A 278,022-nucleotide genomic window follows, 5' to 3' on the forward strand; every position below is an offset into this window, starting at 1 on the left:
GAGGTCACCAGATGGGGGCCTCTAGGGGGGTTGCTCTGTCCCTCGAGCCAGGATGAGCCCTGCTCCCCCGGCACAGCAGCTGCTGCTCATCCCGAACGCCTCACAGGTCAGCACCCAGGAGGTGCCCCAAAACGGGACGACACCCCTCCCTCCTGCAAGGCCCACACACCGGCCGCCCCTCCCCACACGGACAGCCCCTCCCCCGGGGGTCCTGCCCCCACGGCCAGGCCCTTCCTGAGGGCCGCCCCCAGCCCACAGGCCCTGCTGCCCCGCAGAGCGCTCAGAGCCTCCCACAGCCGGACGGACACTGACCTCAGCGGCGCTGCGACCCCTCACACAGCCCGCCCGGCCGCCGCCCCCGGCCCACACAAACCCCGGCCCCGCCGCCGCTCTGAGGCGGCCTGGCCGCCGCCGGGCCTCTTATACCCGCCCCGCACACGCGCCCCCGTCACGTGGCCCGCCCGGCCCCTGCCCTCATCCCCGCGTGCGGCAGCATGGCGGCGGCGGCACCCGCTGAGTGCGGGCCCACGACGGCCCCGGCCCCGGCCCTGCCCCGCCCCACCGGCCCCCCGGTACGTGCCCGGGCCCCCTCCTAACCCCCCGGTACGTGTCCGTGCGAGAAATGCTCCTTATCCAACACCAACGGCTCAGGCCGTGAACGATACGAAGCACGTTGTATTTGAACATTCCCGCAAGAACGAGTGACCTAGCAAGCAGGCACACTTTTGGTTCTTGAAACACACCTCTTTATTTCCTAATCCCCAGCCGAATTTTCCCTCCCATTTCCTGTTGGTTGGGTACTCCGGGGTTCACAGCCTCTCCGGAGCGCCTCAGATCCTTCCTGGATGTCCTGCCCTCTCTTTACTTCTCCTTATGTTACACCTAAAGGGATTATCTGACTAGTTTATTTCTTTCCTTTTTGGTAAAACTGCCCAATGTCACTAGCCCTGGGTAAATGTTTGACCACCCTTCTAGTCACTAATCCGGTAGGAATCAGTTTGTCCTTCTGTCCGTGCGATAAGAGATGTTCCACAAGCCTTTGCTGGAGCCTCTTTGTCTAGTCGTTCCCTTATCGTGTCACCTCCGATGGAAACGGCTTTTTTCCGCTGCAAAAACAAGACCTGCTTTTCTTACAATTTCCCCCTTCCCTTTTTCATAATCTTACTGCTTTTTGCGTTCCTAGGGCATGGTTCCACATGAGGCCTCTAGGGCCGACAGCATGATGTTACATTCTTCTTCTTCTAGATGAAGCATTTTTCCCGGCTATGGGGGAGGGTCTACTTCCATTCGTTTCGTTAGGGCAGTTTCAATCAATCACTGAACTAATCCTCGCACACAGAGAATGATACAGCATCCTACAGCCGCTAAAACTCCTGCTACCATTATAAGAGAAGTCAATATTGATACCGCCACACCTTTCCATTTCCCAAACCAGGAATCCAGCCAACCTGTCCGTGAGGTGTCTATTCCAGAGTTCTCAGCTCACTCATCAGCTAGACTGGTGAGCCCTTGAAGGGCGTTAGTTATAGTACCATCTGGAGCTGGATTGTTTGAGATGAAGGTACAGCGCCGATTCCCTACCATTACACACACCCCTCCCTTCCCCGCTAAGACCATGTCCAGCGCGATCCTATTTTCCCATGCCATTCGGCTGGTTGCATCCAATTGTTCCGCTATTACCTTTTAATGTATCTCTGGTATAATTAATAAACTTCTGTTGGTTATACTGAAATATAATTTATCCAATCAACATTTTTGTTTATAGTTACCCACCAGAAAAAGACAGACTCGAATCCTGCTCCTATCCGATTCCTTGCTTTGTGTTCATCTGGGACCCCTCTAGGGACTCCAATGGGATCTCTCTCTAGATCCGTTCATCAAGGGATACACCTCAACTTCTTTTTACTCTACTGCCTGAGCTCAGGGATCCTGTTCCTTTTTCAAATGCCAGGGTGAATGGTATTGCCAATTGTACCATTCCACATGTACCTTTCCAGTTAGCCGGCAACACAGATCGCAAAGTCCTCCCTCCACAATACCACCAGAGATCCACCCGAGGCACTCGTAACGCTGAGCCGTTTCCTTTCACATCCTTGGTCCCATTCAGAGTTTCAGTGCACAGGGTAAATCCCCCCCCAGGTTTGGCAGCATTCACGCCCTGCCGTGAGAGGCACGCTGGACGGTTCCCAACTGCTGTGGAAAATTTAACGTCTCTAGACTCCAAGGCAGGAAACAGTAAGGAAAGTGAATGACAAGTCTCATTTCCCCAGGCGGTCTTTTCTGGGTATAACGCTATCATACACCACATCCCTATGGAATCTTTCGTCCACCCTAAGGGAAAAGGGACGATCTGTGCTGGGGGCCTTCCTGTGGCACAAGCAGAGCAATTGCTTTGGTTCAAACTATTAACAGTATATTACACCCTATTAACAGTATATTTTACCCAAGCATTCGTCTCACCGTACCCTCTTTCAATCTCAAATGTTTGTCTAAGACCTTTAATCTCAGAAACCGTTACCAAAGCTGGATCATTCGGTGGTTCCCACTGTTGTATTACTGGGAGTTTAGTAGTCATAGTTGTCCCTTCTGCTTAACTGCTATTTTCCAGTACGTCTATTCTAAATCTTCCCCTTGGATCCCTTCCAGACACATCTGCTCCTATTCCATATATTAGGTCACTTGATCCACCCGTCATCAACGGTCCACCCTCCAATTTGGGTAGTCCACCACACTCCGCTCCATTGTTCACAAAGTGCAGGCTCAGGATATCTCTCTGCGACCCTCCAAATTTCTGGGCACGGGTACTTGTTTTCGCCACTCAACTATCTTTGGGCCTCTAGATCCCCACACTCCAGTACTTGTCAGGCATCAAAGCGTATGGTCTGTGGGGTATCTGGATGTATACTCCGTAGGTGATCTGGGTGTACACTCCAGCTTCCTAGTGGGAAACACAACACTGCCCCTATGACCAGCATCATCGCAAAATGCTTCTTAAAATTCATGCCGTACACAGATTTATATCTCCCGACTGGATAATCCTGCCCCAGCCCATGGCTTATTGTCTCTTTAGGGTTACTCGCAGCGGGCTGTCAGTAGAATGTACAGTCCACTGTTCTACCGGATCTGTTGGCGGGGGTTCAACTGGTCCTTTTAGCTGAGTGTAGTGAGTCCAACCCCTGTCGGCCGTCCTCACTGCAGTCCCAGTGGTCAGTAACACTTGGAACGGGCCTTCCCATTCTGGTTGGAGCTTGGTTTCCTTCCAGGATTTGATCAAGACCCAATCTCCTGGTCGAAAGGCATAGACTGCAAATTCCAATGGTGGCGTTTGGGCAAGAAGTCCTTTATTTCTGAGGAGAGAGAAAGAAGATGACAACCCCAGTATACAGTTCTTAAGAAACACATCTTTAGTTTCAGAAGCAGGCAAGTCTTCTCTGTTACCCATATAAGGTAGTCCAAAAAGCATCTCATAGGGCGAGAGACCTGTATCTTTTCTAGGAGAAGTCTGGATCCTCAACAATGCTATTGGTAAACATTTAGTCCATGGTAATTTGGTTTCTAAAATCAGTTTCGACAATTGTCTCTTAATGGTTTGGTTCGTCCTCAACTTTTCCTGATGATGGGGGATGCCAGGGGGTATGAAATTCCCACGCTATCCCTAAACTTTCCATAATTCCTTGAAGGATTTTAGAAGTATAAAATGACTGCCCTGATCTGAGTTTATATTCTCCACTAACCCGTACCTGGGAAGAATTTGTTCTAGTATTATCTTAAATACCCCTGCTGCAGTAGCTGACACCAAGGGGTAGGCTTCCGCCCATCCAGTAAGATGGTCCACCAGGACTAAAAGACCTTTTCGTCTGCCTGTTGGTGGCAGTTCAGTGAAGTCTACCTGTATACTTTGGAACGGTCTCAAGCTGGGCTCTCCTCCTCCTGAAGATTGCTTTCTCAAGGCTTTCTTGTTTGCTTTCTTACAAATAATACATCCCTCACAAATTTGTTTGGCCATTGTCTATATGCCAAAGCATCTGTACTTCCACAGAACTATTCGCACATTGCTTGCGTTCCCCAATGGCTTCCCTGTTGTAGCACCGTCACTATTTCTCTCATTGTTTGTTGACCATTTCCCTTCCATCAGGCAGAATCCATTTACCATATTTCTCCACTGCCCCTGCTTCTGTCATTGCTTCTCCTGCCCCAAGGCCGCCTCTTTTGCCACCTTGTCCTCTAATCTGTTTCCCCTTGCGGTAACTGAATTGCCTCTCTGGTGACCTTTAACATGTACAACTGCTGTTTCACTTGGTATTAATATATTAGCTTTATAAGTTCTTCATGTAAAAGTTCTTTCCCTTTGCTATTTATTAGTCCTCGTTCTTCCCAAATTTTACCAAAGGTATGCACTACCCCAAAGGCATAATGAGAGTCTGTATAAATTGTTCCTTCCCCTTTCTCCAATTAATTTAAGTGCCTGGTTTAAGGTATATATCTCACACGTTCGAGCAGACCATGCACTAGGTAATTTTTCAGATGCTTTTACTTGTTGGCTCACTCCATCCACCACCGCATATCCATTACACTTCTTTCCTTCTATCACTCTTGAAGAACCGTCTATGAACAAATGAAGACCCCCAGATAGGGGTTCTTCCCTTAAGTCAGGTCAAATCTTAGTCTGGTACTCAATTTACATCTAAGCATTCGTGTGTAAGTTCTTCATCCTTTGCCTCTACTTTTCCACAAAAAGCTTGCTGGGTTAAGGCAAGGGCTGGTAGTTAAAACCAAATCATCCTTTTCAACTAAAATTTCTTCATACTTCAGTATTCTTGAATTGGTTAGCCATTTTGCCACCGTTTGGGCTAAAATGGCTTTTACTTGGTGACGGGTGCTACCTTCTATCATTCCCCTGGCCACCCTCGGGAGACGGGATCTAAGAGTTTAGATAAATAGGCCACTGGCTGCCGCTTATCCCCCCCCACTCTTGAGTTCCTAACGCAGCCCCTTTGTGTACAGTTACAAATAGTTGAAAAGATTTCTCCAAAGAAGATAAGGCTAAAACTGGAGCTCTAATTAGTCTCTGTTTTAAATCTTCCACTAAATCTTCCTCTTCTTCTGTCCAAACCAATACATTCGGTTCTTCAGCTAACAGTTTGGAATATAGTCCTTTAGTCTTTTGAACACACCCCTCTATCCACAGTCCACAGTACCCAGTCGGCCCCCAAAATTTTCTCACTTCCCTCTTGGTCTTTGGCAGAGGTAAGTCTACTATTCCTTTGATCCTCTCAGGATTTATTTTTCAACTCCCTTCACTGACTAGATGTCCCAAGTACTTCACTTCTGTTTCCACATATTGCAATTTTTTTTTTTTATTGTTTTTTTGGAGACCCTCAAACCTTGCTGTCCCGAAAAGTTCAGTAACTCATTCGTGTCTGCGTTTACCCTGCCTTCTTCCTTCCCAGATACCAATAAGTCATCCACACACTGAAGCAGGGCTACTCCCGATTGAGGTTTGAATTGTTCAAGCACTTGTTCTAACACTTGCCAAACAAATTAGGGGATTTTGTAAATCCCCCAATGATAACACCCTACCGGTGAACCTCGAGCTGCTGGTAGGAGTGGTCGGGGCAGTCCTCGTCCCGTTATTCACCCCTCTTCCTCGCCCCCAAGTAACAGTCTAAGGGGTCCCACTTTGGGGATTCAACTTCTTTGTCGGTTGAAACATCACCGACAGTCTGGGCTGGGAATATATAAAATGGATTTGGGCGTCCCCGAATCCTGAATCTATTCATCTTGGCTCAGCAAAAAACATATTCACCTTCTTCTAATTCCTTATTATTCTTTATTATTCACATACATGTTTAAAGTCTGACAGACCCAGTCTTTATCAGATCCAAATTTGGGCCAAAATACACTAGGAGATCTTATGGGTTCTTTGGTCCAAACAAATTCAAATGCAAATGCAAACATGTCCCCCCTGGGACACCCTGAAGTTCTCCCGTGAGGGACATGGGACCCCCAGGGATGTCCCCAGGATCCCCCCCACTCCAGGACACCCCTGGGATCCTCTAAGACAGACACAGGACCCCCTGGGACCGCCCCCACAATGTCCACGGGCCCCCCATCCCTCCTGGCCCCTCCGGGATGCGGTCTGAACAAAACAAATCATTTTCTTTTTATCTTTATCCCTTGTATAGGAAGAATCATCCCAAAACCTCAATATTCTCCCCTAAAGGACTGTCTGGGGGAATGTTGCCGGGGTCTTTCTTATTATCCCCTTTTTCATCCCTAGGCCTAGAATTCTTTATTTCCCATTCTGAACAGAGACTTTTCTTACACCCCTTCCTTTCGCTTCGTCCTTCTCCGGCTGCGCCCCTCGCGGGACTACAGAACCGCGGATCCGGACTCCACACTCGCTTCGTACCGCAGTCCATCTCGGTCACTCACACACACCAAGTCTCTCAGAACGTCCCCGACCCCCAAGGGAATACTTTAACAGTCTGATTTTTCTTACCTTGGTCCGTGCACGGAGTTGCCTGGTCGTACTCTCCGTGCCTGCGTGCTAGGTCGCCCGTTCTTGCAAGAAAGTTCAAATAAAACGTGCTTCGTGTCGTTCACTGCCTGGGACGTTGTTAGCGGATAAGGAGCGTTTCTCACAAACGCCACGTTCGCCGCAGTTCTTTTCCGCAGGGATTTGCCCAGCACAACGAAATCGTTTAATGTTTCTTTTGATTCGTCCGTCCGACACGGACAAAACGCGGCGCAGCCACACGGAACCCGTGACTCCTCAGAAGCCCGGGATGGCCCCAGGCCGGGCCGCTCCCCTCGCCCGTCCGGTGCCCGGCTCCGCGCCCGGGGCCCTGCACGAACCGCCCTCCTCCCGCGCGGGTTTTGTCTCTTTTTCTTCACAAACCGCCGCGAGTGCGGAGCGACGGCCCTGCCCGAGAGCCCCGGCCGCTCCCCTGCTCCGCCCCGCCCGACGCCCCCGCCGGGGGCCGCTCCTCCCTTCCCTCCCCTCCGCGGTCACGGCGCGAGCCCGCCCCGCGCGGTGGCCGGAAGTGCCGCCGTCCCGGCGACCCGCGCGCTCTCGCTCCTTCCGGCGCGGCGCCATCAGCGGAGCGGCAGGTGAGGGTTGGGGCTGGGGCCGGGGATCCGCGTCCATCGGCGGCGGCGCTGACCGCGCTCTCCCCGTAGGCATGGCGATCCGCTACCCCATGGCCGTGGGCCTCAACAAGGGCTACAAGGTGACGAAGAACGTGTCGAAGCCCAGGCAGTGCCGTCGCCGCGGGGTGAGTGTGAGGCGGGGGAGGGCCGGGCCCTGGGAGAGGCGCTACCGGCAGCCGCGGGGCTCGGCCGGGTCTGCTGCCCCCCCGGGGCCAGCGACTGGCGGAGGGACCGGGCAGGGCCCTGCTCCTGCTGCCTGCGCGCCGCGTGTTGCGGTCGTGGGCCCGGGGCAGGAGGGATGAGCCGCCGTGCCGCATCTCGGGGCCGCGGTTGGGGCGGGCCGCGGCTGCAGTTCGGATCTTGCTCGGGCTGCCGGGGGGAGGCAGGGCCGCTCCGAGCCCCCGCACCACCTTGCGGTGGCCCGGCTGGAGTGAGCGGGATGGTGCGGGACCGGGAGGGCTGTGGGCGCTGCAGGCGACTGACTTGGCACTGAGCTGGAGGCGCAGACTACCGCAATGACTGCAGCCCAGAAACCCCCCGCAGCCTGGGCTGCATCCCCAGCAGCGTGGGCAGCAGGGCGAGGGGGGGATTCTGCTCCTCTGCTCCGCTCGGGGGAGACCCCCCTGCAGTGCTGCCTCCAGCGCTGGGGCACCGACAGCAGAAGGACACGGAGCTGTTGGAGCGGGGCCAGAGGAGGCCCCGGAGATGCCGGGAGGGCTGGAGCCCCTCTGCTGGGAGGACAGGCTGAGAGAGCTGGGGGGGTTCAGCCTGGAGAAGAGGAGGCTCCACGGAGACCTTCCAGCCCCTGCCAGTGCCTAAAGGGGCTCCAGGAAAGCTGGGGAGGGACTCTGGAGCAGGGAGGGGAGCCACGGGACGAGGGGGAACGGTTTGAAACTGGAAGAGGGGGGATTTAGGTGAGATCTGAGGGAGAAATTGTTTGCTGTGAGGGTGGTGAGCCCCTGGCCCAGGTTGCCCAGAGAAGCTGTGGCTGCCCCATCCCTGGAGGGGTTCAAGGCCAGGTTGGCCGGGGCTTGGAGCAACCTGGGCTGGTGGGAGGTGTCCCTGCCCAGGGCAGGGGGTGGCACTGGGTGGGCTTTAAGCTCCCTTCCAACCCAAACCATTCTGTGACCGTTAGCCATAGCAGATGGTATGGGAGTTGAATGTCTCTTTCTGGGGAATTGCGGAAGTGTGTGCTTTGAGGGTCTTCTCCGTTTCTCTATCTGTTGGGTGGAGCGTTGTTCTGCCCTGAACTGCAGTGACTGGGACCAACAGAAAACATGTGGAAAAGCACTGAGTTTTAAGGGTTGAGAAAGCTGGTGATGTTACACGTGGAGTGGGGGCTTAAATCATGGAAAGTATTAAATTTGCAAAGGTGGGTGTGGAGTGAAATAGCTGGTTATAGAATTGTCAGTGGAGCAGTCTGTAATGGAAGAATAAGATAGATGTATTTCAACCATAGCTTAAATCCAGTTAGCAGTGAAATAGAAAACAGGGTGAAGTTTCTCCCAGTCTGCTTCTCTTGCTGGGAGGAACAGGTTTAAATTAGCACTTAACATTTATTGTGATCCATATATTCCACTCCCCCCCATCCTTTCCTATAGCGCCTGACCAAACACACCAAGTTTGTGCGAGACATGATCCGGGAAGTCTGTGGCTTTGCACCCTACGAGAGACGTGCTATGGAATTGCTGAAAGTTTCCAAAGATAAACGTGCTCTGAAGTTCATAAAGAAACGGGTAGGTCAATCCAACATGTTAATGAGGACGGTTAAAACTCTGCTTTAGTTAACTTTCTGTTTTCTGCCCTTCCCTAGGGATACTGTGATTTTTAATGCTTTTATTTTTTCAGTTGTTTGGGAAGTTACTGGTCTGGGTCTGAGGGAGTGGAGGGCGAATGCCTCTTGGGTTGGGTGGGAGAGTGGGAGGTGAACATAAAGGTACTTTGCCAAAAAGGCCCTGAGCTACAGCAGTCCAGCCTTGCCTTGCTATTTTTGCATTATTTGCACATCTGATGTGGGGAAGAGGAGATGGAGATTGGATACCGTTAACCAGGTGACTTGAAATGTGGTTCATTGAGGGCACCTATGAGAGCTGAGAGCAGCTTCTTCCTTGCCTCAGGTCATTCTTGAGTAGAAGTACCACTGAGATGTGATGGCAAGTAGTTCCTGGCTGGCCAGTTGAGGTGGGTGGGGTTCGAGCCCACATTTACCAGGACTTTACCATCCTGCCTACTTTTTGAGTAAAGCCTCTTCAGGGAATGCCTAATGCAGCCAGGCAGTTTTAGCTGTTGTTCCCTGCTGGGGTGAACGCTGACTGCACTTCTCTTTCCCCTGCAGGTTGGCACTCACATTCGGGCCAAGCGGAAGCGTGAAGAACTCAGTAACGTCCTGGCAGCCATGAGGAAAGCTGCTGCAAAGAAGGATTGAGTTGTACAGTTTGTAACTCAATAAAGTCCTGTCTGAAAAACAGCGTAGTGGCTGATGATGGTACATCTGCTTCAGCCTGTAGCAAGGGGGTGCTCCTGGGGGTGCTGAGGGACTGTGCTGACAAGGACCTGAATTGTAATCTAGAACTTGCATTGCTACTTTATTTTACTGCAGCTGGAGATGCTGATACAGGAGTTGCTGCTGCTGCCCTGTGATATACTCTAGAAGGGGAATCTCCTCCTCCTCCTCCAGACCTTGTGGTGCTAGCCTTTCTCAGGACGTGGAAGCCTTTGCAATAGCTAAGCCTGTGAAGGTTGCAGTGCCGTCCCCCTCCTGGTCTGTCTCCAGAGGGTGGTAGGAGAGAAGTCAGTGGATAAAAATTGCTGTTGAAAATAATAACAAACAACTCTGCACTCCTTCCCCATGGCACTTCAACCTTGTGCAGCTTTTCTCGCTCACACACTTCCCCTTGTACCCTCCATTCGTGTCCTACTTTGTGCAGTGTGCTATCAGATGGTGAGAGAACTGCAGTCAGTAAGAGCTTCCTGAATTCCAGTGGGATGATTCTTTATTCTCCACTAAGGACTACTGTGCTGTGAGACAGGACAAGTGCTGTTCTTCCTGCGCAGAAATACATTTCAGCTAAACTTCATGTAACTACATGTAACCTCCCATTTAAATTGTTTTTCTAGCATCTGCTGTAAGATGAAGTACTCAAGTTCTCTGGCCCAAGCCTGGGTTTACTGACATACAACAGTCATGCTAAGACATTTCATTCCATTCATAACAGAGACAGTGGTGGAGTGACACTGACCACGTGGCTCTCCAGGTTTGCTCTTTTCTTAAGGCTGGTGCTGACCTGTGATTCAAGCCTGGAGGAGGACTGTGGCCCCCCCACCAGAACACACTTCCTCTCCCCAGCTGTCCTTGAAGAGTATTACAGCTTCCCCTCAGCCTAGCCCAGGCCGAGACAGGGAGAGGTTTCTGAGAGCTACTCATCTACATCAGGAACACTACGTATGTGAAGCATAGCCTCAGCTCTGTTTGTAGCGTTGGTGTTCCCCTAAGCAGGTACTTAGAATTACAGTAAAATAACTGAAAATTTAATTCTAAGACACTAGACTAACTCTACTGCGGGTGATAACATGCATATTCCTTGGGTAAAATGCCACAATTTTATTGGAAATACTTAATGTGGATCATAATTCAATATTAAAGAGTGAGAAATACTTTATTCTACCAAAGCCATAATTCATTTCAGCAGCTGCGCAGCAGCAATAGCTCCATATCCCACTTCAGGATTGCCCCCAGGTCACCCATGTCTGGGCAGGGGCTGAACGTGAAGGGACAGGCCACGTCCCAGCCATCAGGCTGGTGAACGTCATCCTCCAGCGGAATCCAGCTTTGAAAATGCTATATCAAATACCTCCTTGTAGTGCTCAACGAAGTGCACTTCTAGTCCTTCTGTAATGAATCCAGCAAGGTCGTAATAATCCTTTTTGTTCTCTGATGGCAGAATGATGCAGGTGACACCTGCCCTCTTTGCCTGTGGGGAAAAGAAAGTTATGCAGTCTGTTGAGTCCTAGAAATCCATCAACCCACTAGAAACACACTCCCATTTTAGAAAGCAAGAACAGTTAATTTAGGAGCACGATCTGGCTTTACTCTGTTCTTTGGAGAGTGGCAAGGGCATTACAGGAGGTGTCGCTAAGGATGGATCGTGTTCTAAAACTCCCCCAAACCCTCTCCAGTCCCACCTCCTCAGCTGCAGGGACAGCTGAAGGGGGAGGTATTTTAGTAGGGCTACGTCAGCACATCAGGGGATTGTTTAAACCAATTCATACTCCTTTACAGAGTTTTGAAACTCTTTTCCAACTTGGGTGAGGATGAACCCTACGATCGAAGGAAGAATTAGAAACGGCTTATCAGACCAACCCACCACATCAATATGCAAGACCCACAGAACCTTCTGATAGGGACATCTGCATCGGAAGGAGCACAGCAAGCGGAGCCCACTCCGCACTGGCAGGTTTGTGGGTGATCCTGCACTTACCCTTGTGTGGCCACTCACACTCCTGCAAGTGCAGCCAGTCACCAGTGCCACAGACATCCCTATCCCATGCTAGTCCTTCTGTACCGACTACTACAAAACAAACTGCAAAACTACCCATTTTAAAGCCGCACGGGGAAAAGGAATCACACTGCAGAAGGCTTTAGCCCAGAGAGATCTGGGGACAGAACACATGTGAAGACCCAGCTCAATGGGCTACTGAAAGAGCTAATCCCCTTCCTGACAGAAAAACGTGTGTGATGCAAGGCTGATGGAGGCAGGAGCTGTGCAGATGAAAAGTATGGAGAGAGATTCAATGCTTAGAAAAATATTCTGAAAATGGCAAAGGGCCGAAACCAAAACAAGCAAGCACCACTATAAATCCAGTGCCTGCAAGAGTGCTTCAGAGAACTCAGTCTATATAGCTTACGAAAACCAAAAAAAAACCAACAAAAAAAAGAGGATTAAGTAACTTGATTATGATGCACAAAGAAAGTTCACAGGGGAAAGCGCAAGACACTAAAAGTAAGTTCCTTCCGTCTAAAACAGAAAAACATGGGGATATCTGTATGAAATTTTAAGTCAGACAAATTCAAGCTGGAACAGAGCCTTCATGTCAAGAATGATACCTTACGGATACTGCCAAGTCTACCCTGGATGCCCTCCTTGAACAGGCAGTTCAGGCCAGCACAGATTATTGCACCGTACCGGTCTGTGACACAGAAGACAGCTTTAACAGCCAGATGATCCCTTCCACCCTTAATTCCATCAGTCTGGTAACCAGATCAACACAGATGCCCCGGCAGAGAGCCTGGGGTCCCGTCTCCTTCCTGACGGCCAGAGGCGCAGGCAAGATCCTCGCGTTCCCCCAGCAGGCGTCTCCACAGCATCTACTGAATCCCTGCCTCTCCCACCACCGCAGCAATCACTCCGGCTGTCCCAGTCACCACTGAGCTGAGTCCAGGGCTCTCTCCCACGGATGATGCACAGGGACAAGATGAGAGCTCTTACCGCAATGGTCTTCTCCTTGATTCCACCAACAGGAAGAATTTTTCCAGTTAATGACACCTCTCCGGTCATGGCCACGTTCTGCCTCACCGGGCAATTCATGGCCAGCGACAGCAAAGCTGTTACTATAGTACACCCCGCACTTGGTCCGTCCTTCGGTGTCGCTCCCTGTTTAAAAACAAAGCACAAGCCCCTGCCTTTAGCTCATGCAAAGAGTAGCAAAGCCTGACAATACCTTTGCCATTGCTGTTTTAACACGGCCCCAGTTTCTGGGGGGTCTCACAAAGGTTTTCGTGAAAGCGTCGCTGACGGAATCCTGCTATTGGAATTGGCCGCTCTATTAACAAGGATGTCAGTCCTCATCCGATGCATGAGGAATAATTCATGAGCCTGCACTTTGGTTTCAGGCCTGATGCCACCACAATACTCATCAGGCGGAGGACTTTGAACATGCAGTGCGAGCAAAAAAACCAGCATGAACGCTTTGAAGCTTTTTGTTGGCCTAAGCCAACCATGGGAAGAAGTAACAGAGGTCAGCACTGCAAGGGAAGAGAGCACCAAGAGCCACAAAATAGCAGAGGACAATACTGAAAACCATTCGAGACAGAAAAGATCATTCAGTTTAGAAAGCCCAACAAAGTCCAGGCCTAAACTGGTGACAGTCTGCATTTATCTGAGATCAAACGTGTCTTTGAGGTAAGAGCAGAAGAAATTAATGTTTGAGAGGGAGCAGAGGCAGAGATAGCGTCTGCTGTTTCCTGACCCTCCAGGAAACCAACACACAGACAGCAGGGAATTACCTCCACAGACCCAGAGCAGCTGCAACAAGGAGACTGTGGACTAGGTTAAAGCACACAACAGTTCAGAAGCAAAGCCTGGGCACAGTGATAGTACAAACTTTGTCTTCAGTAAAGAACCTGCCCAAGGCCTTTTACACAGCACACGAGCCCCACTGAGCATCGTGCGCATCTATTTTCAGTTCCAAACACGGTCAAAATGCAATCACTGCCGTTATACGGACTAGGAACCATGGCACGGAGACCAAGACTAGTATTTTCAATTATCTGTAAATGACCTGAAGCCTTTATGAAGGCCTGGTAACACAGGCACCTAAACTTGGGTTTCCTTGTAGCTGCATACAAGATTTTAGCCAAATCACTTATCTCTATGCCATGGTTTCTCCATGCTGTGGCACGACAGGGCCAATAGCTACAACGAAAGCCCAGGATTCCTTGGAGCGTTATGCAAGCCCCTGTATTCTCACCACATGCTTGCTGCAGAAAGGAATGGAAACATAACTCATGAGAATGCTTTCACAGGACCCTGAAGAAAATCATCTTTTTTAGGTTTTACTGCTAAAAGAGGGCATTCTGCACCACGTATGGACAAACGAAGTGCTTTCCAGCTTCACGTCTAGGGGAGCAAACCAGCCTAGCTGCTATGCATGCTCTGTGAATTCTGCATCAGTTTACCTCTGGCACGTGCAAGTGGATATGGGAAGACATGAGAAAGTCATTGTTGGGGTCCTTCTGCATAAGAAAGGCTCTTGCAAACGTGTAAGCTATTTTGGCACTCTCTTTCATTACATCTCCCAGTTGCCCTGTTACTTCAAGGGACCCATCCTTGTTCTCCGCGTCTTTGGGTCGCCTCAAGGATGTTTCAACAAACAGAGTGGAACCTCCTAAGAAAGAAAAGAAAAACAACATCCTGAGAAAAGTTAAAGGAAAATCAAACCAGGAGGTTTGGGTGAGGCAGAAGCAATATCAAGAATTTGGAACTGGGGCTCTCTGATGAGAAATTAGCTCTTGGGTAAAGGGCAGTTGAAACCTGCTCTTCAAATTCCTTCAGGAAGGCTGGAAATCTCAACAGCACTGCACCAACAGTCTCCATTCATTGCTTCTCTGGACTTCACACTCCACCAATGCGGATGCAACCCCTACTTAGTGGAAATAATCAATAATTCTAACAGTTTCAAGTTCTTCATAGCCAAAAAGTAAGATGAGCTCATACCATAACACACTTCTGGCCAGTTCAGCTTTCCAGCATCTATTTACCCTCACTTATCATTTCTCTCTTAACTACTTCTCAACTACGCAAGGTAGAGCATACAGGGGTCGCCTCCTTTGCTGTGTGCTGTATTTCCATCCTGTGGTGCACATAAGCGCCCAATTAATAGGGGAGTAATCCAACGAGCGGTAATTAGCCAATGCACCCACCCAACAGTGCCAGAATACCCGTATCCGCCCTTGACATTGAAAGCCAAGTCGGTGTTGCAATGTCATCGAGGAGACACAGCGTGCCTTAGCTGTGCCCGAAGTCAGAGTGGCACCTCCTGCTTTTAAGGAAGCAGCTAAGGTTTTGTCCTCTCTGAAAAGGCTTGTGCTTTTCAGAACCCAGGACTTTGGGTTCTTTGACCACAGCTTGATTTACAAGACACCAGGCCTGCTGGTAATGGGTGGAAATAGCTTACCTTGCAGGGGTAAAAGGGTTCTAGGAAAAGGGTTCTAGGACAAGACTTACCAGGGCTCATTGAGAGAGCTTTAAACTAGATTCGAAGGGGGTGGAGATGCAACTGGGCTTGCCAGTGAGGTGCCTGGGTGTAGTAGCTCAGCACTTGTGGGGGAGCGTGCCAGTATTTTTGAGAACCAGAAGGCATACCGCACCTCGAGGGTGAAAACTACGCACACGACTCCCTCTCTGAAATGCTTACACACCAACGCATGCAGCATGGGGAACAAACAGGAAGAGCTGGAGATGTGTGCGCGGTCGCAGGGCCACGATCTCATTGCAGTTACTGAGACGTGGTGGGACAGCGCACGTGACTGGAATGCTGTCATGGATGGCTACGTCCTTTTCAGGAAAGACAGGCCAGCGAGGCGAGGTGGTGGAGTTGCTCTTTATGTGAGAGAGCAACTGGAATGTTTCGAGCTCTCCCTGGGGGAGGATGAAGAGAGAGTTGAGAGCTTGTGAGTAAGGATTAAGGGGCAGACAAATATGAGGGACACTGTTGTGGGTGTTTATTACAGGCCACCTGATCAGGGTGGGGAAGCTGATGAGGCCTTCTACAGACAGCTGAAGGTAGCCTTGAAATCACAGGCCTTGGTCCTCATGGGGGAGACTTCAATCACCCTGATACCTGCTGGGAAGGCCACACAGCCAGGCATGCACAGTCCAGCAGGCTCCTCCAGTGTATCGATGACAACGTTTTGACCCAGGTGGTGCAGGAGCCAACAAGGAGAGGTGTACTACTGGACCTAGTACTGACAAAGAGGGACGAATTGGTGGAGGACATAAAGGTTGGGGGCAGCCTGGCTGTAGTGATGACGAGAACAGAGAGTTCAGGATCATGGGTAGTATGCACAAAACAAGTAGGATTGCAATGTTGGACTACAGGAGGGCTAACTTTGACCTCTTTAAGAAACTGCTTGGAGATCCCGTGGGCTAGGGCTCTGGACGGTAGCGGGGCTCAAGAGAGCTGGCTGGGATTCAAATACCACTTTCTCCAAGCTCAGGATCGGTGCATCCCTAAGAGCAAGAAATCAGGCAACGGAAGCAGGAGACCTGGATGGTTGAGCAGGGAGCTTCTGAAAAAGCTCAAGTGGAAGAAGGAAGTTTACAGCACGTGGAAGAAGGGACTGACCACTTGGGAAGGTTACAAGAATGCTGTCAGAGTATGCAGGGATGAAGCGAGGAAAGCCAAGGCCTCCTTAGAATTCAACCTGGCAAGGGATGTCAAGGTCAACAGGATGGGTTTCTTCAAGGGTATCGGAAGCAAAAGGAAAACAAGAGAAAATGTGGGCCCACTGCTGAATGAGACAGGAGCCATGGTGACAGAGAACACGGAGAAGGCAGAGTTACTGAATGCCTTCTTTGCTTTGGTCTTTACTGCTCAGGCCTGCCCTCAGGAGTCCCAGACTTCGGAGGTAACAGGGAAAGTCTGGATGAAGGAGGACTTCCCCTTGGTTGAGGAGGACAAAGTTAGAGATAAATTAAGTAAACTGGATATCCACAAGTCCATGGGTCCTGGTGGGATGCACCTGAGAGTGCTAGTGAAAGTAATTACTGGGCCTCTCTCCATCATCTTTGAAAGGTCCTGGAGAACAGGTGAGGTGCCTGAGGACTGGAGGAAAGCCAATGTCACTCCAGTCTTCAAAAAGGGCAAGAAAGAAGACCCAAGACAGGCTGGTCAGCCTCACCTCCATCCCTGGAAAGAGGATGGAACAGCTTGTTCTGGGCATCATCTCAAAGCATGTGGAGGAAAGGAAAGCTATCAGAAGTAGTCAACACGGATTTACCAAGGGGAAATCATGTCTGACTAATCTGATAGCCTTCTATGATGGCATGACTGGATGGATAGATGAGGGAAGGGCAGTGGATGTTGTCCACCTTGACTTCAGCAAAGCTTTCAACACCGTCTCCCACAACATCCTCATAGGGAAGCCAAGGAAGTGTGGGTTAGATGAACGGACAGTGGGGTGGATTGAAAACTGGTTGAAAGACAGAGCTCAGAGCGTCGTGATTAGGGGCCCAGAGTCTAGTTGGGGGTCAGTGACAAGTGGTGTTCCCCAGGGGTCAGTACTGGGTCCAGTCCTGTTCAATACATTCATCAGTGACCTGGATGAAAGGATAGAGTGCACCCTCAGCAAGTTCGCTGATGATACAAACCAGAAGGCTGTGCCACCATCCAGTGAGACCTGGACAGGCTGGAGAGCTGGGCAGAGAGGAACCTCATGGCGTTCAACAAGGGCAAGTGTAGGGTGCTGCACCTGGGGAGGAATAACCCCCTGCCCCAGGACAGGTTGGGGCTGACCCACTGGAGAGCAGAGTCCTGGGGGACAACAGGATGACCATGAGGCAGCAATGGGCCCTTGTGGCCAAGAAGGCCAATGGCATCCTGGGGGGCATCAAGAAGAGTGTGGGCAGCAGGTGGAGGGAGGTCATCCTCCCCCTCTGCTCTGCCCTGGGGAGGCCGGGTCTGGAGCGCTGTGTCCAGTTCTGGGCTCCCCGGTTCCAGAAGGACAGGGAACTGCTGGAGAGGGGACAGCAAAGGGCTGCCAAGATGCTGAGGGCACTGGAACACCTCTCTGATGAGGAAAGGCTGAGGGATTTGGGTCTCTTCAGGCTGGAAAACAGATGGCTGAGGGGGGATCTTATCAACACTTATAAATACTGAAAGGGGGGGTGTCAGGAGGATGGGGCCAGGCTCTTCTCAGTGGTGCCCAGCGACAGGACAAGGGGTAACGGGCACAAACTTGACCATGGGAAGTTCCATCTCAACATGAGGAGGAACTTCTTTGCTGTGAGGGTGGCAGAGCCCTGGCACAGGCTGCCCAGAGTGGTGGTGGAGTCTCTGTCTCTGGAGACATTCCAACCCCGCCTGGACGCGTTCCTGTGCCACCTGCTGTGGGTGACCCTGCTCTGGCAGGAGGGTTGGACTGGATTATCTCCAGAGGTCCCTTGCAGCCCCTGCAAGTCTGTGATCCCGTCTGATTTTAATCATTGCTGTTCCTAATGTATATGGTTCATATGAGACACAGAGCATAAAGAGAAAACATGCTGGCCTGAAGTTAAATGAGTCTGGGTAAGGGAATAAGAAAGGGTCCCTTCTTCAGGGAAGAAGTAGTCAGGATCTAAAAGGCCACAGAAGTTAATTTTACTAGTGCCAGTAAACTTCACTGGACTCAGTCAAACTGAATTTTCCCTACCATCACATTCAATTTTTAAAAGTTATATGGAAATGTAGACGTTAACACAAAGGCATTTTGTCTCACCCATAGCTGTCCAGGCCAGACCCATCACCACTCCTGGAGGAGTGGTTTCATACATGCGATCCACAGTGAAGATGGGCTTTCCTACAAAGTCCTGCAGGTTTTCAGGTGTTACTTGGACCATCTCTGCTTCTCCACTCACAATTTTATACGCAGATTTCCTCAATACCTGAGTGAGACAGTAATTTGTTTCTGTAGAAAAAGCTGAGAAGGCTCAAGCACAGTGGTCATGGTTACACACAACTTTCCCTCACCTTTTCTACTTGTTTCTGCAGATTCCTCACCCCACTCTCTCTGCAGTACTGCTTGATGAGAACAGTCAGGACATCCGATGTGATTTTGGCTTTGTTTTCATCCAAACCACACAGAACTCGTGCTTGAGGGACCAAGTACCTCTGAAAGAAACCATCCCCCACATCCTTCTGTTAGTATTTGTGACAAAAGCCTGGTGGTTCCACCTCACTCAACTTCATTCTGCTATTAGCTCTATGCCATCTCCTGGAGTCCACAGCCTGTGGAACACTGGAGTTACTTTAACTGGGTTTTCAAATCAGTGGAACTCTGTCCAAAAATGCCACGTGCTTAATTTTTTTTTGGACACAGTTGACTGTAAATATATAAGCCTGAATCTGCCAAAAACATTTTATCAGATGTAGTTCATAGCGCATCAGTGGTTTCTCTTACCTCTGCAATTGCAAGTTTCTCTTCTGCTACATATCCTGATACATTGATCACTTCCATTCTATCCCGCAGCGGCTCTGGAATGGTTTCCGTCACATTGGCAGTACAAATAAAAAGTACCTAGAAATATTACACCATCCTATTAAGCATTTTCATTAGCCTGCTGCTCTACCCCAAGCAATAGTTCCTCAGTTCTCTACTTCTCTGCCTGAAGGGCTGGAGCAAGATCAGTGTCTCTGTGGAATCTAGTTTTTATTACAGGAAAAGTTTTGGATTTTAGAACTACGTAGTAGGATGTTCCAAAACAGATGTTTAGAAATACACACAGAACAAAACTGGGAAGTTGGAATGGTCCGATATGGACCAGGAAACTATTTGCCTAGGGAGATCTATATCTCAGTTTAAGTTATTCCTACCTTCTATGAAGTTAGCACAGAAGTGACCAATTATGTATACAGATTTCTAATCCATCGATTCTGCAATTAATGCAAGATGCACAAAAGTGCAACTGTGTGCAAAGACAACCAATTTCAAAAGCTTGACAGCAGTATGAGGCCACCTCACTTCACTGGAAGTCTGTCAATCATTACATAGAAGAAAAACTGCATTTTCTAGCTGAGACCATGCATCTTTGTGTTCCTGGCTCTGCAGAGTTACAGCTATAGCAAATACACCGGTGATCGTGTCTTAAGTACACACAGACACTTTGGTGATCGCGTTATCTTAAATATATACAGACACCTTGGTTAAAGGCAGCTCCTGCAGAGAGAGCCCTACACCACTCATGACTCAATCTCATCTGTCAGACTTTCCAACTGACTGAAATGTCAGCATCTTTTCATGGACAAGAAATCTCTGCGTTGATACGCATTCATACGTTCCAGCTCTACAACCTCTGCAGAAGAGAGAAATACCTTTGATAAATCCACAGGAACATCAAGGTAATGATCCAAGAAGTTGGAGTTCTGTTCTGGGTCCAACAGCTCTAGAAGGGCTGAGGATGGATCCCCTTGATATCCTCTTCCTATTTTATCTACCTATGGGAGAAAAAAATTAAGTGCTCTAAGAAGTCTCTCACCACAATAAATTCTCACACAAAGAGTCTTTAAAGGCTCCACCTGAAAATCTTCATGGGTTTACTCATAAACAGCCACTACCAGTCTATCAGTTTCCTGTGCATTCACTCAAGTCCCCACTCTATTACTGCGTGAACACAGGACACGCCTGCCAAGACACAGGACTTTAGCAGTGTTGTAGAAAAGCAACGTGAAGTCTCGGGGAATGTGCATACAATCAAAAGCAAGTGAGTTATCACGGAGCAACGGGCTACTACACCTTAAGCTAAGCTAAGCTATACTCACAGACCAGAATACTTACTCCACAGTGGGAGGACTGCAGGGTGCTAGCTTGTATCGTTTCCCTAATATGTAAGCTAAGACACTCTCCTTACTCTGACCAAGGTGCGAAGTGCCTATACACAGCCAGTCATCACAGCCCAGCTAGTGACCTTTGCTGCTTTCACAGCATCATAGACCAATTGAGCCTGGTAGGGCCTTCTCGAGGTCATCTTGTCCAACCCCACTGCCCAAGCAGGGCCACCTAGAGCTGGCTGTCCAGGACCACATCCAAGACTGTTGTCTCTTTCAGCACTGTTCACGTCCGCAGAAGAGGAGGTCACAACAGGGCTGCTCTCCACTGCTTTTTCTCCCTAAAGAGTAGCACTACCTAGATGGACGTAATGCAATTTCCTACTATGGCCGAGGCAAGGCTCCTCACCAACACCGCTGAAGTGCCATGACCTACAGGTTTCATTACCTTTCAAATCAATCTACTCACTGGTTACACTGCACTGCAAATCATTACCCAGTTTCTTGGTCCCTCATAGCATTCCAAAGGCATCCACTGTTGGCATTTACGAGGCACGGCACACAAGGAGGCTAGAGGGACCTTTAGTCTATTCTGAACACCTGCTATTATATCCTGTTGCTTTTGCTTTTCCACAAAGCAGCAGGCTGGCGGCCCTGTCTCATTTATTCTCAACCAGACCACAAATTGACTGTAAGCATCTTATTCCTTTTAGTCTTGCTTTAGACCCGCTAAGAGAGCGACTCTTTCTAGTTATCACACGGACAACACCGTTTTTGTGCACAGTGATGTACCCACACCTAGGTAGGGAACACCAGACCTGCTGAAGCTTCTGAATATCCAGCCAGCTCCATTATCCTTGCAAGGATAACGGATCCAGGATCCTTGCAATCCAAATCGCTGCAGTTTAATGAGAAGGGCACAACTGAAATATTAAAGTTGAAGTCTATTACAGGAAGAAAAAACAAAGGGTCTAAGGTATCACTGTCACCCAAAGAACTTGAGACCCCAGCTTCATTTAAATAAAAAACCCTGGGATTTTTAGGAGAGTTACTACTTCACCTTTCCTTTTGGGGTCAAGAATTGATACATGCTTTCAAGAGGAAAAACTAGAAGGAAGACCAGATACATCACCTCATCAATCAGTATCAGTGGATTCTCTGTCTTGGTCTTCTTCAGACACTGGATGATTTTTCCTGGCATTGCTCCAACATATGTCCTCCTGTTTTACCAGAGACTGTATTTAGGGACTCATTGTGAAGGACGGCACACATCACGCAACATAGCACGCAGCTGATGGAGCAGGTATATCCTGCTGGGAAACAAGTCTCTATTTCTCCTACGTCTATCAAAAGCATTCTGCATCACCCCACTCAGCACCAAGACTCATCTGGTCTGTTTCTAGTAGAGATCGGACATGAATTTTGGCAGAATACTCCCGGACTGCAGTTTTTATCCTTAGTTTTAACCACTTTTAAATCAGAGGGAAGCGAAGAGGTAAGGCTGAGAACAGAGCTGTTTGAATAGTGACTTCTTGGGTTTTGGGTAAAGAAACATCAGAAACGGGAACGTTTCATTCCCTTGCTTGTTAGGGACAAAAAAGGAAGAACGGTGTAAATCAAAAAATACACTGAAGGGACAAACTGCTAATAGCAAAACTTGATCTTTCTGCTAGAGGGAACTGGCATCCAGGAACACGCAGGAGCAGAGCAAGAGGGTAACAGAGTGAATGCCAAGAGGCTCAGAGCAGAGAACATCCTGAAAAGTATATGAAGTATTTCTCTCCAATTCCGTATCATATAAGGCAGAACCTTGGAGGCTCAATTCATGCTGCAGATCAGCTGCTACTCCTAGTTTGAAAACACTGCTAGTTTTGTTTTCAGGTGTACTTGGAAGGACAATAAACCCATGGCAGGGTTGGATTTACTGATTTTTGTATTTATGTCTTCTTCTTCTCCCCATAAATACTCTTGTTCCCAAGTTTTCCTCATGCAGCACCTATCTCCTGATTATTCGTAAACCAATTCTCAATCACACCTGAACACGTGAATGACCCTGTTCAAGCTGCCACCATTGTCTAGTGCTGGCATTTATAGACACACATGAACTGGCATTTGGCATCAGTCCAACGCTTTTGGGTACCTCACACAGCTTTTCAAAGATCTCCCATGAGCATATACAAGAAGCAGGGAGCAACTGCACTTAGAGATACAACTATGATTATGTTCCTAACTCTGCCCTTTGCTATCTTTCTCACCTCTTCCTATATGCCAACGCCTGTCAGCAACGGTTGGCGGAACACAGATGAAAGCTACACACTTTGTCCAACTTCAGTTAGGTTCCTATTTTGACATTAGTAAAAATTGCTGGATAGAGAAACTGCTGGAGTTACACTAACCTGTGTCCTTTAATTTCTGCTACATCGGTCATCCCTCCAACACTGAAGCGGAAGTACTCTCTGTTTAGGGCTCTGGCAATGGAGCGGGCAATGCTGGTTTTGCCAACCCCAGGGGGGCCATAAAAACACAGGATCTTCCCCTGGGTGGATCCTCGCAGCTGGCTGACTGCTATGAATTCCTGCAGAACAGATGAAGGATCAGTAGCGAACAGAGGGCAACTGCAGCAACACCAAAATGTATTTGTTACTAGGTTGAGCAGCGATTACAAAACGAGCATCATACACAAAACTGCTCCCCAAAGGAGCTGGGGAGGGCAAAGGGGAGAAGCTAAGTAAGAATACTGGTTCGCCTCTTCCCTCTGGTTATTTGCACACTTGGTTGTCCCTGGGTTTTGTGCTCCGTACTCATCTCCCTCCGCTGTTTTGGAGTGGGAAGACAGACTTCTAGTTCTTCTCACCTGAGTCTCTCAAGCTACATGTGAGCATCTCCTACTGTACCACTACTTATTCGCCAAGTTAAACTTGCATCTTTTCACACTCCTATGCTAGGAAACCCTCAAACAGCAATCAGCAGTTACAGAAATCACGTTTCAGAACTGAAGTCTCAACTGGTCATAGACTTACGGTGGAGAAATCACTGTGCAAGTGGGCAGAGAGGTGAGGCTGCCCTGTTACAGGTCAGTTATTTAGCAACATGAGCCCTAAACTCTTTCATCGACAGCACTGAACCCCACAGCAATACTATACAAGGACAATAGCACCAATCTAATTAAGGCTCAAGTTCGCGTAGGTATTTCTCAGTACCTTGAAATAACCAACCTCGCTTGCATTGCTACAAGCGGGGAACCTCCTCTGCGTGGAATTAATCACATCAATAATCAAAGCCACAGACCTGTACGATGCAACGCAATCTATTTTTGTATTCAGGCTGTGCCTAGTTAGCGTGAATGGTGCTGACAAGCAACCTTGAGAAACTAATACTCAAAAGGGGTTATCTGCTTGCAAGTGTGCAACAACAGGCTTACCATAAATCATTCAAAATAATAAATCAGACAGTGAGATTTAGTCACAAGTCTTGGGGACTACTAGGGAAAGAACCCCCTTTGGTTGTCAGCGAGGAGAAACCTTTATCTTTTTCTAGAAGATACTGGGGAAAAAAAAAACCAATTTAATAAATGCAAAATCCCAGGATGTCTAAGAATTTACTATTCATTATATGTAACAACATCGTACTGTTAGCTTAGGAGATGCCTATAGAGTTTCTGTGCACAACAATTACTGAGATGGCCAAACGCCATCAGTGCTGTCCCCAAGGTAACACAAAGCTCTGCTATATTAAGGACGTGGGAACAGTAAGAGAAACTGCCTTACTACACTCTTGGGAAGGAAATGGCCAAAGCGAAGGCCAGCCACACTCAACAGCTTCACCAAATCTGCTAAGCTCTCACCATGAGTTGTTACTGCAAAGTCAATAACTGCACCTGTCTCGCCTCCACTGGACACTTTCATGAACTTGCCCGGTACGATACAAATCCTGCCAGCACTAGGATTGTCTTTCACTGCTTGAATGCGCTGGGTGGTTACAAGGAGGAGCCTATTCTTGTCCCCTGGAAAGGAAGGCAGTTCCCACAGCGAGCTGTTGAAGTTGTTGCAACCTGTTGCAAGTATCTACTCTTACCTAAAACAGCTTCCCTAACCACAGCAAGCACAGGCGGGACATCCTCGGGCAAAAGTGACAGAAGTTGTGGAACAAGGCAACACTGAAAACTACCCTGTCTGTTTATACGAGGGCTGTACTGCACAGACTAAACCCTTCAGCATCCAACGCGACTCTGGGGATAGGTAAAGGTTGTGAGGCAAGCATGCACCCTAGCTAACGTCCCCCCTCTTAATTTTAGAGGTATGAGTAGAGGTTCAGTGCATTTTAGAAAAGCAGTAACTTTGCCAGTCAAGCAGAACCATTTTAATATTCTCTGAATAAATTCATTAAAACCCAGAGATTGCTTCCCTTGGACACTTATTCATTTGCTCAGCATTAGGTAGTAAAACAGTATATTGCTGCTCAAAATCAGAATAAGACATTCCTTGCCAAGAGTAATTAAACACATTAGCTGATCACCAGAACATTCTGTTCTTTGATTCAGCTTTCTGTTTGATCCATGAATTAACACAAATTCAATGGAGAGCTGCAATATGAAAGACAACCAAAATGCCTGATGCTAAGCCAAGTGTGAAATGGGACACACTGCCTATTCCTGCCTTACCAGAATTCGCTTCTTGACGTCATCCATTCCATAATGATCCTCCTCCAGAACTGCTCGGGCTCTGGTCAGCTCCAGGTTCTCCTCGCTACACTTACCCCACGGGATGGATGTCAGCCAGTCCAAGTAGTTCCGTGTAACGCTGACAGAAACACACAAATGAGAGCGATTTGAAACAACCAGCTCGTGCCATCCTCCACTGCCTTCCAAAACATCCTCATCCAGAACAAGCGGCATATAAACTACTTATGGAAGGGAGACTACGAAAAGAACATCATTATCTGGGCAGTCATTGCTAACCTTTCGTTGTGGTCTTCATTCCCTTGTCCCTCCTCCCCCCGCTGCGCCCCCCCCCCCCAAAAAAAAATCAAAGTTTTTTTCATAGCTTTTGCTTTCCTGAGATAAAGAACGTCCAACACACCATGCAAAGAACCTGGATTTCTGCACACAAATTCCCTGTATGATTTTTTTGGTGCAGGGCTGACGCCTGTCCGACGACGAGCCGGATTGTTTCTAAGCTCTCCACTACTGTCAGCTGTTTGGATTAGGTCATGAAACTCAAAACAAATCCGCAAATTGGTCACGAAACCAATTTTCTCTGTTTCCCCAGTGGGCCAAGACAATGTGAAGAAGAAAGATTCCTGGCTCAGAAGCAAGGAAAAACAGCTGGATGTACAACACATCAGAGAAAGGTTTAAGACTGGGAGATAAGGATGTTAGTGCAGAAGCTAATGGTAGAGATAATTTAAACAGACTGTCCTGATTTGAGGTAAAACAGAACCAATTTTTCTGATTTGTAATTTTACTTTTTAGCTGGGCCTCTTCTAACTGACTAACGTCTGAAATTAACAGCATCTTGTTCAGAAACTGTTCACTCTCAGAGGGGTAAGACCTGATTGTACCAAGGAACGGCGCGCACAGAGGCTCTTGCTTATACTTATTGCTGTACCAACCAAGGGCAGCGAACTTCGCCGTTTGCCCCGTTAGAGGGTCGGAAGCGGAGAAGCGCAGAGGGGTCCCACCTGCAGGGAGGAGCAGACGGGACAGGGGACCCCAAACTGACCATCAGGGTATTCCATCCCATCTGCACCACGCTCGGTGTAAAAGCCGAGGGATCAAAGGGGCAAGGGGGCTCTGGCTCGTTCTTTCTTCAATGGCCAGCGTCTGAGGAGGACCCTGTCTGTCCGTCTGCCTTTGATCCCGATCCCAGCATTCCTGACTCTAGTTCCGGAATTCAGCTCCCGTCCGTCGCTGACTCCAGTCTGGGACTTTCCCTGTGTCTGCTGGTGACGCGATCGCCATCCTGGGAGCTGGATACGGTTTTGTATCTATTGTATATGTTTTTTTTTTCTTTAATTTTTATTATTCTATTATTATTTACTATTTTCTTATTTATTATTATTTTCATTGAAGTAGTTTAGTTCTTTTTCTACACTCTTAAATCTCCTTATCTCTTCCTCTCCTCTCTGAGGAGAGATGGGGGAAGGGCCATCTGTCGTTCTGCTTGACCAATCCAGCCAAAACCAGGACACAGACTGCTACTGAGGAGACCACAAGCGCGTAAAAGCAGCACTCGTCTGTTCTAAACTCTGTACACTCAGATTAAGGATTCAAATGCACAGGGAGGTCTGCAAGATGCTGTAAACAGTAAATTGTGTGTAGTCATGAACACAGAGAAGCACAGCCTGCGCATGACTGGCTGGTCCCAGGATTGACTCTACGGCAATCGCCACACCAACAGAGCTTCGGCTTTTTTCTCCCAAGTACTTCCTTCGCAAACTTGCTCCCACTGCTACTGCTGTGAGGGAAAGGTGCCGCGCCGGCTGTGAAGCCCAGCGCGTCTTTCCTAGCTTCCTCCCTCCTCCTCCTAGTATATGATCAGCAAGATGTTTCCCATCCAAATGCAATTTCTGTCCTAAAACACCTAAGTGCAAGAGAGAAGAGCCAAAATGAAGGGCCGAAGGAATCACTGCCCATTTCATGAGGGGTAAGGAACTGCCCAGTTCTTATCCACAGCATTAGACTGCACAAGAAGACCTAAAATGATCAAAAGAGGCAAATTACAGTAAAACACAGGAGATCTGGAGAACAATCCTATAGCTAGGATGTGATCATGTGCTACGCTTAGGGAAAACTGCTCTGACAAAAAGAGAAAAGAAACTCTTGATGTTTAAGAGCTTTGCAGAACTGCCTTGATTTCTCTCATTCTCCCAACTAACCCCAACAGCAGAGGACACGGCCATGCACTCACTTGAACTCTGAGGAGTGATTATCCAGCAAGCCCAACTTGTTCAACTCTTCGTCTATCACATCCATGACATGTTTTGGCACAACCAGTTCCTTTAGTCGCTCACGGAATTTCTCTTCTATAGCATCCTTGTCCTCTTTTTCCAGACCTAGCTCTTTCTTAATGATCTTCAATTGCTCTTGGAGAAGATATTTACGATGTGTTTGCTTGATCTTCTCCTCCACCTGGATGCAGCAACAAACACAGTAACTATTCTGTTCCTGGTACAACCCATCAAATGCTTGCAAATACTTCTCAGTTATGATCTCCTCAGCAACTGAAAATACTGCCTGGAATCATTTGCAGCATGTTCTAATATAAAAAGTGACTCTATGACATACTCCAGCTCTCTCCACATCTTGGTGGCCTCTGCTGGCCATGGTACAGTACTTCAATGTTTTGTTGATGCTGGGGAGACCAAAAGCTGGGCAGAATAAACCAGATGTGACCTCCCTAGTGCCAGAGGGGAATAACCACTTCTCTCGACCTTGCGTCTATACAACTGCAAACAGAGCCCAGTATGCATTCCGTCTTCCTTCCCACAAGGACAGACAGCTAATTTATGGTCAGCTTCCTGTACATCAGGGCCTCAAGGTCACTTCTGGAAAGCTATTTTCTATCCAGTGCGCACCCAGCCTATTCTCTTGCACAGGGTTATTCCAACCCAGGTGTGTGACTATTAATTTCTCTTGGCTGAACTTCAGAAGGTTCTTACTGACTCCCTGAGGGACACCACTAGTAGTTATTTGCAGTTAGACTTTATAGTGTTGATCACAACCCTTTCTGCCCAGAAGTCTAGCCAATTTTTTCACCCACCTTGTACTACATCCTTCCAGTCTGTAACATCCCAGTTTGGTCCTAAGAATACTACAGCTGACCACAACAAAGGCCTTGCTAATGTCAGGGTATTGTTCTCCCTTTGTGCTCTAGGCCTTCTTATCAGAGAAGGCAATCAGGTTGATGAGGCACAGTTTGCTTTTTCAAAATCGCTTCTGGCCCTTCCAAATCATGTCCTCCTTCATTTGCCTGTACAGGGCTTCCAGGAGGATTTTCCCCATAATCTTCCCAGGGACTAAGGGCAGACTGACATATCTGTAGTCTCCTCGATTCTCTTTCCTGAAGATGGCCATGGCATTTACCTTTTTTCACTTACCAGGAATCTGGCCAATCACCACAGTATTTTAAAGATGATTGAGACAACAAAGCAATGACATTGATAAACGCTGTCGGCATCCCTGGATGCACCCCATCTGGTCCCACGGACTGCATGTGTCCAATTTCTTTAAGAAGTCTCCAACAATTCCTACCCTGGTCCAAAAGCATTTTGCACTTAACATGAATTTTAAAATCCCCAATTATTGGCAGTTAATAAACCCAGGAACTTTTGACTCAGTACACACAAATCTTTGTACTTCATCTACTTAGTTGCCATTTTGATGCCATGACTGTGTTCTGATTAAAACTTACAATAGTCAGTTCAGGGTGGTTAGCAGAGCGTGTTTTAAAATAACATTGTGCTATTTACACTATTATGTGCTATTTACACTATTATGCTGCATATTTTTTACACAAATGCTTGGTAAACTGCAGCCCTCTAGGATTTACCTGCTTGCATAAAATTACAACTTGGACGTGTTTTAATAGCAGATGCCACAGCCTCATGTCATTACTTTTTCAACGCGCATGAAAAATCGAATTTACAATGGAAGAAGAATACCAAATCTCAACTCTAAGATAACCTCCCTTTAGAGTAGTACCATTGTCTTGCTTTAAAATTCTTCACTGGCTGTGCTAAGAATCACAGCGGTGGACAGGATATACATACATACAAGGGATGTGTTACTTGAAAAACTTACCTCCCTTCCAAGACGCTGCTGAAGTTTGCTCAGCTCATATTCCTTCTTTAGAAGGGAAAGGGCTTTGTAAAGCCGTTTGGGAATCTGGAAAAGATAGACATATATTGAGTTTTCAGACACCGTAACTCTTGGAAACTCCCTGTGAGAAAGGAATAATAAAAAGCTCCAACAGGTTGTCTAGGAGACCTGTCCATCACCTGCAGATGTAACAAGACGACCCGTGTCGCAATTCTACAACATGCAAACAATGCGCAAATTAGTTATTTGCCACCAAATACGTAGAGCATCCAGTCTTTCCCTTAAGGCAAGTTATTAATGACTTACTGTGTCTCCTTCAACAGCAACCTCGTCACTGATATTAACCTAGTATCAAACCGAGTAGCGAAGTCCCCTCTGTACTGAGGCTGGTAAAGAAACCATGACATCTAACAGACATACTTTGATTCAGTTAGCACAGCTTTAGTTAAAAGCTTCATCTTACATTGGTTTCTTCCAAGATGTCTTGAAGTTCCTGTGACTCTGCCCCTGTGAGTGCCGCACCCATGTCACTCAGATAGATAGGGTTATCTACCACACGTTGTCCAGCCTGCATCATCTGAAGTACGGACTCTCTGAAAAAATAGTAATGAAACCCAAAATGCACGGTGAACTTTTACATTCATAGCGGAGTATCCTCATAGAGTTATTTACTTGTTATGGCAGAGTAAAGAAATGAAACACAGCCCAGTTTCACAGCAAAATAGCTCATTTTTAAAAAACTGGACTAAGCAAATACTCAGTAACAAACACATAAATCGCTTGAAAAAAGGAATGATCACCGATAAATAAAACCAAATGTACGAAATTCTCTCTTTACAGTTACGTAAAATATTTGTCTGCTAGTACGCTAAGACTCTGCTCACATTACATAGATCAGACCACGATATTTATTTGTAGTGAGCTTCACTTAGACCCAGGTCACTTGCCACAGGACTTTTCGTCCTACCTCATATCTAAGTTTCACATCAGGCTTTCAAAACTTCCCGTTTCCAGCAATGGATGATAAAGGTTGCACCCCAAAACAAAATTCTAGGCGACAATTTAACAAATATCTCTTCCTCATTCCAGCAAAAGGACAAGCGGATTGGAAAATCTCAGCGTAGTCCAGCTGAGATTTCGGGAACACACTGTTCCCGAAGCAGGGCAGCATGGGAAATACACACCTGTACAAGGGGTTCAAGGCAATGATGTCCCGGATTGTTTTGACAATTTCTGCAGTAAGCGCCTATAAACACAACAAAGATTTAATCAACAAAAAGACTGGAAAAGGACAGACAAGGCCTCAGTAGAAATACGACATTCCCCAACCTCTCCAGCACAGGAGCACAGAAACACAGGCCCTGGCCACCCATCTACAACGGTCTCCTGGAATGGTACTCGGTGCTGGGGTAGTTAATGCTCCTGGGAGACAAGGCAAGGCAAGAAGGGCTATAGGCTGGCCTCCTGCACAAAACTTCACTGGTTTGTGGCCAGAAGATAGGAGCAGGTTGACCACTCGAGTCATCCTGGAGCAAAGACTCAGGTTATCAAACCGGTACTACACAGGTTTAAGCACAACCCAACCACTTCATTCAGCAACTTTTTGAAACTATCAGTTCTAAAGAATTGAGCTGTTGTAATGCAAAATCATTATTTTCATATAATCCTCTCATGCATCAACTTTGAGAAGGAGGGACTGATTTCTGAGGCCTGAAATTAGACCCTGATTTTAGAACTCTTCCTTCTAAGCAAGGAAATGGGGGCAACTCTACAGGACAAGCCTAGGCTTGCGTGATTAGTTCACTCACTTTAACCTCTTCTGTGATCTGAAAATCTTCGTGAACCACGTTCTCTACTTCTACCATGAGAACTTCCTGTGAGGAAGCAGCTACAGGATCTAGAACCACTTCCACAGCTTGATCCTTTGCTCCAGGCTCCTCTTCAGCCTCTTTCTTAGAGCGCTTCTGTTTCCTTCTAACTTTCTGTTTGTTCTCAGGCTCCTCAGGCTCAACCTCTAGTTGCTTGTTTATACGAATCCTGAAAGCCAAAAGAAATCAGCTACAAACAATTCTCCTCTGTTATATGTGATTTCAGCACGAAAAGGAGAGTTTAAATTGTATTTTGAATAAATTAAATTTCAAACTTTGACAAAGGTGACCGATTGTACGTGTTTTGACAAGATTTAGCTTTTGTTTCGTTTTGTCAAAATAAGGCTTGATTTAGTAAAACAGTAATAACCAAGTGGTAGCTATTGATAGGACTTAGTAAATTTACAATAAGTGAGTTGCCTTATAGAAGTTAGCTGACCACTGAGTAGCCTATTGGTGTCTGAAGGAGGCCAAGGGCAGATGACAGATCATACACTGCGCTAGCTTAAACCAGTTGCAGAACTACAAACCCAGATTTCTAATCAGTAAAAGAAAAATAATTTCAGTGAACATGCACATGCACACAAAGGTCAATACCACAGACTGTCCGACTTCTTAGTGACAAGCTGCAGCCCATGACCGGAACAATTCATAGGGCATCCCTGTCAGTACGCCTGCTCAGGCGCTAGTTTCTCTGGGTACCTGAACCAACAACTCTGATGTGGATTCATACCCTCTTCTCGCCTCTCCTGAAAAGCAAGTTCACCGTTTCACTTTAGTTCTGAATATAATGTTCTGCTTTCTCAGTTTTCTGATTCTCAGCAATCAATCTCTCTGCTTTAAGACACATCTCTTGCATTATCTCCCGTAATACTAAATACTGCCTATCATGTCTATAACGGACCTTGAAGTCATTCCATGCCCACACATTGGAAATTTTGGTCTGTTACACAAAGAGATTTCCTGCGTTATGATTTTGAAAGAGATCAACCCCACAATATTCTCCACAACAATTAATTGAGTATTAATCCCTAAAAGGGACAGGCTAGATCACATGGCATAATCAACTTCCAAAAAATTAGTTTCCCTGTTATTGTTTTTAAACTTTTCTGAATTTTGGCTGCTGTGCATACAACCTGACAGCAGATGTTTTCAATACAGATTACAACCTACAGTTCTCCAGAAAGGGATCAAAATCTTGCCCTCTCCGCTGGCTTATAAAGTTTCCCCACTAAAGACGAGTCTAGACAAACACTCAGGAACTGCAATAGCCTTTGACAAAGTTGTCTTACTACGCTGTGAATATGGAGTCCAAAAAACCTTGTGGTGCAGCAGACTCCCAGCTCCCGGGATAACTGCCGTTATGTGCAGGGTGCAGGTCTTACCTTCCATGGGATCTCCTTCAAAAAAGTAAGGCCTCCTCAACTACTCTGACTGTCTGCCGCTAGCAACTTCTGGCCACTCTTGTCAACAGAATAGAGTCACAGACAATTGAGTTCAAAAACATTTTCTGGAGGGTGGGGTTGCTGGTGGCGGAAATTGGTTGCTGGGCAGAAGAACGTGCCCTCGCAGGGCAACCGGAAAAGAGTTTGGCAGTAGCCAGCTGGCCAGTCAGCATGTAAATGTCTCTGGATTGACTACAGAAGCTGCCAGCCTGACCCAGAAGGCACGCTAGAATGTGTATGGGGAGAGTTAAGGGAGGGATTTAGAATTGAGAAGACCCACACTTGCAGGACACCACATTTCATTACTTTGGCTGCTGACACAAGAGTTTCCTTTTCTTTATTTTTCCCCGTAACCGCAGCATGCTCCTCAGATCTGATACCCAGTGTGGCTCCTGAGGACATGACTGACCAGTGCTCTGTGTCTCAATCAAATAAACAAAAACCAATTCACCACACCTTCCAAGTTATAGGGAAATATTTCAATACCAAGTAAACCAAAATCAACACCTGCCTATTTCCAAAAATCTAATCAAACAGAATTGTGCTTTGATAATGCAGCAAGATGTCTAAGACTTAATTCAGAAAGCAGTCGACTTGCAAACTCATGCAAAATCAGCTTTGGGAAGTACTGCCCATTCTTTGCTGTCCTGAACAAACACAACTGAAGCAAAGTGAGTGGGAGGAAAAAAGCAATGCTTTAAACCAAAACCCACCCTGAATCTGTCTTCCCTGCCATGTGTCTGTCCTTGTAGTTTCCCTGTTAATGGAAATTCATTATTTGATGCTTTTAAAACCACAACTTTACATTGTCTTAGCTCAAAAGACTTGGAACAAATAGCTAAACCTATATTCCCAACAATAACCCTGTTTTCTTCAATTTGGTGCTGGGACAAGATTATGCAGACAAGTCATAAATACAGTTCTGGACCACATTTTTTTTTTTTAAGCAAAAATACTGGTTTGAATTAGTTCCAGAAGACTTCTTTCACCATTACTAAGCCTCACCGTACTTGTCAAAGAAACTGCTAAACTTCAGCTTAATGAATGCTTGCTTGCATCACATTACGGTTTATATGAGAATGACATGCACCAGCTCTTCCTTTTCGGGGCTAACCTGTCGCATCTGTAATAGTACTCACAACACTGGGCTGGAGCACCAGAGCCCAATCAGGATACGTTGTGGTAACAAAGCAAGAGCTTGCCATACATGAGTTGTGCGTGAAAACGCACATACGTGGTGAAACAATAAAGGGATACAGCTGTTTATAAAGAAGTCCGGCGAGATGCAGTGGAAGCACAAGTAATTACCTTCGGTGTCCCATGACTATCATACGCAGCTTGTCTCCAAGATCCTGCATTTCATGAATCTGTACAAAAGTTCCCATCTGGTAGATTTCATTCAGATCCTCCACCACATCAGATTCATTGCTATCGAGGAAAAAAAAATTGGAGTAGATACTTAGAATCTTGAGAAAGCAGGTAAGATTAAAAAAGGAAAGAAACAACCACTTCTTGCAGAACTTTAAACTGGACTCGTGAGCAAAGACACTTCACTTTAGCTCACCGTTACCGTCACGTAGCCCCTTTCCAAACCACCCAACTACCTGGATGGTTCACCTCCCACCCAAGTAATACTAGCCTTTTCTAAAGCAAGACACAAGGTCCTAGCAGTGCTGGCAGCGGCAATGAAAACTGTCATAGTAAGAGGATGGTCCAAGCCTAGACACAATTTCTGTAATACTATCCAAGACAGGGAATTTCAAATCATAGCTTTTAGTGTAAATGCAGCCTAGTCATGGAAATAGTTTATTTTAAAACTTGTAAAGAGATCAAGAGAAACAACTTACTTATCATCCTTTTTAAGGAAAACACCAGCATAAGGCTGGGCAAGACGAACCTTCCTCCTCAGCAGCTCAACCAGCTTCTTATTTTTCACCTAGGACAACAACAGGTATGAAGTCAGAGGTGGATTTTCTGTAAGCTTTGCACCCTCAGCTTGTAAGGCTGAAGGTGAAACCCTATGACTGAATTACGAAGTTCCCTTCCCCTTCCATACCCGTATGTCCCAGCTCTCCACTCCCACCGGGGAGCTAGTCCAATCTTCCCCATCAATTGCCTGAATTCTGCGCACCTGCCCTAGTTTAAATCCTCTTCTCCAAAGGCGCTTCTGTTCAATTCTTCTCCTACACCCACCAGCCCAACTGAGCTCCTGCTTTGAGTCCCAACCAGTATTTCTTCCTGCTTTAATTTTCTTACTCCTCTCTGCTCTCTGGATGCCACACATCTGCCCCTGCCAGCTCTCCCAGCACCACTATATTTGTTATGACAGCAGGCTGAAGCCTCCATGACCAAGAAAATACCTCCTCATGAATTTTGCTGTTGTATGAAGTCATACTGCTGACCACTGAGGGTTCTTTCAAAGTGATGGACATAAGCTGCATCGCTCAATGCTTTTGACAATAAACAGCCTAGTCTTGACAGCGCAGCACGAGCAGGACTGTTGGCGTATTCTAATCTTGGCACACATATTTTAATTTTGCACGGTGTCTAGCAAAATGAGGTTTACCAGTGTCACAGATTTTAACAGAAAGAAGAAAATTAATAATTCGATATTCACTGTAGAGACTTCACATTGTCAGGAAATAAAGTATTAAATGGCAGCACAATGAATTTGCAGGATAAGACAAAGCATTTAATGATTATCTTCACGTAAGACACTGTTGATCTATGCATTGAAATTAATGACTTACAGGGAAAAGTGTCATATGATTGCGTGCCTAAAGATCATAGAACGCTTTAGGTTGGAAGGGACCTTAAAGGTGATCTAGTTCCACCCCCCTGCCCTGGGCAGGGACACCTCCCACCAGCCCAGGTTGCTCCAAGCCCCGTCCAACCTGGCCTTGAACCCCTCCAGGGATGGGGCAGCCCCAGCTTCTCTGGGCAACCTGGGCCAGGGGCTCACCACCCTCACAGCAAACAATTTCTGCCTCACATCTCACCTAAACTTCCCTTCTTCCAGTTTGAAGCCATTACTTGTCATCCTACCATAATAATATATACTCCTCCTTCCCCCAACACACTTAGGAAGACGCTAAAAGTTGCACATATTAGATTTGAACATGCAGAAAAAAATACTACAGTAGAAATAACATTATGATAAATAACACTATAAGAACAGGAAACTATTGATTCAGTCCTTGCTACACTTAGCCCAAAATCAGACTGGCAAAATACCAGCGAGGGGCAAAAATATGAGTACTTGTTCCAAAATATTTCAGGAGGAAAAAGTATTTCTGGCCTGTTGAGCTCAACTCACATGTCGAAGATCAAATTTATGGCCTTAAAAATATATATAGAGGTGCAGGGCGGAAAAGATCACACTTTGAAATTTTGCAATTACCATCCCCACCTCTCAGCACCCTCTCCCACCACAGCAGCGTTGCTCTGTACTGAATTCATGCGTTCTCCTCGCAGGTCACGGTTTACTGCCTTCACAAATATTGTTCTTGGTGCTTTGACACAAGCCCACGAAGCTAAACCAAGGACACGTTTGTTTAACCTTCAGAAAAAGACCACGGAGAAGACAGCAAACTCTGGAAGAGTCTGCGTGAATCACTGACCTTCCCCGTTAGAAGACGCGCTGCTGACTGATGCAATACTCATGAAACCCAAAGTCCGTAACTACCCCAAAAGAAACCACTATTCTAATACGGTCAGGCTAGATAGAAATAAACACTAAGAAGGTGTGGAGAGTGTTTCACGCGTCGCTACCCTCCCCAGCACTCTAGAATTAAAAGAAACCTGTAAAGACCAAGCGCGCACGGCTCTGAGGGGATGAGCACCGCCGGGACGGCCGGGAGCCGGCAGACGAGCTCCGGCCCTGCGCGCCTGGCCAAGGGCGGCCGGGCCGCCCCGCGGAACGCCCCGGCCCCGGGCAGGGCTCCGGGCCAGGCAAAGCCACCAGCTGCGAAACCGGCCCGGAGCCATCCCCCGCCCGCAGCCCCGGCCCGCTCTGCCTGCCCGGCCGAGCCGGCGGGGTCGAGCCCGGAGCCGGGCGCGGCGGCCCCTCACCTCGATGATCTTGATGAAGCGCGGGAAGACGGGGTTGCGCGTCACGGCGATGAGCGGCACGTTGGGAAAATGCTCCGGGACCATCAGCGGCGTAAGCGCCGTCATGACCGGCCCGGCCGCGCCAGCGTCCGCCCCGCCGCCGCCGCCTCCCTCCTCGCCGCCGCCGCCGCCCTCCAGCGAGTCGCCCCCCGCCAGGCCGCCGGCGCTCCGCTGCTGCCACCGCGGGCCGGTGCTGAAGGCGGCGCGGGCCGGCGGCGCGGAGCCCCGCGGGGCCGGAGGGGCCGCGGCCGAGGCGGCCGCCAAGAGGCGGCGCCGCGGGGGCCCCAGCAGCGCCGGCCGCCAGCGCCCGCACAGCCGCAAGCAGCGGGCGGCCGCCATGCTGCCGGCGCGCGCCCCTGCCACACTTCCGCCCCGCCGCCGCGCGCAGGCGCCGGCAGCGCCAGGCCCCGCCCGGCCGAGGGCCGCGTGGAGGGGAGCACGTCCGAGCCCCCGAGGATCCCGGTTCGCGGCCCGGCCCCGGCCGAGCGCCCCGGGGAGCGGCGGGGTTTCTGAGGGGACGGCGGCGGGCGGGTCCCCGCGCTCTCCCGAGGTGGCTCCGTAAGCCGGCGATTAAGGACTCTCTAAGACTCAATTTTGGAGTGTTAGAAGGGAGGCGTTCTTTATTGCAGCGCCGGGCGCACAGGGAATCGCTCCGCCTAGTGTGCGCGGCGAGTGGCTCAACTGCAAAGGTCATAGGCAATCAGAATATACATATTCATTACATTTCCCAGAAATGATTAACATGTTCATATTATCACCTAGAACTCATTAATATACGTAAATGTCCTTGACACATGCGCATCCATGTCCATTGGTGGTCTTCCAGGGTGCTCTGGTGGTCGTCGACAGTCTTCCTCACCGTGTCTGCTGACTGACCTCGATCTTCGCGCATCCTCAGTTCGGCTTTTGGCTTAGTTTGCAACTCTTGCTTTCAGAAAACTCGCTTATTCTAGCATCTCCCTTATCTACTCTACTCAAGGATACCGTCTAAAGACTTTCTTTCATCCAACCAAGCCCAGCAGATGTCTAACCCATCCGCTTACAAAGCATTTCAAACTCAGCAACATTATTCCAGTAAGGAGGGAACATATGTTCTTTTTAACTCGGTATCAGTAAGGCCTGAGGGGCCTTCACCCCCCAGCGTTTTGTGCTGTTCAAGGCTCCTGTGTCACCCACTATTGTATCACTATCCGCGGCCCCTGTGTCAGCCCGGCCACCACCGTGCCTCACCGCTCCCCCCGGTGACCCAAACTATCCCGGGTGAAACGACGACGTGAGAGATGTGGAGGGAAAAGGGTGTGCAACCAAAGGTGAAAGAAACTCCCAGTGGAGATAAGGCTCGGGATCCTGTGAATGTGTCTTGGGCCACTGCCCCAACCTTACCCTCAGTAGGTCAAGACCTCAGGGGTCGCCTAGAGCTGGTTGCCCAGGACCATGTCTAGACCCCAGAACCTCTCTGCCAGTCGTCTGTCCCCATCTGTCATGGTTTGGCCTCAGATGGCAACAAAGAACCACGTGGCCACTCTCTCAAACTCCCCCCCTATGGTGAAGAATTGGGACAAAAAGGCAAAATTTGTGGGTTGAGACAAAGGCAGTTTAACAGAACAGCAAAGGGAACAAGAAAACAACTACAGTAACACAGATAGAGGAATGTACAAACCCGATTACAGAACCACTGCTCACCGACTGGACCTGGGACGCCCCAGTCCGCTCCCAAGCAGCGAATTCCTGCCCCCTCCCTGGGCCAGCTCCCAGCTCAGTCTGGGCATGGCTCATATGGGGTGGAATGTCCGCGTCCCTGTCGGAGCCTGGGGAGAATTAATCCTATCCCCGCCGGAACCAGGACACCATCAGAGTAAAAAAGTGTTGCCTTGTGTTCAGAGGGAGCCTCCTGTGTTTCACTTTGTGCCCGTTGCCTCTTGTCCTGCCACTGGGCACCACTGGGAAGAGCCTGGCTCCATGTTCTGTGCACCTTCAGGTATTAATACACATTGATAACATCCCTCTGAACCTTCTCTTTTCCAGGCTGAACAGTCCCAGCTCTCTCAGCCTTTCCTTGTAGGAGATGCTCCAGTGCCTTTATCATCTTCACAGCCCTTCCTTGGACTCTCTCCAGTGTGTCCATGTCTCTCTTGTATTGAGGAGCCCAGAACTGGACACAGCACTCCAGGTGTGGAGTATGGGCCATGGTATGGTATGTGCCACAGTATGTGCCATGTACTGCATGTGACGTAGGCCTCGTTTATGGACATATGCAAAAGATGCCATCAAAGAAAAAGCTTTCGGGAAAAGCCTTGTAAAAATGTGAATTTAGTATTTGACCCATGATATAGGCATATGGAGACAAGGAAGCGTTAAACATAATGCTAAAAGTAACATCCCTAAATCTGTAAGATCATGGTCTTGAGGACAAATAATAGAAAATAATCATGGAGAAGCATTGTGGAAAAAATTCCCTTTATTTTTCAAATATGCAAACTATCTTTATTAACACTGAAACTCACAGCATGAAGAAAAAGCCCTCAGGAATTAACATAGTCAAACTGCCAGAATGCTATGAACACGCCGTACAGCGCCGAGTTCCAATTGCCTCTTTCTTTCTGGGGCAGAGCAAAAGGACACACAATTTCAGGGCAGTTTTCGTGGGCAGATCTGACTCCTGAAACAACGTGCACGCATCACACACATAAAGTGACACATGGCCTATCATCTGAAAATCCGTATTCTCCATGGATTTTCTCTCTTAAAATTAATTTTGAAGAGATGTGTCCTAATCCAAGAGCTCCTCATGTATGTATGCATTGAGACAGCTCTGTGTTTCATCCCAAATGTTGCCCATCTAATCATTAGGAATAAATCTGTTTGCAAATAGGAGAAACTCAGAAAGTTTCTGCAAGTAGAAGCAGCGGGACCGCAGGAAAGACTGCACAAACTCGAATACCTGATAATTTAAAAAGAGAGTTGATAAAATTATTTCATACTTTCTGTTATCCAGTTTTGAAGGCTGAGTTAGTACAAGGTCAGCATTGGGTTTGGAAGGAGTACAGACACTTTTGTATTCTTGGCTGAGCTCCTAAAGTCAGATGCAGAGGGGATGTGGGTCCTTGGGATATGTGCAGGGAAGTCAAAGACGAAGTGGAGATATATACACTCTCTATACATCGACAAGTTCTCATCACGTCACCAGCAGGTACAACTCAAAATCAGCATGCACTGAGCTCCTTCCTGGTAAACCTTGCTTTGGAAGACTCATTACTGGAACGAAGTAAAACGGCCTCTGTTATTTTGAGGGCGGGATTAGTTGGGTAAATCAAGGTGGGCATCAAAATGAAGTACGCAGCTTTACAGAGTGAGAGTTTAGTATTGCCTTTCCTTCTTGGATTAGCAACAAAAAAAATACTCTGTGTATATGTATGTTTGTGCACATGCACCCCTTTCATATATATATATATATATATATGGAGAGGTGTGTATATATATATATATGCAAATTCCTGACAATACTTTACTATTCAGATAGTGTAAACAGATAGATAATCCCAATCATAAATTGGTTAACAACATGGGTAAACACCAGAGCTAGAAACTATCAATCAGCTGAATTTTGAAATTCCCCGTGGGAGACTGGCTTGCAGTATTTGGAAATGAGGCCTCTACTGGTTTGTGCTCCATTAATCTCGTGTCGAAAGCAGGAAATCACAAATGGCAAGGCTTGGAGCGTACTACTTTGTGGGAACATCTGAGATCACATTGATGCGATGAGGTATGGAGAGCCCCTTTTGTGATATGTTTACATGTCTGCTAACAAGAACTGAAAACAGGTCAGACGCCTGCTGAGTTTTATTAAAGTATCATTAGGATCCTTCCAGATAGCTTTTGAAAATGATTGGGCTGGAAGGACCGTTTGCAATATCTCTAAACCAGAAAGCACGTGCATATATTATAAAGCCAGAAGGGACCCTTATGATCATCTAGTTTGACTCTCTGTATAACTCAAGCCATAGGACTTCCCCGAATTAATTTGCATTTGAGCTAGAGTCCAATCCAACAATCTTTTCTTCCAATTCATCCATCAGTTTGCCCGTTATATACAGGAAGTCTCTTCAGGATTAGAATTCAATGCTTTCTTGAGAAGTTGGACAAATAGTCTGGAGAAAAAGAAAAAAAGAAAACCAAGATGCAGTTCAATAGGGACAAATATAAATTACTAAGGTAATAATAAACAACTGCACAAAGACAGGCTGGGAAATTACTAGCTAGGCAGCAGTTCGGCTTAAAACGATGTAGGAATTACCATGTGTTATCACTGGAGTGGAGTCAATGCTATCATGCTGTTGTGAAAAAATAAAGCACTTTGTTGGATTTTATAAGCAGGTCTGTTCTTCATGAAGGTTTAGACTCATGTCAGCTGAGCTGTGTTAATGATAAGCTAGTGCTGTCTTAGCCCACTACAGATACAAGCTAATGCAGCGTATCTTAAAACTCTTTGATTAAGATCCAGTCTTTAGGTACAGCCATCTCATCAAAGAAAGAGTCTAACCTCACTAAGATTTAAGATAAGATGAACAGACTTGAATTTGCTGTATGTATGCATCATGGACAGTTATCCTGATCAGCTGATGCATAGCATGCTATTCAACTACGGTAAATCGAGTCCAAGATCTAAATCTTAACGTACGTGAAATATTCTTTCCTCAGTGCTCAGCACTAATAAACCTTTAGTTGGATTGTTGTGTCAAATTTTAGTTACTCTACTTTAAGAAAGATGTGGAACAGAGAGGAAGAAGTCCAGAGGAGAGGAACACGAATGATTATTACCTGTGAGGGCATACTGGGTCTGTTTAGTCTAGAAAGGAGAAGAGCAGACATTATAATAGTAGTCATACAAGATAAAAAAAATACTGCAAAGAGGAGGATAATAATTTGTTATCCTACTCACTTGCCCCCTGCTAGAGCAGATCTCGTGTCAGAATAAGCAACCTGCCTCCCACAGTCAGGAAGCAGCCTGCTGCCTTGGGGCCTGGGGCCAACCACTGCTAAATGGAACACTTCGGTTTACCCTGCTCTGTTACCCGCTTTTATGTCAAAGAGATGCATTTGTCCATTTCTCTCAGATTCCCAACAATCCTCCAGCCCATAAAACCAGAATACTCTGCCCACAGGATGTGGAATGTGGCAGCACCAACATATAATCCTACAGTTCCCGAAGGACTAAAAGAGCCTCAGGATCTGGCTTTGGACATGTCAAGAAATGTATTTTAGGAAGTTTTGTTAGTGCTGGGGAGCTAAGCACAGGCAGTTGCGCGGTGGTGGTTGGCAAAGTTGACTCCAGCTGGTGCCTCTCAGGTCTTCCTTCCTGAGGTCCACTGAGGTGCACCCCTGAATGTAAGGCTAGGACTCCTGGGTGAAAAGGATCAGTGTGGAAAGCCAGGGTAGAGGGGTTTAAGTGATATACGGGGTCTGGAATAATGAGAAGACCTCAAGTAAAAGCTGCCCAGTTTAGATAGTTCGGGTGTGCTGCTGCTCTTCTGGGCTGAGCCATTTCTAAAGCAGGACAGCTACGCTGCAGTAGGCGAAAAACTGCGTATCCTTTCCGTCTTCCTGATTGTATCTAGACATTCGTTTTCTGGATGTTCGTAGACCCGGATATTATGGAGCAAGCCCTGCTGGTCCTGTTCGCTGGAGCGAGAGATACAGGCTGTGTTCCCGGCCACGCCAGGGAAGGGGGATAAAGCACGGATGAAGCAGGTCCCTACTTCTTGCTTGAGCCTCTGAGATGTTTTGGATGTTGTGTGGGCTTATGTCCAAGTGTGTTAAACAGAAGCTGAGCTCTGAGAAATTTATCCTGAATTTATAAGTTTGGGGTCTGGCAAGTGTTGGGGATGTGATTGGGTACTGCCTAGGAAAGATAGGAGCTGTAGAAAGACAGAGACATTTTGAAGCACATTCTGGAGCAACGTGACTGAAGGGAAGTCACGTCTGAAAATAGCCAAAGATGAGCAAAGGAACAGTTTCCTTCGTAGTCTTATGATGAGGAGTGAAACTGTTTTCTGAGCAAATCTGGGGTGGTGGAGTCATTCCTGGCATGGAGGTACCGCCCAGCTGCTCAGGTGGGCAAACTGTTTAATCTTTGTTTCCCCTTCTGGTTTCACCAAGAGGAGAACAGCTTGCTAAAGAGAAATGAAGTTAACTGGTGTTCGCCAGAGCTTGGCAGAGGGGAGAGCTGTTTCAGAGGCTGAATAATGGATATAATAAATTCTTTAATTGTTCACTGCTTTCACAATCCTTTAGCATCTTCAACTAACAAAAAGCCTGTTGACCTCTATTAGTGCTACCAGCCAGCCCAGTAAGCCCTGGCCCTGCTGTATGGTCCCACATTCCTTCAGGAGCTGGGTGACATTGGTATCTGCAGCCAGAAGGGTTGCCAGAGTGAGAAGCTCTCAGGAAGCATCATCTGCGTATCTGTGCAAACACCAGGACCGTGAGCAAGGAGGACACTGCGTTTATCATAATCACTCTTGCCAGTGAAAAGCTGGACAGGAGTGCTGGGGCTCTCCAGAGATCTCCAAACGGCCAAAGCTAAAAGCTTTACATGCTCGGGGGAAGGCACTGACCGAGTGAAGGCTTTGCAGCTGTATCCTGCAGGGTGGAGTCATCATGGCAACATTTTGGTGCCAGTCCGCAGGTGGTGGTGTCCCCGACCCACCTTGCCACTTAGCTGTGCTCTCGGTTTAGCTCAGAAATGAAGGAGATCCTATTCCAGCTCGTTCACTGAGTCTTCTTTACTTGGGTCTAACTTTTGGACCTCGTAAGAATGACTAAATCAGGCTTTTGTGGAATAAAACTTCTTTGCTGTTTAATTTTCTCCTCTTTAATGTCAGTCAAAAAGAGGTGGGGGAGAAGTGGGACCAGGGAAGATTGCATGTGGAAGAGAGGGGAGAAGAGTGTGCATCTTGGAGAGTGGGTATTTCTCTGTTCTCCACTATGGACTTGCTGTTTCAAGTCTTGGCTTTTTACAGCATTAATCTGCACTCTGCTGCCCGATTTCACAGTGCTGTCTCGCTCCTGGGGTGCCTGTGGGTGTCGTTCTGTGGGCAAACCAGGTGGGAGAGCTGCTCTTTCTCCTCTATCACAGAATTACCAAGTTCGCAGTCCTGCGCATCCAGCTCATGCCGGGAAAGATGCTCCACAATGCCAGCCCCCAGAGAATCCCCCAAGACATTGGTGGTCGTTCTAAGGCGGTCCCTGAAAAATCAGAGAGAAAAATGAAATATAAGGGGAAGAAGACTATTTCAAGAAACATCTTCAATGAAACTTTTTCTACCGTTCAAGTCACTCTAATAATTGGCACTTCAACATTGGACAGGAAAATGACTCACAGAGAGCCTTCCTTGATTGACAGCCCACAGCACGGGCTTCACATTCATTCCCGCTCTATTTCATTCCCAGTTTCTCACTGTAAAGTTTTGGACTTGCCAAAAACCGAAGGAAATGTTACTGTGCTTCCACATGGACGGTTTCCTTTCCCAGGGGCTGCTAAGGCCTGTCTGCAGGCTCAGATGAGCCTCGCCACATCTGTCACACTGGAGCTGTGTTTTGTTTTACAAAAAGTGCAGAAATTGTGTGACTCAGTGCTGCTGTGGAGCCAGATCTCGGCATGGACAGCATACACTAAGACAAGGCACCAGATTCTTCATGCAAAATGGCAAACCTAAAACGCCCTTTGCAAGGAGATATCCTCCACAACCACCACTGTAAGTAAGGGCTGAAACTATCACCAGTCCAGCAACCCATCGTATGCTTCGGCGGTAACAACAGATAAGACTTTTGGTACCTGATTGAAACCAACCTTTCTGGGTAAGTACAAGAGGTAACCTGGTGTCTTAGGAGGCAGGGCCTTTTCCAGCCAAGTCTGTTCTTACACACAGTTCACAGAAGTGGAGGTGTTGGGCAAGACTTTGTTTCCAACTGCTCAGCCATGGCTGGGAGCAGACTTTGGCAGCTTTGGCTATAAATCAGCAATACAAGATACAGAAGAACAGAGGAAACACGAACAGCGTATCCCTGAGTCAGGATTTTGTCGTGTCGGAGAAGACTGCGAGAGTGAGCACTGTGCACAAAGGCATTCTTCAGTCTAGTTCTTAAGAGCACTCCTGTGAAATCACTTCTCGCAAGGTTTAAAAGGGAAAGAAAGGTGAGATGGAGCAATGTAGCTCATCCCAGTGGTAGCAATGTCTTATTCCAATTCCCATGTTTGGTGGTGTAGAACCATCACTCTGCAGTGTGAATTTACTTGTTATTGGCACAACCTGTCCCTGTTGGTCTCGAGATAGTTTCTGGGTGGCTTTTAAGATAAAGCAAACTAAGGACTGGATGAAAGACACAGCTCAGAGGGTCATGATTAGGGGCTCAGAGTCTAGCTGGGGGTCAGTGACAAGTGGTGTTCCCCAGGGGTCAGTACTGGGTCCAGTCCTGTTCAATACATTCATCAGTGACCTGGATGAAGGGACAGAGTGCACCCTCAGCAAGTTCGCTGATGATACAAACCAGAAGGCTGTGCCACCATCCAGTGAGACCTGGACAGGCTGGAGAGCTGGGCAGAGAGGAACCTCATGGAGTTCAACAAGGGCAAGTGTAGGGTGCTGCACCTGGGGAGGAATAACCCCCTGCCCCAGGACAGGTTGGGGCTGACCCACTGGAGAGCAGCTCTGTGGAAAGAGACCTGGGAGTCCTGGGGGACAACAGGATGACCATGAGGCAGTGATGGGCCCTTGTGGCCAAGAAGGCCAATGGCATCCTGGGGGGCATCAAGAAGAGCGTGGGCAGCAGGTGGAGGGAGGTCATCCTCCCCCTCTGCTCGGCCCTGGGGAGGCCGCGTCTGGAGCGCTGTGTCCAGTTCTGGGCTCCCCGGTTCCAGAAGGACAGGGAACTGCTGGAGAGGGGACAGCAAAGGGCTGCCAAGATGCTGAGGGCACTGGAACACCTCTCTGATGAGGAAAGGCTGAGGGATTTGGGTCTCTTCAGTCTGGAAAAAAGACGACTGAGGGGGGATCTTATCAACGCTTATAAATACTGAAAGGGGGGGTGTCAGGAGGATGGGGCCAGGCTCTTCTCAGTGGTGCCCGGGGACAGGACAAGGGGTAACGGGCACAAACTTGACCATGGGAAGTTCCATCTCAACACGAGGAGGAACTTCTTTCTTTTGAGGGTGTCAGAGCCCTGGCACAGGCTGCCCAGAGAGGTGGGGGAGTCTCCGTCTCTGGAGACATTCCAACCCCGCCTGGACGCGTTCCTGTGCCACCTGCTGTGGGTGACCCTGCTGTGGCCGGGGGTTGGAGGAGATGATCTCCAGAGGTCCCTTCCAACCCCAAGCATTCTGTGATTCTGTGACATTCTGCTTGGTGACCAGGCTTGACCAGGCTTGGTGACCAAGCTTGGTGACCAAGCTGACCAGGCTTGGTGACCAGGTAAGTGACCTCTGATGCTTTGGGTCACTGAAGTACATGGTGAAGGCTCCAGCATGGACAGAGAGGGCTACTGTGCAAAGGTCTCGTGGATCCAAGTGTGTTTCAAGCTTAATGATACAGGTTACTGAGCCTGCTTGTAGCGGAGACATTGGGAGTACATACGAACCCTGTAAGCACTGTCAGGGAGCACAGAGCAGTGCATGCTGCTGAGCAGAGGACTTACAGAAACCAGTCCACAGCGATGATCAGCGTAATGTCTTCAGTAGGCAGCCCCACTGATGTCAACACTATAACCATAGTCACTAGTCCTGCCTGGGGAATACCCGCGGCTCCGATGCTGGCTGCCGTGGCAGTGATGCTGAAGGGAAGAGGAAAGCACAGCTATCAGCAAAGGGAAGAAAAGAGGTAGTCACTTTTGCAAAAATGTCAGGAAGTAACTCAAACTCATCAGCTACAAAACACCTTGGCAGCCTTTCTGCCCTGGTCACCGAGCAGGATGGTGACACGTGGGACATCAACGCAGCGGCCAGGCTCCCCCCTGCCAGGCACCCATCCATAACAGGCCGCACACTGCAGCTCTAGCAAAGGGACGGCTCAGGCCTGGAAATGCAGTAAGGGCTCAAGTGGAGCCTCAAAGACGTGGTGCACCAATCTGATGTGCTTCTACACTTGGAGGTGTAGTACACCCTTCTTTTCCATGCTTTTTTTTCCTCTTTGTATCTCCTGAGCAAAAGAGGAACCTGTCCACACCTCAGACAAGCCAACAAAACCGAAGCCCTTCCTGTAGCCCCATAATTCTTTCAAAAGTCACCTTATTGTGATGATCTGCCCGAAGTCAAGTTCATAGTTGTTGACTTGTGCAATGAAGATGGCTGCAAGGGCCTCATACAGAGCAGTGCCATCCATGTTAATTGTAGCTCCCACGGGCAGAACAAACCTCGTGATGCGCCTGTCCACACCATTGTTTTCTTCCAGGCACCTGAAGGTGATGGGCAGAGTCGCTGAGCTGAAAGGAATTTACAAAACAACATGAATCGGGTATATGCTGACTTTGGAAGAGGGACTGAGCCTCTGCCTGGTTTATGACCTTACCCACCTGCTTTTTCACCCTGCCATGTGAGCCAGAGGCCAGAAGCTGCTAGGAGAAAGAGCAGTCTAAGCAAGGCTTCCTCAGATATGGTGCACGCTACAGTTGCACATTCAGACATGGCTTTCCTCAGGGGGCTGGGGCCGGGGCTGTGTAGCCCTGAGGCTGATGATGCTGGTATAACACCAAAACGCGGTGATGCTGGAGGATTCAGGGTACATAGGACAGAGCCTCAAGACCAAAACTCCTTTTCCAGCTATTAAAAAAAACTCGAGCCCTTTCTCACCCCCCTTGTCAGTGCGTGAGACAAGAATGACCCGGGTGCGAGAATACAGCTTGCAGAGAAAGCAGAGGATTGTTTCTGAAAGAGAACATGAGCAGGAAAAACGCAGTGTGTTCCCACATGAGAACGCATGTGGGAGAGCTCGTTATGCGCTTGCCGGGAAACGGACAGAGCAAGAAACACATCACTCAGGAAACGACAGCTACCTGTGATCCCTTGCGTCAGCTGTGTGGCATGGCAGCGCGAGCCACGGAACGCACGAGTGTTTCTGCCTTCGCGCAGGTCTCCTGTGAGTTTAGTGCCAGCTGCATACAGCACGTGTGCTCGGGAGAGAGAAACGTGCAAACGTGTGCGAGCACGTGTGTGCGAGAGGTACGTGCGTGGGGAATAACACTGCAATTCAGTGGGATTTGATATTTGCCCTGAGCTCAGCGTTTCGGTGCTGCAAGCAGAATCGCCACCACGTTTGGTAAGGAGGAATATGGGTCATGCTGATGGTTAGAGACGGCCACGTGATTAAGGCTTCTGAGCGGGGAATCTTTCCACTCTCAAATGAGCTCGGCTGGGCCAGCGCAAAAAGCTGCTAGTGCTAAAAATTTGGAGATTGCAGTGCTGCACTAAGGGCAGCGGAGTGCCGAGAAGCAGCCCCAGAGTATCCACACCAGCCCCAACCCTACTCCTCTACAGCCATCGTACCTTGAGGAGGTGCCCAGGGCTGTGATGAGGGCCTGCAGAAGCCCTGCGATGAATACCCAGGGGTTTCTGTGAGTGACGATGAAGTAGAGCAGTGGCAGGATGCAGAGGGCATGAATGAGGAGTCCAACGATGACGGTGAGCGTGTACATCCCCAGCTGGCCTCCCATCACTGCTAGGTCATCCATCTCCAAGATTTTGCCAGCAATTAAAAACATGATCCCAACTGGAGCATACCTGTGGCAGAAACACAAAGCCGATGCTCAGAACTGGCACCCACAGGTTCACACCAGCTTTAATGCATGCTGTCTGGACAAATCCCCAGTAAGCCAGCGCACCAGAAGTGCTCACTGAGCCTAATTGTTGGATGATACTGCAGTTTCTTTTCTGGAAACCTGGAGAGACATGGGACTTGTTCACCATATGGTCAAATACCAGCGCTTGTTGCACTGTTGGGGACCCCAGGACTCCTGTGCACACAGCTTGGGCACTGGTGCAGGTTTCCTCCTCCTTCTGGGTTCCCCACAGGTTTCCACAACAGTCCTTGTAGAACTGATAGGGGAGGTTATGTAGAGGAGTTTTTAGAGTCCCTTCCTTTCCTAACACAGCTTGGGCTGAGAGTATTTTTTTTACTGAGAGGCACAGGGAAGTACAGGAGAAACGGACTCAGGGAGTAAAAGCAAGAGTGTCCTATAGGCTCTGGGGTATCAGCCTTGCTATCTTCAGATGTTCACATTTAGGGAATAGGAACATCTAGGGAATCCATATCTGGTGTAGCAAGGACTCGGCACACCAACAACTGCGGAAGCAGCCATGGCTTATATAAAATCCCATTTTGAGGTACGCTGCTATCCTTTACATTCCTTATGGCTTTTCCCCCCCTCCATAACAACGCGTCTCATGAGCAGCAGTGAGGCTCCACAGAAAGGAAGCCATAACACAGACATGGAGAATATCACGGGCACTAAACTAAACATGGACAAATAACTGGACCAAAGAAAATCCCAGGTCCATGGCCACACCTCTCAGGGCTTGGCCTCTACAGCCCAAGAGCTCACATGCAATTCATGCACAAAGCTCCGAGGTCCACATGCCAAATTCCAACTTAGCCTGGGAGGTTTGGAAAAGTGTCAGGAAAGGATTTCACAAATATTTCATTTCCTCTGATCTTCCTCTTAGAAGACATTCGTGGCTGCAGCTAGTGACCAGATCTCCCCAAGAAAAACAAGCTCCTGGGAGATGCTCTTGCAGACTGTGGCTTCAAGAAGGAGTTCTGGGCTGCAGCTGGAGTCCTGCCTCCTGTACCAGCAGGATTTTGTAAGTCGGGAGGTCTCTCCAGACACTAGCTACTGTCAGCTCAGGCGGTTTCCTGAGTGTAACCAATGTGCTCTACATCAACAGCCCGCCTTCCTTCGCTGTAAGGGGGAGCTGAAGGAGGGGATGTTGAAGGCACCTTGAAATTGTCTCTGGGCGTAATGTGCAGGTCTGCTTGTTCCACTGTGCTCATGCTCTCCCTTCTGTTCCCTCGGGCAACTCTTATCTCTTCTTAGGAAAGCAAGGCCCCAAGTTCTGGCTCATCCGTGGAGAAAAAGATCCCAGAGCGGCTGGGGCCCCCCAGCGCTCTGCTATGAGCTCAGGGTTGTTCTTCCCCTTTGTGTCCTTCTGTGTAAGGCCTGTCCCCCTGTGCCCAGGGTGTTGCACTGCGACTAGAAGACCAGGGAACGGAAACTGGAGTGATGTAAAATGGGAAATGGTGTGGGGCTGACAGATCCCCTCCCAGTCAGACATTTCCATGTACGCTGCCAGCCCCACATCTCTGCTGTCTCGCAGTACCCACCACAAACTCCTATTTAGACCTTGAGCCCTAGATGGGTAAAGAGCTTAAAATAACAAGGTTTGGTAAAATGCTGCCTTCTAGAGAAGACTCGTCTCAGCAACGCCTTGTAGCACGGGCAGCCTCGCAGGGAAAGCACCAAGCAGCTGAGCTCTAGCGGAGCTGGGATCTGGGAGACCTCACACTGAAAGGCAGTAACTTTGAGTTGACCTTGTCAACTCAGCTCAACTCTCGGAGCTGATGTATACAGGTGCCACCCTGAGCAGCAGGAAAGTGGAAATAGGTTATTGTGATTCGTAGCTAAGTCAGACTCCTGGAACATAGCTGGAAGGAAAGCTTTTTGTGGGAAAGCCTCACACCCTACCCCTGTTGGTAAGGCTAAGAGATCTTCCACTCCAGCTCTCTGGTCTTCCAAGGATGTTTCCAGCAGCCTCAAGGAAAGCAAGTCCTGGTGTACCTGATATTTCTGAGGTAAAAACAAAAAACAGGAAATGAAATGTGAACAAATATCCCATCCAGACTTTTCCCTCCAGCCTGATGGAGCCAAAGGAGAGCTGTGCCCATTTGCTTTTCCTGTGCATGTCATCCTTAAAACTACCCCACTTCTCATCAGGTCAGCGGAAACTGCACCTGCAGACCTCCTGCTCTAACCGGCCGTGCTCCTCACCAGATGATAATGGCCACCAGCCTCATGATGGCTTCGTTGAGGCAGTTAAAGAACTCCCGCAGGGCCCGTCCCTTCTGCTTCATGCTGCCGATCACCAAACCGAAGCACATGGAGAACACTACCAGCCCCAGTGCGTTCACCCCATTGGCTGAGCCCGGGATGGGAATGACTTCTTCAAAGGTCAGCACCTCGGAGACGGTCCCCAGGGCATGAGTGACGTTCTCCAGGATGCCGGTGAAGTTCTCAGGCACAGGGATCTGAGTGGTTGTCACACCTGCTGTGACATTGCTGCTGCGGAGGACAGTTCTGGTGAAGACCCTGGTGCTGTACTGCGTCTTGTACTGAAAAGACACAGATTGTCAGATGCACTCACAAGCCCTGGTTGAGGAGCTCAGGACAACATGCTAGGCTCTCACATCGCTTCCTAAAGAAAGGAGAGTACTGCAAGTTCACTGCTGACCTGTGTGGGGAACTTGCCTTGCTTGTTCTCAACCTCCCTAACTTAGTACTTTGAGCCAAAATTTCATAGACCTGAAGGTCAAAAGAGACCATTGGAGCATCTCGTATTCCTAGGACCGAGATAGTCTGGCTTCTCTGATAACCCTTTATACTGCTTCCAAAGGCACTAGCACTACAGAAGAGACAAATCCTTGGAGAACCTGCTCCTGTTTCACTGGCAGTCCAAGCCCGCTACTGGAGATCACACAAACCCTTCCTGGCTCTGAGTGTGGGATGGGACGGAGGTTGAAGGCCCCATCTACAGACAGCTTGAAAAGCTTGTGTGTGGGATGCCATCATACAGACTAAGGACTGCAATGCCTCCTGGAGCTGGCAGAGCTGGGAAAGGGTGAAGGCAGTATAAAATAATTGCAATTCCATCCCCCAGAGAAACAGGTTGGACCATGGTCTAGGGCACAAGGTGCAAGGGAAGCGCCAAGTGGGATTTCATACCTGTTTGAAGCAGGCTTCTACCAGGTTGGGCGGGAACATATTCCTGCAGTAGATAAAATGAGGAAAGAGTTACTGTCCTGTTTGACTAGCAAGAAAACATGGGCTTCCTGGCCAACACCGCTGTCCTGGAGCAGTGTCTGAGGTCACAACTCTCACAATTCCAGGCTACGGAGCAAACGGGCCCTTTCTGTCTGACTGACAGAAGATGGGAATATGCTGATCTGGAGCCAGGCACCTTCCTGCATCTTTTCAGACTCCCACTGCATCTTTTCAGAGTCCAGAAGGTTGTATTTCAGGTGTGTGAAAAGAGATTACACACATACGGCACTGGGATATGGGTCCATCGTAAAAGCATCATCAAACCCAACTGAGCCTTAGAAGAATACCGTATTACAATTTTTATTATACTGCCTTGCTCTCAGCTTCATAGGCTGTCATCTGAGCATAGGCTGTGACACTTCAAAAGGACATTCCATGGAGGAATGGTCTCAAAATGAGACCAGCTTGTTCACCTACCTCACCAAGTCCATGAAGGCATCTGTGGTCTGCACCTGCTCAATTCTGCCTTCTCGGTGAAGCTTGTCCTTAGATCCTTTTCCTGGGTGGATGATGATCACCATTAGGATGCCAATGAAGACTGCTATGATTGTGGTCACCATGTAGTAGACAACAGCCCGCATCCCCATCTTCCCTGAGGCTCTGCCATCCAGCGAGGCCATCCCTGGGGAGTCACACAGAGAGACAAGGTGAGAAGGTCTATTTTCTTAGAGGGAAGGGGAAGATTCAAAGTGTGCAGGGCACAGGTCTCAGTTGGATGGGGAGCTGGGGTCTCTAGGAAGCACAGCATACAAGGGGCAGACTTTGGAGCTCCAAGGTGATGTTGATATGAGAGAGTGTGGCTTGTGGTTACGAAGAAGCATAGCACTGCTGCATTTGGGAATGTAGTAATTTCCAAGAGTCCCCTCTCAGTAAACTGGGCCTTTAAGTCCCCAATGGTGGGATGTTTCAGCAGGTGGAATGCCTTGCAGTCCCTTCCGCTGGCTGAAAGCTTGGCTGGCTGACATGTGTTCTATGAGGACCTGGATGAAACAAGCTCTCCAGCCAGCGATCCACTCCAGCTCTTTTGGACTGACATGAATTAACCTTCCCTAGGCTGGAGCAAACCTGAAGCTGACTTGGGCAACAAACTTGTTGACGTTTGAGGTAATGTAGGATGAAATCCTTGTTAGCGCTCAAGTGCTGGGCATTAGAAACACCACATTGTGTACTCCCTAGTCTTCTGAGAAAGCACAAGGCCTTCTGCTTCTCTTCCCCACTACTGAGCCAGCAGAGGTACGAGTGTGGGTCATGTTCACTACATCTGTGGGTTCAGGCTTGTCACTATTAGCCAAGTTAATCCAAGCACCTCCAGCTGGGGCACTCCAACAACAGCTAGCGTCCATCTTTGCTGATTATTGCCTTGGCTGAAAGCAGCAGAAAGCAATTCTCACCTGTAATCAAGCTAGAGACAATGAGAGGAAGAACCAACATCTGAAGCATACGCATCAGGAGCTCGCCGGGGAAGGAGAAATACTTGATCTGGCGATAGGTCAGCTGGTAGGGCCGGAGGGAAAACGCCAGGATGATTCCTGTGGATCAGCAAGGGATGAGAATGGAAACGGGACAGTGTGATCCAGTGGTCTGTCTCTCAGTCCTACAGCGTGGCTTTTCTCTTTCTCATCTCCTTTCAGCTCCTTCTGTCCCCAAAGGAGCAGATGCTCTTTCTTTTTCTAAAAGGCCATGATCCAGTTTTTACTGCATGCGCTCTCCCTCCCTCTGACATATTTATGTGCACAGAAGCCTCGTGCTCAACCACTGGTCTCCTTGTTGCTGTCTGCTGCTCCTCTGGGTTCTGTTCCCAGGAAGCTCACGAACACAGAAATGCTGTGACCAGGGATATGATCTCCCAGCCTAACCTAAGTGTGACCACACAGTTCAGAGACTTTGTCCACCCACCTCTTAAAGCTGTGTTCAGCCAGTGAGTTAGAGACATACAGCGTGGATCAAAAGCTAGGGACAATCCACTATCTGCTGGGAGGTTTGGTTTGGATTGCATCACAGCCCTGTGCATCGGTTCCTCCTTCTGGTACTGTCAGACTAAAGCTGTGGGATGAATCTGAAGAGCTCTTGTGCCTGTAACTGCACTCACAAGAAGCCTCTGAACTTTTTATGAGGATTGGTAGAGCTGGATCATCAAGCCCTTTCTGTTGTAGACTGTTCCTAAGCTGCAGCCCGAGAAGATCAACAAGGACTCCCTCACACGTGCCCTCTGCAAGGTCTGTTGTCCTTGCACACGAAGGTACTTCTGACTGGGACAGCATTTTGAGCTGTCAGCTCATCAGCTTCACCTCCCCAGTCAGATCATTATGATAAAATAAAATCTTTGTAGAACAAACTTCCCCCCACATTTATAAATGGTGCCCAGTGTTGCCACCAGCTCCGTACCTAGTAAGACTGCAGCAATGGTGAAGAGGACAAAGGCATTTCTCCTGAAGAAGCTTTTAGCGCTGTCAGCAGTGATGCTGTGCATCCGCTTCTTGGCCCGCGCTGCCCGTTTCTGCACCGCCTGCCGAAGGCGCTGGACCCGGCTCTCTGCATTGAGCCTCTTGGCTGCATCCTCGTTGAGGAACAGGCTGTTGACGTGACTCTGCTCGCTCATGGTCAGCACAGCTGCTCGGTCCCCAAGGCACGGCTCTGCCTACGCTGGGCAGGGAGAAGCACAGGAGGGAAAGCGTAAGTTGCAGCACCCAACACCTTGCCTTCATTTTTAGGTCGTTTCCATGGGGCCCTGAGCAGGTTTATTTAGAGTTGATTAATGAGCTCCTCCACCCCTCTGCAAGGAGCAGACCCTGGGGAAAGGCATCTAAAGGGCTGCCAGGGTCTTGTCACGACTGCTCTGGTGTCTCTGGAGAAGCTCTGGCCTCTGTAGCACCCAACGCGCACTGAGGAGCAGCTTGTGGCCCCTACCAGAACAGCTTTCCCATGACAGCAAGCGGCACTGTCTGTTTCTGCAGAAAGGAACATAATTCCTTTGCCTTCTGTGGAGCCTGAGGATAATGCTTTACTGACTTTCCTTTGAAGCACAATAGGACTTTCAAGTAGTATCTCTTGTCAAACCCCACTGATGGGCTTGACCTGCTGTCCTGTCTTCACAAATACTAAGATCAAACCTACCCCAAAGAGGTGACTAAAGGACCGGTTCTGCTCCGTTACTTCCTGGCTGCAAGGCCTGGAGCAGTCTACTGTTCTTTAACTGTTTAATTTTTACTATTATTCCCATATTCCTCAGAACAAAAGAACAAGGAGGGCTACACAGGCACACCAGTCCACTCTGGAGTGCTAGAAGGCACCAGCAATCCAACAGTTCTTATCATTAGGACGATTATTGCCTGACTACGCAAGTGCCATTTTCCTATTGTCTACTGTGCCTTGGCAGATACAAGGTCTGAAAATTATTCTTGTTCTGAAGAACAAAGTCACCTTAGCACATTAGCAGGTGCTGAAAGACCTTTCTTTGATGTTGCAAGGCAAATAAGAGCTACTCCACTTGCAATCCTAAATTTAAGTCAAAGAAACCATCACAACTGGCATTACATTCGTTGTAAAATATACATTTAGTGTCTGCCATTTGGACCCAGATAAATGCCTGTCATGAATTGAAGACGTTGCCTTAAAGAGGAATTGGTTCACGGTCCAACATTGCAAGGTCATTTCCAACAGACAGATGGAGGAAAACCTCTGTTCTGATAGAACGGTTGTTTGCACAGAAGCTAATGCCTCCATGAGGTTCAGAGCAGTGGAGAGACACCCGAGGTGGCCCAGCCAAGTCACTCTAAGCCCTCCCAAGGCTGAGCTGTGTGAAGGCCACTGGGCTTTTGCTGCAGGAGCCTTGCAGTACCGCTGTGGTCACCCAAGCTTTTTGGATTAGCAAACAGCATTCTCCGGATTTTGGTCCACTGATTCCAGCTTGATCACACGTTCGCTTTCTTATTCCACCACCCTACGTTTATCTGTTGATGGAGCCAATATACATCAGACTGGGTGAAAACTTTGCCTGTCTTCTTCCATTTCACTGCCAGCCCTCCTACTTTTCACAGCTATGCATGAGAGAAAAGAACTGCAAAGTACGTATTCCTTCAGTTCGTTGAACTCCACAGTAGATTAAGAAACTATGGATTCAATCCCCTGTGCCCTAGAATGGACTTCTATTATTCATTTAGTAGCCTCCCAGATATAGGGTTGGACAAACAACATTATTAGCTGTCAGGTTCCAAGGAGTTAGGACTTTCACACATCTTGTGTCCTCCTGTCTTGCCAGTTACTGGCATCACTGGCTCTACAAGGAAGAGGACACCTCTCAGATCTCACCCTTCGCCATTACAGACTCACTGAATAATCGCTTTTGTGATCCACCTTTTTTTTATCTGCAGGATTTCCAGAAGTCTGCCCCGGAGCTTAGTGCCCTTATGGTGAGAAAAGTAATTGCCAGCAACTGGAGGGATAGAATAGAACAGACTCTATCAGTTGGAAGAGACCTACAACGATCATCTAGTCCAACTGCCTGACTACTTCAGGGCTGGCCAAGTTAAAGCATGTTATTAAGGGCATTGTCCAAATGCCTCAAACGCTAACAGGCTCCGGGCATAGACCACCTCTCTAGGAAGCCTGTTCCAGTGTTTGACCACCCCCCCCCCCCCAGTATAGAAATGTTTCCTCATGTCTAGTCTGAACCTCCCCTGATGCAGCTTTGAACCGTTCCCAGGACTCCTGTCCCCGGATCCCAGGGAGAAGAGCTCAGCACCTCCCTCCCCGCGGGCCCTCCTCAGGAAGCTGCAGAGAGCAATAAGGTTGTCCCTCAGCCTCCTGCTCTCCAAAAGAGATCAGCCCGGAGTGCTCTGCTGCTCCTCAGAGGACATGCCTTCCAGCACTGTCACAAGCTTTGCTGCCCTCCTCTGGAAGCATTCAAGGACCTTCACATGCTTCTTAAATTGTGGGGCCCAAAACTGCACACAGTGCTCCAGATGAGGCCGAACAGACGTTGAACACAGCGGGACAATCCCCTCCCTTGGCCAGCTGCTTCTACTGTCTTTGATGCCCCCCATGATGCGGCTGCCCTCTTGGTGCCAGGGGACACTGCTGGCTCCTCCTGAGCTGCTCACCACCCCCACACCCCTTTCTGCAGGGCTGCTCCAGCCACTCTTCTCCCCATTTATACTTGGGCCTGGCGTTACTCTGTCCCAGACGCAGAATCTGCCACTTGGACTGGTTCAATTTCATGCCGCTGATGATTGCCCAATGCTCCATTCTATCTAAATCCCTCTGCAAGGCCTTTTGTCCCTCTAGAGAGTCAACAGCACGTCCCGGTTTGGTATCATGGGCAAGTTTGTTAGTGGGGCATTCAGCTCCTGCATCCAGAACATTGATCAAAATACTGAACAGCATTGGCCCTAGGATTGAGCCCTGAGGAACGCCACTGGTGACCGGCCACCAGCCAGGTGTTACCCCATTCACTACAACCCTTTGAGCCCTGCCATCCAGCCAGTTCTTCACCCAGCTTGCCGTGACCCCACTTATCCCACAATTGGACAACTTGTCCAGAAGGATGCTGTGAGGGACAGTATCAAAACCCTTACTAAAATCCAGAAAAACTACATCCACCGCCTTCCCTTCATCCACTGGGTGGGTGATGTTATCGTAGAAGGATATCAAAGTCGTTACAGGACTTTCCCTTTGTGACTCATGTGCCTGATGATTGCACTATTCTTTAAATGCTTTTCAATAGTACTCAGTATAGTCTTTTCCGCAATTTTCCCAGGAACTGAGGTTAGACTTACAGGTCTGTAGTTCCCTGGGTCTTCCCTCATGCCCTTTTTGAGGATTGGAATAACATTGGCTAGTTTCCACTCAGCAGGGACGCAGTGCAGCTTCCTACAGTGCCTAAGGCAATCGCTTCCAATAGCACAACTACCAAAGAAAGTTTCAAACCCCCCAAACTCTCTTTCTTACTCCCAAACCACTCGCTCTTCATCAAACAGCCCAGCACACATTGGTAAGGTGAAGTGCTGCGTTACTTCGCATGCCAAAGTTTTGCTCCCGTCTCTTTCGTGAACTGAGAACAGTCACGCGGGTGGCTCTGAAGTCACCCATCATGGGCCTGCCACGCACAAACCAGGCTTCCCGTTTGCCACGGCGACCCGAGGAGACCTGCGCTGAACCAGGAGCACAGGAGCAGAGACTCACCTCTCCTCCAGACCTTGCCTTTCTTAGCGCTGGACCACACCACCGCAACAGCACAAATTCCCATACAGGGAAGGTGGGAGAAGAACCCACACGAATAAAGGGACTCACCTGCTCTTTTTCTCCAGGTGTCTCCCCATCCGCGTGCACCGGAAAGCATATTTTTATGCAAACAAAATGAAATTTCTATTCTGATACGGGAAAGTTCAGGATCAGTCATTTGATCCCATGTCCCACCATGTGCTCAGCAGCCTTCTCGGAGCAAAACTTATCGCGCAGAAGGAACTCGCCAGCAGAACTTGCTCCTGTGAGGTCCCCACCCTCTTGGTGACTTGCTCCCTTTCTCCATCTGCATATTTTGCAATACAGCGGCCCCTCCACAGCACATTCCCTCTGCACCACTGGCCTGAACTTGTGTAAATATTCTGTATTGCATCAGCTGGAAGTTCTCAGACTGCTGCGGTAAGGCACCAAAATGCCCTTCCAGATTAAGGGTCTGTCAATAGCTTGGAATTTCCTTCCTGTGAGGAAGACGGTGGCTTTGCTCTCTTGGTGAAGGTTCTCCTATTCACGGCTGCTTCTCCAGCCTCCGCTCTGCCCAAAGCACCGAGACATCTGAGAGAGCATTTTTTTTAGGTAACTTCAAGGCTAGAACCAGGAAGCACAGGATATTTTGCAAGAAAGTTCAGTGTTGCAAAACTAATGCCTAGTTCCTGGCAATGAGGTTTCACATAAACAGTGGAATTTTGGCTATTTTAGGGACATCAGTCAGAAGATGGTGAAAGTAAAAAATGGGGAAGGAAGGACTTTTGCACTATATTTTTTTTATTCTGCTCTTTGCAGATTGTTCAGTGGTTATCTTCCCATCTACCCAGGGAGAAGGCTTCCAGCATGGGGGGAGGAGGACAACAGTGCTTAAGGACCTAGGAAGAGCTGGAAAATGGGAAATCTCTGAATCGACGGAGATGCATCTGTTCCAACTGGTACTGTACGTTGAAGGACAGCCCTCCTCTTTATAACTTGTCTCTGCTAAAGCAGCCAACATCAGAAGAGCTGAAACCATCCAGCGTCCAGCACCTCCCCATGAGCATATTTTAAAGACAGAAGGTAATAAAGTTCTGGCTCACCAGGAGGTGGTTTTGGTAGAGGACCAAGTGTGGTAGCATCAGGGCATACTTGCATCCCCTTGTCACAAGTTGCACACTTTTGGCCCCCATGTGCACCCTTGTCCTTAAATACCCCTTTATCATAAGAAGGACACGGGCAATGTCAGGACATGAAACCCCTTTCATTTTTTGAAGGGTATCCTAGCTCTTCTCAGATCTGTGACAAGGGGATGCAAATATGAGGAGGAACTTCTTCCCCGTGAGGGTGGCAGAGCCCTGGCACAGGCTGCCCAGAGAGGTGGGGGAGTCTCCGTCTCTGGAGACATTCCAACCCCGCCTGGACGCGTTCCTGTGCCACCTGCTGTGGGTGACCCTGCTGTGGCCGGGGGTTGGAGGAGATGATCTCCAGAGGTCCCTGCCAACCCCGACATTCTGTGATTCTGTGTTATGCCCTGATGCTACAACCCACTGAATGTTTTTTGGCAAGTTTGTCCCCCGGAATGCTGGGTGCAACCCGGAGTGTGCCGGTCTGTCTGCGGTGGTAAGGACGGCGAGGGAACAGCCCCGGCGGATGGGCTGAGCTCTCTGCTCTGCTTCCATCGTTCCGCTGCAGCCTGGTGGCATGTGGGGAGAGCCTCGTGCCCTGAAACACTGGGGACCGAGCGGCTCCAAACTTAGAAACTGAGAGTAAAACATTGCACAAAGCGGAGAAACTTCATCCATTACCTCGAATGTATGCTTTGACTACAGACTCCTTAACACCACACAGCCCCCCCCGTCCTTATCCATGCCCCTCTCCCAGGGAAAAGGCCAGCTTGTTAAAATGGAGAACCCGGGAGAGCAGCAGAAGCAAAAGGCAATCTTCAAATGCATCTAATTGAAGAAAAAACCCCACCAGTAAGAATACAACCTCAGCGTCAGAGCAACCAGATTTCTTTAAAAACTTTTCTCAAGGATCCTGTAGGGAAGGTTTTTAATATCATGGGGTGAAAGGGAAGATCCCGTTACGATCACTTGTGGCGACAGACGAAACCAAAATGGGTAGAATTTCAATGGCTGTTCTTGCCAATAGAGAGATTTCAGTTGTGAGGTCCACTAAGACACGGTGCAGCGCGCTGAGCTGCTCGTCTGCTCACAAGGCACCTGGAAGATGAACTGCCACGTGGATAAGTGAAAAGCAGCAAACACAGGAAGAACAACTCTTAACTGTACACTCTCGTGACTCAAAAAGGTATTGGAAATATCACATGAAAGCACAGATGGGTAGAAAAACAGTGAAAGGAATTATTACGGAAGAAATTAGGGGACAGAAAAGAAAATGGTCTTACGATGACCTACAAATATAGAGCACACTCCATCTCAGAGAGGATGCGTGGCATCCCCGGGCCTGCCCTGCTTGACTTGCTCCGGCACCACGTGGCTACGTCGTCGCTGGCCAGACCCTGCCCTGCCGGCCCTCTGCTCGTGCTCAGCTCCCGGTCACCCGCGCCGCTCCCTGACCAGGCTTTCTTGGAGGGCAGGTATTTGGAGTTGGCCCCGAGGGTACGGGGTTGGCATTTCAGACTTTTGTCTTGTGATAAAGTGCCCAGGCAGGAATTACGCTGGTGCGGAGTAATACGGCTTTTATGTTGCGACATTAAATGCTCAAAACCATTAAATGGTCAAAATTGTATTTTTTTTTTTTTTTAGTGCTCAGAAATCTACATGCACATCTGCTGTGTCACAACAACAGAAAAACATGAAATTATGGGGGCAAATTTTAAGTCATTTGCTGAAAGAATTTCACCTTTAACTCAGATTCTAAGAAAGCAACCGTGAAAGCCTTCCATTTCTTCTTACTTTGTGCTTTGTGCAGGCTTGAGCTTCAGAAAAAAAAAACCAAACAACCACTGTTTGACTTTGTTCCTGCACTCACTTATGGAAATAGCATCATCGAGAAGCAGACTGTAAGTATTTCTTAAGGTTGGGGTTTTTGTTTTGTTTTGTTTTGTTTTTCTTCATGCGGCAAAAGATTTTGCACTTGTGTGTCGGGGCAGTTTGCACCCGTGGGAGCCCCGCGGGCAGGTTCCCCCTGAGCGGTGCAGAGCGGGCTGTCAGCGGGGGTTAAGGGGAATCTTTCCGCGGGAACGCGTGGGCCACGAGCCCGGTCAGTGCCCGGGCAGGCACGCGGACTCTCCGGCTGCCTCCTTCCTGGCGTCTGCGGTAGCTCTGCGGAGCCCGGCAGGAATGGTGTCGGAAACGGGGCAGCGCTTGGCGCCGCGTAGTGCCCAGGGCTGTGTCTCCACAGGGCTGCGTCTGGGGGCAGGATTTTGGAGGGGGGAGCTGGAGGAGATGGGCTGCGTCTGCGTGTGCAGAGCTACACAGCTAAGAGAGGGTCTGGCTCCATGTTGGGAACAACCCCAGGGGGTCAGGCCTGGCCAGAGAAGGGCCGTTCTGCGTAGCGACGATGAATTGAGTTTCTGCCAGGGAGAGCAGAGTTTGTGCTGCCCACAGAGAACCCGTTTCACCGGTGTGTTTGTAACCAGCGGGGGAAACCTCACTGTCCAAACGGAGCTTCGCGTGTCTTAGGACATCTTCACAACAGGAACAGAAACTGCATTTAAGAATATGGGAAATAAATCTACGCCGTGCCTGCGCACGGCTCTGCCCTCACTCCAGTCACATGCAACGGCCTCCGGGGTCACCGGGCTGCCAGCTTTCTGAGCACGAGGGGAAACTGCAGAAGGTCTTTGGTCTGGTTTTCTCCAGGCCACGGTCAGGATTAAACTGTGCTGGGTGAAGAGGAAATGCGTTTGACTACATTAAATGGTCCAGATGAAACTAAATGCTTGCGAACCACTAAGAGCAGTGGAGCCTTTTCTTAGGGCCTCCATCCAGTACATCGCCCCTGGGACCCAGAGCTCCCTGGAAGTCCCAGGTGGGACCAGCACTAGGGTCCAGAAACTCTGCTGTGTTTGTGCTGATGGAGGTGATCCTTCCCCTCTGCTCAGCACTGGTGAGGCCACACCTGGAGTGCTGTGTCCAGTTCTGGGCTCCTCAGTACAAGAGAGACATGGACACACTGGAGAGAGTCCAAGGAAGGGCCACAAAGATGAAGAAGGGGCTGGAGCATCTCTCATGAGGACGGGCTGAGAGAGCTGGGACTGTTCAGCCTGGAGGAGAGAAGGCTCGGCAGGATCTTATCAACATATACCTCAAGGAAAAGTGTAAAGAAGACAGTGCCAGTGTTGCCCGGTGACCAGGTGAGAGGTGGTGGACACAAATTGAAGTACCAGGAAATTCTTCTTAAGCATAAGAAGAAGGTTTTTAGCTGTAAGGCAGACTGAACACTGGAGCAGGTCGCCCAGAGAGGTTGTGGGGTTTCCATCTGTCCTGGTTTGAGGTAAAACAGAACCAATTTTTCTGGTTTGTAATTTCACTTTTTAGCTGGGCCTCTTCTAACTGACTAACGTCTGAAATTAACAGCATCTTGTTCAGAAACTGTTCACTCTCAGAGGGGTAAGACCTGATTGTACCAAGGAACGGTGCGCACAGAGGCTCTTGCTTATACTTATTGCTGTACCAACCAAGGGCAGCGAACTTCGCCGTTTGCCCCGTTAGAGGGTCGGAAGCGGAGAAGCGCAGAGGGGTCCCACCTGCAGGGAGGAGCAGACGGGACAGGGGACCCCAAACCGACCATCAGGGTATTCCATCCCATCTGCACCACGCTCGGTGTAAAAGCCGAGGGATCAAAGGGGCAAGGGGGCTCTGGCTCGTTCTTTCTTCAATGGCCGGCGTCTGAGGAGGACCCTGTCTGTCCGTCTGCCTTTGATCCCGATCCCAGCATTCCTGACTCTAGTTCCTGAATTCAGCTCCCGTCCGTCGCTGACTCCAGTCTGGGACTTTCCCTGTGTCTGCTGGTGACGCGATCACCATCCCGGGAGCTGGATACAGTTTTGTATCTATTGTATATGTTTTTTTTTTCTTTAATTTTTATTATTCTATTATTATTTACTATTTCCTTACTTATTATTATTTTCATTAAAGTAGTTTAGTTCTTTTTCTAAACTCGTAAATCTCCTTAATCTCTTCCTCTCCTCTCTGAGGAGAGATGGGGGGAAGGGCCATCTGTCGTTCTGCTTGGCCAATCCGGCCAAAACCACAACACCATCCTTGGAGATATTCAAAAGCTGACTGGACATGGTCCTGAGCAACCAGCTGTGGTTGACTCTGCTTTGAGCAGGGGGGGAGTGGACTAGATGACCTCCAGAGGCCCCTGCCAACCTCAGCAATGCTGTGATCCCCCCATCTTCTGCTGATGGGCTGTGAGAGAAGGCTCTACAGGACTTTTCAGAGAGCACTGATGCACCCTGTCCCCAGCCAGTGTCCTGGAGCTGATTTACAGGTATAATTAGTACGGGGCGATGGTCTGGTTCCCCACTCTTCTCTAGCTCACTAACCTCTGCTCAGTACTCTTGCGGCACACTGAAAGATAAACAAGAACATGCTACTTCATGGAAACGGCCGAGTGCCATTTGTGGCTGTTGGGCAGATCATCTCCAGGGGGGTCTCAGCTGAGGGGGGGCTGTCGGTCGAGAGGATCCGCTGTGAGGTACTCAGTCCTCTGGGATAAGGAAAGTCCTGACCACTGTCAGGATATGGCACTCCAGGGCACTCTCGCCATGGTGAGTGGGGTTGGAGAAAGTAAACGCAAGGTTCAAGTGAAGACTTTTTCTGCCTTCTTGCCCTGCACTTTGCGCCCTCATGAGGCAGAGCATCATCAGCCAGCCCATGCCCTGCTCCCTCTGCCTTCCTACAGCACGCTGGCACAGCTTTCTGATGGTTAACGTGTCCAAGAGATGTCAGCCAACTATCACATAACCAACCCCAAGGAAGGCAAAAAACTGTGCGGCCAACACAGCAGAGGAGACGTCCAGTCCCCAGGGTGTTCAGGCTCTTGTCTGGGACAAACCCAGTTGTCGCTACTCAGAACAAACGGATGGGAGACAATGATGGAAGTGCTGGTGCTTTACATCATTGTCCCGCTATTGCTAATCTGCATAGAAGAACACACAAGGGGTTAATCTAATTAGTCGGTTTTACTCCTGGGGCTGACAGAAGTCAGCCAAATTAGAAATGCCCACCGCAAAGTCTCTCCCAGGTTTACCAGCCTCCAGGGACTGGGGGAAGAGGGGCAATACAATCCCAAAGCAGCGGTGTTAGTACAGCGCGTCCTGTCACACCATGGCTATGGGCACGGAGCGTGGCACACGGGCAAGGCTTGCTGATAAAGGGATGACCCTGGAAAAGCGTGTCGGAGTCAGGCATCCCCCCGACAACAGCTACCCCAGGCTCCCTCTTCCCTCTGCTAACACAACTCCTTTTTTTTTTTTTTTTCTGTTGTTGCTGAAAGACAGCCAGAGACTGTGGAATAATCAGCACTTTTGAGCCCACTGTTTCTCTTGTCTCCAAGGAAACTGTGCTATTATGCTCCACGTAAAACCGAGCAGGATTTTCAAGAAGGGAAGTCTCCACAGGTAGCAGCGGGGAAGCACCCTAAGCGGGAGAAGAGGGAGGAAGCTCTGCAGGAGGAGAGGGGTTGGGAAGAGCTTTGCACAAGCTGGGCAGCTACGGAGGGGCAAGGCAAGGGGTCCCTGAGCAAGCCGTGCTCGTCTCTCCAAGGCGGGCAGCTTCTGGTGCTGGGTCACCGAGTGAGAGGGCAGAAGTTAAACAGCCAGTCCTTGCGTGGAGGGAGGGAAGGCTCAGTGCTTGCGAGGAAGAAACGCGCCAGGCTGCTCAAGGGAAGGCAGGCAGGGCCGTGCTTCACCCTCAGGACTCCGCTCAGCGGCCTGACAATTGCAGTTAGCAGCTATCAGGTCCTACTTGCTTTTGGGCGGATCAGTGGCACTCCAGGGTAGGACGCTACAGTCACTCCACCAGCAGCTGAGTAAAATAAGTGCTTTGCAGGGACCATCTTTGCAAGGATGGCAAAGGAGGAGCGGATGTCTCCTCTCCCGCCTCGCTTTCCCCCATCAGTAGCTCAGTGCCTGTGGTCCGCAGCATTGAATCCAGCCACTGTGCTATTAGCTGGGGCTTTTTTCAATCTTGAGGACCAGGATAGAGAGGGCTCACAGAGCCCTGGCTGGAGGCATCCTCACCCCTCACGCTGTTGGATCCTTTGCAGCCTGTCCCGTTGGGAAGGACAGCACAAGCTGAAAGCGATGCAGTCAGAGTGCCTATGCTGAAAACTTCCATTCACAAGCCCAATTTCGGGTGAACTCAGCCATCTTTGTGTTGCTATAGCAGCCCCTGGCAGGGCTTTCTGCTCAGCGAAGCACTAGGGCATCTCCATTTTCCATTCCACCAGCCAGCTCCCTCCCAGCCAGCTCCTACCACCGCTCCACCCAGGAGGAGAACGGATCTGCCCAGGGTCCGGCCACTGACCCATCTCCGTGCCAGAGCCACAGCTAAGGGGGGGACAATCTGCAACGGGCAGGAATTTCAGCCCACCGCTGATGACCAGCTGATCAGCTGGTTTCTGGCTGAAGTTCGATACTGGGAGGACAAGCGCCGCTCTCCCTACTGCTCCCTACTCGTGGTAAGGTCCTGTGGTGAGGTTGTCTCTCTCTAGCTGCTCACCAGGCATTCCACCCCGGCGCAGAACATACAGTCCCACTTTTAACGCACTCCCCTCTGGGCTGTCCCCTGTCCTAAAGCAGGTTGAAAGCTACCCCTGCTGCTCTCTCGTGCGTATGCCCAAGGAAATCTCCTGCCATCCTCCTGTCCTGCTTCAGTCCCTGGGCCTGGCACCGCTCTTACTCATGCATTCAGATTTTCTAACAAAACCACTCACCTGGAACAAGTGCCGGTTGTCGAGCAGGAAGGGCAGCAGGTCTTTTTCGTCTTGGGTGATTACTCTGAGCTGTTTCGTTCTTTAATTCTTTAAGATCAAAGGCAGGACGCAGGATTTTCTCCTTAGAAAGGTACAGCGTTAGCCGAGAGCTCTGAGCCGTACCTCCTGAGAGAGGAAAGGAAGACTGTAATATGCTCAGGATACATGGCAGTGGGGGGTGGGGGAGTGGCGTGTAGGAGGAGACTGAAAAAATCTTCGATGATTGCAGGAGACCAGAGGACAGAAAGCACCTGTCACCATGATGTTGCATATAGTCCATACTGGATTTAACACTACCGGCGTTTTCGCACTTCCTTCTGCTTCCTCGCACAAGCTGTCGGCGGTAACAGAGCGCGGGGCTGTTAAACGAGAGCCAGATCCCCCCCTGCCCCTCAGCCCCATCCTTCCAGGAGGGTGGCTGCACGCCGAGATCCAGCCAGCCCCAACAGCTGGGTACCCCGAAGGGGCAGGTCCTTCACCAGTCCAGGCTGTGTAAGCAGGACCTCAGAGATCCAGACACATCCCTGGGGTTTCCTAAGGGGGGGACACGACATGTGTCTGTGCCTCAGCCGAATCGCTGTACTCTCCCATTGCTATATCGGGCAAGTCACAAGGAGGAATCAATTCACTGCACGTGCCAAGGAAATGCGTTAGCAACACAGTCTGCCAGGGAGCCAGACGCTGCTTTCAAGGAAGCAGGCAAAACTTCCACCGTCTTTCCTCACTGATCTCTTAAATATTGATTCCTGCCGCAGTTTGGTAGAAGTTTCTACTTTGGTAGAAGTCTTGCATTTCAAAACTTCCATCAATGCACTATGCTACAAACACCGGAGGGCTGGCAGGCGTGAGCACCACACAGCCAGTCCCGGCCTCCGAATGGGGCAGAGGGAAAAATGATGTCCAAACCCCAAGCCCCAGCACCAAGGTTACAACAGCACCTCTCTTTCTATTCCTCCCAGATACGTGACTCCCAGGGGACGTGACTCGGTCGTTTCCTGACTTCTCCTTAATTCATGTGTCACCAGTGCAGGGGCTGTGCTGCGGGCTCCAGCTTCAGCACACCAACCGCCACGTGTTGCCTCTGCAGCGAGAACGTGCCACAGAGTTTGAACTCATCCAGCGAGGGGTAGGTCAAAGCCAAAGCGTCAGGCTCATCTGACAGAGGGTCCTGGAACTGAAAATCCCCCCGAGCCCTCTGTCCACAATTAGGCTCCATGGGAAGAGGAGAGCTAGACCTCTTCAGCCCAGGTTACAGGGAACAACTCCCAACACCGACTGGCTTTTTGCAGATATTAATCATAGAATCATAGAAACACCTCTCCTGTGAAAAAGGCTGAGAGAGTTGGGGGTGTTCAGCCTGGAGAAGGGAAGGCTTGGGGAGAATTTAGAGCCCCTTCCAGTCCCTAAAAGGGGCTCCAGGAAAGCTCGGGACAAACTTTTCAGCAGGGCCTGTTGCGATAGGGCAAGAGGTAATGGTTTTAAACTAAAGGAGGGAAGATTTAGACTAGATATAAGGAAGAAATTTTTTTATGCTGAGGGTGGTGAGCCCCTGGCCCTGGTTGCCCAGAGAGGTGGTAGATGCCCTGTTCCTGGAAACATTCAAGGTCAGGTTGGATGAGGCTCTGAGCACCTCATCTAGTTGAAGATGTCCCTGCTCTTTTCAGAGGGGCTGGACTAGATGGCCTTTAAATGTCCCTTCTAACCCAAATTATTCTACGATTCTATGATTTAGGTTGGAAGACCTTTAAGATCATCAAGTCCAACAGTAAATCAGGACAGTGATTAGATGGAGCTTCATTGGACGGGTTATTTGCAGCCTGGGGTCTCGACTATCTCTGGAATTCTCCCTTGTTTTAACTTGCTCCATCTGCCAAATCAGCACGGGCACAGGCCATTGCTGCATCAGGAGGCAAGGACACACTGTCTGCAGCCGACAGATTGCTTGGTCTTCACGCGGCTTGGTTGCTCATGTGTAAATGGAGGAAATGGCACTAATCTCCCCATTGAAGGCTGCACAAGGTCTCAGGTCATGCGAGCCTCAGCTGGGGCTGGAAACCCAAGCAAAGTTTCAGTCGCCTTTCCAGCAAAGCGCATATTGGAATGGGCTGCACAAGAAGATAGTTTTATTCCCAAATTAATGCCTTTGGTTATGGGGGATAGACTCCAGCACTCTGCTTGCACCACCCGCCCAAAACGCTCCTGCGGAAATGTGGCCGAGGGCCAGCCCAGCCCCAGAGGGCCACGGAGGTGGATGGCAGCGGCACAGCCTGGGGCACGGCCGGTCTCCTTTGCTCCTTCTGCCGGGTCAGAGCATCGGCCGCAGGGGGGGTTGTCCCAGGGAAAGGACATCTCTCGTTCCTCATGCCCCTGCTCAGCGGGTGCTGGTACAGAAGGGTGCCCGACGCCACCGCTGGCTGTCTGCTCCAGGCTGGGTGACCTGCAGCAGCCAGAGCTCCTTGGGCTCAGTGCATTTCTGGCACTATCCAGAGAGGGGCAGAGCCTCCACACGCACGGCCATCCTTCAACCGGTGCGTGAGTCCCTGAGCCTACCTCAGGGAGAAATGGCTGGCTAACAGTGAGTCACTGCCCTTTTCCACTCCCTATCCCTGAAGTTCAGCTTGGCCCCAAGAATCTGTGCTAAGTCCTACCCAGTTTTTTAATCCCCAGGTGAATACCTCTAGGCCTTTTTCAGCCATAAACTCACAGTGACGAATGCCTTAAGCCTTCTCCTTAAGCAACTTTTTCCATGTTTCCTTTCGACTTGCACGTGTGGCAGTTTCCAGACACCTTCGGAGCAGCAGTCTGAAGCTATGGAGGAGGAGAGCTCTGCTCCCTCGGACTGGAGGTGCCCGATGCTCAGGCAGAGCCTTTTCAGGGTGCACCAATCCTTGGGGAACAAACCCCACGGTGAGCTACCCCCTGCTACCCCCCAGGTCTCTCCTCTTTCCACAAGTGCACACTTGATCATCCGCAACGCGCAGAGGCCACGTGATACCGTAAGTTATCAACGACGGGCAAAAGGAAACTCACAATGTCACCCTCGTGAGAGGTGCTGAGAAAAGACACGACAACTGCGCCTCATGTCCCTTAGTCACCCTATAAAGGGTATTCTGATGCTACCCTCGCGCAGCCCTTTGAAGATAAAGGAAGGGCTTGTTGGGAAACGGCCTGAAAATAGTTTTCCCAAATCGGCTGCCTGGTGATTTTCCCCACAAAGCACCTTTCAAAATGATTTACGCTAATCTCACAACTAGACTAAAAATGTTACATAGGGACAGGGTAGTTTGTTTTGCACCCACTCCCTCTTTAAACGTGCCCTCAGTCTGTATCTCAGCACAACTTAGACCCCAGTCCTAAACCAGGAAAGTTCTGGGCAAAGGACTCTTGAGGCAGATTTTTACAGAGGGTCTGTGTGTCTAAAAGAGAGATTTGCAGGTCCGGTAGAACTTCTTTACCATCTCTTTGTTTTTTTAAGAAAGACATTGATTATTTATTGGATCTTTAAAAAGCAAAACACCTAAAGATGGGCTAAGTGTTGACCCATACTGTAATGATATGGAAAAAACCCACACGTGAAGCTCTGTTAGCGCGCGGTTATGGCAAATTCAGTTTCTATACACAACCTGGATGAGGCATTGAGATTGCAGGGCTGGGTTAGAAAAACCCAAGGGCTGGGTTCAAAAACCCAAGGGTTGGGTTAGAAAAACCCAAGCAGGAGTCCCATGGTTTCAGTGTCTTCCAATAAGCACTTACTGCCTTTAGCCTTTTGTAAGGGCTCAATTTGTCCGAACCGCTGAAAAAAACACCCCTTAAGGAGCGTGCTGTGATGAATTGCAGGTGTAAGTGCATGCAGTCCTGTCGCCTGAACGCGAGGACAAGTGGGAGGACACACGTGAACCACCCTTACCTAGCTGTGTCGTAGGAACACGGATGTTTTCCGCTGGGGTGTAGAAAGCCACTGGGATATTCCCAGCTGCTAATTGTCATGGGGAAAGATGTGATTTTCTTGTATGTTAAGCAATCCGACAACCCTTCCTTCCCTGGATTTTGCAATTCTGTGGTCTTGTTCTCCTTGTTACAGTAACCTTAATTTGGGGGTTGGGATTAATTGTGTGTCCTGCACTGCTCACTTGGCCCAGGGAGCAGCGTGCAGTTATGCAGCTGTGACCTTCATTCCAAGTTAGCAGAGTTTCTGCAAATTAATCTCCTTTGTGCTTCACAGAGCTGCTCAAGTAACAGAATTTCCTTATGGGAAATGCCAATATTTCAACATTTATTTTTGCCCTATTTTGGAACAAAAGGTCCAAATTTCAACTCTTGCAACACGTGAGGTTCAGGAAAATTCAGAAATGTAAAGAAATGTTTTGTTTTGGATCAGAATGATGTAAGTCAACTCCCATCTGAGCTGTAATATTTCTTCATGTGAGTGCCTCTCATGATAATTTTTTTGCCCGAGCTGCCACAGTGCATCATCCCTGATGCAGCCTGGAGGGAGAGCAAAGGCCAAGGAGGGCTAAAAGAGAAAGAGCACGCGATGCAGGTCTCCCTGACAGCACCTGCCAGGACATTTTGCTTAGAATTTCTGATTGGACAATGAAAGTGATAGTTAAAAAATGGTATATCACAGAATCACAGAACGTCGGGGTTGGAAGGGACCTCTGGAGATCATCGTGTCCAAGCCCCGGCCACAGCAGGGTCACCCAGAGCAGGTGGCACAGGAACGCATCCAGGCGGGGTTGGAATGTCTCCAGAGACGGAGACTCCCCCACCTCTCTGGGCAGCCTGTGCCAGGGCTCTGACACCCTCAAAAGAAAGAAGTTCCTCCTCGTGTTGAGATGGAACTTCCCATGGTCAAGTTTGTGCCCGTTACCCCTTGTCCTGTCCCCGGGCACCACTGAGAAGAGCCTGGCCCCATCCTCCTGACACCCCCCCTTTAGACATTGATGAGCATTGATGAGATCCTCTCTCGGTCCTCTCTTCTCCAGCTGAACAGCCCCAGGGCTCTCAGCCTTTCCTTATAAAATAGATGTTACAGTCCCCTCATCATCTTTGTCACCTCTGCTGTCCCCTCTCCAGCAGTTCCCTGTCCTTCTGGAACCGGGGAGCCCAGAACTGGACCCAGCGCTCCAGACGCGGCCTCACAAGGGCAGAGCAGAGGGGGAGGATGACCTCCCTCCACCTGCTGCCCACGCTCTTGATGCCCCCCAGGATGCCATTGGCCTTCTTGGCCACAAGGGCCCATCGCTGCCTCATGGGCATCCTGTTGTCCCCCAGGACTCCCAGGTCTCTTTCCACAGAGCTGCTCTCCAGTGGGTCAGCCCCAACCTGTCCTGGGGCAGGGGGTTATTCCTTCCCAGGTGCAGCACCCTACACTTGCCCTTGTTGAACTCCATGAGGTTCCTCTCTGCCCAGCTCTCCAGCCTGTCCAGGTCTCACTGGATGGTGGCACAGCCTTCTGGTGTGGTATATCCCAGGACAAAAATTATTACCCCAAATTTTTGACTGAGTAGTTTCAAGTGATGCATGAGACAAACTTTTGTGAGCTCCTGAAGTTTCTCTCATTCAAAAGTGCCCTCATTTTCTCCTTGGTTCTGCTGAGAATGTATGTGATTGATTGAGACGTTTCAGCTATTTTGAATCCCAGCTCATGCTCCCTGCTTCTCCCAGGTGCACAGGGAACTTGTGCTGCACAATTTGAGGAGGAGCTCTGTTTCAGGAGTTCGTGTGATCTGTTTTGTACCATTTTTTTAGAAATCCCTGTATGTTACTGTACAGGCTGAGGCAGCATGAACTGCAGATGCCTAACGTGGTTGCTCTGGTGATGCCCGAAGTCTTAAAAACAACATTTTCTCAAACTGCTCAGCAAACTTTACTGACGTTTCCACTGGAGAATGAATCCCCTGCTCCCTCCTGAAAAGGCTCCCTGGTGGAAACTCACCTGGATTCCCATAGCATGAGGTGTGAGCAGTCATTTAGCTTTTCTTCCCTGCCCTAATCCACCTCTGACTCTTCCTTCCAGCCCCATGCCTTTCTACTAGCACTACAAACTGCCTAGAGGTTGTTCTGCCTGATATGTTTGAAAGAGGCTTGATTTCAGTTTCATGCCATAAACAAGATCCTTCTAAAGAAAGAACTTGTGTGTTGTGGTTGACACACTGGAGGGAAGGGATGCCAACCAGAGGGACCTGGACAAGCTGCAGAGGTGGGCCTATGTGGACCTCATGAAGTTCAACTAGGTCCTGTTGGGGCCAAGTGCAACATTCTGCACCTGGGTTGGGACAATCCCAAGCACAGACCCAGGCTGGGGGATGAATGGCTGGAGAGCAGCCCTGAGGAGATGAACTTGGGGGTGTCGGTGGGTGAGAAGCTCCACACGCCCCGGCACCGTGTGCTGGCAGCCCAGAAACCCCCTGCAGCCTGGGCTGCATCCCCAGCAGCGTGGGCAGCAGGCGAGGGGGGGATTCTGCCCCTCTGCTCCACTCGGGGGAGACCCCCCTGCAGTGCTGCCTCCAGCGCTGGGGCACCGACAGCAGAAGGACACGGAGCTGTTGGAGCGGGGCCAGAGGAGGCCCCGGAGATGCTGGGAGGGCTGGAGCCCCTCTGCTGGGAGGACAGGCTGAGAGAGCTGGGGGGGTTCAGCCTGGAGAAGAGAAGGCTCCGCGGAGACCTTCCAGCCCCTGCCAGTCCCTAAAGGGGCTCCAGGAAAGCTGGGGAGGGACTCTGGAGCAGGGAGGGGAGCCACGGGACGAGGGGGAAGGGTTTGAAACTGGAAGAGGGGGGATTGAGATGAGATGTGAGGCAGAAATTGTTTGCTGTGAGGGTGGTGAGCCCCTGGCCCAGGTTGCCCAGAGAAGCTGTGGCTGCCCCATCCCTGGAGGGGTTCAAGGCCAGGTTGGCCAGGGCTTGGAGCAACCTGGGCTGGTGGGAGGTGTCCCTGCCCAGGGCAGGGGGTGGCACTGGGTGGGCTTTAGGTTCCCTTCCCACCTAAACCATTCGATGGTTCTAAAGACCTGTTTTTGGCTTGCTTTGATGTATTTATACATTTAACTCTACCCTGTTTTATATTTTACCCATGACTTCAGAATGCAGCTTTCTTCCATGGTTTGTGCAGCATGGAGACAGTTCTAACGTCCATGTGGCAATGTTTTCTTCCATGAGCAGACTGCCTCTGTCCTTCCTCCCCACCACCGCTCTGCCTCCTGCGGTCTGTGCTCGGCTGTGCTTTGTACAGCCCAAGCAGCTTCCCCAGTTCTCATGCTCCCAGGTTTCTCCCTGTTCGCTGGTGCAGTTTCTGCGCGCAGTAGAGTTTCCACGCGGATGCTGACAGCCATCAGCTGACTGGTCGTATACAAGCGCAGAGTTTGCATTCTTTGTTAAGACGGCCAGAAAATCCCTTTCTGCTTCTGCAGTAGATCAGTCATAAAAAGCAAGGGGCCAGAGCTGTCTCTTCTACGCTCTACCGGCATTTTAGCTGTTAACCACCTCTTTACACGTACTGCGAGATGTCTCTTTTTGCACTAGGCAGTTCTCTCGCAGTCACTAAGTTTCGACAGCTGAATTCCAGACGTGCCCAAGTGCTCTGGCTGCTCGAGGGACAGGTGCGTACGGCAACCTCACAAGTGAATTCACGGCAGGTAGAAGCATTTCTCAGGGCCCATCGCCATACCCCGTTCGAAGCACTATGAAACGCATCCTGCCAGAATGAGGGACGGCATCGCTCCCAGGAGGGATTGCCCTTACAAAGATATTATTTCTTACTGAAACTCTCAGATGCAAATTCATTCAGTGAGAATGTTTCCTGCTGTGGAGAGGGTAGTGTTCAATGCAGCACAAGATGGACGTGCCTTGCCCTGGGAGGAGGGAGAAGGCAGGGTACATACTATGGATGGGCCTTTCCCCATCCCTTCCTCCACATCCTTATTTCTGAAAACCAGTATCCACTCAGCAAGAGGCAATTCTTACCAGGTTAGCTGAAAACCCATAACAGAGTGAAAAGAATGCGATCTCTTCTTATCCCTTCATCTCTCCTGCCTTGTCTGATCTCACTCCATCCCTTCTGAGTGATGCTTTTCAAATAGTGAGGCTCAAATCTGAGATGGTTTCTTCATAGTCCAGGGTCTTTTCTGGGGATATTCACCTTTACGGAATTTTTCTCGCTTTGCCCTTTCTCTGCCCCATTCCCTCCCCAGCAGCTCTTCCCTGCTGCCCTTCCCCGGCTCCCCAGGCTCCCTGCCGCCACGGCCGGTTGGGGATGGGGCGACCAAGAATGGCTGGTGAGAGGGGAATCCCACCCAATTTCAGGATAAGGGTTGGGCTCTTAGGAAGCACAGGTTATTAGATTGGAAGCAATCAGTCTGGAACAGCCTCTGGCTTTAGTGGTGTTAACAGGTCCCTGGGCAGCCAGGGAGGGGGAAATTTAATCTTCAAGGCAGGGTGGTGGCATCCTGAAGGACAGCGATGGTAGCTGGGGGAGCAGCTGTGCGGAGGGGAAGCTGCAGAGCTGCATGTAGGGTATACCGTATTGCGCTGCATATTTGACTGCAATTTTTCTGCAGCCAAGCAACACAAAAATAGGAAACTATTTCTTGGCAGCAGCAGCAGTGCCCTGAGCACTAGCGGACACAATTATTATTTGTTTCTGCAGGTGAGACACCACGATACTGCACCTCCACGTACACCCTGCTCCATATCAATAACCTGGAATGTCTGAACTGGCAATTAATTCCCGCAGGGGGATGGCTTGCATGGCTTTCCAACAGCGGCATGTGCCTTTCTTTTGGGCATTCTGCATTAGTGAGTTGTACAAACTAGAGAAAGTCAAAAAGCCTTCCTGTTGTTTCAGGCAGCTTGGTGTGGTACTACTGTGGACTGAGTCTGCCTTCTCTCAGCTGGGAAAACAGGATGGAAAAGCTTTACTAATGCTGCTCCGATGATATATTTGTCCAAATTTAACTTGGACCATTTTCTTTGTCGTTCTCCACAAGGTATTGCCATTGGCATTGTGCTCTTCTCCCACAGCTCCCACTGCTGTATGTGTGTATATGTATTACAAGGACAAAAGGGACCAATTGTGATCATCTAGTCTGACCTCCTTTTTCAGGACAGGAATAGCCCTGTGTTAATTAATTATCTTTTAGTGGAATATACTATTTAGAAAAATTTCTGCACCTGCATTACTCTCTTCTGGTGGTGATGAATTCACCACAATTCCAGGCAAATTATATAAGCCTGGGTCTACCTGACCCTGGAAATTATGCATGATCATTAGGAAGAAGCAGTCAACTGCTGCTGTAGAGAAACCGAAATGGACTTACTGATGTTAATGGTAATACTGACATTGACACACCAAGAGGCCATAGCTTAATCAATACTGATATGCAAGCACTCATGCATATACAGCACCTGCAGACACAGTCTTAGAGGCTAAAATGCAAAAGAGATCTGGCGTATGAAAAGCCTGCGGCAGTCACTGGGGCAGCAGCACCTCCAAGTTTCTTCCAGATACCCCCTCAAATCATCGCTTCCCTCGGTGTAGATTCACGTGGTTCCTCCTCTTCTCCTCCCAAGGGAGATCTTAGACTACAGACCCAAGTGTTGCGTTGACTTCTGGGGTCTGATTTTGCAATTTGCTTTCCATTGGGAGCCTATCCAGTTATTCACTGGCTTTCTGGAAGGAGAAGAATTCAAAACTACAAGACTTTAGAGAAAGCAGAGCTCTAGAGGAAACCTATGCCCTCGGTTTCCTTCACAGAATTGCAGAATCCCCTAAAACCAGCTGCTTTCAGCCACCGCTGATGGACTTTCATTCCCTCAAGTTCTCTCTAGGAAAAGCACCCCTACCTCTCTCTTCCGGAGAGACTTTATTTCACTGTTTTTATGACACCCTTCTGTCATGTTTCTTAGGCCCCTAATTTTGACAAAACACCTGTTCACCTTGGGGTAGAGACATGCCCTAAGGTCCCCAAATGGAGAACCCAAAGGTTCCCGCATCTGGCAGGAATCTTCACATCTTCCCAATGTGAAGCATCTCCTGGAAAGACACAGGGTCTCCTCTTAAGGACTGCAGGTGATATTAAAGGCATGTCCTTGCCTATCTGCCATTGTAGCCAGAGAACGGTACTTATATCAAAGTCGTATTTAGCTATCTGCCTATCTGTGGATCTTGCCCAGTCAGCAAGATCTCTGTCAGATCATTCTTTTAGAGGTGTAAGTACATTGATGCAGTGTTAAGTCAATAAACCAGCTTTCACATTAACAGTCGAAAAGGTTGAGCTTCATGAGGGGAGACCTCCTTGCCCTCTACAACTCCCTGAAAGGAGGGTGCAGAGAGGTGGGTGTTGGGCTCTTCTCCCAGGGGAATAGTGACAGGACCAGAGGAAATGGTCTGAAGCTGCGGCAGGGGAGGTTTAGATTAGATATCAGGAAGAATGTCTTTGCTGACAGAGTGGTCAGGCACTGAACAGCCTGCCCAGGGAGGGGGTTGAGTCACCATCCCTAGAGGTGTTTAAGAAACGTCTAGATGTGGCACTTCAGGGCATGCTCTAGTGGCACAGATTGGAGGGGGTTTGGTTGGACTCGATGATCTCAAAGGTCCTTTCCAACCATGAAGATTCTATGATTCTATAAGCATTTCACCTCCTGTTACATCTTTGATCTCTTCGAAGTATTTCATGGGAAAGTATGGCCTTTCCTTCAAACAGTTCTCCAGAGCTGGTGTCTCAGTGACAGTTTTCCCCCAGTTGGTGGTGCAGAAGGGTCTGCTGGACACCTTTCACCCACCGAGACCACACGGATTTGGTGCCCGGGTCTCCCAGGCAGCGCGTACACACAATACTGGGCTGTCATCCAGAAGGTCACCCAGAGGAGGGTGTTTCCAGCTGCCTGTCCCCTGCCAACACGCAGCACGGCTGTAAAGGGTGATCACGCCCTGCGGGATCCCTTCTGCCTCTAACCCAGCACCCTCGCTGAGTTCCCTGGAAGGGAGTTTTCTCCTCATCCCCTATCACGGATCAAAAAGCAGATGGGTGAAGCGGTGGCCCCACGCGCCGGTGGGTGTCGGGCAGGACCGCAGGGCCCAAGCCATTGCACAGAGAAGGTTGGAGTGGTGCTGGCTGCACCCTGTCAACGGAGGCAACGCAAACTGTCTCACAGCTCATTACAGAAACTGAGCCAAAGGGAAGGCACGTTCCCAGCTTATCAGGCCACCTCCTCTGTGAGCTCTCTGATCTACTTTTCCAGTGATTGTTCCTGACCTAGGAGAAGCCCCTGAGAAATCTCACAGTTCATAGCCTGCAGCTAAACGGGCATCCGCAAGCAGCCACGGTGGGGAGCCGGGAGCGTGGCACGCGCGGTCTGACTAACCAGCTGGAAAATTCCACTCCTCTTCGTCGCAGCAGACCATGCTGAAGCACTTGGGAAGCAAACCTTGCCAGCGGTGTGTTTATCTGCTCGCCAGGCTACGGCTCTGCTTTGCTCCCATGAATTGTGCCACATTTTCCAGGATACCTGCACTATCTGCTCAACCCTCGTTTAGCACTGTGATAAGAGGTAGCTCTGGACCAGTGGCCTGCCTCCTTTGCTCCGCTTTATAATGTTTTTTTTTAGCACTGCTGACAGTCAATACAGAGCGACATGAAGGGTGAGGCTCCGGAACGGGGATGCCGGCAGAACTGACCTCTCCTCCAGCTCTGGCCGTGCTGAGCACCAGAAACCAGTTCCTCTGATGCTTTCGCTCCTTGCACCTCTGCTAAGTGATCAGCTCTAGACAACCTCTCCTCACCCCCGCCTAACGCAAAACCCGCTAAATTCCATAAAATCGGTCAAACAACTTACAATAGCCTCTTCTTACTTAGAGACTATCAAACCATGAATTATGAAGTAATGCTGATAAACGCTAGCCTTTCAACGCTGAAGGAATCCCGACTGGCTGACGATCGGAAAGTGTTCACGTGCTCCCAGCTCCCATCCCTCTCTCTGCCTCATTTGCTCACATTTTTCCCCCTTCTTGGCATATTCCCACCCGTGCACATGCTCTTACCTTCTGAATTTGCAGCGGCGCTCGCTGTAGGTTTGTTTAATCCCCCGTCAGAAAGGGAGGAAGAAAGCCTGCGAGCGCCTGGGCAGAAAGCCTCATGCTACAATGTCACTCGGGTCACCAGCATGCACCCGGTGCTGACCAATGGGAATAAATCCCATGGGAATTAGACAGCTGTAAATCCTGGAAACTATGCTTCGCACTTCGAATGTACGTTTGCTGGTTTGTAGTACTATGCCATGAAACAATGCACAAACCTTTGGATCTAAGCAGCGAATCAAGAAAGAAACATGATTCAGACTTTTCCCTGTAACACCCCTAAAACACGGAGCGTCACTCACTAGCGGCCACAAGGCACCCCACCCCCCTGCTTCTGATCACGGGAGGCACAAGGAAACGTGGAACAAGCAGTTCCACAATTATCCAAGGGATCCAACGTCCCCCTGTGCAGCAATAACCCGCTCTTGGCGCTGACGGAAGGGGAGCGAGGCTCAGGGAAGCAGTGCTCTCTGCAGGGTTTTACTTAGGGACTAAGTAACGAGGTTATTAATAAGGCTTCAATTCCGTGAGATGGTTCCCCTTAGATGACAGGTTTTTAGATGCATATATAAGTTTCATCCACAGGTTTAAAACATTGCCTCAAAAAAGAGTTTGATGGGGGAGGTCTGTTAGTACTTTTCAGGTCAGCTAATTTAAAATATGTTATCAGAAGAGGGACTAAAATTTAAAGAAGTGGTGCTTTCTCGGTCTGACCAGCATTTCACGGATCTAGCACAAAAATGACTTCTTGAGTTGTGGTTAAAATGCGTATCTTGCATAGCTGCGATAGGAAATGTGAAAGACTGGAGCGAGCGCAGCGACACGGTCGGTACCCTGCCTTTACCCACGGGAAGCCCAAAGCAAAGCTGCCTCTCCAAGGTCAGCAGTGCGTGAGCATCTGTTCACAAAACCTGGATTTGTGTGAACTTTGTAAGAACAAATTATATTAGAGATCTCCCTCATCGCCTATTCCCGTGACAATGGGAAAGGGCACAAAAATCTCTGAAAACCAGCAGTAAGAAAGAGTGTTTCCTGATCTTTGCAAGTCCCGTAGTGCCTTTAATGCTTCCCTGGACCAGGAGCCCTGCCCACATTTGGGATCTCCTGTATGAATAACAACAAAATCTCCACACAAAATTGAGGAGCAATCCGAACATTACCTTTCCAGGGTTCTCACCGTACCTTCAGGCTGTAGCCCTGGAGCAAAGCCTGTGGAGGGCTCGGGAAGCGGGGGGAGCCCAGGTTTGCTCAGGAACCAGCCCCTGCTTGCCCAGGTTCAACGACAGCATCTGCAAACTCCCAATTGCGGAGTAAAGCCAGGCACCAACCTCTTGGAGATGGAAAGAGACGGTGTGGAGAGGAGCAGTTATCCAGAAGGATCACATCCACGGCTCGCTCCTGATTCCTTCTTGCGCCTGTGATGTCTACCAGCCCCCGTCTGCGAGGCCCCCCCGTTGCCACCCCTCCAGCACGGGGCCGGGCTGGCAGCCGGGGCTGGGACAAGCTGTGGCAGCGCAGGGCTATCTCCCGGGCCAGCACTATGCACAGATAGCGGCACGGCGAGAGCAGACAGCTGGCAGGGCCCAGACCCTGCTCCCTTGCTGCCGGGAGACATGGGGCAGTGGCAGCTGACGGCAGCAGGAGCTGCTGGAGGGCAAAAGCAGAAAGGAGCCCGGAGGCCTGAAGTCAGGTGTTGCAACACTGAGAGCTGAGGGAGGCAGAGCTTGTCCTGGGGATAAAATTGACTACACCTGATAATAATGCTGACTGCTATTAATAATGAACCATTTGCAAAGCCAAAACAGGAGGACCTTCTCAGAGCACACAATCATGCGCTGGTGTCCCTGGGAAAGGCCAACCAAACTCTGTTCCGAGCCCTGAGCGCTACAGCTGTGACTTCCAGCACAGGGATGGCGCCGATGCCATGCTTGCTGCCGTGTCTGCTGGCCCAGGCTGATCCAGCTGCAGAGCTGCTCACTGTGTGGTTGCTCTTGCACGGCGCTGTGTGGCATCCTGCAGACGCATTGCCTTGCTGGGAGTGCACTCCCGGACCGCTCAGGTGATGCTGTGGTGCTTGGATATCCCACATACCAACGTATGAAGGTGTTGCTTACAGGTTTCCCAGGGAGGTTGTGGCTGCCCCATCCCTGGAGGGGTTCAAGGCCAGGTTGGCCGGGGCTTGGAGCAACCTTGGCTGGTGGGAGGTGTCCCTGCCCAGGGCCGGCGGTGGCACTGGGTGGTTTTTAAGGTCCCTTCCAACCCAAAGCGTTCTGTGATTCTGTGATTCCCTTAGCTCAGGCTGCCTTGGCACCACAAGGGTTTCCCTGAAGGCTATGGTGGGATCCTTTTAGAAAGGTCTTGCTGTCCAGCAGGTCACCAGTGGAGGCAGCTCGTCTGACCTCCAGCCGAGTGTCCTGCACAGCCCTGTAAACCTGGACTCTTCAGCCAGCGGCCGTGGCACAAACTCCCATGCACAGTATCACGGGGTGCTGCACGCACAAATGTTTTTCAGCAAAAATTTCTTTTCTCCTCGACTGAGAACGATCATTTCTGTATCTCCAGTGAATGGTCTCCTTAGAAAAATGCAAGAATAATCTAAGATGCCAGCACTGTTTCAATAGAGAAATCACCTTTATTGTAACCTGCCTCTGAGAAACAGCTTGATAGATAAATTATTTTTCTTTTTTTCCCCTGCCAAAATAATAAATATCTTACTCTCTTGTTCACAGGCAGTTATAAATCTGCCTCTTACAAAGACAAGTTTGGAAGTGCCTGCTCGCTCTGCAATGAATACATTCACGAGAGCTGTAGAAGATCTGGATTCAGGTCTCTGCTCCATCTTGGCAGGGTTGAAACCCATGTTTTAGGGGTGTAATCTACCTAACGGGCTATTCCAAGTGGTGAACGCTCCGGGTCCCTTGTGTCCAATACAGTTTGTGCACATACTATGTGATAAAGAAGAGCCATAAACAGAAAACTGAGGCAGGGCTGGCAGATGCCTGCGGGACTCGGCACTGATTCAGCAACACTGAACAAGCACAGGTGAAGAAATGCAATCCCAGATTTGTACGCTATGGACCTACCACGGGGGAAGCCACTGAGACCATCCCAGTTTAACTGAAAAATTCAAAATTTTTCTCTCTTTCCTCATGGGTGATGTCTTCCAGCTCTTGCCTTCTCTGGACTCTCCAGTTGTTCCATATCTTTTCTGTGGAAGTCTGTGGCATCCAAACGGGGATGCAGCACTCAAAGCAAAGCCTCTTAGGAGTGGTGATTAGAACGGAAAGCTTGCTTTAGTTTGTTTAATGGCAGCATTTCAGATCTCCTTAGGATTTTTTTTTTTTTTGCAGTAGTGCCTTTTACAGAGCACAGCGACAATCCTGTAATAAACCAGCAAGACGCAGGAATGTGCTAATTCTCAAAATCTCCTGCAGTCCTCTCAGCAGGACAAGTAAAGAAAGCTAGGATTTTTTGGTGTCCATTATACACTAATTTGTCTGACTTTTGCTACACGTTGTATCACAGAGGCGCCGAGAAAAATAAGGATGTGAGGAGGAGATGGAATGAATTTGTTACAACTCTAGCGAGGTGGTGGGAGATCACCAATCTTAATTTCTTCTCAGCTAATTTGCAGGAACCAGACCGCACACCCGACCTCTTCTGGGTGAAAGCCGAGGAGGCAACCTGCCACAGTTACTCTGTACTTTTCATGGCCTGCCTTCATTACAGCCACATCATTTGCAGCCCTCCTACCTTCCTCAGGATCACTCTATTAGCAAAAAAGGGATCCAGTTCAGTTCAGTTATTCAGCAGCTTTGTATTTTTAATTATTTCAGGCCAGCGAGGTATAAGGCAGGCAGCAATGCAGCTTTGCTGAGAACAGTACCTGGGCAATGTCGACCATTGCCCTGTGTCTTACGTACCTCATTTTCCACTTGAGACGTTTTCTTTCTGGCTCTAGGGTTAAGCAAGTAGCAGCAGCATGGAGCAGCTCAACATCAACTTTCATGTGAAAGCCACTTGATGTAGCTGCGATCCGCTCAGACCCTGAAGGACCCATTTATGCCTCACCGTCCTCATCAGCAGAATGGCGACAATGATCTGAATACCCTTTGTAAAAGACGCTCAATTCTACTGGTTTAAAACAAGAAAAGTTTGGCTATTGGAGACTGGTACTGGATTTGGAGAGAGTATTGCTGTGAAACTCAATGTAAGGTCATTATGCAAAACTGAGGAAGGAGACCGACAGTACACATTGCCATGTTTATACCGAACTTTAAAAGTTCTGCAAGTTTTGTTTTTTTTTTAAAAGATCAGCAAAAGTGTGTTCTCTTTGGGTTCGTCAATTCATGGTTTTGTCTTACAGGAAACTCTTTTTGTTGTACAGAGACAGTCGCCGCCTCTGCATAAACCTCACAACTGAAAACTTGTGTCATCCACTCTGGCACTTCACGCGTGAGAGTTTGCGTGCTCGCACTTAGCTTGGAACGAGGGGAACTGACATTATTTTAACTCAAGACGGCACCCAGCAGACGCGGTGCAGAAGAAAACAGGCGCAGAGAACCAGGTGAGATTTCATCTTCAGCATGTGAAGTGACAGCCATCTGCACGTGTAGCCATGGGAGGAAGGAGTGCTGCAGCTATGGGCACCGATATGTAAAGCGTGTCACTTTAATAATATGGGTAACTGTGATACTGAACTGCTGAGATAAGGGCATCTTTGCTCCAGAATCAGTCGCTGTAGTTACAAACAGTCTCCTCGCTTCGGGTCCCACGCAGGACTGCAAAAAGCTGTGCTTGCACTCAGGTGCAAGCAGCTGCCAGTGTCTAATCCTGCCATCCTCTAGGGAAGCCTATTCCATCTTTTAAAGCCTTGTGGAAAGCTTTGGTAGAGCTGAGGGGCAATTTGGTGCTCGGGGGTCTCTCTGCAGTGACCCCAATGCTTACGGCCTTGCCGGGCCAGGTTGCAGAGGGGCGTCCACTTCAGCTCCCTGAACGGTGCTGTTTTCTGGCAGAGGCGGCAAATGCAGTGTCACTGGTTTCTGAAGTTTTCACTGCCCAGTCCAGGAGTGCAGGGTGTGTTTTGGCCAGGAATATTTGGCATCGTATACCCTGGTCAATGCGAGGTGCCTGCGTTATCCCAGGTGGTACGTTGCTGCTATGCCCCTGATTGGCCCCAGAGTAAAATTTTAGAGGGAGGGTGGTGGAGATAGTCCCAACTTGTCAGTGAGGCAGGAGTTTATTGCTCGTCTTGTGTCACTGCAGGAATCTATCACTGTTGGCCATAGCCTTTTCCTGTACAGCTCTGATGTTTCCCCATAGCTTCTCCAATGTGATGTCTCCGGGGCAGTGCCTCCTACAATCCTGGAGGTAAAATGTGCTGGGGTAAGCGGTGGCAGGAGCAGTGTCAAGGGAGACTTCTGACAAGTTGTTTGGCCCCTCTGCACCTGCCCTCTCCTGTGGCCATAAAGAACATGGATTTGAGAAATGAGGGCGGGTGTGCTGCCGTCCCGGCACCTTGGGATCCTCCCTGACCTCAGCATCTCCAGCGCCCTGTCTGGTGTGAGAGCACGTGCCCAGCCCATACACTTTGGCTAAGCAGAAAGTTGAGGTGTCCGTGCCTAATGCCTCCCAGGAGCTAAACTGCCCAGGGATGTTAACTGGGGAGAGGCGCGTGCGGGTTAATGCTGGGAAGGCAGAAACACACGAGAAGCCTGTGCTGACTCTCAAGAGGGGTCAGGGTTGCTGCAGTTGGTGGTTAACGTAGGTATAGTACCCTGGTTGACAAAGGTATAGTGCCCTGCTCAGCACGGCCACGGGACCAAATGCTTATCCTGAGCTGCAGCCAGAGCTGAACACGCGGGGCCCCTCTGGAGACGTCCTTCGCCAGATGCCTTTGTCTCTGCGTCTCATGCTCAGCTTACTTAGTTTTTTTCTGAGTCTAGGAAAATGCCGTTTAGAATAAAAATTGGAACTCACCTAATCAGTGATTTCCCAAGAAAGCATTCTAACTGCCTAATCACAAAATTGTCGTGGCAAAAGTCATGCTGGCTGATAACCCCAACTAGCAACATCCTTAGGGACAGACACTCATTATAAGGCACATCCCAAAGCTTTTATTCCTCCTTAACATACACTACAGTTTTGAATGTCCACAGTCTATATTTCTAGTTTTTCCAATTGTTTTTGATGATATTTTTTCAGTGCTAGGTCTTGAAGCCAAGACAGGCCTCGACTGCTTTTGATACAGGCAAAAATGCTCCAGACTGCTAGAGAAACTTTGAAAACATCAAGGAGGTGAAGAAGACAGAAGAGACCAAAGGTATTGACTGTTTGCAGGTGTATCTGCAATCTGTTAAGTCGTTTCCCTAGAAGAGCAACCCTCCTGCTACTACACAGCCTTTGCAGACCTGCACCCATGCACTATGTGCCTCCAGATTTATGGCCTTTCTTTTGTGGGCTCGTGCAGCACCTCTAAATTTAGATGGGCTGAAATCCCGTGGCCTGGCGCTACAGCCCAGGGTACCAGCTGTTTAGAGATGCTAAACAGAGAGGCAAGAAGATAACGAATCGCATGAGCGTAGCCAAAAGCAAGGAAGTGAAATTTTTGAGCAAGAAATTGTGAAAAAATCAAGTGCTCGCTTCCCCATCTAGTGGTTATGTCCAGGAGGATGAATGCTCCAGGAAAAATCAGCTGCTGGTCTCTGGAGGCTGTGGCTGTGCACATGCACCTTTGGGAGTGAACTCCAGGATCAAACACCAGGAATGTGGGCTTACGTGTTTTTGCACACCGATCCTATTCAGATGGACAGGCAGTTGCAGTTATAACTGTCCGTGCCCGCTTCCCCTTCTACCCGCACAGCTCATTTCAGACAGTCTTTAAGAATGAAAGAGATCAAATATTTCGCAGAATCATAGAAAGGTATAGGTAGCGCAGGACATTTTGTACTTTAACTTGCTGCTCGAAACAAGGCTGACTTCCAAGTTAGATCAGGTTACTTGGTTGAATTTGGTCCAGTTGAAACTCTCCAAGGACAGAGATTCACCCCCTCCTGGGTCCGTATGCCAGTACTGCTCCACCACCTTGGGAAAGCACTTCAAGAAAACAAAGTCCTAGGAAAAACAATGCTCTCCAGTCCTGTCAGAGAATGGGTGTAAGACTCCCTTTGTGCCTGCACGCTGGGCCAGCTGCGGAGGAAATGCTGTTTGCGCGTTAGCTCTTAGGTTGTGCCAAATACAGGCCCGAACTGCCAGCAATGCAGGGAGGTGAGCGAGATTTCTAAGCCTTTGAGTTCAGACCCCGAATAGCCCTAATTACTGAAAGCCTTCTTCACACTTTCAGGCTCCATCATCACACAGAACCCAAAAAGCTATGAGGACTACCAGTGCATTGATTCGGGTCCTGGACCAGTGTGCCTGGGGGGTCAAAGCTCGGGAGCAGCATTCACATTTCAAGCAAATTAGAGATGTGATCTACAGACTGCGAACCCTTCTAAGGCATTTCTTTGTGTTTGTGAGGGGGCTCAGTTGCCCCTGAGCACATGCACTTTGCTGGAAGTGAGTCAGAACTCGGAGCGACCCAGCTTGCTTCCTCCATCAGCTTTTCCCGGGAAGGCAGCTTCAATGGTCCCCACCATAGCATTTTTAGGACTGTGCCCGCAGATCCTGTGTTTTGGCGCATCCCTTCAGCCCCTCATGGCAAGCAACACCTGGCCCTCTGCTCCCAGGCCTAGGAAGTCTCCTTCTTGCTATCCTAGACCTCCATCTAGTGGGTGCTGGTGATCACGCCACAGCCACAGAAGAGGGTGAAGCCATGGCCGGTGGAGACCAGGTTGCTCCCCTGAGCTGACCCGCACGCGATGTCCGGGTGAACAGGGCTGTGTGCCAGCAGGAAGCCATTTAAATTCCAGAGTTTCACTCAGCTGGGCTGTTTGTTACATGCAAAGCAATTCACACAAAAATATTCCCCTTCTTGTCTGCGGCGCGTTGCCCCATGCTGTTACAGGAACTGCATACAGTTCCTGGAAATGCTGAGCGAGCCCCATAATATTCCCTTATTTCTGTAATCCAGGTTCGGTTCTGGCATGTGTTGAGCATGTGAGTAGCTTCACTTGAGAATCAATCCACGTTTCACTGTAGCAAGCATTTTATCTTGTAGATTTTCCCACTGAAATCATTGTGAATCCTTACAGATGAGGATATTACAAGGAACTGAATTTCCTAACAGCCTGAAAGCCTTCTGAAACTATACCAGCTGCCAGAGACAAGGTGTAGGCTGTGTAGGTGGTTGCTTCCTCACATGGACTTCATCAAAACTGTCAGATGACCTCTTTCCTTACAGCTGGAGAAAGATTGGTAGCTTTCCTTCCTCAGGGAAAAACCTGTGGCTCAGTCCTCCCTAAGTGAGAAATAAATGTTTCATAAGAAATCACCTGCTGAGTTAGAACCTCTGAAAACATTAATGGTGGTAACCAACATCACTGTCATGTTGTTAAAGACCCTCACAGCAGCTTATGTGCAACTGTTAGTTTCCAATGATGAACCGCTACCTTCACGGTTGCAGGTGCCTTGAAATCAGGCCAACAAATGCCTTTTCTTTATTGTTGTAATTTCCAGCAAGCAAACATTTGTAAATCTGTGGCTTGGCAGCAGTTCAATAACCCAATGTCATTAACACAGCAGCTTCTGGCTGAGGATCATGATCCACAGGAGGTCTCAGCCTTCACAAGAGGGATCGGGATTGCAACAAAACATCATTATGAAGCGGGTCTCGAAGACCCACAGACATGGTCTGGCAGCTGGGAAGGCCTGTGACATTGGTCAGCTGAGTTTGGCATAAACCCATGCTGCTGATGAAAAAGGAAGCCCTGTCCTTCCTGAGGTTGCTTGTCCCCGCCAGCTCTTTTGTGCCACAAGGAATCAGCCCTCTGAGAAGTGATTCCATCAGTGCAGAGACAAGTTAAAAAAAATAGTTTTTCAATGGGATCAATTCTAGCAGAACCTGACTTACGCAGAGTCCTGGATATGTTTCACAATTAATAATGGTCTGAAAATCGTCAAAAAAATATCACTGAAAATCGTAGAAGTGCTGGTAGAAGGGACTTCTGGAAGCCGCTGGTAGAAGGGACTTCTGGAAGCCGCTGGTAGAACTTTCTGCTTGAGCCAGGTCCCCCACCAACAGCAGACAAGATGGTGCATCTACTGACCGGCATGGTGTGAACATCTAGTGACTACCTTCTTGTCCAGGGCACCGGTAGAGCGACAGAATTGCAAATGAGATCATGATTAGCTGTGGTGTTGTCTTCACTCTAGAGCCTCTGTTTCTTTTCCTGCTGATGAGCGCTTACGGCTATCAAAATGCCAAGTGATGTTGTTACTACATTGCTATGGAACACAACGCCCTGGAAATCTTTCAGGGTCTGAGCTCATCCGAATTACAAAGTCTCAGAAGTAGAAAACCTTCAAGCAGGGTGGGTTGTTTTTTTTTTTTTTTTATGAGGGCTCAGCCATGGAAAAATATTAAATTTGTCAAAGTCATGGTGACTTTTAGGCCACGTCCCTTTAGAAATGCTGACCTAACAATAGTACTAATCAGAAAGTATGGCATTTATAGTATCTTAATGGCATGCACCCAAAATAGATTCTAGTTACATCAGCAAGTTGACAAGCTCACAGGGTACAGATAACTCTTGTAATTAATTTCTAAAAGTCACAGGAACTGTAAAGTTGGTGTGGGTGGAGTTTGCTTTTTATTGAAACAATAAAGTGCCAGAATCACATTTACCCCGGTATTATTATAGACTTACTTGAAGGTAAATTAAATCAGAATCTGGCCTTCAAACTCTGTTAGGATAAAACTGTTAATTTTCCTCTCATGTTAATGATGCTGGAGAAGTATGGGCTCTAATTAGAACATGAATAGAGAACACACTGTGACCTGCTGGCTTTTAAGGTCTAGTGAGTGTAACTTTCTGAGGTACGTTCTTGCTAAATCACTTCCCCTAACTAGGTCACACCACTCACTCTGCTACTACCACCTAGTCATTAGAGAAGCACAGTACAGTAATTCCTATAATTAAAGTTGCCCGACATTTCCATGATAAAAAGCATGTTCACAGTTTCTTATACGTTTAACAGGCTTTAATGCTCTGAAGTGAAATTTTCCGTAATGGATATCTGTATCAGAATAAGGGCTTAAATTCAAAATGTAATTATTGTTTTTTAGATACTCCCATAATTGGTAATTACTCTCATACCTTTTCAGTACTAGTGTTCAGCTCAGTTTGTAGGACGTCTGCTTTGGGATTGGAACTTAATTCCATAAAAACTGGAGCTAACACAGCCACGTTGTACATCCCTGAAAATTATGGTTCTTGTGCAATTAGAGAACGCTAATGTCTCCAGCTGAATTCCCTGCAAAACGTCTGCACCAAGTGGGATCCAATTCCTCAGGGCAGAGGCACAGACCAGGTCTAGAGCCATACGTGGACTCAGGCTGCCGTTTGGACACCACACAGCTGCCAGCACTAGGGTCTAGCCCTGTAAGCTGCCAGCGGACACGCACGGAATTCAAAAATCTTACAAAGCTGTTCAAAGTCTAAGGCCATGATCAGAGGAGATGACAAAATCAGCTTTAAGTCAGCTGGGACCAAATAAAAAGTGCTGAAGCCTAGTGACCCGAGTTTCTGCCCGGGGCTAATTCTGGTCTAGCGGTGTTGGTGTTTCTGCCGGCTCGCTCTGACAGCAGGTATTCAAAGACCTGACCTACAGGCCTGTCTGCCAGCTGCTTTCTCCTTGCTTTCTCCTCTGCCCACTCCCAGATTCCAGGGCTGGGTAGGTGAGCTGAGACCTCAGCCCTCCTGTTCTCTTAGGTGCCTGATGGGTATTTTCTTGGCTGCTGTTAGTTGTCAAAAGTTGCATTTAGCCTCTGAAGTTGTATTTAGTCTCTCCGTGCAGCTGCAGCTCTACCCATCAGGATGAAAATCCCGTTCCTGTGTACAAGACCGCTGCTCAAAATTTTATATGAAGAGGGCATTAAGATTGCTCAGCTTTTCCCAGGTGCCTTGTGAGTAGGATGCTTGACAGACAGCAATGATAGCCCAGTTCTTCCAAAGCTTTTTCCTCTTCAGGGAGCAGATGCCATGGTGCTCACTGAATAGTCAACTGACCAGCCTCCCTTGTTGACCAACTTGACCAACTTGACCAGCACTCCTGGAAGTGCCTCCTTCCAGGCACTAGGCATCAGGCTTTGCATTCAAATACTTTGCATTCAGACTCTGCACCAAACACAGAATAATTAATTAATATTAATTACTATTAATTTCCTTGAATGATTTTCTCTGCTGTGTCCCTTTTATTTTGTGTCTCGGATTCTCTCCAGAATTTAGGTGCTTAATCCCCACGGAAATCAATGGGTTCAACAGCCTTGAAGATCTGGGATTTTTTCTAGACAAACAATAGTTTTCCAAATCTCTTACCCATCCCTCCAGAAGGGTGAGGTTCTTGCTCAGGCCTAACCCGAACATTTCTGAAGCCTTGCTATGTGTCTTCCAGCTATCTCTGGATCCCATGGGCAGAGCCCTGCCCTCAGAGGCGCCAGAGATGGTTTGCTCAGGACCACGTGGCACGTCAAATAGTGCTTAACGTGTCCCCTTGAGTGTGGACTTGGCCTTTCCCGATCTACGTGACCCTTTAAAGATGATGGCGTGTGTCTGTTCAGTGACATCAGCCCACTTTCCCCTCCGACGCAGCCACTGGGTCCTGTGGACTTCTCTGGTCTGAGAGTTCTCAAGAGATTCTTGACTTGGTCCTGTCTCTGTCTGAGCCCTGTCTCTAAGCACAGAGACCTGGGAAATCTCCTTGGTGGAGAGTGAAACAAAGACAGCATTTGATGTGCTTTGCCAGTTTCAACTCTAGTTGAGCCTTGGCTTTCCTAACACCAATCCTGTGTGATGAAGAAGTATTTATCTACTCCTCTTTAGTAGTCTGTCCTTCCTTCTGTCTCCTGTATACATATTCTTCTGTTCATTCACGAGTTCTGTGTTTAACTGAGTTTGCCTCCTGACACATCTACTTATTTCCCAGATTGCTGGGAAGAGTGTTCTTGTGCTTGGAGGAAGATGCCCTTAACGAGCTGCCAGCTCTCTTGAGCTCCTTTGTCTTTCAGAGCTGCGTGCCACAGAATCTCACCTCACCTATTCCTGGATTACCCAAAGTCAATCCTCTTGGCCCTTGAAAGGCCATTTGCCTTTCTCACTCCCCTCAGGACCTTGAATGCCACAATTTCATACGGTTGCTACAGCCAACACTCCCACTGATCATCACATTCCCAAACAGTCCTTCCTTGGTTGGGAATACCAGATCCAGGAGGACGTCCAGCTGAACTAGATGGCCTGTCCAGTACCTTTTAGAAACTGCCTGTATTTCTTGTCCTCGTTCAACAGATAATGCAGTTTGAGCTAGTAATCAGACAACTCCAAATAGTATTGTTTGATCTACAGAAAAGTTCCACCAAATGCTGACAACAGACATTGATTTAAATGTAGGTATCCTGTATTTTTTCTAAATTAGTGCCATTTATTTATTCATAGCAACTTTTGTCAGTCCTGCTGTTGTATTCCTGATGGAAAAGTCTCCTCGCAGCTAAAACAGATGGTTTGGAAGCGTGGTACTTGCAAAAGGGATAAGGAACCCGGCCCTGAGGTTCTGCTCTGCCCTCGAGTGATAGCTTATGAGGGAAGTATTCAACCCGTCAGGCGCTGTGCATGCAGTTCTTGCACCATGCCACCAACTTGACGCAAACTGGCTTCAAATTGGAAGAGGGGAGATTGAGATGAGATATCAGGAAGGCATTCTTTCCTGTGCGGGTGGTGAGCCCCTGGCCCAGGTTGCCCAGAGAAGCTGTGGCTGCCCCATCCCTGGAGGGGTTCAAGGCCAGGTTGAACGGGGCTTGGGGCAACCTGGGCTGGTGGGAGGTGTCCCTGCCCAGGGCCGGGGGTGGCACTGGGTGGCCTTTAAGGTCCCTTCCAACCCAAACCGTTCTATGATTAGGGGTACGATTAAAGTTGTCTCTCTCTCGGTGTCTGCCTCTGAGATAGCTGCCGTTGGCTCCCTTACTAATGAGTAGAGACCTAGCCAACGTGGTCAATGAGCTGAGGTTCACTGACCAAAGCAGCCAACAAAATATGGGGCACCATCAAGAGGACGAGCACACAGGAGCGCGGTTGTGTACTATACTGTCTCTGTACTGTGTATACTACACAGTATCACTTTGTGGCCACATAAAGTCTTGGCGCACCTATGTTTTGAGCAGTGTGTGACGTTCTGGAGACGGTAGAGTTAGAGCTCAGAGCAAACGGCAAACAGTCATCTTTGGGATGGAGCAGCAGCCTTCCACAGAGAGGGTTTGAATTCTTTGGTCGGGAGAAACAGCTATGGTCAAGGTTTATACACTGATTAGCTGAATGGAGAATCACTGTCCAGTGAATCCCACAAGGCTGTAACAGTGAGGCACTAACGGACGCACTAAATGGGCATCAAGGATCTGTTTAACGCTGGAGTGAACTTCTGGGTCCGGCAGCCATGGGAGGCCACGGGGGCAGAGGAGATGCCAGGGCTCTGCAGGATGGTGGGCAGCCGGGTCTGCAGGGGCCCAGTCCGACGACCGCAGGTGCTGGGGGCCGCAGAGAGCGATGGGGTTTGGAGGGGATCCCCATAACCTGTCACCGCCGGGGAGCGCAGCCGCGACGCCCGCTCGGGCGGAGGCCCAGAGCTCGGGCGGGCCGCCCCGCTGAGCCGGAGGCGGGGCCCGAGGGCCGCCCGGCGGAGAGGAACGCACGGGGCCCGCCCGCCGCGCCCGAGGTGGCCTCAGGACACCGACCGGGCCGGGCCCCGCCCCGCCCGCGGCCCCGCCGAGCCAGCCGCGCACGCGCGGAGCCGCCATGGGGCGGCCGTCCATTGGCGCATGCGCCGCCCGGCGGGGCGCGCGGTAAGTGGGGTCCGTCCGGCGGCGCGATGCATTGTGGGCGTGATTGAGGAAGTAAAATGGCGGACCTAGCGAACGAAGGTAGGCGGGCGCTGGCGGTGCGCAGCGGTGCCGGCCACGGGCCGCCGCCGGCTTGGCCCCGCGCCGCCGCGGCTCCGGCCTGAGCCGGGCCCCGCGATCCGCTCTCAGAGGCGTGCCCGGGCGCGGGCCCGCCCTCGGAAGCGCCCCCTCCCCGCGGCCCTGTCCCGGCCCCTCTGGGGCGAGCGGCCGGACAAAGGGAGCGCCCGTCCGGGCCGCCGAACTCCCCGCCGGCCCCTCTGTGCCCGGCGGGGCCGGCATCGTGGTGGTGGCCGGGGTTGGCGGCGGTGGGACCACGCCGGCAGGTGTCTCCCGCCTGGCTGGCAGCGGGCGGGCGGCGCGGCGGCTCCCGGGGCGGCGGCCGGCGGCGGGTCGGTGCTGCCGCGCTCCCTGCGCGCAGAGAGCCGGCCGAAGGCCCGCCCCGCCGAACGGGCCGCGCCGCCCCGTGGGGAGTCCCGAGCCCTTTGTGTCCTTCCGTCTCCTGATGCTTTTTGCGGTCATTGTCCGCCACTTCACGACTGGTGAATCTTCCCTTAATTCCCACTCGTGTTAATCCTTCCTCAAGCTAAGAGAATAACAGGCCGTTATATAAAACTAGGTGAGGTATGGTAATATATATATTGTTTTTGAAGCTGAAAACCTCTGAAGTAAAGAAATAGTGGCTTCATTTCTTTCTGAAGAGGATTAGGAAAACATGGGATGCATTATAGTAGGACTTGAGTGTTCTGCTCCAAGGTGTGTAGAATGTTGCTTAAGTGACAGTGGACATCAACAGTTTGCCTTTGAGAATGATTAACTTTCCTCAAAGTCTCTGCAAAAGCAAGTTTGTACCAGCTGTCTCTGTTGTTTCTCATCATTCTTCCCTGCTAATGAAAGGGGGGGGGGAAATGCCTGGAAGGAGGCGAATGGAAGTGTGTGAGGCCCCTTCTTTCCAGATTGTTTCTTATATTTGAACTCTGTACCAGTGGCAATTATAGTTTGGACATTAATGTTGAACAACAGGAAGCAAATATCTATTGTAGGTGTAGCTTTTGAAGGTGAAGTCTACAAGCAACTAACCACATAATTACACTTAAGTTATTTGACAAATCCTGTGATGCAACATGTCTCGGGCTGCTGCCTTCCAAACTCAAGATGAGCTGTCAGTGCCCAAAGAGGCATGATAAGTGGTCTCAAGAATGGTAGTAAATAGTCAAATGTGTAATGACTGTTTGTGAGAAACTTAATGACAGTATTTACCTACTGTCATTATAATGACCTTATAATAAATTTTGATGATTTAGTGTGTTCTTTTACAACTGAAAGTTTAGGAATGGCTTTCTTAAGTTGTGCAAACCCCTCACTTTACCTAGCCATTCTAGCGGGAAACATTAAGCTCAATGGAGAATTCCAAGTTACCAATGTTTAGTCTGTCTTTTGATGCTGATTCGTCACGGGTTTCTATGCCTACCCCTGTATTTCTGCAGAACTGTGTAGGCTGTCTGGGGGGGGGGGCGGGGGGAAGGTATGGTGCCATCCTTACTTTTTCGTCTGTTCTTCCTTTTTCTCTTCACACCCTTTCCTGACTCCAGTGACTTCTCTCACCTTCTAATCTCTTCAGCTGTGCCTGCATCTCCTTCCGGAGTTGTCATCTTCATCCTGTGCTGTTCTGTTTCTTCTTGCAATAAGAATGCGATATAATCTTTTGTAAGATTAAGTGAGATGAGCTGGCTTTTGAACTATTGTCTCTTCTGCTCATTCTGATATCATTGGCTGCGTTGTCTGGTGTTAGTTTTCTTTCCTCTGGTTCCATTTTTGAGGTGTCTGTACACCAGTGCAAATACACGTACTTTCTGGGATTGGCATCCTGCCGAAAGTCAGTGGATTCCGCAGTCTTTCTACTTGTTTGCTGTCTCTGACATGGCAATGATGTTCTCAGGTGACTTTCTTTTCTCCTCATTCTTAAACACATCAGTCTGATTTTTCCAGTACTGTTGGTGAATGTTTTCTTTCCAGGTGCCTGGTTATTTTCATTCAAATATAAGAAGTCACTATTTTGGTAGTGATAATTCTTTCGTCTTCTGCTTCATATTGATCTTCTCTTGTGTGAAGTATGTGATACCTAAATGTTCATGTTCACCAATGAACCACGGTTAAAACAAAAGTCTTAATATTCCTTAGTCTTGATTGATCTGTACAACAGTGCTGTCTCAATCATACTTTATTGTGAGGTGTAAAGCTAATTATTCTTTGGCACATAGTAGACGCAAATACCTAGAAAGAAGTTTTAGTCATTCTGGCAGATTGTTTTTGCTTAGCGTGTTTGAACAATAGCTTTTCTTGTCTTTTCATGCAAGTGAAACTCTCTTAGACTCTTACTCGTTTGATTGCTGCAGCAAACCTCCCAGCCTTGAAAAGTGCTGTTCTGTTCTGTCTGTGTCCTTTCATCTTACTCATACAGAGCTCTTTTAACCTGTCGCTTTTACCACACCCCTTTGTTTCAATTAATTCATTGAGGTTTTTTTCCAACAGTGTGTTAGTTATCTTTACCTTCTAGATTCTGATGTCTCAGTCTATTGTCTGTCTTAAATCACCACTGAGATGTCAATATTGCCTCCAAGTAGCCATTCTATTAATGTCCTTAAAACCTTCAAACTATTTTAACGGATGATCTTTCTGCGATGCATTTCTTCAAAGTTACAAGTGTTCCCTCTAATATTCTCATAACTACTTCACTTTCTTCATTCTGATCATTCCTTGAATTTTTCCATTCACTTGTTTTTTTCTTTAGTGAGTTGGTAAAACTGTACCCCTGCCTCTGTGTGGTTTGATGGCAAGCAGTATCTCGGTAGAAGGCGGCTGTTGGATTCAGGGGGTCCTCACTGCAGAGAAGGGGGGTGAAGGATGAGGTGGTCCAAGTGCCGCTTTCCAAAGAAGTTTGTACTGTGAAGTTCCCTGGGAACAGGTCCTGGTCTTGGCATTGCCCCTCATCGTGAGAGGAGATGAGCTGGTAAGCGTGGAGCTAATAAAGAGGAGGAGAGATAACTTCTTCCTGGCTGTGTGAAGTTTGATCGGCTTTGTCACAAAGATTTAGTGCCGTTGTCATAAAGGCTTTGGGGACTGGCATTGTGAGAAGACTGGCATTTGATCATTGAAAACCAGGAGTTTGGGAAGATAGGCACAATTGTTATTGTTAGTATTGTATTAAGTAGTTACCGAATGGTGTTAGAAATTGTCTGTGAAGTCTTTGGTATGGTGTCCTTTGTTGGTGTTTTAGCTGGATCACATCTTAAAACTTCACACGTGTGGCAGTGAAGTATCACGGAGCACTAGACAACTTCCTGTCAGGCATATATATTCACGATAACCTGAATGCTTTTCTCCTTAACTTGCTGTTAATGCACAACTAGTAATTAGTTTGTGTATAACTTGCTGCTGAAGCTGCTCTTTGGATGACGGGATCTCCTTGTGTTGAGAATGAATTTCTTTATCATATTTCAGTCACTGAAAAGGTACAGGTTTTTCTCAGGGCTAAAACGTGATGGCTTTCTTCACATTTCCCTTTCAGCAGGTGCCTGCACTACCTGTGTTGGCAAACTCTCTCCTTAGACACCAAACACGATGAGTTTTACTTTCTGAATCTGCTAAGTGTACGCTTCGTGATCGTAACAAGTTTACTGCCTTAAATGTACAGAAGAGGAGAGAATTGAAGCAGTTCCTTTCAGGGTAAAAATATCCTTCCTTTGCCAGACTTGTATGATGCTGACATTGCTTCTGTGCCGTTTCTGGGGTTTGTTTTTGCCCTGACTGTGTAATTCTGCTTACCTTATGGTAGCTTTCAGAGAGAGGAAGGTCTGTTGTTACTTTGAGGGGAAAAGCTGGCATGTGCCACTGTCCCTGACATTTGTAGACCCTATAAAGAAGATTATTTTTTTTTTTGCCCTGGTGATTTGCCTCAGATAAATTAGTGGATGCAAAGTTAGGCTGAGGGATTTGGGTTGGGCTTTTTTTTTTTGTTTGGTATTTTTTTTTTTCAGATATCCTAATAATTCACCCCCAAATACCATAAAGTACTATTTCATTTACCAGACAGAACTATCTAAATGCTTTATTAATTTTTGTTAACACTTTTTGAGTTCTTTATAGATATTTAATCTACATCGCAAAGTAGTTGGGTTGCCTCATGGTTTTCTTCTTCCCGTCGTGTGAAAATAAGCTAGTTTTTTTCCATTTCTGACTTGAAACGTTTGCTTTATATGAAGTACCTGAGCTGAAACAGTAAAATTACCTAACACAGAGGGTAACCTATTTCTATTAATGCCATGAGGCCTTGGGAAATGAAATAACATGTACTCTGCAAACACAAAAGGTTTGTGCTTTAAATAAGTGTATGGTATTTTTATGTAATCTTAAATAGGAAAAGCATTCTACCTTCCCATGCCAGCTGTGGAGGTACTGCCTGGAAGTAGCCTGCTTACTCATGCTGTAGGAGACAAAAAAAAAATAAAGGGTTGAAGATGAACGAGAACAGATGTTTTACATTGTAAAAAGCAACTTATCAAAGTTTTGGAAATGAGTCAGAAGTACCTTTTTTTTTTTCCCCCGATGTCAGTTATATTCACTGTGACATCACGTGTGAAGTCTGGCTAGAAGTGATCCAGTCGTGTTTCTTGTACTTTCTGACATGACGTATGACTGGACTTTGCTTGTGGGGGATCTTTTGGCCATCAGCTGTTGGTGTGGTAGCTTGCTCATTGCTTGCGTTCTGTTCGCAGCTGCTGGAAGTGAGGAGAGTCTTGTTTTGCTATCCACACCCGTAGAATTTTATAATGCTGCAAATTGTCCATATCTTTTCTACGTTTATTTTTAGCATGATTAGTCTGCTCTTTATAACTTAAATAGTGTCAAGGTGGAAAAAAAATCAACACTTTTGTGGCCTGAGCTGTTCAAATAAGCATAATTAAACTTAACTTTGAACTTAATTTTTTCTTGACCCTCAGGTAAGCCTTTCACAGGCAGTAAATTACCACTCTGAATGTTTTTGGTGAATTAACAATTTAATTGCTGTTCTCCTTTTTAACAGTCTTTTGCTCACGCTTTTTAACACTCTTTCATTGTTCATAGGTATGATCTGCTCTTTTCTCTCAGGTGATGAGAATTATTTTATTTATTATAATGAGTTAAAGTCAGAGCAGTTCAGTTACTCCCAACTTGCATGGTTTTAGTGTTGAAGATTGCTTCTTCAGATCTAAGCAAGGGCTTGCTTGCCTGGAAGTTTCTCAGTGTTTTTTTTTTTTTTTCTGCCTCTCACATAGGTTTCCATGTCGTCAGGCACTATTGCGCTTTAAAATGTAATTTGGAGTAAATTTTTAAAAAAGGTTTGAAACAGTGTAGTTCTCAGCTTTAAAAATAAATTCACCTCGTAGTAACCTGGCTACAGTAGGTCTGGTGAGGACTTGAGAATTGTTTCATGACGTGGGTCCTGGGCTCCTTCTAAAATCTAAAGATTAATTGTAGTTGCCAAGGTGGTGGGGGACCTGTGAGGAAAGGCTGAAGGAACTGGGCTTGTTTAGCCCGGAGAAGTGAAGGCTTCAGAGGCACATTTGGAACTTTCCAAGGTCTATGAGGAGACTATTCAAAAGACAGAGGTTCATCACACTTGTGTATGTTGGAAGGACCAAAGACAAAAGGTGAGAGGTGGAATGAGATATTCAGACTGGGTATAGAGAAAAGTTGGTGGTGTCTTTTTTTTTTTTAACCATAAAAAGCAGTAGAAGAGGTTACCCTGGGAGGCTGCTCAGCCTCCATCCTTGTGAGTTAAGACCAGACTGGATAACCTGATTGATCTGGTCTGACTTCATAGCCGGCCTTACTTGGAGCAGGGGGTTGGACCAGAGACCTCCTGTGGTCCCTTCTGACCTGAATTATCCTGTAGATATGGTACAGGATATGGTAGAGACAGAATGGTCTTGGTGGCAAAGGACAAAAATGTCTTTCTTGGCCGTTATCACTGCTTCACCATGGGATTTACTCTGTGAGCCTGGTAACTCTACAGAGAAATGTACCTTTGCACCGTACCAGGGGTTCCCCCCCATTTTTTGCCATTTTACCTTGTCTTTTCTTTTCACTTACGTGGCCTTCAAAGAAAGATTCAAAAGGGGCATATTTTTTACATCTATACACTTAAAATACCCATTGGATTTTTCACTAATGGAATGTTTCATGCTGCAGTGAAGGTTTAAAACTTTGTATTGCAAAAATAACTTCTGTGGCCACTAGAGGTGCCACCAACTGCTGTGGCTGCATTGGTGTGAAGGGGTGGAGAGGCAGAACAAGGCAATATTTTGTCCAGTTCCAGGAAACATTGTTTACATCGCAGAGTTTGGTATAGCTACAAATAGTCATGTATCCGAGTTTAAAAAAATCTCACATTAAATCGTAAATATAACTCGAAGAAGACACCTCTGCCTGGGCCACTGAGAGTTTTCTGCTTCTGTGTTCTGGTTTCCAGGGCATGTGAACCAAGCTGAGTAGGTTTAATAGCACATAGTGCATATATTGAAAGTTAATGAATCGACAGTGAAATAAATTAAAGGAATTTAGCTTGCGACAGCCAACTTTTGAGGTTTTTGTCCTCATTCATGCAAGTTGAAATGTCTGAAACTTGCAAATACGCTGCAGGAAGGAGTTCTGTGGATTCAGTCACTTTTCAGACTGGTTTCACAGCCTACCACCATTCAGAAGAAACTAAGTGGTTTGTTCAGGTTCCAGATCTTCGGACTGGGGACTTACTGTCTCTGTGGCAGTAATTACTGAACGTCTGCTTTCCTTGTTACATGCTTGGGCTTTCTTAGAACACCTTTACTGAGGGTGACTCGGTTAGAAAATCGATGTTGTTTCTGTCTGCTTGTCTGGAGAAAACTCAAGTTTGTTCCACACTACTTAAGAACTGTGTGCTGTGTCTCTTGGCATTTCAGATGGAGAAGATCTCATGTTATTTTACATGTATTTTACCTGAAGTTTGAAACTTGGGGTGGTTGTTTTTTTTTTTCCCTCATCCTTTATCCAGCTTTATTTTCCCTTTACCTTGGTGGCAGTTCTGTGGACCTGACGGATCCATTTTACTGTAGGTTATCCTTGGTGGAATGGAAGCATGCTCACCAGGTGCAAACATGATTGTCCTCCTCTGATGTTGTCTAGTAGAAACACTGAAATTCTCATTTTGAAGCAGCACTTAATAAGCTGCTCACCATGTGGGAAAAAAACTTCAACAACTGCTTAACATATGCATTTCTGTTCTACAAAAATAAAACCTGTTGTTGTGGTTCTTCAGTTAATAGGAAAACGTGGTTTGTGTAAGTGCTTTTGTAGGAAAATCATTAAATGCTAGAGAGCTCTAGTACATAAATGAATTCAAAAAACATATCTAGGAATCAGAACTGAAAGCTGAAGCCAGGCATTTGAACGGGAAGTTTGGCACAGGAATTTTTTACCAAGTGAGGTAATGGATGATCGAGAGCAATAATACTTTGCTTTAAATGTCTTCAATAATTGATGCCTTTGATGAAAATGTTTCCCCAAAACAATAAGGCTCAGAAAAATATGCAGTGTTTAGTGAAGGTGGTCTCATTAGACAATCCAGTGATCCCTTCTTGCCGTGGGCTAGAATTAGGGAAACATTTCCAGCATTGTGGTGTTGTTGCAGCCTTTAGAAAAGCCATGGTGAGCAAGTGTTCCCTGGTAAAGAACGTGCCTGGCTGAGCACTGGATGGCTGGTGGCTGTGAGTCCCTCTGTCTCGTCATCGTTCCTGCCAGGTGATAGTTCGTCTCACAGCCAGCAGGAGTGAGACTCCTGGATCCTGAGTGCTGGAGCACAGGGTTCCTTCCGTGGAGAGAAACTCCTGTGTGTTGCACAAGAGGGTTACCTTTTCCACCTTAACCAACAGGACCGGACATAGTTTGTTTAACTAGCTGCTTTTCCCAGTCTCATTAGCTGTAGCTGGACGCAATCTCTAATATTTGATTATTTTTTTTTACTCCATTTTCTCCTTTGGTTCTTCCATCCAATCTTTTATCTTTTTTTTTTTTTTGTGTGAGCTTTCTGCTGTTCCTGGCATCCCTGTTCTTTTTTTGTGAGTACCCAATTTTCTGTCATCACGCTCCGTCTCCTATTCTGTCCTGTTCCTTTGCATCAACTTCTTTGGTTCTCCATTCTGGACTTTTGCCAGCCATCCTGTGTTTCTTCTGTACCGTGCGTTGTCATTGGATCTGTTTTTTTTTATTGTTTGCTTTCTTCTCTCTCAGTATTTCAATCCTTTATTAGGCACTAAATAGACAAGTAGTTCTGTTCTGTTTGGTGCTCTTTGGTATTTGTGGAATTTGGTACAGGAGTCTCCTGTACGTTGTGTGTTACACAATCAAGTCCTGCTTTTGGGCAGATCCTCGAAAGGGAAGAACACTAATACAGCGTTTTATTGACTGGTTTGGCAGTCTCGGATAAAAGTAGACTGGTAGAATGCATTCTACTTGTCCCTGTAATTACAGCGTTAATGAATACTAAAGTATACCGCATGTGGCATGAAGTAATGAACATCGCTTTGAGGTAAAGGGTTGTAAGTTTGGAGCTTACGTGATGGAGCGTCCCACAGGGGACTCTCACTGGGGCCAAGGGAATCCAAAGGGATCCCTGGCGTGTCTCAACACACTCTTCTTTGGGACAGGTGTAGCAGCTCAGTCTTTGTTGATGACCTTAGTTAGTAGATTGTTTTTCATTTTTGAAATAGATTGGCTGCATTGCTCTTGTTAAGAAGCATTTTTAAGATTCATCAGTATTTGATGGATAGAAGAACTTGGAAAAGAAGGGGGGGAAAAAAGAGCAGGCAAAATGCTGCAGTAAGGAGCTTTATTTCACAATTAACTTTACCTTTTGTAGAACAAGTTACACCAGTCTTGCAAAATAGGTCTTGCAGTGTTTTTGCTGGGTTATCCCTCTGAGTTAGACCCACAGAAGAGTGGAAATACAAAATGCATAAGGAATCACAAATAAATGCACAGAGTTCTTGGAATAACAGTCATAATTTTTACATTTGTCTGGTAAAGTTTCGCGTTTTCAGCTAAACTGATCTAATAGCCGGCAGTTGCCAAATGAATGGTCTTATCCCCTTTTCCTTATATGCTGACACAAGTGCTTTGCTGCAACGGATTTATGGAGGATTTCGTGATGTTTTCTTTTTTTTTTTTTTTTTAGGCACAAGGTAATTCTTCTTGATGACTTCATATTTCTTTTTTATGGTAGCCTAAAAGTTTTAAAAACTTAAATTTTCTTAGATGTCTAGTCTTGTTTGTAAGAACGAGTAATTACAAAGATGCAACTTTTGCGAAGAAATTAGCCAAAATACAGCTCTCCCTGAATACTCTGGTTTCTCACTCTGAAAACAGACTTTGTATGCTGTACTTGTTTTTAGCCCCCCAAACATATAGGAGGGTTGCTGACTGCATCACGTACCTATCATTTCATTTCAAATACAACTCATACACAAGGTGTATCAGTTTGTTAAACTCTCAGAAAAATTAATTTCTGGTTTATCCCCTAACCCCCCCTTTTTTTTTTTGGTCATTATGGACATTTGAGGTAGTTTTGAGGTCTTTAAGGACAATGGAAAAAATACACGCGTTCTAGAAATTCATTCTGTTCTTGAAGACTAAATGTTGATGTGCTTATTTAGAAAATAGTGTCCCATTAATATTTGAATTGGAACTTCAAGTAGAAAGCAGACGTGCTCTTAAATTATGCAGAAAAGACTGGTGAGTCTATAAAAATATGCATAGAATATTTGGTTTAAATTGCAGACCTGCAAATGTTGGAGATTTAGGACATTTCTAAAGGTGTCAATGATAATGAAGTACAAGTATAATCAAGTGTCAGAGTTAGGCGACCTTTGAGAAGGTGTATGTGGGTGCGTACAGCAAGACGCCCTTTGCATTAATGCGTTACTATGGGGAAGGAAAAACCTTTGGGTGCAAGACTTAACGTGTTCAAAAAGTAAACTACTGCGGCAAAGGGCCTTTTCCTGCTGATGTACCCAAGTACGATGAAAGTACTTGTTTGAAATAGAGAGATCTGGAGGGAAAAGATAAATAGCTTTCAGGCATCAGTTGTATTGTTTCTTAAAATGCTTTTTCCTTTTGAGGATCAGGTTCTTATATGTTAGCAGGAACCAGTGGAAATGATTTGCGTAACTGAGATTTAAGTGGTTTAGGGATTCATTGTCAGTAAAAGCATCATAGAACGTAACACTTTCATATTAATCAATAGTGAATGTGGAAAAAAACCCAACAATTTCTCTTTTTACAGAAAAACCTGCCATTGCTCCACCTGTATTTGTATTTCAGAAGGATAAAGCACAGAAGGTAAGGAGATGTTGATATGTTGCTTTTTTTTGTTTTGTTCTGTAGCACTGGCTCATCCTGTGGTGAGCACTGTTTGCCTGTGTTGTTTTGAAGTTGAAGATGGATAATAGAGCATAATTATAACATTATTAATAGGCATAAGGCGAAGAGGTACTGGAGGGCTAAATGTGGGAAGATATGTGATTCTGGCATGAAACAGGTGGCTCTTTGGACAGAAGATGGACAAAATCTGGGAGAAAAAGTATCTTCAAAGCTGTATCTTGAACAGATGGCAAAGGAATGGTCACAGTTGCATGAGAAAACTAAAAAATGTCTTATTTTTACAACAAAGTTAAGACAAAGTAAAGAAAACCATGGTCTAGATTATTGCTTTTCACCTCCATATGGATGTATCTCATGCCTTTGGTTAGTAAGCTGTGAAGTGTCTGATTACCGTGGAAAATGGTAATGCTGTTCCCTCGCCCATTCCTCTACCCCTGCCACGTGTTCCTGTCCCCTGCCGTTGGGTCAGCGGTGGCAGTTATGGTGTTGAGGTGACTTGGAGCTGGGCTGTAATCTGCTCAAGGTGTTCCCTGGGTGAGCTTGTGGCGAACCAAGGGGCTGACACAACTCATCCTGTGGCTGCAGAAAGAAATGAGAGTCAAAGGAAGGAGCAGGACCTTCCCTTTAGCAGAAACTGCTATTAAATTGAAATAGATGTAATGGAAAACCATGGCTGTGTGGACTGAGTGCAGTATGGTTTATGTTCTCTTTACTTTGAAAGTGGCACACAAAATGTTATGGATGAATGCTAGGGCATAGTTTTCCTTACTTTTTTTTTTCCCCAAAAAATAATCCTTCCATCTTCTTATGTTGTAAACATATTTTTATTTTTTAGTAAAAGCAATTGATAAGAACCTTAATATTTTGCAGTATTTAATTCTGCCTGGTTAATAGTAAAAGCTGTTAACATTTGGAAAAAATAAAATCAAGGTTACCCTTGTTTCACCTGAAGCTGGTGGGAACCAAGAGAATTGTACTCATGTACACGATTCACTCTTTGTTGAATCACTGGATCGTTGTATTATCTGTGCAATCAGAAAATCTTCTCAAATGTTTGAATAGAAAAGCTGAGCCATTTTGCAGTTGGTTGCTTTTCTTTGGTTTGGGACAAGCATCAGACTCAAGCTTTCTCACGAGTTTAGTAGGCATATTCCTCAGCAGGAGCTTGAAATCTTTTGCCAGCTTGGAAAGGATTTAAATCTGCCGTTCTTCTAATATTAGCTGATCAAATTAAATATACCTCAAAGTAAATACTTGCAAGGTGTTCCTTCCAGTTACATTTTTTTTTTTCCAGTGACAATTTACATGTTTCTTGGAACACAGGGAGCGTTAGTGTTTGCACTGTCAGTTTGGATCGCATTGTTTCCTTCTAGGAAGCAGGTCTCAATCCCTGCTGTTGATTAGACTGTTCCTGAAGTCCCTTCTGAGTTGCACCATGGTGAGGTTTCTCCCCGTGTGTCCTTTAACCTGGCGGTTCTTCCACAGTTAGTCTGGAAGCAGTGATCACAGCAAGGTGCAACCCAAGCAGAGCAATGTGGTCCCGTGTCCTTTCTCTGCTGGCCTGGTCCTTTGGTGCTAAGCTGGCAGGTCTCGTGCTCTCGGATTCCTTCGTGTTGTAACCTCTGCTTCTGCAGACGGTGCATCCTCCAGCGGCCGGCACACAGCATCAGGCTGGGCAGGCTCCTGGGTTGGGCTGTGGGGCAGATCTGTTGCACTCTGGTACACATCAAGAAAATATTCATAAAAATGCTTAATGATTCTTTGGTCTGGCAGAGAGGATCCAGAGTTCAAGGGAGAGGGATCTGGGATTTAGTCTTCCCAGCTGCCTCCGTGGCTGCTGAGGACTGTGGCGCTGCGGGTGGCTGTGTGCAGGTAGCTCTGCCAAGGCCCAGCTGGAAAGCTACCGGGCGGTGGGATGGAGGGACCCTGTGTGGTGAGGCCTGTGGGTGACCCCAGAGGCAGAGGCGTTAGAAGTGAGTCAGGAACTAATGGAAATACGGAGTGGTGGTGCTGCTGCGGGGCGGGGGGGGGCGCGGGCTGGGCACACTCAGTCTGGGCGGGCAATAGGTCTGGCATGGCTGGGAAACAGGGCTTGCTCCTTGGAGCATGAAGAGTCTGCCAGTGGCATGTGTCACTTGGTTGCCAATCTCCAAAGCGTAATAACATCTAGTAATAAACGTAAATGTTTGTGTTCAACTGTGTAAGGTGTGGAGATGTACCATTTTCTTAAAAAGGAGGAGGGTTAATAATAAGGAGGTGGTTAATAATAAGGAGGTGGTTAATAATAACTTTAGTAGCTTATACTGTGTGCATTTGAGACTGGAGAGGAAGAAGGAGAGAAGCACCCATGCAGTGCTTCTTGCCATTTTATTAAATAAAGGGCCAAAGCCTGCTGGTTGCTTGTACCCGTACCTGGTTTTTGCAGTGTGGATACAATAGTGATAGAGTCGGAATACAGCGCTGTCAGCCAAAAGTAACACTACTTCCTATGTGCTGCATTTATCAGAAGCTAGCATTCAGGCCAGCCCAATGTCCCTTCTATCAACTTAATCAAGAAAAGGTGACTCAGGTTACACACTGGTTGAGACCTTTCGCTGTATTTTTGGAAAGACTAACAGCTAAATGTTACAGTTAACGGTTAACTCCATTATCGTTTCCATACGAGGTGTCTGGATAGGTGTGTTGGTGCCACAAAAAATTATCCTTATTAAAGTTAACAAGGAAAATCTAATAACAGAGGAGTTTTTCCTATAGCAAAGTTGTGAAGAAACTGCGAAAGTAACTTCAAAATAGTTGACAAACACCGCACTTCACAAATATGTAATTTCTCTATGTAAATTACAATTTTAATTTTGCAAAATGTCTGTTGAGTCGAGTTGCCTTTCTTCTGGAGCTGTAAGCAAAGCGTTCAGAGGCTTTTCGGCACCAACACAGCAACCTGACGGTAAGCTGAGGGTGAGGAGAAGGCATTGCATTGTGCATGCCATTGACTGTCCATGATGATTGCTCAGATGTCTGAGGCAGAAGAGCACTAGGCAAACACGCCGTCCTGGACAGAATTATTTTGTTGGAGAGTCTGCAGGCCCTCTCAGTGTTAGGGCTGGGGTGACACTGTTCCGTGGGCTTATCTGACTGCTCTGGAGCTAACGTTGTCTACTGTTAAGCTAAGAACATTATTTTTATAGAGATCTCTACTTAAGGTTGTGCTTGTAAGGCTTCAGACATCTATTTCTCGATTAGAAGTTGGAAAATATTCATCATGTTGCAGGACAAAGTGCATACTAGTCTGGAAACTGATTTTTTTTTTTAAATGGTTGTTCCAGCTGAGGTTGCATACAGCTTAGTAAAAGATCAGAACATGCAGTTTGTCGTGTTCATTTAGAGGGGACAAGAGGTGCACGATGTTCGGAAATGATGCCTCTTAATTTTCTTTTCAATAAGGATGTTATGGTGGTTTTCTTTTATATTTAAAAGGCAGGATTAGTCTATCTGTTCTGAATTTCATTATAGATAGCAATTAGTGGTGGATGTAAAGTTGGCTGCTTCTGCATTTGTTGAATGACTCTCCATTTTCATTATTTTCATATATCCTGAAGTCTTCGAGAACTATTTTTACAATGTGTGAAATAGAGATACTTCTTGCAAATATCTGCATGATGGCATCCGAATATCTTCCTTTTTTGTACACTGCTATTCATTTTTTTTTCTGACAAGCAGAGCTTCTAGTGCTGACACTAGTTGGAAAATTGCATCAGCTTACGAAGACTTATAGCTGTTAATATCTGAAAGCAACGTGAAGTCCTAACCTTGCTATGATAAGCACAGACTATTAACTGTTACTCCATTATGTAGCCTGATAACTCATACATGAACTATACTGTGCTTTCCACAGCACTTTTTGAATTAAAGATTTCAATTGATAGGTACAACTTTTTCTATGATTAATTTTTGTCACTTGTTAGACATGTATTTCTGCTCTGAAACTAATTTTAACTTCTGCCATAAAGTCATTTCCTGACAGTTTCTGGCCATAGGGCACTTGAAGTAAAGGGACTCTATCAGGGAGTGGAGCGACAGGATAAGGGGGAAGGGTTTGAAACTGGGAGAGGGGAGATTGAGATGAGATCTGAGGCAGAAATTGTTTGCTGTGAGGGTGGTGAGCCCCTGGCCCAGGTTGCCCAGAGAAGCTGTGGCTGCCCCATCCCTGGAGGGGTTCAAGGCCAGGTTGGCCGGGGCTTGGAGCAACCTGGGCTGGTGGGAGGTGTCCCTGCCCAGGGCAGGGGGTGGCACTGGGTGGGCTTTAATGTCCCTTCCAACCCAAACCATTCTGTGATTCTATAAGTTATTTTATGAAGTTAACTTTCAACATGCATTTCTGAGATCGAGTTATTCTGAAGTCTTTCTTGCATTTACCCATTTTAAGTAGGTATAATAGCTCAAACAAATTTAACCAGTAGTCTTGTAAAGAAACAATTTGTCCAAAAATGCTTTTAAAGTAGTGTCCTTTGTTCTGCAAGTGTGAGCTGTGGTGGTCTTCAGCTCGTAGATTCCAACAATGGCAGGATCGTCATGACTCCCTAATCATCAGTACCACAAAAGCTAGATAGCTCAGATTTAAAAAAGATTTTTTCACTATAAAACGAGCCATTGTCTGTTGTGTAGCTTGCACCTTGCCCTCTTCCCTCCACCAGCCCGGGTTGGGGTAATAGTAGAATATAGAAAAGAACACTATTTCTATCTTGCTATATAACCAGTTGTGGTCCGTGTACTGCTTCGTGGGTGAATTGGGAGTGACGAGCTTTTAAGGATGGCTCGCAGGAAGAAGTTACTTGATATTTGGATCACGTCCTAGACGTAAGCGGTGCCGCAAAATGATGCGAAGAGTTCAAGGGGTAACTGGCACCTGGGTTGTAAAGGTAAAGGAGTAGTTCTGGAGTGAACAAGGATTTACCCCCTTAAGTTGTTATATCTGTTGTCATGGTCTTAACTGTGGAGCTTTAAAAATAGATGCGGAATTGCAGAAGTGATTTAAGTGATTAGAAAGGTGGCATTCCTGTGGAGTCTGGAGGGCAAGATCACGAGTTTAGAAGAGAGACAAATGTATTAGACATTACATAAAGTAGAGATTGAAGTCCTGGCTTGATGTAGTGTGATTTGGAAATGCCTGGATTTTGGTGGTTTGAGGAGGTGGATGATTAGAAAATACTGTTTGTGCTACGGGCATGACTTGTAGATTTGAGACGGTAGAAGAGAGAGAACTGTGGAGGAAGTAACTTGTGTAGGGAGAGGCTACAAGATGTCTTTTTTCCAGGCTCTCTTAGCATCGTTAGCGCAGCTGCCAGGTGGTTTTGTTAGGGAGACCTAGTTGAACTGTGTTGTAAATCAATTAAGGAGTTAAAGTTAATGCCTAAGAGTTCATAATCATGAATATATTGCTACACTGCTGCACTCAGAAGAATCATAAATGTATTTGGAGCGGACAGTTGTGGTGCGAGGCAAAGCTTAGAGGAGTACAGAGGGGCTGGTAGTGTCAAAGATGATTGAGAGTACCAACGAGAGTTGTCCTCAGCTGTATGCAGGTAAAGGTTGTGAAAAGATATACTGAGTAGTCTTTTTTTGGCCATTGGATGTGGGTGCTATTTTGGGGAAAACGAGGAAAGGAGGCATAAATAGCACAACTTAAACTGGGAGGAAAAACTGACCTAAGAGTGTTTGTGGCAGCGTTAGGAAAAAAAAAAAGGAATATTATTTCCTTGCCTATATTTGGTGTTTTTAGCATCACGTTAATCTTTGCTTTTATGTATTTCTTCATGTCTCCCCTTATTTCCTGCAACGCAGAGGAAGCCAAATCTCCAAGTACGCTTTTATGTGCTTAGTCTAAGTGTGGGTTTTTTGTGTTTTAATAAAATAGATGTTGTTTGATCTGGCTGAGCGAGGTGGGTTTGTGTAGGTGCCTTCGTAACGTTAGTAGTCTCTCTGTTGATCTTTGCCTTAGTATTTAAGAGACAGGAAGAGATTTCTGCCAAGTCCACCAAGAGCTGCACTTAAAAGGAATGCTTCCTCTGGAGAAGGGGCAGCTCGCGGCGAGGCATAAATCGTCACAGACGTGAGACATTACAGCAAAAAGGGTGAGATGAACTGTTCTTCACCAGCTCCAAAGAACTTTGAACAAGAACTTAGATCAGAATTTATGAAGTTAAGAGATTAGCAAACGCTTTCAATAGTGAGCGTGACTGAAGACTAAAACAAATTTCAGGAGCTTGCAGTTTCCCTTGGATGTGCTTTTTTGAGTACAGCCGTACAAAATTCTGCCTGGAGCAGTTTTGGTTTGACAAATCCTCAAGGCCTTTGTTGGTTTTGTCTTCTCTGAGTTAAACCATGTACTATTTGCAAAGTTCTGAAACTTGCATACTGCGTGATCCATTTAATGTATTGATTTTTTTTTAAATATAATTTTATGTATTGACCTGGCCAAGAAATTCTCATCTTTGCATCAGATTTTTCTGCATAAAAGTGGTGATTGGTGGTAATTGTTATTTTTGGTTTGTTTCTTTTCTGAGTCCTGGAGCACATATTCCAGTTTTTCTTAGGACAGAAATGAGATTTATGCCAGAAGGCTACCTCACTTATTTAACTTTGGAAAATACTTGTCAAGTATTACAAGAATTACTACAATCTGATGGATGTTTTCTTAGCCTACTTTGGAGTGTTCTAAACTCTATTGATATGAATTACTTGCAAAATAACTTATTGTCATTTCCACTTTTAAGTACGTAGCACAAGCGTGTGTTGAATGATCTGGCCTCTTGCATTATTGGTGATTTTACGATCTCTAGCTAGAAGTCAGTGTAAATTGCTGATAAGGCTCCTTTTTCTTTGCATTTCTCCAATCGCTTTCTGAACCCAAGCGTACGAGCTATGGCCATCTGCATGATCCTCTAACAGGGGGTTCAACAGGGTGGGCTTTCTGTCTGCTTTAGTTTTGTGTTGGCTTTTTGGTTTTGAACCTGTTATAGCTTAGTTTAATTTGATGCTTTCAGACTCTTGCTCTGAGAGAGTCACTGCATTGCCATCCTATATGCCGCTCATGATTTCATAGTTATATTCCTGCTCTTTTTCCCTCCAAACTCTGTGTATTATCGATGAAGAATAATAATAAGGTATTTAGCTATTTTTATGTGGAAACACTTCTGTACCCTCTTCCTGTGCATTATTTTGCTTCTTACGGACACTGAATATCTTCAGCCCCAGAGTCTGTCTGCAGTTTCCGAATTGATTCCTGCTGCCTCCAGATCCCTGGTGATGGTGAGCTCATCCTGAGGTTCATTCTGGCTTTTGACAAGGACGGTCTGCCCCGTCCTCATTTACCAGTGCTGTTTTGGTTATAGAGTCATAGAATCACAGACTGGTTTGGGTTGGAAGGGACCTTAAAGCCCCCCCAGTGCCACCCCCTGCCCTGGGCAGGGACACCTCCCACCAGCCCAGGTTGCCCCAAGCCCCGGCCAACCTGGCCTTGAACCCCTCCAGGGATGGGGCAGCCACAGCTTCTCTGGGCAACCTGGGCCAGGGGCTCACCCCCCTCACAGCAAACAATTTCTGCCTCACATCTCACCTAAATCCCCCTTCTTCCAGTTTCAAACCCTTCCCCCTCGTCCCGTGGCTCCCCTCCCTGCTCCAGAGTCCCTCCCCAGCTTTCCTGGAGCCCCTTTAGGGACTGGCAGGGGCTGGAAGGTCTCCGCGGAGCCTTCTCTTCTCCAGGCTGAACCCCCCCAGCTCTCTCAGCCTGTCCTCCCAGCAGAGGGGCTCCAGCCCTCCCAGCATCTCCGGGGCCTCCTCTGGCCCCGCTCCAACAGCTCCGTGTCCTTCTGCTGTCGGTGCCCTAGCGCTGGAGGCAGCACTGCAGGGGGGTCTCCCCCGAGCGGAGCAGAGGGGCAGAATCCCCCCCTCGCCCTGCTGCCCACGCTGCTGGGGATGCAGCCCAGGCTGCGGGGGGGTTTCTGGGCTGCCAGCGCACGGTGCCGGGGCGTGTGGAGCTTCTCCCCCACCGACACCCCCAAGTTCATCTCCTCAGGGCTGCTCTCAGTCCAGCGGGGAAAAGAGCTTTCAGGTATAAAACATTAAGTGGAGGACTGAGGTGTTTACCCATTGTCTTCAGATATGAAGAACATGTATATGTTGTAAGTGCTGTGGCCAGTTCCAGACAGCCTTTTCATGCTTTTCTTCTGAGCCAATGAGGTAACACTAGCAGAGTGCTAGACTTGGTTTAATTTTTGTAGACAAACAAAACATTTCTTTAATTCTACTCTCTCATTCTGTGGAGTTTTAAGTTAATGTTTGAGTCCATTAGTAACAGCTTCAGATAAAAACCAGAAGATTTTGAAAATACAAAATGAAACGAACCCGCTAATAAAATTGCATGTATTGTTGTCTGTTTGAGGACAGGCCAAGTTGTAGCTGAAGAACTTTGGACTCTTAGGATTTAAAAGCTGCTGTTTATTTTTGAGGTTGCTGTTTGCTCTGTTTTGCATGGACCTGGGCAATGAAGAGTTTTTAGTCTCTCTTCATTCTGCTGAATGCTTTCTGAGAGCAAGCCAAGGTTATGTGCTGCTTAGTGACATCGTCCCCTAACTGCTTGGTTCTCCAGATACTTCACCATCAGGCAGCAGGGGGCTTGGCCCACAGACTGCAGCTGGGAGAATGTCCTTGTCCTGCATGTTATCCGTGGACTGTCATTTAGTCCTTTATCACAATGCGGTTGTTCAGGCTCAAAGCCTTTAACTTTTCTCATTCTTCGGTTGTGTGCAGAATATGATAATGCTTCATTTTTGTTCTACAAGTGGGGACTTGCAGCATTAAATGATCTGAAGAACTGTAAAGAGTCTATGGCAGAAGTTTAGCATGTATCAAATCTCTTTAGTGTGCACTAGCTATCCCGTCACCCTCCTCCTTGAAACAGATATACAAACTCTGTCATTTACAAAAGAAAACATTGGCGTTGCTTTTCAAATAATTCGGGGTGAATATGAAAGGATTGTGTGTCCTGTGTGACTGTTACAGTGGATTTCTCTGGAGAATTTTGTAGTCAACCCCGCCTGCCTCAAACGTGGTCTGGAGAAGCGGTGAAGGACAGTTATTTACAGAAATTGTCTATTTAATTCTTATGTCTGAATCTGGGGGTAAAAGCAATCAGCTGTCCTTCAGGTCTTAAAGGAGGAGTTAAACCCCAACAAGCCCATGGCTGGCAAAAGTGCTCTTTTCCTGGGGACGCTGGCATTTTTAGCTAACTTTCAAAAAAGCGCGTTTGCTCCAACGGGTGGTTTTTGTGGGGAGGGGAAGCTAATTCAGCCAGCAGGTTCTGTTACCTGTTGTGCGTATTTGAACTGGTGTCTCAGCAGCGAGCGATTCCTTCTGCCGTGCTGTGAAACCAGTGGAATTTAAAAAGGGCTTAGCGGATCCTCTCACTAGGACAACTGCTCTCTCGTGTTGCAGCCTTGCACTGAAGGGACGTTGTCTTTTTTGCTCCCAGTCCCCTGCAGAGCAAAAAGGTTTGTCGGATTCAGGCGAGGACCCCCAGGGAGAGGCTGAGCCCCCCCACCATGGTCTGGGTCACACAGAACCAGCTGGTGAGCGCGACTCTGAGCACCCTGCTCCCGCTGCGGCCTCAGTCAGTGCTGCCCTGAGTCCCGCTGCTGAAGCCCAGCTTCCTCCTATTCAACACGAACTGGCAGGGGTAAGTGTCAACCTACCACGTACTTCTGCTGCTGAGGGGATTAAAGAAAAAAAATCCCTTCTACTAGGAGGAATCTGTCACTGTTAACTAGAGGTAGTGCCGCTCACGATCTCTCTGGTTCCATGATCTCAAGTGGTAGTCCCCTCTAAGCTGTTTATTCAACTAGTAGAAATTAAATTTGTTTGGGACTCACTCCTTAGTGGGTGTAATTATAGAAGACGCATCAAGTATTAATTTCAAAATTTAGGGTGTAAGCTGCGTGTTTGCTAAGGATGAGAGCTCTTCTAAACGAGTGAGGAAGTGGGTGTATATAGGAGGGATTTGCTTCCCGCAGCTCAGCCGAGGATTGTTTATTCCCTCCGAGCCATAACGCCGCAGCTTGATAAAGCGAGCAGCTAATGCTCTGTTTCCACTGGATAGAAACAGGCACTTGTCAGCCTAAACTGTAATGTACTTATCAGTTTAAAAGCAGCAAGAGAGATGCTAAAGCAGCATTTTGAATTTAGGTACTTGAAAAAAAAAAACAATAAATCAGTAACTTGAGGTAGGAAAAGCTGTCAGCGCTGTTAATTTCAGTTTTTTCTACTGATGGTGCAGCAAAATATTTTTGGAAAGATCAAGCGACTAAATTGCTACCATACGGTGTTTCAGAGCAATTAGAAGTGTTCGTAATCTTTCTGGGTGGTGGACCGTGTTTTCGTGGTGCAGGTGAGTGTCACTGCTCATTGTGACACACGCTGGGCAGGTGCCCTTTGATAGATCTTTGCCTGTTAAGGGTGATCCACACAGTACCTGCACCCTTGACTTGCACTAGTGGGGTTTTTTTTGTTTGTTTTGTTTTCTTTTCAAGAATGGGCCATTTCAAGTGAACTCAGTGCCGAATGGATTGTCATAAGGTACAAATAACTGTAGGTTAAGCCCCTTTTGGTGTCCAGACTGTCAGGTGTTGCAGACCTGCTGCAGAAATTTTTCTATTTCTTTTTTTTTTTTTAAAGTTTAGAGTTTTTAAGGGTTAGTATTTTAAAATACAGCTGGTAAATGTAGTCACAGACTTTTATGTTGGTTTTCTAGCATTTGAAATTGCCAGTGTTACTAGAACGGGCCGAGAGAACTGTGTTAACCAGACCTTCAGGAAAACTGCAGCAAGCGGTCATTATCTCAGACCTGTTCTTAAAGGGCAGAAAATCTTACCCTGGTTAAGCCAGGTCTGAAAGAAATTTAAGAACCAAAAACGCTGTTGGGGAATGTACACAGGAATTCCTGGTTGTACAAAACACATGTCTATGCATCTGTGAACTTTACTCCGTTCGCTTAAATTGATGGAGTAGTGCGGTGGTCAGTGTAGGCATGTAACTGGCCTTCGTATGCACTAGAAAGCATTCTTCAAGTTATCCTGGTTTCCCAGAGTAAAACTGTCTCTTACCTTGAAATATACAGGTTGATGCATCTTCAGAGTGCTTAATACTGGTTTGCCGGAGCAGAAGGCTTCATGTAATCTTCCCAGGATGTTGGGAAGGTAGATGAGTTAGGACTGAGCTCTGAAGAAGATACACTGCGTATTTCTTGTTTACTCGGTACTGTTTGTACATTATTGTGGTGTGGCCAGAGAGACGGCCTTTCGCAGGACTGATTTTCATGTCTGGACCTTCAGCTGCCTGACCCAAGCCAGCCTCCAGCAGCGTGTAGCCGTGCCAGCAGGACTCCGTTAAGTTTAAGAGGTTCTGGAAGAGCTTTTAAGCAACAGCCGTGGCAGTTCAATAATGCTTGTAAATGTGCAAGTGTCTGGATTGCAAAAGTGCTGTACCATGCTCTGAACTCCTTTATGTAAGACTTTTTTGCATCTTAAATGTATTTTTCAAAGATAAACACTGTAAGTGTTCTCTTAGAGTTTTCACCTAGTTACCTCCTCACTTTTTTTGCTTTTCCTGACTTCTCCCTTGCCTTCCCTGTTTCTGCTCTTCATCGTGATTAAACAAAAACTGACAGATTTGTTAGGTTTGTTTAAATTCTTCTCTGCTGGTTTGTTGTAACAACTGCATGAAGAAGTAATGGGTGTAAAGCAGCAGTGTTTGTACTTCAGTGTGGGATGGTTAATTGCTTTCATTTGCACTTTAAAAAAAATAATCAGATGGTAGCCTTTAAAAAAGGTAATTTGGTTAATTAGAAACGAGTCAGAATTGTAGGAGCCTCTATTTAGAAAGAATTGTAACTTTTCTGTAGCTGGATTTCTAAAAAGTGAGGGGAGAAGGGAATGAGTGAAAGGTGCCCTCTGCTCTTAAACGAGGAGTAAATAGTAGGTTGGATTCTGATGTTATTTTTTTAAAGTCTCTTCTGCTTCTTATTTCAAAGAACTGGCTGGAGAGCAGCTGAGTCACTTTGCAGGGTGAGATGGCCCTGGCTCTCCTTTCTGTTGTGTAGAACGCTCGTGTGAAACGTCTGTTGCTGTAAAGCACAGGCTGAGTAGCCTGGAAAGAGAGGCCTGTCATGGGAAGGCTGGACTGCTGTTTATTATCACTAATTGTGATCCGATTTTTTTTTCCAGTCTGTCAAGTAAACTGTTTGTCATGCATATATTCCCCCCCCCCCCCCTTTTTTTTTTGTCTAGTCTCCCCAGCTTCTCCTGAATAAGCAACACTGGTGAGCAACTTTTGGCTGCCGCATTAGCTTACTTTATAGGATGACTTCATAAGAAAATGAAGCCTATGGTAATACAGTATGTCGGCCCCGAGCCTCCTGCCTTGGACCTTCTGCCAGGTCTGAGCAGAGCTCTGGGCTCCGGACTCCTCGGTGGTCAGTGGTAGAGGCGGATTAGAGAGGAGAGAAAACGTTTGACTTCTCACTGCAGGTTATTCCACATTGCTCGTCGTTCTAGATGGGGTCTGGGGGAAACCAGGCTTCACTAGATCACGTGCATGCAGCTTTATTTTCTTGACAGCCTTTCATCTAGCAATGAAAGATTCGGGAATATTTTTCAAGATATGTAAGAGTGAATTGGTTGTGGGGGAAAGCAACATTATAGTGAGAAAACTTGAGATTTATCCAAGGTTGAGAAGACCTGATAGGTGAATGCCCAAGTAGTGTGGAGCGAATATTGACAGTGAGTTTTTTAATAAAAGCAAGGAAACAGGGTGGTGTGTGTCTTCTACTGGGTGCAGAGTATAAAAAAATTCAAAAAAACAGTTCCGTGTAGTGTTGGTAACTCTGCAGTGGAATAACTCGTGCATATGCTCATTCATTTGAAAACAGAAAATGGCAGCTGAATATCTTAAATGCTCAGGTGGGAGTTTCAGTACTGAGGTAGATGTAAATGAGGTTGTTCTGTCTGTGTGTGCTTGGGGATCAACCTAAAGGATTATGACTTGTTTCTTCCCTGGCCCTTTAAATTCCTGAGTCTAAGAAAGCTTTAGGTCTGTTGTTGTGTTTCTCTGGTAGGAGTTATTTGCGAGGCCTGTCCCAGCTTCCCCAAGCAGTAGTTGCCAGTGTGAAATGAGTAAGGATGGGAGGCAGCATACCAAATGATCTAGATATTGAGATGCCTATGTAGGAAAAAATACATTTGAGAGAAAGGAAAGTCCTGTCTTACTTCTGGGCAGCATCGTCTTTGACTAGGGTTGGCAATATCAGTAACTGCTCTAAAGCTAGGCAAGAGCCCATGTGACAAGAGTTAAACCTCCTAAAACTCCTGGACTAGGAAGCATGGAAGTCAGAGGGAACAGATACTTAACTCTGCTTTGCCCTCAGTAGGTTACAGAGTTGGTTTTGGATATTGATGCTCCTTGCCCACTAAACGTGGTGATGGTATATTTGGTTGTACTTGGCAGCCATTAATTAAACGACAATGATGTGATAATTTGAAGCTTGTGCTCTACAGGTTTGACTCTCATTTTGTCTGTGTTATCGAGCATTGAGAATACAGCCCATACTAGTAACAGCTTAAGAAGTTGTTGAGGTTCAGGGGGAAATCACTTGTTGATTTTTAAGGATTTTTGCACATGGAGAGCTGTAGTTCCATTCATGCAAATTTTTTGCCAAATCGTTTCCTTTTTGCTTTCAGGATTTTTGCGAAAAAATGAAACAAATTGCTGGTATATGTGACAATGCTTTCTGTGCAAAATGGAATTTTTTTCTGACTTCAGATGTTCATGGCTGAAACAGATAGATGGCATGATGGTTTTCCACTTCAGCCTTATCCTTTGGGAAACTAGTGTATGTTGGCAAGGGAGATGCCTAATAAGGTCATCTTCCAGTACTGTGGAGTACTTGACCAATTATGTAGGAAGAGCATGGATCATCAAATACAGAATTAATGTGATTGGGCTGATAGATATGTGTGTGGGGGGGTGTTTTCCAGGATCATAGAATTGTCTAGGTTGGAAGGGACCTTTCAGCTTGTCATCTCAAAGCATGTGGAGGGAAGGAAAGCTATCGGAAGTAGTCAACACGGATTCACCAAGGGGAAATGATGTCTGACTAATCTGATAGCCTTCTATGATGGCATGGCTGGATGGATAGATGAGGGAAGGGCAGTGGATGTTGTCCACCTTAACTTCAGCAAAGCTTTCAACACCGTCTCCCACAGCATCCTTATAGGGAAGCCGAGGAAGTGTGGGTTTGATGAACGGACAGTGGGGTGGATTGAAAACTGGTTGAAAGACAGAGCTCAGAGGGTCGTGATTAGGGGCCCAGAGTCTAGCTGGGGGTCAGTGACAAGTGGTGTTCCCCAGGGGTCAGTACTGGGTCCAGTCCTGTTCAATACATTCATCAGTGACCTGGATGAAGGGACAGAGTGCACCCTCAGCAAGTTCGCTGATGATACAAACCAGAAGGCTGTGCCACCATCCAGTGAGACCTGGACAGGCTGGAGAGCTGGGCAGAGAGGAACCTCATGGAGTTCAACAAGGGCAAGTGTAGGGTGCTGCACCTGGGGAGGAATAACCCCCTGCCCCAGGACAGGTTGGGGCTGACCCACTGGAGAGCAGCTCTGTGGAAAGAGACCTGGGAGTCCTGGGGGACAACAGGATGCCCATGAGGCAGCAATGGGCCCTTGTGGCCAAGAAGGCCAATGGCATCCTGGGGGGCATCAAGAAGAGCGTGGGCAGCAGGTGGAGGGAGGTCATCCTCCCCCTCTGCTCTGCCCTGGGGAGGCCGCGTCTGGAGCGCTGTGTCCAGTTCTGGGCTCCCCGGTTCCAGAAGGACAGGGAACTGCTGGAGAGGGGACAGCAAAGGGCTGCCAAGATGCTGAGGGCACTGGAACACCTCTCTGATGAAGAAAGGCTGAGGGATTTGGGTCTCTTCAGTCTGGAAAAAAGATGGCTGAGGGGGGATCTTATCAATGCTTATAAATACTGAAAGGGGGGGTGTCAGGAGGATGGGGCCAGGCTCTTCTAAGTGGTGCCCGGGGACAGGACAAGGGGTAACGGGCACAAGCTTGACCATGGGAAGTTCCACCTAAACACGAGGAGGAACTTCTTTGCTGTGAGGGTGTCAGAGCCCTGGCACAGGCTGCCCAGAGAGGTGGGGGAGTCTCCATCTCTGGAGACATTCCAACCCCGCCTGGACGCGTTCCTGTGCCACCTGCTGTGGGTGACCCTGCTGTGGCCGGGGGTTGGAGGAGATGATCTCCAGAGGTCCCTTCCAACCCCGATGTTCTGTGATTCAGATCATCAAGTCCAACCAGTAACCTCACACTGGTGAAAACCACCACTAACCCATGTCCCTCAGCACCACTTCTGCTCGGCTTTTAAATCCCTCCCGGGATGGTGATTCCACCACTTCCCTGGGCAGCCTGTTCCGATGCTTGATAATCCTTTCAGTGTAAAAATTTTTCCTAATATCTGATCTAAACCTCCCTTGGTGCAAGTTGAAGCCATTTCCTCTTGTCCTGTGAACCGTCCTATGCTAAAGGTCTCAAAAGTACTTGCTTCGGATGCTAGTGAAGAAGCTGTACTTTTCTATTAATGTTAAACACAGCAGAAAACCCCTTAAGTGTAATTGCATAGGCAAAATGCAGTGTAAATGGGTTTTTATTGGCATTGAGCAAAGAACTGATAGTACAGTAGTATCTACATTCTAAATATATGCACTTCTTCTAAATACACAGCTCCTTCTAAAGGAGTTTCTGGTGTTCTTCTGTCCTTTGCAGCCTTAGCCAGTCCTGTTGTGTGTTGCCCAGTCCTTGTGTGCTGCCCGTGCCACACGCCAAAGTCCGACCAGTTGCGGTGGGGCAGGAGGAGCTCTGGGGCTGCAGGGGGCTGTGTCGGGGGCTGCTCTTCCCCCCGAGTCAGTCGGGCTCTGGAGGTCTCTGTGTCCTGGGGCGGGATGGAAGGGTAGCGTTGGACTAGGGAGAAAGGTCCAGTTTGTCAAGAGGTTCTGTAGTGAGATGGAGGTGCTAATGCTGTCCCGGGCACCTTGCGTAGTGAAAGGAATCCATCGTGTTTTGCAGGAAGAAGGGAAGTTATAGCAGCTGAGGAACTGGCAGAGCAAGTAGGACGAGAGAGACCTAGAAATCCTCAGAAAAGATGTGGAAAACTTTTCGTTCAAAAAATTTTTTTGAATATTTTGATAGTTGGTGGCCTGTGATGCTTCCCAGTTTGTTCCTGGTACTGTGGAAGATGCTAGGAGGCTATCCATTGCTAATTCCTATCAAAATATCAAAGTACTGGTTTATAGAGTGTGGTTTGAAAGACATTCCTCCAATGATGTCCTTTTGTTGAAGGAACTGATGTCAGCTACACTGACTAGGAAAAGGGCTTTGCAGTGTACTCCCAAAAAAAATGTGTACGTTCATGAGTTTGGAACTTCTATGATATTTTTCAAATCAAACCAAATTTGAAAATGGTCATTTTCAAATTTTCAATACATAGAACATCGTAACTGTAATAATTGTCGCGTAGTCCCTAAGGATGTTAGTGCTTGGATATGAATTTTCAGGTATCTTATTTGTAAATTAAATATTTTGATTTAATCTTATTTAATAGCATCTGGATGAAACTCAGTATGCCTACATCTAAGTCATAAAAATAATGCTTTGCCTTGAGCGTATGTTGTTGATGGTAAAGAAAAACATTCTCCAAACTGATGATTTAAACCATTTGGAAGTATCCAAAGAGGTTGAAACGTTCAATATGTGATTTTTGTTTTATCGCTGTCATCTGATTTCAGAGATCAGCAGATGGATCAAGTCCAGAAGACGGAGATGGTAAGAGATCTGATTGTAAGACTAGAAAGCGTGAGTGGATGTGTCGCCAGGATTTGGTGCATTTTCTCTAATTGCATTTTCCTACAGAATCTGATCGAGAGGATGGGAGCTACTGTCCACCTGTAAAGCGTGAGAGAACTTCGTCCTTAACTCAGTTCCCTCCTTCTCAGTCAGGTAAATGTTACAGTATTATATATGACAGGTGGGTTTCCTTCTTATAGTCTTTTTTTTTTTTTTTCCCAGCCATGTCAGCAGTCTTACTGCTGTCGCTGTGCTTCGGTTTAAGGGCACAGCAGCCATGTGCACTGACTTTTCTTACGGTCTCTGTTAGCAAATCCAGTGAAGCCCAAAGAAGTTGATAGATACGTTTTTATCTGTAAGTTTATATATGTAGTTTCAGCTTTTAATCTTACGCTGTTAAATTGAAAAATTTACCAGAAGTCTTTTTGATGTGTTGTGATCAGGTTGCTTGACAGGTTTATATAAATGCTACCCTTTTCTTAGTTACTCCGCTGCCGGGCAGATCTTCCACGTCTCAGATCATCCTTAAGTCGTTCTTGTCCTTTCGTTTTCTCCCATCCCTTTCCACTTTAAGTGGAGAGGCTTCAGCACGTTTCAGCAACATTCTCACCTGGCAAACGGAAGAGAGAACGACTGCTGCCCGTTCACGTGTACAGTCAAGGCAGCAAAATCGCTGGGAAGGCCGGGGTAAATTCTTGCAATTCACATAGGCCAGAATGGTCATGTTTGATATTTGCGTTCACCCACAGGATCGGTCTCTAAAACTTACGCCTTCTGTTTTCACAGACAATAAGAAGTTTAAATTTAGCTTTGGTTGAGAATTATTTTAGTTATGTCAGTGCTTGGGGCAGATTTGGAGACTGCGGTACTTCGTTCCATCATCTGAGTTGAAATAACGGAGATGAGAAAAACAGTGAAGGAGAGAACGTTAAAAAAATATTCTTCTAACATACAGCGCATTCGGGAAGTGTGACGAAAAGATGAAAACCTAGTTATTTGCTTTTAATTTTAAAGAAATAAGAGACTGCGGAATTTAAAATGCAGCTGCTGATATTTTTCTGGCCGCGGTATTCTCATTTCATACTGCCAGTGCTCCTCGGGGGAGGAATCCCTGCTCCGTCAGACCCGGCGTGCAGCTCAGCGGGTTTCATGGTGCAGTCCTGTTAATTGAGTCCGGGCCGGGGGAAGTGTCGCTGCTGCCTGCTTGCCGGTCACTCTTAGTAAAGAACACTGTTTGTCCGTAGCTTTGCTGTTAGGATAACGGAATGTGTGTAGTCTGCTAAGCGCTGCCTTATTTATCAGACCTTCTGTTCTTAGGCTCCCTATAATCACTGACTACTTGTCTGTAATGCTTTTATTTTTTGAGATTAGAATCCCTAAAGTCTCAAATTTTGGGTAACGCTAGTGTTTAAGAAGTGGAGGAAAACAACTTACTGTCTCTTTATGGCGAAACGATGGATGTTTCAGGGGTATGCTTTCTCAGCAGCTACGTGGTGATGCGTTTTGGCTGGATGTGGTCATTTATTCCCTGTTTGACTCCCTCGTTCTCTTCTGATGCGTGGTGGTGTCAAGCAGTGACAATTTTGATTGGAATTGCAACTTCCATAAAGGCTTCTTTAAATGTTGCTGACGGTATTCGATGGCCTGAGTGTTCAGAAAATCTTTCACTTTCCAAACCTCTTACATTTTTTGTGAGGTTATGTTTCTCTCAAGGTTCGGGAAATGTTGCTTATATGAAATGGGCATCGTGTTGAAGCTTATGGCAGGCCATAATAAAAAGAAAGTAGGTGGAATTAAAGGGAAGAAGCAAACATGAAAAAAAAAAATATCTAAAATTAAATACAAAAGGCAAGTGCTGCATCTTTTATTATGACAGTGTTGGAGACGAGTTTCCTTTCTCTTTTCAACATACTTAATCTTCTTTCCCAGGCTCATAAAATCTAAAAGAACAGATAAATATTGTCATACTTTACCTCATGCAAGATGATCTGTTGGAGACAAAAATCCCCAACGTGCTATTGTTGCCTTGTGACTCTTGATGCATCTACCTCCTGCTCTGATCGTCATATTTAATAAACCGCGTTGTCTGCGGTTCTTCGTACAACACCATCAGTATTTACTGCTGAAGAGGGCCTCGACCAAGCTCCGTATTACGCTTCTCTAGGTCCCAGCAGAGGGTGGAAAAGAAACACTGTCCTCCACCTGTTCCTTTCGAACATTTTTTGCTCTTGTTATGTTTCTGAAGTGTGACATCTGCAAATGCTCTGATGTACTCTCCTCTGTTTCTGTAAAATCTTTGTCCTTGCAGGATAGTTCAATCACCACAAGCTGCCCAGCTCTTAGTGCAAGCCGTGCTCTCACGCTGAGGCCTTTGGAGGAGCCCAGGCGTCAGCTTCCGCTGCTTAGCAGCCATTAGGCTCCTTTCTGCCCCCTCTGCACAGGTCTTTGAAATGTTATATGTATTATAATGATATTATACAGTCTAACATCGCTTTTAATTCCTAGCTCAGATACAGTTCAGACCGTGAATCCTGTGTTTGCCTTCCCTCCAGAATTAATGAAACTTGTTTTCTCTCTTTCAGAAGAAACTAAGGGGCTTTTATGGACAATGACCTGTTTGCTTCTATGGCTGTAATACTGTTTTAGTTTAGAAGAAAGAAAAACCTAAAATAAATGAAGCAAATTGTTAGATGATCTTTAAGGTCCCTTCTAACCCAAACCATTCTATGAAATTCCTAGAAAAATAATTCTCAATTTGCAGCCTTGATATGTCTGAAAACGGAGTTTATAATTAAAAACAACATATGCAATTTCTCACTGTTTTTCTTTTTCCTTGACTGCAGTAACAAAGAACAACGTCTTTATGCCATCAAGCTTCTGTGAACCCTCTACAGGCAATTCTGACTCGGAACCAGGTGAGCTTCCTTACTTCTCAGCAGACCCCTGTCAGGCTGTCACCGTCCAAAGTACTCTGATACTTCTGAAGTCAGACTCTGTCTGGGAGAACGGAGGCGGTGACGGTTCTGATCTTACAGCTGTTCTCTTGCTCACTTCATTGCTTGATTTCCTGCTCGCTGGAGGTAATTAAAATAACATATGAAAATTCTTAAATGCTTTGAAAGTGGTGGTGGAAGACTGCAGTGTGACTCTGTGCCCACTTCTTAACCTCAAGATAAGACTTAAGGGAAAATTTCATTTATCTACTTCGGATACTGTTTTTCTGATACGAAAAATCTCATCAACCAGAAAATATGGTCGTGATGACGATCGAGCATGACCTGTGAACCCTGTGTTGCCAGCATCGCCTATTTTGTTAATCACCGTTACTGCGGTTGTGTTGGTATCGCTGTACGGCACATTGTTATCTTATGCTTAAATGGCATGAGAATTACAGTAAGATGGTGAGGTGCTGAGTTGTCTTATTCTGAGCAAGTCATTATGCCCCTAAAAGGAAGCATTTTATAATTGTAAGTTCTTAGGAACTCACTTTGTAATAGCTGTGGATTTATGAATATAGCTTTTTGAGATTTTGGTATTTTATCTAAAAGCCTTAACTGTAGTGAGTACGAGCAAAGGAATTTCTCTTACCTTCGTACTACATAAGCATAAGGTAAAAGCTAATGGAATTACAAGAAACTAATATTAAGCAATGAAGTTTAAGTTAATTTATGATAATTGGCTGTTGGGTGCTTGTTAGCAGCTGTCATGTCGAGTCGTACTTGTCAGATTGTCCTGTCCTTAGTTTGATTCTCACTTAAAACCTCTAAGTCCCTCTATTAAAGCTCTGTTACGTCCTTTGCTCAGTTTCTCATGTGAAAATGGTCTTTTTCATGTTTCTCATTAAAAAAAAAAAAAGATTTTTTTTTTTTTTTTTCTGCAACGACTTGTGCTTCTGTGTTTGGGAGGTATATTTAGTGTGATAACCATTGGAAATTCAGTCTTCTTTTGGAAGAAGGGAAGTTGTTCTTTGGAAATCTCCTGATGACTTTGGATATTTATGAAACGCGTGGGTTGTTACAATGGGGAAAGTATGAGGAATGTTATGACTGAATGTATGCACGTAGTGTGTTACAGCTATGTCCTAGTAATCGTGTTGTGCTTCTAGAGGAAAAGAGCAGTGGATTCCGGCTGAAGCCACCAATACTTATCCATGGTCAGGCACCTAGTGCAGGTGAGTTCAATGTTTTCTGCAGCAGTACCAAGAAACCGGTTCAAGCATTTTATTTATTTCGGAATCTCCTCAAACTGCTACCTTCCAGTTACAACAGCAATACCTGCATTTATACCAAAAAAAAAAATAAAATCTGATGTTCTCCAGAGCGGTTATGCCCATATCTGCTGGGTCATGTGTACAGACGCATCCAAATTTTGGCTTGGATCAGTCATGCTTTTCTGAAATGTGTCTCCCAGTTGTCTCTGGTTAGTATGCTGTGATTGAATTCTTCTAGTCCTGTGCGACACGGACTCGATTCCTTTGGTAGCAAACCGGAATAAAAAGGATGCTCCAGGAGTGCACTGACCAAGCTCCAGGCATTTGTGGGCACTGGGTCTGGGGCCAGGCTGGAGCCACATCCGAAATGGTGTTCGCTCCCCACTTCTCCTCTCCCTGGATTTGCCAATAGCGGGGATGTTGGGTCCTTGATCCCACCTGGCTGTACGGTTTGGCTCTTCCCGAGTTTCCTGTGTGCAGTTGTAGCCCCAGCCAGTATGGGAAGGACATTTGTATTACAGCTCCTTAGGAGTTGGAGGAAAAAACAAAACTATTTTCGTAATGGAAGTTGCCATTTGTTATGTGTGTATATATATGTATATGGAAATTTTTTATTTTGTTTGCAGGAAGAGAAGTAAATTTAAAAAAAGGAACAAGTTTTTTTGAGCTGACGTAGGAAAGTTTGAACTGAGGGTAGTCGTTATATTTCGGGTGTTGTCATGTCCTTTGAATGTGGGTGGCCTGAAATGGAACTACTTGCAGAATATTCAGCTGAGTTGCTATGAGTAACTTCTGTTGCAGCATTTTATTGGATCAAGAGCTCATCTTTGTTTTGTTCAGTGAAGAAAACTGAACCTTCTGCGATTGATGTAACCTTCTAGAGTTAAGATGCTTTTTTTGTTGTGTTTTTTTTTTTTTATTAGGTTGTTTAAGGTCAGTTGCCTTTTTGAATCAGAGCAGAGCTAAAGAGCTGTCGCGTTGTGTACCTTAACGTAGCAAACCAGAGGCCAGGTTAATTCAAAAAGACCAAAGGTTGTTAAATGAAACAACATATAAGATTATTACATTACCAATACGTTTGACTGTATGAAGAACGGGGGAAAAAAAATTGGTTACCAGTATCTGGAAATTACTTCCTTGGAAGGAGAAAAGCAGACTTGCAATGTGTAGTTGAATAATATGTTAGTGAATAAATAAAATTCCTTGTGTACTGTTAATTTCTCTTACACTTTGACTTTTATTTCTGAGTCGTTGTCATAAACTCTCCCTTCTATGCTTTATGGATAAGGTAGAGAATATATTTTAAAGTGTCTTTTAAGGCTAGGAAGTTCTCTTCTCTATTTGGGACTAATCCTGTTTTGAGGCTGAGTGGGAAAGAAGGGGGTGGAAGCTTTTTAAATGTCTGGTTTTCCATTGTATGTTCTGCTGGAAGCAGTTACAGAGACGATTAGATGAAGTTGAATTTTTCAACTTTAAAGCTTTATAGCTCTCGAAAAAACTCTTTACTTGCAGGTCTCCCTAGCCAGAAACCGAAGGAACAGCAGCGAAGTGTGCTACGTCCTGCAGTATTACAGGCACCGCAGCCAAAAGCGTTTTCGCAGATGGGTAAATAATGCTTTTGCTTTCTAGAACACCGCAGAGGGAGGACAAAAATACAAAATCGGTTCAGTTTAGGGGTGTGTTTTTACTCAGCATCCACCTCTGTTTTGCTAGGTTTCTCCTTTCAGAAAAGAAACATCTTAAGTGTTAAGTATAGTTGTGTTACATATGGGATAACACAGTCACACCTTCAGTTTTTGTATGGGGTGCCTGACTGACATTGCCAGGTCTCTGACTGGTGTAGTCCAGGCGTGGGTTTTGGAATAAAAAGGCTCTTGAGGGTGACAGCATTGACCATGGTGTAATAAGGTATTGCTGGAGAGCTGCTCTGCAGAGAGGGAACTGGGAGTCCTGGGGGACAACAGGATGACCATGAGGCAGCAATGGGCCCGTGTGGCCAAGAAGGCCAGTGGCTCCTGGGGGGCATCAAGAAGAGCGCAGCCAGCAGGTGGAGGGAGGTCATCCTCCCCCACTGCTCTGCCCTGGGGACGCCACATCTGGAGTGCTGTGTCCAGTTCTGGGCTCCCCGGTTCCAGAAGGACAGGGAACTGCTGGAGAGGGGACAGCAAAGGGCTGCCAAGATGCTGAGGGGACTGGAACATCTCTGTGCTGAGGAAAGGCTGAGGGATTTGGGTCTGTTTAGCCTGGAGAAGAGAGGACTGAGAGGGGATCTCATCAATGCTCAGCAATATCTAAAGGGTGGGTGTCAGGAGGATGGGGCCAGGCTCTTCTCAGTGGTGCCCAGCGACAGGACAAGGGGTAACGGGCACAAACTTGACCATGGGAAGTTCCATCTCAAGATGAGGAGGAACTTCTTTGCTGTGAGGGTGGCAGAGCCCTGGCACAGGCTGCCCAGAGAGGTGGGGGAGTCTCCATCTCTGGAGACATTCCAAGCCCACCTGGACGCATTCCTGTGCCACCTGCTGTGGGTGACCCTGCTGTGGCAGGGGCTTGGACACGATCTCCAGAGGTCCCTTCCAACCCCTGCCATTCTGTGAAAGCAAAAAAAAACCCAAATTGTTGAAGGTGTCCATGTTTCTCCTAGTCTTTGATGTTTCCCCAGCCTTTTGTTGTTTGGAATTTCAGTTGAACTGAAACAGAAGTATATTCAGTTAATGCTGAATCTGGCATAGAACCAAACGTTTCTAGCTTCATTTCTTGGCATGCCTGTTGGCGTAGATTGGACTTTACAGTGGACTTAATATTGGGGTACACATTTTGAGTGGGAGTTCAGTGTGTAAGTAGATAGATGAGTCCAAAGAGGAGCCTTGCTGGCTGTAAGAACAGTATTAGGTTGGAGCAAGGTGGATGCTTGAAATTGTATGCGTTGAAGTCCCTGCCGCGTTTGTGTAGATAAGTGGGCTTTTTGCTGGCTTGGTTTTCTGTGTTTGGAATTTTGATTCTGCTAAGAATTGCTGAATCGTGGTCCTCACGTTTCTTGCAAAACACTATGGGAACTCCGTAGTTTACATCACAATGTTTCATGGACTTAAACAAGAAAACAGCCTGCAATTTGCTATAGAAAACTTGCTGCTTTTAGGACAATCTAAATATGTCATTTTTCTCATTCCTTACTGCAGTCCTCAGCAGTGGCACCAATGGTGTAAATATCCCGCCAGATTCTGCAGCCACATCAGAATCACTAAGTAACACAACACTGAAAAGTTCTGACTCTGAAGACAAGGTGAGTTGGAGAAGGATTGGAAGGACGCTCAAAGTGCCAGACTTTACAATAGTATTCTCTGAACAGTCTACTTGTTTAGCGATGTGGGTGCGGTTTCATCAGTGACAGCCCCCGTTTCTGTCCGTGCTATGGCATAGTAGTAGATTTTATACGATCCTAATAGTATGTTACATTTATCTTTACTAACTTGAAAACTAGTAAAGATTTTACTGAATCTGCAGTTCAGGATGGCTTTCCATACCTATTTTCCCTCACAAAATACAAAAAAATTGCTCAGTTCTCCTTCCACTCTTATTGATTCCTTTTAGCCCCTCTAGCTTTATTTCTAGTTTTGCTGTAAAATCTTACTGCTGTTTGAATGATGCCGCTCTGACCATGGCCGTTGGATTCCTGTAATTTGGGTGTCTTGGTTAGTGGGCTGATACTCAGAACACTGCTTTTTCGTCTGATCAGATTGCACGAAGAAATAAATCATCCTTCCTGCAGGTTCATCTTACTCTGTGTGCAGGGGGTGGGTCAGGAGAGTAGGGAATTGTCTTCTGTGGGGGAGGAAAAAAGCTGTCGTCTCCTCCAGGGACTGTGGCCACATCAGTCTGACGTCGGGCCAGAGACTGAGAAGCATTTACTGAATTCCTGTTCCCATCTGAAAAGGCTTTAGTTTTGAGCTGGGCGAACCGAGCAGTTTACATTGCACGTGTTCAGTCTTCCTTCTCAGACTGCCTAGCAAAAAGTCATCCCCCGACCATGGCTGATGGCTTTACTGGTGTTGTCTTGATTTCTAACAATGGGATGTGGAATGGTGTTGGGAAATGTGGGGATGGAAAGTGTACAGGTGACTGAAGCAAACGCGTAACATGATGAAGCTTAGGGACGGGAACTGACAGTGAGTAAAAACCCAGAGGCAGCAAATAAATTCCCTACAGGAAATGTTGGCGAGAGAGTGCAGGTAATGAGAGGCTGGAAAGCGTCGCTAGAGGAAAAGGCATCCATGTGCACTGAAAGCTGCTTATTTCGTACCTTGAAAGGAAAGTAATGAAATGGTTCCTTCCCTGTTGTGTGCAAAGCGTGTCCAGTCCTTTCCTTCCTGCAGGTATTGTGTTAACCGTTGGCATCTCAAGATGTGTTGACTGAGAGCACGTGGAGGATGTTTGGGGATTTGGAGGGTGCGTGGGTTTTGGGTGGTGTTTGACGTTTGGAGGTTTTCTTGGTAGCTTCATTAGATGGTGGGTTGCCTTCTGGTGCCATGGTGAGCATAGAAGTGGTGGTATTAGCAATGTAAAAAGTATTGCAATGGTTTACTTGAAAGTCAAGTCTCAATTTTGAAATCTGAATATCTAAGTAGAAAGGCTTAAAATGTAAACGGCTTTTTAAGGTTTAGTGAAAGGCCACTGACATAATTAAGTAGCAATAAGTAAATTCATTGTATGGATGAGTATGAAGTTTTCGTGGGATATGCTTGTTGCCTTTGTCTATGTCATTAGGGAGACCCTCTATACATTTTTAACATCCAGAAGTCCGCTTGTGGACTCTTTAATTGAAGTCCAGAAACACTGACCTGGGAGGAAGTTCTCTGATGGAAGGAAACTCTTAAATCTAGATGTTAAGGATCGCCGGAAACTAATTATTAAGTGGTATAAAGCTTCATAACTGAATGTTTGCAGTTTTACCAAGGAGTGTCTTGGCATTTGTAGTAAGGATGGACCATCTGCCTGAAGCTTTCTAGAACGCTATAAGTAATTGGAGTTCATACGGTAGTTGTGTTAAATGCTGGAGTGTCTCTGCACAATATTAGATTGCTTGTTAAGAGTGAATGGTTACTTCTGGAGTTAAGTTTCATATTAGTAATTGTACGTGCGGATCCGTGGCATAGATTTGGTGTACCACAGAGAGTACGCTTGTGAGGACGAGTGTGTGGCATTTTGCAGTTATACATGAGCCTGGTCTGCCCTTGTTCGAGCAGATGTAAGTCACGGTCTTATTTTACTGGCACAAAAGATTCTTCTTTGAGGCCTGTCTTGTGCTTACACAAGGCAGCACAGCGGGAATGTTCTCCGTCTGGTTGTTGTCCTACTCAGTGCATCTCTGTGGCAACCTGTATCTGTTTGGGCTAGGCCTTGTCTCTCTGTCTTGAAAAATCCTGGGAAACTGCAGGAGTCCTAAGCAACATGGTCCTTAGTTGGGTATAAGCTACAGCCTTCCATTCAACCTCTCTTGACTGCTGGGAGGGTCTGGTGGTGGAATATCATGGGATGTGCAGGGAAGCTTGATAGACAGCAGGTGGATAGTGATCCTTGTCCACAAGGAGGAGGACCTGTTAAGGAGGTGCTAGGCTAATGATTTTTCCTTTTGTTCAACAGAATGCTCCTTTACCCTGTCTGCACCGTTCAGTGGTGGACTCCCAGCAGGCACCACTGGCCTATTTGTGACTACCAGCAGAAAAAAGGATGTCTTTGAAATGCCAGAATTAGAATCTGAAGGCAAATAATACAGCTAGGTTATGTAAAGGTTATGTCCCTCAAACATAAAATGCGATTTGCAAAACTCCTTTGGACGCAATCCAGTGTTGTTTTCCCACTGCTGCCCTTTCCCCCGTGCAATGTGTGTGGGAAGTGCCATGGCTGGCAGTCCCTCGCAAGTGCCTGTAGGCAACAACACCCTGCATGAGAAAGTAACAGGAGGAACTGGAGATCTCTGTGCAGTGGCAGTTCTGGAACCTCGTTGGGGTCACTGGTACAGGAGGTTCACTTGGACAATTGGAGTACTGTATTGGATACATACGGGCTTTTTGGAAATCAATCAGGAAGGGCAAGAAGAGCATGTGTTGTGCTATGCTCAAAGAAGCTGCTTGAATGCAGAGGCTTTGGTTTGGGAAAGGTGCTGAGTTGGCAAAGGCTTTACAAGCCGAGATCGGATGACAAGCCAACACAGGGGAGATTAAGATGGACCAATCAAGAGGAGAAAGTAGCTAAAGCCCTTGGAGAACTACAAGCTTCACAATTGCAGACCTTGGTTCTAAAGGGGAACTTTAAGGACTTTTGACACCTTATAAAATGGCAGCATGTCCTGGTAGAAATACTCCTGGAGATTTTAGGAATAAGTTGAGGACAGTATGTCTTGATGCAGGTGCTGGATAAGCTGACCAGGGAGGTACTCAGCTTCACCTGGTATTCACAGCAAAGAACTGGTTACGAACACAGAGGCTGAGAGTAGCTGTGGTTGCAGCAGCTATGAGATAGGGTTCGAGATCCTGAGGGGAGTGGGGAAGATAAGTAGCAGAGTAGAGACTTAAACTTCAGGAGAGAAGCCTTCAGCTTGTTCATTGAGCTTGTTGGTAGGATCCTGAAGAACAGAAGGGCTCAGGAGAGCTCATTATCTTTATGGACAACCACCTCAGAGAATGAGTAATTTGTCCCAATGTGCCGGAAGTTGTGCAAGTGTGTCAGGATGAACTAGGAGCTCCCTAAATCCAGAAAGAGAGTGTACATAAGTTGGGAAGGAAGTCAGGGTACCTGAGAGGTATGCAAAAGGATTGCCAGGGTGTGTGGGGAGAGAACTGGGAAAACCAAAACTTAGTGGGAGTTGGAAATGACTGGGGATGAAAGGGCTGCGAGAAGGGCTTCTACTGGTGCGTTAGCAGCAAAGGCAAGATGAAGGAAGAATGTGGGCCTGCTGCCAAATGTTGGACGGAACCTAGTGATGAACAACATGAAAAAGTTGAGGGAGTCAGTGTCGCTCCAGTGAAGCAGGTGGTATCCCGTATTCTTCCTATAGTAACTACATAGTTTTCATCAGAATATGCTCAAACTTCCTACTGTTGTTTTGGGGTTTTTTTCTGCTTATGATGCTGGTAATGCTGCTTGGAGCATGCTTTGATGAGGGGCAGCTGCTGTGCGCTGATTAGATGTTAGGCTTTGTGCAGATTGTTGGGTCTTCTAATGTAAATCCAAAGAAAGGGTAAGGAATTAGGAGAGAAGAGGGAGGGGGCGATTCCCATGCTGGTTGCAGTCGCCTCCCAACACCACTGTAAGGGTTTGCTGGAGCAAGGCCCTGAGTGTAACGGGATGAGAACTATAGTATGAGGGTAACAGGGGACAGTGTCGGCACAGGTGCTCTGGAAAGCACTGCCACGACAGCTGCCGGGAGAGCTTACAGAGCAGCTAATGGAAAGCGGGGAGCAGAGGTGCAGAGTAGAAGGTGGTCCTTAGCAGGGGAAAAGGTCCAGGAAGCTTGAGGTCCTGTGCAGCAGTGATGTTGGATGCGGGTGGTGGTGCATCCTTTTATTGACTGAGCGATGTGCTAGGCTGCTTTACTAAGACTGCAGCCTTTGGGTTCGGAAAAGTGATTATTTCCTTTTACTTGCCACTGCTGGGTGACATCGGGAGTACTGTGTGTAGTCTGGGGCTCGCCAGTACATGACAGACACTTATGAACCGCCGAGGTGGCTGGAGCACGATGTCTGATGCGAGAGTGAAAAAGCTGAGTATGTTCTGCGTGGACTATTCTATGACTAGGGGAGAGGGAGTTGGATTTTTCTCTTCTGCTACGTAGTGGTGGGCTGTAGCAAGATAGAATGAGTGTTGGAAGTGCCTACCCAAACAAATGAGAGGCTGCAGGTGTGGGGAAGGGGGATTCCAGCTGGGTATTAGGACAGAACTGTCATATTTAGTGCGGTTGAACATTGAACCAGGCACCAAACTGTAAATCTGCCATCCTTGGATTTTTTTGAGACTTGACTGTATGAGGTCTCAGGTAGCCTAGCATAATTTTGAAGTTGATGCTGCTTTGGAACACAGTTTGGACCAAATAATTGTTAGAGATCCCCTTGAACCTTAACCGTTCTGTGATTCATTAAGATAAATGCTCTAAACAACAACAGAGGATTTGTTTTTAAGTGCAAAATTTGCCTTGTAGCTCTGTAGGTGTTATTGGCTTGTCATTGTAAATGGCTGTGTGAATCATCATGTCGTAAGGTGTGTTTTTTTTTGTTAAAGGAAAATCAATTACCTGGGCTAAAGTTTTCAATTTCTTTTCTTTAGGCAGGAGAATGTCAGAAAAAAGAGTCCAACAACACTTCAGACGATGACAGCTGTGAGAAAGCAGAACTAAATGCACAGCAAGCATTCGTATTTGGGCAAAACTTAAGAGATAGAGTTAAGGTAAACACGTTTGTTATCTTGACTAAGAGCTGATGTATTTAAGGGAGGATAAGAAGCAGTGGAACAGATCGTTTGGCATGAGCATTAAATGCTGTTTATGAAGTACTTTGAAAGCTCTAACAGGGTTAAAACCTCCATGTATATATGCAAAATTAGAAGCTGTGACCACAGTTTGGTTGGCTGTTTAGTAAAACTGGTCTTCCAGACACTTAAAAAATTACTGAATACTGTTTAGTAGCATAAGAAGTTTTTTTGAAAAATAAACGCATCTATCTACTGCAGTCATAGGTAAATCTAAAGCTCAGTGCAATGTAATGTTTTCTCTTGCCTTTTGGGTCAGAATTAAGTTGAAATGTGTTCCTAAGATGCTCCCATGCAACTGAGAGTCACAAAAAAGGTGAGAAAAGAAAAACAGGGCAGCCTGTTTTCAAACCTGTGCGTGAAGCAATTGAGTCGGATTGTTAGTACCTCCTGCTGAAGACAGGCTTGCATAGTTTTCCTAGCATAACAAAAGAAAGTGTAATACTGGGATTTAGGCTTATATTGTTATATTGTAGAAAGTGTTTTTGGATGGATCTTCGTCTTGGGAAAGAATGAGCTGAAAATTTTGTGGTCAGTAGTTAAAAGTGTCACTACGTACTCCTTCTTTTTATAGCTAGGAGATGAAAGCGATGAAACTGCCGATGTGCAGAATGCTGGCCTTCCTACATCAGACGTACCTTCTGCAACAAATTATTTTCTACAGTACATCAGTTCCAGGTGAGACTACAGGGAAATCTCTGGGACGGTTTTTCTTATTCTGTGTTCAAAACGATTTGTGATTCGGCACTTTACTGGATGCAGGGCTTACACTGGGTCAGTGGGAACCCAGGCTTCTGAGGAAGGAGGTGGCAAACCTGAGATCTGGGGGAATCCTCGGTCATCTGGTCAAGGGAGATGTAGTTGATACCATTTACTTGACCAGGTCCTCACCAAAGCCTCTTCAGAAAACTAACACGCATAAAATGAGAAGAGTCTTCTCATGAACGATTAGAAGGAAACAGTGATGGAATGAATTGGAGCTACCAGTAGAATCCTGTAGAGATTTGTGCTGCACTTGTGGGGTTCAAGATGTTTCATATGATATGGATAAAGGGAAGAATAGTTTAAAAAAAAAAGTTATTTAATCGCAATAATAAGCTTTTCAGAGCAATATGCTAATTCTGTGTATACAGTGATGAACTCTGAACTGACAGCCTTCAGTTACGGCTAAGATATCGATATGGCTCTGAAAATATTAGCTCAGGAGTGGTCAAAAAAATCAAATAGTGTTACAGAATGAGTAGAAAAGAGAAGAGAATTTCTTACAACACAGAGCTGTGAATTCAAGTAACAACTGGAAAAGCAAGCGGGGAAAATGCCACTGAAGGCTGAAGAGTAGAGCCGTATCTCTACTCCTGGAAGAACCTGGACTACAGGTTGTTTGAGGCCATGAAATAATTGTAGGAAAAACACCAGTGTGTACTTGCCTCGTCCTTATATTCTGCATTTTTTAAGACCCAGTTTTTCACCACGGAGTAGGCAGTTTTGCAGTCTTAACCCCTTTTGACATGGGACTCTTCAGCTGATGTGCTGGAGTGGTAGAGAACACCACGGAGCGACTGTGGGTGCCGGGGCGATGCCTTTCCAGAGAAACTGTCAGATTTTCTTAAATCAGACTTGGCAGACAATGACTTCTAATACGTGGGCTTCAAATACTGGAATACTTGTTTATATCTTTCACCTTGTGTGACACATGTGTGCCCTATTTCAACTGAGTCTTCACTTTGTGAGAATTTATTCACTGTAGGTCAATTGCCAGAAACCTAGTTTTGGGTTTGACTTTAAAAAACACCCCACCATCTCTTAAGTGGAGTTGGCTCTGGTTTTTAGCTGAGATGATATGCCATTATGGCAGTCGACTTGTAAAAGGAAAATTCCTCCCTTTGTGTAACACGCTGCCAGTCCTTTAAAAATTGTAAATATACTAGGCAACGTGGCAGATACCAGTAGTTCATACTGAGTTCCCAGTTGGCATTTGGAGCTTGGAACTGTAGTATTTAATTTCCTTCGTAGGCCAAACTTTATTCCCCCGAGGATTTCCTCTGTTCTTTAAATTTCAGAAGTAGCAACTCCCCATGCATGATTTAAAGGTTTGTTTGGTTCCGGTTGAGTGGTGTAGTGACACATGTGCCCCCATTTCACCAAGGCAATGACACGCATGTAGGATTGATTCCAAGCGGTCTGCGTGCCGTGTGTTCACTCAGCAATTGTGTTATGTCTTAGAGGTATGCCTGGAGGGAAGGCAGATGAACAATCATTCATTAAGTTTTTGAGTCCGTAATATTGTCCTTCCTAAACGGGGTTTAAAATCTGTTAATAAAAATGCCACATGGGAGGAGGATGCTTATTCTGTAAGGAGGGGCTGAGATTTGGTGGTGAAACCTCTTGGGGGAGGCCGTAGCACCCCAGCTGCTCTAAGAAAAGGCATTACTTATCTCTGCTACCTTTGCTTCGGGTATGATATTGCAAGCGTTTACATTTCAATTCTTTCTCTTTTCTGAGAAAAGCGACCTAAAATGTGTAGTGGTTCAAGTTTGTGCATGTAGAATACTGTTTAAAAAAAAAAAAGTGTGTTATATGATTAAACAATAAGCCCTGACTTAGCATTCAGCATTGCTTAATGGGTCATTAGATATCTAAAGGGAAGATATTTACAGTGACAAAATCATTTGTCATCATTCTGAGAGAATTCTCATTCTGTAAAACCAGTATGTGCTCTCATATTACGAAGTTGCATTAATTTCTGCTTATGTTTCTGTCTCAGCCAGTGCTTAATTTTTAAAGCCAGTGACATTTGCTTGCTTTTTGAGGTATTTTATCCGTAGAAGACAAACAGATATTTTCCTGACTTACAAAACCTGGGGTTTTTTTTTGTTTGTTTGTTTTTCCAGTGTAGAGAACTCTACAAACAGTGCAGATGCATCTAGCAACAAGTTTGTTTTTGGACAGAACATGAGTGAGCGAGTCCTAGTGAGTATCCACCGTGTATGAAATGTTGTAGTTTTGTGAGTAGTGCGTGTTATGGATTCTCACGCAGGAATTGTGAGAATCTATAATTACACTTGTCACCAGAGCAGGGTTTTCTTTCAGTGATTTCCCTTGTAGGTAACTTATTTGGAGTGCAGCATCGGGGTTTCATTATGAGCTACTGTCTGCACCAGCCGCGCTCTCTGGGATTCCCCCGCCCAGCTGGGCCGGTGTAAGCACACTGAGAGCCGTCTCTGGGAGCGCATGTGGCTCTCAAGTCCAAGCACTTTCTGCCACAGCTTGCTTCTTTAAATGGCTTCTTCCGTATGAGTATTTGAGGGTGGTTTATGTTTGTTGGCCTCCAAATTGAGGAAAGTTCAATTACGTGACTCCCCCAGTGATGGGACTTCCTCAGCACAGGAAGGACATGGACCTGTTTGGAACGGGCCACAAAGATGGCCCCAGGGCTGGAGCCCCTCTGCTGTGAGGACAGGCTGAGAGAGCTGGGGGGGTTCAGCTGGAGAAGAGAAGGCTCCGCAGAGACCTCCAGGAGCTCCAGGGGCCCCAGGAAAGCTGGGGAGGGACTCTGGAGCAGGGAGAGGAGCCACGGGATGAGGGGGAAGGGTTTTACACTGGAAGAGGGGAGATTTGGGTGAGATCTGAGGCAGAAATTGTTTGCTGTGAGGGGGGTGAGCCCCTGGCCCAGGTTGCCCAGAGAAGCTGTGGCTGCCCCATCCCTGGAGGGGTTCAAGGCCAGGTTGGACGGGGCTTGGGGCAACCTGGGCTGGTGGGAGGTGTCCCTTCCCAGGGCAGGGGGTGGCACTGGGTGGGCTTTAAGGTCCCTTCCAACCCAAACCATTCTATGATTTCAAGTCCAGCAGTAAGGCGGCTGCCTCAATACTGGGGTAAGACTCAGGAAATTCTCTGTTTATTGTGCACCAACCTCAGGTTTAACTTCTAGTGCCTTGCTGTTTCCTACTGTTGTTGTTGCTACACTGGTACAAAAGGGAAGCATTTAATGCTGTGCATTCATACCTGTCTAACCACTGAGCAAGGAGTTCAGCCAGGTATGCCTTGAGTTGAACTGTAGTTGAAATTGTTTTGCTTTGTTGAACATAACTTCAAAATAAGGGTTAAAGTTTAGTTTCAGTTTTAGTTTATGGGAAAATAATTTGAGCTGCTTTTCAGGTCGTGCTCCTTTCAATTCCTTGGCCAGGGTGGTAGGATAGCTTTTACTGGGAAAGCGTGTCATCTGCAGGCTCCTTCCTTTGCCGTATGGTTTATGAACACTGGGGCTTCCAGCAGTAATTGGTCACTGGTCTTTTTCTGTAAAATTAGTGTATGTTTTCTCTCTTCTGTTTACCTCCTCCTCTTTTTGTGATAGAGTCCACCAAAATCGAATGAAGGTAGTACAGAGAGTAATAAGGAGAACGCTGCTACAGAGTCTGGGTCCGAATCCTCTTCTCAGGAAGCCACACCAGAGAAAGGTGAAAAACAAAATTTTATTTTAGGAATGGTAGTTAATCCTCGTTTAAATGACTGCGGTTTTCAATGTCCTTTTGCTTTATAAAAGCAACACATTTGTTGCCTCTGCTGTCTCCTGTAACCAAAGATACAGGCTAGGGCTGGGAGGTGACGTGCGGGATGCTGTAGATTCTCTTGTCCTTTTGACTTTAATATTAAACACGTATAGGCTACACTGTCTTTTTCAAGGCCGTTCTGTGGCATTGGGTTTATCTTCAGCAGGATGAAAGTGGAGGGAATTAACAGAGCAGGTACTTCGACCTACAGAGTGTAGAAGAACTGTGGCAAGCTGGTTTTTAACAATTCCGTTATACTTCCAGCCACTGAGTGTCTGAGTCAAATGTATGTTGTATTCGGTGGGCGCACAAAATGCGTTGCTTGAATTGAGAACTGTTTGCTGGGTTCTAGACTTCTGAGACTCTTCAGAATGGCAAGATTTTCAGGAAATTTTGGGAGCTATGGGTTTTCTCCAGCAAACTGCTTACAAGTCAAAATAAAAGTGGGAGGCGACTCGTGCTGTAGGCACAACTGAGTAGCCAGTAGCAGCGTCAGTGCTGCCGGAGCGCCTACACATACCGAGGTGTCCGTGTGTGAGCTGAGGGTTTGAAATACTGTATGCAAGGACAAAATTTTGCCATAACTTACCTCTTCTGTCCCTTGTGTTGTCTTGTGCTTTTAAAACAAGACTTAAAAGACAAGCCTTAACTTCTGCTTTAAACTCGAGTCCTGTTTCTAATGTTCTGTAGATGTCCGTCTCTTGTACTTTATTTTCTCTAAATTCTGGTATACTTCTGAGACCTTTATAATTCTTACATAATTATATGCTAATCATTCTCAAACTTTTGAAATGTTGTTCAGCTAATAATATTTCAGAATCACTGGCAGAGTCTGCAGCAGCCTATACTAAAGCGACAGCCAGGAAGTGTTTGTTAGCGAAGGTAGAAGTGATCACTGGGGAAGAAGCGGAAAGTAACGTCTTGCAGGTAAGAACTGGCTAACGCAGAGGAGCTGGGAGTTTCTGGGGATTCCTGTGGATGTGAATGCACACCACCTGATTCCCTGCAGCTCGGCCATCCTCTAGATCTCTAACGTACTTTCTTGTCTTAAAATGCAAACTTTGCATATTTATTATGAGATCCTTACTTATTCAGAAAGGAAATTAAGAAACAATAAATTTTCGTGCTTGGGCCGTCCAGACCAATCTTAAGCATACTTTCCTGAATCAATCACATCAAACCTTCTGTGGCCCACAGAACAATTATTTGAAGAAAATTTAAATGAACTAAACACTTTTAATTTCTTTAATTACTCTACTACTTTTAAATTATTGTATTACTGATTTTTTTTTTTTAAACTCGGAATGGACTATGATGCCAGCAATCTGGTTTCTTGCGTAGCAGAAACCGTAAAACAGTACTCAGGAATTTGTCTTGAGGTATTTAATTGAATTAGTGATGTTTTAGAAGGACATTCGGTCATGACTTGAAGACTCACGATTTTAATCGCAATGTATTTAACATTGTAGTTATTCGTTAACTTAAATATGCTTATTAACTACAGTATGTCCTTAAGAAAAACGTGCAGCATTAATACAGGAAGAATTTTGCCTTGCTTTCGTTGTGCTGGGTCTTCCCAGTAACAAATGCCACGTTCAGCGGTGCAAAGTGCACCTAAGACTTTAAAAAGAATCGGCTGATTTAAGACTATAGATGACCCAGTCTCTTATCACAATAAGTTTCCTCTCTGGAATTTTGTATCTTAGCTGAAAATGGTTCTTGTTGTTTGACCTTGAACACAGGTATTTTTCAGGAATATATAGCTTCTGTTAATAAAACCTTACGAAAGCAGTCAGCATATTTTGAGGAATTTATTGCAAAAGAGAGGACAACTACTTTGGTTTCCACAGCTATAAACGTTTTAAAATTCCAATATGAAATCTGACAATGTTTTTTAACCGGCTGTAGGTGACTGAATCTGAAATATATTATTACTTCAATCAACCACTACGCTATAGAGATGTTTTCTGTTACAGATTCAGTGCAAGCTGTTTGTATTTGACAAAAACTCTCAGTCTTGGGTGGAAAGAGGTCGAGGACTTCTGAGACTCAATGATATGGCCTCAACGGATGATGGAACATTACAGTCTCGGCTGGGTAAGAGGAACCGGGGGAAGTGAGGTACTGGATGACAGTCAGCACTGTTCTCGCAGGATGCTTCATGACACACAGCAGCATCCACTTTGGGTTGTGTCTTAGCTATAGCAACTCAGAAGCAGTTTGGACCTTTTTTTTTTTTTTCTTGCTTCAATTTACAACCATTTCCTCCAAAGGGAGTATCTTTTCATATCCTCCTATTGTAGCAAATGTTCCAGTTACTTTTTTCCCCATAAAAGCAAGCTGTATTTAACAGCTAGAATATTTGACTAGAAATTTATGGTATCGTTCTTCAGATCTGGGCTCTTTGCTTTTTGGGATGGGGTGCTTGTGGTGGGGGAAGGCTCTTTGAATAGTGCAAGGTTGTTCAGAGCGGCAGGAATACGCGTTAGCCTGAGCTTATCAGCTCTGATCCAACCACTGAACTCTGTATTAACATGTAAGACTTTGGACTGAGTATCTTTAGACATGAGTGATAATCTTCAATAGCCTACATTCTTGTGATTAACAGTTGTGACAAGATTCCTGTTTTAGGGGCCTTGCCTTGTTATTCTTTGTAAAGAGACTTAAACTTTCACACAATAAAAAGCCACCTTGGCTGGTTTGAGCTTGCTGTTGTGTCTTTTCCCACCTAACTGATGTCGTATGTTGGCTTTAGTGATGAGGACTCAGGGGAGTCTCAGGTTAATCTTAAATACCAAGCTCTGGGCTCAGATGCAGATCGATAAAGCCAGTGAGAAGAGCATCCGGATCACTGCCATGGATACAGAGGACCAGGGAGTTAAAGTCTTTCTTATATCAGTGAGTATTGGGTTTTGTTCACGTCTTAACCTTCCTACTAAACTTGGTGCTTGCTTGTTGAGGTAACATTCCCATTCTTCTTTGCACCCTACCTCCTTACCACCGCTCACTACACAAAGACAAGGGGCCTGGCAGCCTCTGCTTGTCTGAAAAGCCTTACTAGTTGTGAAGAAATTCCACGTAAAAGGTCACCCTAGGAAGCCAGATTGTCCCAAGCATTGACCACGGAGTCATGGGATCTGTTCCGCACCTACTGAGATTGTAACTGTAGTGTAAGATTAATGCAAATCATTTTTTGCTACCAAGGGAGATAGGCATTTCATAGATTTCTACTGATTTTTAACCAAAATTAGATCTACCAGAACTTGTAGCATGGGAAAGCTGTCATTGTCTGTGTGGGTGGATGTGTAGGTGCTCACTGGAAGTGAAACTCTAAATATCTGTCAAGAGCATTGTGTCAGTAGTTAAGGGTAACACATTTTAACTTCCATTTTCTTCTAATACAGAGTATTCCAAGCAGTAGTAGGACAGTGAAAGTGATTTCAGTGCTTGCTAAATGGGGAAACAGCAATCCCAATTAGAATTACCAAAACACTCAGGAGATCATGATATGGTCATCAAGAAAGAAAGGTCATTCTCTGATGTGCCAAGAGCACTTACAGATTTAGGGAGGTCTGAACACATTCTTTTGAGTTACACCGATTCTACACAAGGGGCTGCTAAAGAAGTAGGTGTTCTTATGGATCAAAAATGAAGAGAACAGCAGCAAATGGTCAGCTTCCCCTGTGACATTGGTTTGTGGGGCTGGGATCTGGAGGCCCAGAGTGGAACGTAATGATACAGAATATCCATTGGTGAAGAAACAGCAGTGAAATTTGTGGGTAACTTCTTAGCATTTCCCCAGATTTGAAAAGTTGGAGTTAGTCTGTCATCAGGTTATTCACTACTGATTTTAGTATTAATAAAAAGTATCTAGTGTGGAATAATTTATTCGCTATAGCTCCTTGCAGGGGGATTGTGCAGATACGGAGGCGACAGATTCAAGTGACAGATGGGCAGGATGGAAACAATTTTTTTTTAATGAAAGGATCTGAGAAGTGGGTTCGTTACCTTATAGTTAACTTAGGGTAGCGGTAATAGTAGTTAATGTGAGGACTTAACTGCCACAGTGAAGACAGAGCTTCGTTGTACTCGAAGGGAGTTCCCTTGTAAATAATATCCATTAAATATTTAGTTTGATAGGCCTAAGACCTGATTCTTCTGAAGGCATGAAGTCGCCATTAACTTTTGAGAGTAAAAAAGATGCGTTCTTGGACAGGTTATCACAAGTGCTTCCCTCTGAAACAGCTGAACAGTATAAAAGAGAGTTAAAAAAAAAAAATTGGAATAATCACCTGCCTGACTGCATATCCATTCAGTTTTCTCATTATATCTTCTGTTAAAATTTTATGTCAGTGCATCATGAAACAAGTGACTTTGATTACGATTAACTAATATGTGAAGTTGAGTGATTGACAAGCCTGGAAAAAATCTGTGCAAGACAAACTTTTTAATTAAAGATCTCTTTTAGGTGTCAGGACAGCTGTGTGTGTGACTCTTGGGTGAAGAAGGGGCTATAAAACCAGCCAGTACTGGTTACGTTAGCCAGAGAAAGCCGGTGCTGAGTGGAGAGGAATATATTCTCACCATCAGAGTGTAGTGTATCTAGCATCTTGCTATGTATACCGCAGCCCATTCTGACCTAGTTTGAAAAGCCCTAGATGAGAAAACTGAAAAGCAGATGGCGAAATTTGGCCTGACTGTTGTGTATTATTTAAGCAGTGTTTTATTCTGTTATAACTCCTTGCACCTCTTTCTTGTTTCTGAATATTAAAAAAAAAACAACGTAGGCAAGCTCTAAAGATACAGGGCAGTTGTATGCTGCGTTACACCATCGGATCTTGGCCTTGCGGAGTAGAGTGGAACAAGAGCAAGAAGTCAAGAATGTAGCACCTGAGCCAGAGGTAACGCAATCAAATGAGGAAGACAGTGATGATGATGTCATTGCACCTTCAGGATCAGTTGGAAGTGGTAAGCAAGAAAGACAATGGCGTTTCCTGTTTTCCGGACGTTTTTTCTCTGGGTTCTTTTAGGCAGACTGTCCTCCCTGTAACTGTGTGTTGTAGGTGTACTTCTGGCCTGTGGCTTCTCGCAGGTGTGTGGGGAGTAAGACTCACTGCACGAATTGCCTTTTTGAATGCAACTGTTCCTTGCTGCTTCTCCAAGCTGGAATAAAGGCCCCTGTGCTGCTTGCATCCGAGTTACATGTCACAGTTTAGCAGAAGGTTATGTGTGCTTCAGTTAGGCCTAGCTTTGTTTACGGGATATTTAAGGGGTGGTTGCTAGTTTCATTTTTTGTCTTCGTCACGGCCGAGGCTTGCATGTAAACGGAGATGGCTGTCTTGAGCTCCTTCCAGCAGGCAGGATCCAGGCTGACCCTGGAGTAGAGTGGTGTTTGGAAAGCAGAAGGTTTACAAAGGGGCCTGGAAAGAGTGTAATTAATTTCATTGTACATGAGGAGACCATCGTTTAAAAAAGAAAAAAAAGCACTTGTCTTTGGTTTGAGGAAGGCTTCCTTCTGTACTCCTGATTGAGGAGTCGTCTGTGCTTTGCTTCCCTATGGTTTAGAACATCCCACCTTTGACTGAGACCAGACCTCCGTCCTCATTCACTGCGAGGTGGGGGGAAAGGAATGAATATGAACAAAAGCAGTGGGTGGATCGAAGAGACTGCAAACTGAGACTTTAGGCTGTGGGATGCTGCTGGCGTCCCCAAACCAGATTAGTCAAGAATATAAAATTCTGCAGCGGACAGAACTTAATCTGGAGAAGTAAGATGTAAGGGGAGGGAGGGAGAACTCTACAGTTGAAATCCTAAATCTAAGAATTCTCTCGTCTTCTCAGGTAGGATCTCTTATTGTAAGGCAAGAAACAAAAGGTATTTCTTATGACAAAGAACTGCTTTGTTTGTTTCAGGTCCTACTGATGAAGGTGACGGGCAGAATGTTGGCAGCACATAGCAGATGTGAGCCGATGTGCTTGCAAGGCTGCTATGAACACCATCTTGCAGGCATCTCTGGATACCCCAGGCCAGCTATTATTTCAGGCAGTGTTGAAGGCTCCAGGACTTAAGAACCGTGCATCCCTGTTCTGTTTGTTTGGTTTTTTGGTCTGGATCAGTAGATTCCACACAAAAAAAGCAGACTTGGAAACTACCTGAATGTGGTTTGGGACGTGAAAGCTCATCATATTGATGAGCCAAAAAAAAAAAAAACCAAACATTTCCCCTCATCCTTGTAATTGAAATGGCACATTACAGCTTGTCACAGCTTTTCATTGGGACCTTTTGACTGTTTCTTCAGTAGTTCATGTCTTGCAGGCCTCCAAGATAGAACTTTCCGACATGGTTCCAACTCGAATTCTGCTTTGGTAACCCCTGCTCCCCCTTACGAGTTCTGCCACCTGCAGGGAAACCGTGTGCTCACCAGTTCCTGTGCTCACCGACTGCCCGTTTGGGTTTGTTCTCTTTTGGGACTGCAGATGGGGCAGATTATGTTTTTACCTTTTAATCCCAACATAGGTTGTGGACACCGTTGTTCCCTGTCTAGTGGGTTTGTAAACAGAGAGAAACAAAACATTGTGGTTCACCAGAAAAGCTTTTTTTTTTTTTTTAAATGCGATAATAAGAGACTTTAAAGTCCCCAGGATGTTTTGCTAACTTGGTTTCATTCTTCCCATTTCATTATTATTTGGGGATTTATATTGTGGTGATACTTTTTTATTTTAGTTTTTCAATAAGATGCTCTTGTGTGTTGAAAAAGTGAAACTATTGTTTTGTACTGTTCTTTTCTGTTACTATTTAAGGGAGAGCTAAGCCACTATATATAATAGATGTTGCATACGATTTTTCTTAGAAAATTATATGTTTTTGTGGCTACAGTAAAGCGTAGGAGGCATACAGGTTACACCTTCAGAAAAGTTGATGAGGAGACAGCTGTTAGCCCTCGGAAGAATAAAACAGGCTCATGTGATGAGCTCGGTCAGCCATTAAAATAAATCTGTATAATAAAGTAGCTCTCAATTTAATGGCTTGATTCAACAAGCCATTTAAGCACTTGCCTGACTTAACTATATGTGAGTAATCTTACTGAAGTCAATGCATTCATGCTTAAAGTTGAGTACATTTTTTTTTAAAATACCTTGACGAATTAACGGCCTTAAATAGAAAATTAACTTCTAACCCTTCCTGTCCCCGTTCCGTTTCCTGAAGTCTTGCAGCATGAAGAGAAAGGTGATATTGCCAGCTTTGACCAGTTTGGGCTGAAGGATATTGTATTCTGTTCCACCAAAATAAAAGCAAGAATGTGTTTTCCTGTGTGTAATTCTGAAGTACTCCTACTGTAAACAAAACTTACTTTTTTGCTTTGGATGTTTTCTAATCATCCGGACACTTTTGTGTGAAAGTTGAGTTTTATTTTGTTATTAAAACATATGGTATATTCTTGTCCAGGACAGATGGAATTTGGTAGTCACTAAGAACAGCGACCAGGTCACTTTCCCTATAAATTCCCCAAATTTTGATGTTTCCTTTATAGTTTACTGATAGATGATTTCTCGCTTGCTCTTTCTCCTGTAGGTTAAGGAGACCTAAAACCGCACCATTTAAAAGAAAATTAAAGCAGCATTTAACGTAGCATGAATTGAAAATGAAAACCCACGTTGTAGCACAAAAGCAACTTTGAAATTATTCAAATAGCAAAACAGTCCTTATTGTCTCTATTTTAACGAAGCACACTTTTCTTCCGGGGGGGTGTGTCAAGAACAAGTGTAATTTTACCTGTTGTCTGTTGTTAACCATTGTTGGAGACTTAAGCTGTCGGGGTTGCTTTTCTTGATAGGCCCTTGAAGGAGCATCTTGGATTACTTTTCTGGGGAGTGGAAAAGGCTAATGATCAGCTGTGCCGCTGCATTTGTGATTTCTCTGGATTGTCTGCTCATGTCTTTTTGCATTTTGGGTTTGGTTTTTTTTTCCCCTCCTTAGAGTTATGGGTTTTTTTTTTTTTTTTTAACCATTCCCAAACCTATTCCCGCACCCCTTCTCCTGCAGCTCGCTGACAGCAGCCCACCTTGTGTCCTGATGCCCAACCGCACAATTGTTTCTGCATCACAAGGTCTGGGGATCATCTGCGTTTTTCAAATAAGTGATCTGCATTTTGGATCTTGGATCTTTTTACGCTGAGATACTTGGATTTAAAGTACTCTTTTCAAACAGCAGTGTAAAGCTGCTTGTTGTCAGCTTAAAGAAATGAATACGGCGTCTTGGTCAGCAGGGCCTGCTTGTGGAGGAATAGCAGGATACCAGGAATAGTTTCCTGGTCCCAAACTCCACGGGGTCTGTACGGTCTCACCGAAAATGAAATTGGTGGTGCGTGAAACTTCAGAAAAATGGAATAAGCATGCTTGCTTTGATGGGGCTTAGTGGTGATACACAATCCCCTAGAGCATTCTAAAAAAAAAAAAAATAAAAAATAATCAATATTCTAAAAAAAAAAATCAGTAAATAATAAAAATTATTTACTGATTCAAATTTTGTTTCATCCGGAAGTTTTGCACAGATGTTTATAGGGAAGAGAAAAACATTAGCGTGAACCACTGACGGAATGGGCCATGGGCTGGGTTCGGGTCCTGCCCAACAAGCGAAACCCTTCTTTCGCTCTCTGCTTTAAGCCTTAGTGAACTAGTGACAGGTAAAAGCAGGCCATGCCTATGTATTTTGAAAGATCTATGTAAGACTGTCATATCAAAACACAGGTGGGGACTCTATTAAAACTTTTATCAGAAAACAAGCCCACAGAGCGCCCCGAGCCCGGCGCGGTGCTGGGCAATGGCTGCTTCGAGGGAGGGGGATGATTCTGCCTTCGTACAACAGTCTGCCCCTCGCAGCGCCCTCCTGCTGCGTCTTTGCTCTTAGGTCAGTTGTTAACGTATGGATGTTGTTAGCAATTGCTGTATGTCGTCTTCTGGCTGCTGCCTGATGTGGGCACGGCCTTTCAAAAAAAAAAAAAAAAGATACTGAAGGGTATAATAGTTGAGCACATCTGATGGGGAAAATGTTGCGAGAATGGTGGTGATACTAAAACCAGAAGTAAACCTCTTACTGTAAAATTAAAAGTAAGATTACACCCCCAGGAAATACAAGCGCTAAGGTAAGAAACTGTAATTACATCATCTTTTGCAGCCCGGTTCCCAGCGCGCGGCGTGCTTACTCCAGAGAAGACAGGGCAGGGAAAGATCTAAATGAACCAGTCCTCAGCAGCCCTCCACTGAAACCGGGCTGGGCGGGTGTCCGAAATGTTAGAAGCCTGCAGGAATAAAACCCCCCGACGTTGTAATGACTCTTCCCCCTGTTCCCAGTCACTGAGGCATCGATTCCGTTGCGCAGGTATCGCTGCCGTTGCGTGACTGTTCCTGACGCGTCCCCTTCTGCAGTTTGACTGGCCTCTTGTTCTCCCAGTGAGTGTAGAAAACGGTTTATTTCCTTTCTAGAAACATGTTACATATTTGAAAGTTTACCATGTTTCCCCGTAATCCTCTCTAGTTTTAGGAATTCCAATTATGATAATTGCCATAATTTGTCATGCAAGATTTCATTAAACTGACTTTTCACTGTGCGCTTCTCTCCCCTTGTTCTTTGGTCTTTCTGTGCACCGACTTGCTTAAACTGAATCCTGGAGTCCGTTATGCAGGTAGCAGATAAATTCGGACAGTGCTATAAAGGTATTTTAATTTTGCAGGGTAATTTTCCCCCCCCTCCCCCTGTGGAGATTAGCACAGAGCAACAGAGGTGAGAGAGAACTGCTAATCTAGACTCAATGGTACAGGTATCTTGCAAAGAAATGCTCAAAGATAATTTCTGTAAATAAAAGTCTCAGTTAAAGACAGTGTTTGGAATTCCCTTTCGACTACCTCCTTTCAAGGGCTTAAAAATACGAAAGGTGAATTTCTCATCAAGAACGCTGGTAATTCCGGGGGTGGGCAGTGAATGCCTTTCCTGAGGATAGCTGTGGATTCAACGTGGGGGACGTTTCAAATGAGCCATCCCTGGATCAATTCTTTTAGCTTAACTTCAGCTTCTCCCGAAACCTGGGAAAAGCAAAGTAGCAATGTTGTATTTGGTGTCCTCTCCTGTTCAGGAGGGCAGGGGGTATCAGTCAAGCCCCGAGCTGGAGGCCGTCTGCTGCTGGTAACGGTTATCTGAGCAGTCCACGCAGCGCCTCAGCCTGTGCTAACTGTACACGGGAAATGCCTCTTTACAGCGACCGCTGGAACGCGGCTCGCTCCCGGTCGTCCGGTTTGCAGACAAGATACAATTCCTGGTTCCGAATGCGAGCTTTGGAGCAGATGGGAGGTCTAGGGAGTAAGGCCATCCAAAAAGCTCCTGAAAGAGGGGAGGATGGGGAAATGTTCTGAATGTGACTTGCTTGCGGGTGGTTCTGTCCCCGTTTCTAAAATAAAAAAGTTTCAGAGGTAGAAGGACACCAAGTTATTTGCAGCTTGTAGCATGACGGCATGTCACTCCCCACGCTGAACAGTTAAGGGAACTAACACCCTCTGCATCAGAGAACTGCTCTGTAGCCATAGTCCACAGTTAATCATAAAATACATGGAGTCAAGTTGTTTTAAGAGTAATGTTGCTCACCTAGATTGATTTATACCTTGCTTTCCCTGGAACTTGCCTGTTTATAGTAAGGTAAGTTACATTGTACTCATCGTACAGCTCTCTAATGAGCACTAATTGCCTAGGCAGTGTCTTACCGCATTCAGAAGCCGGAGGACAGGCTTCTAGAAAAATAAACCGTAGCAGCAGGTCACCGGTCCCTAGGGGAACTGTGGTCTATAGGTCAGGCAAAGCCAAGAGCTGCACAAAGCCAGGTGCTGTGTTCGTGGCCGCACGTAACAAACCTGCTGCAAACGAGAGAAGGGGGGAAGAGTCTCAGTCCCACCTGGCTCCTCTGTGCTGTGAATCCACTCTATCGTACACACTCAGGAATGACCTATAAACAACTACCTTTAATAAACTGCCAGTAAGTAGCTGACTGTTGCATTCGGGTTTGCATTTGTAAGAAGAGGCACTGTTTGGGGGCACAGAGGAAGCAGAACCATGTCCCTGCTGCTCCTCTGGGACATGAGGAATCATAGAATCTTCATGGTTGCAAAGGACCTTTGAGATCATCGAGTCCAACCATACACACACACAGAAAAACCCAAACCCCTCCAATCTGTGCCACTAGAGCATGCCCTGAAGTGCCATATCTAGACGTTTCTTAAACACCTCTAGGGACGGTGACTCAACCCCCTCCCTGGGCAGGCTGTTCAGTGCCTGACCACTCTGTCAGCAAAGTCATTCTTCCTGATATCTAATCTAAACTTCCCCTGCCGCAGCTTCAGACCATTTCCTCTGGTCCAGGAAGGACCCCCTGTCGCTAATACACCCCAAGTCTTCTCAGACAGGTGCTGGAGGCAGCGCTGGAGTGAAGCCGGACCCTGCCAGGCCCTGGTGAGCCACTGCTGCAGCTCCTGGCAGCCTCCGGCCCCGGGACGCGTCCCCCTGCCCTCCGCGTCCCATAGCGTTCTGCTGGGAACCACCAGCCCTGGCCTGGGAGAACTGGGGGGACCAGCAGCAGGCACAGCCCCTGGCTCCAAGCTTGTCTCCCAGAGTAGGGGTGCTGGGGGGGACTCCAGCGTAATTGGGAAAGTATTTAATAAACTTTTCACACAAAGGGAAAAGAGAAGTAGAGGGGTGAGAGAAAGCTTGAGCGAAGTGTCCAACCCATTATGGACTCCTTCCAGCCCACCGCTGGAGTTATTTCAGGGCTGGAGAAACCAGAACTGGGCGAGCTTGGCTTGAAGGGACACCCCTGCAAAAGCACGGGAGTTTTATTAGCGAACAGAGAACAACCGGAAAAATACATACAGACAGCATGGCCTACAGTGTGTCAAAATACCTTCAGTATTTCAGAAAGGAAAAAAAGAGACAAGTATAATAGCGTACAGAGGCTGCTAGAGCATTAGAGTCCTTGAAAAGTCATAAAAAGTAATACAAGTACTATTTTAGTGGTAACTACAGCCCCTGCACCAAAAAAAAAAAAACCCAAACACACACACATCCCTCAAACCTCGACAAAGCAGCCAGCGCTGAAAAATCAGAGGATCGGAGCCACCAGAACCGTGCGCTGTCGAGGTCTGGCCGCGGAGCTGCGCCCTCCGGCAGCACCCCGAGCGCCGCGGACCGGCCGGGCGCTGCAGGGACGGTCCGGCCGGAGGCACCGGCCCGCGGGGAGGGAGCGGCGGAGGCGGGAGACGCTGAGGCGGCACCGGCTCGTTCAGGACGGCGCTCGCCCGGAGTGTGACGGCCCCGCTCACCGCCGGCGGGGCCCGGCCCCCTTCGCGCAGACCCGGCGGGCCGCGGGGGCGGGGCGGGGCCGTCCTCTCGCGAGCGCTGGCCCGTGCTCGCGCCGTGCCCTTGCGGCGCCATGGCGGGCTACTGGGACGGCCCCGAGGGCGAGGACTGCCCGCGCCGCGCCTGGCTGACCACCCGCGTGGGCGCCGCCGCGGGTGAGCCCCGGGGCCGCGGCTGAGGGCGGCGGGAGGGTGGCGGAGCGGGGCCGGGCGGCGCCCAAGCGGTACCGACGGGAGCCGGCGGCGCGGCGCGGCCCGGCCAGGCCGCGGCGGCGGGAGCCCGGGCCCCGGGGGCCGGCGCGGCGCGGACTGACGGCGCCCTGTGTTGCAGGCTTGGTCGGGACGGCCTACCGCATCATCCTGCAGCAGCCCCACTCGGCACTGGCCGCCTTGCAGATGGCCGCCGCGGACAGCGTCACCATGGGTAAGGGACCGCCCGTCCCGGCGGCGCTCTCTCGGGCAACCCCCGCTGCGGCCTGCGCGGTCAGCCGCCACCTTCCCCTTCGTGTGTCCCGGCCCCGCACCTCCGAGGGCAGGTCGTGCTGGTGAGGACGGAAGCCGAGAGCCGAAGTGCTAAAATCATGGAATCGTGGAATGCTTTGGGCTGGAAGGGACCTTAAAGCCCCCCCAGTGGCACCCCCTGCCCTGGGCAGGGACACCTCCCACCAGCCCAGGTTGCTCCAAGCCCCGGCCAACCTGGCCTTGAACCCCTCCAGGGATGGGGCAGCCACAGCTTCTCTGGGCAACCTGGGCCAGGGGCTCACCCCCCTCACAGCAAACAATTTCTGCCTCACATCTCATCCCAATCTCCCCTCTTTCAGTGTAAAACCCTTCCTCCTCGTCCCATGGCTCCCCTCCCTGCTCCAGAGTCCCTCCCCAGCTTTCCTGGAGCCCCTTTAGGGCCTGGCAGGGGCTGGAAGGTCTCCATGGAGCCTTCTCTTCTCCAGGCTGAACCCCCCCAGCTCTCTCAGCCTGTCCTCCCAGCAGAGGGGCTCCAGCCCTCCCAGCACCTCCGGGGCCTCCTCTGGCCCCGCTCCAACAGCTCCGTGTCCTTCTGCTGTCGGTGCCCCAGCGCTGGAGGCAGCACTGCAGGGGGGTCTCCCCCGAGCGGAGCAGAGGGGCAGAATCCCCCCCTCGCCCTGCTGCCCACGCTGCTGGGGATGCAGCCCAGGCTGCGGGGGGTTTCTGGGCTGCCAGCGCACGGTGCCGGGGCGTGTGGAGCTTCTCCCCCACCGACACCCCCAAGTCCTTCTCCTCAGGGCTGCTGTCCATCCCTTCATCCCTCAGCCTGGGTCTGTGCTTGGGATTGAAAGACTTGCAAAGCTTTACAGTCAGTATTTTCCTTTGGTTGTATTTCCCCAAACACGCTACTTAGTTATATGTCAAATCAGAACACAATAGAATAGTTACTCACGCTTGGGTAATGTCTTCTGTTGGATGCCAGTAATCATGCATGATGGCAATAGAAACTCCGGGATTAATGCTTGAGACAGAAGAACAGCCCTGTCAGTTCAGGCTGAAGATGCATCTGAGGCACTCTCTGCCTCCCATGGTCCTTATTTAAAGCCATGTACTTCATTTAAAGTTTAGGTAATGCATATTTTTGCAGTCTAGAATAAGAGGTACGTATTTTCAGTATTTGCAAAACTGCAAGTCTCTGGAAGAAAGTGTAGTGTAAGCAAACTTAATCATTTATTTCATATATTTAGGCATTGCACTTAAATCACACTCAGTGAAGAGCAAACAAAATGTTTTGATGGCAAAAGGAAAATAAATGGTGGGGTTTTTCCCATCGTGCTGTATAGCCAAGGAGAAACCACGTAGTTGTCTTGACTTGTCTGTGTTTCGCAAGAGAAAGCGTTCACTGACGGGATGAGCGGGGAACTGAGGGGGCTGTTCCAGATGCAGTTCTGCGAGGCTGAAGCCCCCGAGCCCCTTGGCCAGTGCACCGTTTTCTTCTCCCTAAACCCGTCTTGGTTTTCAGTCTGGTTTAATGGGTTCTGTCACCTCTGTCTCCCCGTGCACGAGTGCTCTGGACTGGAAGCTGGTTCACAAGCAGTCCACATCTCCGTTTTTGAGCTGTTCAACTCTAAAACAGCACCTGGAATCTCCTGTAATGAGGTGGGCCATAAAAAGTCATTATGATTGGACCGGATAACGTGACCAATTATAATTGCGATAAATCCCATAATCCTAAACCAGTGTGTTGAATCCCCTCGCCAGTTCTTGCTCCTGAGGAAGGGCTTCTGCCCGCGGTTACGGGGCCAGAGCTTGTGCTCTGAAGCCGTGTGCTCTGAAGCTCCTTGGCCCAAAGCAGGGCAGCTGAAATACAGCCCTTGGTCTGTGGGGTTTGTTTCTTCTGTCCTCTTTTCAGTTGATTTCAGGATGAGCATAATTGCATTTTCTGCTGAAAAACTGCAGAGGTTTGTAACATGAGCTTGTGGTTTACGAGTTTACCATAGAGATTGAAAATTTTTATCCTGGACATTTTTATTGTTCCCAAGAAAGATGAATTGAAATCTGCAGATGGTGCCTGGTAGCCAGTTTCACATGGCGTGAGCAAGAACCTGTATTACAAACAAAGAAAAACTTTTAGTGTGTTTGCTTGACACAGCCACTTCCCAAACTTTTCAGTTATATGGATGTAGGGTCTGATGGGTCGAGGCATGTAATTCAGTACCTCGTCTGGGGGGGTCTTCTTAAGGCTGAGGTAATAACCAAGCTGGATGGGGCGATGTTTGTCCGCAGCCATTGGAGCGCAGCTGCCCAGCGTGCCGGCACGCGGCGGGGCTCCCGGGCATCCCGCGCGCAGCAGGACCTGCACAGCACAGGGGTGGCTGCACGGCTGGAGCGGAGGAGGAGACAGAAGGAGCTGGATGGGACTCGTATGATGCTGCGTCTCACCATAGTGGCTGGGATATGAGGGCCCCGGGTACCCAAAAGCAGATTTTGCTTCTTTTTCCTCTTTTCTCCCAGAGGAACCATTGTACAGCGCCGTGCATCTCAGAAGTGTACTTTGTATGTACGTAATTCTCAGGTACTTGAGGGGGTTTGTTTTGTTGTTTTACTCTCGTTTGCAGCTACACTGGGAGCCGTGTTTGGCGTAACTACCTGCTAGTGCCTGGTTGGCGACTACCTCCTCAGTGACCAAATGATCCGGAGCTGAGGAACCGAGATCATGGATCCTTGAGCTGCACGGGAGAGCTGTCTTGGGTGCAAGAGGTAAATGTGGATAATGCCGGTCATGAAATGAGCCCTCTCTGGTTTTAGAAACCTTTCTGTCAGGGGGAATTGTAAAATATTGTTGATGTCAGGCGTGTTTGGTAAAGATTCATCTCAGCATGTGAATTCCATTTCATACCCGTTTTGTTGACGCTTCATTGCACAGGTTTGCTAAAATAAATACTGCTGCAGAAGGCTGAGCCAGTACTGCCGGTTACAGCCTGGAATTGCAGGGTATGAAAAATGTTAACTGTGGAAATCCATGTTTTCTTGGCGACAAACGTGATTCATTTTACATGGAAAATATAATCCAGTGTCTGCCTTGTAAATTCTTCATGCACTTCTCAGGCTGGATTAGCTCCTGCAGACACTTACACAGCTCTGTTTTCTGCGGACATGTTCAGACTCAGTGTTCAAGGTGCGAGGGATTTATTTAAGTTGTAATTGTGGTGAAATCGAGTTTGTCTTTACTTTTCCTGGTTGCTGAGCTGATGAGAGTTCGAAGCAAGGATTGTTATTTTTGTCACTGCAATAAGGAATTTAAGGTTGCCCACGTAAGGAGATGGGGTAGCGGACTATAGAGATTGGTGTTTCAAACTGCAAGCTAACAGCGTGGGGAAACTTCATTTAAAAAAAAAGAAAAAGGTCACTTTTCTGATTTCTCTTGGCAAACAGCGTTACTGGTGGCCAAGGGAATAGCTCATGGAAAGATCTGTCGAGATCTACTGTGTAGTACTTGTCCCCTACCAGGTCTCTTATGGTTTGCTTTGTTTTTTTCCCAGCGCACAGTTACATGACGGGTACCACTGCCTGTTTGGGGTTTGGCATTACCGCTGCTCTCATGAAGATAGGTAACAAGGAGGGCTGGAGGCTGACGGGACCTCCCAAGCTGTGAATGAGCCTTTCCTCCCTGCGAGCTGTCTTGTGAACGCTGTGTCTAATGAGACGTTGTGCAATAAAGATATTGTCAACTCAGCCGCTGTCACGGAATCTTGACGTCGCCCGGCCGGTTCCAGTGTTGGGGCTCAGATGCAAAATGGTGGAGCCGTCGCAGAGGAACCTTCGATCTGCTGCTCCTGCTGAGATTTCATTTTCATGCACAAGTCACACTTTGCCGTGACTCGATATTGCGCGCACAAGCTTGAGGGGTGCAGTTACCATTTTCAGCCTGGTTTTTTAGGAGTTGTTCTTGTAGTTTCGACTGGGTCCTGCGGGATTTTTTGGCAAGGATTGAGAGTGCGCCACACAGAGACCATCAGTCAAAACTTCTGAGGAGGCTCTAGGTCGAGGATTAGGAATTTGGGGTGGGGGAGGGAGGTATGGGTTACCCACAAGGTGTTTGGGAGCCTGGGGGCTTTCTCTGAGAAGCATTCAAGGAAGTCTAGAGCCCACAGCCTCAGGGTTAGAACTGGGGAGTAGCTGAGGTTGGAAGGGAGCCCTGGAGATCTTCCTGCTCAAAGTTGGCGCTCAGGGCTGTGTCCGGTTGAATTTTCTGTGTGTGCAAACTGAAGCGTGTCCAGCAAAGCCACCGGGAAGGTGTGGAGGATTGAGGCACAGGAGGCAAGAGGAGAGAACTGCATCATTCAGCCTGGAAAAAAGACGGTCAAGGGCTGATCTAATGCTATTCTTTCACAATTCGGTGGTTACAGAAAGGCGGGCTCAGGTGCACAGTAAAGGACAGGAAATAACAAGCACAAGATGCAGAAAGGGAAATTCTAACTAGACAGAAGGGAAAAAAGAAAATCTCACAGTTGGGGTAGATGAGTGCTGGAAGATGGATTGGAGAGGTTGTGGAATTGTCCTCTTTGGGGACGCGGAGTTCATCCAGACACATGGGAATGTGAGGGGACAGGGGTGTTTGGCGACGGGGATGCGAGTTAATAGAAGACAGGGAATATGGGCACCGGGGGAAGCAGGGGTGTGGGGCAGGGGAACACAGGGAGGTGTGAGGAGAGGGGACAGGAGATGGGGGAACTGGAGACAAGGAGATCGGGGAACCAAGGACAGCAGAGGAGGGGACAGAGCGTCACAGGGCGGGGACACACAGTCACAGCCATGGCAGGCTGTGCTGCTGCCTGGTACGTGCTCTTTGTGGCTGGTGGGAGTCCAGGGGGGCGCAGAATGGTCCTGAGGGCACTTGGGGCTGGGGTCAATGGGGCTGGGCTCCAGTTCAGTTGGTGGTGGGGTGTCACCCCCATGGGGCTGGGGGAGCAGGGAGGGTGTTTCTCTCCCACCCAAGGACATTTGAGGGGCGCCATGCTTCACCCTGGGCTCTGGAGGTGAGCAAGGTTTGGGGAGGGTCTGATGGTCCAGAAACCCCCAGCAGGACCTGCCCGGGGCAACCTGGGGTTCCCAGCCCTGCCTTCCCACGGCCTGAAAGGGGAAAAAAAACTCCCAGCAGCTTCCACCTGCCCTGTTGTCTGTCCTCAGGGAACCCCGGTGTCCCCACCACCCCGTCCCGGGGTTCCGGGGCCTTGGACCTCCCTCCGCCTGGGCCTCTCCTAGCTCTCGGCCATGGCCACGTGTCCCGTCTGGGCTATAATTACCAGGACACATTCCTGGGGGGTCACAGGAGCTTCCCGGAGCAGCGGCGGGCGGTAAGGGGGGATGAGTGCGTGGCACGGCACAGCGTGGCATGCCACGCAGCAATACAGGATATGGCACGTTCCACGCCAGGCTGCAAAGCGCGCGGCCCGAGCGAGGACACGCAATGTCGCGCAAATACAATGAGGAACACACGAGGCACCGCTCGTGTCGGGGCAGGGGGGGCAGCCGTGCAGCGCAACGCGGTGTGAGGCAGCGCGCTGTGCCGGGATCCGCGCACCCCGACGGGGCAGGAGGGCGCACGACGGGCAACATCCCACGCTCCTCACAGTGCCACACGTTGTGACACACGACGGGCAGCGTGACATGCGACGGGCAGCGCCCAGCAGTTGCTGCCACGCACCAAAGGGGTGGGAGAGGCAGCTTTGCCGAGGAGCTGCTCTGGGGACCAGCGGCTTTGCTGCCGTTGGAGCAGCAGTAGTTCGGGCTATGGGGCAATGGTTGGGGAAGGGCTTGGGGGATTCTGCTATAGGGCAGAGGGGTTGATGGGGGACAACGGACTGAGTTATTGGGCTGTGGGTTTCAGTTGGGGCAGCAGCACTGGCTGTGGGTCAGTAGCTTCATGCCAAGGGTTCAATGAGCTTCAGCTATGGGGCAGCGACGTGGCCCAATGGTCTCACCTATGGGGCTGCAGTTTTGCCAAGGGGCGTTAAATTCAGCTGTGGGGCAGTAGTAGTTCCTGGTTGCCTCAGCTATGGGGTAGAGGCTTTGGCGATGGATCCAGTGGCTTTCCCCGTGGGACAGTGCCAGTAGCAGGACCCTGTGTCCCCAGCCAGGACTCCTGCCATGGGACAAAGCTCTGGTTATGGGGACGGCACCCTGACCCCCTGCTCCGTGTCTTCCCACAGGCAAGATGTGGGTTGCAGAGGGGCCAGCCCCAGCCCAGTGGAGCCTGCGGGACGGGGCCCACGCCGGACACTTCCTGGCCACGGCCGACCACCTCCGCACCGCAGGACAGCTGGTGGATGTGGCCGTGGGCCCGGAGGGCGACGTAGCCCATGCCGTGGTCCTGGCCTCCATCAGCTCCTTCTTCCTCCGCTTTCTGGAGGGCAGGACCAGAGAGCTGTGCCAGGGCCCCCCACCCCGTGTCCCCCTGCCACCCGGGGCCACACTATGGGGCTGGCGGGCTGTGCTGGCCTTTGCCTATGGGGGAACCGTGCCCCATGGCCAGGAGAAGGAGGTAGAGGAGGCTGCCCGGGCCCTGGGGGCTCCCCGTGTGGTGGCCGCCTGTGCCCTGCGGCTGGAAAGTGACCCACAGGAGGGGGGTCCCAAGTCCCTGGAGGAGCAGTGGGAGACACTAAAAGCCATGGAACAACTCCATGCCAATGGCCTGGGCTGCGACCTCCAGCTCCGGGCAGGGGACGAGGTCATCCCAGGTGAGCTGGGGCTGGGGGGTCCCCCGGGGGGGGCTGGGGAGAGGGCAGGACACGCTGGGACGGCCGGGTCCCCTGGCAGGGATCGCCGGGGCTGAGGCTCCAGGTGGGGATGAGGAGGTAGAGGTGCTGGTGGGGCTGGTCCCTTTGGGAGAGCTGGGGCTTTGATGGGGGCTCCAGGACAGCTGGGTTCGCAGAGGGCCGCGCAGTGCAAAGGGTCCCCACTGCCCACACCGTTCTTCCTCCTTCCCCCTAGTTCAGCGCCTGGCCCTGAGCTGCTCCTGTGACTTCTTCCGGGCCCTCTTCACTTGCCCCATGCGGGAGGCCACCCATGACCCCGCTGCCCCACTGGCCACTGGGCTGTCCCCAGCCGAGCTGCGCCTCCTCCTCTCCTTCGCCTACACAGGGGCTGTGGCAGGGCCGTGGCCCGTGGTCTTGGAGGCAGCTGAGACCTCTCTGCGCTACCAGGCCTGGGGACTCCTCACCCTCTGCCTGGATGTTTTCACCCGTGGCCTGACCCCAGAAACTGGCCTGGACGTGTTGGCCTTTGCTGCAGCTTATGGGCTGGCCCAGGTGAGCCGCACAGCAGAGGACTACATCTTGGCCACCTTCCCCAGTGTGGTGGCCACACCAGCCTTCCTGGATCTTCCTGCACACCTTCTCATTCGCCTCCTCCGCTCTGATGGTCTCAACGTCCTCCATGAACTGGAAGCCTTGGAAGCAGCATCCCGGTGGCTTACGGTCAACAGAGATGGCCAAGAAGATCTAGCCAAGGAAGTCCTGTCATCTGTTCGCTTTGCTCTCATGTCCAGCTGGGAGCTGAAGAAGGTCCCATCAGTGACTGCAGGGGTAGCTGACCCAAAGATCATCCATGAGCTCATCGTAGCAAGTTTGGCCCCCATGGCCCAGCTGCCATGCCGAGTGCGTTCCTTGCAAGAAGTGCTGGTGGTTTGTGGTGGAGACAAACTGACGTCCAACCTAGCTGCCCGGAAGCCCAGCACACACCTCTGGTTTGCCCACCGTTACCTCAGCGCTGTGGGGCTGGTGAAGCAGGTGGAGTGGCGGGTACTGGGGCACTTTCCTGATGGCCCACGCTTCCGCCATGCTGTAGCTGTGGTGGGCAACATCCTCTACGTCCTGGGTGGAAAGCGCTACTACGGGGTCCATGACACCCTGGCCAGTGTCTACAGGTGAGGGCTACAGAGGACCTGGAGGTGCCTTGAGGCACCAGGACATTGTGGGATCAGAGGAGGTGCTGGTGGAGTTAGAGCTGCCTCGTGGACCCAAGGCATTGTGGTGTTGCAGTTGGTCAGGTGGTCCCAAGGCATTCTGAGTTTGGTTTGGTGTAGGACTGAGAGGTGCCCTTCCACTCTGGGATGTTACAGGCTTTTTGGGGGGGGTAGGACAGGGGTGTTCCTACCTGGAGATGCCTGAGGGCATTAAGGGTTTGGTATTGCCCAGAAGGAGAGGATATTCCCATGCAAGGGGACCCTGTGGACCCAAGGCATTATGGGATTGACTCATTATAGGTGGGTTGTTGCCCTCAGTGGTGCCAGCATCACCTCACGGTGTTGTAGGTAACAGGTAGTCTCTTGCCCCTTTACCTCTCAAACCCAGGTATCAGCCCATGGACAACTCCTGGGAGCGCCTGGCCAGCATGTCCTGTGGTCGGAGCTACTTTGCTGCTGTGGCACTTGGGGATTTCATCTACGCCCTGGGTGGCAACTCGGGGGAGCTCTACTGCACAGACACTGTGGAGCGCTATGACCTGGCCAGCGACACCTGGAGGTGAGACCACTCCATGTGGACATCTGCTTTTGTCTGCTCTAGCAGCCCCTTGCATTGTCCAGTGGTGCCCATTGAGTGGCCTTTGGGTCACCGAGCCTCCAGTGGAGAATGGACCTACAGGGGCCTTTGGGAGAGGTCTACTGGGTGTTGAGCAACCATGTCCCTTAAGGGATATTGGGTGTTGACCAGTGTTGCCTATTGGGTGGTGCATGAGTTTTTGGCCAATAGTATTCACTGAGGGTCTGTTGGCCGTCTGCCAATGAGACAAATCATTTAAATATCTCCAGCTATATTCATTAGGTGCTCTGTTGGGTGTTGGCCAATATCGTCCATTGAGGGAGTCCACTGTGGGTTGACAATGGTGTCTTTTGGGGTCTACAAAGAGTTGAATGGTGACACCCCTTGGGCATCCATTATGTGTTAGCTGATGCTGCCCACTGGGGCTCACTGGGTGTTGGCCACCATTGCCGCTGAGGAGCTCCTGGGCAGGCAGTCACCATGAGACTCAAGCCCTGCTTAACCTGCCCTTCACCCTTCCCTCTCTCCTTGCCCAGGAGGTGCCAGCCCCTGCCGATGGCTCTGTGTGGGCATGCGGCGTGTGCCCTGGATGGTGCCCTCTACGTGTCAGGGGGGTGTGATGAGGCAAGCCAGTGCCAGGCGTCCTTGCTGCGTTACATCCCAGGTGCGCCTGCCAAGCTTCTGGCCCCCATGAATGGTCAGCGAGCTGGCCACATCATGGAGGAGGCGGGTGGGCAGCTCTACGTGGCTGGGGGGTTGTGCCAGCGGGATGGGCAGACTGGCTACAGGGACCAGCTGGCCTTTGAGGTCTACAGCCCCAAGCTGGACATCTGGGTCCTCCTCAGCCCCCTGCCCCATGCCCATGTAGTTGGGGGTGCAGCTGTGCTGGGGGGCGAACTGCTCGTACTGGGAGGGTACAGTCATGAGACCTACCGCGACACCCACTTGATCCATGCCTACCAGCCAGGCACCCGGCGCTGGATCACTCGGGGCACCTTGCCCCATGCCTATACTGACCTCCAGGCTTGTGTCCTCACTGTACCCCCTGCCTTGCGTGGCCCCACCTGCCTTGAGGACCCCTCGAGATCACCTGACATCCCCAATAATACTTAGAGGGGCTTAAAACCTCTGCACCCCATACTGGGATCCCCAGGTAGCATCCATGGGCACATGTACGGAACGAAATTGCCCCCAGATCCCTTCCCCAGAACGGGTTCCTCCTGTGATTTCCAGCAACGCCCCCCCACCCCCTGCACCCAGGGTACATGCCCTAGGCTGTGGGGACCCTGTGGGACACAAAGACTCCCTACACTACCACCCTACACTCCCCGTCCCTGAGCCCATCACTGGGAGCTTGGGATTCCCCGATTTCCTGCCCCCACACTTGGATTAAATAAAAGTGGCTCCTGACAGCCCGTCTGGGTCTTCTTGTTTCTGCTGGGGAAAGCAGGCATCCAGCTGCTTCTCGCAAGGAACAGGGGAGCAGGAGACAAACAGCCTGAGAGTCCTGGATGGGGGGTGGTGGGGACAAGGATTGCCTGGATCCCTCAGTCCCCTGGGGAGATATGGGTGTCGGGCACGAGGTGCCTGCGTTCACTGGGCATGGTGGAGGGTGTGCGTGTGACTTGGGTGTGTGTTTTAAACATCCCTGTTTTGGAAAGTGTGAAGAGAGCTTTTGCGCCCGAGTGAGCAGAGCTCATTGGCAGAGCCTTAAAGTAGGCTGGAAGGGGGAGGGGGACAATATCAGGCTTGCCCGTGACAAGCGGTGGGACAACAGCCCAAGGCAGAGGGATGGGGTGAGGTGCTCAGGCACTGGTGGAGTTCACGAAGGCGAGGGCTGTGGCTGTCAGGGGGAAGAGTAAAGTCAGGCCCCCGCGTTGTAGGCAAGCAAACTTCCAGCTCTTCCAGGAGCTGGTCAACAGGACCTTCTGGGACACCGATGGAAATCTCAATCCTATGAAACCGATAGAAATGGGACTTGCCGATTTGCATGAGGGACGTGTGAGTCCGGGGAACGTGGACTACAAGTTCCTACCCTTGCCAAGGTCTGACTTCACAAGTGATGAGCAAAGTCTTGACTATCAGAAACATGGAGTTTATTTTAAGAAGAAAAATCCCTTCTGTCCACTCCTCCAGCCTTCCTTGCTCAGCAAGAATACAATGTGCTGCCTCCTGTTGGGCAGGTCATGAGCAGCCCAGGTGAGAACGGCCTCCAGCATGGCCTCTTCTCTCACAGGGAGCTCCCCTTTCTCCAGCAGGCGTTGCAGGTCATTGAAGGAGAGCTCCAGAAACTCTGCGGACACCCTGGTCACCTCCTCCAAGTGACGCAGGGTGAACTCGTGGGCCGCTTCTTGCAGGTCAGCACAGTAGTAATAGTGGGTGAATCTCCAGATGCCGACGCAGTTTTCCGAGCACAGCTGGGCTTGTAAGAAGTGGCAGCAGAGGCTGACGATGCCCAGGATGTTGAACCGATCTGCCGCCACGAGCAAACTTTCAACGTTGTCCTCTGTGATGGGCACTGTGCCGGTGTAGGCGTACTGGATGAGGAGCCCCATGGTTTCAGGGGAAGCGCCGTGGATTTGATAGACGCTGCTGTTGGCACTGCTGCAGTTGCTGGAGAACACATCGCTGAAAAAACCAAGAGAGTGCTGCTGGGGAAGAAAGCGGCCTTGCCGTGGGAAACCCTGAGCCCGTTCTCCCCTGTGCCCCCTTCCCCGCGCACCCGTTTGGGCACTAGCAGTAGCCACGCTGGGAGGCCGTGGAGTTTGAGGAAGGAAGGCTTTACTGGCCGCTTGTTTTCAAGAGGAGCCACAGGGCGAGTGGGCACCTGGCTTCAAGAAGAACAGCAGAGAGTACCCGTGTGTGGGGAAGGAAAGCCTCCCGCCTGACAGCAGAGCAGCCAGGCTGGCCACGCTCCCAGCCCCGCACCCTAGCTGGGCCTTCTCAGACACCACTTCCAGCTTGTGGAGGCCTTTGGGTGCCTGGGCAGGGAGCAGGACCAGGGGGAACTGCCGGAGGAGAGTTGGAGTGCCGAGGGAAGCGCTGGAGATACAGCCAGGCACAGTGTGGCACGGAGCAGGGAGCGCTGGTTGGCCCCATCCCCTCCTCTTTCAAGCACTCACCTGAAGTACGCACTGCAGTTGGAGAGCACCGTCTTGTGCACATTGAATTCAATGCCGTCCACGCTGATGGTCACGTCGCTTGGCGTCCCTTCCGGGCAAAGCCCGTGGAAGGCGGTGTAAGCCACAGAGCTCATCTTCCTCTCCCTGGGCGAGGAGGAGGAGTATGCGCCGCCAGGCAAGCTGTCGCCCACCTCCAAGCCTGAGGCAGTGGGAGACGCTTCTGCCACTCTGGGGTGCTTACGGCACTTTGTCCTTGCCCTCCCTCCAGCATCGTAGTAGAAGCCCTGCCTGTCTGCTGGCTCTGGAACGTGCCCCATAATGACATCACAGACGTGGGGGGGACCGGGACTCGGAAAGAGCCCAAGCTTGCAAAAGAAAGCAAAGAAGGGCAAGAGACTTTTGGCCAACCGGAAAATAGATGGAGAAAGCAAGTTTTCCAACCCAGCAGCAGTGTCTATTGCTCACTGTAAGGCATTCTTGCCAGGAACATGGACCGTAGCTGGAAAAGAGAACTTCTTGCCAGCCTGGCCTTGGAAGCTTGGGACCTGACAAACACTTGGACTGAACAGAAGCTCTCTCAAGAGCTAGCGCTTTGAAGCAGCAACGCTCCCAGGGTCAAGGCCCACCTTTCCTCAGGGCACACAGCACAAGCCAGATTTGCAAAGCCAGCCAGAAAGCTGAAGGCAACCTAAAAATGCAAACCGCCTCTTTCCACCAATGCCAGTAAAAACGCCACGAATACCGCAGGATGGTAAGTTTTCTTGGAAATACAGGAACTGCAACAGAATCCTCATCTTCCCATTTAGCGTTTGTATTTTCAACCCCATACAAGAAGGAAAACGGCAACGCCACTGTCAGTCTCTGGAAAAGACCCCGTTCTAGCAGATAGGACCACATATGAAGCCATGTCGAGGTCAATCGAAGTTGCGGGGGGATTCCCATGGGTGTTTTGGGGTTCCCCGTGTGGGATATTGAGGGTTTTTTGTGTCCCGTGGGTGGGATTCAGGAGGATCCTGGGGGGACTTGAGTGTTAATTGGTGGCTTTGGAAGGCACTGTGTGCCCTTTACAGAGTTTGGGAGGGGTTGTGGGTCCTGAGTGATGCCCAATTCGGCACTAGAGTTCCAGTCGCATTCAGTGTATTGAACTGCCATGATTACGGATGCAGAACAGCACAATGCCCTTTTGGTGTAGTCGCATTCAATGAACTGGCAGAGCCAGATTTCAGAAGTTTGGTCCCGTTCAGTGAGAACCCTCACAGCTAGATCAATCGATAGTGCAGTTTATTTAAGCCACAGAATTGCAGAGTCTTTTGGATTGTCATTGATAATACACTGTCTACAAAGCACATGCAAGTAATATACCAGCATAAAACAACTTGAGTAAGATAGTAGCATAGAACAACTCTATACAGAGATTTCTAAGTTTCCCAGGGAAGCACTGGGTACAGCTGAGTCTTCGGATCTCTTCCAGTAGGTGTTCCTATGAGGGGGGAAGAGGCTCAGCCTGTCAGCTGGTGCCAGAAGTCAGCGATGGTTCATGATGGTGTCTTCCTGACTTGTCTGCGACGGTATCTTCCACAATATCTCTCTATTCTTAAACCATCTTTATACTACTTTTTACCTTTCGGGTGGAGCTTGAGGGACTCTAGTCATACATACCTGTGTTACAATTGGTGTAAAATGTCCTCCCTTCGCATTTAAAGGTATAGACTAGCAAAAATTCAGAGTGCAGACACAGTGAGGGGGTGGTCACACCTTGGAGGTGGGTAGCCTTTAGGATGGAGGTGTGTTTTGGTATTATAATGACATTATAACAAGCAAAGTTCAACTTAAGGGCATGAGTTCTACAAAAAATAAGAAACTGTTGGCTCAGGGTAACAACGATGCAGCTTATCAGTATTCACAGTGCCATAAATTCCCATTCCCTGTGCTGATGCACAGAGTTTGGCTACGATATCTTCACACCATCCCGCTCTCTATGCAGGTTTTTTCCACCTTACAATCTGCTGACTCTAAGATTGCAGGGCCTAGGGAACTACAGGGGAACACGTTCGTTGCATATCAGCTGCACTCCACCCTGGAAGTTTCTTCAACGCTGTACCTTTTCTTAAAATGTGAATATAACATTAGTTTCTGAGTCACCTCCATCAATCATCCCACGACCAGTTTAGGACATCGCTCCCCGACCAGTACCCAAGTAATTATTTCAGACAAAGAAACCTCAGAGCATGGGAGGGTAATGCTAGGGGAAGGAGCTGGATGGCTTCCATATGGGCAAGCAGATCTTTCCCTTGTAAAATGAGGGTACGTGAAGCAGAGACATGACCCTCCATCTCTTTCTCTAAACACACAGAAGCATTTACAAGGTGTTGCCAGCATATTTCACTCTGACATCACCGATGGCCTTGACACCCCTGTCCAGGCTGTAGGCAGAAGGGGTCCTCAGGGAGCTGAGGTTTGTTACCCTCAGCTTCCTGGAGAAAGACGTGAATGAAGAATTCAGAGGCTTATGGTGGACCCACAGCTCCTTCGTGGTGCAGAAGGAGGAACTTGCAGGAGGACTGCGCTGTATCCCCAGGTCTTTAATCGTGCAGTAAGTGACCTCTGGGCACAACTCTATTTCCTTGATGGTACAGAACATGGGGCGCTGGAGGGGGCTTTTGAAGCTGCTGAGATGCATCACAGGGTTTCCTGTTGACTCCCTCCGCCTCAGCAGTGGATACTGCACCTCTTGGGTCTGCAGGGACTTCTGCCAGGAGGGCCGTCCCATCAGACACATCCACACCAGCCAGCCTGCTAGAGCCAGCACGGTCAGGACCAGCAAAGCCAAGGAGGCCAGGTAGAGCACCCAGCGCAATAGGCAGCAATGCCTCAGCACCCACTGCCCCCACTGCGGACCCTCCCCACCTGCCCGTGAGTGCAGCATGGGTACGTCCAGCCATGGTGGAGCATGGATGGAGCATGGGCAGAGGGGGAGAGGTGCAGGTGGAGGGGAAGGTGCAGACTGGGTGAAGCGCGTGGTGTCCAGGGGAGCTGGTGGCGTTGGGGCATGAGTGGAAAGCATGGTGGTGGAGACGATCGGTGTGGTCGGTGTGAGAGGAGAAGATGAAGATCTGACAATGGAAGAGGCCTCTGGCATGGCAGTAGAAGGCACTGCGGTGGACGTGGTGGAAAATGGGCCCGTGGACACCATGAGAGTGGCATGGGTGTTGGTGGTGCTGGCGGTGAGGGCCATTTGGGGATGGCTGCTGTTGCTGGGAGGTCTGGTGCTCACAGTGGTTGGCAGTGAGGTGGTGAAGACGAGAGTGGTGGATCTGTGTGGGGTGCTGGCGGGAGCAGCAGTGAGAATGGCAGCAGTGCTGGGGGTCTGTGTGGGGGTGATGGTGGGACTGGCTGGCGCAGGGGTGGTGGTGCTGGGAGCTCTGGTGCTTGCAGGCATTGCATGCGAAGTGCTTGGGGTGAGGGCAGAGCTGAGGTTAGGTCTTGCAGTAACGAGGGGAGACCGGGTAACAACATGGGGAAGAGTAGTTTGCTCTCTGGGGATGTCTGGCTGGCTGGGGGAGAAGGGGATCATGGTAGTTGTCTCCATTGGTTCTTCCTCCTCATCATATTCATCCTCTTCCTCCTCATCCATATCCCCCACATTGCGGCAGTTGGGCTTGAAGCGGATAACGGGCTTCCGCTGATGCTCAGGGGGGCTGTGGCACAGCACCCTCTCCGGGGCAACCTCCACCTTTGTCTTCTCCAGGCCTCGCTCCGGCTGATAGACACTGCCCTCATTCTGCAAGATCCAGGACCGCAGGTAGCGCAGGTCGCAGTCGCAGTGCCAGGGGTTCTCAGTGAGGAAGACATAGGCGAAGAGGTGCCCCTCAGGGAAGAAGCCGGTGGGCAGGGTCTGCAGGCGGTTCCCTGAAAGCCAGAGGGTCTCCAGCTTTTGCAGATCCTGCAGCAGCTCCTTGGGGAGCTCCTCCAGGAGGTTGTCTGAGAGGTCCAAGTCCTTGAGTGCCCTCAGCCCCACAAAGGCCTCCTGGGGCAGAGTCCGCAGCTGGTTCCCTCGCAGGTCCAGGTCCTGCAGCCGCGCCACAGTGAGGAAAGCCTTCGGGGCCAGCGCCGCCAGGCTGTTGTGGGCCACGGCCAGGCGGGTGAGTGAGGGCAGGCCGTGCAGGGCGGGAAGAGCCCCCAGTGCATTGCGAGAGAGGATCAGCTCCCTCAGGGACAGCAATGTGTCCCCAGTGTGCAGAGCCACCAGCCCGTTGTCAGACAGGTCGAGGTCCTGCAGCTGGGTGAGGGGCAGGAAGGCGTCAGTGGAGAGGGACACCAGGCGATTGCCGCTGAGCAGCAGGATGCCTGTGTCCCTAGGCAGGTCTTGGGGCACCACGCTGAGACCCTGCCCTGTGCAGTTCACCTCCAGGAGGTCCTTGACCTTGTTCATCTCCGACAGGCAGGGCTGGCCAGGGTCGGTAGTGCTGGCTGGAGGCAGCAGGGCCAGGAGGATGAGCAGGAGCACGGCAAGGACCCTCATGGCCTGGAGGGGAGAGCCAAGAGGCGTAGGCACAGGCAGGCATGCACCTACAGGTCACCTTTCTGTCCACGCAAGCACCATTTGTAAGAGAGCTGGCATCCCCCACCACACCCTTTGGGAGCCCTCTGAGCCCCGCATCTCCTCCCTGGGAGGATGGAAAGGAGAGATGAGTCCCACAACTACTGCCAGCACCCACCCTGTCATCTCGTCCTTGGACGGCAGGAGGTCCAGCAAGGAGACACCATCTCTGCCCTTTCGCTCACCTCATCCTCCTCCACGGGAGGCAGAACCTGAGGCACACACCTCCTCACGGTGGTGCCTCCTCTGCCGGGGTGGCATTGCTGCCCTCACCACTGCAAAAGCAATAGCTCCGCGGTGTTCACGTCCCTGCACACCCACACCCACCCCAGCCCAGAAAAGCCGTGTGCTGGAAGAAGCTCCCTGACTATGCTCTTACCCAACACCAGCTGAGCCCTCTGCTTGATTTGGGTTCACAAAGTAAGAATCACACCAAAAAAGCTTCCCACGCAGAGATGTGGCTACCCGGAGTACCCAGCCCCTGACGGACACCGATTCCCTGGGACTCACCCGTGGACCCTCCATCCTTTGCTTTCCTGCCCAAGTGCTGGTCTGGTGGCAGTGCTGGTGGCAGCACTGCCCGGGCGCTCTATCAGCAGGCACAGCTGTGGGAAGGGAGCTGCGGCTTCCTGAGCAGCCAAACCCATCTCCTGTCCTTAGCACAGCCCTCGCTTCAACTGCGCTGCCACACCAGTCTCCTTGGAAAAGCCTCAACTGGAGACCGGCTCCATAATTTCTTGCTTCTGCGCAGTGAAGGGGGGAGGGCTGCACTCTGGAGGAGCCCTTGCACCTTTTTACATCCTGGGAAAAGGGTCCCTTACACAAATGTCTGCCCCTTCCTCTGCTTCAAGGCGGCTCTTTCTCAGCACCCTCTGGCCCTCGATCCTTGAGGCACCTCAGGGTGCCTAGTTGGCATACCAGCGAGAAACAGTTTCTGCACATTACCTCAGCTAGTTGTTCGTGGTGTAGACGAGGGATCCTTTCTTTCTGGCTTGCCAGAAAAAATGGGGATGGCTCTTCTGGAGAGCTGCGAGGCAGCTTTAACATTTGTGGGAGAAGCTGCAGCACAGACCAGGCAAGGAGATTAGAGGAAGAGGAAGGAGCTCGGTTTTGCAGTTCCTCCTGCCGTCTGCTCCTGCAGCCTAGCTGTCTCCACTACCCTGGCCCATAGGTCATTGCAGAGCATCTTGGACTGCAGGGCTGGAGGGTCATCCAAAAGCTGCCAGGGGATATGCTACAGAGGAGGGGAGATAGTAGTTTTCTACTCGTTTTCCATTCTGTGGAATGTGGTGGGTCAACCCTGGCCAGCAGCTAAGCACTGCCTCTATAGCGGGATGGGGGAGAGAACTGGTAAAGCAAAAGTGTGATAAAACCCCCTTGTGGGTCAAGATGAAGACAGTTTAATGAGTCAAGGAAACAGAGAGAGGAAAAAAAGTGATGCAAAAGTGTTCGCTCACCACCTCCCACCAGATCGATGCCCAACCAGTCCTCGAGCAACACTACTTTGAGAGATTCCACCCCCACCCGCCCCAAGTTTTATTGCTGAGCATGACGCTGCATGGAATGGAATGTTCCTCTGGCCCATTGAGGCCAGCTGCCCCCCATGTCCTCTCCCAGACTCTCTCTCATCCCCAGCCCTCTCGCTGCAGGGGGATTTTAATTCAGCTTGCAGTAAGAGGGCTGGAGGCAGCGGCTGAGGCAGAACCTGGGGGGTTGGTTTTTGATTCTCCATCAACGATTTCCAGCAGAAAGCAGGGGATAGGAAGGGAAAGGGTCTTCTCATAGGATCCCAGGGATTAAGCCTTCATGTGGTTTCCCCTCCTCCACAGCACTACTCTTACCCTCACGCTGGACCTAGAGCATCCCCTACAACACCACCGGTTGCTCTTCCATGCCATGGCCACGCATTCCCAACCCACAGCCCTTATCATTTCTCGTGCCTCTCTGTCTCCCTTTTCCAGGTGGATGAATGCACTAGGACACCCTGAACCTTCAAAAGGTCCTTCACCCCATCTGCTTCAGCCCCTGAAGGAGCAGGACAAGAGAAAGAGAAGACCCAAGGAGTCCTTGTGCACGGTAAGGAACAAAGCTGAGACATGACCACCAACCTCTGGGAGCATTACTCCTGGGGGCTGGGCAAGCCCAGAGAGAAAGGTGAAAGCTCTAATAGCATCTTTGAGCTGCTCCCTTTGGGCTCCTCCATGGTGCGAGGATGGAGCTGCCCAAGGTTAAACATGAACTGACCTACCCTGGCACACACGCAAGTGCATCCTCTTTTGTTCCTGAGAAGCCTGTGAATTCAGCAGTAACAGTGACGCCTTCCCTTGGAACGGTCCATGCTTGCTGGACATCCGCTGAATGTGGTGCAAAAGGACGTCTGGCCTCAGAGGAAGAACATACCTCTGTTCTCCCCCTGCAGGTGGCAGTTTCCACTACAGCAAAGTAATCCGGAGTTGCCTGAAAACATGCCTCAATACGAGACGCCCTTCTTCATATGAATTTTTCGTTTCTCCAGCTTCATTTCAGCCCATGTGGGACATTCTGAGCCTGCTCCGGGTCCTCAGCACTGTAAACAAAAGCAACTTTTCCTTCCCTAGAATGAGCGACCAAAGGTGGAAATCCATCTCACTGTCTTAGATGTCTCCAGGTGAGATCGTCACCTGGGCTCGTGCGGCGGGCAGGCCCGGGGACAAGCACAGCCATGGACTCATCCCATGGACATGCCTTCGTTGCCTCCTGCAGGACGTGGTGAAGCATTTTCTCAAAAGTGCCTGCAACTCCCCACAGGCTAAAAGGAGGTGGAAACAACGCCTCGGACACAGACATTTGGTGCTGACACGCATACAGACGAATCCTACTGAAGTAACTTTATTCCGTACATTTAAGAAGCGATCCCTGTTGTGGCAGTGTCCTTTCAGTAGAAGTGTTGTTCAACGGGCAGAGAGTGAGGATGAAAGGCAACAGTGACAAGCTGCAACTGGGGAAACTCTGACAAACGTAAAGGCTTAATTCTTCCCCTTGAGAGAGGTGCAGCTCCGGGGCAGACGTGCGGAGAAGAAACCAGATCTCCACCCTTGGAGCTCCTATGCAATTCAGCTGAACAAGGTCCAGAAACACCTACGGCAGCTTTGAGGTTAGCCCTGTGGTGAGCAGGTGGTTACAGAAGAAACCTCCACAACTTCCTTCCCACCTAACTCTTTCCGTGAGTCTGAACTACTGAGGTCCCCTAAAAAAGCTTTCTCTTACTCACTCCTTTTCATCAGGGCCACATTTTGAGCCACGTCCCAGGACCCAGCCAGACCCAAGGCAGTACTCTTATTCCCTCGAACGAAACCAGTGGAAATGTGAAGATGGGAATCTCCTTATCGACACTGAAAAATGCCACCCGTCCTTCTTCGTAATCCAGAGAGACACGAATCCGCTTGGGAGTCTGGATTTCAGGAAGGAGAGTGCGATTAGGGGATGTGAGAGCTTGGAAGTGTCCTGCCCACTGCCCCACTGCCCAGATGCCCTCCTCCGGTTTAAACTCGATCTCGCCTTTCCTTTTCACATCTTCTCTAGAGACGCCCACAGTCCAGCCTCCTCCATCCACCGCCTCCACCTCCCAGTAGTATCTCCCCGAGGTGAAGCCTTCACGGCCCAGCACGCAGCGCCATGGGTTAAATCTCTCCGGGATGTCGGGGATGTCCTGCCGCGTGTCTTGTCGTTTCACACTTTTGCAGTCGTCAGACAGGACAAGGTCACAGTGGGCTGTGTCCGGATCCAGAACCACCTTCGCTGCAGGAGAGATGGAGTCAACACGTCACGGCAGAGCTCACCCCGGGAGAGATCCTTGCTGGGGCTGCACAAGGAAGAAGAAAAAGGCTGCAAGCGATGGCTGGCAGACTGCAGCTTGGCAAGTTGCACAAGGTAACAATATTAGTGCAAGGAACAGAAAATTAAGCAGAGAGATGACATCGAGCAGGGAGGGGAGAGGACTGTCAGCAGACCTCCAGGCTGAAAAAGTCCCCGTGTTTCTAAAATGTGACCAGCACTGCTCACTGAGGAGCAGGACTCTCCAGATTCGCCTGAAACTGGGGCAACTGGTGTTTTGAGGCACCAAATGACCAAGGAGCCAGAGTGTTACGCTTCCTCCCGTAAAGCGGGGGCTGGCAGAAGCACCCCCGGTCCCACCAGCAGCACTGCAGGAGGGGAACTACCAGGATGGGAGCTTAAAGCAGGGAAGATGATTCAGCACCCTGAAAGACCAAACTTTAATTACCTTCTTCTATTGGCACTGCGTATCTTCTCCATGCTTTAAAAAGACAAAACAAAACAAAACACAAACCGCAGATGAGATGTAATCTGAACACACTTGTACTGGATTAGCTGAGGATAACGAGACGCCAGTCTAGTTGCACGTTTTCTGAATTGTTGCTGTATTTGGGAAAGTCTTCTCACAGTGTGTAGCTTCAAAACTGCAACATGGAGCTATGCGAAAGTGCCCCATCCATTTCCCACAGATATGCCCACGCTGCCCGGCCCAATTCAGACAGATCATAGAATCATAGAATCATAGGGTTGGAAGGGACCTCTGGAGATCATCTCCTCCAACCCCCGGCCACAGCAGGGTCACCCACAGCAGGTGGCACAGGAACGCGTCCAGGCGGGGTTGGAATGTCTCCAGAGACGGAGACTCCCCCACCTCTCTGGGCAGCCTGTGCCAGGGCTCTGCCACCCTCACAGCAAAGAAGTTCCTCCTCGTGTTTAGGTGGAACTTCCCATGGTCAAGTTTGTGCCCGTTACCCCTTGTCCTGTTGCCGGGCACCACTGAGAAGAGCCTGGCCCCATCCTCCTGACACCCCCCCTTTCAGTATTTATAAGCGTTGATAAGGTCCCCCCTCAGCCGCCTTTTTTCCAGACTGAAGAGACCCAAATCCCTCAGCCTTTCCTCATCAGAGAGGTGTTCCAGTGCCCTCAGCATCTTGGCAGCCCTTTGCTGTCCCCTCTCCAGCAGTTCCCTGTCCTTCTGGAACCGGGGAGCCCAGAACTGGACACAGATATTCATGGTCTGTTTGTACTTTCTTTGAAAACTGAAAGCATTTTCTTCTTGATACAGAAGCATTACAGGGAATAGCTCAAAAACACACAGAGAGCAAAGGAGAAGAACATTTCTGAAATGAGTTCCGCATTTGCTACCTCTTCCTTTCCCAACAGGAAAATCAAAACTGGGGCACACCTGCAAAACCCAGGTGAGACCATGGCCCAACTGAAAAGTCTCCCACACAGGGAAGAGGATGATACTCACCAAGCTCCTTAGCTTGCTTTTCTGAAGAACAAGATAAATCAGCACAAACGGGCCATGGGACGTTGATCTGGACATAACGTCTCCCATAACCACCCCCATGTGCAGGAGGGGGGCGTTTCAGCCAGTGCCCTCGCCCACTCCAAGCCTGCTGCTCTGCTCCACAGGTGATGGGGCAGGTTCCCCTGCTCAAATCTGGGCCGGGAAGAGGTCTCTGGGAGGTCCCTTGCCTCCAAGGGGACCTGTTACCCGGCATTTCCACCAAATCGCGGTGCCAGTAGCGAGGGCGTGCAGGGCACTCTCACCCTGCCTGCGCAGTCATCCAGCCCCAGCCCCCGACAGCATCTTCAATCTTCTTTCATTTTTTCGTTCTCAGATTCACTCTCCCTTTTTACCCCGATCCCCGATCACTTTTCAATTCACATCACACTTCGACAGTGAAAAAGAAAAAAAAAAAACAAAAAAACCCAAAAAAACAACCGACCACCAAATCCCACCACCCTAAACGGACTCTACGAAAAAAAAAAAATCCTCTGCCAAGGAAGAGAAGCGGACTCACCGATTTCTGCATCACGGTCCCCTGAACAACAGAGAGAAACACGCACGGGTTACTCTTTGACACGCTCCCTTCCCTGGGATCCGGCTGAAGGACCACCCAGGCGAGGGGAGGCTGCGATGGAGGGGGGGCGGATGGGCTGATCTCTACTCCGATTGCAAGGGTGCTCGCGATTCCCCGCTGAGCTGCCCTGTATTTATCTTCCCCATCAATCTGCCTCGGCACCGGTTCAGCAAGAGCTCATTTTTAATAGCCAAATAACTATTTTGTGGCATTTTGCTACAAGCGAGCAAAAACCCAAACAAAAATAAATGCCCTCTTCGGGTGTTGATTTGTTGTTTGGGGTTTTTTTATACTTCTTAGTAATCAGGCAATCTAGATTTTTATAAGAAAATTCTCAACAGCTTAAGTCTCTGTAACCTTCCCCTACAAGCTGGTAACTTTTCAGAACAATTTCACTACTTAAATTAAAATGAGAATGTTAAAAAACACTGACAGCCACTCAGGGAAAAAACGGTAATGACTTTTCAGAGTGAATTTTCATATTGTTTGGGGGGGGGGGGAAGTAAAGAATCTGCCTAAAAAGGACATTTGGAGGGGACGAGAGGATGAATAAAAAGGCCTGAACGTTTTCACGGAGGATTCCGCTGGGAAGACGGGGAGTGGGACTTACGCAGTGCTGCCTCTTGCATCGCTGGAAAGCAAAACCAGGACAGAACGTCACCACCAAAGCCAAGTCCTTTCTCAGCGGTACAATCGTTGGGGTGGGGAGGAGGCTAAAATTACTCATGATGGACAAGCTTCAGCCCAGGAGCTCTTCAAGACTTTTGGGGATCTTGCCCACCCTCCCTGGACCCACCTGGGGCAGTGGCCAGCGCTGCCTCGATGGAGACCTGAGCTCCAGCTCCGCGGCCGCGGCCAAGGGGCAGGTTTGCATTGACAAGGAGGGAGCACGGGGTTAAATTTCACCCTCAGGGCCACCCCACCATCCCGCCCCTGGGGTTTTTTAGTACTGAGATAAAGCTGAACCCCCTGCAACGCGCAACGTGCCACCCCAAATCTTCCTCCAGTTTTGGGAGGAACCTTGAGACCCCTTTGAAAAGCAAAGTTCACGGTTGGTACAATATCTGTTCACGCTTGCTTTGGTTCTGCAATGACCTTCCTTAAAGTTACAATGTTTCGTTATTTCATCATGTCACAATTTTCTATAGTTACCAGCCAAGCCATTCCCCTCCCCCACGGCCCCCAGAAATGTGCCCCAGGAATTCTGCCATTTGAGGGAATTCCTCCAGCGTCTGGAAAACCGAAAGCAAAGCTTACCTATTTTTTTCTCCTGCTTTCCTACGAAAGAAAAGAAAAACAAAAAAAATCTAAATGATTTTAAAAAAATCACCCCTTCCAAAGAGGACGGATTAAACCGCAGCAGGAGTCGCAGTGGCTTGCAAGGCACAAAGTGCTGCGGTGCCTGCACCATCACCGCCGCCTGGTAAAAAACAGAGGATTTCTGTTTCCTTTAGTCCTCTGTGTCATTTATCCCCTGGGGGGGCGGGTTTCAGAGGGAGACCAAGCCCTGGTGGTTTTGCAGGGCCGGGCGAATGATTGCTCCATTTCTGCTGGCAGAGGAGCGCCTGGCGCACGCTCCCTCCTTTGCCAGCCTTTTTGTCGGAAAAACATCCTTTCTTTTCTTGCCAGAAATGAAATCTCTGGTTCTTGAAGCTCCCCGGCGCCACCCGCGTGTCCCAGACACCAAGACAAGACCCCGCCACGTCCCAAACCCACCCAGCCGTCAAAACCAGGGGTGGCCGAACGCAGCGGCCGCCCGGCCCCCTCCCCAAGCCCCGCGCCGGGGTGATACCTTTAATTTTAAACAGATAAACGGCAATAGTAAGGAGCGCGAACACGGCAACCAAGACCACGCCCAGGGCAGTCATCCAAGGACGGGCGTTTTGGAAAAAGGGATCTGAAAAATAAAATGCCCAAAGGCGTTGGGTTACTCTGCAAGCGGCGGTGGGAGGTTGACGGTTTCTGTTTCGTACAAGCTTATCCCAAGAACGTCTGAATAATCCCCTCGAGGGTGAAAACCAGCTCCTTAACTCTACTCCACAAACTGACAAAAAATAATAATTACAAAAAAAACCCGACCCACATTTTAGTCAAGTCGGCACTTGTTTCGGGCCGATGACATTCTGTCTGCATACATTGTGGGGGGCGGGCTTAAAGGGAAAAGGGACTTCTCGCCAAATTATTTCTAGTCAAATCATGCTTTCTTCTCCTTTGGAAAAAAAATCATTATACTTCATTAGGCAACGTAGGATGAGAAACAGGGTAACATACACGTCAACAGCAACACTCCAGTGCCAAGCAGTATCACCAGGAGATATTTGGGGAAGTAAATTCTCCCAAAATTACTCATTCCCAAAGCAGAAAAGGAGCAGGATACAGCTGAAAAGCACGTGATCCCGCAGGGCGGTTTTGTGTATGGTTCGTGCAGTTCACCATCGCGTCTCTGTTCTGACATATTCCCCACCCCAAATCAATCTTCCAGTAAAAAAAAAGGAGCTTTGCTGTTTGACAAGGAAAAAATAAACTATATTCAATATATGCAGATGCTAAAATGAGACACGGCAGTTTATTTCTCATACCAAACCAGTAGGACAGGATTTCACAGCAGGTGAGACTAAGGGCATGGGTTGGTTTCTCCTTTTTTGTTTGGTTCCAGTGTTCGGAGCGTTTGTATTTAACCCCGCTGTCTGCAGAAATTCTGCTGCAATGGGGGTTGCCTTTCCCTCCCCTTCCCCCCCCTCCCCCCCGCCAAACCCGCACTTCGTTGAGACAGAACCAGTGAATTTTGGCAGCACGCCCGCCCAAACGCCGCTGCCAAATGCACTCGATGCACTGAGCAAAAGGCACCTGAGGTTTTCTGCCGGCGGCGCTTGCCGAACACAGCTCCATCGGGAGCGTTGAGAGGGCACGGCCCGCGTCCTCCGCTCACCTGATATGTAGAAAGGGGATCCCCGTTCTTGGCTCTGCAGGGCATGTCGGACGGCGCAGGAGAGGTTCTGGTACGGGCCCCTGGTGAGGATGATGCTGCTTTCCGCCGCAAAGAGGCCGCTCTCGTCCTGGGTAACACTTTCCGAGTGGGATGGGAGATGCCGCCCGTGGGAATCTCGCCACAGCACCTGGGGCTGGGGGTACCAGCCGGCCGAGCGACAGGCCACCTGGATCCCCCCACCCTGGTACTGCTCCAGCGCGATGAGCGGGGCAGAGCCACTGGCTGCGGGAAAACAGAGATCCCAGGTGATCCGGCGGGATGCTGGATAGCGGGGAATAAGGTGGCCTGGCTGGCCCTCTCCCTGACAAGAAGGGATGAACTTCAAAATAGACAAATCCCAGGTTTTTTTTTAAAAAGAAGCGTCACCTGGAGTCAGGAAATTTCTTACAGTCTTTTTCACATAACTCAAAGATCTGCTCCAGGGGCTTCTACTGCAGCAAAATAATCTGCAGGCCTGGATAGTGAAATATAAAAGCAGGAGCCAAGACATTCTTACTTTATTATGCAATGCCATATTTTTTCTTACACCCATTTATATGAAGAAAACAATATCAAGACCCCTTCTGAAGGAGGCAGCGTATCTCACGAGCTCCTTCCAGAGCCACTCAGTAGGCAATTTAACCTCTCTGAGACTACCTCAGAGAAGAGAAGAGAAGAGAAGAGAAGAGAAGAGAAGAGAAGAGAAGAGAAGAGAAGAGAAGAGAAGAGAGACGAGACGAGACGAGACGAGACGAGACGAGACGAGACCTCTCTTCTTGGTATTTTCAACCATGGGACTTAATAAAACCCTCTTTCCAAAGCAACCACCTGAAATTGCTGCTGGGAAGAAGGACAGGGAAGAAGAGCGCTGGCTACAAGCGAGTAAACGAGAGGTACTAGGGACGCGCACTACAGACCTGTCACCTCCAGCTCCACCACAGCCTCATCATAATCCAAGCCACGGTGAATGAAGCAGGTGTAATTCCCTCTGTCAGGCAGACGGATGTGGAAAATTTTCAAGTCCACGCTGCCCTTGGCGAGGCCGTCCTTCAGCAGCTCAGTGCGCCCTTGGTATTGAGGCATCTGCTCCCCGTACTGGTCCTGCCCGCCCTTGTAGCGATGCACAAAGGGCGAGAACTGCTCCCGAAACCAGACCACCTCCGTTTCCTGCACGCTCTGCTCCGGGGAGAAGCGGCAGGGCAACACCACGTCCTCACCCATGGCCACGGTGATGGGGCCGGGGGGTCCCGTCACGTTGAGCGGAGCTGGGAGGAACCGCCAGAGGAAGAAAAAATAGCTGTGAGTTTGCTGTGGCGGCTCCACAGGGTTCGGGTGCCGCCGTGCCATGCCATGGCGTTGGCGGTGTAACCACGACGGGGGAGACGAGGCGTTGAGGGGAAGGCTGGGAGAGGGACCCCTGCCACGCAGGACCGCGAGCGGGCCAGGGTCAGGCCCGCGCCTCTGCTCCCCCGTCCCGCGCTACCATGAGAGTTCTTCAGATCCCTAAAAGCTGGTTTGTTCTCAAGGGAACGGGTGCTCCCCATGCTGCTCGGGGCAGGGAGAAAGCAGGATAAAGAAGGAGGGAAACGGCTGGAAGGTTTCCGGGTGGTTGGCTGGAGAAAGCAGACAACTGGGGTACAAATAAAACTCAAATATCCTCAGCTATTCACGCCTATTACAAGAGAAAATAAATACATCTCAGGTGCTCCGGGCATCTTTAGAAATGTAATTATTTTTATATTTAATTATTAATAATCTGGCCACTCGGCTCACAGAGAAAGTGGATTCTGGCTGAAGGAAAACAAAAGCAAATCAGCTTTTGGTTGGCAAGGTAACTTTTGAGTCAACTGTTCTGCTGCACCCTTTTGCCAGGGCTGCCTTGAAGAAGCTGCTTCAGGTCAGCAACCTCATGGAGAAAGAGCCCAGAATATTTTTTAAAGGACTTTTTTTTCATCGCTTTTCCCTTTATTGAATTGGTTCTGCAAAGGGTCCGTCCCCGGCAAGCGATGACATGCTGGGAACATGCGGGGAGGGAAATGGCAGCAAACTACCGTCAGCTCACGGGCATCACCCGATCTCCACCCGGGCTCAGCGAGGTTGTGCGAATGCCCGCGCTGACACGGCCGGAGGAATAAACCGGGACGCAGAGGGACGCTGGCGCTCTCAGACCTCCGCAAGGTTTATGGCAAAGAGCCCGTCCCTGCCCCGTGCTCCGCCGTTCACGGGGAGTAGCTGCACTGGTAGCCGGGAAGATAGTCAGGCTGGAAGCAACGCCGCAGGGATCAGCAAGAACCGGGGGAATCCCTACCTGTCTGCAGCTCGTGAGCTTGGAAAAATAAACCATAAATGACAAAAGCCGTCAGAGAGCTGCAGAGGTGGAAAGCAGAGAGCATCCTCTTCACTGGGGCACAACCTGGAGACGGGGAAGAAGAGGGGAAGGGCAAAAGGGAGGAGAAACAAGGGAATATTAAAAAAAAAAAAAAAAAAAAGGCAGAATTCACTTTTAAATGAGTTTATTGCTTATTGCAGTCCGTTTTTATAATGCCGAGGGAAGAGCCTCAGATGCCAAAAGTTGAAATCGATTTTCCATCAACAGCCTGGTTTTGCTTATTGCTTTATACATAAAGTATCCGACTAGTATAAAATGTTGCAGGAATTCACCGCGGGGAAACAAAGGACAAGCTACACCACCTCCTCTAATTCCGTGACAAAGTGGCACGTGTTTTAATATGGAGCCCTCGCTTTCCTTACCCAGCCCCAAGAAAGAGATGGAAAGGCGCAGGATGAGAAGGAGAAACCCAGACCGAACGTGCGAGGAGCTGGGAACACACACTCCTCCTCCGGGACAGACTTGGCCTTCGGTACGGCGTCCCCTGCCCCCGCACCGAGGGCGGGAGGTCTCGGACCGGGGAGAGCAAAATAAGCGAAACGCTAATTCAACCCCCAGCCAAGATGGGACCTGGCCCTGCCCTGAACCGCTCCCCACCCCCCCTCCCGCTGCCACCGAACCCTCTTATCACTCACTGACTTAATCCGGGCTTTGGTGAGGAGGGGTGAAAACCACAACCGATTTGGGCAGACGGCAGAAAGCGATTTCAAGCCCCAGCTTTCCGAGAGACGCCGCGTCCCTGGAGGCCCCCAGCTCTTTCATGGGCTCTGGGCTGGGGCAGGAGCTGCTCAGCCATCAGCCGGTGCGTCCGGGGGGGTCACCCTGAGCCGAGCTAAGCATTTCCTCATCCAAAAACCAAACTGAAACGTCACTCTCTGTCCCAGCCTGCCACCCGTTTCCTCCTGCGCTGCCTCCACTCAAAAAGGGAAGTCACCAAGTGAGTTGGCATTCTTTTTCGGTGATGTTTTTTGCTCCGGAAATGCTCTTCTGGAGGCACGTCCGCTTCCATAGGCACGTATGCGTACGGCTGCCTCCTCCCGCGGCTCTCCCGCCACTCGGGGGTGGGTTGGATTCTGGCAGCAGTTTGCAGGTCCCCAGGAAGAGCCCGGGGGCAGCAGTGGGAAGGAGGGAGGTGACAGAGCCAGGATTGACCCCCAGAGGCAGCACAGGTTTGGGAGCAAAGCCCAGCACTAGCTTAAAAATGGCTGAAAAACAATTCCCCCCTGGCCAAGAGGCGAGGCCCTGGAGGACGGTTTGCGGCTGTGTCAGCCCAGCCAGGGCCCGCACCCTCCCGTCCCCAGCCAGGAGCGAGGGGACACGCTGGGGGTGACAGCATCTGCCCGGGGAAAGGGACCTGAGCAGGGACCTTGCCAAAAGGGACAACAAGGAAAAGAGGGAGGTGATAAATGGAACATGCAGAGACACAGATGTGGCCAACGAACGATAGTGGAGATAAGTCTAATAAATGCTAATTGCTGGGATGTCACAAATCTGCAGGTATCACCCCAGGGAGGGCCAGCCTGGCTCTGGCAACTGTAAGGATGCAAAGCTGGGGGGTGCCAGAAACCGGGGAGGGGGGTGTGTGTGTGTGCTGGGGGGGGCGGAGGTGGCAGTGGAAGTACGCAAACTGCAGAAGGCATGCGCAGCAGAAGGGAATCGGGGAGGACAAGGTGGGGGGAGAGGCAGAAAGGGGCACGAAAGGGCCCAGTCGTGGACGACGCAGAGCCGGCCAGCGGGCTCGGCCGGGCGGTGAGCCAGTGCCAGGTGCGGGAAGGGGCCTCAGGCAGGCGGAGGGTCCACACTGGTGTCGGCGGGGGTAGGGGGGGGGACAGGAGTGTGGGAAGCCCTTGGGGGTGAGTGTGTGAGCGCTGCATGTTTGCAGTGAGCATCCAGCTGGGCGAGCAGGGGAGCCTGGGGGTGGGGGGGGGTGGGGGTGTCAGAGGGCCGGGGTCTGGGCAGGGGCGTGGGGCGCACAGAGGGGCCGCGCCGCTGCTCGAGGATCTGCAACGGTGCGTGTGAACCCGAGGGTGTTGCAGGTGTGCCTGCGCTGGGGACCTCCCGCCGCTGCCAGCCCCCCGGGACGCTGAGGCGGGGGGACGCGGCTGCCTGTGCTGGTGGGCGACTGGGTCCTGCCGGCGGGTGCTGCTGAGGGCAGGCTGTGACCGGGGGGGCACACGTTTCACTTCGTCGCTGGCCGGCCCTGCAGGCAGGAGGTTCAGCAGCAGCCCCCACCGCGCCATGCCCACGCCACCACGCGACGGTGGTCCCTGATTGAACAGTCCCTGCCCAGCCAGTCTGTCCCCAGCCCTGCCATCCCGGGCCCCCTCGCCCAGCGCCAGGCAGCGCGGCAGCGGGCAGCGGGTCCCCTCGCGCTCCGCTTTATTTTGTGCTCGACTGGTGTGGGCTTCCAGAGTGATGGGACAGAGCAGAGTGGGTGCCCCCTCCCGAGTTCCCTACGGGCAGCAGCGAGGCCATCGCCCCTGGGAACACGCCTGGAGAGCAGAGAGGTGGGATGCAAAGCCCGGCACCTGCTGTCCCCCATTTACTGGTTAAGCAATGGAGGCAACACATGCCCTGCAAACATCTCCATCCTGAAACCCCTTGGCAGCACGACACATCCGGGCAAGCAGTGCCTGTAAGGAGCCAGACCCCTTCCCTCATCACGGTACACAGCCTGGGCACCCAGAGCATGGCCACTGGTCTGTGGCTGGTGTCCCCAGGTGACATCCCACGGGGCTGGAGGTGCACGTGGTGCCGCTGACCCAGGAGGGCTCTGAGCATCCTGCCACAGGCAGATACAGCCTCTTCCAGCAGGGCAGCGGGTCCTTATCACCCACACACAGCTGGCCGAAGGGAGGGGAGATGCAGCAGATCCTGTGATGCGAACAGGACAGGGGCACTGCAGGAACGTCACCGGGGGACTCCCAAATTCAAGTGTTAGATGAGGTCACACGCCCGCCGGCAGGTTCAGGGCATGGCAGGCGGTTGCCGAGGGGAGGGGAGGTGGAAGCTCCGGTGGTGTGGTGCCCTACAGAGTGGCAAAGGTGCTCAACTCCCAGCTGTGTTCTCCAGGCCATCCAACCCCTCTGGACTTAGATCTGCTCACTCAAACAGGCTGGGAATGCTGTGCAAGCCCAGTCTGGCCAGGAGCCGATGAGGAGGTCAGGGGCGTGGAGAGCAGACTGAAGACCTTCAGACCCATCCAAAACCTTTCCTAGCGTAAGCCCGCAGGTGAGTGCTGGCTGCCTACAAAGTGCCCGAATGCCGTGGCTTTTCCATCAGTCCTTCTGCTTCTTTACCATCTTTAGGCGGTCTATGAGTCTTGCAGTTTCCACTTTCAACAGGGAATCCTGCCTCCCCTCCCGCTGATTTTCTGCAGACCTGCTGGTATCCAGGATGGAGAGTGAAGAGAGGGAGACCCTGGCCAATGAGGTGGAGGAGATGAGTGGAAGAGGTGAGTTTTCAGAAGGGAAGAGCAAGGGAAACTGTGCTCTGTTGAGCAGAAAAACGCATCCTCCTTCTGCCGTGGAAGAGCTATGGAGGGTCAAAGCACCTGGGGCTTGTCCCAGCCTGGGCTTGTCCTGGGGTTGAGTCTTGGTGGCTGCAACACCCCCAGCTGAATTCCTCCTGCTGTAGACCCACCGCCAACACCAAAGACACCTGAGCTCCCTCCATTGTCCACAGAAAGAGACAGGAATTTGGGGTCCTGGGGGTAATGCCTGTCGCACCGGTTGGTGCCCAGACGTGCCTGTTTCGTTTCCGCGGCACTCGGGACGCCCGGGCTCAGGCGCAGGGCTCTGCGCAGCAGATGTGCACCCACCCACTCAGGTGCATCCTCCTCCAGGAAACTGGGGTCTCCGCGACCAGGGATCACACATGAGCTCCTGGATCAGGAGCAGGGGCAGCATCAGGGCAGCACGGAGGCTGGGGCAGTCCAGCACGAGGGGGTTTCCCACCCCACGCTGGACGACTCCGGGCAGGGGAAAGGAAATCGCCCTGTTCCTTCTCTTGCTGGGGTGGATGCAGCCCCGACACTACCCTGGGGCTGCCGGTCCTGAGCAGCTTCTCCTCCTCTGTCCCCAGCTGACATGACCCTGGACCCAGACACTGCCAACCCCTTCCTCGTCCTGGCTGGTGACCAGAGAGGTGTGGGACGGGGGGACGCGTGGACCTCGCTGCCTGACAACCCCGAGCGGTTTGACACGGAGCCGTGCGTGCTGGGCAGCCAGGGCTTCGCCGCGGGGAGGCACTGCTGGGAGGTGGAGGTGGCTGAGGGGGGAGACTGGTGGGCTGTGGGAGTGGCCCAGGAGTCTGTCAGGAGGAAGGGGGTCCTCGGTTTTACCCCCCAAGAGGGGATCTGGGCTGTGGGGCAGTGGTTTGGGCAATACCACGCTTTCACCGACCCTGACTGGACCCCCCTGCGCCTCGCCTGCCTCCCCAGGGCCATCCAGGTCTGCCTGGACTTTACGGACAGGCAGGTGGCATTTGCTGATGCTGAAAACGAAGCCCCAATCTTTGCTTTCTGCCTGGCTTCACGTCCTGGGGAGAGGCTACGCCCCTGGCTCTGGGTGGGGATGGACTCGTGGCTCAAGCTGTGCCCCTGAGGTGGAGCGTGGGCGGGGGGGCGAGACTGAAAAAGCGAACACCAGGACCTTGGGTCTCGGCACTGGGAACTGGGAGGGTCCTGCGCCTTCTCCTCGCCCAGTTCCTCTGGCCACCAAGGGGGAGGACTGGCAGGTCTCGGAGATGGACGCCACCAAAGAGCCTCCTTCATCCCCTCCACCCCACAGCTGGGACGGCAAAGACAACGGGGAGCACGGAGATTCGACGCTTGGAGGAGCTTGGTGCCGAGTGGCCTCAGGGCAAAGAAGTGGTGTCAAGTGCTGGGGCACTGCAGAGCTGCTCTGTACAAGGCCATGAAAAATACAGCGGGTTCAAACTCCTTAAAAGGTGCTGGAGTAGCGTCTCTGGCTTTTCTCAATTAATCTTAATGATTAAGTTAAAAAAAAAAAACAACCCAAACACAGCTGGTTGCTGGAGCTCATGATAACGCTTATCTTCTCCCTACACCCAAAGCCTCTCCGCACTGTATTTTCAGTTCTCAGTGACGCGTGCATTAAGCGCATTTCTTACAGCAAAGCACTAGTGAAAGCTACAGGGGCAGCCAAGGGAGGTAAGTAAGAAATCGAGAAGCGTCTGAAGTCCGCAGGCAAGGCAAACCCCGCAGATCTGCCCTTCTCTGGTCCCCCCGTGAAGGTGCAGCAGAACCTCACCTGCAGGGACTCACGTCCTGACAGCTGACACTCCTTCATCAGGCCATCCCGATGAATAGTCTGCTTGGAGAACTTAGCAGCATTTTCTCTCAATCTTGTTTTAATCTGCTTCTCCAGCTCTCGCGGCTGAGCTAGCACCAAGCACTCTTGTTCCTCCAGGCACCGTCGCTGCTGCTTAAATTCAGGCACAACCTTCTGCCTCTCCGCCTCCCCTTTTCCTTCACGAGCAGGAACAATCCTCTCGAGGGAGGCTGGGACCGTGCAAAGGGACGGGAAGCGATTAAAAGCATCCACGGCTTTTACTTTCTGGTGTGGAGCACGGCTGTGATTCCCAGGGTGCAACCATCACCTTATCGTGCACCAACAGCTGGACACGACAACTCAATCTCCCAGCTCCCAAGAATCCACCCTTCTTTACCCTCCCCAAATGAACTTCTTCCCGGTAGCACCATGTACCTACCAGACAGTCCTGGCAGATCTGCCTACCCTTCCCGTTTCTCCAGTTCTCCTTTCTCTCTCCTAAGGCTCTCCAGCTGCCACTGTATTTGCTCCTGGAAGAAGAGACATCCTTTAGGAGCTCCCCACCACATGCACATACACTTTGCGTCCATATAATAGTCCGTGCCCTGGCTTGGACATAAGCGGCCTCCGGCACAGTCAGCCTCAGGACCTGCGGGTCCAAGAGGCTCACAGGGGTCGGCATGACTGAAAAGCGATGAGGGAGCGTGTAGGGGAAGGGGACTGGGGAGAAACCGAGGAGGAACAGGCAGAAAGGGGTACAAAAGGGACCGGTCGTGGGTAAAATGGAGCTGGACACTGCTCTCATCTGACCCAGCCCGGTGCCCGATCACTGCAGTCTGTCCCACCTTCCCGTCAAATCCTTTCTTAACCGTCTTTTTGCGTGATCTCTGTATCCTGTTGTCGTGGTTTCGGCCGAATTGGCCAACGGCCGGCGACAGATGCTCTCCCCCCGCCTCTCGTACACAGAGAGGAGGAGGAGAGAGATGGAGATTTGCAAGTTTAGAAGAAACTAAACTTCTTTAATCAAATATTAATAATCGAATAAAAAGGAAATAATGAAATAGATACAGTATATTCAAAACCGTATCAAGCTCCCAGGATGACGTCACCGGCAGACACTGGGAGAGTCCCGGGCTGGACTCGGCAATGGGTGGGAACTGGATTCCAGAGATGGAGTCAGGAACACACGGATCGGGATCAAAGGCAGATGAACAGACAGGGTCCTCCTCGGACGTCGGCCATTGAAGAAAGAGCGTTGACCCTTTGATCCCTCAGCTTTTATACCGAGCGTGGGGCAGATGGGGTGGAATACCCCTGTTGGTCAGTTTGGGGTCACCTGTCCCGTCTGCTCCTCCCCGCAGGTGGGACCCCTCTGCGCTTTTCCGTTTCCGATCCTCCAACGGGGCAAATAACGAAATTAGCTGACCTCGGTTGTGGCAGTAATAAGTATAAGCAAGAGCCTCTGTGCAAACCATTGCTTGGCACAGACTGTAAACATTGGTCTTACCGCTCTGAGAACGAACCATTTTCGGCGCAACACGCTGTTAATTTCAGAGAGTTAGAAGAGGCCTAGCTAAGGAGTAAAATTACTGAACGGAAAGTTGGTTCTGTTTTTACCTCCAACCAGGACACCTGTGGGTTTGAGCGCTGTGAGGATGAAGCGCCAGTTGCTGGGGGCACCATCGGCAGTGGGTTTGGTGGCAGGTACCGCGGCACTGGGAGGCGTGGGCACCCCGGGGTTGTGGTCGCAGCTCCTGGAGCCAGTGGGGGTCTCAGCGTGGCTGCTGGAGCAGGTGGGGGTCCTGAGTGACAGACACTGTGTCTGGGAGGGGGTGCGTCCCCAAAACCAGCTACTGGGGGAGCCTGGAGTGAGCGATGTGAGTGAGGAGCTCAGGACCGGCCGCTGGAGTGGAACCACAACACACGTAGGTGGACAGAATCCCTACGGAGGCAGATGACACAAATCAAAATAATATTAAGGACCGTTTGCAATCACTGTTGCCACCCTGGTGTGGCAGACAGCAACACGCCGAGGGACAGCAGAGGGGCCACCAGGGCAGGAAATTACGATGTTGTCTATGCAAACGGCGCAACGCAGCACTGACAGACACCCGCTACCCTTAGGAAAACTTGACAAATGTTATGTTAAGCCACAAAGCATGGAAAAGGGAAAATGCAGCAACAGGAAGACATTGGTTAAAAAACCCAACCAAACAAACAGTCAAAAGCACAGAGGGCGCAGTTACGGTGTCGACTCCTCGTGGAGAGCGTAGGCTTTTGCAAACCACCGACGGGAAAGCTTTCCGACAGGCGTATAAAAACATCGCGTTCTCGCAAAGAATGCCTGAGAAAGCTGCGAGCAGACGTGTGGAGGGGGATGCAGCGGAGGGGCTGCACACAGAGTAACCCCCAGCCCTGAACCTCAGGACAAAGCACCTCGGTACAAGAGGTAATCAACGCGGAGGAGGCAGCGCCTTCCCCCCCCGACATGAAGAAACGGCCCAGAAAGGTGCCCGGAGGGGTCCCACTGCCCCACCTCGCCCCCCCAGGGCTGGCGATGCTGCAGGGCTGGGGAAGGTGTCCCAGCCCGGGGGCCAGGAGGGGACAGCCCCCGTCCAGCACAGGCCGATGCCGCCCTGTCAGAAGCTGTGCCCGCAGCCCAGCACCACCAGCGTGCAGAAAAGATCCAGGCAAATGGAGCAAATTGCCTCCTCCCGGAGCTCCTCGGCTGCCGCCACGGCTGGGGGCGCCTGGCAGAGGCGCTCAGGCCACTTCGGTATCGGGAACGGGACGAGCGCAGCTGCTGGGACCGGCCATGGGAGCCCCGAGGAGTCCGGGACCCCCAGGCAGCTGTGGGTCCCCCGGGTGGCTCCAGGACCCCAGGTGGCACAGCATGGCCAGAGGAAGGGGAATACAGCCCCCAATTCTCCTTCCATCCCGCCCTTCTTTAAATTTAAGGGGGATCTGGTGTTTAGAACTGGTAGACTTTCACCCACAAGGAGCCCTGCTGTCCTTAGCAGGATTTTCCTCCATCGGTCACCCAGTTAACGCTCTTAAACCCTTTTTCCGCAGACCAGCTCCCCTCTTCCCTGTTCCTCCTACCTCTGCACTGCCCACAGGGTTTTCCCTCTCCGTGCCTTCCTCCTTTGTAGACCATACAGTTGCAAAGATGACATTTCTTTCATTTTTCTGCTTCACCATGTACTCCGTGATGCCCCAGGCTCTCAAGCCGGAGGCAGGGAGGACTCTCCACCCCAGTGCTTGCAGCGTCTCTCAGCCGTGTTTCCCCTCCTGCTCCACCTCCCACCCAACGCGGTGGGTCACGGTGCCGGGGAGGGACTGCTCTCAGCCCAGACTAACCCTAGGATTAGTGATTTTTGGGTGTATCGTTCCACCTTTCCCCCCCCCCCGCCATTTATTTTGGGCTCAGGCCGCCGGTTGGATGCATTTAACTATCAGCAGCGCTGAGAGCATCTGCATGAATCAGCACGCACGGCATTGATAGCCATTTTGTAGGGACTTAAAAGGGATGTAAACGGATTTCCTTGCCTCTTTAATCTGCGCCTTCCCCTGCCAGTCGGAGGCACAGGCTTGTCTGTACGCGCTGGTCTCCCGGCGGACCAGGCGGGTGAGTGAATTCCCGAGCCCACTGGAAGCTTTTCTCACCTCTCCGTTAAAGGCAGGGCAGGCACATGAGCTAAACTCTCCCACTCTCACCCCAAGCGAATATTTTCCGTGTAAGAGACGGAGCTGTTTGTATTAATCCACAGCGGTGCGGAGGTCAGAGTCCTGCTGTGTCCCCGGCCAACCACAAGGGAGCAAAACCCTGCGGAGATGCTGCGAGGGACTTCACCGCAAGCTCCTCCTGAATCCATAGCGGCCGGTGCCTCCTCGCGAGGGTCTGGGCCCAGCCCTGCACCCTCCGACATCTCCTCTTCCTCCTCGGAGCTCATGGTTTGCCCCCGCGAAAAGAAATTCCACGCACCTGCCCCCAGCCGTGCTGGGGGTTTGCTTCCAATTAAACATTTCTCTCTTCTCCTCTTCATCCCCTCCAGTCCCCTTCCCCAGCTGGGTTCTCAGCGCTGGGATCTGATCCCCCCCAGTCCCCGCTGGCAGAGGGGGGCTGCCCTGCTGCCCTTCCCCAGGGACGAGGGCTGGGCCTCGGAGGTGGCCTGGCTCCGGATGCCACGCTCGTCACTCCGGGAGGGGAAGAAGGAGAAGGATGAGCATAGGGATGGGGAGCAGCCAGCAGGGTGTCGAGGCGGGACTGGGCTGCTGAGATGCCGCATCCACCAGGGCTGCGCGGATTCAAGAGCTTCTTCTGCCGCCCAACCCTCTGACGGGGGATTTCGCCTGCTCGGTTTGAAGCGGCATCAGAGACGAAGATGCCCAGGAGGAACTGGAGGCGGCAGGTTTGTGGTCTGTGTCTGCCTACTTTAGAAGAGGAAGCTCTTAAAAACGGGAGTATTGACGCAGGTGTCGGACGGCAGGGGCTGCTCCTGAAAGTAAAGCTTCTTGCAACTTTTAGGACGGAGAACGCGTTTGGTGCCAGGACACCTCGGCTGGTTTGGTTTGTTTTTTTTTACCCAAGAGGGTCCAGGGCAGAAGCACCCCAGAAATGAGCAGATTTGGGCATTTCTATGCTCTTTCTCTCAGGTTATATGGAGGTGGTAGGTAACATTGCAGCTGGAGATTGTGCCCTATTTCAAGGGGTATTTTGTCCCTGTCACCTCTTGTCTTCTGTTTAAGACAAGAAACTGAGAAGCCCACGTGATCCTGAAATATAAAGACTACCTCTTAGTTTGATACTGGTTCAGAATAAGACGGAAAAGCTTATTCTTCTTGTTTGCCCCCCCCCGCAAAATAATTGCAGTTCCTCATCGCTGTTGTTTCTGGAATCAGAGAGTAAATCGCAGATGTCGAAAACGTGCATAGCGAAGCCTGGTTTGTCTTTTGCCATTTTTGCCATGGGGTCTGGTCCCCACATCCCTGTGGTGAACAGCCAAGGAGGCGTCCCAGTTCTGCCGACAGTTGGCTGGTGCCCCCCAGGTCCTGTGGAGAGATCCCAGCCATCGGCACGTACCTGCAGAGCCCCCAAACCAACGGAGACCCGAGGGGCCCCTCCGAAGCACAGAGCACCCTCCTTCTCACGGGAAACACCCCAAAGGACGTGTCCGGTGTGGCGAGGAACGTCCACCTCAACCAAGAAAAGGAAACTGCTTTCTGAAAGCCGGCTCAGTCACCTTGACGCAGGTAGGGTGAGACCGAAGGAAAGCTGGGTTTCTCAACGGATTGGTGCCCTGGCTCCTCTTCACTGGAATTTTCATAGAATCATGGGATGGTTGGAGTCGGAAGGGACCTTCCAGCCCACCCAGTGCCACCCCCTGCCCTGGGCAGGGACACCTCCCACCAGCCCCGGTTGCTCCAAGCCCCGTCCAACCTGGCCTTGAACACCAGGGAGGTTTCTGTGCGCAGACAAGAGAAACCTGCCCACAAATGACAAAAAGCCCTGGGTTTTGTCCAGCTTTGGCTCAAATACGAAACCTTCTGCCAGCTCTCCCGGGGGCAGGTCAGGAAAGCTGCCCACAGCGCGGGGGGAAGCCAGCGCGCGGGGCTCACTCTCAGGGAGGCAGCCTGGGCTCTTCAGGCCCCCCCATCTCCAGTAACAACGCAACAGCCCGAAGTTTGTCTCACTTTTATTTACAGAATTGCACAGCCCGTTTCCCCATGACACTGGAACGTGGCGGGTCAGAGACACTGATTTCCCACATCCACGAGCTGAAGACTCAGAGAGTCGCCATTGTGTTTTGCGGGGGCACATGCAACAACTCCGATTATTGGCAACTACGATAAAGACAACGAAGCTGAGAGCGAAGCCATGGCCACGCAGCAGCACAGGGCCAGGCCTCAGCTGCCCCCAGCCAGGGACTTCTGGCTTTCACAGTTGCATATTTGGATCCACGGTGGGTTTCCTAACTGGAACACTGACTTTACTAGGGAAACGTGGTATGGGAACGCGCGTCCTTCGTTGCCTGCCAGAACTAGCTGCATCGCAAGACCCAGCTCCCGAGAGGCAGCCAGGGCTGGGAACATTAAACCAAACCCCCAAATGTTTCTTCCCGGGGAACGCCCTGGTGACAGGGGCTGTGCTGGAGAGGGGCTGAAGGAAGGGGTAACCCGGAGAAGGCGCAGCGCAGCCGTGCAGTGCTCGCTGCCCCGGGGAGGGGTGCGCGGAGGGAGGCAGCGCCTGCGTGGGAGCTGCGCTGCACAATCCCATGGAAGCGGGATGCGATGCTCCTGCTGCACAGGGACCACAATTCAGCCGGGCTGAAGAGGCCTCTCTGCGCTACAAGCCTCCAGGAGCGCTGGGGCTGGTTCATCCCTGCGCAACAGGGAAAAGGGAAGGTGCCTGCGGGCACCCGGCAGAAGGGAAGAGACAGGCGGGGAGCAGGGAGCAGAGATGCACAGCCTGGCTGTGGCAGAAGACGTTCACCCTGCGATCGATCAAGACCCTCGTGCTCAGAACAGAGATCGTCTCAGACGTGTCCACAGCTGGGCAGAGACAGGCTGCGGCAAGACGTGCTGGGGTATCACCGAGCTGCACCAGAACCCCGGGGCAGGAGGAGGAGGAGGAGGAGGAGAGCAGACACAGAGCAGGGCCCAGGGCTGGAGAAATCCTACTGGGAGTGACAGGGCACCGGCCCCTGCTGCTCGTGCCACCAGGGACTTCCAGCCTAGGGTCAAGGAACACATAAGGAAAAGCATCCTGCTTTGCAGATAGAGAGAAGGAGGAATGGCACGTGGTGCTTTGAATTAAAGAAATTATAGGTCTCGATCTATCCGGGCATCAGACTGATCCACTTGGGTTCAGCAAAGGAGGGGAGGGACACAGTGTGTGACTCCCACCACCCACTGCCAGGACACGGGCACCTTGGAGCCTGCCTCCTCCCTGCTATCCACCCTCACCACCACCGGAGCGAGCCACGGCTCAGGCCAAGCAGCTGCACACAGCTCTGGAGCACTCAGCAGGGCAGTGCCGAGGGCGTCCTTACGGCCTGCTCCACTCGCTGGGCTCAGGAACGCCCAGCGCCAAGCACAGGCATCGTCTGGCAGGGTGGGAAGGCAGCAGAGAGGCACGGACTGAAGCCAAACTCAGGGAGACCCTTGGCAGATTGGACACCCCGAGAGAGAGGGGTCTGTTAGCTGGATGTGCTGGGAATGCAGGTGGATGAAGGAGGAGGAGGAGGAGGAGGAACGCCAGCCCCACAGGAGAAGGGACCCAGCGCCTGTTCTCTGGGAACCAGCGAACTTGGGGTGTTTCACTAGAGGACACGGAACAGGCAGGCAGCGCTTCCAGGGATGAACCAAACCACAGCGGCTCCTCCAGCTGCTGCCGAGGAATGTGCAAATCAAGCGCACGGCGACAGCCGAGACCACCTGTGTCCCGCCGAGCGGCCGGCGAGCACGGCCTGTCCCACAGGGTACGCGTGTAACCCACAGGCGAGAGGTCCAGCCTCAGGGTGGTGAACGGACACGAGGGAACAGGGACTCCCAACTCGCTCTCTTTGGGATCAGGAAAGCTCCTTTCTGAATCTTGGAAAAGCAAAAGGCAATGGTGCGTTTAGCTAGTACGAGCCATCGCTTCCCACCCGCAGATCCTCCATCTACCTTTGCCAGACATACTGAGGCGAGTGCATCCAAGTCCTGGGGATGAGCCAGGATCTCCAAGGAAAGCATGTTGTGAGATCACGTCTGCACAGGAAGAGATTTCCCCATTTTGAAACATATTTTGAAATTCTCAAAATTACAGTACTTTACAATACAAAATGTCTCCATTCGGTATTACGTCATTTTACTCCTTCTGGGATTATAATAATTATTAAAAACACACAACTTTCTAGAAAGGACAGAAACACCAAAAAAGAGACCAAAGAGTAATGGGAAAGGCTGCTGCAGTATTATCAAAACCAATTTAGTGCAAAGGAGAAGGGGACTTTCAAGAACGGTCGATGAAAAGTGTTCTTTATACGCTCATTTGCAGAAAAGGCATAGATTTAACCTCTGAATGAGATCAGGCTGCCAGCTTCTATACTGAAGCTTAGAACATCAACGCAAAAAGACTGAAACACAATATGCACGGCGATTAAAAAATAATATTATATATAGATATATATATATATATATATAGAGGGAGATATTTTCCATGTATGGTATTTAGTTATAGGAAAGTGTCCCTGCAGACAGGCATATTCTGCCATCTGGCTCTTTTGAGCCGTTTCACATGACAGATGTTGATTATCTGTCTGTTTGCTGTAGTATAAAGTACATGCTGACCGCAAAGTCCCTTCGGGTGGGATGATTGCTTTCTAGTGCCTCCATAGTTGCCGCGTTTCCTGCGCACGCAGGGGGACGCCTGACCCTCTTTGCTTCTGCCAGCCCCGAAGGGCTGCCCTCACCCCAGCAGCCACGGGGCGCAGCGGCCGAGGGAGGGCTCAGACGGTAGTTTCATCCGCGGTCTTCTTCAGGAGCTTGGCGGAGAGGAGGGAGTGGGGCAGGGGGTGAGGGCTCCGCGAGGCTGGGATCATCAAGCGGACTTTCTGGTTGGTCCTTCGCCACTCCGAGTACAGCTGGCAGTGGTAGCGGAACGAAACCTGGTGGGCGATAACGCATTGGTCTGGTTACCGAACCCCCATCACGAGTGCCCGAGCCCGCAGAGGGCCGGTGAGAAGCAGTCACCCATCCACCCTCCGCGTGCTCGCTGCATATTCCTTGTCAATCCACCAGCAATCCCCGGCCAAGGGAGACAGCACCGACCCTGAAACACTCTGGCACACTCCACGTCCCAAGCCTTTGCTGAGGAATCAATTAATTCCTGGTAACACCAGGCTGAGCACAGCACAGACAAAGGGGGGCAGCAGGACAGAGGGACGGAGTTTGCTCAGCTGCTTTGGGTACCAGGCGGTGAGATGTGTCAAGGAGGGACCACAACGCGCCCCTCCGCCCCAGCGCTGCGCTGAAGCGAGCACCTCCTCTGGGCGAAACAAGGGGTTTTCAACAGGAGCAGCCCCAGAGGGCTGAACCCAACCAGCCTCCAACCATCTCACAGGTCCTGGGGCACCCTCTCCACCCTTTGCAAAAGCCGTCTCGCCTTGGCCTGCGACGACAGGGCATCGGTTGGACTCAGTTTTTCCGACAACGCCGACGCCTGGGAGAGTTGTCCGGCCGGAGGGAGAGGGGAGAGAACGCACAAGCTGCAGGGGACCTGAACCAGCCTGGCCCCGAGGCGTGAGCCGGCCCTGCGCTTTCGGAGCAGCCCTGTAAGGGCGAGCTTGGAGCTGCGCTTCCCCCGCGGGCTGGACTCCTTCCCCTGGCCTTTTGCAATCATTAACACCACCGCAGCTTTTTTTTTTTTTTTTTTTCCCTTCATGGTTCCTGCTGATTCCTTAGCTTTGAAACTAAACGTTTCTAGAATTTCTTCAGGAAGGAATAAAACCAGCATGTATTTCCCTCCCATTTATTTTAATTTCTTTTCCTAGAAACTGTGAGCCAGAAAACTAAATACTGAATCCAGTCAGCCACTCAACAAAACCAGGCTTTCATACTCTGTAAAGGTAGGAAGTACCCGGAAGTACATCCGACAAGGAAAAGTCAGTATTCCTATTACTTTTGGATAGGTCTCAGACATCTGCTACGAGAAATGGAGCTGTGCCATGGCATTGAGGTAATTTAGCTCATTGATCTATGCATTTTTTTCCTGTTGTAGAGGGACAACAGTGGGAATAAGGTTTTTTGCCCATAAACAAGAAGGAAATGCATCTCACAGTCTTCAGAGACAGCGGGTGAATGGGAAGCTAACGGTCCGTCTGGGAGAGCTGCGAGGAATGTCCTAACCCCAGGGAAAGCTGGGACTCAGAGAGATCAGAGCATGAGATGGCAGGACAACGGGCCGTGGCGTTTCCACCGCCAGCTTTTTGGGGTCTTGCTATTTCTCCTCCAGCAACTGCACTTTTTCCCTTCCTAAAATAGTGCTTCCCAGCAAGCCGCCTGGAAAAGGGCATGAGCACAGCGAGGGCTTTGAACAGGAGAGCTGAAATGAAGATGCAAACCCAGAAACCCACCCAGCAACAGCACATGGAAGAACTGAAACCAGAGGGAAGTGCCTGGCCTGGGAGCCCCTGCAGAGAGCGGGGCCGGGGGAGCCCCGAGGGCTCGGGAGCTGCTCCCCAGCCCAGCCGCTCCTGCGGGCTCCCAGCCGGCAGCGCTCATGGATGTGCTACACAGCAAACTCACATTCGCCTTCCTGCTCTTCTGGACCCGCTCCAGCTGCAAGCTCCTGGCTGCCCAAGGCAGCATGTCCAAAAAGATGCCAAGCGAGGCATCTGCGGGAATGTCTTTCCCAGCATGGATCGGTTCAATGCCCAGTGTCAAGTGCAGGTTCCCACTAATCCCCGGCGCCTCCAACCCCGACGGCGCAGCTGCACAGCCGCAGCAGTGGGCCAGGGCAGGCTGGCTACCCAGCCTTAGCTCGGGGGTCGAGTCCAAAAGCCCACTATAAGAGAGAAGTCAGAGATCTCCCCAGGGCCAGCGTGTTCCTTGCACACACCCTTCTGTGCTACCAACATCTTAAAACCACTGTGTAGGAATTCGTTTAATTGTGAGAGACCCCCAGCGGCCAGTCTGCACCTCCTTCAGGCCTGGCCAACCTGTGCCGGGTGGCACAAAGCACGGAGGGAAGTGATGGCAGATTATTTTGGGGTCAAACATTTTCCGAATGTTTTTTTTTTCCCCCTCAACCACCCAGGTACCAAGTTTGTGTTTCTTCTTGAACGTAGGAACAGGCACAAGAGCTGGACCGCTGCCCAGCCCCAGCCCCAGCCCTTCCCACCCAGCCCCAGCCACACTTGGGCACGTCCGCGCCTGGGTCCGTGGCACCCCGGGGAACACGGCTCCCACGTCAATCTGGAAAGCAGATGATCAGGAAGTGGTTTCTCATTCTCAGCAACAACTTCAGCACCTCCCATTTGAAGATAATTAAATGGGCGTTCAAGGGAAAGAGCCCAAGGTTTTTCTCACAAGGGGAGTCAGAAACAGCTGGCTGCATCAACATGGCGCGCCCCAGCGTTTCGCTCTCCCTTTTGAACAGAAAGAAGGCTCTGGGCAGCAGACACTTACCAGCGTCCAAAGGACGTAAATTGTGAAAAGTGCTATAGTTAGTGCTATGAGTCCGATGGCCTCCAGTCGGCTGTTGAACTGCAAATGATCCTGGGCTCCGCGCAGACACAGCCAGCCAGAGATCGCCGCCAGGGGAGTAATGAACAGGAAACACACCATGTCGCAGAAAAGGGTCCTCTTCTCATTGCGGGGACCGGGATCCTTCAGCCACTGCAGGAAGGAAGGGAGAAAGGGCATCAGTCAGCAGCACGCAGAGCGCTAGCGAAACAGGACTGCTATGCTGAGAAGCTCTCACATGCTCTCTGCAGTCCGCACATACCTCGGAGCACACACTTAACTCACGCAAACAGAGAGCATCGAGTACGTTTTTAACAACCAACGAGGGAAAAGCAAAACTGAAGAATACGTGCAGGGGAAGGCAGCGGTAAACACAGGAGCTGCCTGGGCTCTCCCGTGGAGCAGCGAGGAGCAGGCCGCAGCTTGCAGAGAGATGGAGGTCGGTTCACTAAAGCCTGGCTTAGTAAAGATCTGTCAGGTCTTGGATTGAGCTTCGATAGAAACATACCCAGGACTCTGCAACTGGTGTAGGGGCTTATCGGAAACTGGGGCAGTGGAGTCTGTGGCCGGGCCAAGCCTTAAGGGCAGCCGTCCCAAATCCAGCCCTCTGGTTCCTTGTGGAGAATTGTGGCATTTTAGAGTTTCGCGTCCCCTTTAAATCAAATCTGAAATGCCCAGGTCCACCCGAGAGACTGTACACGACAGCCCTGCAGAAGGAGCGCTCGCGAGGGTCCTCGGGGCGTGAGCGAGCCCGGCGCCCAGCCGGTGGGCAATGCAAACACCCGTGCACCCAGTGTTTTCGCCGAGATGGTGACAGAGAAGGAAAAAAAGCATACCGCTTCAGCGACTAAGAAACCAAAAGACTGGAGAAAAAAAAATTGAAAGGGAATAACCAGCGGAAAGCTTTGCACCTGAGCAGACAAAGCAGGACAGCAGCCCAGGGGCCGCGGTGTTGGGCTGGCCCCGGCAGAGGAAGGTAACACAGACCCATTTTCTTTGACGGAACAACCTCTGCCCAAATCTGCATCTTTCTCACAGAGAAAGTCTCTGACTGTTTCTAAAGAGAAAGCAGCGGGAGTGTCAGGTGAGGAGGGACACGGAGCTCGGCTGGCCGGGGGAAGATCCCCCGGTGCTTTCTCCCAGATCTCAGTGGATCACAGCGACCACGAAGGGATGAGGCACAATCACACAGGCACAGCTGCTGAAAACTCCACCTTCACGACTGCAAAATCCCTAAGACCTTTCCCCTGCTGGTGGCCATCTGCTGGCCACCACCTTACAGGCAGGAGAGACCTGCCAGGACCAGGACCGAGCCGATTCTGGTGTATTCCTTCCCATTTTCAGGCTTGCTTTCTTGCCTCCCAGGCAGCAACTGACCCATTGCGGTGGAGGTTACTGCACGTTGCTCTGTGTTACCAACAGGCTTCTCTCCTGCAGCTCGCAAAAATTTGCAGGTTGCAGAACGAAGCCAGCTCTGCTGCAGGCAGGTTTCCCTCAACAGGAGAGCTCGAAACGTTCACTACCGTTAGGAGCCCCAGCTCGCTTCTAGTTTGGGTTCATTTTAGATGCCTGACTTTGACAACAGCAATTGTTCTAGTTTTCCTGGCATTATGCTATTTTCAGCCTTTCCTTTCCTTTTTTTTTTGTAGACTAGCAAGCAGCTGTTCTGTGGTTCCTACCAGCACGCAGAGTTGTTACAGCCCATTTTTACTGGCAGTTCCGTATGCTGGGCGGCCAGATCCTGCCTTCTTTCCTGCACGAGGATGACTGATCTCATTTAGAACTATTTTTTTCTCGAAAAAAAAGAAAAAAAATAAAAAATTGGAGAACATGATCAAAAAGGCACAGTCAGAGCAAGGAAGGGACTATCCCTACGGCAGCCAGGGCCAGGGAGACATGTCCTACTGCCAGACTTGGAGCAGGGTGCCCACTTTTGAACCGGCAGCATGAAAAGGGACCTGTCTGAGAACTAAAGCTCCTTCCCTACACGGGAAACCACAGTTCAAAGAGCAATACAGAAGGGGTGGTGGCAGGCATGCAAGAAATTAATGAGACCCCACTGGTCAAACAGAGCACAGGTCACCGGAGGACACTGCTAGCCAGAAAGGCAAGCGGGAAGTGTTGGCCCGGAGGGTGCACACAAGTTAGTGCAGGTTTAACTACAGAGCGGTCTAACGCGAGGGATGTACAGGAAGACACAGCAGAGGGGTGAGGATGGGATGACAAGTGCAGACAACTTTCATTGAAATGGGAAAGAGAAGGGGGAGATGGCAAATCTGGGCAAGGAACAGTAGCGTGGCTGGGGTGGCCAGAGCACGCTCTGCAGACACCTGCGATGGGACACCCAGCTGGCCAAGAACGGAGGAGAGGACGCTGCAGCAGCAGGTCAGAGCCCGGCCAGCAATTTCAGCTGGGAGCACTCCTAAGCAAGGTATGTTAGAGATGTGACCTGAAGCATCTGAGAGACCCAAACAGAGGAAGAACAAGTAAAAATGGAGAGCAAGCTGGGAGCTGAAGAGCGCAGACAGATCCGGGGACCAAGTAACACTCCTGCAATAACAGAGGACAAGTCGGAAGCATTTTTAAAGCCCTCCTGAGCATGACTTGATGGCCAGGCAGCCAGAAGGAAATTTCAGAGCAGGCACAACCGTGGTTTGGACAGGAGGAGCTGGGAGAAGGGAGGCAGACCTGCAAGTCACCCCTTGTGCGGCTCTGCCGAGGAGATTAGTGGCGATGAGCTGCACGGGGAAGATAAGGACCACACAGGCAGTCCTGAGCCACCCTAAGAGGAAGCGCGGGTGGACGGCAACTCATCTACACAGCAAAGCCGCTCCGACAAAGAGTGCACTGGCAGCCCCATCATTTGAACCCAGGGCCGTGTGCCCGGCTGCCCCAGCTACACAGCACTCCGGGGGATGCTGAACGACCCCGACCAGACCAACAGCCCTCCAGCAGCAATCCCAGAGCACCCTGTCTCCTGTACAATAAGAATCTCAGGGACCGCAGGCAGATAGGTATTTTACTGCCCTTTATTCTATTTATATTCCTTGTGACCTTTGAAACTCCTTCTTCCTCCCTAAGATGGGAGCCAAACATGTAAAGGCAGGAAGCAAATTTATTTCCTTTTGAAGTAGTGCCAATATGCACTGACACAGTAAAAAAAGAATACAATAAGCCACCCTAAGGGCGCAGGGTTTCTGGCACAGTAGCACGTTAGCGCATACGGGACTTAAAATAAGCCTTGCAAACAATCCAAAAAGTGGTCAGTCAGATTAAACAATTTTTGTAGGGAAAACTATCAAGTAAACATGGGAAAGCAACAAAAGCACAACCTGGACTTCTTCCAGGCCGAATCCAAAACCAATTGCTTCCATGCTGCGATCACGTGCGAGACTAAAGGGAAAGAGGACGAGCTGGCTGCTTGCTGCCCACTTCGGCTATAAGCTGGGTCCCAGAGCACCCTGTTGCAAACCACCTCTCCCTGCTTGTGCGACAAGAAGTTATTCCAGGAATATTCCTTTGTTCACTAGCACGATCCTGAGGCTTTCCCAGATGTTCTTTCTATTGGGATCAGCAGGGCTGTGGAAGGACCTGAACCCATGATGATAAGTATCATCACCATTGGGGTGCTGGTGGCCGAGAAGCTCAACATGAGCCAGCAATGTGCGCTGGCAGCCCAGAAAGCCAACTGCATCCTGCGCCGCATCAAAAGAAGCGTGGCCAGCAGGGCGAGGGAGGTGATTCTGCCCCTCTGCTCCGCGCTGGTGAGACCCCACCTGGAGTGCTGTGTCCAGCTCTGGAGTCCTCAGCACAAGAAGGACACAGACCTGTTGGAACTGCTCCAGAGGAGGGCCACAAAGATGATCAGAGGGCTGGAGCCCCTCTGCTGTGAGGACAGGCTGAGAGAGCTGGCGTTGTTCAGCCTGCAGAAGAGAAGGCTCCGCGGAGACCTTCCAGCCCCTTCCAGTCCCTAAAGGGGGCCTACAGGAAGGATGGGGAGGGACTCTGGATCAGGGAGTATAATGAGAGGACAAGGGGTAATGGTTTCAAACTGAAGGAGGGGAGATTTGGATTGGCTATCAGGAAGAAATTCTTTCCTGTGAGGGTGGTGAGGCACTGGAACAGGTTGCCCGAGGGAAGTTGTGGCTGCCCCATCCCTGCAGGGGTTCAAGGCCAGGCTGGAGGAAGCTTTGAGCAGCCTGGGCTGGTGGGAGGTGTCCCCGCCCAGGGCAGGGGGGTTGGAACTACATGATCTTTAAGGTCCTTTCCAACCCCAACCATTCTATGATTCATTGACCTGATCTTTGGGTGTTGCAGTGCCGATGAAACAAGGGTGAGCCCCAGGTGATGGAACGCAGGAGGAAGGCATGCCGAAAAAGGTACCAGGACCTCATCAGTTCCTCTGGAAACCAAAAGCAGAGCTCGAAGTGTAACAGAGCAGTCTCCCAGATAGTCCACCACAGCACCTGCTGCTCCGTATGTCTCGGAGCTGGGCTGCATTCTGCCACTTGGGACCAAGAGGAATGGACTGATGAGGGGCTGCCCCAGCAATGCTCAGCACCTTGCAGTCTTTCTGGGGGGTCATAAATGAGTGTTTTAAAACAAGCTTTTACTGATTTTTAGAGCTCACTCACCTTGTGTTGCAAAACATACGTGGCTGTGAGCTATTAGCCCCTGTTATTAGCCCTCACATGCCAGCCAACAGCAGCCCCATGCCACGTGGGACCAGCGCAGTGCGGTACCAGCACCGGTGGGACCAGCAGCCTCCAGCCAGCACGTTCCCAGGTCTCTGGTGAGCACCGTTCAGGACCAGCGCGACCTGCCAGACCCACCAGCGGACCCTGCCACAGTTCCCCCTGTGCTTCACAGCTACAGGATGACGCAAGCCACAGCAACAACAGTATTTGGCTGTGTAAAGCCAGCTGCGTTACAAAACATCCCGTGTCCTTTCCGTCCACCAAACAGTTAGCCTGTTAGGCTCAGGCGCCTGTTGACTCTCCTTTCGTTGCTGACCTGTTGCCTGGCTATGTAAGCCAGAAAGAAAAACATGACCTTGATTCACAGCGGCACGATTAGCCCCGTCCCTGCCCTGAGAAATGTGTCGAAGCAAAAACGCAGCTTCAGAAGAGGGACCATCACGTCCCTTCTCTCGGCATCTATTAAAACCTCCTTGCAGGCCACCGAGCTCCACGGGCAGCCCCAGCAGGACGGTCCCATTTCCTTTACCAAGGTGGGGAGGGATTTTCTGGCAGAGTACCCGGAGTTCAGGAAGCCAAGACCCAGAAACACCCCTAGCCCTGCAAGCCAAGCAGTTAAATGCTGCAGAGCAAAGCTGCCCCTCCTCATCCTCCTCTCCCCACGGCGCAACCACCAGCGGTTGATGCTCCACAAACCTCAAACAAGCCGAATCTCTCCCTGTACGGGCACGAACGCCGTCCTTCACTCGAGCACCCAGCCCAGCTCCAGCCACTGTGAAGCACAGGGCGCTGGGCTGACCCAAGGAGAGCAAGAGCTGCAGGAGCGCTAGAAACGGTGGACAGGAGAGAAACCAACCCAAGCAGCGCTGCAGGTCACCAGGACACTTTCCTACACCGCAGCAGGCGCTTCTGCCGTTGGCGTCACCACGGGAAATGCCACGCCACAACGTGCACAAATAGGAGATCACGGCACCTCAGACAAACCCCACGGGTAGCAGGTCCCCATGATCCTCAGGGCGCAAACAGGGCTGGACGAAGCGGTGAAGATGGACGTGTAAGGAAGAGCCTAGCGCTGGGAAGTGCCGAGAGCGCAGGGATGAAGTATTTAGTTTTGGCCCCAAAGAGGCCATTTCCGTGTTTGCAGAGCAGTGCCAGGGACTGCACTGAGAAATACCAAGAGGATCTAGGGTGGCATCTGAGAAAAGCATCTCCAGACAGCAAATGCAAGCAAAGAGAGAAAGGAAAAGACGAGAGAGGAATGGGACTCAGCTGGAGCCAAGAGTGATTTGTTTTTCACTAGATACAGGAGTCTAACGTAGGCTTGCACTGAGAAAGGAGAGAGGCAAACTGGGGAAGGGCCTACGGGAGCGCAGACGAGACAGAGAATGGTGCAGTGAGTTCACAGAAGAGTTCAAGAAAAGCAAAAAGTCTGTCTGTGAGGAAGATAAGGCTGGAGAAAGGGTGGGAGAGAGTTTACGTCACATCTCAGTTCTCTGAACTGCAAGGTGGGGGGGGGGCAGCGATTGCTGCACAAGGCGCTGCACCCAGAGGCAAAATTTCTTTTCCGAATAACATAAGCAGGAGTAATAAGAATATCACTATCGCTCCTTGCAAACCTCACTTTTCTTGTACTGGAGACACCCCAGCAGCACCTCCCACAGCTATGGAGCTACGGGAGAGTAGTGAGACGGGGCCGAACGACCGCACGTGGCAGACCCACGGGAGGTGTCCCATACCGCAGCGTGACCCAAACAGCCGAGCAAACGTCTCTGAGAATTTCAAACCCGCTTTGTTACAGGCGATGGTTGTGTTTGGAAGCCGGACTTTCCTTCTGAGACAAAAAAATAAAAAAAAAAAAAATCCACTGACCTATATAAAATATCCAGCTTAAGTGAACCAAAAGTGAAAGTGAAAAATAAGCATCATTAAAACAAAACTGCATAATAAAACACAAAGAAAAACAGTAGGAGTGAAAAAATAGCAGTCTCCTGTACTGTGTAACCCCTTTGGAAGGAGCTGTTTTGCAGAGGCGCAGGGACACGCAGGTATTACTAAAGCTGACATTTTAAAATACAGCACGTTAACACACATACAGCAGGAAAGCACCAGCACCGCAGACACGGCAGCAGAGTTTTCTTGGGGCTCCATCACGAGAGCTGCTCGCAAGGACAGAAATACAGAAACAACGGGTGTGGCTAAACGGCTCCGGTGGTGAATGATTCACCAGAGAAATCTTTTTTGGAATTAGTGAGCTGTCTCAAATGAGTTTTGCTTTAGCAAAGGCATTATATGCTTAGAGAAGCATTACGAACGAGTCATGCGGAACACTCGCTAGCTTTTACCACTAGGATCTGTTGGCTTTCGACATCCTGGTAATTTTAGCCAAGCCAGAGCCTTGGCCTCAGCACCAGAAATTCATGCCCGCTCTCCGAGCTGAGTCCTGTAACCCCTAGGTTCCTCTCCCAAGGATATGTGCACAGAAATACATCCTTCCTCTTTAACGTGGACTGACATTTTGCTGGGATTGAACAGCTGCTGCTTTGATGCCCGCCCAAGCTGCCAGCCCGGGACATGGACCTGGTGGAGCGGGGCCAGAGGAGGCCACGAAGATGATCTGAGGGCTGGAGCACCCCTCCTACGAGGACAGGCTGAGAGAGCCGGGGGGGTTCAGCCTGGAGAAGAGGTTCCAAGGAGACCTTCCAGTCCCTGAAGGGGCTCCAGGAAAGCTGGGGAGGGGCTGTTTGCAAGGGCATGTAGCGACAGGACGAGGGGCAATGGTTTAAACTAGAGCAGGGCAGGGTTAGATCAGCCATTAGGAAGAAGTTCTTTACCCTGAGGGTGGTGAGACACTGGCCCAGGTTGCCCAGAGAGGGGGTGGAGGCCCCATCCCTGGAGACATTCAAGGCCAGGCTGGATGAGGCTCTGAGCAACCTGATCCAGTTGAAGATGTCCCTGCTCACTGCAGGGGGTTGGACTAGGTGGCCTTTAGAGGTCCCTTCCGACCCAGCACATTCTACGATTCTATGATTTCCCCGCAGAGACCTCAGCTGCTCAGCACAGACCCGCAGCGCCCGTCGCCCATCTCCAGGACCGTGCCACGAGCCAGGCCGAGGAGGCGGCTCCTGAGGGAGACGGGAAACCAAAGCGGAGTCGCAGCACGGGCAGGCGCCCTGAAACAGGAGTCTCTGGGGAGCAGAGGTGGTGTTTCTTTGAAGCCCGTTTAAAAACACTCAGAAGGGACAAAAATCAACAAGAGGTTAAAGGTAAAACACTTTACAAGCAGTTCATTAATTGAAAAGAGAAATGAGAGCGTCAGCGCCACAGCAAAATGCACAAAACCAGGCAGCCATGGAAAGGAAATACTTTTGCTAGTAACCTGGGAAAGCAGAGAGGGGAAATGGGCAGGAATGGGCTCAGGCACCCAAAACACTGACCGAGCTGTGCTCCCCCCTCACCCTGCGGGCAGCGGCAGCCGGGGAGAGCAGGAGCGCGCCGCAGGACAGCGCTCGCTTGTGGCTGTAGAAACAAAGCCACAGCATCACCCTTGATACTGCTTCCCAGAAACACACGTCGCATCCGACACAGCGCCAACTGTCTCGATCCCTGCGGTTCTGCCTGAAATTCTAAAGAGCAAAGCATCTTCAGGGGGGAGAGCGCTTTGGAGGAGAAAACAGGTTTGTGACGGATTTAGCCGCCGCCTGAAGAAAGGAGTTTATGTGAAAGGGCGAACGCTAAGAGAGGGGGTTATTTAGACTCGTACAACGAGCTGCCTGTGACAGCTCTTGCCTTGGTTCTCCCAGAGCCAGAAAAAAGCAGGGACCTCCAGACAGGTTGACCTGTCCTAAGTTAGGTTTCTAAGGCGGCAGGAACTAATAGATCACAAGAGGCATTTCCTTCTCTCCATAAACTACAGGACTCTAAAGAACAAGGTTTGGCTGAGGCAAATTTAAGGTGTAAAAATTTAGGGCAAATAAACCCAACCCTGGCTAGAGAACTGTGTGACCATCTGTGGCCTGGGAGAAGGAGCTGTGTAGACTAAAGCAATGCTCCATTTCCAAAGGCCTCCGCTCCTTCTTCTTCACTGCTCTGCACAGCAGATACACAGATTTTTCCTAGGCAGTGACTGCATTTTTTCTGTGTTTAACATTATCAGAACAAAGAAACTACCTGTTCCAAGAAAGCTGTATGCACTGCAACTTACGGTTTGAACATTTCATCTGAACATCTGCTTCCAGGTAACAGAAACTTATTTTGCACTTTTTGACTCTGCCATGCTGGCTAGAGTCTCACGGATTCAGCTCACTTCCCTGTAAACATACAGATGTGCATTAAACTAACATTGATGTAGGAAAGTCAAGTACTGGAAAACCATCTCTCTCCAAGGCTTGGCCATCTCGTTCTCTGCTGGGGCCACGCTCCTCCTCGAGAGCACCAGTACACAACCCTCTTGTGCTGGAGACCATTGCAGGGAGCCAAGCCAAAGCCACTCTGTCCTTTCACAGCACACGCACCGTGGTGGCAGCATCCTGCATCTCTGGCTACAGACCCTCCCCAGCTCAACTCGCCATCTTCGATGTAGAATCATAGAATGTGTTGGGTCAGAAGGGACCTCTAAAGGCCACCTAGTCCAACCCCCTGCACTGAGCAGGGACAGCTTGAACTAGATCAGGTTGCTCAGAGCCTCATCCAGCCTGGCCTTGAATGTCTCCAGGGATGGGGCCTCCACCCCCTCTCTGGGCAACCTGGGCCAGTGTCTCACCACCCTCAGTGGAAAGAACTTCTTCCTAACGTCTGATCTAACCCTGCCCTGCTCTAGTTTAAACCATTGCCTGTTGTCCTGTCGCTCCATGCCCTTGCAAACAGCCCCTCCCCAGCTTTCCTGGAGCCCCTTCAGGGACTGGAAGGGGCTCCAAGGTCCCCCCAGAGCCTTCTCTTCTCCAGGCTGAACCCCCCCAGCTCTCTCAGCCTGTCCTCGTAGGAGAGGTGCTCCAGCCCTCGGATCATCTTTGTGGCTTCCTCTGGCCCCGCTCCAACCGGTCCATGTCCCTCTTGAGCTGGGGCTCCAGAGCTGGACACAGCACTCCAGGTGGGGTCTCACCAGAGCAGAGGGGGAGAATCACCTCTCCGGATCTGCTGGCCACGGTTCTTTTGATGCAGCCCAGGATGCCATTGGCCTCTGGGCTTCAAGCACACATTGTTGGCTCACGTCCAGCTTTTCATCCCCCAGTACCCCCAGGTCCTTTTCCGCAGGGCTACTCTCTATCACGTCAGCCCCCAGCCCGTATTGATAACGAGGATTGTCGTGACCCAAGTGTAGGACCTTGCACTTGGCCTTGTTGAACTTCATGAGGTTTGCTCGGGCCCACCTCTCCAGCTTGTCCAGGTCCCTCTGGATGACATCCCATCCCTCTGGCACATCAACCGCACCACTCAGCTTGGTGTCGTCGGCAAACTTGCTGAAGATGCATTTGATCCCACTGTCTATGTCGTTGATGAAGACATTGAACAGCACCGGTCCCAGTACGGATCCCTGAGGGACACCACTTGTCACCCCTCTCCATCTGGACATCGAGCCTTTGACCACCACCCTCTGGATGCGACCAGCCAGTCAGTTCCTTATCCACCGAAGAGTCCACCCATCAAATCATCACCCATCAAAAACATGCCCCCAGAAAAGTGCTCAGCCCACCAACCTCAGTCTAACAGTTAACAAAAGCCTTTCGTGGTTTTTTTGCGTTTTTTTTTTTTTTTCCCCAGCATTCAACCAGCTGCTTAGTTAAAAAATAACTGAACCAGGCTGAACTGCAGGAGATATCCTCTCCGCACCCACGGGCCAGCTCATGGCTGCCAGAGCTGGCTCCGGGCTCAGACGAGTCCCCCACTCCCAGTTCAGAGATCAGGCACGCTGGCAGCAAACGCTGTTACTATTTTTATATTGAACAGACCACAACAGAAATAAATGGCTGCTTAAAGAAAATAAAAACCCAGTTCCACTAAAAAACTCTCTTTAATCCCTGCTGAACAAGGTTGCTCTCTTTCCTCCCTACAGGAGGCTGCAAAATTAAATTTGTGCTGTTTGTGAGGTGCTGAGATATCACAGCAACATGTACCCGGAGAAGCCCCCGGGGAAATGAATAAACTTTGTCTTGTGAACAGGGAAACAAGAGCAGAGCCACACAACACAGCGCGATAAACAAAGTTATCCAGTGGGCATCTTTCACCCGTGCACTGATCCTGGAAAACGCAGCCTGTGACCATGAAAAGACCACACTGTAACGCAGACATACAAGAGGACCGGAGTAAAAACTAAGGCAATTTTGGTTGTGGCATTTCCTGACTTCCAAGAACTTTCTGCAGCTTCCGCAGAAGCATTTCAACTCGACCATGGAGCTTCTTCCCTACGGCGCTCACCAAAACGCCTCCTCCAGCCTCCAGTCAGCTCTCAGCCTCTCTCCTTCCAAAGGCTCTTCAGACACACAGACAGAGCTCGTTTTTCCCAGGGCCGATGGCCCATTCCCACAGAGATCAGCTGCGCTGGCCAGTGACCACCGCAGCCACTACGAGCAGCTCCAAGCCTCCCCAGGCTGGAAAGGCAGGACACAGCAGAGCAAACAGCAAGCGCTGGCAGCTTTCTCCTGCGAGGCCCAACATCGGCAGGCAGCATGTCACCTAATCGTCTCGTGGGTTTCACAGTGGCCACGTGTCAGCGGAAGAGAGCGAGGACGCCTGGAGAACCTTTCCCACCTGGGACAGACCCTTTCATCAGCACCACTGCCATAAAGCACGCTCCCGCATCGTTCCCAGTCCTGCTCTCCATCCCGTTTATCCCCCTCTGCTCACCAATTTCTGTTTGGACTTCCCAGTTTAACTTGGTGAACGGCGGATTTTTATCAGAGTTCCAAAACACACGCTCGCCCACGAGCATCACTTCCCCAAAAGTTTCAGAACGGTCCCACCTCTCCCCGCAGCAAAGGGGCAGAGAATTTCCCAGAGAAGGTGGCTGAGGGAACCATGTCATTTTTAAATGACTAAGCAGCCTCTTCCCCTAGCCCTCTTCTCAGAAACAGATGAACAACTCGGGGATGACACTTCCCAGAAGTATTTGGTGAAGAGTTTTGGCCCAGTCTGCGTGGGGATGAGATTACACCAGAGTGCAGACAGAGGGTATTAATGGAAAGTGCCGGCAAGCTGGCGAGGTGGTTATCAGCTCTTTCAGAGGAAAAGAAGTGCAGAGGCGGCGCAGAGCCTCTGCTAACAGCAGGCGTGCTTCCGCAAGCGGCCGTGTTCCCTCAGTTGGCCTCGAAGCGAACAAAAAGCCCCAGCAAACATCCCATGGCGGAGCACGCTCGTCGCCACTGCTTCTGAGGAGCACAGATTGCGGTGGTGCAGAAGCTCAGAGCGGTTGTCCCAGCTCCCAAGGAAAACGAGAAACCGAACTCCAGGACATCTTTAGGCACCAGTATAGGTTAGGGGTGGACCTGCTGGAAAGCAGCTCTGAAGAAAAGGATCTGGGGATCTTGGTAGACAGTAAATTATCCATGAGCCAGCAATGTGCCCTTGTTGCCAAGGCGGCCAACGGAATTCTGGGCAGCATAGGGAAGAGTGTGGCCAGCGGGTCAAGGGAGGTCATTCTCCCCCTCTGCTCTGCCCTGGTGAGGCCACAACTGGAGTACTGTGTCCAGTTCTGGGCTCCCCAGTTCAAGAGGGACAGGGAACTACTGGAGCGAGTCCAGCGTAGGGCAACAAAGATGATGGAGGGACTGGAGCACCTCCCTTATGAGGAAAGGCTGAAAGAGCTGGGACTCTTTAGCCTGGAGAAGAGAAGGCCGAGGGGAGACCTTATTAACGTTGACAAGTATCTAAAGGGTGGGTTTAAGGAGGATGGAGCCAGACTCTTTTCAGTGGTTCCCAGTAACAGGACAAGGGGTAACGGGCACAAGCTGGAACATAGGAAGTTCGGATCAAATATGAGAAAAAACTTCTTTACGGCGAGGGTGACAGAGCCCTGGACCAGGCTGCCCAGGGAGGTTGTGGAGTCCCTTCTCTGGAGACTTTCAAGACCCGCCTGGATGCAGCCCTGAGTGATGTGCTCTGGACAATCCTGCTTTAGCAGGGGAGCGGGACTAGATGATCTCTAGAGGTCCCTTCCAACTCTGAAAAAGTCCATGATTCCGTGATTCCCCAGACTCCAGGCAGGGATCAGAGCGTTCTACAGCGTGGCGGAAGTAGTACAACAAAACAGGGCGGTCTTTCCAGCCAGGTGAGCCCTTTCGCTCCAGCAGGGGCCCTTCCCTGTCCATGTGCCAGGCACGCAGCGCACACGCCGACGCTGAACCGCGTTGCACGGAGACCCGGCACACCCGCCTGCCTTGGCCTCCGCACACGTGCTGCTCGGCGCGGCTTCTTGCGGGCTCGCGGTGCTCCATGGCGTGGTGGGGCAGCACTGCTGGCCCCTGGGAAAGAGCAAGAGCAGGCTGCTACCACGGGATTTATTAAACCAGGCTACAAGGCGGCTCCTCAAGCCAGGGAAAAAGCTCGCTGCCAATGCACTGCAGGCAAGGAACTTGCTCTCGGGCTGTATGATGATGACGAGCTGCATGTTAGACTCCTCTCCATGGCAGGAATCGCTCTCAGCGGCTGACTGGCGACTTTCCATCAAGCGCTTACCAGCCTCCAAACTCGCAAGGCTTTAACGGCACTGTATGCAAGCTGCTCCCCTAGCAGACACAGGAGAGAGCAGAACAGGGCAGATCATCCCCTTCGCTGTGCTCACAGACAGTCCCCAAACACGAGAAGTAAGAAAGAATTCCCATCCCAAAGCCTTTGGCAGCCATCAGTAACAGCTTGAGGGGTCTATTCCTCTCTGAAAAGGCAGTGGCATTTCTCTTGCATCTGAGGATCATTAAATGCTGCCCACCCACCACCTCTCAAAGCTCACAGAGGTTGTGAGCTTGTCGGTCACCATACCCTCACAGGCTCTAACTCAGAGAGGCTCTTCAGAGATTTCAACAAGAATTAAAATTTTACTGTCCTGGGCTGCTCACTCATCCACCTTGGAGTAGAGACACGAAGGCACACAGAAGGACCCACGACTTTCCTGTCGCACTGTCCCAGCAAGCTCCTCTTGCCTGCCAGAGGCACAGACATCAGCGTCAGAGGAGAAACTCCTCCAAAATACACTCTTAGAGCTTTGATTCAAATACGTAGTTTTTGAAGCCTGTACTTGTTATGAGGTGCTACACCATCTGTGAATCGCAGCTAAACACACTTCCACATGTTTGTTTCTGGCCATGAATACTTTACTAGCTCTTAAGCTAAACCACCTGAAACCTGACCTCAAAATTTTGGCCTGCGTAAGCCCCAGCAAGCTCCCTGTTACCGGGCTTGCCTGCACTGTGTCCTCAAAGCCAAGATCTGGCCCTTCCCAAATGCTCTGAAGCAGCGGTTTTCAACTTCTGAAACAACCATTTGAGAGCTTTTGGTCAAAGAGCCATTTTATATGTTTTAGCAGCTGGGAGAAAAGCGATAAGAGTCAGACAACACCGACGTAACGCTCTTCTCCAAATTGCTTTGCTAAATACATGGTTTGGTTTAGTCTAAAGCCTCCTCCTGTCTGGGACTGGCAAGTCAGTGGCAGTCAGTTGTAGATTAAACAATCATTAAAACTGAATATCAATTTTGCAAGCTGAGGCTTGAATGCTTCCCCAGTTGGGGCGTCTCTCCCCCTCCAAGGCTCGCCGGGCACCCAGAGGAGATGGGAGTGTGGGAAGGAGAGCTGGGGACTGCGGGAAGGAGGAGGGGGCAGGTATCCTTTCCAGAGGGAGGCGGGAAGGGAATGGAAATAACCTCTAGAATTGATGGGAATGGAAACAGAGATGGGAAAAGAAACTTAGAATTGCAATTGCGACTCAGTTTTAATCTAACGGATGGAGCAAGGGGAAGGAGAAAGCAGACCAGGGCAGGCACGGTTACAAGCCAGAATTAACCCCCGCATCCCCACACAGACACTCCTGGTGGCCGGCACCCACAACCCTCTGACAGCTGGCAGGTAACAGGAGTCTGTTGTTAACGATCAGCTCACAGACCTCCTTCTGCAGCCTCGCTGACAGCAATGCAGCAGCAGCAGCGCTGCTTTGCACTGGTTTGAAATGCTACAAACAGCAAACGTAACTTCTGAAACCCAGAACGATATGCCATAGTCCAAACACAGCCCAGGAGGCCCGTGATGAAAAACCCTGCAGGGACAGGGTGCGGGCAAAGACGTGGAGTATTTGCAGTAGCGACACCAGCTGATGCTTTCTCACTCCTCTCATTGCTGGTGGCTGCAGGACTGGGGGGGCTCCCACAGTTGTTAACTGTAAATCCCCACCTGCAGACTGACGCTTCCCTGCCGTTGCACATAGTGTTGAATGAACAGCCAAGCCCTAGCCGGCAGCAAGCAGACGCGGAAGAGCCTGCCTGATGTTTCACAGGCAGCGAACGGGATCTGAATGGGGCGCAGGCAGCAAGGGCTGCAGGACCTTGCTTTGATCTTCCAGGCTGGACCTCAGGTGTGGCAGAAACCTCCTCCTACGTGCTCCTGCAGCGCCAGCAGAAACTGTAGCCATATCAACATCGCCTGCTCACCTGCCAACACAACTCACACATTTAGATAGATTAAACCCTCTTCTAAAACAAACCGTTACAGCCTTTTGTACTGTAACTCACTGATTTACTTATTCCTCTCTTTGGGGATGTACACTGAATTCTGAGGTCAGAAGATGGCCTGGTCCAAGCTGCCCTTGTTCCCAACATGTAAAGGGCTTCATAACAGGCAGCTGCTATAAACTTCAGGGGCCAAAGAAAGTCTGAGATGTGAGCACAGCAGACTGCCTCAACAGGGGAATGAAGAGAGCCTTATGATAAACAAAACCAAACCAACCCACTACCGAGAGCCTGGATTGTACGTTCCAGCTCTGGGAGGCTGACGGACCCACCAGGAACCTGGTCTCCCAACGGTGAATGCAAAGACGACTATAAGGACTGTCTGAGTCTTGTCGTGCTTTCTCCTTCGACTGGGGGAAACACAGGGCAGGAGCAGGGCACTACAGTTCAGCAGGAAGGAGCAAGACCCAAAGGCTTTGAAGCACGGATCAATATTAGCCAAGGGGGGGATGGGTCTTTTATGAACAGTAGCAGCAATCGCGACATCTCACTTTTCAGAGTAGAAGATGACATGAAAGTCACATGCAAGAGAGCTGCACTAATGTAACACCGTGAGATAAGATTAAAACTAACAGGAAAAAAGAAAATTTCAGAGCGCTTTGTGTTTCAGTCGGTTGCGTGTTGACCTTTGCGTTTCGATGCTCAGGCATTAAAATATATCTACAAGCGCAACGTTTTCTGTAGTCCCACAGCCTGCCATTGGTAGGTAGCGTGGGGGGGTTCACAGGCAAGAATTGCCCCGAACATCGCTACTGCATTTTTGCAACTATATCACTTGGTCTGATAAGACACTTCAGCTCTCTAAACAACTTGTGAGTGCTAAGGTACTCCGAGGAGGAGGAGACAGCAAGAACCACAAGGACAGCAGGGAAAAATCAGTCATTTTCTCTCAAATGGTAAGGAAATAAAAGTGAAGCAGGAAGAAAGCGGTACCTCTGTCAAAGGTCTCGGTCTTCTCTCTACAACAAATTCTGTGTGGCAGAGCTCACAGTAACTTGTGTTGGAGGAGGATAACCATTTTTCCAGGCAGCTCTTGTGCACGGTGCCCAGTGTTCCTGTGCAGTCACACGGGGAAAGCAGTCCCTCCCCATTTCCACCTTCGTGACAGATTCGACAGATGGGACCATCACTAAAGAGGCAGACAAACAGAATGAAATCACGGTCAGAGCAGGCAGAACGAAACAGCCACATCGGAGAACGGGGTCCGATCCCACCAAGGCCCCAAAGGGCGCACGCACAGCGGGCAGCGCGTGGTAGAGCCTCCCTGGCACACTGCCACTCTCCGAAGCAGCAAGAAACCAGTCTCAGGGGAGTGTGGAGGTTCCCAGGACATTTTAGGTCAGTAAAATCTGGAAGCCGTGTTGATGGGCACCACAACATCCAAGAGAAGCTGGCACTCAGCCACAGAAGGGACCGCAGCGCGCGTGTCCCACAGTCTCCGGCTCCGCTCACAGCAGGCTGACACTGGACCTGAAACCAACCCTGAAGCACTGATGCAAATCCGGAAGCCCAAAGTGAAGCCAGACGATCCACACTAGTCACAGCGTGCCCTCGGCCACCTGGAGCCACTCAAGAGGTCTGCAATCATAGTTGCATTTATCAGATCGCCTACCCACTCTCACCCCGTCTCCGCTCTGCACCTTGGGTTTAGCAGTAACTGCGTAAGGAAGAGCGATATCTAAAGACACAACCACATTTACCCTGGAAGCTCAGCTCTCCGAGGACACAACGTATTTCATGGCAAGCAGTCACCCAGACTAAGTTCTCCGCATACAAACCCTCTGCCCGTCACAGTGCAGTAACTCACCCAGCATCCTACCTGCAGCACACCGCCACACAGAAAGCCGTTCTGCAGCACTCGGGGCTTTAACTTGCCGCAGAAATACCTTTGTCGAGGGAGATCAGTTGTTTGCTCGGCAGAAGCTCCTCCTTTAACACCGCAGTGCTCCAACCACCACCATTTCTCACCCCCTCCTTAGCTAGAGGTTTCAAATACAGAATCAAGTATCTTTGGTCGTGCTCAAGATCTGCTCTCTTGGGATCTCACAGAACTAGAGATCAGACCAAGAGAAGTATCAAATGCTTTCAGAGACACTTGCAACCTTCCCCACAGGTGGCCTGCACCGCTGATCACACTTGAACCACCCGTTCCTTCCCAAGATGTTCCCTCACGCCTCTAACTGGCGCCACTGACTGCGGACTGTTAGTGCTACTGCTCCAGCATCCAGCAACCCTTAGCTCAGGTGGATCAGATGACGCTCATACGACAAATTTCCATCACAGACTGAAGTAAATTTTTTGTGCCTGTGTAAACTCAGGGCATCCAGTGTCCTCCCGTAGCAAGGATTTTTTCTAGCTGCACAACCAACCAGGTCCTTTTCACTTGAAACCTTTCGTTTGCTTGTTTTGTGTACTGTCCCCTCGTTCTTGTCCTGTAAAAGACAATGTTTTCCACACCCCCCAGATTTACAGACCTCCATCACAGACTGTTTGGTCACCTCTTTCACGAGCAGAAGAGTCCTAGGCTATTCAGTCATGCCTTAGAGAGAAACACGTCCACCTTTCTGAGCACCTTCACTACCCTTCCCTTTACCTCTTGCATTGCTAAAACACCCTTTTAGAGCTGCAGGGACCACAGCGACAGTTTTCAAGATGCAGGCACACCAGGGGGTTTTGCAGTGACTGGGTTCTGTTCTTCGCGGCTTTCCTAAATCTTAGCATCTTATTTGCCTTTTGGTTACTGCTGCACGTAACCACCACAGGCCCGAGATCTCCTTCCTCCAAACCCACGAACAGGTATGTAAATCCTGGACTACTGTTCTTCATCACTGCACACTGGAGTGCCCCCATTATTCTAGCCTGTATTTTAGGTCCAAGGGCATCCCAGCTGGCATCTGAAGGCACAGGTTTCCTAGAAGCCCTGTGCCACATCTGCCAGCCCCATCATGAGGATGTCTTGGGCTCCCTGGGAAACCTCAAATGGCTCCAGACACCAAAGTTCGCTATTCTCAGCAATTCAGTACATCTCTTCAGCGTTCGCCATTCACCAAGATCATTTAGGAATAAAACGCTGGACAGCAGAGGCCCGAAGCAGGGCTCCCCTCCCTGGACTATGGAAACCAGCCACTCACTAGTATCTCACGTCTTTCCCACCTTCCAACCAGCCACTTCTTTCACCCAACAACCGTTCTCTTACATCCCTAGTTGCACCGATCTGGGGGCGGGAGGGAAGGTGAGAAAGGAACATCTTTATTTCAAACACCCTATTGCATGCCCTCTTGAAATGCAGGTGAGCTGTATCAGCTGTCACCTTCTTCCACAGGTTGCTGACAGTACAAAAGCCACACTGGTCCCGTCTCACAGTTCACACTCCGCTGCTATTCTGACTTTAAAAAAAAAACCTCACCTGCCTGCAACAGAAGTTTGTGGGACTGCAACACAACGGTCAGGACAAGCAATCCGCAACCTTCAAAAGAGGTAGCGCCACTTCCATTAGTTTGCGCAACCAGACAAAACAGAAAGCAAGAGCGAGACGCGGAAACACAGCGCAAGGCAAAGGAGCGCGCTGGGGAAAAGCCTTGGTGGGACATGAAGGGAAGAGAAGAGCCAGCAAGAAAGCGCACATCAGCTCACTAAAGGAGAGCAAGACTCCTCTCCGGGTGCACCGTAGGAGACCTCTACCACTGTCAACTCAATGGTTGGTTTCATCTCATCCCAATTGGACTTCTTTATCATATTTAGGGCTGTGAAACAACGTACACCCACTGCACCATCCCCTCCTCTTTGCCACATATGACAGGTGAACCACTGACCCTTGTTCTCCCCTCATTTTCATGTGCCTTTTATTTACGGGACTTCTTCATCCAGGACAATCCCTGCAACAGGAGTCTGAAGGGGTGGTGGGAACGCCATCCTCAGGGATACCGAGCACTGCATCGGAGGAGTCTCTGAGCGGTCTGATCCATCTTTGCAACTGGCTTTCCTCTGAAAGCAGGCTGGACCAGACGTCCTCCAGAATTCCCTCCCAATCTGAATTATTCGACAATTCTGTTACCTTTACTGCCCTAAAGCTCAGTGCTGTATCAGAACGACAAAATTACAGCCCGCTCACCGAGCCTTAGGGACAGACCAAAAAAACCCCCAAGCCTCCAGCGCTCTCACGCATCCGTTATTTCCTAACAAAAGCATTTGTAAGATACTTCATACATTCTCTTCCTGTTTGAGAAGTTTCATATTTCCAGTGCATTAATACAGCACTGGCTACCAACAAACAGGCCAGAAGGAAAAAAATTTGCTGACAGTGCGAGAAAAAAAAAAAGTTCTTATCAGACCTTATTTCCCTTCCTTCCTCTGCCCGCCCCCCCCCCCCCCCACCCAGCCTGGTCGCCCTCCCACACAATACACCCTCAAACAGAGTTTCCCAGCAGGCTGTAGAGACCATGTCACTAATTCCACCTTCCAGTACAGTCACGCTGCTCCTGCCTTCGCTTTGCTGGCAACAAAGAGACCAAAAATCCACCACCACCAAAACAAACAAACTGCTGTCCCGTGAAGACAGTCACATGAGGAATCCTGTGAGGTTTTTTTTTCTTTTTTAACCTGTAATCTCAGGTTTCCCCACACAGTTTTTTTACACCTCCACAAGTTTTAAGGGGGTGCGCATCTTCTCGCCAAGCCTCTCTGTTGTCAGAGAGCAAGCTCTGCTCCCCTCACGTTTTTATTGACCTGCCCCAGGTTTGCTAGATCCTGCAATTACGTTCGCCTTAGTTCTCTCATCTGGCTCTCCTGCTTTCCTCCCCCAGTGTTTGCAGTCACCACTTTCACACCTCATCAACGTTTGGCCAAATTCATTGAAAAAAATAACAGCTGTTCAGACAGGATCCGAACACAAAACGTGGCCGGCCTCACTAGCTGGACTGAACAACGCTGCCAAGTGTCCTCTGCTCTGGAAGCTGCTCAAAATACACGATGAGAAGTCACGTCAGGAAGAGTCTGAGCAAACGAAGCTGCCACATGTCCCCTCTAGCTGGACACCGCAGTTCCTGCGACACGAACACCCTGGGGGTGCAAATCGACACCACGCCTTTACTCCACGGCTGTCTTGGAACAGGGGCTGTGCTCCATTTTCAGCTCTCAAATCACCTCCATGAACACGGCCTTTGCTATCATGGCGTCCCACCCTCACTGCCGCTCAGCAAGGACTTGGCAGAGGCACACGGCAAGCGGCAGCCTGCGCTGGCCCATGCTGGAGCGGCCGCAGCCCGGGGGGTTCTGATGAACCCCAGTCCACCAGCACAGACCACCGGCACGAGCTCCTGCAAAAAGAGCACAGGCCTGGCAGCCATCTGGCTAACGAGGATTTGCACTCCATATTAGCGCCCTGGCGAACTCCTTCACAAGACTTCGATGTCTGCCTCTACCCCTAGAGGCACAAAAAAAAGTGGGGGGCAAAAGTGCAGATGCAGTCATCCCAAGCCCCTTCCCGGAAGCAGCCTTACCTCTGGGCGCCCAGCGCCTTGATCACGGTGGAGAGGAGCCGCCCGTCCTTGGCGGTGACCTGCGTGACGTACTGCGGGCGACCGATGTCGTTGTCCTCCACCGACTTGGAGAGGGCGGCGCTGCCCGGGCAGTCGCAGAGGGAGCCGGGGAGGTGGCAGCAGTCACCCGTCGTCATGGCAGCTCTGGGCCCCTCTGCTGCGGGACCGGCACTGGCGGCACGGAGACCTGTGGGAATGGCACCGCGGTGAGAGCCCGACACCCCTGGCCAGGGCACGGGCGTCCCTCGCCACCCTTCTCCAGCCCTGCTCGGGCCGGCAGCACCCCGGGGCCCCAACAACCACGGGTTATGCTCTTCCTCTGTCCCTTTTAATAGGCTTTGTGAGGCTGCCTTGCCATAAAATTAAGGCTCCAACTGTCCTACTTACATAATTTAGCGTCAGAACTGCAAATTTGCCTTTCCCAGAGAGAATTCCTGTTACCCACCCTTTAACCTGATGAAGCCTTTCAAACCAAACGTGCCGATGCAGAGATGGGGAAGGCAACCAGAAGCCCCGCAGGCCCGTGTTGTTCTGGCTGGAGCCGTCCTGAAATCTTACTTTCATACCCTCTGTAAAACTTGCAAAGTTTCACCTGAACACGGCACTTAAGCCGCTTTGCGTGCCTCCATTCAGGTAGTCCCTTCTCAGTTGCGTTCAGGTGCTTTCTAAGCCCATTAAAGCCTGTCCACCAAACTCCAAAGGCTCCCTCCTCTGCCCAATCTTTGATTTTCCATTTTTTTATTTCTTCACAGAAACGCACACGCTCCTGTTTCCACATCCCATGTGGTATGTCCCAACAGTGAACGTGCAGGTATTAACCACCCAAAAGCATTGAAAATCCCCCCAGAGCTCCACGGAAAGGGCAGCGGGACGGTTTTCCTCCTTTCCCTGCCAATGGTTCAGACCAATCAGGGTTTTTAGAACAGCCAGGTGCAAACAGCAAAGCAGCCCATCACCTTTGGGGCGCCTCTGCAATTTACCCAGCAAAGAGAACACAAGGAACAAGCAGCAAATGCAAGAATCGGGGAGAAGATGGAGAGAAAAAGCCCAAGGTGACAAACCAGGAGCTGGCTTGGATGAGCCCCATGCAGACGGGAGAGCTTTCTGCCTTTCAGGGTAGGCAGCAGCTCGCCCAGCTGCCCGCAGCACAGAATCCCAGACTGGCCGGGGTCAGAAGGGACCTCTGGAGATCATCTCCTCCAACCCCCGGCCACAGCAGGGTCACCCACAGCAGGTGGCACAGGAACGCGTCCAGGCGGGGTTGGAATGTCTCCAGAGACGGAGACTCCCCCACCTCTCTGGGCAGCCTGTGCCAGGGCTCTGCCACCCTCACAGCAAAGAAGTTCCTCCTCGTGTTGAGGTGGAACTTCCCATGGTCAAGTTTGTGCCCGTTACCCCTTGTCCTGTCCCCGGGCACCACTGAGAAGGGCCTGGCCCCATCCTCCTGACACCCCCCCTTTCAGTATTTATAAGCGTTGATAAGATCCCCCCTCAGTCGCCTTTTTTCCAGACTGAAGAGACCCAAATCCCTCAGCCTTTCCTCATCAGAGAGGTGTTCCAGTGCCCTCAGCATCTTGGCAGCCCTTTGCTGTCCCCTCTCCAGCAGTTCCCTGTCCTTCTGGAACCGGGGAGCCCAGAACTGGACACAGCGCTCCAGGTGCGGCCTAAAGCATGCTAGAGCAGCCGTGCTCCTCCCTGGCAGGGGGAGTCTCAATCCCAAGGGCAGGCATGCTTTGCAGATTCAGAAAAATCCCATTTTCTCCAGTCTCCTTTAGCCTGGTCCCTAAGAGGCAGCTGGGCAGAAACAAAGAGCTGGGGTTACAATCAGTCACAAGCTGAACACGAGCCAAGAGCATCGTACTGCTGCTGGTAAAGACCAAAATCCTCCTGTCTGTAAACAGGAGTGCCTTATGTAAGGCACACGCAGTAATCCCTGTGCACCAGCACTGCCGGGATCAGCGCCGGAATTCTGTCTCATCCTGGTGGCTGGATTTCAAGAGGGAAACGAACCCAAAAAGAAGTTCAAAAAAAGTAATGAAAAGGATAAAACGTCCAGGGCGAGGGGGAATCCCAAGCAAACAAACAAAAAAAACCCAACTCCAAAACTTACCAAAGAAAAAATATGAAAAGAATTAGGTTTGAGGTTTGTTTAATTTCGGTGGGGGGGGAGGCAATCTTTAATCCCCATCTCCTGCAGGTAGAAGCAGGCAAACAAACCTTCGCCACCCCATCCAAGGAAACACTTTTTTGTTTTGAGATCTCTGTGCACAACAGGAGTCAAACATTCCCATGAAACTGCAATTTCGTCAGGTTCAGCTAAGCCTAAATCAAACTAAAATAGCCAAAGAAAACAAGGGCTTCTTCCTGGTTGGAGGCTTGGCTGGACTATAGAGGAAGAAAACAAAAAGCCAGAATAAGAACATGGTCTTTGAAAGCCCTGAAAACACTGATCTGGGTAAGCACAAGTGTTCTTTCGTGTCTTGGAAATGAAGCAACTCTTGCACAACCGAGGACTTCATCTGTCAGGACGGCTCCCCTCACGGGAATCGCGTTCAAGCCGGGGAGCGCGCTCCCTGCTGTCTCACCGCCCGACACCAACTTTCGTAGCGTCTCCTCAAGTTACAGGTTTTCTAATTTCTAGTAGAAGAAAAGTTTCCAATCTCTTTATTAAAGCTGCTCTCGATAACTCTCTGTAATCCCTCCTCCACCTCTGACCAGGAACGGGCTTGAGCCTGTGGGGCAGGTCAATCCCCATTGAAACACACGAGAATCTTTCCATCAACTTAAAAATGAACTTAACAGACCCAGCGCTGCCTTGACTCGGCCTCTCTCTCCACCTGCGCAAAGAGCACGCAGGGTTACAGCCACTTTTCTTATTGCTCTCCTTTTTCTTAAAAAAAAAAAAAAAACCAAAAAACTACAAGCTCTCCAACTTTAAGGAGCAAAAAGTAAGATGCTAAATGCCATTGGAATGACTTAAGTCAGCTGTTCTGCAAGTAAAGGAGTTCTTTCAATTTTAAAAGCCTCTTACTGAACCAGGCATGAGAAGATATATGCTTTTAATAAAAAGGTCTGTTCCATTTGTTCAGCCAAAATGTTGTTTATTTTTAAGTCCAGAGGAAAAAGGTCCATTTTGCGTATTGGAATGAAACTGCCCTCGCTCCCTGTGTCCTGGGAGTATTTACACTGAGGCTCTTTGTGCTCCACATCTGACAGAGACGGGCAGCACCGCGTCCTTGCCCTGGCAGCCCTACCCGGGCTGGAAGGGAATCGCCACCCTGCAGCCCACCAGGAATCGCAGGGTCTTCTGTTACAAATTATTTGGCATTTCCTTGTCAGGGTCCGTCCCAGGGCGGAACCTGAAGCCGCTGCTTTAATATCTGACTCATGCTATTCAGCAATTACAAAGGAAAAGCAGCAAGATTTTCATGGATCTTAGTGAGGAAGTAACTGAAATCCAACGATAACATCTGCAGTGCGCTCCAGCTCCCATTTCATACCCAGCTGAGCGTGAACCACGGTGTACAGCCAAGCCAGGCCCTGCCCTGGCTCCCTAAAGGCTCAGCTCATCAACGCGCAGCGTTCTCTCGTAACTGTCAACAGCTCATTGAACCCAAACCCAACGTTACAGCAGAAACACCAAAACCTCAGAGTCGGAATCAAGACCTAAACAGCTGGTTTGAACCACACGCTGCTTTTTTCTGGGCAGCTGTGATTTCTGAGACCGTTCCTTGGGGATACCTTTCTTGTTTCCTTTTTTTTTTTTTTTTTTTTTAAAAAAAAGGGTCTCAGAGACATTGGGTTTATTATCAATATCCCCTCTGCTGCTGCACTTAGACACGAGCAAATAAATCAGAAGTCTCTTCTCAGCACCATTTTGTATCCTCAGCTTCGAGCAGATCCAGGATATAAAGGGCTGCATTTGTAGAGACTACTCAAATTGAAGAAAAACAAACTCTGTTTGTGGAAAGTTGGCTGAGAAGAGCAAGTTATGCACTAGGACTCCAAAACTCAAACACGTGCAGCGAGATGAGCCAGGTCACAGAATCCCAGACTGGCCGGGGTCAGAAGGGACCTCTGGAGATCATCTCCTCCAACCCCCGGCCACAGCAGGGTCACCCACAGCAGGTGGCACAGGAACGCGTCCAGGCGGGGTTGGAATGTCTCCAGAGACGGAGACTCCCCCACCTCTCTGGGCAGCCTGTGCCAGGGCTCTGCCACCCTCACAGCAAAGAAGTTCCTCCTCGTGTTGAGATGGAACTTCCCATGGTCAAGTTTGTGCCCGTTACCCCTTGTCCTGTCCCCGGGCACCACTGAGAAGGGCCTGGCCCCATCCTCCTGACACCCCCCCTTTCAGTATTTATAAGCGTTGATAAGATCCCCCCTCAGCCGTCTTTTTTCCAGACTGAAGAGACCCAAATCCCTCAGCCTTTCCTCATCAGAGAGGTGTTCCAGTCCCCTCAGCATCTTGGCAGCCCTTTGCTGTCCCCTCTCCAGCAGTTCCCTGTCCTTCTGGAACCGGGGAGCCCAGAACTGGACCCAGCGCTCCAGATGCGGCCTCACCAGGGCAGCTCGTTCTTCTTCACTGCTCCAAGGCAGAGCCCTCGGTGCTGGGGCAGGATCCCGTCTGCTACACGGCTTCTGTGACACGTGCCAGTAAAACACCCCCCCCATCAGTCTTCAGGCATTGCAACAAGATACGTGATGTAGTTTATATCATCCACAGGGCAAGAGGGGTTTCCAAACTCTGCCAAAAAACTGTACAGCTCTAGACTGGACCACTACTCTCCATCCAGAAGACATTCCTGGCAGGAACAAGCAGAAGACAAGGAGCTAAAGGGTCCCTCAGCTCTCTTCTGTTTATTATTCGGGACACTGTCCCGCATGACATCCTGGTCTCCAAGCTGATAAAATATGGGTTTGATGGATGGACAATTCAGTGGATAAAGAACGGGCTTGACGGCCACACCCAAAGAGTGGCTGTCAATGGGTCCATGTCCAAGTGGAGGCCAGTGACAAATGGAGTCCCTCAAGGATCAGTACTGGGACCAGTCTTGTTTAACACCTTCGTCAGCGACATGGACAGTGGCATAGAGTGCACCCTCAGCAAGTTTGCTGACGACACCAAGCTGTGTGGGGCGGCTGACACGCTGGAGGGAAGGGATGCCATCCAGAGGGACCTTGACAGGCTGGAGAGTTGGGCCCATGCCAACCTCATGAAGTTCAACAAGACCAAGTGCAAGGTCCTCCATCTGGGTCGGGGCACAACAAGACCAAGTGCAAGGTCCTCCATCTGGGTCGGGGCAATCCCAAGCACGGACATAGGCTGGGCAGTGACTGGCTCGAGAGCAGCCCTGAAGAAAAGGACTTGGGGGGGCTGGGGGACGAGAGGCTCCACATGAGCCGTCAGTGTGCACTTGCAGCCCAGAAAGCCAATCGTATCCTGGGCTGCATCAGGAGAAGTGTGGCCAGCAGGGCGAGGGAGGTGATTCTCCCCCTCTACTCCACTCTCGTGAGACCCCACCTGGAGTACTGCCTCCAATTCTGGAGCCCCTACTACAAGAGAGCTACGGACATGCTGGAACGTGTCCAGAGAAGGGCCACAAGGATCATCCAAGGGCTGGAGCACCTCTCCTATGGGGACAGAGTGAGAGAGCTGGGGTTGTTCAGTCTGGACAAAAGAAGGCTCCGAGGAGACCTTCTAGTGGCCTACCAGTATCTTAAGGGGGCCTACGAGAAAGCTGGGGAGGGACCTTTTAGGATGTCGGGTAATGGTAGGACTAGAGGGGATGGATTAAAACTAGAGATGGGTCGATTCGGCCTGGACGTTAGGAAGAAGTTCTTCACCATGAGGGTGGTGAGACACTGGAACAGGTTGCCCAGAGAGGTGGTGGAGGCCCCATCCCTGGAAGTTTTTAAGGCCAGGCTGGATGAGGCTCTGAGCAACCTGGTATAGTGGGAGGTGTCCCTGCCCATGGCAGGGGGGTTGGAACTAGATGATCTTTAAGGTCCCTTCCAACCCTAACAATTCTATGATTATATGATTTAGACTTTGTAGCCCGCTAAGACAGTTATTTCTGCCAGAGAGGGAAACCGTAACAGGCCAGGTGAATACCTGGATCAAAGCCGCAAAGAGAAAAGCCACAGTCAAGACAAGAAAAACAACAGAAAAGGCTGAGGCCAAATGACCACAGTAAAGGGGAATTGTTGGGTGCAGGTCATGGCTCCTCTGGGCTGCTCATGGCCTGCCTACATGATGAATATCTTAACCAGTGGAAACGCTTGGAGCAATTCTGAGGCTTTGATGGGATCCAGAGCAAACTGGAAATAGAACCACCTCCACCTTCTTTGGGTGCAGCTCATACACACCAGCTTCTGTGCAGATTAGTTTCCCTGGAACAGGTCCACCAAGAAAAAAAAAAAAAACCACCTCCTGGCAAGGCTGCCAGCAGCTGAGTCTGATTCTCTCACTGAGCAACCCTGATCACCATAACCAAGACCCGGCACCTCACTACAGTGCCGCCAGGAGATAACCAAGCTGTGCAGCCAACATAACCCACCCATCTGTACACGAGGACCTTCTTTTTTTTTTTTTTTTTTTTTTTTAAATTTAGCAAATAACCCACTCACTGTGTGCAGATCACCAAAGCTCCAACTGCTGCTCACGCAAGCTGAGGTTTAACCCCCAGGAACAAGGCTATCCAGTCTGCTTTCCCAATCCAGTTTAGCCAACTTGGGTATGCAGACACGGTATCTTCTAATCACATGATCCTGCGAACGGCATCAGTGAACTGAAGGTTTTCCGTTGCTAGAGGGCATTTCCAAATACCAGTGTTTTCCTTTTCACCACGAAAACCGTATTTCCCCAGTCCTGGGGCTCTAAGACCATGAACTTCTTGAGGGTGACAAGGACAAAGAATTGCTTCCTTCACGGCATTTTAAGCGCCCGCTCCCACACCCCCTGTCTCACCCAGCTAACACACCTCCTTCCACAGCCCAAATCCAGTCCCAGGGCTGCAACACGTCCTTCAGCGCCCAGCTCTGCCTGCCACAGGTGGCTGCCGTCCCCGACCAGCGTACCTGTACCCCCACGCTCTGGGTGACTGGCAGGGTCCCCCCTCTCACACAGCACAGCGGGCAAGCTCTGGCCTCCAGACACTCAGCCCCACCGTGATTATCCACCCCGAGGTACTGCCGCCAAAGATATGCATAGGCAGGATGCCATGAGTGGCCTGAAGTGCTCCCTGCTACTGTTAAAAGGTTGCGTAAGTGGTTTAATCTAAAGAAAGGGGAAAAAAAAAAAAAAAACAACAACAAAAAAAAACCACCCCAAAGAACTGGTTCCAAACTACTGCAGGGCTTTGTTTTTCAGTTTTTAAACATACTCTCTCCTGAGGGCTGAAGACTGCAGCATTATTTTGTTCTTTAAAAAAAAGTACACGATTTTGTATGTTGACTCTCTGACTCCCAAAAGTCACCCTGCAGGTCTGCCGCCTCACACTCTGATAGCACCCGAAAAGCCACCCCAGATCTGCCCACACTCGATCCATCCGCTGCAGGCAGCTCTAAAGCGTCACGAGAGGTTCCCGCGGGCACCGAGGAGGGAATTCTGCTGAGACCTCCCCGCAACTCTCGCGTCGCCCAGGCCTTGTCCTGAGTCCTATGCTCGAAGCCATCTGAATGCAACGGTCCCACAAGCCGGGGTTGCAATGAGCCCTGCCCAGTGAGAAAAGTGACACAGCATTCTACGGCATACACCCCAACACCCAAAATAAGATCTGATGGCACATGACAGCCTTTGAACCATTTTAAAATTTGGTAGATAACACACAGGAAAGCATTCCACTCCCCAGACAGCTTCTCAATTTCCTGCTTGCCTGTAACATTTGGTTGACAGTCGCAGTTAAAGGAGGTGCTGTAAAAACTTCAGCATTAACTTGCTCTTCAGACAGTGCCCGTGGAGCAACACTGTGAATCAGACAGTCATGGGACGGACCTCACCCTGGGCTCAAAACAAAACAAACCCCAAAAAGCAAGAAAAAAAAATAAAAATCAAGGGACAGTGTTCTGGGAGCTTGTGAACCTTCTGTTAAAGCTTCCCACCAGGAACAACCTCCTCCTGCACCTTTAACAGCAAAACACAGGGGCTGAGGTACCTCAAGCATCACTGCAGTCCACAGAGGCTCACCTGCCTCTTCCCTAGGGCTGAATTTCAAACATTCATAAGATTCTCCAAGTTTAACCATGTAACACCCAGGAGGAGGTCAGACACTTCTAGGAGGCAGCCTTTTGGGGGTCCTGCCTTTGTCGTTTTTGTACCTCATTTACCACTTCCAGGGACGTGGCCCAGCTGCCTCCCAGCAATCCCACCAACACAACCCAGCAGCCGTGGAACAGAAGCCTTCACTTACCGGGCTCCCAGTGGGTGATCAAAGTGATCAAAAGTGATCAAAACTTCCCCACACCAAGCCACTATTTAGGCACATTCTAGAAGCTCTCTATATGGTTATATCATACAGACCATGGTTTGACGGCAAATGACTTTGTTTTCCAAATACAGAGGAAGAGACAGTCTTACAGAGAATGTGATTTACTCATTTTTTTCCAAGCAGACACGTTGCCAGGGTCTGACTTCCATTCCCCATTGGTAAAAAAGCATTGCAGTGAGACTTCGTAGTCAATATAGTGTTGTTTTCCCAAAACCTGCAGCTACACGCATCCCTCCTCCCCAGTACTCTCACCATATTTGATCAACCTATAGGACGAGGGGCAATGGTTTTAAACTAGAGGAGGGCAGGGTTAGATCAGCCATTAGGAAGAAGTTCTTTACACTGAGGGTGGTGAGACACTGGCCCAGGTTGCCCAGAGAGGGGGGTGGAGGCCCCATCCCTGGAGATGGTGGCCTCTGGATGAGGCTCTGAGCAACCTGATCTAGTTGAAGATGTCCCTGCTCACTGCAGGGGGCTGGCCTAGGTGGCCTTTAAAGGTCCCTTCCAACCCAACACATTCTATGAACCTCTGCAGTAGCTGCCCTTCATCCCCGTGTCTCGCAGCCCTGGCAAACTAGCAACTGGCAAAGATGAAATCCAGGTGGAACGTACCCTGCGGTTCCCAGTGGGCTCCCACCAGGAGCAAACCCCTATTTTCAAACAAGACTGTAGGGATGAGCCTCTGAGCCGCGACAGAGCAGCTCCTGCTACCCCAGGTTTCAGGGTACCCATCACGTTGTTCGCCCCCTCGTTTTTCAGTCACACATTATTTTAGAAGAGCGTTGCCTAATATATAACAAGAAGGTGCTCAATATTCAAAACGAAGCAAAAGGTTCAAGTTTACATGCTGAGAAAGAGATCACTATAAAAATAAGAAGCCTAAAGGATGGTTTCCTTCTTGCTGCAAACTGTACTTGGGAAAGATCGGGCCACGCGTTACAGCTGGAGTGCCAAAATGAACAGAGTTATCTCAGATCTTCTGAGAGTTGTTATCTGCCACATGACCATATGAAAGGACAGTTTACTGCATTTTAATTACCAACATCTGGAAAAAGGAATTGCAACATTAGGAGAAAATTCTTTGCAGAGGGTATCTCCAAACAAAAACCAGCCATTCAGCTATTTTAATAACTAACAAGTTTCATAAGGAAACAACTGAAAACCAGCTGGGACATGAGGAACACCTGCTGCTCCTCTGAGTACTCAAAAGATGTCAGCTGTTAGAGGTGAAAAGCAGCACAAATCACTACGTAATGCAACTACATAGACCCTGTGCCCACCTCCCTCTGCATTTTATCACACTCTGAAGGGAAAGAGAGATCACAGAATCCCAGACTGGCAGGGGTCGGAAGGGACCTCTGGAGATCATCTCCTCCAACCCCCGGCCACAGCAGGGTCACCCACAGCAGGTGGCACAGGAACGCGTCCAGGCGGGGTTGGGATGTCTCCAGAGACGGAGACTCCCCCACCTCTCTGGGCAGCCTGTGCCAGGGCTCTGCCACCCTCACAGCAAAGAAGTTCCTCCTCGTGTTGAGATGGAACTTCCCATGGTCAGGTTTGTGCCTGTTACCCCTTGTCCTGTCCCCGGGCACCACTGAGAAGAGCCTGGCCCCATCCTCCTGACACCCCCCCTTTCAGTATTTATAAGCGTTGATAAGATCCCCCCTCAGTCGTCTTTTTTCCAGACTGAAGAGACCCAAATCCCTCAGCCTTTCCTCAGCACAGAGGTGTTCCAGTGCCCTCAGCATCTTGGCAGCCCTTTGCTGTCCCCTCTCCAGCAGTTCCCTGTCCTTCTGGAACCGGGGAGCCCAGAACTGGACCCAGCGCTCCAGGTGCAGCCTCCCCAGGGCAGAGCAGAGGGGGAGGATGACCTCCCTCCACCTGCTGCCCACGCTCTTCTTGATGCCCCCCAGGAGCCACTGGCCTTCTTGGCCACAAGATGCGTTAGTAAAACTTGAAAGTTTTATTGAAATCATGACCCAGGGTGAAAAATATCGGTTATCATGCCCACAAAGCAATGCTTGCAGAAGCGCTGCCCATCCGCAGGGAAAGCAACTGCGCCACCGGCCAGCAGCACACCCCTGCCCCGCTCCTGCCCAGCAGTGCTGCCTCCCGAAGGCACCCGAGCCGTGCGGCCTCGCCGTTCTTGTGTCCTCTGCCAAAACAGCAGCAGCAACGACGCGAGAATCCTTCCGCTTCCTAGCCCTACCGCTTCAGAGAGCTCCCCTTTGAAGAAAGGCAGCGCCTGCAGCAATGCCAAAGCTGGAGGGCTCCCCAGTCCCGCGCACTCACGTGCCGGGCAGTTTCAGTTTATCTGGAACAAATGGGTTTTCCAACTCTGGGTAATACATGAGAAACCCCCATTTGTAGTGTGGCAGTAACGCATGCACCAGATTAGCACAGAATCGCCCACACGACATTGGACTGGCCAGTCCCTCGAAGGGCATTACTCAGAACGGGGCAAAACAGTATTTCAGGATTGGGAATCCTGTGCCAGGAAGAACGTGCAAGGAGCATTCTCCTCCTTGGTTTATAAAGCACCATTTACACTGTTGTACAAATAATAACGCTCTGCCTGGGGACAAACTGGAGCTGGAACAACCCACCTGCCGGCATGCCGCAGAGCCCTGCTCGCCCCGACGGCTCGGAGCAGCGCGCAGCCGGCACGCAACCACCGCACGGCACCAGGCCACACGCTGATCTTCCAACTGATATTTGACCCGGAATTTAACTTGCCTATTTATATTTTTCAACCTAGCTATTTCGCTGTAGGAATCGCTTCAGCACACTCAGTTTTCAAAGAGCTTTCCAGCAAAGGCACCACCTCAGCCTTCGACCCCACCGCCCATCCGCATCTGAAGAGCTCCAAAGCGGGCACCGACTGAGAGTGTCCTCCTTCTCCATGGCGAGATGAAGAAGAGGATTCACTGATACTGGCTGATTTCTCAAGTCTCTCCCTTCTGCCCACGCCTTGCCGCTACAAATTCCCTCCTCAATCCCGAGGTGAAGCTTCACAACTGATGGCAGTGCTGCAAAATCCCAGTCTCTCTCTCCCGCAATTAAGTCTGCAATGTCTTGCTTAGGCTGCACTTATAGTTCTTCTGGAGACATAGGTCTTGACCGATTTGTCTACAGGGAAGTACGAGAAAAACTGGGAGGAAACAAAAGTTGAGAAAAGTCCAGAATTGTAGTTTACCTTTTCCCTCCCACCCCTCTCAAATATAAACCCAAACAGCTTTCGGCTGAAACAGGACTAAAGCTCTCAAAGCTTCAAATAAAGAAATAGGTGTTAAAGCCAAGACTGTGAGACCTTGGTGCATTCCTCTATTTGCAGAGAAGTGCTTTAGAAACGGGGTTTGGTCTGTTTGTACTTACATTTGCCAAGCCAGTACCGCCCCTTGCCCCTTGTTCCCTCTTTTGGGGAACAGCAGGAGAATGTCTCCTTCAGCCTATCACTGATTTCATGACAACCGATTAAAATTGCAAGAGCAGTTACAGCATGCTTGCCCTTGAGGTTAGCCACACGTCATCGTCTTGCGTTAGATCAGGAATGGAAAAGTTTCCTTAGAATTGATACGTAAAATCTGGGAGAAAACTTACAGATGCCTATTTTGATTGAAAATGGGGACAAAACACAGATTCCCAGCTGTAAGACTGCTCGTCCTCGAGAGGCGTGGGGCGAGGAATGCACGTGCACGGCTGACAGGTGGAAGAGCTGCAGATCAGCACAGCTCCTGCCAGGCTCGTCCCTTTGTTAGAGGATACAAAGGGTTCAGTCCCTGCCCCAAGACACTTTGTCAGTCCAGACCTTCAGGATTTTGCTCTTCTGCAATTTACCATCAGTGCTTAGAGCTCTCACAGCCTGTAAATGTCACAGCTATGAAGAGACATATTCCACCATCAGGAAAGGTGGCCAAAACTGTAGGAAGCCCAGTAGCCACTTCCCTGCTTTCAGAGAGCGGGATAAACAGCTGAGCGCTCTCCCAAATGCTCCGCACGTGGGTGACCACCTCTGCCAGCAGAGCTGCATTTGTTGCTGCGATGCTGAGGAGACAACCTGGTCTAGCTATGGCAAACGCAACAGAGCGAACATGACAGCACCATCCTCCCTTCCAGAGGAGGCCACGAAGATAATCCAAGGGCTGGAGTACCCCTCCTATGGGGACAGGCTGAGAGAGTTGGGGATGTTCAGCCTGGAGAAGAGAAGGCTCTGGGGAGATCTTCCAGTCCCTGAAGGGGCTCCAGGAAAGCTGGGGAGGGGCTGTTTGCAGGGGCACGTAGCAACAGGACAAGGGGCAATGGTTTAAACTGGAGCAGGGCAGGGTTAGATCAGACATTAGGAAGAAGTTCTTTCCACTGAGGGTGGTGAGACACTGGCCCAGGTTGCCCAGAGAGGAGGTGGAGGCCCCATCCCTGGAGACGTTCAAGGCCAGGCTGGATGAGGCTTTGAGCAACCTGATCTAGTTCAAGCTGTCCCTGCTCAGTGCAGGGGGTTGGAGTAGATGGTCTTTAGAGCTCCCTTCCGACCCAACACATTCTATGATTTTCCCTGGGGAACGGCACTGATGCAGCCGGAGCAGAGAACGAAACCAGACCAGACCTGGAGAGGTGGAGAACCTGCTATTCACGTGCATGATGACATTAACTGTCTCGATAAGATGTGAACTGTGCCTCAGCACAGATTAGTCCATCATTTTAGCAACAGAGAAAAACCTATTTTACACGAACTTCATGGAAACCGCTTGCCTACCCTATACGTTGATTTGGTGCTGTGCTCATTTCCTTCACATAAAAGCGACCCCCGGCTTTCTTTTTGGCATGGCTTGTCTTTTAGAGCACAGAGACCGTGCCCGTCTCTTACTAACTTAGAAGCGGTTAGTGAGTTTTCAAGGGAACAAACATAAGTAAACGGAGATCATTTCTCTCTCACGGGAAGGGTGTGAGCTGAGTGCATGCAGAAGCATAAGTTAACCAGAGTTAATTTGGGGGGGGGGGGGGGGGGGCAGAAAGACACACCAGTTATGAACTTCAAGCTAAGCTGGAGGGGGAAAAAGAAAAGAAAAAAAACCCAACAGTTTAGAAAACAGAAACTCTGAAATCTCCAAATATCCAAAGCTGAGTCAAAGTCAAGCACGGGAAAAATAAACTCATCCCGTAGTTTATAGTTCAAGATTCCTGATTCTTCCCTTCATCTTTTAAGAAAAGATTCTGTGTTTTTAAGTGTAAAAAGACAAGGTACTTTAAACAATAGCGAAAAAAACCCCTAAATGCACATTTTACTTTGTATCTCTCCCTGCAGAACGAAGTCACATCCTGAGGACCTGCAGCGGTCCCTCAGGACTAACAGTCTCAGAGCCCGTATCCAGCCTCAACTTCCCCGGCTTGTGCTGGAGGCATTTTCGGTTGATTTTGGTCATGCTGCTTCAAGGAATCTACGCTAACTTCCTCCCAGGGGAACACTGTGTCCTGCACTTGCTTCATCTGGGCCAGCACCAATAACCTAGAACAGGAAAGCCCCTCTTTCCAGCATCAATGAAGGCAAGAACTCTGCTGGAAGCTGTTTGCAATTAGTACATTTGTAATATGGCTCATCTGCATGGTCTCCTTGGCATCCAGCGTGGGGTCACCTCGCTCTGCATCCTCAGCGCACTTCCATAGCAAAAAAAAAAAAAAAACCAAAAAAAAAAAGGCAGTCAAACACATCAGAAGCCAGAAACCATTCGTTCCAATGCTTTTTTTCCTGTTTCCACTTGAAGAGTGCCAGCCGTGTTAATTAGCTAACCACAGACAGACAACCCTGGCTTTACAGGTGGTATTTAATGCCCATGGCACACACACTAAGCTCGCTCTTGGCTGCCACCTGGTCCACTCCTGGCAAAGTTAAGACTTCCTTACTGATGCCTGTAACGCTCCACTGCGCATGCTTGGGGGTAATTAGACTTCGCATCCTCAACGGGAGTTATTAAATTCACTCTTACAGTGCATGCGACAAAGGGATTTTCCAGTCCCAGCTCCTTTCCCTTCAAGCCTCTGTTTCCGAAGGCTGACATACCATCACAGTTTCAAAAGCACCTGGAAAACCAGGGCTCTTCTAGCTCTCCAAACACTCCCCTGCAGCTGTCTCCACAATTCTTTGGAGATGCAAAAAAGTATTCAACCTCTTAAGCCCTGGAAAGACAAGGCTAACATCCAGCTGTTAAAAGGATTATTCCATGCACGTGTGAGCTTGGCAACTGAGCGGGGCTGTACATCCCCAAGAGCAGGGTGGATCGAGGGGACTGGCCATGGCCATCAGGGCTGACCCACCTCAGCAGCATCACAGGCATTCTTGACGAGGACCTGGAAAAAGGTCGAGAAAGTGCTAGAAACTGTATCAGAAGGGAAAGACACAGAGATAAACGCTTCCCGGAAGGAAAGCGGATCAAGAGGATGAGAGTCTCAAGGAAAACGAGGGCTGGTCACAGTGAGGGTTGAGAGGGGGATGTGAATGGTCCCTTGAGCATGGGGAAATAAAGGGCACAGGGCGGGATGCAGAGCATGAACCCACTGACCGATCACACACACATCAGGGCAGGACAGCCTTGTCTCTGGGCACTGCAGGGACGGCGCGCTGAACACAAACAAGCCTGATGAAAAGCCAGAGGTGCTCTGGCTAAGCCTGGCGTTTCCAGCTGGTCATCACCAACACCGACATGAGAGACACCCCACCTCCCTGCTGGTGAGATCTGAGCTCTGCACAGCTTCCTCCGAGAGGACAAGTCACACAGCAGCCTGGACTCTCGCCGGGGCAGCAGCATCGCAGCGCGGATGCTTCTTCCCACATTTAGAGAAGCACCGTTTTTGTGGGTACTCACAGCGCAGGCAATCTCACCGGGGAAGCGAGAAGTCTCAGTCAAAGGCCATCGTGTGGCTTTTTGGTTTTTAATCTTGGTCTCTCCATCAGATAGAGAACACGCTCATGTGACAAAAGCTAATGTTTGAGACCGTGAGAAAAGTACCTCCAATGTCACAATCCTCTTCCTGTACACGAGCCACAGGATCATCCCTCAGACAAATCCCACCAACTTTGGCCTCTGTCACTAGCAGTTAAGTTGTCTCAAGGCAACTGGTTTAAGTGAGATAGAGAGATTTATAGGGCCCAGTTTAAGAAAAGTCAATCACGAACTCTAAGCTTATGCCACAGAGGAAGGCAGCTGGTGCTCCAACACGCAACTGTAGCAACTTCTTCAGTTTTGCCCTGACACCAAACTCGTTCTCTTGGAAAATCTCTGTAACAAGCTCTACAAGGCAGCGCGCGCCCTGTCACGGCACACAGTGCTCAACAGGTCAAAAACACGCGTCAGAACAAGAGCCGGCAGCACTCCAAGAGAGGAGAAAAAAACAGGCATGGCACTCCACTGGCGGAGAAATCTTTCCCTAATAACTACTTCCACCCGTGGAAATAAAGCCCGATGAACGGACACAAAAAACCGCCGCTCCGAACCTCCAGGCCTACACCGTTCTTCGCCGGGGTGAAGCTCCGACACAAGAGCCCAGCTGCCGCCCGCCGGGGAGGGGGTACCCAGCCCCCGGGGAGCGCCGCAGGCCCGCAGCAAGGGGCCCGCCTCTGCCCCCGGCCGGCACGGAGGCACCGCCCGGGACGGCGCGCTGGAGGCCAGCGCTCGGTGGAAGAGCCCGGCGGTGCGGGGGCGGCCGGCACGCACGGTGGCCGGGGCCGGCGGGAGAGGCTACGCCGCTCGCGGGGAGGCGGCTGCGGAGAGCGCGGCCGGGTCAGCCCTCCTCCCCGCGGCACGGTTCCGGCCCCCCAGCGCGCTGCCAGACACCGGACAACCCCCGTGGCGGGGCTGGGGCACCGGGAGCGCTGTCATGGCTCTCAGGCCCCCGGGGCGGCCAGACCGCGGCCCGGCCGCCTCGGCCGGCCTGAAACGCCGCTCCCGCTGCCGCAGCCCCGCACCGGAGGGCGGCCCGGCCCCGCCGGCGGCGAGCAGGTCTCGGCCCCCGGCCGGGAGCAGGGCCAGGGCCAGGGCCGGGCCCAGCCCTGCCCCTGGTGCCGCCCCCCCCCCCTCGGTACCTGCGGTCCCGCCGCCCGCGGCCCCTCAGCGCCGCGCGCGCCGCCCCATCGCCGGCTCCTGCGGGCGCCGGGCACCGCCCACCCGCCACCGCCCGCCCTCACCGCGGCGCCGCCGCCGCCCGCCAATCCCCGCGCCGCACTGCGCTGACGCCAGCACCGGCTCACCCAATGGGCTGCGCGGGACCCGGCCGGCGTCGCAACGCGACGCCGCTGGCAACAGCCGCTGGCCAATCGTCACCCGGCAGGGCGGCCGCGCCCCGCCCCCCTCCCGGCCAAGGGCACGCGCGCCCCGCCCCACCCCAGCCGGCGGCCCGGCCCCGCCCCCCGGCGGCTCCCTTCCCGGCAGCGCGGCCCGGCCCCGCCCCCGCCCCCGCCATGGCGAGCGCCCGGGCGGTGGGAAGAGCCCTCCGGAGGCCCCCGCCGCCCCCCGGGGGGCCGGTACCGGGCGGCCGGAGCCCCGAGGAGGGTGTGGAACAGACGGTGACACACGGGTGTGGTTTGGCAATCTTTATATCCACAGTACAGCGTAACCATGCACAGGAACCCCGTGCGGGGGGTATTTACAGAGTGAATTGCACTTAACACAGGAACCGGGAATAAAAGTAAACGGAAGGAACCTCTCTTCTGGGTTGCATAAAGGTCCGGGGCTAGTTGTAGCCTGCAAAGCCTGACAGACAACGCTGCCGTGCATTATCTGACCAGTTTAAAATAAGAATTAACTGTTATTTACTGAAAGAGCGCAGCCCTGCAGACAGGCCTTTCACCGCAACGTCCCATTACTCACCCTTCAAACTGTGTTATTTATTAAGACCCTACTGAGCGCCTGCAAGTCAAGAGAATCCAACCTCAGGCTCGACGCTATTTCACTTGAGAGACAGTTACTCTTCACCTCTCAGGGCCTGATTTTTCTTTTCTTGATTGAAATTCAGGCTCCTACCTTTAATACTAGTTTAATTTATGATGGAAAAAGGCCTCCCTAAGAGACAGAGTCACTTCATTAGGATCTTTTTTCCTCCTGCAGAGTCCAGACCTCTCAGCAAGTTCTTCCTTCGTGCTTGGAAGGGGAACGATCACCAAGCACAGGAACAACTCCACCGTTAACAGCCCACCAACCCATCACGTCCACAACCCCTGCCACAGCACAGCACGCAGGAACCAGAGCGTCGGGAAGTGAAAATGCCTACTGTACAGGTTTTTTTTTCCGAGCAGCTTTTGGTAAGTGATCTGCTCAAACGAAAGACACAGACCAACCCCGGCCCTCCCAAGCGCATCCAGCTGAGCGCGCTCGCCCCTTTCCGCACAAGGATCCCCCGTTTCCGGCCTTGCCCACACGCTGCGGGGTCATGACAACCCACCCAAGAGAACAGCCCCCAGACGGGGGATCTCCGGGATTGCAGCAGGTCTTTCTGCTGCTTCTACCTGCTGGAAGTGCCGGGAAGCAGCCGCAGGGGGAAGAAGGGATGGCAGTGCCTTTTCCTTCTACCAAGTTTCCATGTTCTGCACAGCACATGCAAAAAAATCTTTTTAACCATGGAGCGAGCTGGCACCCATCAACTGAATTTTTACATTTATACAAGTGCGGAGGTTTAAAACTTTCCTATGAACCAAACTTTCCCAGCCTGTGCTGGCTACAGACGAACTTTCCGTGGAGATCCCAGCCCTTCACCCACCGAGCCTTGTCCGCACCTGACTCAACAGGAAGAAGAGACGCTAGATGGAAGCAGCCTACCCAATGAATGTATTTTACCAGTTACCTGTTTGCGTGCTCACCACCAAATCACTTTTCTGTGTGTGAGTTTTGGCCTTCACCCTCCCCGTCGCTCACAGGGGAGCTGGCAGAAAAGCCTCCAGTCTAATCCTGCATTGGAGAACGTGTTCTGAACATCAGCAGGAGCCTTCAGCTGAGGTTTATAGCACTGACACTGGGTGGTAAGCACCCAGTGCTTTTTAGTGTTATTTTTCAAGAGTTAAATGAAAAAGTCATCCTCAACACCCGAGTAAAGCAAGTATAGCACATGTTCCTTCTTTCACAGGCAGCTTTCCTGTCATCGGGAGTTTTACATATGCCAAATTCTGCCCTCGCACCTCTTACGGCAGATGGAAGAGAGTTGGAACCTTTTCTGTTTTCCTGACAGTAATACCGAGAGACACAGAGGCAGCGAAGTTGCAGTAGGAAGCGATGACGCAGTCCAGGTGAGGTTACATTTAACCGCTATTTTCACATCAGGAAAAGCGTGGTTAAGGAGTCTGGAGAGCTGCTTTGCACATCAGGCAGCTCTGGCACAGCTCAAGCTTCCTCCAAATCTTCCCCTCTGCAATTTCAGTAGCCCCCCACCAACAGTGGGTTGGGCAGCTACAGCTCTGAGGAGCGGACAATGACTTCAGGGGGACACCGGGGTACTCGAGATCAAAAGCGTTTTCCCCTCCCTATGCACAGGGAGATGGTTTTACCAGGCAGAACGGATCCACTGTCCCGTTTCTGCTGGCACTAATGGCCCTGTGCTCAGTCTAGGGGAGCGCACCTCAAACCCACAGCTGGAGAGCAGTGCAGCAACCCGGGAAGGAGTCAACGCCTGATCTCGTGAATGGAGCGACCACAGCAGACAGAACCACCACGTAGCTTACCGTGCTCAGATAAGCTGTGTGCGAGCGCGTGTGCGTGCACATCCCGAATATACCAAACAGTCCTGCAGCAAAAAGCCCTTTCACATCACGACACGTCTCCAAACCAACCCAACCCCCCTGGGATGAACAGCAGGGGTCTGAGGTTCACCTGCTCTGAGGGGGCTTTGGTCAACACACAACGAAGTTGTACAAGGTCTCTTCGACACCCATAGAACTTAACAGCACTTAAGCCCTAGACACGAACCTTTTGTTGGGACTCTGAGGCAAAGTTTAGAGCCTTCCACAAAGTCAAAGACCAAAGAAAATCTCTTTTCAGTGACAAGGAAGTGACTAAACTGCTTCTCAGCTTCTTATACCAGGCCAGATATGATTCTAGAAGCTTCATGTTAAGAGCAGGATTTGCAGAGTAAACATGTTAATACATTGCCCTGAACTACTGTCTTCTTAACAGCATGATTCTTCCTCACGCAATTCAACTCATTTCTTTATAAAAAGTTTTGTTCAAAAATTAAGGAGCCCAGCTCCACTAGTGTCCACCTGTTCTTGAACAAAATACCGCAGAATTTTCCACTCTCTCTGACGATGTGCTCATCTGCCAGCCTTCTAAATAGTGACTGCACATCACATTCTGCTCTACGGCCACCAAAACGGAGATGTCTCCAGTTCCCACTGGCTGCACCTTGGCTCAACAGGATGCCGGTAAAGTACACACCAAGTGTTGCAAGAGCTTCCCAAACTGGGACACCCTTAGGACAAAACACCACGATACCTACAGAGGAATTCCGATCCTCACTCAATGGGATTAGGCTGCAAGCACGCACCCCTGCACCTTGAATGTAGCCTCTTCACAGAGTTGAAAAGTGAAAGTCCTAGGTGGCTCCTGCAGCCTTTGCCGTGAACTATGGCCCTCTAGGTGCACACAGTACAAAATTAAAGGCATTGCTCTCGGAATCTTATAAAAGAAAAGCCATCAGAGTTAACCGCCCTTAATTTTATTACATAACCAGACAGAACAGTTGAGACTGGAATGTCAGATTTCCCCTTCAAGAATAATTCGCAGTTTCCTATTTGCTTTGTATCGGAAAAGAAAAACCAACTCGCTAATATGCAGGCAGGATTCACCAAGTGAGGAACAGTCTCAAAATACAGAGCAAAAATTCACTGCGAACTGCTTCACTAGCCTTCCGAAAGCAGCAGATGGTCTCCAACTCTTCCTTTAGATTGTTTCACCCAGTATTTGCCTTATCATAACGTTCAGCGCATACCAGAGGGGATGCAAGTGTGTAAGAGCTAGTGAACGATGAGAAGCCATCATCATAGAAGGATTTCACAAGCTAGCAAGAGACTGGCTACACGAAGTGGTGATAACATTCTTCCCATTCAGCAAAACAAAGTCGGATAGTAGTTAGCCCTGCTGATGACAACTCTGTTACATCAGGTGAAGTACAATCATTTGAGAATTACAGTCTGCAATTCAGTAAAACAGAACAAGAGGGAAACGACAGGTTAGTAGTTAGTATGTGAAGTCTTAATATTACGCATTTGAGTAGAGGTCAAGGAGATTATGCACAAGGTCAATAGTGAAAGATCATGAAGAGAAAGTTCAAGATGCTATGGTTTGCGGAAGTTTTACAAAATGTATAAAGTATCGTGTTTCTCTACAACAACCAAAACTCTTACAAGTGCAGGTATATACATGACATGAAAATATTGCTTCACTCACTCAAACAGGGATAGGAGAGATCTAGAGAAAAAGCAGCATGCAAAAAAATCCTGGAACTAGAGAAGATCCTGCTTTCAGACACTGATCTACAGTACAAAATAAGCCTACTTGTACAGGTTGCAAAAGGTTTCTGAAATCAATATGCTGGCACTTACTGTACAATAATGTTAACCGATTAACATAAGCCATGAATAAATATTAAGCCACTTCATAAAGCCTGCACAAGCAGCGCAGGCGTTCATGGTGGCAGAGAAAGCAATGCAGACATACTTCATTGTTCCCCAATAAAACAAGAATAGAGAAAGATTTCCCAAGCAGGAAACAGTAAACTACACGGGCAGACTAGCTGTATTAGGGGTAATTACATAATAAGTAATGTTATTTTCAACAGCTTTCTTACGTATGTGCAGCCACTAAAAACCTCACTGTGAGACTTTATCAGGACAGAAAAAAGAGCATTTGGTAGGATAGCGATTTTCTTTTCATTTCTCCCCTGTGTTTACCAAAAAAAAAAAAAAAGAAAGAAAAAAATATCTGACTATGGGAGGAGAAAAACCCTTGTCACCTAAACGTAGCTATTTCTTCAACGGTTATAGTCAAGTCCCCATGGTTTCTCTCCCAGAAAAAAAAAAAACAAACAACCAAAACCATGAGGAGAGTGTTTCATGGGATAATATCCAGCAGCAGATGTTCCAACACAAACACGTCTATCAGATCAGTGCCTACATTTCAAGCCCAAAAGTCACCACATTGAAGGGGATTTCGGAGGCAGGGGAATGTTAGCCCTACGATTAAAGCTCTAAGATGAAAGGGGGGTACTTGGGGACGGGGTAAAGGAAGGAAGAGGGAGTCACTGAATCACAGGAGATAAGAAGTGCACACAAGTTTCTAAATGAAGCACAGACGAAGTGAAGGGCACAAGAGTCATCTACAGGAGGTCACAGGTTCTGACAGCACTGGAGTTTGTTGGATTTCTGTCCATCGGTGGTTGGTGGGACGCTGATGTCGACTACGTTGTTGCCAGGAGACTCATCGTGTGCAGACCGATCTGCAATCTGCTTCTGCGAAACAATGCGGTAGATTTCTGAAATGAGAACAGACTTGTTAGAGTCCAGAAGGACAGTCTCCAACGGAGCACATGCACGTGGCAGAGCAACCTGTCAAAGATGATGTTCGGATGAGAAGGAGAAGACTTTAACTCGAGAACTGTGAAACAGAATCTAGTCTGACCAGCTGTGGCATGTAACATCTGGCTGGCTTTCCAGCTCTAATGGATCCGCCAGCTCAAATGGTAATGTCTGGAAAAGTTACTAAGACAAGATTCCTCCTGTCTTCCACAACAGCACTTCCCATCACCTTCTTTTTCAATGACTCCGTGAACACGGGTATTATTCAAAGGCTTTTTAAATGAGAAAGGAGGAGGAACGTTCATTTCTAAAATAGGGAATCATCTTATTTTTGATAATAGGGAAAAAAAAAAGGGGACACCATAATCTAGAAACACCAATCAACAGGAAACTTGCAAAACCTCATTGCGCAGCGGCAATGATGGTATCTATTTCACACTTCAGCTTCTGGCAAGCTGCTACTACCAAATGACAGAAATGCCTGCTCCTCTCTGCAACAAATCAGTTTTCCCACCTATGGCAGTAAAAAGCCACATGGTTCCATAAAGCCCCATATTGATCCGAAAATGCTTTTCCTGAGAGAATTAATTTATTTGATTCAAATTAATTTACGCCTGAAAGCACCCAGCTCCACAAAGCTGTAACCGCTGAAGAGAGACTGCCAGGTTAAAAGCTTTCAGAAACAAACCATTCCAACTGCATTGTTAGCAGAAATAATTTAAGTCGAAACGTTTTTAAATTACTTATTTCACCGACTATAAGTCCTTGTCCTTTTCCTGTCTCACAATGCAGGGAAGTTGGAACAAGAACCTCCCTGGAAGTCTGCAGTAAATACTATGGCCACGCTCACACGGCCACAGCCTCAAAACAGCAACACCCGAAGTCTTTAGTAAGGATTAAAAATCACGGGGGACTACGTGGGTTTTCTTTATGTGTTGTGTGGGGGGGTTTTTTGGGTTTTTTTGTTTGTTTGTTTTTGTTTTTTTAAAGCAGCTGCACATATTTACATTGTTTGGAATGCAATACATGGAAGCCTTTAACCCGAGACTGATGTCGTTGCCATTGGCTACCTTCAGCTCTTGTTGCTGAAAGGCATGAGGAGAGCTGTACGGAGATCGTCACGTCCACCTTCTCGCACGCTCAGGAGTGTATTTTAATGCTAGCTCTTCAGAGGCATTGCCAAGTCCTTTTTTCTTTGGGGTAGCATCTGTTTCGGGGGGTTTGTTGGTTTTTTTTTTTTGGTTGTGTTCTTTTTCCCAGTCTTTAGTGATCCCTCAAACTGGTGGCCAGTAAAGAAGCTCCCGTTCCGCTGCTCCCGCCCTCTTCCCTCCTCCAAGTCCCCGCAGCTGCTCCCAACTCACTGCTCTACAGGTTTTCTTCTCTCTTAGAAGGATGATTCTCCCCCAGGTAATCACTTGAGGAACAGCCTTTTCAGGACTATTCAGTCCTACTAGCCACATCCCCACTGTGCCTGAACTGGACAATTTCAACACTTGTGGGAGCCCAGGATGCTGCTAAGAGATAGTGTTTTGAGTTCAGTTTGCCCAGGCCTGACCTCAGCTCGAGTTCTCGCTCCCTTAAGTATCTTATCTGTCACAGCAGACCACCATACTGGGACTCTCTCCTACAGCAACCTTAGGCCACCTTCTCTACCCAGGGACAGTCTCAGGGCAACACTGCGAGGGAAGACAGGATGGATGGCAACTGCTGAACTGTGCTCAGAGCGCTAAAACCGTGGATACCATCTCACAGCGCCAGGCAGGCCACCTCAGATCCAGCCAGGTGGCACAGATAAGCAGTGAATCTGCTAGAAGCTGCCCTGCACAAGAGACAGGCCCAGCTCAGGCACCAGGCGGTCTTCTCGATGGCTTTGTCTCAACAGCTATATTCTCCAGTTGCTTCACCCGTGGTTCTAACACCACAAATCTTCCTGGGCAGCAAATATAACCCATTCCTAATCTGTCAGGCTTTTTTCTTCTCAGAGCAGCTTGGCTATCCATCTTCTCCTGCCTGCCTCTTCTTGGTCATCTTCCTCTAATTGCAACACATTTCTGGTACCAACAGAGTTGGCTGGCACCAGACCCAGTGATCCCAACACTTCTTACTGCTTCCCTGCACACCCCTGCAAAAGAAACCTAAAAGAGCCTGCCTTACGGAATTCACCATATAAAAACTTGGGTTTTTTCCTCTTCATAAGCTCTCATTCATACATAATCAAGACACAATAATACAAAGCCAATTCTCTGGTCAGCATCCAATAAGCAACATGCGCCAGACACTTCCTGATAATCAAGTAGAACCAGAACAAAGGCTCATTCCTCATTTAACTGAAATGAGTATCTGGTAACAACAAAGCTCTGAAAACGCTCATCTTGAGATGTTGTGGGACACGTAAATCAGTCACAACTTCACAAAACAGCATACCGGCGTGAGACTACAGAGACGGTTTGTTTATTGGTGTAGAATTCAGCTATGGTAATCAATAGTCGGGAATAGGATCTTGCCAAACTCTTCCTGTTCACAGTAAGGATCTTAGAGAGCTTTTCAAAAGACAGAACAAACACACTCAATCTTTAGGACAAGATTCAGATCTCATGACGCAGCCAGAGGCAGAACAGTAATCCAACACCTGTTTGATAGCCTTCTGCCTATTTAGATATGATTTAAGGGTTTTCTGCCAATTACTTCATTTTGGGAGTGGAAGACTGTGCTTTGAAACATCAACTTCCCTGTCACCTCAAACAGTATTTTGAGATATGACTACTGCAGAACAGAGTGGAAGGCAGAGTCTCTGAAAGCAGAGATGCTCAAGTTTATCAGGGTTTGTTAGCTCCAGTTCAGCAGTCCTGCAGGCCCGTGCTGGTTTCCTGGGGTGTGACAGCGCCGTGCTTCCCGGGACTCTGCTTCCAGGGATTAGCTCAGGCAGAGCACTAGCCAACTGCAGAGTCAACCTCAGACTGGTGCCAGAATAATACATCCTCCAATAATACAAACTCCAAGTTCAGGAAAAGTTACCCACCCCAACTGAAGTAACAACACTGAGATGAGCCGCCCTTATTTTAAGCATCTCTCTGCTCTGTGTACTTCCCACTTCTGCTGCCTGTAGGCTCTGTATCTCCCAGCACATATCCTCACCACTTAACCCTGCCCTTCCTCCTCCTCCCCGATGATCATACAACTCACGCCGCTTGGCCAACTTCACTCTGAAAGAAACCAGCAAGCTCCTCATGTGCTGCATTTAGCCTAGAAGAGAACTGCCCTCTTCCAGAGGCCAAACGAGCCCTCAGTTCCAATTTGCAAAACACCAGCTGGAAATCCCTGCGCGCCTACTCACAAAAGTGCTTTGGTCATGGCTTAGCACAGCAAGGAGGACTTGCTTGTGTACCTACAGTAACGTAGCTTTACTGGCGAATCCTAGGCCTCGTGGGCAGTAGAGTGCTCCCTTACTCCAGGGCCAAGAAAATACATGCAGGCAACAGCTCCATCTTAAGGAATGGAAATTCTAAGCCCCGGTCTGAAAGAGGGGAAAAAAAGCAAGTAGTAGAGAACTACTACCTGGAATACCTCTGGCGCTACATGCAGTAGACCTACGGCACGAGCCACGTAGCATTCCCACACACAGAGCAAGTCTGAAGCTGCCACTGGACACTGTGCGCTCGGTAGCCACATCTACAGCAGTTACACATTCTCGGGCAGTGGAAATCGTAAGCCCTGGCCTTGCTTTGGCCTGTGACCACTATCACGTTCTTAGACAATTCCCGGGACTCTTCAAGGACATTCCCAGAGGGTAGCCTGCACGCAGCTCTGCTGTTGGTGTACAGTCACCTACAACCCTTGCCATCAGCGGGGAAACAAGAGCTTAGTAGTCTGGACACAAATACTATTTACCAGTCTGCTTTGGCACAAGAGAACACACTGGAACATTTAACTTCCTAGCAGGGCTGTGGCTTCACTGCCTAGATTTTGTGCAGGCACAGAACTACCAGCGCCTTTACAACAGCGCTATTGCAGTATCTTGAATTTATGGGACATCAGGAGACTAGAAGCCTCCAGATTCTGGGGCAGAAAAGGTATGTGTGGGGTGGGAGGCAGAACATGAATGTAAGATTAGAAGATTTGAAAACTAACCATCATTCCCAGCATCCATTTCCAAAACATTACCCATAACTGCAAAAAGTGCCCAGGAAGAAGATCCACTACCTCAGGAGCGGACCTCTGAATCCCTGACAGCCATACCTGTAAGGATGTTCTTGAAGGCTTCTTCTACATTTGTTGAATCCAGAGCGGAAGTTTCAATAAAAGATAAGTTATTTTTTTCTGTAATAAATAACAAGCGGTTCAGTTAGAAACTTTAACAGCACTTCATTTCACCTTTTCAGGTTTTCACTTTTATTTTTAGGCCAAACCAGCTGGGGCACAGTCACTTTTATTCTTTTATTTTATTTTTTTTTCCCCCCTGTTACCCTGCGAACAACTTGGTGCACCATTTATTTAGCTGCTGGCGTTTCAGCAGCATCACCTTTGCCTTTCCATAGCACGAGAAACGTTTCCCTCACTGCCGCCCTCCTTCGCTCAAGCAATACAGTATTACCCTCACCCGGCTACAGCTCACCCCTGGAAGCACCCTGAGCAAGAGCACAGGCAAAAGCATGTTGGCTGCCACAGGAATCAAAATTCTCCACTGCAACCCCAAAAAGACAGAGACCTACGCTTTCCTAATCAGACCCCACCTCCAAACTACAATAAACCCCCTAGCAATACAGTCTGTTTTCTTATTTCCCCTTACAATGCAAAAGAGATATTTTTTTTTATTAAAAAAAATTAATACCCAAACATCACACCTAGACTGGTACTGTACCACCTGCCCAGAAATAGGCACATTTCAGTAATAGAGCTTCAACAGCAACACCGGTACCATCACTAGCTATTTAAAACAGTCTTAGTAGGAAGTCAGGGGCAAAAAATAAGATGTTGAACCAAGTGACTAAAGTAATGCACTATCTAGGGTGCCTACTAACTTGTTCTGCTTCTCTTGTAGGCTTCACTTCTCATTCGTCTGAAAATTTGAAGTGGTTTTACTAACCACGGGGTACTTGCTTACTCACAAACTTCAGAAAACATGTTTAAGCAAGCCCTGGTGATATTCCTAGAAGGATTTTAAAGGCTACACACTTAAATTCCACCTCCAAGCTTGACAGACACACAAAAGTAAGCAGAACGCCAAGGTGACACAGCCCCCAGCCCAGCTGAAGTGCCTCTACACCAACGCACACGGCATGGGCAACAAACAGGAGGAGCTGGAAGCCACCGTGCTGCGAGAAAGCTACGACCTGGTTGCCATTACTGGCGCACAGCTGGAGTGCAGCTGTCGATGGCTACAGGCTCTTCAGAAGGGGCAGGCGAGGAAGGAGGGCTGGAGGCTTCGTCCTCTACGTCAAGAGATGGACAGAGTGTGAAGAGCTGTCTCCGAAGAACAGCCACGAGCAGGGTGAAAGCTTACGGCCAAGAATTAAGAGACTGAGGCAACAAAGGGAACCTTGTGGTTGGTGTCTACTACAGGCCACCTGATCAAGGGGAGCCTGTTAAGGAAGCCACCTTACTCCAGCTCCAGGAGGCATCGCACACACAGGCTCTCGTCCTGCTGGGGGACTTCAACCACCCCAGCATCTGCTGGAGAAGTAGCACGGCGAGCTGTAGGCAATCCAGGGGACTCCTGGAGTGCATCGAGGGTAACTTCTTAAGCCCGCTAATAGACAGCCCTGCCAGAGGGGATGCGATACTGGGCCTGTTGGTCACCACCGGAAGTGAGCTAATTGGTGACATCAAGATTGGAGGCAGCCTTGGCAGCAGCGATCGCACACTGGTGGAGTTCACAGCACAGAGGGATACGGGTCAGGTGAAGAGTAAAGTCAGGACCCTGAATTTTAGGAAAGCGAAATTCCAGCTGTTCAAGGTGTTAGTCAATAGGACTCCCTGGGAAACTGCCCTCAGGGACAAGGGAGCAGAGCAGAGCTGGCAGATCTTTAAGGACACTTTCCATAGAGCACAAGAGCTCTTGATCCCCAGGTGTAAGAAATCAGGAAAGGAAGGCAAGAGACTGGCATGTCTGAGTCAAGACCTGCTGGTCAAACTAAAGGGCAAGAAGGAACTGCACAGGCCATGGAAGCAGGGACAGGTATCCTGGGAAGAGTACAGGGACACTGCCTGGTTGTGTAGGGATGGGGTCAGGAAGGCCAAGGCACAGCTGGAGCTGAACTTGGCAAGGGACACAAAGAATAGTAAGAAGGGCTTCTATAGGTACGTCGGCCGGAAAACAAAGGCCAAAGAAAGTGTACCGCCCGATAGGCAAGACCGGCAAACTGGTAACAACGGACAAGAAGGCTGAGGTACTCAACAACTTTTTTGCCTCGGTTTTCACTGGCAACCTCTCTCCCCACACCTCTCAAGTGAATGGACCACAAGACAGGGACTGGGGGAGCAAAGTCCCTCCCACTGTAAGAGATCAGGTTTGTGACCACCCGAGGAACCTGAACATACACAAGTCTATGGGACCTGACGAGATGCACCCCAGAATCCTGAGGGAGTTGGCTGATGCAGTTGCCAGGCCACTCTCCATGATATCTGAAGAGTCATGGCCATCAGGTGAATTCCCCAGTGACTGGAAAAAGGGAAACGTTGCACCCATTTTTAAAAAGGGTAGAAAGGAGGACCCTGAGAACTACCGACCTGTCAGTCTCACCTCTGTGTCTAGGAAGATCATGGAACAGATCCTCCTAGAAGCAATGCTAAGGCACGTGAAGGACAGGGAGGTGATTCAAGATGCCAGCATGACTTTACCAAGGGTAAGTCCTGCCTGACCAACTTAGTGGCCTTCTATGATGGAGTGACTGCATCAGTGGACAAGGGAAGAGCTATGGCTGTTGTCTATCTGGATGTCTATCCTTCCCTCTAAATTGGAGAGATATGGGTTTGATGGATGGACTGTTCAGTGGATGAGGAATTGGTTAGATGGTTGCATCCAGAGGGTAGTGATCAATGGCTCAATGTCCAGAGATCTGTAACGAGTGTTGTCCTTCAGGGGTCTGTACTGGGACCAGTACTGTTCAATATTTTCATCAATGACACAGTGACATCAAGTGCACCCTCAGCAAGTTTGAGGATGACACCAAGCTGACTGGTGCAGCTGACAAGCCTGAGGGATGGGCTGCCATCCAGGGGGACCTGGACAGGCTTGAGAAGTGGGCCCGTGTGAACCTCATGAGCTTCAACAAGGCCAAGTGCAAGGTCCTGCACCCAGGTCAGGGCAATCCCAAGCACAAACCCAGGCTGGGCGGGGAATGGCTGGAGAGCAGCCCTGAGGAGAAGGACTCGGGGGTGTTGGTGGGGGAGAAGCTCCACACGCCCCGGCACCGTGCGCTGGCAGCCCAGAAACCCCCCGCAGCCTGGGCTGCATCCCCAGCAGCGTGGGCAGCAGGGCGAGGGGGGGATTCTGGCCCTCTGCTCCGCTCGGGGGAGACCCCCCTGCAGTGCTGCCTCCAGCGCTGGGGCACCGACAGCAGAAGGACACGGAGCTGTTGGAGCGGGGCCAGAGGAGGCCCCGGAGATGCTGGGAGGGCTGGAGCCCCTCTGCTGGGAGGACAGGCTGAGAGAGCTGGGGGGGTTCAGCCTGGAGAAGAGGAGGCTCCGGGGAGACCTTATTGCGGCCTTTCAGTACTTAAAGGGGGCCTACAGGAAAGATGGGGACAAACTTTTTAGCAAGGACTGTTGCGATAGGACAACGGGTAATGGCTTTAAACTAAAGGAGGGAAGATTTAAACTAGATATAAGGAAGAAATTGTTTGCCGTGTGGGTGGTGAGCCCCTGGCCCAGGGTGCCCAGAGAAGCTGTGGCTGCCCCATCCCTGGAAACATTCCAGGTAAGGTTCAACGGGGCTTTCAGCAACCTGATCTAGTTGAAGCTGTCCCTGCCCACGGCACAGGGGTGGGACAAATGGCCTTTAAAGGTCCCTTTCAACCCAAACCACTCTATGATTCTACGAAGGTCCCTTAGGCCTATGAGGGCAAAAGAGCATTTGCCCAGTGCTCTGCAAGATGAGGAAGACAGAGAAGTAACACAGTGGCAGCAGCTCACAAAACCCACTTGATTTCTCCCAACAATTGATAATCTCCAAGTCTGATGATCGCTGCATTGAAATTAAACTAGATGACACTGCTATATGCATCGGTGCTCTGGAGCAGAAACTACACCATCTAAAATAAGGCTCAAGTATTCACTCGCAGCTGTCCACGTTGATATATACTCAGTAGAACCAGGCCTCTAGGAAGGAAGGAAAGACACTTTGTGCTGTGATATTTTGTATTTACATTGTGACATCTTCTCCTCTAGATGTTGCTTACTGTTTCTAGCCTTGCTAGAGGAAGCGTTTAATCTTCAGCTATCAGGCAGCTCAAGGACAGTGCTTCAAAAACATGTACTACCACTAGATTAAAAAAAACCCAAAACAACTACCACACATGCTATTTAATAAGCCAAGATACTTTCATTTAAAAAAAAAAACCAACTTAAGTGCTTTTTTTAAGGGTCAAAAATAAAACTTGAGGTGAAAGTTCAGCCCTTGACAACAATCACATGATTACAGCTTGCACCAACATCATCGAGTTGAGAAAGCACCAACCCAGAACACGCTGTCTACAAACCTGCAAAAGCCCGGGCCTCATCAGTGGGCACAGCTCGCAGATGGCGGAGGTCACTCTTGTTACCCACCAGCATGATGACAATATTGTTGTCTGCATGATCTCTAAGCTCCTTTAGCCAGCGCTCCACATTCTCATAGGTGAGATGTTTGGCAATGTCATAGACAAGAAGAGCCCCAACAGCACCACGGTAATATCTGAAACCATAAGGCACATTCCCTTACAGAGAGCTCTGCCCGAGTTACTCCAACACACCTGGTTTCTGGCTCTTCCGCGCTGGCTACGACTAAAATGTTAAAAACATTCCCCCCTGCTTTGGAAAAAGTTGTGCTGGTGCAAATACTGTTATTGGGGGGGTGGGGTGGGAGGGATGTGTTTAAGCCTAAACCCAAGCTCCAGATGCTGGGGTTTTTTTAACGGCATTCCTAAAAAATTCCAATGTATGTAACAAAACGCTGAAGAGACTGCAGAAGCCATGATATTTTTAGCCTGCTAGAACACTCACAACGCATTTCAGAATTGGTACTGCTAGAAGGTTTTAGGGAAGGTATAACTTACCTTTCTACTAGTTAAGTAGTCCTTAGTAAAATGCCCGTATTTGTTGCTGATCTTTAAAATACCTCCTGTCCCTCTTGAAAATTAAAGGGGCCAGGGAGACTCTGGGTTATATTAACACTTCCCTACAAGCCCATAATCTGAGAACAGATTTCACCCCCTGAGTGCAGGTTTGGGCCCATTTACACTCAAGCCAAGGGCTCAGGACAGCACAAGCCAATCCATATCAGCAATCCTATACCTGTCCGACACATCACTGAACCGATTCAGGGCACCAAGTCAGCAGAAAACATTCACTTTGTGCTGCTGGTCAGTGTTCTGCTGGCTTAGCAAGCTGAACTGGCCTGGCGACGTTGAAGCGATGGAGCTCGTGCCAGCACAAAGGAGAGGCAGGATCACAGGGCTACAGATGCACCGATTCTCAGTGGCCAAGTCTGTAGCTGAAACAGACTCAGCCAGCAATTTTTCCGCTAAGCTTTTAGAGCAGTAGGAACAATTTAAGGGTCACCAAAAAAAAAATTTCTGAAAAACATGCGAACAGTTATGGAAAAGATGCAATTTGAAATCACCACTTACACCTCCTTCTGCATTACTTTGTTTTTGCACTCCTTCCCTATACGTTATTCCCTTTGGCTCTACGCTCTTCTATTTTTCTCCCATCTATTCTGCGTTACCCTATCTCACCTCAATGAAAAAAGTTCCCCTTACCTTGAGTTTAATACAAATGGCTCAATCTGTGCATGACTCACAAACAAGTTTGTACCTTTCAAAACTGACACACATCTGTAACACTGAAACTTCAACTTGGTGATCAGCATAGGAACTGGATATCCAGGCCTGCCAATAGGCTTGTGGGTTTTTTTCCCCCCTCTAAAGAGAGGGCCTTTTTGGCCTACTACCTAAAGAGAAACAGATACAACCAGAGCTTACATCTTAAAACAATGTCTGGATTAACAAGGTGCCGTATGTGAAAGCTTCTCAACACGACTGTTCTAAATAGGAATGTGCCTAATGCTGCAGAGTCAGCATTATCACAGTTGCCTTCCTACTTACTGGTTATTCAGCACGCCCTCTCGGACCTAGTTTTCAGGGCTGTGACTAATTCGAAGTCATTGAGATTTCAAAGGAGTTCGTGGCTGCAGACTGGCCTAAAAATACCCTCAATCTCAAGAATGAAGACCAGAAGCCACTGGCACTATGGTAAGCTACCATGCCTACACCAAAGCTTGATGCCAAACAGTAGCCAGCTTCCATCAGAAATTACACTCATTCCATGGGATGAAGGTAGCACATCCAGGGCAGGTAAAAACCCCGGATCACAAGACTCAAACAGAATTTCCCACACTTTTGACTTAAGCTGGCATTTTTTTCCTATAATAGCATCATTAGAATCTAAAAATTAATTTCATTATATTAATCAAGGAACACAAAAGTATTCGTTATCTTATGACTTGGATCTACATTGACGTCTGTCGTAATGATTTTGTCATGTGTCCCAAATATGTTTCATTAATTCTCTACCCATAAATTTATCTGTACCATCTCTGCTCGGGTTCTGCTGTTAGCCTGAGCAAAGAAATAGTACTCACGCTGAGGTAATGGCACGGTATCGTTCCTGTCCTGCAGTATCCCAGATCTGTGCTTTTATCGTCTTCCCATCCACCTGGATGCTCCTGGTGGCAAATTCCACCCCAATGGTGCTCTTACTCTCCAGGTTGAACTCATTGCGTGTGAAACGTGACAGAAGATTACTCTTCCCAACTCCAGAGTCTCCAATCAACACAACTGAAAGAAAAGACATTATTTTTGAAATTAATTCTTCATACCAGCATTTACCTAGTGCAGTGGTGCTACCTGGCTGCTACGCTGTCCTTGCAGGCAGGACCCGGAGGAGTTGCGGAGCCAGATAAACATAGGAGAAAGTTATGCTGACAACACCTCCGACTTTACTCCTCACGGCTTGCTTCCCTGGCCCCAAAACAGTCCCAAGCCTTTTGTCCCAAGCAGCTGCTCAGTTCCTCAGAGATGGATATGAGAAATTGCAACAGTGACTGTCAACACCCCCAAGCCACCACCAGTAATTAGAGGTAACCAGATGTCCCTTGCATACTCAACCTTTTGCAGAGGAAGGCTGCAAGCCACATTTTAGGAAACTCTACACTCAAGAACATGGCAACAGGCTACCTGCCTGCCTGACAAAAGCCTGAGTACATTATAAGCCTACTCTATTTTTATTTAAAAAAAAAACAAAAACAAAAAACATCAGCACAGTAAGTAAACAATTATTTGCAGTCCCTGTTGGGGTCATACAGGTGGTTTATTTCAATAATTTTCTTCATAAATATGTTCACCACAAAAAGGGGAAAAGAGCAGACATTTGATACTACAGACAAGATACAAAGCAAAGCAGAACTTCATCCAGCAAAACAAGTTCTAGTAGATTGCATGAGAAGTAAAAGATGAGTTAAAAATCTCTGCTTCCACACAAGGTGTTGCCATGTTAACGGAAAAATGTTCCTGAAGAGAGATCTTTAGCACACAAAACCCACCTTTACTGAAAGGAATTGTGAAAATAAAAAGGTCCATCTTGTAGTAGGAGTTTCCCCCCGCTTTGGGGCTGAAACTCTGCGCTGACCCCGAGGAACACCTCTGCCACCCCTGCTGCCGCCTCACACCCAGCCAGGCCGGGCTCTCCACGAGACCTTCTCAGCAACCAGCCCAACGGCAACGTTTGTCACACCAGGTTCTTCACCACGCAGCCAGTGCAACTACACACATTGTCTTAAATCCCTGTGTTACTGGCTAGAGCAAGAAATAACTAAAGGGAAATGAGACTAAGAGCAATTAAGCCATCCTCCCTTTGTCTCAGCAAATACCCGATCCTGTATGACTCTGGTACTCAAGCTAACAGAATCCTGGCTTGAGCAGAAGGCAGGCTCGCTCAGCAAGGTCTCTTCAACCCTGGGAATATTTCCTACTTCAGTTCAAAGTACACATTTATTGATCTTCCTCATTCACACGATCTGTTTTTCCTATAGGAGAGCAGACACGGGCAGAAAACATTCCTGATCTCTTCACAACAAATTACAGAAGACTCTCCTCATTGCACGCTTCCAGAATGAGCTCACCAGCATTCTCCCAGGGCTAAGGATCATGCTTGTTTTTTTTAAAGTTATCGCAGCTTTTTTCTGCTCAGGCCATTGTTTGGGGATCCGGCTCTGGCGGCACACTGCTCCAGCCTGTGTACCTGCCCACCCCTGCCAGCACATCCCCAAACTTCTGCTTTGCCCCCCGTTACCCTCCTGCAATAGCTCCTGAGCCGCTCGGGGAGATGGCTGAAATGCGCCAGACTCCCCCCAGCATTTCGTCCGGCTGACAGCACAGACAGACAATTGTGCTAGCACAGCTGAACAGTCGAAATACAAGAGGCGGGAATGGGCAGGCAGCGGATCATGGCAAGGTGCCACAACTCCCCACCCGGGACAGCTTAAATCAGCTCCTCACAGCGCCCTGCCTTCACTGGCAAACAGCCTAAACCATTTTTTAGGGTATGAGGACAGATATATAAAAAAGATTTTCTTACGAGTTCTAGCTCTAGGATTTTGTTAGCTTTCTTTTCCAGACAAACAGTTTTTCATCACTAATTCCACGGGGCGTTCCAAGAACGAGCCGAAGGTCACTCATCTTGCACAGTGATCTGCTGGCTTGGAGAATGCTGTACCCTACAGCAAAGCCCTGACCTGGGGCAGGGGGAGGTAAGAACATCCACCACACAGGCTAGACCAGCTTGGAAAAAGCCCGAAGCTTGCAACTGTTTCCGAACGGAGTTACCTTCTGAATCTGCAGCTGGAGAAGCACAGCCATCTCTCCAGGTTCTAGCCACCTCCTGTCCCCTGGCATTTGAAAATTACCAGCTTTGTGCATAAACTGTGCAAATGGCTCTCAGCTCACCAACTCCGTCTCTCGCGGGAAGAAAATTCAAGGGGTCCTGCACTACTTTAACTGGCTGCTCCGCAATCTGGCAGCAAAACACCAGGCTCCCCCTTACCAGGCTGTGCTCCACGTTCTAGCAGAGCTTATGAGAGAGCACTTTTGAGAAGTTACTGGATGCAGAAGTAACAAAGGAAGGCAATCAAATCCAAATTCAGTAAATAATCTTCTCTCTACCTTACAGTCTCCAAGTACTTCTTGATAATACTCAACCTTGAGCATTAAATGAGCATTTTAACTTTCCAGAGAAAGACACAAAGACTGGATGCCCACACGTAGACAGAACCCACAAACTTATTATTTTCTACGGGAATTGAGCAAGAAGATACCTTCAAGATTCTAGACTAAGTGATTAGATCTTGGGAAAGTTTCCTAAATTTGGGAGCAGCCCACCAGACAGCTTTGCCTGTTCAAATGTCTCGACAAAGTAAAAAAGAAAGTTCCAAATCAGATCTAAGAGCCTGAATACTCCCTAAATCAAATCTCACCAACTCATATACTCCCCAAACAACCTTTAGGGCCACACTGTAATGAAAAGTTGCGCTGGTTTTAACTTGGAAGTGACCTGAACTGGTAACCAGCACCAGTCACCACCAGTGGCTGTAAGCACACCAGCAAGGCTTGCTGCCCTGTTGACATCCTGAATCGTGGCTCTGCTCCTTCAGTCTGTCCTGGTTTTCCCTCTCCTCCACCACATCGTGCCAGGCTGCGGGTCACCATCTCACACGTCCCTCAACAGCAGAGCATCCAGGTCTCAGTCCCCATCATCCCTCCGCTTCCTGAGCTTTGTCAGCCCTCCCAACGCCCCGACCTACGGCTGCCCCAGCAGAGCAGCATCCCACCACCCATCCCACTTCTCGACTCCTGCTTCACACCGCCGGATCCTGCGGCAAAGCAAGCGAAAGACAAAATTAAAAATCCGGGGCAACACACTGTTGTTAAGAAAAAAAAAAAGATCAAGTTTATGATAGAACTTCAAAAACACTAGTCTAAGAATCTAGCAAAAAGAATACATTCTCTTGAACAATCAAGAAGGTTAAAACTCACGCTAGCAGAGACCACATAAGCAGAGTTCATTATAAATATTAAGTACTTAAGGTTGCCAGATATTGATGACTAATATGACACGCATTTGTTTTTAATAAACACAGCCTTTGTTAGGCTTAAGCACTAATCAGAGCAGTCTAAATTCCCACAAAGGTAAAAGAAAGTTGGTTTTTTTTTTCCCTATGGGCCCTTTTTCCTTCCTTTTTCATGAGCCAGCATACATCTGCACAACCTCAAATTTAATTTTTAAAATAAACACTGATAATAGCTGATCTTCTTGAGAGAAAAATTAATGTGCAGATCATACAAGGCTTCCAATATTTTAACAAATATTAAAAGGTCATGAATTCAATTCCAGATCCAACCCATTCAAAACTCATGATGAGAAGTTCTTGCTTTTTAACCATCCCAGCTACAAAACTAATTGGGAACAGAGCCCTGAACCGCTGGCTTTGCTTGGGTTACATCACCGAAATGCATCTACAACAAGATCCTCACAGCCTCATTATTCTGCACAGCTCTGCATACAAAATCCAGCTTGTTCTCCCAAAGGTTGGCTCAGTCATTTTGTTAACAAACAACATTTTGTTGTGATCAATAAAATAAGCAGTTCTGACTGCCAGGATGCACACAGAAGAAAGGGAAATTGGGAATAAAGATAAAGAGGTGCTAGTTTAGCAGAGCCGCTTTGATTATACCCATACTCACATCCCCAGAGTGCCACCAAACCTTAAATTAGTTTTCACCCACCATGTGCTAGACCCAATAAGCCAACGACGTTTGTCTGTCCTGCTGCCCTGTTGAAACGGCCGGTCCCGAAGCACGAGCTGGCGGATGGCGTGAAGGGGGGAACCTGAGGAACTGCCAGGCAGCTACGCACAGAAACTGTTCCTACAAACTCCCTGGCCATTTTCACCCCTGAACAACTGTTTTACAGGCAGTATTTCACATGAAGGAGACTAATAAATGGGGCTCTTTGCTTTTTAAACTTTTCATAAAGCTGATTAAAATAATCTATGCTAAATGACAGAAATTCCTACACAAGCAGTTCCAGATCCGCCACTACCTAAAAAAGTGTGTGACTTTAAAGCAACACTGCATTCAACTGGAGTCATCCTAAATAATATTACAATGCCAGGATGCAAATTTCTTAAACAAGCATAACTGTAAAAGCTAAAAATCAGAGTCCAACCAAACTTCCTTTGGAAATGGGTGGTACGGGAAACGGTCAAACCTTAAATTTAATAATAATCCTACCCAGACTGCAAACCTCCTTCACCATTCTTTCTACCTCTGACCACTAAACACGCCTGATAAAAGAGAGTTCAAAAGCCACCTATGTAGCTAAGAAGGTGCTAAACCAGAAGTCAATCCAACCCCTATACATTATGTTTTTCATTATGTCAATTCCCCTTGATGTTTAATTCCATTTTTGGAAGGGGCTGAAGAGAAAGGAAGGGGAGTTGATCCTACAGTGGAGATCTCATCCCACTCGGTCCCATTTATATTCATTATTTCTTGCCTAGCCCCAAAAGGCCTAGAAGAAAGGAAGGAAAAGATGAATAGATAGGGAAGGGGGTTTTTTTGTGGGTTGGTTTGTTTATTTAAAAAACACCATCCACACAACGACCCCTACCCAAAGGGCGCAAAGAAAAGCACAGTTCTCTCCCCCATTTTTCATTAATTTAAGTGCTACAAAGTATGCCAAGTTACTTTGCAGTATCAACAAAACAGCATGGTTCCTGACCAAACAGCTTTAGGTTAAGTTTCACTCCAGGTAAAATTAAAATCACATCTCGATGCAGCGTATTTTTTCAAATATGAATGCAGTTTTGCCTACCTAATTGACTTGTCACAGAAAGAAAAAAATAAATAAAATTTTTAGGCTTTCAAGTTCCCGGCTCTTAAGCCACTTGGGAAATAGACAGTGGAATGACTTCAGAAGGAAACTAGTTTAGACCCAGACAGTTTAGCATATTTTTGGAGGCTAGTTTTCTGCTTTATAGGCAGAGAAGAAATAAGGGGGTTTCCCTCCACTGTCTCGAAGACTGGAAAACAAGTACACCAAACGGGCAAACACATCCATAAAACATTTCCAACAGATGAGTAATTGCTCTTTCCTTTCATCAACAAGCAAGCGTGGAATCGCTGCTGCCCATGTCAGGGGCCAGGTACGCGCGGCGGCATTGAAAGCCTGGGACTTCTGATGGCAGCCAGCGCAGAGCCACCCTGTCCCAGAGCCCCGAGCACCCACAGAGGGCCCGGCCACCCTGCCTCTTGGGAGAGCCAACCCTTTGGACGAACCTCAGGGTTTCAGCCACGCAACCACAGGAGACTAAGCATAAAACAGGTCGGTAAACATGAAGGCGAATGTTTTACGCCCATCCACGCTACTCCTTAGGCCTCCAAGGCAGAGTTGTGGGGCGCCCCAGGGAAGAGGACGGCCCGAGCATCCTCACACGCGCAGGACACCAACGACGACAAAACCCACGCCAGCCAGGGCAAGCAGAGCGGCACCGAACCCACCCAGCAGCTCGCTATTTCCTCACACAACCCCTGCTCGCAGCTGCTGGACGACCCAAAACGTCACCAGTATGGGGACAGAGTATTAAAATCACCCCCAATTCACACCATTAAGCCTCCTGACCAAGTTAAGCCTGGTCAGGCAGCAGCTTGTCAAGGAGTTCTCCATTGAAGTCAAAGTTTTTTCAGACCCAACCCGATGCCGGGGACCATCTCTCGGGAGACCCACACCAGGGCCCCGCCGCCGGGTACGGCCCGGCTCGCAGCCCCCCGCCCCGGCGGCCGGGACCCCGGCCCCAGCCCTAGGCCGGCCGCCCCCGCCCCAGCCCCCCGGGCCCCGCACCCCCTGCGCGGCCGCCGGCAATCCCAACCGCCCGGCTCCCGGCGGCGGCCCCGGCCGCGCGGGGCGGGGCGGGACGGACCGGCGGGGCTCCCCCGCCGCAGCCCGGCGCCAGGCCCAGCCGGGCCCCGCCGCGGCGGGCGCTGCCCGCAAGGCCGCCCCGCGCACAAAGGCCGCGGCAGCCGCCCCGGGCCCGGGCCAGTGTGGCCTGGCGGGCCGGGCCGGACCGCGCTAGGGGTGGCGGACGGCGCGGCGCGCCCCGCGGCGGCCGTACCTTTGAAGAGGTAGTCGTACTCGTCGTCGCGGGTGCCCATGGCGATGGCGGCGCCGACCCTCTGGCTGCCAGGCACCGACCGCGGCCCAGATGGGGGGGGGGGCGCTCCCGCCGCCGCCTATCAGCAGCCGCCAGAGCCCGCAGGAGGCGGGCGCCTCGCCAGGCCTATCAACAGCGCCCAATCGACGGCGGGCGCGCCTCTGAGTGGCGGAGGGCACTGTCCAATCGAAGGAGGGCAGCTGGGGAGGGGCGGTGCTTGGGTGCCTGAGCCGGGACCCTGAGAGACGAGGCAGGGCCGGGGCCGGGGGTTGGGCGGGGCCTGCGGCGGGAGGGGCGGGGCTCGGCGGGGTGCGCTGCTCCGAGCGCCGCCGGCAGCGGGTGGGGGGTTGGTGCCGCCGGCGGCGGGGCTGCGGGCGCGGAGCCAGCGCGGTGCAGGCACCCTGGGGTAGAGGACGTGGGGAGGGTCCCCTAAAACCACCCCAGCGGTTCGAGGCTGCCGCGCCCCGGCGCCCGGGGTTTGCTCTGCTCCTCGGGCCGCTCTCAGGTCGGGGTATCCTGCTCCGCACAGCACGCAAGGCTTCACCTTCCTGCGCTAAGTGCCAGCTGAAAAAGCTGTTCTGGCGGAGGAAAAACCCCGCATGGTGACACAACTTGTTCTAGGAAAACATTTCCCCCTTTATTTTTTTTTTTTTTTTTTTTTCCTGGCATGGCTTGAGGCAATTTCCTGAACGAATAACAGCAAAAGGCTGTTCGGCCCCTCAGGGAGCGCCGGCGTGGGCTCCCAGCAGGCCGCCCTTTGCCTTCCTGGTGGCTCAGCGGCAGCGATTCATCCTGCGATGTGTCCTGCGAGCGCAGCCCGCGTGGCAGGGCCAGCTGCGGGGGCACACGGGGCCCAGCGTGTCCCTGGGGCTCGGTGACCTCCCTGCGTGCCGGGCCCCGCGGCCACTGGGGTCGCATTTGATTTCTGGCTGCGACAAACCCTCGCAGGGAAGGGGACGGTTCCCTCCATTCTCTCTGTGGGACGCGCAGGGAAACTCGCGCTGCTCATCAGAAGGATTTCTCGCTTTCCTGAGCTGTGTTCATCACGGCTCGGCTGCCCTACTTTCCCCAGAGGAGTCTTTAGCCAGCTAAAGGATTAGACTCATAAAATCATGGAATGGTTTGGGCTGGAAGGGACATTAAAGACACCCAGTGCCACCCCCTGCCCTGGACAGGGACACCTCCCACCAGCCCAGGTTGCTCCAAGCCCCGGCCAACCTGGCCTTGAACCCCTCCAGGGATGGGGCAGCCACAGCTTCTCTGGGCAACCTGGGCCAGGGGCTCACCCCCCTCACAGCAAACAATTTCTGCCTCACATCTCACCCAAATCTCCCCTCTTTCAGTGTAAAACCGTTCCCCCTCGTCCCGTGGCTCCCCTCCCTGCTCCAGAGTCCCTCCCCAGCTTTCCTGGAGCCCCTTTAGGGACTGGCAGGGGCTGGAAGGTCTCCACGGAGCCTTCTCTTCTGCAGGCTGAACCCCCCCAGCTCTCTCAGCCTGTCCTCCCAGCAGAGGGGCTCCAGCCCTCCCAGCATCTCCGGGGCCTCCTCTGGCCCCGCTCCAACAGCTCCGTGTCCTTCTGCTGTCGGTGCCCCAGCGCTGGAGGCAGCACTGCAGGGGGGTCTCCCCCCGAGCGGAGCAGAGGGGCAGAATCCCCCCCTTGCCCTGCTGCCCACGCTGCTGGGGATGCAGCCCAGGCTGCGAGTGGTCTTCACGCAATTAGTGGGAGCAAGGCTGAGACAGTGGGGAGGAAAAAGATGGGTTTGGACTTACTTTTGACAGCCTTGGGGGATGCTCAGTGCGTGAGCAGGGTCGGGGCAGGGGGAGGTGGTAGTTCAAACCCCCCAGGCTGTGTGGCGCTGAGCTGCCCTCGACTTCCCCCAGACACCTGAACACCCTGGGCAGGCGGAATCGTGGTTTCTAAGGGGTACCATTTCCCAAATGTAAGAGCTAATAAATGCGTGGAAGCGCGCAAAGGGACAGCACCCAGACTCACAGCTGTCCATCCGCGGGGGCAGCCAGCTCCTGCTCCGTGAAAATAATTCTTTTTATGAACCAGGCTCTGAAAATGGGGTGACAAACAGAGCGTGCTGCAAACACATTGCAATCCCACTGATGTGCTGGGAAGCCATCTGGGCATCCATCCCCATCCTGTATCAGGCAATGGAAGCAGCTGGGAAGGAAAGCCAAAAATTCATAGAACCAGCAGCCTAGGGAAGATGCCAATTCCAATCTAGCAATGAATCGGGCCAGGTGCTGTTCTCTGACAGACAATGATTGCTGAGCAAGCGGGGAGAAAAATCTTTCTTTTCACCTTTTCTTTGCGGTTTTGCCGCTCAGCAAACCTTGCCATGCCAGAGGGAGCTTTAATAGCGAGGATCTGTGGGAAGGCGTCATCACTTTCTCCCGTTGCTGCTGTTCCCACCCCTGCAGGACCACAGCAAACAGCCCTCTTGAGTAACGACTAGAGCACGCCCAGGGATATCGAGCATCCATCCGGTGAATAGTTAAATAGCATCCCGAGGAGCAAAAGTGGAACGTGTTGGCTGCAGAATCTCCTGGGAAGGGGAATTATCCCATGCTGAGTTTCCCACACCTGATAATGCCGCACCCAGTGCGTGGCTGGGTGAGAGGAGGGAGAGGAAGGTGGCTCCTTGCTGGTCTTGCAAATGAGGCCTTCGCTACCCTCGCTTTATTCTGGTTAAAATGGGCACAGCAGAAGTAAAACATCTTATTTTCATTATCACAAGTACCTTAATTGGTTTTGAACTGAGTAATGGGTGTGTGTGGCAGGGATGTAGGGGCGGGGAACCAAAGCTATTTTTTATTAGTTTGGATGGAAATCACTTTCTTCCTTTCTTTTTCCAGTGCCTGGGAATTCTTGCCATAAGTTTTAAAGAGCAATATACGATCGGGGTGTCCTCCCGAGTGCCGTCCAGCTCCGAAATCCCCTGGGGCAGAGTTTTAACAGGCTGCAGGGAGTGGAGCTGGTGACTTAGTGTTAGCAAGGGGGGGGGTGCTGCCCCGGGGCGATGCGAAGCGGAGAAAAGCGTGAGCCGGCCCGGTGCCCCTGCGTTCCTCACCTCAGGAGTCCCCCAGGCTCATGGTATGTTTTGCATTGGAGAATCGGTGTTGTGTCACCAAAAGCGGACACGTGTCACCAGTTGCTGATGGGGCAATGTGTTTGCAGACCCTTTCTGGAGAGCCCACATGCGTCCTCGAATTGGTCACAGGCCATCGAGCCTCAGGCAGCAGAGGTCCTACGAGCCCCAAATATTTTCTTAAACTGTGCTGGGGCACACACCGTTAAGAGCAGTCAGGCCTATGCCATCTGCTTCTTGTTTTACATGATAAAAACTTGCTCCAAATGATCACCCAAGATGCTGCCGCTTGTCCTGGGTGCCTCAGCCCCCTGCAGTACCCTGGGGTGTAGCCAGAAGTTCCCATTCCCACCCTCGGAGTGGGATCTGTCCCCTGGGTGTCTGCGAGGACCCTCTGGGGAGCCACCCCAGGATACTCTGCTGGGGACCTGACCTGGTGAGGGGGCGGGTGCTCGCAAAGCCGTGCCAGACACACCCACGGGAAACTCAATCTGTGCCGGATGCTGCCGAGCTCCAGCTGAAGAGCTGAAGTTCCTGGGAGGCCCGGGAGAGTCCTGACGCCCCAGTGTGTCCGCGGGGCACCCTGAGGCGTTTGGAGCGAGCGACGGTTTTGAAAGCGTGACTCTTGCTGGCGCTGGCAAGGCGGGGGGCCGGGCCGGGGGGTGCCTGGGGAGTGTTGGTGGGTGGAGAACTCATCTCTTGTTATTAATTTGCTGGTTCTTGGCTCTGCAGCAGGTTTCAGATTCAAGCGGAGGTTTGCCTTTTGTGTTTCCTTGCGGTGCTGTGACAGCCGCACTGGTGGGGGGGGGCGCTCGGGGCGATGCCTCCGGTTCTCCCCCTCCAGCGTCCCAGTGCCGCTGCTGCAAGGGCTCAGTCCGTCTACGCGAGCTGGTGCAGCTCTGTGTGTGCACAAACACCTTCCCTCTTTGCCAAACTTCGCAGAAAAGAGCGATTTGGATTCCGCCGTTGTACAAGAACGGGCTGGGGCCCCACTGTCGGATCTCCCGGCAGTTGTTCCTGCCATTCACAAGCAGGTTGGATTTGGAGGTGGGGGGCTCCGTGCAGCCGGTTGGGGCTCTCCTTGCTTCCTGGGCCCACCAAACGCAGCTGGGTTGGGATGTGCAACATCACCTTGATCTAACGATGCTCTGGGAGAACCCCCAGAACCAACCAGCTGCGGTTCAATCCGCTTCCGCTGAGTCCCAGCTCCACGTTGAGGCACGTGCCAGCCCTGTGTCACCCGCTGGACTGCAGCCCCAGCCTGTCCCCCAGCGCTTCTGGCCCCGAAAAGCCCTGTCCCACCACGTGCAGACCTTCAGCCGCCCGGCATGTGCTGAGCTCCAACCCCATCACCGCCTTCGGCAGAGCTCCTCCAGTGCTCGGCACAAGCAGCAGCCCTTCTTGCCAGCTCCTGGGTGAGGCTTTGCTGGGAGGACTGGAAGCCCTGGATGGACCATCATGGCAGGAGCTGCTGCAGGGCCCCAGGCTGGCACAGCACAGCCGGCTGGAGGGCAGCCATGGCCTGTTTCAGGGAGCAGTGGCACGCTGTGACCTGAAGGATGCACTGGTGAGGCCCCACCTCGAGGGCTGTGTCCAGTTTTGGCCCCTCGCTACAGGAGGGATGTTGAGGGGCTGGAGCGTGTCCAGAGACGGGCACCGGAGCTGGTGCGGGGTCTGGAGCACAAGTGCTGTGAGGAGCGGCTGAGGGAGCTGGGGGTGTTCAGCCTGGAGAAGAGGAGGCTGAGGGGAGACCTTCTCGCTCTCTGCAGCTCCCTGAAAGGAGGGGGCAGCCGGGGGGGTCGGGCTCTTCTCCCAAGGAACAGGTGACGAGATGAAAGGAAATGGCCTCAAGTTGTGACAGTGGAAAGTTTAGGATGGATATTAGGAAAAATTTCTTCCCCAAAAGGGTTGTGAAGCATTGGACCAGGCTGCCCAGGGCAGTGGTGGAGTCGCCATCCCTGGAGGGATTGAAAAGCCGGGCAGACGTGGGGCTGAGGGACATGGGTCAGTGGTGGGTTTGGCGGTGTTGGGTTGGTGGTTGGACTCGATGGTCTGAAAGGGCCCTTCCAACCCAGACCACCCCGCGGTGCCGGGGTTCCGCGCTGGTGCTCCCGGCAGCGCACGGCGCCGTTCCCCTCGCTGTCGCTGGGGGGAGCTGCCCCATCCTCCATCGGCCCCCCGGGCGTCACGGCAAGCCGCGGTTCCGCGAACGTGAAGGAGCTGGAGGATTCCAGGGGGATTTCCGATGAGAACAGAGACCTAGGACTGGCTTCTTTTGCAGAGGGACTCGGAAGGGCCCCGGGGATGCGACACGCTCCAGCGTGGGACTTGTGGTCTGGGAGCGCGGGGTGGCACTGGCATTGACGGGACGTGGAGAGTCGCGCCGCAGAACACGGCGAGACAGAGGTCCAGAAGAAAGCAGCAGCCGTGGGTAGCTCCTGGGCTCAGCGAGATTTGGGGCACTGAGCCTTCCCCCGGCTGGTGCTCGGTGCTGGCTGGCGTTGGCCTCCGGGCACCTCCTGTAGAGGGTGAAGGTCAAAGGCACCAGTGGGGAGCAAACCCCAGATCCGCCAAAAAAAAAAACCAAACCAACCCCGGCAATGATTAAATACAGCGTAGCTCCTTCACCAGTTTCTATTTGATGCGTAAAAACCACCCCAGCATCCAGACTAAAACATGGCCCTTCAGTATCCGACAGTGCACCCAGGGACTAAACAAGCTTTGAATTAAGCAAATGAAACATTAAAAATGTATTTCTGAATGCAAGAGGGAGCAGAGAGATAGCACAAAGCGCGTATAATGGGCTGTTTGTGCAATTGAGCTTGGGGCTGTAATTAACCCCAGGTTTTTCCCCAGGGAAGGAGGACAGACGCAGGAGCTGGGGCCACGTTTAGGTATATCAGGTATTTATACAGCTGCTCTAGCCCACTGCCACATTTATTCTTGTTTCTTCCTTCTGCAGCGAGCAATTTTTGTTCCCCTTCCTCAACCAGCTAAAGAAGCACTTGCTGTTTTCTTCAGCTCCAGTATCAGGCCACGGCTCACACTGGACTTCACCCCCATCATCTTCAAGGCTCCCGCTCCATCCCCAGCTCATTTCATTCCCATATACGTAATCATTCCCTGGAAGTCACAATAAACACTTTGGGAGATGACTATGCTGCTGCTTGCTAGGGCTTGTCCTGATCAGCTCCAATTTTAACCTGTCCGGATAATTCAGACCTCAGGCTCTGCTCTTGGTCAAGGAGCTGGCACAGGGTTTTCCAGCCAGCTCCAAGGAATATCTCCCTGGTGCAAAGGTCTACCATCAGGGAATAAGAAAAGCCGGCTCATCATCACTTGGAAACTTGCTGCCCAGAGGGGAAAAGACATGTAGAAGTTCATAAACTTCAAATAGACTAAAAACTCCTTCTGGGGGTTAGAGCAGGGATTTATCTCGGAGCTCCATAAGGCGACAGCTGAAAACCAAGGCCAGGCAGAAGCACAGTGCTCAGCTCGAACAAGTGGCATTTCCAAACCCAGAGTCCTCACGTAGCTCCCACAGCTTCTACTGGTAAACCATGGGGCAAATCATCCAGGCAGGACAGTTACAGGCTTGTTTTTATTAAAAGACATCTTCAGAAAAAGATATTTTAGTACAAAAAAAAAGTTTAAAATACACAAACTACAGTTGCCCCACCCCCCCCACCCCCCTCCCAGCATCAACATTTATAAATTACACCACATTGTTATTAACACTGCATTTAAATATGGAAACAAATTAAAACAGGAAATTCATCGACGAGATCTAACAATCCTACAAATGGCTATTTACAGTATTTAGCAGCTAGGAGCTCTAGCGCGGGTAGTCAATATGACTTCAATAGGGCGGGATGCTTGGGACGCCCCAAGACGGCAGCTCGGCCCCTAAACACTTTTTTGGGGACCTGTTTTGCCCACCTCTCCCCCAGACACCCAGGCCAGAGGCAATGCTGTACATCAGCACCGACCTACGCACCCGAACGAGGTGGGGCAGCTCTTGCCGAGAAACCCTTGCTGCCCCTTGGCCATGTAGAGCAAGGTTTGGGGCACGCGCGCAGGATGGTGCTGTTCACTCTGCAAAGTACGTGGAGTCTTCTGGGAGAAGGCAGCCCCCCCGGGAGATCTACAGCTGGCAGCAGGGCTGTCCTAGTGCTCGTCCTGACCATCCCCAGCAGCACCGGTCGGCTTCGGGCAGAGCTTAAGATTCAGCCTTCCAAAATCTGGCCCTCGTGCAAGGGGCTGCAGGATCCCACCCATCACCTCCTGGAGTTGGAAGCAGTTTCCCCAGCTCCCGGCAAATTCCAGCACAGCCAGAAAGACAGGGCCTCAAAGCCATGGGGGCCGGGGAAGCCAAGTGAGCCTGAAGTCCCCTTCTGCAAAGGGTGTCCTTCAGCCTTCCCCCCAAAACTCCTATTCTCAGCAGGCTGAAGTCACAAGAGCGGGGTCTGCACAGATGGAGCTGCCTAAGGCTCACCGCTCCACAGCACCGGGGGGAAGGAGGGTCTGGGAGCTTCCACAGGAGGGTACATAAGACATCAGTTGGGACCAACAGTGAGACACAGGATACAGCAAGGCTCCGTACCCAACATTTGGGTCCAGGGTAGTGAAACACCTCACATGCTCCCCTTCCCCCCAGCCCCAGCTCATCAAAACCGGCACAGAAGTGTTCAGACAGGACAGAAAGCACCAAACAACTTGAACTTGCCACGGCAGCACGTGGCAGGTTGGAAGAGCTTTGTGCATGCTCTGGAGGTGGGTCTCCCTGCTGGTGGCTTCTCTTCTGGTTTGGGAGCTCCCACCCAGGGGCTTCAGCAACACGGAGCTGTTTTACTTCTAGTGAGGAGCTGCATCATGCCACTAAAGGGCTGCTAACCAAGAGAAATGCTCCTTGTGGGGACTTCCTGGGGAGGGTGGGTTTGTTTTCTGTAAACACCAAGTGATGGAGCTCAGGTCTGTGCTCCGCAGAGAAGGTCAAGTCTCAAGTGGCAGCTTTAGGGCTCTGCTTCCAGTGCTGCGGGTTGGATCTTCATGGTGGTTGACTTCAGCGGGTAATACCTGCCTTTCCATGTCTTCCAGAAGATGCCCTGCTTGCGCTCGTGCCTCTGGCGAGGGATGGAGCGGAAGTACCTCCCGTTGAGGTTGGCATGGCCACAGGTGCTGAACCACCAGCCACCTACCAAGGCAATGCAGAGGCAGGTTTAACCAACAGCACTTCCAGACCGAAAACAAACCTAGGTTCAAGGCAGCTCCTTCCCCCATTTTCCCCACTTTGCCAGGGCTTCGAGACCTTGCAAGACCACCTCATACACACTTGAGGAGTCCCATGCACTGGGAAACCTTTGCACAAATCCTATACGACTTCAGGATGCATCTGCAAATCCCTGATGCTCTTTCTTCCATGCAAAACCCCCTCAAACCCTTCAGCAGCCCCATCTCAAGCCTGGGGACTGGCCTCTGCCTCACTTGAAAGGTTTCCAGGCAAGGTGGGAGCCAGCAAAGCTCTTACGAAGACAGATGCTTGGGCCAAGACCTGAATCATGAACCCCTCCCGGTTTCAGCTTCCCTCCCAGTTCCCTGCATGGCTCCTCCCAAGGATGAGGCTTTCCAGGGAAGGAGGGGACAAACTGGGCTCAACACTAAAGGGCTCTAGTCCCGCAGGGTCACCGTCCCACTCATGGCCGCCACCAGACAGCTGAAAGGAAAGCACATGCCACTGGGAAGGAAGAGCTCCTACTGACCTGAGAGATGCTTGGCACAGTTTGTGTCAGCTTTGAGGTCATGGTCACGATCCCGAGTGGAGAAGGGCAGCTGCCTGAAGTCCCCGATGGCATTTTCCAGCTCTCCAGACAGAGGTCCCAGCAGGTTAAGCGTGTAGGCTGTGCTCTCACCACCAAGGCTGAAGACAAACTGAACTACCTGGGAATTTCCCTCCCAGTCTTCCAGCTCAATCAAGAGATCGTATCTTCCCTCTTGGACAAGGTGATGTACCTTCTCCAGACCCAGCCAGAAGTCACCTGAAACGAAACACATGGCATTGGCCACGGGGACACGAACATGCTGTGCAAAGCAGAAACATAGACAGGCTCCAGAAACAAAAAGGGACAACCCAGGACACTGCAGCATTTGAATCACCATCTGGCATGTGCGGGACAAGTCAGGAAGACCAAGGACTCTTGATCTGCAAGCGGTGTGTCCCCCCCCTCCACAGCTCAACACTGTGCTCCGGCACAGAGACACCTCCAGGGGCCAGCAAGGGAAAATAATGTGCTAAGATAACACTTATCCCATGATAAGAAGATAGACACCTACCATGAAGGTCTCCAAAGCCATTCTTGTAGGCGTCCCAAAGCTGGTCAAAGTCCACAGAGCCATCTGTGCGCCTCTGGATCACTGTCCAGCCACCTTCTGCAGGCAGGGAAACCACAGTCATTCGGGGTTACCGCTTGCAAAACTACCGTGCAAAGTGCTGCAGGACATGTCCACCACTTTACCTGAAGTCATGTCACAGTAGACTTTGAAGGGCTGAGACCCTGCGGGCTGCACCTGGAAAATGCCGCTGCTTTGCTGCCCGGCCAGGAAGAGCTGGTGGCAATCCTCCGGGAGCTCTGCAGGGGAAGGAAACAGCGATTGAGAAGGTGGCTCCGAATCCCACTTCCTCAGCAGGTTGCTCCTACCATGGCCCCGGCACTTGCAGCCCTGGCCACGAGCCCGGCCAGCTGTGCACAGCAGTGGCTGCAGCCCCGGACACGCGCTGGAGGCGACAACCCCTGACTCATGTCTTTAAACACTGCGAGCCCATATCTTCCCATTTATCCAAATGCAGCTCCTTGGGCTTCCGTCCAAGGCAGAAGCCAGGCATCAGGCCAGGCTGGGGTGACCTAGGCTGGAGAGCACGGCTCCCCGGCCAGGAGAGACACGAGGAGCTTCCCAGCTCCCTCCGCACCAGGCAGGAACGGCCCATTTGGGGTGGGGGACAAGGCAGGGACAGGCACCCCCATCCCACCCCACGGCTCAAGCAGCCTCAAAGGGCCTCAAGGGCAGAAAGAAACCCCAGGTCCTGGTGTCAGGAAGGCACCTGAGCATCCAGCGCACGACCTCTCACTCTCAGTGACTGTGGTGGCCCTGGCCAGACATTTTGCTGGGCAACCTGCCACCAGCAGGCAAGTGGCCAGGCTGGGGTCACCCTTTGGCCCGAGACACACTGACCATGGCAGGGAAGGGGTGGGTGGACCGCAGGGAGCCTCAGCTCATTGCGTGAATGGATTGCTTGGGGTGAGGCCATCCCCACGCCGGCCGGGCTCCCACCTCTCCTTCCGCCCCTGCGGGGACTTTGCCCGGCGCTGCCAGCAAAGCACCGTTTCAACAGCGCTGATAAAAGTCCATCCAGGAACCACCACCTGCAGCACCCGGGGAGAGACGGGGCTGGGGGGGCGGGGAGGAAACCTGTTACAAAACCCAAGTCAAAAGGCCGCAGAAGATGTGCGGGGACGTCGCCCTGGGCTGTCGATGCAGTCAAAGGGGCTCTTTGTCAGCCAAGGACAGGTGCCCCCGTCACCCCCAGACAAAGGGGGTCTGTTCTCCCCACGGGAGGGTGAGATGGATTTTGGTGGCTCACAGCTGCTGCCGGCACAACCCCAAGACAGACGGGTGAAGAAACCTAAAGACAAGCCCCGGGCTGTGCTGGGGTGATGGCCATCCCCCCCCCCCAGCCCCCCTCTGGGGTCCCCCTTGTCCCCAGGGTCAGGACTGGCATCGTGATCTGGGGCAGCAGCAGGAGAGGGGCCTCCCCCACAGCCCCGGGGTTTCACGTGGGGCAGGAGGGGGGATAATGGGGGCTTTGAGCTGCTGAGGGCAAGAGCAGCCCCCATGGGGCATCGTCCCATCCTCGTCAGGTGGCCGGGGAGCCCCGATGTGGTGTCGGGGTGAAGAGCAGAGCCACGACTGGAGGAAAGGTCAGCACAGGGGGACAGCAATGCCACACCTGCCACCACCTTTCACTCATCCCCCCCTCCCCTTTCCCCTGGCCCCCCAGTGAACCTTCCCCTCCTTGGCACAGGCAGCCCCTCTCCCACCACCAGCACGGTGGACCCGCGCAGCCACCAGCGCCCCCTGCACCCCCCGGGGCTGGGGTCAGCATGGGACTGGTGCCACCAGCGCACCCATGGGACAAGCCTTCCCCCGAGCCCGTGCACACGTGGATCTGAGGCGAGTGTTTTGCACGAAGGATCGAAACCACAGAAAGCCACCGGGCAGGCGGGGAAGGCCACGGGCACCCCCGATACCCCTGCTCTCCAGGCGAACACAGCCAGGGAACCCAAACAAGGCTTGGGGGGGGGGGGGGGTAAGGAAAATGCGGGACCTGACCCCACAGCAACACTGGTGCAGCAGCAGGGGCTGCTGGGCTCACACAGCTCCTCCCCTCCTCTCCCACCGTGTCTCCCAGCATCGGCAGGACCGTGCCCGGGTGGACGCTCGGTGGCCCCAGCTTGCAGAAGTCAACCCTGTCCCTGTCTGGTTCTTTTCCTGGGCCCCGGCCGCACTCGGATCTCTTCTGTTTTCCTGGTGCAACAGGGACTTTCAAGCAGCTGAATGAGATGCAGCTGCTCAAACAGCCTCAGCTCAATCTTTTTGTTTGAGGAACACCCTCGTTAGTTCCAGTTCATGTTGCACATCCGTATGGCACCAGCAGAACAACAAGACCTCCTGGCTGCTCTGGATGTTTTTCTTTCCCTCCCCCTTTATTTAGCCAAACAAGACAGGAGGATCAACAAGGCTGGCTGGAGCTGCCCCAGGCATGGCACTGTATTTACCCAACAGGATCTCCAGGCCTGACGGGAGGTCACCAACCCGGGATAAACACCCTTTCTTGCAGATGGCAGGGCATGCCTGGAGCTGCTTCCATCGCCTCCCTCCCTCTCCCCACCCCAACCCAATTATTTTGGAGTCCCAGCGCCACGGGGAGAGCAAGCAGGGCTCTACCTTTCCCCTACTGGGCCAGTTGCCAGGGAGCACAGGCTCTGCCTAAAGACGTGATCCTCTTTCTGCAAGCGATTAAACCTTTCACTCTCCAGGCTGCTTCAAGCCTTCAACTTTCACATGCTTGGCCCTGTGCCATCCCCGGCCTGAAAAAAAAACCAAACTTGTGTTCGCTGGATGCAAATAAAAGGGTCTTTCTGAAAGGGCTGCTGGTGGAGTTCATCGCTGTTCCCGGGGGGCCCGTGCTGGCACCGCGGCTCTGCCTGACAATAGGCAGGGAGCCGCCGGCACAAGCCTGCCCCGGCACAGGCCTTCCCGGCGCTCGCCTGCTCTGAAAGCGGCCACAAGCCTCCGCAGGCAGAGGGCACGGGGCTGGCCCGCCAGCTATTGTGTGCCTTAAGGTTTGCCAGAAGACTCACTCGACTTGCTAATGAGGGGAAGCCAATTTGTTTTCTGTCAGCGATACCAACATCGGGGATTAGGGAAGAGAAGGAAGGGGGAGCTCGCAGCCCAGCCCGGTGGGAGGGAGTCGGGATGCCCAGGGTCTCCCCGGTGGGGAGAGTGCGGCACGAGAAGGCGCTGAGCTCTCACACCATCCCTGGGGGCCCTCGCTGCCTCCCCCGGCGCTTCACAGGGGCTGCTGCACAGGCAGCGTGGAGCCGACAGCACAGCCTACATCTGCCACCAGCCAGCGGCAAAGACCCAAACCCGCCTCCCTGCACCCCGCTTTCAGCACAACCTGGGAGCGGAACGAGGAGGGGGATGGACCAGATGATCTTCAGGGGTCCCTCCAACCCAAATGATTCCAGGGTTCTATGACACACTACTGGGGGCAGGTCACAAAGCACAGCTGGGAAAAAATAGGGGGGAAATGAGGTTTTGAGACAGTTTTCTGGCTCGCTAGTACTGCTCTGACAGAGGGAGACATCACATAGCCCTCCTGCAGGCTGGTCAGCCCACCGAGCCCCAAGAGGAGTTTGGGGTCACACGTCCCATCTCCCTCCTTCTCCACATCAATTCTGCCGCTCTTTGTTCTGCCCACCCAGCGTTCAGGCCCACCGGTGACAGCTCCAGGCTCCACATACAAATTACCATGTGTTTTCCCATAGCTATCCCTGCCTTAAGCCCTGCGCAGGATTTCCCCACGCATCCTCGCCCTGCCTGATTTCTGTTTGGCTCACACTGGACATCCCCGGACAGCTGCGCAGACACAGCCAGCACCGTGATTTAGCTGACATAACACGAGAGCAGCTGCTCCCAGGCAGCGAACCCTGCGGGGACACCAGTTCCTGTCCAGGAGGGAGGCTGCAGGACACAGCGCAGTTGGGGACACCCGCGCCGCTGCCCTTCGCTCTGCAGGAGCTCCTCCAGCCCCCGTGCCGGCGGAGAGGATGCTCCAGGCAGAGCCAGGAGCTCCAGATGCAGCATCCCCTCACCTGCTCTGGTGCACATTTCCCAGGGCTGCGAGCGTACCGTGCCTTCGCTGCAGCTCAGCGCCTTCCACTAAGGCTAGTGTGAGCTGAGACACTTTGTCTTTCACATATGAGCCCTAAACATGAGCCAAAGGAGACGGACGCACAAGGATCTAACTCTCCTCTCCCGGTCCAGGGCTCCCTAACACCCCCCGGCTCCGCCAGCAGGCGGAACGAGCAGCAGACTCTGCCCGGTAAAGTGAGAGCAGGTGAACAAGAGTTAACTCCAAGGAGCAGAGATCCTCCTTTCCTGCCTGCATTCACCCCCCCAACCTGCCAATCCTCTTTGACAAATACCTGCTAGCGGCATTTCTCCCCTCCCCACTGCATTCTTAATATCAGGCAGAAAAATTCCTCTTAAATCCTTGAATTCCTGCTGGACTAATGCTGATCCAGAAGGCTAGGATCCTACCCGCGCTCCAGATCCCCCTGGTCTGGCCAAATTCCCAAGCTCTGGTTTTTGCGAGCAAATATCACATCCTGACTCAGGAGAACTGAACCTTTTGTTTGCAGACGGTTGCAAGTGCGGCAGGTTTGCTCTGGCGCAGAGGAGCGGGGCAGCGCGGGCAGATACTCACTCTGTGTCGGCACGGGCTCCACACTGGCGTTCTGGCTCTGGTTGGTGAGGCTGAGGCTCTTCTTCGGGTTTATCTTCCATTTCGGAGACTGCGTTTTGTTGTCCTTCAGGTGTAAGGGGATCAGCAGGTTGACCTAAAAACACAGCACAAGTCAGAAAGGGTTTTATCTCAGCTCACTTTCAACACTGGTACTCACGGGAGCTGATCAGCCAAGGCACCAGCTGCTCCCCCGTGACCAGAGCTGGGGCTGAACTTGCCCAGAAAGCTCAAGAAACAGGAGGTACCCAAGGCTGGCAAAGCTAGAAATGACTGGGGCTTTCCACACCCGTGCTAACGAGTTTATTCTGCAGATAAACTCAAAGGAAGAGCACGGAGAGGCTCTGTTTGCCACGCTCCGATTCCTCTGTGCAAATACCCGGGAAGCTCACAGTTTGCTACCTCACACCAACGCCACGGCGCAAGGACCAGGGCCACCACCTTCCTAGGGTCCCCGAAGCCAAGAAGCGGCAGCACAGACAGATCTGTCACCAGAGCGCTGCGCCAGCTGGGCTGCCAGGGTGGTCCGTGACACGGTCCCCCAGCCGATGGGCAGGGCAGGAGCTCACCTTGCTCTGCAGGCTTTTAATCTGCAGATTCTGCTTGTCCAGCTTGTACTGCTGTTGCTTGATCTTCTGCAAGAGCTCCTCGATTCGCGAGTTCTGTGCGTCCATCAGTGACTGGGGGGGGGAAGAGCCAGGTGAACCCCACAGCTCTGGGGAGATCTGGCTGTGCAGCATGTACCGCGCAGAGCCAGGCGGGCCAGTCCCCCCTTCGGCAGGTCCCCACAGGTGCCCCCGGGATCAACAGCTCTGCCCGCGACTCCCCTGAGACCGATCCCCACCCGCTGCCCCCCCGTACCCCGGGAGGGGCGGGTCCCGACGGCTGCTCCCCTCCCGCCACCCCAGGAGAGTCGGGTCCCCCATCGCTCTTCCCACTCGGGAAGGCAAGGACCTCTCCCCGCTTCACCCCCATACCCCGGGCGGATTCGGTTCCCCCACCCATCCCTCGGGTCGCTCCCGGTGCCCGGGTCTCCCCCTCCTCTCCGGGTCGCTCCCGGTGCCCCCGCACAGGTCGGGTCCGCCCCCTACACTCCCCCCCCGGTGGTTCGGGTCCCCCCGGGGCTGCTCCCCGCGGTCGCTGCCGGTACCGGCCGCCGGTGCGGCGGGCGCTGCTCACCTGCAGCGCTCCCAGGTCCTTGGCGCTCTGGTTCCCGGCCGGCCGCGCCTGCAGCGCCTGCCGGACACGGCCCTCCAGCTGCTCCAGCCGCCCTTGGATCTCGGCTTTGTCGGCCGCCACCTCTTCCAGGCGCTGCCGCAGGGCCTCGGAGAGGTTGAGGAGCTGCCGGCCGCGGCCCTCCAGCTCCCGCACGCTGGCCCGCAGCCGCTCGCCCCGCTCCTGCGCCTCCCGCGCCTGCCGCAGCAGCCGCCCCATGGAGCTGTTGTGGGCGCTCAGCCGGCTGCCCAGCTCCCGCATCTGCCCCTTGGTGCGGTCCACATGCTCCTTCAGGCCGTGGCCGAGCTGCAGCAGCCCGTGGGCGATCACGTTCACCTCGTCCCAGGAGGCGAACTGCGCCCGCCGCTCTTTGCCGGCCGCCGCCCGCCGCTCGGCCCCTGGCCGCCCCGCTGCGGGTGCGGGTCCCGGTGCGGGTCCCAGGGCCGCGGCGGCGGCGGCGCACAGCAGCAGCAGCGTTGCCCCGACCAGCTGCATGGCTACCCGGCCGCCCGGCAGTGCTCGCCCCGCCGCCGCGCCCCCGCTTTTATCGCCGCCCGCGCACCGCGGCGGGGAGGGTCCCGGCCCCGGCCCCTCCCCGCCCGCCCGCCCGGCCCCGCCGCTTTGTTCGCCCTCCCCCGCCGGCCCCGGGCTCCGGCCGCCCCGCACCCGCCGCCCGCGGCAGCCCCCGCTCCGAGCCCAGCCCGGCCTCCCTCCGCCCGGGGCGGCCTCGGTCCCTCGCTGCTGAGCCGAGTCCGCGCCCGTCCTCGCACCCCGTCCCTATCCCTGTCCCCATCACCATCCCCATCCCCATTCCCACCCCCACTCCCATCCTTGTCCCCATTCCCACCCCCGTCCCCATCCCTGTCCCCATTCCCACCCCCGTCCCCATCCCCATCCCTGTCCCCATTCCCACTCCCGTCCCCATCCCCATTCCCACCCCCATCCCCATCCCTGTCCCCATTCCCACCCCCATTCCCACCCCCATTCCCATCCCCAGCCCCATTCCCATCCCCATTCCCATCCCCGTCCCATCCCCGCTGACCACACTGCCCCTCACCCTGCCCTGGGGAGCCCCATTCCCACTAAGCCCTGCCACTTGGTCACCCCCGTGGAGCCCCCACCCACGGGTGCTGCCCCACCACGTGCCTGCACCCGTGTCCTCATCCCAGGCCGTGCCCCGCTGGAGCTGCTGGCCTTGGGGTGGCTGTGTGCCGCAGGCACAGGGCGCCTGGGTGTAATGGGTGCCGGGGCCCTGGAGTGGGTGCCCGCTGTGGGTGCAGGGCTCTGCTGGGTGGCCCTGGCCCAGGCACAGTGCGCTCTGCAGGCACAGGGCTCCTGGGTGATGCCCCGCAGGATGCTGCCAGCCTTGGGGAGGGTGCGCACTTTGCGTCAGCTCCTCTGTGTGCCTGGGGGCTGCAGGACGTTCACTCCTTCAAATGTTCCGTTCACTCCTCTAAACGCTGCTGGCCTCCGAGAGTGCCTTCCTCCTTTAAGGCTTCGATCATCTCCCTGTGAAAAATGTGCCTCTTATTTCCTTTGCAAGTGTCTTTGACTCCGCTTACAAGCTCTTCCCTCTTGTCCTGCCTTTTTCCACGAGCTTGAAGAGATTTTCAGTCTCTGTTTTTTCTCCCTGTTAAAGGAATTCACACGCTGCGATGGAGCCACCCTTGGCTCTTTCGGTTAAGAGCAGATGAAGCCCCTCCGCTCCCTCCCCGCTGGACGTTTCCTCCGGCCGCCCCAGGGCTCGGGGGGGCAATGTGCATCTACAAAGCACATCCTAGAGCAGGGGGCTAAATCCCTGCTTCCCACCGCTTGCCGGGCCCTGCCCGCAGGTCTGGCTCACGGGGAGCCCCCGGGGGACCAGGGCTGCACTGGGGGCTCATGCCGAGCTCACCCACACTCAGCCCCACATAAACCCACTGAAGTTCTGCCTCCACCCCACCGCTGCCACTGCCAGCCCTGCAGCTCGGGGCACAGCCCATCCATCCCAGGGGTCAAGCCTTTTCACCTTGTCCGAAAACGCTTGGCAGCGGGATTTACCATCCCAGGAGTCCCCGTGTCACCTGAGAGCGGTGGCACGGGAGCTTCCCGAGGGCAGTGGCCATTGGGAGCTGCCTTTCCAGCTCTCCCCTGAGGATTTCTGCAAGACTCTGCCACTCGATATTTAACTGCGGTTTTGCAGAGCTGATTTTTAAGCCCAGCCTCTCCCGTGGCACCCAGCCGTGCAAAGCGACGCTGCGCACCCAGTACTTCCACCAGCCAAACTTATTTTACTGTCCCCGAGTAGGCAACTAATATTAAGGGGTTCCCATCTTTTTCCTTTGCGTGGATAAATTCCCTGTTGTCGGGAGCAAAGCACCTCTTTGGCGCAAGTGTGTTTATGTACAAAGGTGTAGGAAGCTCCTGCAGGAATAAATTCCAGCTGCCGGTTCCTCGTTAGGGCCGTCTCCAAGTGCTTCCCAGGCCGCTGCTGGTGGAAAGGGTGCGGGAGAGGCCTCGGGGCGAGCAGCCAGCAGCGGCGGCACAGGGAGGACTCACGGAAGTAGGAGCTGAGGAAGAAGGAATTTGGGAAATTTCAGCAGGCACAGAGTCTGGAGAGCCCCCAGCCCCTCCGCCGGTGGGTGCGTTCTCATTTATTTCGTTGTCAGAAGGAATTTTTCAAATGAGGAAAAAGGAAAAGAAGGAAAAAAAAACCAACAAACCAACCACAGATAGGAAACGCCGCAGGGGAAAAATGAACAGCACGAAATGCAAATTGTGGTCGTTGCTTTGTCCAAGCCTTTGAGATTTGAGGGGCCCCTCTGCACTCACCCTGCTGGGGGGGGAGGGGGTGGCAATGGGGAGGGGTCACCCCCCCGGCAGGGCGAGAGCGTCAGGGGGGCCGGGGGTCCCTGCGTGGCACCTTGGGGCGTGCCTGGCTGGCCTGCGCCCCCCGCCCCCCCAGGGGACAGATCTGTCACCGCACCCACCGTCACCCCTGAGCGCTGGAGGGGCGGCCACAGCTCTGCCAAAAATTCCCAGGTGGGGTCGTCCCCACCAAAAACATGAAAATCCTTCTTTTCGTCTTGTTCCCGCTGGTTTTTGGCATCCCAGGAGAGAGAGAGCTGGCAGGAGCGGCGCCCGCGGAGCCCGAGGTTGGAGCACCCAGCATCGTGAGCCGTCCAAACTGGGAAACACCAACCCCCCGAGTCACTGGGACAAACAGGGAGGCACAGTTTCATGTGTTGACTGTCGCTCGGGGTTAACGACGTCAGGCGAAATGAATCCTGTGTGCGGCTCCGCTCCCTGCCCTGCTGTTACCCAACGCTGGAGCTTGTCCTGGGAAATGACGGGGTTATGCCGGGTGCCGAGGCAAACGTGTCCCCACTGGTTATTTTCTGCATTTGCAGTGTTTGTGCTGGGGCAGGAGAGGTGTAATGTAAGAAGCCGAGGCCTGTTGAGAAGCCACATGATTTATGCATTTTCCTTTGGCTGTGTTTTCCTACTGGGACATCTCCAATTTGCCCTGAGAAATATGAATTTTTAACGTACACAAATGAAAAGTCCCCTGAGGCCCTGGGCTACCCCAGGCTGTGGGTGACCACGGGTCAATGGGCAGAGCTGGTTGCACTCGAATTTAAATAGAGCTTAAAATGGGCTGGCCAGCAGGGACTGATCTCTCCGGGCATTTCTCCGTGCCAAGGGGGAGCCCTGGTCTGTCCGTCGTGGAAAAGGGTTGTGGCCAAAATCCCTGTGGGGTCCCGACCGCCTGGCTCAGTTGGGGCTGGGGAAGGGCCGAGGTTTGTTCCCAGGGGGATGAAGGACCTTCTGCCCCACACAGCAGAGGGCACCCCCAGGAGGGACCCTACAAGGACCCTGCCGCCTTTGGGACCCCGGAGCAGCGCCGGGAGCAGCAGGGCACGGTGGCCCTCGGGGCTGCCCCGGGTGTCTCTGTCTGCCTCGGGATCCCCCCAGCTGGGATCATCCCCTGTCTGGGGTCATGCCCTGGTGAGGGAACGGCAGACTCCAGAGGAAGTCTTTTTTTCGTGGGGGTCTCTCTGCAGGAACGGCGTTCGCTCCCATCCCCATCTCTATCCTTATCCCCATCCCCACACCCATTCCCATCGCCAACCCCATCCCCATCCCCTCTTCCATGCAATTCCTCCAGCCCAGCCGGTCGGGAAAGGCAGTATGCCTGGCACGCACCGCAAGCAGCTCCTTCCCCACGTGCTTGGTGGGCACATCTTCGTCTCCATCTCCATCCCCATCCCCTTCCCCGTCCTCGTCCCCATCCCGCCGTCCCGCACAGGGCAGGCTGCAAGCGGGGACACTGCAATGGGTGTCTTTGTTCTCTGCCTTTCTCCATCCCACTCCTTCCCACGCTGACCCGGCGGGTCACTGTGCGAAAGTTCAGCCTGGTCTGAACTCACATAAATTCCTGCAGCTGCTCAGCCCCGGGCTCACGTCACCGGGCGGGGTGGGAGAGATGCCGATTTACAGGAAGGTTGCTCACAGCTTTGCTTTATTGTTGGAAATGGCAAACGTAAGGGAGACTCCAACGAGAGGGGAATAGGGCATATGTGAATTATGCCGTCACCGCTTCGGGAATAAATTTAGGTTTTCCAGAGGAACGGTTATTCTGATTCAGCAGAGGTCGGGAGACATCCAGCAGGGATTTCCTACTGGCCCCTGGCTGAGCGCGGCAGCACGTCTCACCCAGACAGGCACTGGCAGCATTCCCGGCTGGAGTGGGCAACCCATCCGCCTTGGTCTCTGCTCAGACCTGGCCTGAAGTTTGTGTGTGTCTGAAGTTCTGGGGTGTGAAAGAGTTCTGCCTGCTAAAACCCCACGTGCTGGCATCACTTACTGCCGCTCTCCCCAAGCACAGGCTGTTCTGGACCAGAAACCCCGTCGCTCCCGGCTCCGGAGAGGGGCTGTGCGGCTCCTGGCCTCGGCGCCTGGCAGTGGGGGACCAGCCTGCCCGGACCCCTGCGGTGGCCAGGTTGGTTGTACCCTGGCCCTCACCGCCCCGAGGGCACTGGTGACAGCGGGCAGCAAGGGCTGCCTGAGCACCAGCCTCGTCCTTCGGGGGGTGTTGGGGACACCCCCTCATCCCACCCCCTCATCCATCCCACCCCCTCATCCCCGCCAGCGAGTTCGCAAAAGCTTCTGCTCTTGATGTTGCTTCTTCTTGAACAGAGAGGAATTTCCATGCAAGGGTGAGTCAGAAACATGGAAAATTGGTTGCAGCCGTCGTCCAGCAGCTGCATCGGGAGCTCAGCCATGTCGCCCGGGCTCCATTCCCGGCCTCTATCCTCCAGCTTTCCCTGCTGGCACGGGGCAGCCCCGGGCAAACCGCTGGCAGCCCCAGCGAGGGGAGAAGATGTTGGTACCCAGGGGAGAAGATGTTGGTACCCAGGCTGCAATGTCCCCTATGGGCTCCGGAGGACGGAGTGAGGGTCGTAGCCACCCTGGGGTTCCTCTGATCTGGGGAGCATCCCAGAAAACGTCGGCCCGGAGCAGGGAAGCCCATTTCCATGCTTGAAAAACTGACATAAAAGGCCCGCGACACTCTCAGTCCGAGCGGCCTCCTTATTTTCCTGGCGGGCCTGGATGAAGGTTATGCAAGTTTTCGCTACCCTTTATTCTTCCTGCCACACCGGGGCTCCTCGGGGAGCGCGGGGGTTACTGTGCGGAAGGTCACACATGCCAGAAGGCAGGAAACTGGAGGGCTTGGGTTAACGTGGGAGGCTTGGCAGCCGGAGAAATCCGACCCTTATTTTTACAGTCATCTCTCGATTTAAACAACAGGAGTTTTGAATTAGGGGCTCTCGCTGGCTGAGCTCGCAGCGCGTCGGCACAGGGAGCTCCAGCTCCCCGGGGGATGAGGCTGCCCCTTGGCTCGCTCCGTTTGCTCCCGAGCACCAACGCCAGGGCTGTGCTCTGCTTTCCCAATGAGACAACCGTAGCTTCCTTTTTATTAGCCACCTTTGCCTAGTGACAGAGACAGTGGCTTTGGAAGGACGCGGGGGTGACAGGGGCTTTCCCCAGATGTTTTCTGAACGTCCTTCCTTTCATTTCCCGCACCGTTTCTGGAAGGAGATGCCCACGGCCTCTGGAAGGAGAGAGCCGGGGTGAGTGCCTCTGAGGTCCCTTTGTCACTCCTGGCCACCCATCCCCTCCTCTGCCACGGGGACCGGAGGCGGTTCTGGCACTGCTCAACACTTCTCGGTCAGCATCCAGTGGCGGCCGTGACCCCCCCATCCTGCTGGCACAAACCCTGCGCGCTGGATCTCCTGATGCAGCACAAATGGCTTTTTTTTTTTTTGGCTGTGCCATGTGATAAACCTCAGGGTCGGTCACTTCTGCTGCCCAGGAAGGTTTTTAGCCACTCCAGGATGTGCGGGATGGGTGCCCTCGGGACGTGCGCCCCCCCGTCCGACACCTTGCAGGGTTCCCGCTAGGTAAGCGCTGCTCGGCCTCCCGAGCTCCGCCACACGCCGCATCCATCTCTCGCTGTGCTCAGGAGCTGGTTTCCCACCATCCCCTTCTCCCCTGGCGCGGGGCAGGTCCCCATCCCATCAGGACGCTCCCGCAGCGAGGCGCAGCGTCGGCCACTGGCAGCCGGGCCGGCAGCACTCGGAGCCAGGCCCGGGGCGATGCTGCCACCAAGTTCGTCCCTGCTGTACCCACGGCCGCCACGTCTGTCGAGGGCTCCGCTGGGTCTCTGTCCCTGCATCCCCACGGGGCCACGGCTGCTTTTCCTCCCGGGAAGGGACCTGCTGGCTCCAGACAACCCACGGGAAAGGGCTGCAGAGCTTTAGATGGGGGAATGTCGGGGGAGACGCTCCTCATCCGGACTGTAGAATTCCATAAGGAAAAAGAAGTCATTTATTTTTTACTGTAGATGAAAATAATCTAATCCCTTAACCAGAATGTATATTTGTTGCTTGATGCCATTGTTTAATACTTCTGTCTATTTGTAGTTCTTCTAACTCTTGACGGCACTGAAATTGCAATGATAACTTTGGTTCCAACAACTTGTAGTACTTCACCGATGTTATTGATTATTATCTTGGTTTGCAATTCTAACACACGGTTCCATCTGAAAATATTCATAGAATGATGGAGGGAACAAAAACTCGGTTCCATCTGAATATGTTCACAGAATGATGGAAGGAACAAAACCTCACATTGAATTGTTAACTTCTAGCGCTGAATCTCTGCCTCACAAATCCCGGAGAAGCCCACGGGCTTTTGGGCGCAGTCCTCAAAAGCCAGCTGGGAATCAAACCTCTCCCCAGCGCCTTCCTCCTTGGTTCACAACTCGGGTGACGTGACGCTCGGGCTCCCCGTCCGGCTCCGGTGGCCAAAGCACAGCCTCAATAGCCCAGGCGGTGACGTTTCTCAGCCCGCCCGGCCAGCTGCATCCAAACCGCGTACCCAGGTGCGTAACAGAGTGTCCGGGAAGAATGGCCTCGGGATGCGTCTGGGAAGTCGGGATATTTCCTGCTGCTCCAGAAGGTCCCGTTGAGAAGGTAAGGGGAAGGGACGGCAAAGGCTCTGCGGGGTGGGGGCCAAAAAGAAGTGACGAAAATAAGGCTTTCTCTGTCGTGAACATTTTCCAATAAGGTATATAAATGTGTCTTAGCTGAGATTCTTCCGGATTTCCATGCTTAGACTCTGAATTTTCCCAGATTTTCACGTCCCACCCCACGGGACGTGCAGGCAGTAGGCGATGAAGAAAAGAAACGGATGAAAACGCACCAAAGCGCCGAAAGCTCCGGTAGCCCTTTTCCCAGTTGCTTCACTGGTGAAATGGGAGCTCGGTGGGCTGGGGGGGCGGGGGTGGGGGGGCGCTCCAGATCCCCGGGGGAGCCAAGGGGGTCGGAGGTGGGAGCTGGCCCCATTTCCAGCCACTTTTCCCTGCTGTGGCAGCGACCTCGGCTGCTTCCTGAGCTGTGACGGGAGCGTTTCGCTGCCCGCAGGGTGGATGTGAGCTCTCCCGCGCTCACAGCGGCCCCGTCCCTGCTGCGGGGGCTCGGCGTCCCCGGGGGCGAGCTGCCCGGCACACAGCACCCACCGGTACCTGGCCTGGGGCGCCCCCGCACCCAGCTTTGTCTCCCATTCTCTTGCAAAGCCCGGAGAAGGAGCACGTGGGCACGAAGGGGTTCTGCACGGGCAGGGCTGGGGTGGGCCAAGCTCTGTTTCGTCAGAATTTCTTAGAAAAACAAACGCTGTGGGGCTTTTACCTGGCGTAGACGGGGGTTTCGATCCGTGGGACTTTGCTCCCCAGACGGTAACAAAGCTGGGGTGGGTCCAAGGCTGCCGGGGTGCTCGCTTGGGACCACCTCACCCCCCCGGCGCTGCGTACAGGACGTGGAGCTGCCCTGGGTTGGGCACCTGGGGGATCCTCCCACCGCAAGGAAAACCAGGCACCTAGAGGAAAACAATCCCGATGCCAAGAACCCACCTACGTGGCTCAGGGGTGCCTGGAAATTCCTTCCCCATTGCCAAGTGCAGAGAAAAAGTAAATCCTGAGCACGGTCCAAGAAAATCCCCCCCCAACCCAAAGAAATGAATCCAAAA

At 50.4% G+C, this 278,022-nt stretch overlaps 13 protein-coding genes and 1 long non-coding RNA gene across 34 annotated transcripts; 4 read left to right on the forward strand and 10 right to left on the reverse strand.

Moving 5' to 3' along the window:
* Positions 1–686: 686 nt before the first annotated feature.
* LOC128900813 (uncharacterized) lies at positions 687–7,186 on the reverse strand. The gene is made up of 3 exons (XM_054182333.1): positions 7,167–7,186; positions 6,503–7,003; positions 687–3,347 (listed from the first exon to the last, which is right to left on the reverse strand). The coding sequence occupies exons 1-3, from the start codon at positions 7,184–7,186 to the stop codon at positions 3,056–3,058; spliced, it is 813 nt and encodes a 270-aa protein (XP_054038308.1). The 3' UTR covers positions 687–3,055.
* Positions 7,028–9,619, forward strand: RPL36 (ribosomal protein L36). The gene is made up of 4 exons (XM_054182056.1): positions 7,028–7,113; positions 7,183–7,277; positions 8,754–8,888; positions 9,488–9,619. The coding sequence occupies exons 2-4, from the start codon at positions 7,185–7,187 to the stop codon at positions 9,575–9,577; spliced, it is 318 nt and encodes a 105-aa protein (XP_054038031.1). The 5' UTR covers positions 7,028–7,113; positions 7,183–7,184; the 3' UTR covers positions 9,578–9,619.
* A 500-nt stretch (positions 9,620–10,119) lies between these two features.
* LONP1 (lon peptidase 1, mitochondrial) lies at positions 10,120–36,854 on the reverse strand. Its single transcript, XM_054181978.1, has 18 exons — positions 36,654–36,854; positions 34,430–34,518; positions 33,891–34,010; positions 31,078–31,306; positions 30,454–30,515; positions 29,733–29,862; positions 29,252–29,335; positions 27,360–27,580; positions 25,112–25,250; positions 22,848–23,026; positions 21,584–21,671; positions 19,999–20,121; positions 19,088–19,204; positions 18,658–18,798; positions 18,407–18,572; positions 14,108–14,316; positions 12,639–12,803; positions 10,120–11,123 (listed from the first exon to the last, which is right to left on the reverse strand). The coding sequence occupies exons 1-18, from the start codon at positions 36,756–36,758 to the stop codon at positions 10,959–10,961; spliced, it is 2,532 nt and encodes an 843-aa protein (XP_054037953.1). The 5' UTR covers positions 36,759–36,854; the 3' UTR covers positions 10,120–10,958.
* Positions 36,855–39,142: 2,288 nt separating this feature from the next.
* Positions 39,143–79,453, reverse strand: LOC128900634 (excitatory amino acid transporter 4-like). 8 transcript variants are annotated; one of them, XM_054182014.1, is made up of 12 exons: positions 58,062–58,591; positions 54,159–54,416; positions 53,165–53,302; positions 52,191–52,395; positions 51,675–51,717; positions 50,724–51,064; positions 48,226–48,459; positions 46,971–47,165; positions 46,383–46,517; positions 43,834–43,937; positions 41,511–41,538; positions 39,143–40,840 (listed from the first exon to the last, which is right to left on the reverse strand). In XM_054182014.1, the coding sequence occupies exons 2-11, from the start codon at positions 54,370–54,372 to the stop codon at positions 41,534–41,536; spliced, it is 1,614 nt and encodes a 537-aa protein (XP_054037989.1). In that variant the 5' UTR covers positions 54,373–54,416; positions 58,062–58,591; the 3' UTR covers positions 39,143–40,840; positions 41,511–41,533. The 8 variants fall into 8 exon arrangements, with proteins under 8 accessions (XP_054037989.1, XP_054037988.1, XP_054037985.1 ...); XM_054182013.1 differs by lacking the exon at positions 41,511–41,538; XM_054182010.1 differs by lacking the exons at positions 39,143–40,840; positions 41,511–41,538; positions 58,062–58,591 and adding exons at positions 65,889–66,053; positions 79,329–79,453 and having other exon boundaries at positions 41,556–43,937; positions 54,159–54,411.
* A 12,504-nt stretch (positions 79,454–91,957) lies between these two features.
* RANBP3 (RAN binding protein 3) lies at positions 91,958–144,023 on the forward strand. 2 transcript variants are annotated; one of them, XM_054182004.1, is made up of 18 exons: positions 91,958–92,065; positions 102,396–102,451; positions 112,020–112,223; positions 119,385–119,421; positions 119,509–119,595; positions 122,286–122,357; positions 123,548–123,613; positions 125,165–125,257; positions 126,832–126,935; positions 131,972–132,091; positions 132,747–132,850; positions 135,064–135,142; positions 136,524–136,626; positions 137,522–137,646; positions 138,696–138,816; positions 139,475–139,617; positions 141,507–141,687; positions 142,632–144,023. In XM_054182004.1, exons 1-18 carry the CDS (start codon positions 92,044–92,046, stop codon positions 142,673–142,675), a joined length of 1,761 nt encoding a protein of 586 aa, XP_054037979.1. In that variant the 5' UTR covers positions 91,958–92,043; the 3' UTR covers positions 142,676–144,023. The 2 variants fall into 2 exon arrangements, with proteins under 2 accessions (XP_054037979.1, XP_054037981.1); XM_054182006.1 differs by lacking the exon at positions 112,020–112,223 and having other exon boundaries at positions 91,959–92,065.
* A 196-nt stretch (positions 144,024–144,219) lies between these two features.
* On the reverse strand, positions 144,220–149,289 carry LOC128900660 (uncharacterized). 4 transcript variants are annotated; one of them, XR_008463349.1, is made up of 3 exons: positions 147,471–148,797; positions 144,493–147,160; positions 144,220–144,302 (listed from the first exon to the last, which is right to left on the reverse strand). It is a non-coding gene; the product is annotated as an uncharacterized LOC128900660 (long non-coding RNA). The 4 variants fall into 4 exon arrangements; XR_008463346.1 differs by lacking the exon at positions 144,220–144,302 and adding an exon at positions 148,832–149,289 and having other exon boundaries at positions 144,665–147,160; positions 147,471–147,620; XR_008463347.1 differs by lacking the exon at positions 144,220–144,302 and adding an exon at positions 148,832–149,289 and having other exon boundaries at positions 144,665–147,160; positions 147,471–148,573.
* A 3,019-nt stretch (positions 149,290–152,308) lies between these two features.
* Positions 152,309–159,531, forward strand: KLHL33 (kelch like family member 33). 2 transcript variants are annotated; one of them, XM_054181994.1, is made up of 6 exons: positions 152,309–152,336; positions 153,119–153,375; positions 155,789–156,316; positions 156,570–157,503; positions 157,931–158,101; positions 158,656–159,531. In XM_054181994.1, exons 2-6 carry the CDS (start codon positions 153,366–153,368, stop codon positions 159,230–159,232), a joined length of 2,220 nt encoding a protein of 739 aa, XP_054037969.1. In that variant the 5' UTR covers positions 152,309–152,336; positions 153,119–153,365; the 3' UTR covers positions 159,233–159,531. The 2 variants fall into 2 exon arrangements, with proteins under 2 accessions (XP_054037969.1, XP_054037970.1); XM_054181995.1 differs by lacking the exons at positions 152,309–152,336; positions 153,119–153,375 and adding an exon at positions 154,526–154,933.
* A 683-nt stretch (positions 159,532–160,214) lies between these two features.
* LOC128900647 (kelch-like protein 10) lies at positions 160,215–162,395 on the reverse strand. Its single transcript, XM_054182039.1, has 2 exons — positions 161,242–162,395; positions 160,215–160,747 (listed from the first exon to the last, which is right to left on the reverse strand). Exons 1-2 carry the CDS (start codon positions 161,556–161,558, stop codon positions 160,216–160,218), a joined length of 849 nt encoding a protein of 282 aa, XP_054038014.1. The 5' UTR covers positions 161,559–162,395; the 3' UTR covers position 160,215.
* A 106-nt stretch (positions 162,396–162,501) lies between these two features.
* GP1BA (glycoprotein Ib platelet subunit alpha) lies at positions 162,502–168,220 on the reverse strand. Of its 4 annotated transcripts, XM_054181984.1 has the most exons (3): positions 168,090–168,200; positions 166,787–166,900; positions 162,502–165,766 (listed from the first exon to the last, which is right to left on the reverse strand). In XM_054181984.1, exons 2-3 carry the CDS (start codon positions 166,886–166,888, stop codon positions 163,601–163,603), a joined length of 2,268 nt encoding a protein of 755 aa, XP_054037959.1. In that variant the 5' UTR covers positions 166,889–166,900; positions 168,090–168,200; the 3' UTR covers positions 162,502–163,600. The 4 variants fall into 4 exon arrangements, with proteins under 4 accessions (XP_054037959.1, XP_054037961.1, XP_054037958.1 ...); XM_054181986.1 differs by lacking the exon at positions 166,787–166,900 and having other exon boundaries at positions 168,090–168,220; XM_054181983.1 differs by lacking the exon at positions 168,090–168,200 and having other exon boundaries at positions 166,787–167,087.
* Positions 167,219–182,540, reverse strand: LOC128900638 (butyrophilin subfamily 1 member A1-like). 4 transcript variants are annotated; one of them, XM_054182018.1, is made up of 11 exons: positions 182,375–182,540; positions 177,021–177,125; positions 175,630–175,977; positions 174,674–174,955; positions 173,537–173,641; positions 173,002–173,022; positions 172,355–172,375; positions 171,685–171,705; positions 171,129–171,149; positions 170,103–170,135; positions 167,219–169,618 (listed from the first exon to the last, which is right to left on the reverse strand). In XM_054182018.1, the coding sequence occupies exons 2-11, from the start codon at positions 177,103–177,105 to the stop codon at positions 169,101–169,103; spliced, it is 1,455 nt and encodes a 484-aa protein (XP_054037993.1). In that variant the 5' UTR covers positions 177,106–177,125; positions 182,375–182,540; the 3' UTR covers positions 167,219–169,100. The 4 variants fall into 4 exon arrangements, with proteins under 4 accessions (XP_054037993.1, XP_054037992.1, XP_054037996.1 ...); XM_054182017.1 differs by lacking the exon at positions 182,375–182,540 and adding an exon at positions 177,737–177,874; XM_054182021.1 differs by lacking the exon at positions 177,021–177,125.
* LOC128900651 (thaicobrin-like) lies at positions 180,016–183,460 on the forward strand. The gene is made up of 3 exons (XM_054182046.1): positions 180,016–180,332; positions 180,446–180,555; positions 181,185–183,460. The coding sequence occupies exons 2-3, from the start codon at positions 180,498–180,500 to the stop codon at positions 181,703–181,705; spliced, it is 579 nt and encodes a 192-aa protein (XP_054038021.1). The 5' UTR covers positions 180,016–180,332; positions 180,446–180,497; the 3' UTR covers positions 181,706–183,460.
* A 6,766-nt stretch (positions 183,461–190,226) lies between these two features.
* MARCHF2 (membrane associated ring-CH-type finger 2) lies at positions 190,227–231,209 on the reverse strand. 2 transcript variants are annotated; one of them, XM_054182040.1, is made up of 5 exons: positions 231,123–231,209; positions 214,524–214,749; positions 209,959–210,154; positions 193,568–193,777; positions 190,227–191,046 (listed from the first exon to the last, which is right to left on the reverse strand). In XM_054182040.1, exons 2-5 carry the CDS (start codon positions 214,697–214,699, stop codon positions 190,888–190,890), a joined length of 741 nt encoding a protein of 246 aa, XP_054038015.1. In that variant the 5' UTR covers positions 214,700–214,749; positions 231,123–231,209; the 3' UTR covers positions 190,227–190,887. The 2 variants fall into 2 exon arrangements, with proteins under 2 accessions (XP_054038015.1, XP_054038017.1); XM_054182042.1 differs by lacking the exons at positions 214,524–214,749; positions 231,123–231,209 and adding an exon at positions 210,264–213,263.
* A 3,514-nt stretch (positions 231,210–234,723) lies between these two features.
* On the reverse strand, positions 234,724–254,171 carry RAB11B (RAB11B, member RAS oncogene family). Of its 2 annotated transcripts, XM_054182044.1 has the most exons (5): positions 254,020–254,170; positions 247,435–247,630; positions 245,294–245,487; positions 240,834–240,914; positions 234,724–236,554 (listed from the first exon to the last, which is right to left on the reverse strand). In XM_054182044.1, the coding sequence occupies exons 1-5, from the start codon at positions 254,057–254,059 to the stop codon at positions 236,409–236,411; spliced, it is 657 nt and encodes a 218-aa protein (XP_054038019.1). In that variant the 5' UTR covers positions 254,060–254,170; the 3' UTR covers positions 234,724–236,408. The 2 variants fall into 2 exon arrangements, with proteins under 2 accessions (XP_054038019.1, XP_054038020.1); XM_054182045.1 differs by lacking the exons at positions 234,724–236,554; positions 240,834–240,914 and adding an exon at positions 244,737–244,913 and having other exon boundaries at positions 254,020–254,171.
* Positions 254,172–260,857: 6,686 nt separating this feature from the next.
* ANGPTL4 (angiopoietin like 4) lies at positions 260,858–269,952 on the reverse strand. The gene is made up of 7 exons (XM_054182022.1): positions 269,419–269,952; positions 268,809–268,919; positions 268,204–268,336; positions 263,669–263,782; positions 263,487–263,582; positions 262,916–263,191; positions 260,858–262,350 (listed from the first exon to the last, which is right to left on the reverse strand). The coding sequence occupies exons 1-7, from the start codon at positions 269,947–269,949 to the stop codon at positions 262,169–262,171; spliced, it is 1,443 nt and encodes a 480-aa protein (XP_054037997.1). The 5' UTR covers positions 269,950–269,952; the 3' UTR covers positions 260,858–262,168.
* Between the last annotated feature and the right edge of the window lie 8,070 nt (positions 269,953–278,022).

This window comes from Rissa tridactyla, chromosome 22, assembly GCF_028500815.1.
Source record: "Rissa tridactyla isolate bRisTri1 chromosome 22, bRisTri1.patW.cur.20221130, whole genome shotgun sequence".
In the NCBI taxonomy this organism is placed as follows: Eukaryota; Metazoa; Chordata; class Aves; order Charadriiformes; family Laridae; genus Rissa; species Rissa tridactyla.

Bases quoted from the DNA above. Each gene is read 5' to 3' on its own strand.
- MARCHF2 (XM_054182040.1), bottom strand. From the start codon at position 214,699: ATGACGACGGGTGACTGCTGCCACCTCCCCGGCTCCCTCTGCGACTGC. The intron at 210,155-214,523 runs GTAAGGCTGCTT...CTGCCTCTTTAG, and splicing joins AAGGCGCTGGGCGCCCAGAG to TGATGGTCCCATCTGTCGAA. The intron at 193,778-209,958 runs GTACCGCTTTCT...TCCTTCCTGCAG, and splicing joins GACCGAGACCTTTGACAGAG to TGGCTGAAGGATCCCGGTCC.
- RAB11B (XM_054182044.1), bottom strand. From the start codon at position 254,059: ATGGGCACCCGCGACGACGAGTACGACTACCTCTTCAAAG. The intron at 245,488-247,434 runs GTGAGTACTATT...TTATGGTTTCAG, and splicing joins TACCGTGCCATTACCTCAGC to ATATTACCGTGGTGCTGTTG. The intron at 236,555-240,833 runs GTATGGCTGTCA...TTCTCATTTCAG, and splicing joins CTTCAAGAACATCCTTACAG to AAATCTACCGCATTGTTTCG.
- LOC128900647 (XM_054182039.1), bottom strand. From the start codon at position 161,558: ATGGGGCACGTTCCAGAGCCAGCAGACAGGCAGGGCTTCTACTACGAT. The intron at 160,748-161,241 runs GTGAGTGCTTGA...TGGTTTTTTCAG, and splicing joins AACTGCAGTGCGTACTTCAG to CGATGTGTTCTCCAGCAACT.
- GP1BA (XM_054181984.1), bottom strand. From the start codon at position 166,888: ATGTTAAAGCTGCCTCGCAGCTCTCCAGAAGAGCCATCCCCATTTTTT. The intron at 165,767-166,786 runs GTAATGTGCAGA...TCTCCCCTCCAG, and splicing joins ACCACGAACAACTAGCTGAG to GCCATGAGGGTCCTTGCCGT.
- KLHL33 (XM_054181994.1), top strand. The intron at 156,317-156,569 runs GTGAGCTGGGGC...CCTTCCCCCTAG, and splicing joins AGGGGACGAGGTCATCCCAG to TTCAGCGCCTGGCCCTGAGC. The intron at 157,504-157,930 runs GTGAGGGCTACA...TCTCAAACCCAG, and splicing joins ACCCTGGCCAGTGTCTACAG to GTATCAGCCCATGGACAACT.
- RANBP3 (XM_054182004.1), top strand. From the start codon at position 92,044: ATGGCGGACCTAGCGAACGAAG. The intron at 92,066-102,395 runs GTAGGCGGGCGC...CTCTTTTTACAG, and splicing joins GGCGGACCTAGCGAACGAAG to AAAAACCTGCCATTGCTCCA. The intron at 125,258-126,831 runs GTAAATAATGCT...TCCTTACTGCAG, and splicing joins AAAAGCGTTTTCGCAGATGG to TCCTCAGCAGTGGCACCAAT.
- RPL36 (XM_054182056.1), top strand. From the start codon at position 7,185: ATGGCGATCCGCTACCCCATGGCCGTGGGCCTCAACAAGGGCTACAAG. The intron at 7,278-8,753 runs GTGAGTGTGAGG...CCTTTCCTATAG, and splicing joins GGCAGTGCCGTCGCCGCGGG to CGCCTGACCAAACACACCAA. The intron at 8,889-9,487 runs GTAGGTCAATCC...TTTCCCCTGCAG, and splicing joins TGAAGTTCATAAAGAAACGG to GTTGGCACTCACATTCGGGC.
- ANGPTL4 (XM_054182022.1), bottom strand. From the start codon at position 269,949: ATGCAGCTGGTCGGGGCAACGCTGCTGCTGCTGTGCGCCGCCGCCGCC. The intron at 268,337-268,808 runs GTGAGCTCCTGC...CTGTGTTTTTAG, and splicing joins TTAAAAGCCTGCAGAGCAAG to GTCAACCTGCTGATCCCCTT. The intron at 263,783-268,203 runs GTGAGTATCTGC...CTTCCCCTGCAG, and splicing joins GGAGCCCGTGCCGACACAGA to AGCTCCCGGAGGATTGCCAC.
- LOC128900634 (XM_054182010.1), bottom strand. From the start codon at position 54,372: ATGAGCGAGCAGAGTCACGTCAACAGCCTGTTCCTCAACGAGGATGCA. The intron at 53,303-54,158 runs GTACGGAGCTGG...GCTGATCCACAG, and splicing joins CATTGCTGCAGTCTTACTAG to GAATCATCCTGGCGTTTTCC. The intron at 51,718-52,190 runs GTAGGTGAACAA...TATCTACTGCAG, and splicing joins GCCTTCATGGACTTGGTGAG to GAATATGTTCCCGCCCAACC.
- LOC128900813 (XM_054182333.1), bottom strand. From the start codon at position 7,186: ATGCCTACGGGGAGAGCGCG. The intron at 7,004-7,166 runs GTCAGCGCCGCC...GTGACCGCGGAG, and splicing joins ATGCCTACGGGGAGAGCGCG to GGGAGGGAAGGGAGGAGCGG. The intron at 3,348-6,502 runs GTAAGAAAAATC...CTCTCTCCTCAG, and splicing joins AACTCCGTGCACGGACCAAG to AAATAAAGGACTTCTTGCCC.
- LONP1 (XM_054181978.1), bottom strand. From the start codon at position 36,758: ATGACGGCGCTTACGCCGCTGATGGTCCCGGAGCATTTTCCCAACGTG. The intron at 30,516-31,077 runs GTGAGTGAACTA...TTGTGTTTATAG, and splicing joins AGATCACAGAAGAGGTTAAA to GCGCTTACTGCAGAAATTGT. The intron at 23,027-25,111 runs GTAAGGCAGGAA...TCTGTTCTGCAG, and splicing joins ACGTCAAGAAGCGAATTCTG to GAATTCATAGCAGTCAGCCA.
- LOC128900651 (XM_054182046.1), top strand. From the start codon at position 180,498: ATGGAGAGTGAAGAGAGGGAGACCCTGGCCAATGAGGTGGAGGAGATG. The intron at 180,556-181,184 runs GTGAGTTTTCAG...CTCTGTCCCCAG, and splicing joins GGAGGAGATGAGTGGAAGAG to CTGACATGACCCTGGACCCA.
- LOC128900638 (XM_054182018.1), bottom strand. From the start codon at position 177,105: ATGCTCTCTGCTTTCCACCTCTGCAGCTCTCTGACGGCTTTTGTCATT. The intron at 174,956-175,629 runs GTCTGTAGTGCG...GTTTTCCCGCAG, and splicing joins GGTGGAGCTGGAGGTGACAG to CCAGTGGCTCTGCCCCGCTC. The intron at 169,619-170,102 runs GTAATTAAAGTT...TCTCTCCTGCAG, and splicing joins CGCAGTGCCAATAGAAGAAG to CGAAGGTGGTTCTGGATCCG.